This window comes from Triturus cristatus, chromosome 3_2 (assembly GCF_964204655.1).
Source record: "Triturus cristatus chromosome 3_2, aTriCri1.1, whole genome shotgun sequence".
NCBI classification, from domain to species: Eukaryota; Metazoa; Chordata; class Amphibia; order Caudata; family Salamandridae; genus Triturus; species Triturus cristatus.
In genome coordinates, this window is record NC_140584.1 from 366221979 (window position 1) to 366510336 (window position 288358).

At 45.4% G+C, this 288358-nt stretch overlaps 1 protein-coding gene across 1 annotated transcript; it reads right to left on the reverse strand.

The window, feature by feature from the left end:
- Positions 1 to 1041: 1041 nt before the first annotated feature.
- FHL3 (four and a half LIM domains 3) lies at positions 1042 to 243282 on the reverse strand. Its single transcript, XM_085647873.1, has 8 exons — positions 243167 to 243282; positions 241959 to 241998; positions 132852 to 132928; positions 49758 to 49939; positions 45072 to 45246; positions 13824 to 13993; positions 13259 to 13445; positions 1042 to 4114 (listed from the first exon to the last, which is right to left on the reverse strand). Exons 4-8 carry the CDS (start codon positions 49911 to 49913, stop codon positions 3963 to 3965), a joined length of 840 nt encoding a protein of 279 aa, XP_085503999.1. The 5' UTR covers positions 49914 to 49939; positions 132852 to 132928; positions 241959 to 241998; positions 243167 to 243282; the 3' UTR covers positions 1042 to 3962.
- Between the last annotated feature and the right edge of the window lie 45076 nt (positions 243283 to 288358).

Consider the following 288358-nt stretch of genomic DNA (forward strand, 5'->3'; position numbering starts at 1 on the left):
CAGGGGGTGCAACAGTAGGGTAAGTGTTGGATAGTGTAGTGTAATATTATGCGTTGTAATGGTAGGCGTTGTAATGGAATGCGTTGTAAAGGTAGTTTTTAAAAATGCGTTGTAGTGTCATGCGTTGTAAGTGTAGTGCGTTGTAATGGATTTTGCGTTGTAAAAAATGCATTGTAAGTGTAGTGCGTTGTAAAAGTTGCGTTGTAAATGTTGTTCCCCGCACACTTTTAAGTGAACCAAGTCAGTACAGGACATCAATTCAGTTTAATGAGTGATTAATTACTCAGGGATATGTCTGCTATATCTGGCAACAGTCTTGCTGCCATGTTCACATGAGGCCAAGAATCTGTATGGTCATTTCAATAGACCATGCTAGCTGGTGTTTTCAAGAGCGAGCTATAGAAACATTGGCCAAGTTTGGCATAAAATACAGCCACTTCAAAGTATCAAATCTATACCTAATCAATAATTGAATTCAATTACCTAGCTCAGCAAGTGGCAAGATAGTCAGGGGGATTAAGTATCCACTGCTGAGATATGTGTACAACCTTAGTCACAGGTTCGAATCCCTATGGAGAAGACGCATGCAGTTACTCTTCGAGATCAAAAAAATGAGTACCTTTCACGTGAGTTACACTAACCCCTAATAACATCACTAAGGGACTTCAAAATAAGTTACTATTATTGTGATCTCACCAATAATAATACTTTGGCATGTACCACAGCAGCATGAGAAAGCGATTATTGAAGCACCTCCATAAGGAATGCTGAACATAAAATCAGACAAGCAGTATATAAAAACTGGTGGATATAGGTTTGTATGTACACTACGGTTTGAGCTAAGAAGGAGAGGGTGGATAAGGAATTCCATGGTACGGACTGGCTGTGATCCCACAGATTTCACATAAACATGTATGCACTATACAAGGTTCTGTGAAATGGCATGTGTGGGTTCTACATCAGAAGCCAGAGCAGACTGGTCCTGGGTACAGCAAATTTCGAATTTAAGTAAAATGTATATTTGTTGCCTATTTCGCGTGGTGGGTGGAGATCTGTGCTAGCGATGCTTGGGTACTGGAGTGAAACGAGAAGACACAAGGGATCTCCGTGGCAATGAAGCATTTTCATGGGGGCTTCATTTAAAAGGCTGAGTAATTCGGGCCCCTGCCCAGCTTGAATAAAGAACATTGACGGCTGGTGCAGAACTAGACAGGTGGAGCAAGAATATACACCAAAAAAAACATGAACAACAAATTTGTTAATAACTTAACCATGCTTATGCTAAACAAAGGACTGATAATGTATGCATCTGGACGGAAAAACATATGGTCAAGCATAGGAGCACCATGATGTGTAGAAAAAACTGTGTGCCTACGCTAAGTTAATGCAGAGAGGAAATATAAAGAACTAAGCTCATCACTGAGAAGGGCCAGCTGGCATAGATTAAGAGTCTGTATCGGTGAAAGAAAATAGAACCTGAGCGCTTCTCCTACCCAGTATAAGGTACCCGCTAAGAGTAAGGTCTTCCCAGTGTGCTTTGAGGTCACAACGAGGATTCATGAGCACATACTTTGTGCATCCTTGGAAACGGAGGTGACAGACTACAGTTTCCATGAAACCAATCCAAAACATTTTAAAGGCACTTAATTCCAAACATAAAAACATGCTTCTTTTTTCTCTTAAAAAGTTGGCTTGAAGGCAGCTGCTAAACTGAGTTTTTATAGGATTGCAGCAGGTCCAGTTCAACTCTTTATTTCATTATATGTCTTCTTTTGGCAAGTGGCTTCTCTATTTGAAGGAACTAAAATTACACACAGTGTGGAAGCAGTTGCAATTTGCCAGGCGTACAAGACAAAGGGCAGTAAAACACCCAGCCAAAAAACAAAAGTCCAAAAAAGGCAGAAGAATGAAAAGAGAGGAGCAGAAGCCCATTGCCTTGTCCTGAAATCCCATCAATCTTTTCGCAGCACAGCCACTTACTGGGCAGATTCTTGGATGCAAACACATCATCCTTTCTGCATAACTTCCAAGATGGATCAGCGGCAGCAAAAGCAGAGAATGTAGAGGGGCAAACACGAGAAGTTGAGGGAGTGCAAAAATCTTCGGTAGGCAAGTCAGTTGGTGATGGAAAATGTGTACTCTGTACAAAGGGGGGAACAAAACAGTGAAGGAGAAAGAATAAGGGATGGAGGGGATTTTAAAGGGGATAGAAACACAAGTGAACAGGAAGTACTTTGAAAATTAAAGGGACCAATCCCATAGCTCTCTAAGAGCAGTACGCATGATAAAACCATCCAGTTATCATGTACCTTTCTTTGGTGCATTTAAATTGACATAACTGCATAGAAGAGATCAATTTTAGTACTAGGATCTATCAAAGTGCAGTTCGCTGAGAAAGCAGCTCTCATTCGAGCACCTGGGGATGCTTGAATGATCTGACTGGCCTGTAGGGCATCAGGTAGTGCACAACGGGCTAATCTGACAGGTCAGCGTGTGGGCCTTTTTTGATGTTTGTGGGTCTGTTTTATGGTCTTATGGACTGGTTTTTATGGTCTGGCTTGACAGCACAGCTGTCACCAAACAATTATTGGAGCAGCACTAGAGAGGGGCTTTGGCTCTAACAACGTGTTGGCAGCCAGGAGTGCATGTTTTGGTTAAGCAGAAGTTGTGTGCTTTCACAAAAAAGTGTGCGCCCTCCACACAGCTTAGATGAACTTATTCATCCAGCTGGCTTAGCTTGAACTTTCAGGAGCACACACAACACTGTAATGCTGTAAAAGTGTCTTAGATAATTAAATACTTTGTGGTGTTTGTCCTTCTCTGGCTGCAGCACAAATGGGAGGAAGGCAGTCATTAACCTACATAGATGTTTAGTTCTAGCTTGACAGTGCAAATGATTGCCACGGACCTTTTAACCTACACCAATATTACTCTACATTACTATACAACATTCCTTTAAAGCCAGATGTATTGGCATTTCCAATACTTGTTAATGTTGATTTCCCGGATATCAAAACAAACATTGCCTGCAGCAAAGCTCAAATCCATGCAGTCTTCCATACCTTGCAAAACATTTATACAGTTTGTCTTTACAGGTTCAAAACTGTCCCAGTTTGCAAACATAGGCAATTATTAGCTGTCACGTTCACTAGGGGGGGCACTTTTATTTTGATGTCTGGGCCCATTTTCCTGTACCTATCTGACCCTGCCTGGGGCAGGAATGGATGGATTAGTGTGGCTTTTTCTACAGTACAAAGAACTTTCTGCAGGTATCTATTAGAATACATGCTTTTGAAACCTCCTAGTTTCACTCATCAGACCATTACTAGTTAACAATGTGTTCCTTATGGTAGATGAGTAATAATAGAACATTGCTGATGACGAGCCAGCCAATAATGCCAGTTGTGGCACTTGCCAGTTTGCAGAGAATGTGGCTCTGGGTCAAAAGTAGGCAGATTATTGGGATGCACAGGAACATCACGCTTCGATGCTGTACATGTGGAACCGGTACCACATATACAACCCAAAGGAATTGAACGCACACACCTAAAGTGAAGCGGCAGCGGAGTGGCTGCACATAGGTTTCCCTATGCCCTTCTGTGGTATGTTCCTGTGTGTAACACTCCTTCACATAGACTATAACAAGTGCATGATGTAGTGGTTAGTACAGAGCATGGCTTTGCCATCAAAATGGCGTCTGTGCTTTGTCCCCTATACCCTCCATATGCCAGTGGTGTTTCCTATCTGGTACACTGCATCTTAGAATGAGCGTATGAGAGAAAAGGGTACAAAGGCACATGTGAAAGCTATGCCCTCAAAACAATTATTTGATTTGTAAAGAAAAAAGTCACTTTTTTGCTATACATTATAAAACATCAGCATCTCCGAAAGTTGCTTGTGCTCATTAAGGGCACTTCAGTAAGCTTATGAAACACAGCCCGCTGGCGTAGTCCTTCAGCTCCTTATAGATCACTGTTGCACTCACGACAGAGTATGTCGTCATTTTCAGGAAAGAATCCTTTTCCAACCAGGGGCGTGGTGCAACGGGAGCAGTTAAAGCAGTTGTGGTGCCAGTGGCGGTCCTCAAAGGAGACGTATTTACTTCCTCCAAACCCTGGGCAAGAGGAGACAACAAAAAAGAAACCGTCACAAAATGCAAAACACGAACTGCAAATTAACACCTGAAAAGAGGAAAACCTTGAATTTGGGTGAGACTGGCTAATTGTGTTGGGTTCTAGATTCACAGTTATTAAACTCAAACTCATTAACGCACACCTAGAGTTCTGAAGCAGTTCATGAATTGTCTTAGACTGATGCAAGTTAGATAATCGATGTATATACTTGGAGGATGAGTGAAAAGAAATTGTTGCCCTAGATAGCAGATTCATTGCAGCTAGATGTTCCACCTCTTCAGCAAACTCCATTGAACTTAGATTGATACTGGTTCCTCATACATCCTCAAACGTTTCTACGTATTAAACTGGTACATATGACAGGATCATCTGGAGTGCCCATCTGCCCGATTGCTTCCACACTTTTCTAAAGCTCAAAGCTTTGGCATTAGAATTTTACTTTGTCATGAATCACTTGCATTTGCCCTGGTACTTTCTGAGTTCTTTTGCTGTATTACTCCTCCAGGGAGGCAGATTTGTGCGTTTACTACCCTTTCTTTCTCATATTTGTATACCAAGACTATTTGTTAAAGGTGAGTGAAGCTTAACAGTCCCTTCAACAAACATAGGGAGAAAGGCATAGATACGGGGAAAAGAGGAAAGCACGGAAATTTTGCAAATAAGAATTGGATGTTGCAGAGAGTGGAGAAGCAAAAAAGTAGTTGTAAAAAATAAGTCTGATGATTGCTTTCCAAATCTGAGAAGAAACAGCAAGTTTGTCTTCGAGGAATGGCTGTAGAATTTTCTAGTGCTGGTTCCACTTCAGAGACAAAAATGCCACAAGCTCCTCCCCTGATCCCTTGCCCTTGTACCACACATTTGCTGCAGTGGCGCCTGGCTTGTACAGAGGGTGGTGAGGCAGCGGACATACACAAAAAATAACTAAATAAATACATAAATGAATTCACGTACCTCTGCAGCTCGACGTCCTCCTCCCTCGAGTGTCTTCCAGGAAGCTCCCGATGCAGGAAACTGCACTAACCAATCCTGGTGCTGCTTTCACAGCATGAAAGCAGCGCTAGGATTGGATAGAGCAGGCTCTCCCAGTGCTCCTAAGAGCACTGGAGGCCTGTGCTTTCTCTTACCCAGCTTCTCTTAGACAGGTGTGTTAGAAAACTTTAAAATGCGCATGTCTGGCTGGTAGTCCCAAGACGACAGAACAAACAGACATGCACATTTTAAAGCGCACAGCTCCCTGCTGCTGCCACTCTGCAGCGCTGGCCCCGCCACATCCTTACATTTCGTTCGGGACGGGTTGCCGAAAAACAAAACAGTAATAAATCAACTTTATTACTGTTTTTATTTTTCAGCTCTGAGCCTTGTGGGGCGACCATCCTCGGCTCAAATGGAGGAGCCGCCCCTGCTTTGCTGTAACACTTTGCTCAAATGTTATCTTCTGGCGTTCCTGGATAGATTACTTGCATTACCCTTTAGAGTCGATACGTGGCAATTAGGGACCCCTGACATAGGTATGGAAAACAACATTCACCCAATTGTGCCACTAGATCTTAGATGAAGCATCCTGCTTTTTGGCATGCGCATGCTATACAGATGCAACATACAAACACCATAGTCTAGTTGCAGCCAACATCCAGTGTACCTGTAAACACTGCTCCATTTTACAGTACTACAGTTAAAGCGTGTCTCAAAGAGGCTAAACCAGGGGAGTCCACAACGGATCCAGCAGAGCTGAACTCCTGTCCAATTTTCTGAATTACCACTATGCAGATAGGTGGCATCCAGATTAATTGTAAGTAATTTTTTGTTCATATGGACAGCCTGAAAATCTTTCATATATCCAACCCTCCTGGATATATAATGTAGTCCCTTGGGGGAAAGAAATCTCTGGGGCTGTGGGCAGGAACATTGCGGTTCCGGTGTAACCAGCAGAAAAACATAGGTAGTGTTGGTACAATACGCCACTTGAAGTATTTTGTCTGGTTTCGGGAACCAAGAAGTAATTCATGTAATAGCAAGCATCCTATGGACCGATACCCCACAACTTGAGTCCTGGAAGAGGACAAATGGGGATAGAAAGTAGTATTCTTCACATATACAGCACCTCAAGATAGTGGGATGGGCCTGGTGGATGGTTGCAAGAGCCTTAGGGTCAACAAGGAAATATTGATTTTCTAGGTTTGGTTTGGAAATAGCTTTAGTTGTCTCAGCTTCAGGTAATGCATATATATGTGGATAGAGGGGTTTTGAGTAGCCCTCTTCATCCATTTGCCCGTTAAGGCGTCATTCATATTTTGTTTCAACCACAATAGCACACAACGTGGGTCAAAAGGAGGCCCACTTAAGCCAATGGTTGCATTGGTCTTTGAGTGACGACATTGTTACCCGATTATATATATATCTGCACGTCTACCTCATAAATTATATAATGTCAGGAGCAGAGCGTAAAGCTAGTGGACTAAGTGCTGCAATGACTGTGTTTCAACATGTTTACATTTAATGTCTTCATTTCTACGTCAAATGCTTTAAAAAAATGAAAGAGTACAATATTCATCTATGGCCAAATCCCGGCCATCGTCTTTGCCAAAGTTTGATTTTATTGGAAAATGAGTGAAAGCACGGGACGGATAGTCTTCTATCTGAATTCATTTAGAGAGAACGAAGGAGAAGTTGGAGACTGTGCAGTGTCTGTGTCCATGAAGAGGAAACAGAAGGCTGGTAACCTCGCAGGGTGGGAGTGCCATTCTCGCCCGCAGTGGAATTGTCTGTTTGAAGGATTTAATCTTGTGTGAGATTGCATCGAGGCAAATAAGCAGGAGAAAGAGCAAAACTATCACTCCTGCTCTTTAGAGATATAAAAATACAGCTCGTGTCCAGGAGTGGGAGTGCTGGGATTCCGAGCACTGGCCTGGAGAGCTTGGCCACCCAGGCACCAGACAAAGAACACTTGTCTTGCTGGAAGGACTCTGCTGACAGTCACATTGCGACTCTGTTGACATTGGCTGGCAATGAAGGGGAGCCCGCGCGCTGGGTCAGGACAACTCTGAGCAGTAGGATCACGCCATTCTTTTTCAGGACACCCAGCGAGCTTTACGTCTTCAGAAACCAACCTGGCCCAAAGCCATCACCCTACCAACGTTTTCACTTTCAAATCGGTAGATGCACCTTTTTGGGTGGCGACACTTAGTGCGACTTGTGTGCTGCCTTGTAAATCTCTAACCCGGCCAGGCTGTGGACTAGAGCTGCAAGGAAGCAGTGCGCTATCTTCAGTTGGAACTGCTTTCAGGGCCAGAAAAGACAATCCGTCGATCCATGCAAGCAGCCTCCAATATCTGTAGCATACCTGAAAATCCCCAAATTTCCTGGAGTCCATCAGTGCCTGTTTGAAAATAGTCATGTTCTCATAGCATATCTCAGGACATGTTTAGTCATGCAAAGAAAGTGCTCTTCAAAATGACACGATCAGCTCACCGACATTTTCCTGTGAATACCTCCAAATTCACCAAAATCTATATTAGCAAAATGTGAGGCAAAGTAATAACTATGATGAAGAAAATGCATTGGAACCTGAGAATATAGGCTATTAAGCGAAGGGCTGACTGCAATTGGAATGTATCAGATGAACAGATAAACATATTACGATTCACAATTGAATAGGAGAGGAGAAAGACTACAAAAGGTAAGACGTATGCTTGAAAAGGAAGAAACATGGTTTGTTGGAGGGCACCCACTGTGTGCGTTATGAGAGAGTAAGAGTATATCCCAAATGAGAAAATCATCAGCCCAAAAATCACAACACGCTTAAATGTGCAGTGGGGCCTATTGGCAAAGGGACATCAGCACACACAGATGTATACCTATGTCCAGGTAGAGCTCTTTACATGGATGCTATTCACCAATTGTGTATTGAGATCTCCAACTAGGTTTAGACTTGTGAATCTCCAACCATTCAAATGAGGAGTTGAACCCACTGATTACCATATTTATGACTATAAAAGTTCCTACAAGTATCTTTAGGCCTCTTCGGGAAATCCTATGCCCCTGGGGCGGATATCTCCACGCCTGGGTGGGGGAACTCTGAACGGAAAGGAATAAGGAAACACCACACACTTTACCCCAAAATCATTTACATTGAACATAAAAATCTTATAACCCCTTTGCCTAACTCCTCTTCCCTTAGGGGTGACTAACTATAAGGACACAATACAATAGCTATAGAACCTAAAATGCATCCTATCCACCTAGGAGGAAACTGGTAGCTACCTTTATACCGTTATTCTTGATCACTATAGGCATGGTGTCCTTATAATTATGGATCTGCTGCACCTGCCACATAACTAATCATCTACTGCTTAATATAAGGATTTTAACCAAAACAAACACAATTCATACTAATCAAAGCTTACTAAAAATCTCACTACTCATATTGCTACACCGTGAGAGGCATTTTCTGGCATAGAAGCAGGACATCTTTTGTTGCTGAAGGCTATATTTAGGGGTTTGTTTGATGTTCATGAGGTGAAGTTTTTGTCAATTCAGTGTTAACATGTGTAATAATGACAAAATAGTCAAGTAATACTGCTCCAAAATGCACTGCTTTACACCAGATAATTTGGCTTTTCTTGCTACATAATTTAGTAGACCTTGCTGCATGATTTGATCCTCCCATTCTTCATAATTCCAGTGGCACTGATGATTAGAAATTAGATTGTCTGCCTCAAAACAAACTCAGAGGAGTACATATGCTGCAGTGACTTTCAGGGGTTGATGGGTGTGAAAAAGACCTGCCTGTTAAATACTTCCCCTCTTGCAGTATCAAGTGTGTTGAATGTATGTGAAGTTTGGGTGTAATAGGTGTATTTTTCTACATTATTTTTATATTCTTTTGAAACATACATTTCCAATAATATATTATTAGATTTGTTTTTATATACCCCTCCCCTTTTAATATCAGGTATCTTGAATGTGTCTGAAGCTTGACTTAAAGATGTGTGCATTTTAATTGTACATGAACAATATTATTAAGAATTAAAAAAAAAGATCGTTACCAATTACAATACATGAAATAAAAAATGTACATTGAATTATAAAAACATGGCAATTAAAATAAGAAAAACTACTAAACAAAAAATTGCTTTACCATTTACATCTAAAAATATAACATCATTGTTATATATACATTATTACCTATTTTTTGTCATGTGTTGTTATTCTTAGTAGTACTCTTTGCTTCCACTGATTTGTATGCAAGTGTATTGCACCACCTGTGAGCGGTCATGTATGGTGCTTGACGTATTTCAAAGCTTGTCTGGAATAGATTTGATCCTACTTTGTCAACTGTAGTAGATGTTGGTGTAAGTTTTGTCATTTGCTATTATGTTACTCAAGTTGTAGGTGTGCTGTTTTCTTTTTTTTGCTTGTCCTGCCCAAAAATCTAAATGTCCCTAAACTCTTCCTATTTGTAAACGGTTTTGTTTCCAATCACTCCCCATTGCTCCTCCATTTTCCCTACTAAAAACTACTGCTAAGAGGGAGACCTCCATGTGCGAAGAACTCCACACGTGGATCGATCTTTGCACAGAAATTACATCCGAGATCTCGGACTGTAATGTTGTTAAAAGCTTTTGTGAGTATGAAAAGTGGTGCTACTGGAGTACGACATCCCATGCTCAAAACAGGTTTTGTGAATAGGCCTCAGTACGTTTACTACAATTTTCAACCAGACATTAACCTTACCATGTCTAGATAATGCAGCCTTCTCATGCAATTATTTTTTCAAACATCCCACCTATATGCACCTGCACCAAGCACACAACATACCAAAATTGATAAGATTCATGCGGAGTTGAGCTTAAAATTTTTGTAGAAGTTACAAAATGTCATGCTAATAACTAGTTAAGTCAGCACTTTTTTGGAAGTATATAGACTTCTTTGATCGATATTTGAGAGTAAATTACTTTCATGACAAAACAAAAAATGAATTCCATATTAGATTAGATGTGCCTGATGAAATCAAGTTGATCAGAGTAGGACTTGGTAACTCAAAGTAGTCCTGACAAAAATGCTCGAACCAGCCCCATTCCCTTTTTCACCTCAATTTAGATCTCTCTCACTTTCCATTCGCCCATCTATTCTCTCTCTATCCTTCTCTCCTCTCTATGTTTGCCATCTCTAACGCCCTCCCTACTTCCCTCTCCCTCTTTTGAAACTTTCCTGTGCCTGCTGCAATTACTTTCGGGGAGCTGGGGAGAGTGACAAAGGCACTAGCAGCAGCCCTTAGATCTCAAAACTGTCCTCCAATGGGTCTGGCCCCCTGGGGATCATCGGGAGGAAGGAGCCAGTACCAGTAGGTGGCTGGCGAGGAATGCACTTTAGTGTTTGTGTGAATACAGAGGTTCCTCCGCCCTTCAGCCATGGGGCCCAGATGACCCTTAATTATGGTACCTAAGGGACTTCGGAACGTAGGGTGGCGACAAGGGTTAGGCCACCGACATAGTGGCGTGTACATTTAGTATTTGCTATCAGAGGTTCCAAGGTCTGTCCTGATGATTGCCATGGACTCTATTGAGCCACTAGGTAGAGACATGTTGATGGTTTAGTGGGGTTGGGGTATCAGCTCCCCTACTCCCCACATTTAGGGGTCTATTATGATGTAGGGCAGATCGCCACCGCCCACATAGCAGTGGCGATCCGCCCTACATCATACCCCTCCCGCCACCCATTTTCCCCCCACCATATTAATATGGCGGGGGCGGGACCCCGGTGGACGGAAAGACCGTCCGCCGGTCGACCATTCGACCGGGCGGAAAAGGGTCTGGATATGGTGGCGGAGTCTGATAGACACCGCCATCCATATTAGCATGAGAGCGGGAAGTAGCCTTTCCGTGGCGGCGGAAAGGCATGCAGATTTTGCTTCCGGGGGCCCGTTGCGGGCCCCCAGGGTATTGGGGTGTGCACATGGGGGGTACCTATGGTACTCCCCTACATTGTCACGGACAAGGTGACAGGCACCACGCGGTGCCTGTCACCTTGTGCATAACCATGCACAACGTGCATTCCCAGAATCGTGGCGGGCGGTGCTGTGGGCACCGCCCGCCACAATGCTGGGAATAGAGGGTGCCACCGCCACGGTGCCGGTGGCATCCTAATTGCAGGTGCGGGACCGCCACACCACTGGCGGCCGGTCCCAGCACCGCTAGGGTGGCGGGATCCTAATAGGCCCCTTTGTTTTTAATACCAAGTGGTACCCGATATAGTATAAAAGCCAGACGTAGATGACCACATTGTTTTTTAAGTATATATTTCTAACAGATCCCTATTTATTAAGAAGCGTCTTCCTGATTCCAGGGCATAGGCCCGCTGCGGCTTCATCAAACCGGGTTTTTGGAGAGTGTGAAGATGTCCTATGATGAAGCATCCAGTCACACTTGTGTGTGTGTCCAGGAGCAGGCTGAATGAACATGTAAAATTACAAAATGTGATAGAATAGAAAATGTTTTAGGGAATTCACTCGGTGGCTTTTTTGTGTATAACAGGTTCTGTTCGGAGCCCAGCTCACCCTTGAGGCCGTTCCCCACTGTGAATATTACCCATCATTTTTGTGACTTGCCCCTGGGGAAATGCCCAGTGGAATACAAGGCCAATCCGTGCTGCTGTGGATTCCCATTTTTCAATTATGATAAAAATATACATGACAGAACATCAATCTGTAGTGGTAAAACTTCCAATGCATGAATTGTGAGCGAAAGAAGCTGTTTGAGGGGTAATACAGGACCACAGCCAATTTGTAGTATGCATCAGAAGCTCCAAATCTGGATGTCATAATTTAAACACAATGCAGTTTGCACGTTTTTGACCTCACTGCTGCTAGTTCAGGAGGAAGTTTGGCCTTTTCTGAATTTATTGTCTGTTGCTGAGCCATACATCAGGATGCAATTTGCATGTATGCATATTGCACCAATCCCCATGGAGAGTAGACCACTGACCATACTCACCCATAGCGTGGCCACAGTAAAATGGTGCCATATGTTGACCTTGTACGTGCCAAGACCCACTACTATCATAACTGCGCTCCTAAGATGAATTCGATTTACTTAAACAGTTTTATGTATGTGTGCCGAGCATGGCACTCAACCTCAAAACCACAACCTACGCACTTGTAAACCCAAGATAAAGAGCAATGACCTAAATCTCAGCCGCTGCAGGTAAGAGCGGTGGAGCCCGGTGGGGGAGATTTCGAGGGACGACCATGAGGGAAAATGTATTAGTTATTTAATTTTCCCTCGTGGTCGTCTCTCGAACTCCACGACCCCCCCCCCCCCCCCCCCCCCCAACCTCAACCCGGCCGCACCGCTCTTACCTGCAGCGGCCGCAGCTGCTAAATCTGAAGTAACCTCCTAGGGCACAAGCAATCTCACCAATCAAATTTCATAACACTCTCCAGAATGTACAGTCGGCCCGAATCTCACGCAAATTAATATAAAAACTGTGCATTCTCATTGAAACAAACAATTACTGTGAGAAGTCATATTTGGATATACCACACACGTACAACCGACCTTTTAGCTACCTTGTCATGAAATACAGCTTGTTCAAAACAGTCTCCTAGGATGGTATTCGAGTATCTGTAAAAGAGTGCTTCCTCTGCTGTGCATCAAGACGTATCTCCCTTTTGTCCCACAGTACATAAACCCTTCGTTTGTTAATCATCATTTTTAATTATTATTTTTAATTATTTTAATGGGTGGATGATTTAGGATGTAGTTATGTATGCAACTATGTTGACTGTTTCTGGGCCTGTATTATAGACGGATCTTTGGAGGTTAGGCAGCAGGAAATGTTCTCTTCCTACGTTTATTAGGGCTTCTTGCATGCAACCAATTGGTTCGGCGGTCAATGCAACGTTTATTCTTTTTTCACTTGCCTGACCTCTCAATTGCTCGCTGTGACATTTGTACGATTCCGCATTCCATTTTGTTTTTATAGAGCAAATCTGACAAAAGCAACTTTCTCTACAAACCAAGCCCATATACACTCAAAGAAACTTCAAACATAAAATTATCCGACACAACACTTCTGTAAGTGTTTGGTTTGCTTGGTGTACAGAGGGGTGCTGTAAGTTCCAGTACCTGTGATTGGCTTCGAGCAGGCGGCACACTTTTTGGCGTAGAGGTTCCCGAAGCACATGATGCAGTAGGGGTTTTCATCCTGGGAGGTGAACTGCTGTCCGGCCAGCGGAGCCTTGCAGCCAGTGCAGAGGAAGCACTCTTTGTGCCAGGGTTCATCCCGGTAGGTGACGCCTCCTTTAGTCAGGGTCTGTGGGTGCAATGGAGAGAGCAGAGAGAGGCAGGAGACTATGAATGGGGAATAAGAAAAAGAGTAAAGTGAAGGCTCGAGAGAAAGGCGAGCCGAATGGAGAAAGAAGGGCACGCTAAAAGTGGAGAAAAAACAGGAATGAGACACCAGGTAGCCCATTGCGCAACGAATAATCAGTCAGAAGTTTCAAAAGTGAAAGCAAGCAAAAGTAGAGCAGTAGGAAGTAGACACTTAACGACTGTAGAAAAATTAGAAATTAAGGATTCATTTTTTTCCAAGTATGAGATTACTCAAAGTCAACCACATGCAATCAGTTTTTACTCAGGAACATACAATGGGACTGGGGACAAAGCGGTTTAACATATCGTGGACTGGTACCTTTTTGCAGTGAGTGCAACGGGGTGCAAACTTGCTCTCATAACAAGTGACACAATAGTGGTCGTTATTGTCTGGGATGAATGACCGGGATCCAATGGGCTGGCTACAGCTGCTGCAGATAAAGCAATGCTCGTGCCAGGTCTGCCCGTTATACTCCAACTTCCGGGATCCTGCCATGAAAGAGAAATGCGCCTTTGCCGATTATCAATTTAGTTTTTTATGTCATTGTCACAAATTGTGCCAAGGTTTTTCGGCCATGACACATCCAATTGAACCACTACCAAGTGCATTAATTTGCTAAAGTGCAGTTGCATAGCGTTTACACAGGAACACTCCATTCATTTCATTAGAAACTTTGCAGGAATGCCATCTACATGGTACGCAGACGGTGGCATGGTGAAAAATTGGCACATAATTAAATTTCCAAAGGTCTGATGAGGTTGCAAAAGAGAGATTCACATCACCCATACCTTTGATATGTGCCAGACACATCTGCACCCTTATCGCCAACATGTATGATGTACTAGTATCATGAGATTCAGGGAAAACAATCTGCCTTGGAGAAAAAGAAAAAACCATACATGCAACAATGACGAAAATAAGTCACTGAGGATATCTGCACCAAGAAATTACTGTTAACATTAGGCAAACAGTTGATTGGTTTGGTGGCAGATTACAGTGACACGCATACATGATAGTCAGTTGCCCTTAGTAGCACTTTCTTTGGGCACAAGCAATGGTACACTGCAAACAACCACCCCATGTGTAATCAGACCAATGGGACGGACACAAGAGAGTCGCCAAGTCTCTTCCAACACTCGTTAAGAGCTGTTTTGGGGGAGATCCTAAAACATAGAATAGATATGCCTGGAATCCAAAACATCCTCATTGCAGAATGCCAACTGAACCGGGAAGGCATGGATGCTTCCACCGCATCTGGCCTGCTTCCTTCTGACCTCCTCCCATGGCGACAAGAGGTCAGGGTATCATTTGTTCCTAAGGGACCGAGGTGACCCTCCCACCTGACTAGTGACTAGAGGTTTTTTTTATATCAGTGTTGATGGATTCAATAAAAGAGGCCTAATCATTGCTCCCAAAGCATTAAAAATAAGTGTGAATAGGTATACTTTGGTTAGTTATAATCTAGCTAGGTTTACTCTGTATTCTCTTCAAAGTGACTATAAAAAGGGATGCAGACTCCATTCTAATAACAGTAAAGAAAAGATTTTGCCACCTAGAGGGTGGGAGGATTAGGATCTCTGCCCTGACTACAAGCATAGGTTTCCTTACTACATTTATACCTAAACGTCATAAGGCTCTTGCCCTACAGGATACTTGAACACCTCCATCCTGGGTACAAAGACACACACACACAAGACCCATTGGAGCTCACTAATGCCTCGTTAAAAGAGTGATATCCACAACAACAAAAAGCACATAATATTAGAAAAGGCACAAAGACCCCTTTCAAATACCTCAGCATAAATTCCAGTCAGTCACCTAAGGACGTGTTATCTGGTCAGCAGTACATGAACAATTTGTCAGTGGTAAGCTAGGGGACACAATGCACATTTTCCAAAGCATTTCATGGTTACCATGAAGTAAAATTAACTTAATTTAATAGTAAACTTCTGCATGCAATTTAACTAGAACATTTGTATTCATATAATTGAAATAAACCAGTGTGGGTCAACCAAGTGATCACATGAAAAAAAGGAGAACGGCCTTGAGGATTTTGTTCAGAAGCTCCTCTTTTGGTTCTGGCCAAAGATGGCTTTAGCTGCTAACTTCAGCTTAATCCATGTACAACAAAAGCCTCTTGTCAAATGTGTATGCAAACAGCTACATAAAACACTTTATGTTGTGACTGGTGGTCCCTTCTTGACTTGCAAACATCATTGCTTAGGTAGTGGGAGTAAATACTGCACCGTTAGAATAAGTGCTCTCCGCGTTCCACTGGTGCTGCAACTTACACACTGGAATTGTTTTTAACAAGTCGAGTGTGGGGATCCAGTATCAGCTTACAAGGAAAATGAACCTATAACAGTGACCTGCCGGCCGCGCCCTCTTTAGAGGCACTAACCACAGTGCACTGCTTCGTATCGAAACTGACCTGCTACACTGCACTACGTTGTAACCATACTTATGTACCATACTGCACTGCATCGCATGGATGCTGACCCTGCCCTCTGCAATGAATTCTTAGTGCATAAACTCACCATATTGCACGGCCTCTCACTGCCACTGATCAAATACAGGTCCCTTTACTGCATCCATGAAAACACCACCCACTGCCCAGAACTGTAGAGACTCTAAAAAACTGCACTACATTCTAGGTACGCTAACACAAACCGCACTGCACCTTAACAACACTATAACAGACCGAAACCCATGGACGCCATTATACTACACCTAGCTCTCCAGCTACCTCAAAGTAGCTCTCCAATGTGCATTCCCGTCTAATAAATTTAAAGCTTGTGCTTGGCTGAATTACTATATGTATATCAAAATCAAAAGGTTTGCATCTGAAACGAAAATGGGAGTAGTTTTCAAACCTCATAAGCATTTAGGTCTCTGGGTTGTATTATATGCACTTCACAAAATATGAGAATAAACCAGTGAATTGGACACATGCAATACTGTAGGTTATAGATTCCTGTCACAAAGTGATAGCTTAAGGGGTTGAGCGTCTGCTGCAGGGTTTGTGTTTAACCTGTAGGTCACAGGTTCCAATGTAGTAAAATTGTTGAATTAATAGACATTTAAGTTAAGTACTGGATACTGCATGAGCCCAGTACCAGATGAGCCCTGTGTAGAGAACATGTTTAAGTTAGATGGAGCATCTAAAGATTGAGGTGATGTTCATAGACCAGTAGTGTGTGCCTGGGGTCTAGTTGATGAAAATTAAAATAACCATAATGCGAGGATGATGTCGTAGATAGTCAATGTAGTCTTTAAACTTTCATATTGTACGCTTAGCTTTTACATTTCAAATTTTTTTATAATACACATTTCCAATTAAAGGTGTAGGGATATACAACAATTTTGCCACAATTGCACATTTTTTGTGACGTTGAATGAGGAATAAAACACAGGTCTGCATGTTCCAACATCAAAATTGGAATATTTGAATATAGTAATTATAAAATCTTTCTATAAGTGGGAGGTAGGGCCAATGAGACAAATGTAGTTCTGAAAGTCAGTGAATCAGTGTAGCCAGAGAGTGTGTGTATGTATGTGTGTGTGTATCACTTTAAGCAGATTTGCTACTTCCCCACTAAAGAAAATGAAAAACACAAGGAAAGACGCTGTGTACTTTTTCAGTCTTGCCTAAAGGTAGCATTAGTTGTCTCACCAAACTGATGTAATCAATAATATCATAATATAATATATATATATATATATACATACATACATACACACATACATACACACATACATACACACACACACACAGGGTCGGCATTCTTCATCCATTGGTCCTTTATTGTGTCAGTCACATTATTCTTCCACCCACTACAGCATGGGGCAGTGTGTTAACCCATGTCAGCCATTGCATCTCTTTTATTGGGAGTGGCAGCTTTTTGCCTGCAGTCCTTATCCTGATTTACTGTTTTTAGTTGCTCCTGTGTTTAAAATATATCCTTATGTTTTCAGTAATTCAAAGCCAATAGTACCCTTTCTTTCTTCCAACAGAACAATCACATTTTCCTGTGTTGTGCAGTAAAACTACAAAAGGTTTCCACAACTGTTATAACAACATCTGCTTGCCAGAAGCTTCCATATTCTTCTATGATATGCAACGGTATTTATTTTGTAACATTTTTTTCCAATCGCATGCCCACTTGGTTAGGGCATGTTTTCTTTTCTTCTTGTGGCACATGCTTGCAATAATGTTTTCAATGTAATCTTCGAACCAGCTCGTCATGGACGGAGGTCTTGTCTTTGCCAGTGATTGTTACTCCTGCTCTTTCACCTCCCAAAAAGCGGAAGTTATGACCAACAGGGAAACACTGGTATGGTCAGAACTCTTGAGATTTCATTTCCCAGGTCCATACTGAAGCAGATAATATAGTTCATGTTTTTCTTCTATGGATTCTAGTGTCTGTGGTTCTGCTTATCTGGTTATAAATTCAGTCATACTCGTCACTAGGATGTAAAGGAAAACCTGTGTGGGGTACTCATTCACGGTCCTAAGAAACTAGAAAGCGCTGTAATGCAGGAGTGTTTGTTTGAATCTCAGAGCAGCTTATGACAAGTTAGCAAGTGAAATGGTCTTCTAAATGGCCAGAAAGGCCATTAAGTCCTATTTTAAAATATGAAAGATGTCTCTTCAGCAGCTCATTGAAGACCCATCAAGTGCCTGCAGCACTGGGGATGGCACAAGAAAAGCGATACATAAACTACCGTACCCGACTTTCTGTCCCTGGGCACAACCGCCAACACAAGAATGAATGTCTTAGTGGGTTATCACATCCCACACAACCTCCGCGAGGACACGCCCCTGGTAAGCAATGTTGCAATTAATAATACACATGTGATTGTTAGTTATTTTTGACTCTATGGGTCAGTCCTTTACATCCTTCAGCATTGGTCACTAATGCACGAGAGAGATGGTCTTTCTTTGCTGTACATCATGGTTTGCAGAAGCACCTCCGGTACCTCTTGACTCGGGTCTTGTATTTCTCAGGCAGGGATCTTTTCCAATGCCATCCCAGGTTGTGGGACCAGGGCCGGATTGGCCGGTTATTCCATCGGGCATTTCCACTGGAGATCAGTTCTGCAAGCCTAGGGCCGCTGCTGGTACCTCCGTCACTATCCCCAGCTCCCTGCGGCTAACCGCAGCTGTCACAGGTGGATTTGAAAGAGAGAGAATGAAAGAGAGATCAGAGGGGCTAGAGGAAAACGATGGAGGATAGATAGATGGAAAGGAAGCGACAGGAGGAACGAAACGAGGCCGGTTTGTGCATTCCTGCCATGGCAGCTTTTGGCTTCCATTCCAAGCCCCGTGTGGAGCTTTTTTTCCAGTTCTGTCAACTGAATGTTAAACCACTTGTGACCCTCTTGTGGTGTCATCTTTTGTGGGGCTCAGCTTGTCTAGTGCAAAGGTGTTACAACAGTGGAGGTTTGCTATAAATATCTTTTGGGTCCTGCCAGATTGGCAATTCCTGCCTCTGAAGGTTTAGACGTGTGATTGAGATTTTATTTTCCTCAGCTCTTTGCTAAAAGAAGGAGGCAGCGCAACATGTTTGAGAGATGGAGATTGATGAGCAGGTGGTCCAAACACAACTGGTAATGGGCCTGCAGTACAATATTCTGAGCAAGCGTTTAGTGTGTGGCCTGAAGAATGCATTGAGTTGTTCATGGGTTTGTGTTTTGATGAGGTCCCCGTCAGGTCTGTTGTCAGGGTTTTTAACATGCAAGTCCATCCACCACACGTTCACGGGGTTTTTGCAGTTAATAACACTAGCTGAAAATCTGATCGCTTCTACTACAGTTGCTAAAGCAAAGTCCACTAGACGAACATTACCTGGATCCCCACAATGAAACACAGTTGAAGGAACACATAATCAGCTACGGCTTTTGAACAACATAGGAAAACCTGTCACCAAGAGAGATGTCCACACAGTATTAGGCACTCATTGAAGGCAATGGGAAAGGGTGGAGTAGGTGTGGAACAACCTACTAACAGAAACAGTAAAAATAGCATGGAACAAGGTGGCAACAGTCCTGAGCAGGGATGGTCAAGTATGGAGGGCACTGTAGGGTCTCTGCATTATGAGTAAACATGTGATGGTTAAACCCGATACAGCGTGGTAAATCCATCAAGCCAAATTCAATGTCCGCTATATGTGAGATAGAAAGTCACACAATCCTTTAGCTACAGGAGTGAAGTAATTGGTATGAGCTTAAGCTAACAAGTCCATTAAGTGGGCACGCCTAAAAGAGAATGAGCGCTTCCTAGCATGCCGATGCCTCTGAAAGAACAGGGCGGTGGACCAGACATGAAACTGTCCCAGTATTACTGGTTTTGATACAAAAGGCTCCTGGGAAATCTCCCTAATTCCCTGCAGGCCAGTCTGGCACTTCTACTACTAAGCACACATATGGACTTTTTAAATACAAATTAAGAACAAAACAAATTGGTGCTCCACTCAAAGACTGCTGCTTAAGGCTGGAAACAATTCACTGTAGACATCCGACTGTAAGCATGACGCTCTTCGTGGTGGGGTTGCCTCTCTCACTGGTAATCCACGTTTCCAATTTTTAATTCAAACCAGGCCTTTGTTTCAAGAGCTGCAGCATATGGCCATTATGTTTCTCAGAAAAAGTTCAGCTTTCTAGGAAAACGAAATGTATGCAATGCATGTAAAATATTTTCTTGGCAAGCTACCTGTAATCCGTCCCTATGACTTTACTTGGCCCCTCTCCAGGAATATCAATCAAGGCACTCGACTTCTCAAGCAGGGTACTTTCCGATTAACAAAGCCATGGTAGCGGGGAAGTGATGCTGGTCTCAGAGTTATTCAGGCCAAGACGTGTGTGGACAACATTCCTAAGGCAGACAACTTGCGTCTTCCAGGATACTGGGGCCCCAAAAGTTGGAACAAAGCCCCCACACATGTGTAACACTAATCCCTAGGGCAGAGAGTGCAAACCTTACAAGTCACCAAGACATCTCCAGTGTTGGCTATGAGGCTATCGTTTGTGAAGACACCATGGGGCTGACTGGGTGGATCACATCCCTCCCCCCAGTATAGTGTGAACAATTTGGGCAAACATCCTATATGTTCTTGACCTCCAATGACTCTAAGATGGTTCAGCAGCCCAAAATCAAAGTAAACTGAATGCTTGGAACACCTCAAAAGTCCCAAAAGAGAAGGGATTATCCCAAAGTGGCTGCATGTGAATTACTAAAGGTGTACATTCTTTTCTAGGGAGGGCAAACATCCGCCAAAATAACCCTAAAATAAGCAAACTGTTATAAAATAAACAAAAGCAAACATGCACGGAGTATACTTTCCACTTACGCGAGCATGATGGAGTGAATGAATCAAGTTCATTGGGTACTCTCCCTGCTTGATCACAAACTCACTAAAAATAATATTTACATGAATAGTCTGTTCACATAAAACATAATATAGCATTACATCCCGCTGAAGCGGGCTATAGCACTATTGGCCCTTAATAACCTCACTGTCTTCAATTGAGTTCCAAACATTTCTGATTACTAATCCATACCACATTATGGAAAGCTGCAGTATTTAAGAAAAGTGTCAAGATATTGCGATCAGTGTTGTCTAAAATTGGGAGTCTATTGATAAATTATCGGCACAAAGGAGACACTAATATGGCTAAATTCTTCTGCACACTCCACCATTTCACTGTATTCAATTTTCCATCCTTCCCAAGCGCAAGGTTACAGATTGATAAATGATCAAAAAGTGCCTCAAATTCAATTTTATAAGGGACAATTTTCGAAAATGTGCACATTTTAAAATCTTCTTGATGCAATAAGATAGGTGGTTGCAAAACTTTATCTATGTATTTATTTTTAGGGTTTGTATAGCGCCAGAATCGACTCCGAGGAGTATCTCTGCGCTTTGGACGCGTATCATTTACATATACGGAAACTGCAGAACTTAAAAGCAAAACAAAGTGGTTTTAAGTAACTTTCTAAAATGAAGATGGTTCGACCATTCTCTTAAATGTAGGGGAAGTTCATTCCAGTATTGGAGGGTCAAGATCTGAAAGAGCGCTTCATTCTAGTCTTGCTCTCCTCATTCGGCGAACCATCAGCAAATGTTTGGTACTAGATCGTAGGGACCTTAAAGAATGATAAAAGGTGAATTTTTCTGACAGATAACTGGGGCCAAGATTAAACAGTGCCTTGTGGTTAGTGCAACAGACTTTAAACTGTATCCGTTGGCGTATGGGTAACCAGTGAAGTTTCAAAAGAAGAGGGCGGGGATAGCTGATCTGGGAAGAATGTTCAGGACCAGTCGTGCCGTCGTATTCTGAACCACCTGAAGTTTATTGATCGAGGTTTCATTGGCGGAGAGCAACAGACCGTTACAATAATCCAGGCGACTTAATATGAGTGCCTGAGTCAAAGTCTTTCAAACAGAGTGTGGAAGCAAAGGAAAGACTCGTCGAAGTAGGCCCAAAGTATAGAAACATGTACCCACTGTCTGACCAATATGTTCCTTAAAAGTGAGAGCGTGGTCTAAACGGACTCCTAAGTTCTTGACGGAGGCTTTAGGATCAGGAGGTATCCCAAGATTAATAGGCCACCAATTGGGTGACCATAATATGCGGGCCTCTCCGAAAAGTAAAAGCTCAGTTTTCCCAACATTACATTGGAGGTAGTTATTCTTCATCCAATGTGAGATGGCATTCATACCCAGAGAGAAAGTCTCCTGGACAGTGGCAACAGCAGTAGTAACAAAGTCATCCTTACAACTTGCAATAGCCGTGTCAGAAGAAATGCCCTAAGAGTCAGGGCAAAACAAATAAAATATTCAAAGTTTACATAATAAAAAAAATTACATTGGCAACTCTGAAACAAACCAGACTCCTGCCCTTCACATTACATAAACATCGTCTAACTGGGAGGCAAATTGGTCTACTGACAAGACAGCACCTGTATACAGTCTTTAAGATGGAGACAAGCACATGCATCAATATTTAAATACAAAGCACCTCACAAGGAGTGGGCTGATATATAAATGTACTCAACAGTCACTTCAACGATAAAGCCAAAATGCACTGATGCCTACATATCGTAGACTAGCTCAAGACATTTTCTTAAAGGGTGTATGCAAGGTGAAATCTTGGAACGCTTTTACATATAAACCTGACAGATATCCCTAATCATATCATGAAACGCATCAAAGATTGCAGACAGGTGTACAGCGGGCAGACAAAAAAGGCCTTCACCCACTGCCAAACAGACTTTTAAGTACGTCTTTCACCCTGTTGGGGAGAGACAGATCCTTCCAGAGCCTGTTAGAATAAAAAAAATACGCTTTGGTATTGTTTTATGCAAGTTAGCATTCGCAGCACCATTTTGTATATGGGCGCCATTTTGAATCATGATCGAAACTAATCCTTTGCTATTTCCAAGAAAAGGCCTCTTTCTAAGTTTTGTTTTTCTAATGAATACACTGTTCTTATTAGCGCATACCTATATAGTTGGATATAGGCCTTTTCCCACTTGTCTAGTGGCAGGCACTGGCAGAGTGACCTTGAATAGTAGATTATGTGTGCCCGGCCTTAGAATCAAAACTTACTCCTTTGGCATTTACTGTCCAGCTGCATCTGCTTGGAAATTCTATGGTGGGCGTGCTTTCACTGATTTCAAAAGTGTACATAATGTATTGTTAGTCTTTCTGATGTCAGTCCCTCTGGAGCACTTCTAAGCGGCTGGGCAGACTGGGCTCCACTCTGAGTGTTACCTGAATAAATAGATATTGGTTTGTATTCTCTACAGTCTGACCGACTCTTCATTTGATATGGAAGGCTGAGAGGTGGTCGTGAGTGAGCCGAGTGACCCTAATTGGGCCATTTCCTTCAAGCCTGTCGTGTCTGGGCCCCCCGTACCTCAAGGCATCTACGTTTCGCTCTGATTGAGTGCCATTGCCATCACTAGGAGAGAGCAATTAATGCTGTTTGTCCCGGCCCCCGGTCTTTTCAGGGCCCCATGCGGTCTCTGTTAAGTGCATTTATGCGATAAGTTAATGATGCGGTAGGCAATAGTAAACCAATAGGTGGTGCCATGAGATGGGCCTCCCTCAAAATGTGCGCCAGGACATAATAATCAGACCCCAAAAGATATTGCGGCATAGATTTGCAAATTTTGCGACTCAAAAACACCAAAATTCCAATTTTGCGACACAAAAATTCGCGTTTTGAAGCCTTTTTGTGGCTCTTTATTTTACTTTTAATCATTCCTTTTCAGCCTTAAATCCATGGAAATTAGTTTAGCCGTAAATTCCATTTTGACATAGGCCTGTTTAAAGTGTCTGAGAGTGTTTGTTTGTTGTATTCCCCTTTGTGGTAACATTCTAGATCATAGGTTAAGCCAAGCACAATAGCACAGGTTTGCGGTTAGACACATTTTCTTAAGTGCCTAAAATGTTTTAGAATATCTAGCTAGGTAGGTTCATCTTCTGCAGGTGCAGCTCACCTTCTGCAGCTGAGGGGTCTTTTAGTGGGAGTTTGTCGCTGTGTGACCTCAGAAAACCTAGATAATATTACAGGAATATGCGAGTATGTAGTATCCTGGTTTATTATGGTTCATGATGTGCCAGTGGAATGCTGCCTGAATGATGCAAGATGGAATGTTGGGAGTGGGAACTCACAGTTGGAGATGGGCTGAGCGCCTGGCTGGCTGCTCCTGGTGGGGTTTATTTACAACTAACCTACATCTTGTAACCAACTTGAATAAATCTACTTGAAACTACTTCTTGGATGTGGGCGTGATTACTACAATTTATTGGCGACGAGGATGGTCCTTTGTGTATAAGTCGCCCTGCACCTCACGCGTTTTTTGTGTGTAAGCCGCCCTGCGCCTCACGTTATATTTATGTATAAGTCGCCCTGCGCTTCCTTTGTTCTTTTGGTGTATAACATTTTTACTTCCAGTCGAGGTTCGTCTGTAGGTGGACATCACATTATTTGTCTATTGCCTTCACTGCAGTGCACATTTGACCTTTCCTAAGGTGTCTAGTGTTGGTCATGTTTTGTTTTCAACAGTGCACATATCTATACCTCTACTCGAGGTTGCCCATTCATAAGCAAATGTCTTTACCCTTAGTGGGTGTTTTGGGTTTAAGTCGCCATAGTGCATGGGTTACGTTACTCTGGGCGTTTCAATTGTTCTAGTTTTTTAGCCCAGTTGTATTTTTCTATTTGTAATTTCTTTCTTCATGCTTTTGACAGGGAAGAATGAGTATTTGCATTCCTTTCTCCTCTGTTGTCTTGTTTCCTCCTGATGTGAGCTGCCTTCTTGTATCTCTACCTGGCCAGTGGGGGTATGCAGAGGACAGTCATTAATGGTTTCTTTTTCTATTCTTCATTCGTCTCTTTTTCTGTTTCATTCTTCTCTTTGTGTATGGAAAGGAGAATGGGTAATGGTTTTAAGTTTACTTTGCCAACCTTGTTATCTTTGTGTCTCTCTCTCACTATCCATTCTGGTCTCCTTTTGGTTCTCTATTTCGTTGCATCTAGCTTCTCCATCTTGTTCCTGCTTTTCTTCTTTACTCTTCACCTGTTACAGTTTTCTTTTCTGTTTTTCTTTGGAAGAAAGGAGGATATGTAGTATCCTGGTTTATTATGGTTCATGATGTGCCAGTGGAATGCTGCCTGAATGATGCAAGATGGAATGTTGGGAGTGGGAACTCACAGTTGGAGATGGGCTGAGCGCCTGTCTGGCTGCTCTTGGTGGGGTTTATTTACAACTAACCTACATCTTGTAACCAACTTGAATAAATCTACTTGAAACTACTTCTTGGATGTGGGCGTGATTACTACAGAGTCACAGCAGAGGCTTCCTGCCTGCGTTTTTATCCAAATTGTCAATTGTGATGATTTGGAGAACAATCACAGCTTGTTTCTCTGTTGTGTGCATAGTTCATCAATTTCTTTTGCTACAGGCTTTACATTATACACTAATTTTGAAACAGAAGGGTGTAATAAACAACAGCTCCATCTAATTGCAGATTTTTTAACTTTGTAAAACTATGCAAAGTCAGTGCTCTCAGGAGACAACACAACAGACATGCACACAGAGGGCCTCATCTACAAGAAAATGATGCAGCGCGGCGCCGCAAGCCATTTAGCTGCGCCGTGCTGCTTCAGTTTCAAGGCAGAGGGATGCGTCGTATTAACAACAATATGACGCATCCCTGTGGTTTCCCCTCCGCTGCTGCACAATTTGCAGCCAATCGCCAGCGCATACACCCTTGCACCATTTTGCAAGGGTGTCTGCGCTGAGGGGATGATTGTTTTTATGCAGTAAGGGACAACTTCCTGCACAAAAACATTAATGGCATTTTCCACTTTCTATGCGTGCTGTAGAATGCAGCACACACAGAAAGAGGAAAAAATGTGGGGAAATAAAAGTATTTCTCCTCGTTGTGCTATTCCTATGCCTCCCCTTTGGTGGTGTAGGATTCTGACGCATTACCAGTTTTACAAAATGTTGTAAATCTGGGAATGCGTCAAGTTCCATGTATGTAGCATGGGAACACCCACAGCAACACCCATGGCACGCCCCTTTGATGCAGAGCATTGCGGGAAGGGGCCCATATTTACAAGGCCGCAAAAAGTCACGCCAGGTGTAAAGTCACCCTGCATAGCCCTAGGTGTAGCCGGTGTGTCAAAGGTGGCGCAATGGGTTTGTAAATAAGCCGCAGAGTAGTTAAGAGACAACAGAGCAGTCCAGTGTCTCGGGAAGGTGGTGTATCACCTCTGTATTTTAGGAGCACACTGAGGCAGGTTTAGGCAAATAACTCTTAAACAAGCCCCCACAAAGTGCCAAGCAGTCTTTAGGGTACTTCGTCTTCATCGTACTGTGATACTAGTCCCTTGAAGCTCACATTTTTCAATTTGTCACTGAGGCCGTTGGCAGCTCTCTCGCCTTCTCGGTCTCCTCAGTTGGTCTCTATCTCGCTCCTCCTCACCTGCTGAAAACCGTGACTTTAAGAACGGGTCTTACCCTCTTTTTCCTCTCCTTTTCTTCATTCATCCCCTTGTGAAATGGATACAAGACAGAAAAAAAACACTTTGGAAGGGAAAAATATCTGGAAAGGAAATTTTCAACAAAGTGCAGCCTCAGTTCAAGGGAGGGGGGGGGGTAAGGGAGACTTTTTTCCTCCAAATTCTGTCAAAATAAACAAATCAAGACATTAACGCCACTTTAAGGTGTTTGTCAGTGAAATGTTTTCTCATCCTTCATTTAACAGCATTGCTTCCCGCTTCCTTCTGTGAGGTTCGCGCAGCTCTGGATCCAATGCCAGAGAATGCAAGCTGTCCCGGGGTTTTGCTGCCGAAAAGATAAATATCCCGGTCATCGTGCTCCTCAGTTGATTTCGAGATAATTTAGCAGATCGCAAAATTCTGGAGGGTCTGAATGATCAAGGTACTAGTGTTATAAGAAAACCAGATACAAGCCCACCCATTCCATTGCGACCTGGAGTCGACAGGTTTCTGACAGGCCTGTTCAGTGCTCAGTGTCAACTGATGGGAGGAGAGCAAGAGGGTGCTCTGAAGTTAGCTGCACTTAGGAGGGTGGAGGATCCCCTTCAGCGGCTAGTAGCTAATGAAGATATGTTCACCCCTCATCCCCACCCTATCCTACCAAACCCCACAGAAATGTAGATCTGCCAATGCACTGGGGGCCATCATGTGTCACGCAATATTGGCTCCCTTAACATAGTCCCCCAGTAAGAAGCCAATATCACATGGAGGCAGGGAAGACAAGCTGGAAACCACTGCAAAGTGTGCATTTCCAGTTCATCTTGGAGGCTCTGAACAGCCAATGTTGGTTAAGCGATGTGAAAATACTACAGGGGCTCAGCACCAGCCATAGCATGGTTCCATTTTTCTTGTTTACAGGAATGAGTTTGGTGGGAGGAGGGGGCATAAGTGGCTCTTATGCAGTTCTTTCTGTGACAGATTTCACACATGGGCCCTCCCACTCCAATGCTATCTCCCCACCACTTCTCATCCTGCAAGTCTGGAGGCTCTGTGGACTGTGTCCAGGCAGGAAGCTGTGTCTCGTCATCTGATCAAAGCTTGAAATCCAAGAGGATCCCCTCTGACTTTCATCCTTCCGAATTTGAAAACATGATCGTCCACTTGGGGAACAAACTGCATGTATTATCAGCACCAAGAAATAGTCTCAATGGTGAATGAGTGCTTTACAAAATAGATCTGCTGCTGTGAACATTTAAGAGTGCACGCCGACTTGCAGAAAACAAACATGCCGACATCAGGGTGAACTTAGTTTCACTTCCTCTCAGGGGGCAAACCATCAAAGCTAAGCTGAGCATCCGGCTGAAAACGTCCCTTAGGCAGGCTCACGCTTCGTGTGATCAGGAGAAGCGATCAGTGTCATCATGTACATCTGGTTAAGGTACATTTACCTCCTTAGTATGGTGGTGGCGGGTGCGGCATTCTTTAGTAGTCAGGTGCTCACCTTGAATTGCGGACTCATTTATCAAGTGTTATTTGATCGACAAGGTTAATTGTTTTTCTACTTTTTCAGGAGTGTAGCTATCAGTGGGTCAGTGGCACTGAATCCTATTGGCTAATGGGGCACATAACCGTCCTTACTGCTAGGGCTGGAATGTCTGTAGTGGGCACCGGGCATTTTCCCGGTGGGCTGGAAGGGTGGTGGCTGGTTTTGTTAATGGGGGCCGGTTTTCCAGCAATGCTGCCATATCGGCTCCCTGTAACAAAAGCGGCAACGGTGCAGCAGGAGTGGTGCTTCTCACTCGCATACAGGATTGCTACAGTTCGAGCTGTGTTGGCCAGCACATTCCTGATCCAGTCAACAACTTACCAATAGACCACGCTCAGAGTAACAACCATCCGACAAGGTCTATTCTTCAGCCCTGATGAGACCCTAGTACCTACCAATGGAGCTGAAATACCATCGGCAAAAACAATGAGACCACAGTCATGTGCATGCAGCATATTGTGTATTCATCCTTTGTGGCCTATTATGTGTAAAAAGACTGGCTGTCTCCCCAAAGAAACAATTTTACTGTTGATCCTCACTCGATTGATCACTTTGCTCCTTTTCTGTTTTTTCCACTTGGGGTGCTTCTTAACAGTTTCTCATCACTCACCTAACTATTAATGTCATAAGAATGCTTTACAAAGTGTGACTTAAAATACATTTCAGTCATGCTGAATCAAATTTGATATCTAGATAATGAAGTACCGGTTGTTTATTCACCACTTCAAATTGAAAAAAGTACGTGTTTACGGAACATATGTCTGTTTTATTATAACATTTCTTATACATTAAGTCTACACAGAATTATGTGAAATCAAATCGTGTTACAAATGAAATCCAAGTGAACACTTGTTTTTAGTTTCTACTGTGGAAATTGGCAAAGTAATTTATTGGGCATAGGGAAGCAAAGACTATCCCTTGTTGGGCACCGGCCAACTTGCTGGGCATAAAATGAAAGACCATATCACATATTGGTCGGGTGAAAACTGGAAATACCTGTTGTGCCCCATCTAGGTGACCAATCTCACACTTGAGGATCCGCCTGCTTAGAGTGCCATTCGTTCACATGGACTGCTTCCTTCTTCTAACTCCATGCATCTGGCATCAATCCTTCTTCAACATCTCAGTAGCCTAACAGGTGCACTGCTCTCATGTCTCTGCACTCGGAAACCACCTCCACCTCCCACCATCACCAGTGGCTCTCCACATACACGCATCCAGGACAACACGAGACTGGAGATGAAGGGCACAAAAAAAAGGTAACTGACCTGCTGCAGCTATGTACTCAGACCCTGGAGCGACAACTTCACATCCTTCAGGACTGCCCAAACCCAGCTCAAATTTAGATCAAGATAAAACACAACAAGGGCTTGAAGGGATATAATTCAGTAATGACAACGACCTGTTAAGTGAGATCAATTGACTATCACACAGCTGAATCAAAGGCGCTCTGCCTTAGAATTCGCTCAAGTCTTTTAATCAATAGATAAGAATGTTCAAAGTAATGGTGGTCAAGGTGATCACACAGTAGGAGTGCAATGTAAAAACGTGTAGGGGTGTAGATTTGGCTCAGAAATAATTGAATAGGATAATAATTCATCAACAACAAATCAATTTGACAGCTAATAACCCATTCTGGGTCAACGAATTTTCAAACCCCACTGTCAGATATTTTTGGGGTTCACATCAGGGCATGTATGCATCTAAGATTTTGAGCACCATTGCTACTGAAGAAAGTGTGCCAGTCTTTCACACGGTTTCAAATGTAGGTGAATGACTTGCAGCGTATCTGAACTGACTAAACTGTAGTGAAAATGGGTTACCAACAGTCATGACTAGTACATGACCAAAATGTAGACAAGCATCCTTAAGGCATAAGCAGGATAACTGGGAGGCGCCCTGGGAAATCAGCCAAAATTTGACAACTGCAGAGTAGCGCTCATGCAAGGCACTTGTACCTGTGCATGGCACTGCTGAGATGTGCAATGAAAAGAATTCAGGTTCACCCAGGGCTGTCAAGGTACACGCTAGATGTAAGTGTACCCAAGGATGGGTATTGATTTCAGGGAACAGATGTAGGCACATCACTTTAAATAATGCTAAATAACGATAATGTTAACAAACACACAAGCTCTTACAAAAAACGAAGCCTCCAAATTCACTTTGACTGTCTTCCTGCTTTGACCTGTTTCAGTGCTCTGCTGCCATTTGGCTAGGTTAACGTATACAAATACCACATGCATACATAAATAACAAGCATTTGCAATGCAATAGGTCTCGCATTACTTAAAGTTTGAGCTATTGGTGTTGCAAGCAATAAAGCAACGCCACTAGCTCAAACTTTCAGTAATGCGAGACCTATTGCATTGCAAATGCTTGTTTCTTTCTGGGCCAGGCAAGGTGAAGCAACACAGAAAGGTTGCGGACAGCAATACGGAAAGGCGGTGAGAAGCAAAAACTATGGCACGGAAAGCAACATAGAATGCCGGGTTGAATGATGCAACACCGAAGGTAGGTAGGGCGGAAGCAACACCGAAGGTAGGTAGAGCGGAAGCAGCATGGAGGGTGGGAAACATGAATAGCAACATGGAGGATGAGGTACACAGATAGCAACACAAGAGGCAAGAGCGGAAGCAACACAGGGGGCAAGAGCGGAAGCAACACAGAGAGCGGGAAAAAGTATACAACATGGGCAGCATGAAGAGAAAAGTACCACACAGGCTAAAGAGCAGGGCGACAAAACAAAGAAGGGGCATTAACACATGAGGGTGAGTGCAATACATAGGGGGTGGGAGAGAAGTACACATACAAGAGCCGAGTGAGAGCATTATGGAGCACAGAGGGCTAGAGAAGTACATGAGGGAGACAGCTGGAAAACACTTGCACTGTCATTGAAGACTTATACAGAAAGAAAAAATTAGTGCCTGAAAATTTAACAGTGAAAGGACACGAGTACTGGGGACATGATCCAGCGTTGTGCGAAGAACAGAAGGCAAGTCAACACAAGCTAATGAATACAAAGTAAACAAATGAGAGTGAGGCCAAAAAAGCAAACCGTGGGTAAGCAATGGCGAGCTCTAAGCTCACGGTAAGAGAACAAAAGATCTTTTCGTACACAGCTTGAAGTGACTAGTAGGCACGACCTAAAAAGAAGCAATTGTAGGGCCATTAGGGGATTACATGGGATGTGAACAATCACTAAATGAGGAGGGCATCGCAATACAGACTATCGACTAAAGAAAGACGAGTGATAACTCGGAGCACAAACTCGAAATAAAGGTATACAGACCTAGATGCACACGCCTTGCTCTTAAAGTAGGGAGAACAGAGGACAACGACATTGAGCTAATAAAAAGGAAGAGAAAAACGAAGGCACAGACCACCTACACTGTGAACATACATTAAAAGGGGAAGTCCAGCATCGCTTACCCTACGCTGAAGGTAAAGAGGGTTAAACACAAGACTCACTAATGAGAAAGTAAAATTTAAAAAAAATTGTATCAAAGACGACCTCACTGCGGATATACGATTTGCCTCCCCTCGAAAGGAGGTTAGGGTAAATGGCTACAGGTAGCAGGAGCAATGATGTTGATGGTCCTAGAGACATAGGGCCATATGTAGGTAAATTATATTTACCGATTCTAAAATACCGAATTTTACCGATTCGGTATTTATGAATCGGTAAATGTAATGTCGGTAATCAATCGGTAATTATTACCGATTCGGTAAATATCGGTATTTAAGAATCGGTATTTACCGAATCGGTAATAATGCATCCCTTCCCATTCATTCCTATGGGCCTGGGGGCCCATAGGAATGAATAGGAAGCCAGTTACCATTACCGATTCGGTAAATAACGAATCGGTAATAGGGGAGGCATTATCATGAGTGGCAGGGTGTCACATTGACACCCTGTTGCACCCCTGATTCGTGCATGTGTGCACATGTGGCGCACATACATGCCCTAAGGGCATGTATGTCTGCCACATTGCATTTTTAACAAAGCACAAAAATGCTTTTTTAAAGGTATTCGTCATTTACCATCAACTTGTAGTTGGTGGTAAATAACGAATCCAGACACCAATGATGCACTCACTTGAGTGCCCCCTACATAGCATTTCTGGATTCGGTATTTACCGAATCGGTATTTTACCGATTTCTTAATTTCCGATTCGGTAAATACCGAATCCAGAAAATCAGCCCCCTACATCGCAAATGCCTAAATACCGGTCGGTAACGGGATATTTACCGAATTTCGGCCGTTACCGACCGGTATTTGGCTTCCTACATATGGCCCATAATGCTCACCCGGCATCGGAAGCAGGAAGAGGACCAATACAGCAGTGCACTGACACACCCTGCTCCATCTCCCTATCGCCTCTGCTGTCATCGTCCTAATACTCCTAGCAGCCATAGTTGAGTGTACTTCCGGCTTCGAAAACCCAGTTCCGGAAACAACCCAGCTTCTGTTGCTCTCTGGTGAGTAGGCTGAACACAAGCTCGTCTTTTGTTTCGATGAGCACTCTGCTCTTTCGTCCCTTTTCTATGTCAAGAACCGAGGAACTACATGGAAATAAAGAGACCCTGGAAACAGACAAGCTCTGAAGGCACAGTTTTTTTTTTGACTAGTCTGCGATGCGGGCGTCCATCTTCCATTGGAGTACATTTATACTAACTACCACCAAGCTTCACATAGAAATTAAACTTTCCAAAGACTTTTTTTCTATGCGCCAAATTATATATGTTATAAATAATTATAATTGTGATTATAATGTGTATTTTACGATTCTTGATCTTCTTTAAAATCGAGCCCATATAATTTACACGGTGCGTACATTTTCAGAAACAACTACTTTAGCGATTGTTTTGAATTAAAAACGTCGCAAGCAAATAGGTGTCATTGTGGCTTAGGTTACATTAGAGTAACAAGCAAAAGAGAAAGCAGCTCCATATCCGGGCCGGGGAGGAGACCTGCGAGGGAGAGGGCTGCCCGCGCATGCGCGGTACCTGTAACTTTTGCGTGTTCTGCGGCTCGTGGCCAGTGGCGGCATGTGCGAACTTCAAAACCGCCGGACTTTAATGAGTGCTGCGCGGCTCGTGCGTCCCAGGGAGGTGGCCGCCAAAGTACCCAAGACAAAAAAAAAAAAAACACAGCACAGGAAGTCCGGCGGGAGCCCACCCCGCCTTCGTGAATGGTGCATGGTGCGGCCAAAGCAGGATTTCAGGCGGGGCTCCTGTGAGCAAAACGGAGCCCCGCGTGTTGCTGCAGTGACCGGCAGGAACAGCAGAGGAGCAGCGCAGAGTCCCAACAAGAGCCGGTAAGTGCTTGGAGCGCGCGTGCGCATTTAAAAAAAAAAATGAAATTGCATGAGGCTGCTCAGGACGGAAGAGGACAGGAGATGTGCACACCGTGTGGCTGTACGTGCGCGTACACCAACTAAAATCCGCCAAAGCCTGCGTGTGCCCATCTCCTGTCCCACTTCCGAGGCAAGTCAGCAACAATAGATCTCGCTGGCGACAGCAGCGCTTCGCGCTGCGTTCGCCAGGCGAGACCTAAAAACATTTTGTGGCTTGCCAGACGGGCATTTGTGCCACTCCTTTATCTTTGCCATAGGGCATCCCTCCACTTCTGTGATTTGGCAATCTTGCACATATATCACTCTCGCAAAAAAAACACACACAGAAGTATCCCAGCCCGCACCTTCATTTATGCACCAGTTCAGCCGAATGTTAGGCTTCCCAGAGGACTCCATGACATTAGGGGTCTCATATTCCAGTCCTCAGTAATTCAAGACAAAAATGCATTCTGGTAGTCGTAGTTGTGATCCTCAACAAGCGAACTAAAGACCAAGATTGCAAAGGGTTGTAGAAGCAAACATGGACAAATATGGTGTACCAGAAAGCATTCAGTTATCAGGTAACCTTACTGCATGTCATTTCCATAGATGGACCCAGTGTTTTCAGCTGTTGGCAGAAATGATCAAGTCACATGCAACGAAATCTTTTTTTTTTTTTTTTGTCCTCATTTACAACCCAGTCAGGCTTGTCCGTGCTGAAGATTATTGAGAAAAAGCAAACGTCTCAGGACACTGGATCTGCTGCCTTATGCCCTGTTGGGCCAAGACTGCCGGCGCAATCTCAATCAACAACTTAGGAGCAATACCGACTTGGGGAACCCATCGCTCAACAGAGATCAATCGAGCGTCTCAATCGAATCCTTAAAAGGAATAAAGGATAAGCAAGAGAAAAGAGGGTTGTGTAATCCTTGGACTAGGGAGAAAAAAAAAAACCCTAGTTCCAACTCAACAAGTTCCAAAAATCCCGCTTCTTCATGTTTCCCGCCCTTGAGAGATCTAACCTCGATGTTTTTAGTAGAGAGGACAGCCAGTCTGACTGGCTATGCAACGAAATCTCTTGTATCCCTTTCAAAAATGGATACTGAAATGCCCTCCACCAAGATCCATCATAATGACAACATAGAATAGTGGTGTGGTGATTTCTTACAACATAAAATAGCGGTGTGGTGATTTCAAGTCACAAGAGATAGACTATTGTTAATTCTGAGGTCATCTAGCTGTTTATGCGCCTAGCCTGGAATCCCTTCTCCTGCTAAGGCTTTTTATCTGCTGCACAGAGGTTTCTTTTGTCCTGGTCATCATCAGCTGCCATTTGGACATATATGCCAACCCTCCCGATCCAGGCGGGAGACTACCAATTCCAAGGCTAGTCTCTTGCGTCCCGATTCCTGCATACAAAAAGACAGATTCCTCTGTGGGTTTCAGGCGGCAGGGTCTGACTGGTCTTGAGTGACTCGGATTATGGACTGCTAGTAACCTGCTCCTGCAGGCCTGTGCACCACGTTTTTGTCACGCTCTCTCTGCCTGCCATAGCCCTTTCTCTGTGCAACCTGGCAAGTAATGAAAAAACGTCTATCTGTACTTCTGATAACCAATCCTACAGCAGCACAATTGCAAGTCCCATACATGCCAATAGACCCGATGCAGGCCGCAATAGAACTCAATTGGAGAAATATATTCTCCAGGTTATTTTTTTAAGATCTCCCACTTCTAAAATGTTGGCATGTAGATTTGAGACCTGCAGAATGGTTCTTGTCTAGTCTGGTTACAGCTTTAAAATACCATCCTACTCTTTTCTGCAAAAGAACAGCAGGACTACTCAGACAAGATGTGCCTCCAACTTTGCACATTTACTTCGAGCACAGGTGTTACCTGTTAATTGCCTTGTGGAAACTGGAAATATATGTCAGCAGGCTTGTGGCACATGGAAACATCTTTTACCAACACACCTAGAAACTTTAAGTAACAAAATATATGAAGGTCAGACAATGGAGTTCTGGTTCCTAAACTTTGGGACACACTATATGTAAAACTGAGAGCAGAATACAATCACAGGAGTCTCACAAGTCCCCTGAAAACAAAAGTGCAGGATGGGTTTTGACTGAGGAATCATGGACAAAAAGGCAATGATGAGTAAGTACCTCACAGGGGTTCTGAGGTCACATCCGGTGAGACTTACTCCACCCTCAACTACATTCTTAACATGAACTGCACAACTACAAAGTTTGCGATGCAGCACAGAGCTTGGAAGTAGGCATATAAGAAACCTGACAGTACACAAATCTGGTGTCATCCATTTATTGTTTATCTTGGCTTGGGATAAGCATGACACAAGCATCAAATGGTATTATAGTTGTCAATTTGAGAGGTGATGTGGTTATAGAAGACTGAACTCTTGCTCTATGTGCAGTGCAAGCAACACAATGATTACCTTACTCCAAAGCCTCCTGAGGAGCTGGCACAGTGAGGCACTCATGCATCTGGTTACAGAAAAGTGCTCAACTCTCTGGATTTTATGGCAGGTTCTTATTGAGTGGCAAACATTTGTTCTTGGCTCTCCTGATGCTGTGGAGCAGCCAGGAATGGCACCAGGACCCGTCACTCACATTGACCTTTGAGAGAGAATCCCCGATCCCCTGAAAGTATGTGTACAACAGCTATGAAATGAATTTGAGACATCTGTTACTGACCAGTCAGCTCACAAAGAATGATAAAGGAGAGATACTAAAACTAAGAAAGAAGAGCTAGAGACAAAACTCACTTAACAACTTTAAGGCCCTTCATAACCAGCCCATGGAGGAAACCACTGTCTTATGGGAATCCTGAAACTTACTAAATACTACAAAGACACACAGAATCAAAAATTCGCAATCAATCAGGCCTCAGAAAATGGTCGTATCTTTCAAGTAGGCAAAAAGCATCACCAGCATGTGCTTAAATAAAGATAAATGTGTCCTAAACAGAGAACGATCTATTATTCATCATAGACATTCCATGGCAGGACCATACGCTCATACCCATAGTATCACATATGCCACAGTCAATAACCAATCAAATTGTTACCCAACCATGAACTCCAACAAGTGTGAACAGCCCTCCCTCATAAAATAGCAAAAAAGAGGGCAAGTGTCTCCATCCAATCGATCTGAGCTCCCAGACACCTTCAGAGTAGCTCATAGCCTTGAGTTCATTTTTAAATAAGCACAGGGTAACATTTTCTTTTTAAAGTTAAGGGCTTCAGGCTGCAGATAGCACAGCCTGATAATGAGGAGTGCTAGAGTCAGATGTATGACCCATGTGGGTCACAGAGGTTCAGAACTGAAGCACTGAGGTATTTAACTCAAATAAAAGTGGTTCTCAAATCAGAATTGAAACATGTGAACAAAATATTTCTGAATGCTTTTAAAGGAGAGAAAATTAAAATGAAGAGTTAATGATTAAGTTAACTCTTGATTTAATTTTATCCCATTTCAAAGTGTTGCATTTACTAACAGCAGGTCTCTTGCTCCCTGTGGCCAGTAGACACTGTGCCATATTTATAGCTGAATAATACTGTCATTTGTTTAAAACGGATACACATATTTCTATAAAACTCTGAGTGAATGTTTTCTCCACTTTCAATTAAGCCGATTACATCTTAATATTTTATGAAGCATGTTTCCTTTACTTTAAATTCCTCCTATTTAAACATATGGCTGTATTTTTCTGATATAAATATGGCACCCTGTCTTCAGGCCACTGGGTGCAAGATGCCTGCTGTTTGTAAATGTGACACTTTGAAACGGGAGAAAATGTAAATTATGGGTTTTATGAAATCCATATAAACAAAGTTTACTATTTAGTTTAATTTTCTCCCATCTCAAAGTGCAGCATTAACACAGCAGGTATCTTGATCCCTGTGGCTGGTAGACAAAGTGTCATTTATAAATGAAAAAAAAGCAATTTTTTTTAAATAGGAGAAATTTAAAGTGCTGAAAAATGTTCCATATTAGGAGCATTTGTTGCAGAACTTTTTTCTGCACTTCAAATTTCTCCCATTTTAAAAAATGGATGTATGTTTGTGTTATATATATTATAGTGCCCCTTAAGGTGAAAGGGATGTCCTTTAACACAAGTACATACAACACAGACTCCCATTCACCCATACAGATATATCTCATTCAAACACGTTTATACATCCCCAAAGACCACTCTCTCATTGACACACATGGCAGCCCTGTCATAGTGCTCCTAGTCAAATTATTTTGCTCAAACCCTAGTCTTTGGCTCTATGGCCATTAGGCTTAGATTCGATTAAACTGGGTGTGGGTGTGTCTGGTAACATTGCATGAGTAGCTAGACTTTCAGTAGCTCACAATTATTTTCAATGATCAGAACTAGCTCTCCCTAAAGAAAGGGTTGGAGAACCCGAACTGTTTCCACTCCACCAAATATTGAAACTTATGTCCACCCCCAAATATACATAAAATCAAGTTTTGCAATTAAAGATTTTTTTGGTAGATGATGTTTAATAAAAAATAAAGAAATAGCCCAATTGAACATTTGAAGGGGTAACTCGTTTGGGATTCCACTTTGCTGGCGTGACATTTCCTCTGTGAGGAGACATGCTCTAGTGGCTAAACCACTGGCTGAGAAAGCAAAGACCTCAGTACAAACCCAGGGTTACCTACTAGTCATAACTGTGTGACCTTGGATGTACAACTTTGACACCAAAATTGAAAGCACTCAAAAGTAGGCAAAATCTCTCATATTTAGTACTATATAATAAAAGGAACATTATCACTCGTGTCCGAGATCAGGTGATCTGTTCAAAGGGTGAGCTCAACAATGACTTTATTGGACTTACAAGGGCTTCACGTTGCTTTAGTTCACTTTCTGTCCGTTTATTTTTCTTGGATCTCTTCAATTCCTTTCCCTTTATCTTCCTGTTTTTATTGAATAGGAGCCATAAAGGACCTTCTGCTCTTTACAGCATGCATCAGAGAACAGATAAAAAGAGGGAGGAGAGTTGGCTACCGATGGCAACAGTGTCAAATCCTCACTCAAAAAGAAAACTAATTTCTCTGCTATGGTACATATCATGCCATTCAGATTTAGATCACTGCTGTTTTGAGTGGCTGCCTGCCAAAAGCTTAGTACAAAGATTCACTCTACCAGAAAGAAAGACACTGGCGAGAAAAGGAAAGTGACTGAAGCCTCTAGCACTTCAAGAAACTGCCAAACAAACAAAGAGATCAACACTGCTCCTGCTTATACGTTTTGACATGGTTTGACTTTTTATGGAATCAACTGGCCAACCTTGACACCGAGAGCAAGTGCTTGGTCACCAGCAGATGCTATTGGAACCTTCCCTTGCTCAGCAGAGGGAAGGGGTACCTTTGATTCTCCTTTCCAAAACAACCTATAACAGCTTTGGAGGCATATATCAGAGGAGGAAACCTGCAGCTATGGGACACATTCTCAGAGTACACTCCAAATAAATGGAGAAAACAGCTGTTGACTGTACAACAACTACTCTAGAGGAAACAATGCACACCAACTAAAGAGGAAAAAACCACAGTCCAGGGGCACGAACTCATGACGAAAGAAACAACAATATTATTCATATCTGCTAAAGTAGACAAAACAGCTCAGGTTTCGAACACACCTTCTCAAGAGAAAAGAAACAGTACAGTGGCATTTATTGTCCGAATTGAAAAGAACCCGCACACTCTGACTACACCAACTAAAGAGGAAAGAAACAACTCTAGACACATATGCTCCAGAGGAATGAAGCCAGTGCTGATAAATTAGTCTTGGTAAACATTTGCTCAATAGGTGGTAAACAGTCCTGGGACACACCTATACAGGAGGGGGAAAGAGAGCCCTCTGAAACAAGTACTAAAGGGGGAAACAGGAAACTGGGAGGCATCTGGTCAAGAAGTGAATTCACAGACCTGGGACAGACCAACCCAAGAAAAGAACAATAGAGCACTGAGATACAGCTACCCAGTGGCAGAAAAAAAAGAGTACTAGGAAACACCTTCTCAGGAGGGCAAAACAAAGCTATAGAATACACCTACTCATGAGGGGAATGCAGAGCACTGGGGCACAGCTACTCAAGCAGGTAAATCAAAGCCCTGGGACAAACCTACCAAATAGTGGGAAAACAGAGCCATAGGACACACCTGCTCAAGAAGAAAAACAAACAACTGGGATACAACAGCTAAAGAAGGAATCCAGAGTCATGGGGCACACCAACCCAAAAGGAAAGAAGCATTTTCATACACCTGCTTTAAAAGAAAAAAACATAACTCAGTGCCTTCTATTCAAGCTGCCCGCATTTGGAATAATCTTACTCATCCTCTTCAATGGATTTTCCATTCGGGAATGCCTTAGCAACCTGGCTTTTACCCCATTAGTTACCTTTTTAGGTATGATCAATGCTTTGTAAGATTTTAAATATAATTAAAAAAGTACAGTTGTGGCATTAGACTTGGTCACTAAAAAAGAACTCACACGCTTGAGACACCCACCAACTGAAGAGGTAAGTAACAACAGCCTTAGTCACAACTGCTCAAGAGGATACCTTCTCAAGAGTAAATAATTCACAACCCTAGGGTGCCTCTACTCAGGATGAAATAAGTTTCCCTGCTCCAAGGCATACCATCTTAAAAGGGCAGGCACTGCAACAATACCTGCTCAACGGAAAAGAACCAGAGGTTTGGCATTTAACTTCCAGAAGAAAATAAGTTACTTCTAGGAAACACATCTGCTCAAAAGAATAGAAACCACAGCCCAGGGCAAACCTCTGCTCAAAAAAATAGAAACCACAGCCCAAGACAAACCTCTGCTCAAAAGAATAGAAACCACAGCCCAGGAACAAACCAATGCTCAAAAGAATAGAAAACACAGCCCAGGAACAAACCAACAAAGAAGCATGAAATACTGGCTCTTGCACATGCCTTCGCAAAGGCCCGGGAACTACAACTGGGATACATTTTTACACAATATGACTGCAGCTCTCGGTATATTTAATCAAGAGGAAAGAAACCACTGTTATATTATATATCTTCTAATTAGAGAACTAAACAAATATCAGAGAGTGGGAAAAAAAATCAACAATTTGGAACGTTTACTGAGGCAGAATGAAACCTCTACTACATATCTCTTCAGGAGACTGAAAACCACATCCTTAGTTAACAACTTCTAAAGGGAGAGAAACCAAAGAACATGTATGCACCATCTTGGAGGAAAGAAGCTGCAGCTCAGTGTCATACCTCAGAGTAAAGAAACAACACCTCCACTACGCACCTTCAGAAGCATGAAACCACAGCGTTGCTACCCTCAGAGAAACAACAACTCTTCTACGCACACTCGAAGAGGAGAGGAAATAGAACTCTTGTACACACTTCAGTGAAGAGAAACTACATTTTCACGTGACAGCTTGACAAACGGACAGAATGCCTGCCACTACAACAAGCCTTGTTACAGGAGAGGGATCACAACTATAGCAGAGGCATTGAAGGACGAGATACGCCACAGCTCTGGGTCAGACCTCAGTTAATAAACACAACATGCAGCCTAGTTGAGAGAAGAAAAACCACAGCTTCCTTACAATTTACAGATGACAGAAACCACAGCTTCAGAGCACACACCAGAAGGGGAAAGTCAGATCTCGGAGTGAAATCTTAACAGAAACTAACCACTTCCTGAATTTTTGACTCCTATCAATTATTTTACATTTCTATCTTTTTAAAGCAGGTTTTGCCCCGTGATATAAAGGCATTGTGTTATTTCACATGCCGTGATGAGACATTATGTTCCAAGAGATTAAAAAGATCATGTTAGGTCTTGTAACATGGAGTGCCCGAGTTAGACTCCTTGTTGTGAAGAGGTTGTGTTAGTCCCCATGATATAAATAAATGATATTAAGGCACATGACTTGATAAGGTCACATACTTTCCATGAAATGACAAGAGTCGTAATGTCCTATAATACGGACAGCTCATGTTAGCTTCCGTGACGCAAAGAGGTCACCATGGGTATCCAACCAGTAGCTCGTGAGCTACTGTAGCTCTCCAGCTCCCTCCGAGTAGCTCACCTGTGTGCAGCCCAGCTTATACATGCCGTTCCAGGGACAAGGTAACTATGTGATACTTAGACCCTCACTCGCGATCACCATTGTAACTTGCAGATTGCAAAACAAAATGTTTGTATCAAAACAGATATAACTTTGCTAAAAAAAAACAAAAAAAAATACATGCGAGGTGCAATACAATGGCAGGCACTTTGCATATGTAAACTGGGCACCTCTTACCTGCTAATTTCATTCTTCAAATATTGAAGCGATGATAATATTGACCAGGTGGTGGTAATATCCTAAAAACTGATGGTTTCCAGATTTCTTCTTTTCGATGCAAGTATTGGGTGTCAGAGTGGATACAAGTTCAACCTTGCGTGATACACCCTGCTCTCAACACGGAAACTACGCCAGGAGGCCACTCAAAATTTAGAAGAACGCCAAACCGGTTTATCTCTTTTCAAGGCCTTCAGCACTGAATTTTAACATGTATCCAAGTGAGACATATGCATAATAAAGAGGACATGCACTTAATAGGAAGAGTTGCTTCCAGAGGCCTTTTTGTGCGAACGCAAAAATGAACACCAATTATAAAGCATAAACAGGACTGGTAGAACACAATGTGCTCCTTTGACTACAGAAAGTGTACAAAGTAGGCTCATTTTGTGTAACATGTTCTATTTTGGTATGTCAGGCTTAAAGGACAGTGTTATCAAAATGTGGTCCCATGCACAAGAAAATAATTCATTGCAGGTGAATAACATTTTCATTATTATCTGCTGAACGCCTAGTTTCTTCTCAAGATACCCGTGATGGGTCCTGTTTGTATCAATGTTAGACAAGATGACAGACGAGCTATATAATAATGCACCAAAATCTGATGCTTTTACTTTATATTATGTGACACAATCTGCAAATTCCTTTTCCTTTCCCACATAAGTCATAAGTGAGTCAGCAAACTCTGATCTTCAGTTGTGACTTAATTCTAGTAGCTTTAAGATGTCTCAAGCCTTGAAGGGTTTATGGTATGTCCCATTTTATAAAGTGGTCATGCCAGGGCATGACCGGGCTGCAGCTGAGGCATACATGATGCCAGGGCTCCTCGCAAGGCTTGCTTATGAGGAGTGACTTGGGTGACACAAGCACAGCCCTGCCTGACCTCTTGTGGCCCGGGGAGCAAGGAAGACTCCCTCTGCCTGGGACCAGCCTTCACTCTTGCCCCACACAATAACTTATAATATGATGGTGCAAGGGACTAATTACTGTCCAGACTCTAATTCTGGCCCTGTAATTTCAGACCACCGGCATCACACAGCTCGCCATCAGACACTAGGGTGCCGATTCCGATCCTGTAAAACCCGGGTACAAATGGTCGGACGGAGCGTTTTCTCCGTACGACTCGTACCCGGGAATTCCACCGTACAAACCAGTAAGTACGATTCGTACAGAAATACCATTTCAGTATGAATCGTAAAAAACACCGTACGGCTAAAAAATACATACAATTCCGATCCTGGACAGCGTGTACGCGACATCCGCACGAAGTCAGGCAGCGTTTTACGGACCAGCAAGTACGATTCGTACCCACAGCACTCCGCACGGCTATATTTTTACGGGAGCCAAAAAGTGCCAGAAAAACTAAGTACGGCACGATGCACGAGGAAAAGGGGGCCCGCTACGTGCCGTACCCCCAGCCCCGTATGTACGCGCCATACCCCCATATGTACGTGCCGTACCCCCAGCCCCCCGTATGTACGCGCCGTACCCCCAGCTCCCCCCGTATGTACGTGCCGTACCCCCAGCCCCCCGGTATGTACGTGCCGTACCCCCAGCCCCGTATGTACGCGCCGTAGCGCTGGGGGTACGGCGCGTACATACGGGGCTGGGGGTACAACGCGTACATACGGGGGGGCTGGGAGTACGGCGCGTACATACGGGGGGCTGGCGGGGCCGTACGACTCGTACCCCAGGCACCAGTGTACCCGGGGTAGGGGTCGTACACAGTTCGCTCCGTACGGGATGTTTTCCATACACTTGTGTATTCGGAACGCTGGTACGGATCGGACTTGTGCGCTCGGACTTCAGTTTTACGACTCGTACGTAAAACTGTCCGGGGACGTCTCGTAGACTTTTCCAGAGGCGATTCGTATGTATTTTTCCCTTACGAATCGTACTTCACCGTTTGTACGGTACTTGTACGATTCGTACGTAAAAAACTACGGATACGAGTCGTACGGGGAAAAAAAATACAGGATCGGAATCGGCCCCTAAGTGGGGTCAAATGAGAATCCTGGAAATTATGACCCTTGGCGCAACTACAGAACAGAGCCACATTGGTCGAGCAAAACCCCACACACCAACAAAACGATAGGATTTCATCTTTATGTGGCAAAAGTTTCAAAAGAGTAAAAAGGCCTGATGCCTAATTAATTGGGTCACCCCTCTACTTAGTGATGCTAGTCAGTCTCAATTTGACTGTTATACTCAGCTTTTACCCACTTACAGTACGTTTTGGATACTACAATTTCACAAGAGCCCACATGAAGATGAGTTTTCATTCACCAAATATTTGGGCCATAGTGGAATCAATAACAAGCCATTAAAGTCCCTCTAAACCTTTGTCAAACCATTGAACCGACCAATCACTGACTGGCATGACTATTTCCTAATGCTCTCTAACAACCCTAATGCTGCAGTCTGTGCTTTCTCACAAAGTCAGAACATTCATCCAGCGAAGTAACAAGGGCAGTGACTTTATGACCAAGTCCCATGCTTTTCCTTGCCGCAGGCTCCTTCATCAAAGTGTGTTTTTCAGATTTATGTTTTGAAAAGCTTGTGGTTTTTATTAATAATAAGGCAGCTTACATGGCAATACCGGCTGTATTTTTTCTTTCCCTGGAGGACATTTTTTCTCTTTTTCCTTTTTTTACTTCAGACACCTGGCAAACACAAAAGAAGCGGCCAATCATCCCAGGCCTGAAAAAACCTCTGCAAACCTTCATGCGGTCTGCATGAAACTTCAATAAGCACAATCACCACATTAGCCCCGTATTGCAGACTGTCAGTTGGGGCTTTAGGTGGGCCGGGTCCTGCCGGTGCTTAGCACTGGCAGTTCTAAAAAGCAGGTGCTGAGACGGGTGCCTATTGGGCTCTCCATTTCGGCCTTCATCCTCAGGGTGAAAAAAAATCTTCCTTCTGCAGCAGTTCCACCCTTCACTGCCTTTCAGGTAATGTCAAAGAGACTCTTAGTTCTTTCCCAGACTCATGATTTCAGAACTGAAGCATTTTCAATGTTATTTACAACAAAGCCATAGTTGTTGCCTATTCATCTTATGCAACGAACAACCATTGGCAAAGCCAATGGTACAGGCTTTTTGTAGGTGTAATGTACTTGTATTATAAATCTAGATGCAATGACAGAAACACAAAAATACCAGTTGGGCGGCACACTATGGCAAGCACAGATTTTTAGCTTAGTGTTTATAAGCCACACCCTTAATTACATCTGCCACGCCCCGTTTAGAGACCCCTCCCCCAAGTTTTTTCATCCCACTTACAGCCCTGCTGTCAGCATAGCTCACCTGGCATGACAGTCTTATCACAGCTCACACATTTGGAGGAGAACTCGCTGCAGTAGCAGTCATTGCAGAGAAGTTCTTCGTCTTGGCAAGTGAAGGGCTCGTCTGCCAGAGAGCGGTCGCAGCGGAAGCACCGGAAGCAGTGCTCGTGGTAATGGCGATCCTCGTAGTACAGTTCCTACCAGACGCGAAAACAGGGAAAGATTGTTAGTTGGGTAAAAAGAACAATCAAGGTCTTTCATACTGGAAAAAGCCTCATATTTGCGGCAATGACATCAGCAAAATTCAATGCTTGTAACACTACCCACGTTAATCAGAATTATTGCAAAGACGTGCATAGGTGGAAAGACCACAATCTGCACACCAGAGGAATGTTTTGGTCTCAACTTCCCTTAGATTTAACTACTAACATATGCTAGAGGGCGATACAGTAGCCTGCCCAAGATCAAACAATGTTTTATTGGGGTCACTAACTTGGGCCATAAAGCACACGTTTACCTTCCTTGACCACCAAACCTCTCCTATACAATGCAAAACGAAATCAAATGTTCATCTGAAGAGAAGGGTAGAGCTGTAAAGAAGTAGAGGAGGCAGGCGCAGGATGCGGAAACTCGCAAAAGGTATACAGCACTTTTGTATTGTTAAATCAAAAGAGAGGAGGAGCAACAGAAAAGTGACAAAGGTGGCAGAACAGAACGCAACAGAGGGTTTTACATTTCCTAAAACTTTACAGAAGAAAGAAAAAAAATCAATGTCAACTGGAAAGAAATAGGAAGAATAGTTTAGTGGGAATCCAAGATGGAGACGATGTACAAGATGGCTGGCTACTCAAGGAGGCAACAGGACATGAAATCATTCTAAACAGATTAAATGTCACAAGCAAACACATCTGTCTGTTCGTGTGTGGTTTGATTTTTCTAAGCAGTACGAGAAGAAAACCTCACAATATTTCCATATTTAATGAAAAGCCAATAGCGAATCACCGTCCAATTTTTGCACCAGACTGTCCCTTCAATGCCTTAGTGATGCTATGACGACTCTTTGTGGGGGTGGACCGTGCATCCACTGTTCAAATACTCCAGCCCTTAAACACTATGCTTTTTTTTAAAAAGTTACCTCACTTGTTTTTTTACAGGGCCAAACCTGTCACCATATGCAACGTCGGGGTTGTGGAGGGGTTCAAAATGTGTTTGGTCTATTTAGACTTGCTTATCACGAACTAGACAAAGACTACGTACATCAGTTTATATTGTAGGACTTGGTTAAGCAATGTCATTTTCTAATCCTTCACTCCTCTCTCAGTCCATCATTTTCAACATTCAAGGAAGGCTTTGGGTGTTCAATAATGCAAATGTTCAACAACATCCCTGACACCTGTACTTAAGGGACGTTTAATGTTATTTCCAAGCCACCTGCACTGTGAAGAAGGCACATAACTCTACTCTTACACCAAGGGTGATCTCCACTGGTGCCCAACATTGGCTAAAGAGAGATGGCCCATGCCTGATTTCCACATGCAAAAAAATGTTGAAATAATTCATTCAAATGTGAATCATTTTAGTAGATCTCAGTTATCCTGAAAATATGGCATGGTCTTGCCCTCCTTAAAAATCACAGGTTACTGCTCATGTGCTGCCAACTTCACACACACAACAGTTAAGTTTCACAGAAACATCCAGATGCAGAATTTGATTTCATTCTTCCTGTTTTTACCTTGTCAGATCCTGGGTCCCAATTTTGAACTTTTTAAAAGTATTTTTTCATAAGACCGGTGTGCATGCAAGATAGAAATTGTATTACAAGGCTAAGGCAGCATTAAACCGTTCTTAAATTGAATCATACAAACATTTTCACTTCCTTAAGCAATAACAATTGTCTCCCCGTCAGTGTTATCACCATTGCAAGAAAGACCGTGGAACGGAGGTATCTCCATCATAGGGACCTCAACAAAATACTATTAACTAAAAGAAATAATAATACTTTGCAATGTAAATGGCAAGTCGTATTATTATCTAATTTAATTGCACTCAATTATCAACCACAGAGTAATGAGCAGCTTAGTTGACCCTGCCAGATTAAAACGTGTGTGCCTAGACGTTAGCAGGAGCATTTAACTCAATGTTCAATTTCAATAATCTCGTTTGACCTTAAAAAGATCATAAAACCACAGGATAAAAAATACAACTATACATTTTAGATAAAAAACAAATGCCTAAAAAACCCTTAAAATCAAATCGATCCATCACATAAAACATGTTGAATTTAAAAAGAATATAAGCATAGCCCCTAAATGTCACACCTACCCAGCTTACTCCCCTCCATTGATTTTCTACTAAAGAAGGCCATCTTGAGATAACAGGACACGCTTTAAAAAATATCAGGGCTGTTTAACATTTGAAGAAAGATTAAAACCAATCTACAGATCTGAAAGGCTAACTTTTTCAATATAGGTTTGTGACAAAGCTGAAAAAACGTACGATAAAAACTACAAAAGGACGTAAAGGAAAGTGTGGCAACGATTGTTCTGCCCTACCATTGCAAGGAAAAGGGGGCAGCAGATTGCACCACACATTAGTCCCATCAAAAAAATATTCTATACGCCAAACCATCCCCGGCCGAAAACCTAAAAAGGAGAGACCTCGCTCAGCGGGTTAACTCTACAGTAAGATACAGAACAGTATCACGGGTCGCCAAGGTGGAGTAATAATGGCAGATAGTATGTTTACAACTAGTATCCTAAATCCTCTGTGAAGTGCCTTCAGCAAACCTCTGCTTGATCACCCTTTTTTCAGTATTAGTGATTGAACCAGGGATACTAAACAGTTCAGGGAGACCCATAACGGCCAGATTTGTGGACTTAATTCAGCTAGGAAATGGAAAGCCCCTTATCCAGACTCAGACAGTCATTTATTATTGCCATGTTAAAACTTGCCTCATTATTAATCCACACACACTCATAGCAGGAGGGGTGCCAGTTTAATACTATATAAAATTTCCTCAAAATTCTGTTGGGTGTGGAGAATGAAGTTAGCACTTGAAGGCGGAAGGTTCAACAATCTCCTGCAAATTCTATTTTCTTCTAATTGTATGGCAGCAGCATTATGGCATCCCAATACCCCTGCTCCATATGTAGCTATGAGAACATATTGATTGTTATACACTTCAATAAATGGGGAAATTGTACCTGTGTCCACCAGGAATTACTTGAGTCAAACACCAGGATCAAGTAGCAGAAATTCCAAACTGCATTAAGAGGATTTTCGCTCAGTTTTAAAACTTTCAGTTATTTCTTACCGGGTCTTCATGCCATAATATGTGGTTTCCTAACATGTGTTTTCATGTCTAGGGTACACATAAATGATACAAAAGATTCCACCAGATCACGTAGTGCACACAGAGTTCTAGCCAACAAAACTGCGTCTTCAGCATATAATAAAGCTGGGACATCATAGTCGGCAATTTTCGGCACATCCCTGATCGAATTAGTTGAGACATTTTGATCAGTAATATATAGAATGAAAAGTATGAGTGCCAATACGCACCCGTGGTGCACCCCACTTGCTCATAGAAAGACATTAGAAAATTCACCTGACTGGTCGTATTGTACCCTGTCGCCCACATTTTCATGGAGAACAAGCAGGAAGTTGACTAATGCAACATCTACCCCTAATTTAATTTACATCAACCACAGCTTATTTCTGTTTAGGCAACCAAAGGCAGTTGACAAGTCCATGAAGGCCAGGTACAGTGGGCAGCTAGTATATTTACTCACTATTTAACTCAATTGGCCATCATGCATGAAATTGCTCCATGGCGCCTGTATTCCTCGTCAATGTGACAAATCATTTACCTTTTTTCAAAATATGCCGATTAGCAGCGAGTATATTTTTTGTGATAGAGCGCACCAGTATCGAAAATAGCACAATTCAATTTATCCGGAGCAGAGCTGCATCTACCAAACTCATTTCATGTATTTACGAGGAACAATCATCAGTGGCAATCAGTTCCCCGTTTCTAAAAGGAAAAACGCTCATAACTATTTCAATTCATGATGAGCTAGGATGGTTCCATTCCGAGTCTTGAAGCAGTTCTTTTGTCAGCTGCCAGGTGGTCAGCCTTGTAGCAGCTGAGGTTAGGGTGCCACCATTCAAGGCTTGAGAAGATGCCCATATAGCCTCCACTTCCCCGGCCACAAGGTGTAAAGGACCTGGACTACCACAAGGCAAACCATAACCTGTCATGGACAATACTATCATCTTGTGATTCCTTGTGCCTCTGGTGATTTATTCGGATATCACTCGCTGAACCCTCTTTAGGAAGATGTAGCTGATGTAGGAAGCAGAAATAGCTTTAGCTAAACGTTCCAATATATAGCTCATTTTGAAATAAAACATTACTGTGATGATTGGCCTGCAAGAAATAAAATTTACTTTACCAACAATTACATGAACAATTCTTTTAGATTATACACAGCAAAAGCGTCCTGCTCCAAAGTCTTTAAATTAATTAAGTGGAATGTGACTAAGGAGTTCTCTGCACAAACTAGACTCCTTATACATTGTGAAACATGGTCAAAAGGGCGTAGCCCTCCAACCCTTGCATCACTTTCTTCTATGCAGCACGAAAGTGACGTAAATAAAAGAAATCTTGATTGCTAATTCAGAGCGGTCTGGGATTTGTCACATTTACCCTCGCATCATGGCCAATCAGCTCCTTGCATTCATCACAGGTGTTGGCAAAATGGCTGTCATAGCAGGGGATGCAGTAAGGGCCTTCTTCCATCTGAATGTACTTCCTCCCATACAAGGACTCTTTGCAGTTGTCGCAGTCAAAAGGCTCGCTCATGGCTCTGGCGTCTTTGTCCTGTACCTCTGTAAAAAGCACAATGGCATAAGAAGACTGATCCCATATATATTAGTTCTTGAATGCTTCTCATAAGAAGGTCTAGGTCACAACAACATTTTCTAAATGAGACAAATATGTCCATGGAGCCTATTTAAACGAGAGAGGGAGAGAGAGAGAGAGAACACAATGTGTATATAGAGCTTATATATACACACACAAATATACACACAAAACATTACTATAAATATTTTCATCTAAATGATTAATGGGTATGTGTACAAGTATCTAAAAAGCAACTGAATGCAATGGTTAGATCTGACAAATACATATTGGTTTTGAGATCAAGAGCAGACAATCAAGTAAAAATACCGTATTTTATATAGAAAGGATTTAGTATTTTTTTTCCAAATATCCGTAAACAATCAATTAATACATGAGGAAAGGTGTATTTGGCATTCAGTAAACAGGGACCATACCCCTCATTCATATGCATCACACCGCAGAATTTGGGAATTCAAAAGATAAGGTTGCAACCTAAACTTTAATACTCTTGACTACAATCTCAGACTGAGTAATTTATATACATATTGAAATGTATCACTTCTTCCCAACCTTCCTATAGTGAGTGTTACTGAAGGTTTGTGTAACAGATACTCTGTCAGCTTTTGAAATTGTAAAATAAGCAGATGTTAATACTAATGGGGGAGGGGGGGCAAGGCTAGCACGAAGCATTACTCATCTTCTTATGCATGTCTTTATGCATCGTAGTAATTTTCATTAAAGACAACGCCCAGCTTCTTTCACTGCTTACTGCCTCCTTCCAACACACATAAAATATTTTATTTGCATTTTCTCATTGTGCCAACTTAAAAAAAAAAAAAAATTCCAACATATGTACACCACCTAACATGCTTACCCTGGGAAGCAGTTCATTTCTGCTCCTCCATGTTCTCCCTATTGTTTCCATTGAACTCACACTCATCGAGACACCCGACCAGATTTTTCACAAATTCTACTATGCCCACATCACAGTTGATTCAAGGAACAAACACATGGGGCACTATGCTCCGGAACGCTCAGCTCTATTGTTGTGCCTTCCAGGTATACACAGATATAATGGTTTGTCATGGCTGGGACCCAAAATAAACTCTAATATGGCCCGAAGTTAGAAGACAGATTATATCTAGTTGCGTACTCATCCATATACATTTTTCCCACCGGAAGGCATTTGTTGTCATTCAACAGCCTAGGTATTTATCCCTACCATCTAAAGTTTTGTTTGGACAACGCAATCTCAAAATAAAGGGCTATGCTTTAATGAGAATGGAACACTTCTACCAAATGGCACCCTGTCATCAGAACAACTTTAAATGCGCACGTCAGAAACGTGTCGCCGATGCTGCACAGTATTAGAGAAAGCACTGGCACAAGCCTATAGGTCAAAATAGGTCAAAAAGTTTAAACCTATTGTCCTTGCCAATGCTTCGTTTAATAAGCATCCTACTGGATCACGTCAATCCTATGTGGCAACATGCAGCCTTGGTAGGGGTGAGTTGTGGGTGAAGTGCCCTCACAAAGATAAGCACTCGAAGACAACAATGTACCACATTAACTTCCAGCTTGTCTTGATCCCAGCCAACTTGAGTAAGCTAAAATGTGATAAATCAGTGGTAATCCGAGTGAGCTCAATAAGATTTATGAACATCACTGGTCATTTAACCACAGGCTTGCCGATTTAAGTACGTGCTTACATTTATATTCAGGCACATGCAACTCTGCTGGAAAATAGGTCTGAGTCATTTAAGCCCTGTCTATGAATGATCCAGCCAAGCACACTTTATGGGAAACTCTAATGCACCTCGCACTCTATTAACTAGCACAGTCACCACTGACTGCACATGATCAGGTATCACTGACGCGTTCATCTGGGGCGTGACCGTACAGGAAGTTATCATTGCATCCCTTGTGCAATAAAAGCGAATTCAGACGCCAGGTGCCAACGCGTTCAAATGAGAAATCCATATCTGGACGCTTTCCTTCCCGTCCTTATTGTGAGTAAGTAATTCAGGAAACCACCATGTAATCATTGCCGTTCAGCCAAAGGGAGATTTGTTTTTAAGCCAACAAGCACGAGCTGGGGAAGTCTTGAGTTAGACATAAGTTACATGAATGTTGCATCGGCGACTGACCGCCATAGAGAAATCACTACATCCACCTACCGATACGCTGTCTACTTTGTAAGTAATGCACATAAGAAGAGCTCTGTTGATCCTATACCTACCTCTCATCCTAAACCTAAAACATACCATACTCCTGGCACACACACTCCTTCTAATCCTACTCATACCCCCTACACTACCCTAACCTTAACTCTAAGCCCTAAATTAAGCCTAACCGTACCCCTAGCCCTACGCTTATCCTTAGAAACTACTTTAGGCATAAGACTAACACCCACACTCCTTCTAACCTGCTCCTGCCTTTTACACTACATTTACTCTAAGTCCAAAACTGAACCAACCTACCCATTTTCCAAATATAATCATAGATCTTACACTAACCTTAGGCGGAGACCTACACCACTTCTTACCCCAATCCTATCTGTGCTAATGTAATTGTGTCTTAAGGAATGGTACGTCGATGTAGTGGATTTGATGGAGTAATGGAACACTCCTATGATACTGGTATTACACCCTCACAGCGTCATTTACAAAAACAGTTATTGGATTGGTTTACCAGGAAGAGTACACTGGGGCATCAGTCAAACAATCCAACCCTGGAGAAAATTATAAAAGGAACAAGAGATCTGCAGCCCCTACGTTTCATAGCAGAGTCAGAATGATCAGACCAACAGAACCTTCCAGACAGTAGGACATAGATCCAATATTTTTCTTGCCACTTTTGAAGCACAAACTAGGGTTTTACGCACCATGGGTTTGCATATCAGAGCCTACTGCATGCGCCCAACTAATGAGGTCCCAGTTCCATTGCTTAATTTGAGAAGGTAATTGCAGGTGGTGTCCATCTGCACTCATTTTTGTGACCAGCTCTTATATTTCCTAATCAGAATATGACCCAGTGCAAGACCGAGGAAAACACAAAAGTGGAAAATAGGGAGGAAGAGAAAGACTGAAATACGGGATAAAAAAATCTGAAAGAGTGATATAAAAGGACAGGGAGTGCATGGTGTGGATGAAAGAGGCATAAGGAGGAATCAAGACTATGCAGCCTTAGTATTCTCCACCCCTGAAATTAGTTTGGGCCACCCATGAGCTTATGAGACAATTTTTGAGCCCCGGCACTTATATTTTTACAAATTGAGCACGGATTTCTTCCATTGACTAGAGACTGCAAACCAAAATTCTTCAAACTTTTTCATGCAACCCCCCCCATGTAAAAAAGAAAATGTAATCAGGCCCGCCCCTTCGAATTACAAACATTTTTTTCACAATTATTCTTTACAGTAGGCAACTCTACCCATATTTAACCATTTAACACTGAGTTATGTTCACTTGTTCCTTAGAAAATGCAATCAAATACATAACTGAAAACAGGATATAGGCAGCCTGGTCTTCCCAAAGTGTAAGAGCATTCACAGTGTGATCTTTATCAGAAATGGGGGTGGTGGGGCTTTTGGGGGATATTTGGACTCACCTACCGCCTGACAACAACTCCTATCCAGACCATGAGTGACAATCACTACTGCAAAAATCGGCATTTGTCCTTAATACGTATAAATATTTGAATCTAAAGTGATTTTAATGACAAACGTTGAGTGTAACAAAACCGGTATTTAGCTATAGGAACCAGGTAGTATAAACCACTAAGGGTGGTAAACCACAGTTCCCCTGTAAACAGTTCTGCATGTTTACAGAGTAGTACTGACAGAAGAGAAACATATCAAGCAGAAATAACTCACGTACTTTTTTTTTTTTTTTTGTCTACATTGTGATATCGCAGTCCTCGATGTAGCTTGATAAAACAAAGCTAAATGTACCATGGTGCGGAGATAAAAAGAAGACTGCATATATTATTTCTGCCCATCCAAAAGACCTTGAAATCATGAAGCTCTCATTTTAATTGGTTCCTGTCCAAGACAATCCCATACTAGACCAAAGCAACTCCAAAAACTGAATGAGTCACACAAGATTAGATGGGATGTTTATGAATCCTACACAAAACCATCAGGAGGCCAAGACTTGCGACCTCCTCAAGAGTTCCAGCCAACCAGGGACTGCCATGGATAACAACTGTGGCCCCCCTGGGATAAGGGGCGGATGAGGATATGCACGTACTCATACTCTTAGCTTCCACATGCTACAATTACCTCGAGACCTCTTTATCAAGCCAACAACTAAATAGAACCAATGAGAAAAGTGAACAGAAGACGCCATAGTGAACAAAAAAAATCAATACTCCTCAATAGTGGGGAGAAAAAAGAAATGCCTTTAAAAAGCGATAAACTACCAAAACTATATTTAATTGATATGCAATAGATTTAGATTTCTGTACACACATGGAGTTATGAACTGACCCAAAAAAATGCAAACTATACAACAAAAGCCTTAACTAAACTAACTGATCCATATTGAGTTACGCAAGTATCCAAAAAGAGCACTTACTGTTTCTAAGGAGTAAGCAAGAAAAAGGCAACTGGGACAATAGTAAGGCATTTTGTTGGGAAAATAACGCTGCAGTGCGTGCTTATCAATATATTGCAATGTTTTTTTAGCGGCTTTGAAGAGGTAGCTGAAGAGACGTTGCAGACAAGGCGGTGCCTCGTGTATTATTTAAAATCAGGAAGCACCGGCAGAGGAAGAGGCCGTCCAAAAATACACATTCCAAAGCTGTGCCTGCGGTTTCTTGGTTCAAAGAGATTATAGCAGATGGACTGTTGCAATCACAGCTTCCTGTCGACTCCTTTGCTATTTTGGTTTCTCGGGTTTCCTCTTTTTGTAATATTTAGGAGGAAGAGGTGCTTTTTGGGGCTCCGAAGCCCAATAAATCCTATGTGCAACTGGTCAGAAATATTGCTCTATTTAGTAGATAAAGTGATAGATAGTATGCTTGAATTAATTCAGCCACTAGTAATTATTTGGAGCTGCATTCCAATACATTGTTTTTTGCCCACAAGCCCACAGACCAGCCATATGCAAATCATCCTAAGCCCCGCTCCAATAGGAAAATTTCAGCTAGAACAGTCAAGCCAGTTAAGGCTGAACAACGCAAGCAACCAAGACGGATTTTCGCCTATTTGGGTATCACCGGTGACAGACAGCGTGAGTTCAATGGAAGTCAGCATGCCACCATGACTGGGCATTCCTGTCACACTTAATGTTCTTTACTTAGAGAAACAACTGGTCATTGCATTATTTACACTACTCTGTAAATAACCCTACGATTGCTTGTACATGAAGGGGATATGAAACTCATAAAAAGATGTCACAACACTTACATATTTTGTGGAAAACTACAAATAAATAAATGTGTTTCTTGTCACATTCTCTGGCTGATGGCCACTGTTAACAGGTGCTTCATGCCTTCCTCTCCCTAAACCCTTTCAAACATGGAGGTTAATACTACAACTCCCCTTTAAGTATTTATGCCTGGGCAATATAGGTTTGTTGACATGGAAATTACCGTGGCATTTTTAACCTCAAAATCATTGATTATTTGCACATTTAGTTTGTGTTGGCACAATGCCCACTTGCGTGTAAAATACCTACATGTCCCCACTATAAGAGGCTGCCAATAAATATCGCCAGGGATGCATAAAGGTTCTGTAGGTGGTGCTTATTAATGTACAATGGTGACCCAAAGACAGCAAGGAATTATCAAGATGTCTTTTTATTCACTTAACTTATTTTGAATATTGACACTGGGAGTGCTGTGCAAAACTAGAAATCGGTATCTGAAATAGATTGAGCCCCCCATGCATTGGAGACTTCAACTTCTAGAAGGAGCGGGATAGAGAAGTGACTTCCACCAATCTCTCCTTGGCAATGTCCCAGAAATAATTCCCACCAATAGAGCAGTTATGTGAGACACATGGACAGAGTAACAGAGCTTGCCACATTTATGTACCGCTTCAGAGCGTGGCAGAGTCATGATGCTCTCCAATGTGTATTGAGATTCTGGAAGCCCTTTTTGGAGCCCAAGGCTGAAAAGGAGTGCTGGCGTGGGCGTAGCTAAGTCAGTGAGAATCAGGGACTGAGGGGTTTGAAATCTCCCAAATTTCCCGACTGAAATAGCAGTGGACTGCAGAGTGGAGGGGTGAGATGACCAAGGTTTGAGAGTGACCGTTTCCATGAGGAACAGGGTCAGTACTGGTTTGCATTAGGAAGTTCAAGTATTAAAAAGTGCGCTCATGTGTGATAATAAAGTAAAAGGAGGTTCTGTGAAATAAAATATATTCCTGGGATCACATAATTTGGGCAACAAGGGAAGGCGGTATTCATTCCAGGTTATTTGAATTCGTATTTTGAAATTTGGCCACCAGAAGGTTATTTCTGTCACTTTCTCTCTCTCTACATCAAAGTTCACTCTGCTGCCGCCTTTTATTCTCCACTCATGTCCAGAAAAATCGAACTCATTGCCCCCAGATCAAACAACCACCGCAAGACTGAATTTATTTGTGGGATGTCAGATCCCAAACACACCCACTGAAGGTACGCACCTGAGTTCTGTTTGCACACTGACCATTACAGGAGGTGTTGTTTGAGGTTCCTTTAAGTTTGGAGACGTGCTCTAAACATGGAGTGCTGACACCACTGTGCTTAAGCACAAGGTAGTGTGGAACAGTGTCAGAATAGCTCTGTGCATGCTCATACCTACTTATTTGGTGTTAATTATGACAAAGTAGTTATAAATGTGTCCAAACCTTCTGATGGACTAGCTCCCAGTGCCCTTGGAGATATAATCCACCAGCCGCAATACAGGAACCTTCACAAACCCTAAAGTGGAAGCCATTTGAGGGGATTCGGCTCACCGAGAGTGCAGCATGTGCTCTGTTACGTGTGGTACTACAAGCAATTGGTGCAGTATAGCAAGGAGACAATAAATGGCAAAAGAACTAAATGAAAAATAAATATAGCTATCCTAGAGTATTGTGTATCCCAAGAGCATTGCACAGCTGGCTCTATGATTCACACAGAAACAAGTACTGAAGGATTGGCGAGCTGGTACAATAAACACATGAACTGTAGAAATGAACAAATGGAGGCTGCGAACATGCAAGTGTTGGACTTCCAAGAACCAACTGAAGTTAACCACTGAAGAACTTTGTGACGAAGATCTGAACCCAGTATGTACTATTAACGAAACATTTCTGACTTGCTTTAAGTCAGAAGTGAATTTTGACATTGGTGGCTCTCCATAAGAAAAACCAATACACTTAAATCTGTGATCTCTATCCTTATTCCCAGTAGAGCAGAACAAGAGAGTGCCATAGAAAAAGCAAAGACCTTTGGACAACAAATGGCCAGGCTTTGGTTTGGCACTTGGTAAAAACCAGCAAGGTCAATATGTCTGGCCTGGATAAACACATTTTTAAAAGGCTGCTACAGTTTATGTATACAATGCATCTATAAGATAAAGAATTTAATATGTGATAATTCGGTGTGGTTTTGAGATGTAAATTGCCCCTCGTGCACTGTAATGTAAGAGTAGCAAAGGAGGTCGAATGATAAACCAACCACAGGCAATCGCATGAGGTGAGAGGGTAATGCTCTTAAAGGGCAAAATCAAAAGCCACTCTATGTATACGGTAAAGAATTGTTAACTGAGAAAATGCAGCCAAATGTGCTGTTAAGCCAGATCGAAAAACCTAGGAAAAAAAGAAAAGATATATATATATATATATATATATATATATATTTTGGGGACCTTGAGTATGCAGCACCCATCAGGGTAGAATTACCGCACTACATATCCCACAACACCTTGGGGGACTGTTCATTGGAGCAGAGTTGGCCTATTGGAAGGCAGTTTATTGTTTAAATAAAGGTGTGGTTAGAAACGCTGTGTACTCTTTGGAACCGACCTATGAAGAAGGAATCTATCCGAAACACGTCAGGCTACATCTCGGCTTGGGTGTGGTGATTTGGGGAATGTGCTGCAGCCTGAGTGGGTCCTCGCCTGTGGGCAACTTTCGAGATATATATATATATATATATATATATATATATTCACTTAAAAAACCATAGGTTTCACACAGGTTATAGTTAGGTGGACATTTCACTCGTAAAAAACCAATGAAATTCCCCCATTATAGTTAGTTCAGATAACTATAACTCGCGCGCCCGCAATCCACTGCTCATGACATGGTCAGTGGCATCACTCATGACATCACTGATGACATCATCCTTGTGATAGAGTGGCGGTCGCGCGACTTATAGTTATCTGAACTAACTATAACGGGGGAATTTCATTGGCTTTTTACGAGTGAAATGTCCACCTAACTATAACCTGTGTGAAACCTATGGTTTTTTAAGTGAATTTGCAAGGTTTTTTAAATGCTAATTCCTAACTATAACGTGTGTGAAACCTATGGTTTTTTTCAGTGAATTTGTACGGTTTTTTAAATGCTAAGTTATATACTTATTAATATATATATATTTTTTTTAAGGTATTTCACCGTGCGCGCGTATAGATATGTATATGCTTTTAAATGCTATTTTCTCAGGAAATACTGAACAGATTGACACCAGACCTGCAAAAGGCACTTCCCTGACCTGAGGACTACCTCTCTGCCAAATTTCAAGTAATTCTGTTCAGCCGTTCGGGCTGTACCTTCGACTAAAGGTCCTATGGAAAAATGCATGGGGAAAACGCGTTTTGGGACCCCCCTTTTTTCTCGGCCCCCGCTTGACGAATCACTTAGAGACTTTCAGGGTAGGAGCTGAGCGGAGCGCCCCATTAGTTTTGATAATTTCCCGAAGATTCGTCAACCGGCGCCAAAGTTATTCAAAATAGAATTTTGAGATTTCCTATGGAAACACGGTCCTAACTATAACTATCTACTGGCGACCGCCAGTAGATAATATATATATATATATATTCATATATCCATTCACAGAGACAAAGGCCATGCATACTTTGATGGAGAACATTGGGGGGTGGAAACTGGGACAGTGACACCAATACATCAAAGTACTCCCTGGAAAACGTGAATATCAACCTTGTAATGGCAAAGCTCTGTGTATGGGTCCTCATTTCTAGCTGGTAGCACCAGGAAGGAGTGATGCTCGGTAGGTGAAGTATTGGGTGTTTGGACTCAGTTTTCTCTCTACTTCTATCCCCCTTTTGACGCTTGCTAACGAATGTGAACTCATTAACAATTGAAAAGTGTTAGAATCATTTTTTTTATGGAGAGGAATGCATCTTGTTTGCAGTTATATTTAGACCCTACTATTACAGAAACTGTGCACTGCTGCCAAAAAAGGGCAAATACATTTGCATCATTTTTGCAGATTATATACAATATGGCGCACACACTTATTTTCCAAATCCAATTTTTAATAAAGATTTTTTCAGAAGGGCAAAAATCAAGAAAGTATATTGTGAAACCATATGCAACATATGTATTGCTTGCAAATCATTTCAAATGAGGTTTTAACAAATACTTGCTGTCCAAGAACTACACTTTTTGATATTTAAAAAGCTTTTGATTTTTTTTATTAAAAAGCATTCTGATTTTTCAGTGTTAAGGCTACCAATGTAATTACAATTGTAAAATATATCTTATTCATGGTGCCAATTCACCAAAGTGCCAGAGGTAGCAGAAGTGGTCACTCCTACTAACGACATCACAGGAATGACCCTTTGTCCCACCCTTAGCTCCTCCACTGCCTCTTACTTGCTGTTGAGATGGTAGGGGAGGGCAAGGAGGGTAAACTAAAAAATGTAAAGTCCTGATATTTATGTCTGCAAAGGCAGCGCAAAGCCAGCTCTAGCAGGTGCTGCAAATGATGTCTTCTAATTAATTTTATCTCAGCCAAAAACCTGTCCAGCACATTTGAAAAGTTGGGAAAAGCATTTTCTCCACGTGGTAGTGTGAAAACAGGGCAAAAATCGTGTGAAATTGGTTGGATAAGTTTATGGTGCAAATATATTTTGCTCCATTCTAATTACGCAAGCAGCAAAAATGGTACAAGTAGAGTTTCCCTCAATTTCTGCCCCTGTACAAAGTTTCTGTAATGCGATCGGTGGTGTGATTTCTTGGCAATGCATTTAAAAGCTCTGAAACTAAAGGCTGAAAAAATACCATTCAAACATTTAACTATCTAATTCTAAAATAATAATATCCTGTGTGGAAAGAGCTGTGGCGAACTGCAGTTTACTAGGGGTGGGCGGAATTTGCGAAAGCGACTTTCGCAAATTATCGCGAAAATGTTTAAAATCTCTGCAAACACGCGGAAATATCGCGAAGATGCAGAAGTTTTTTTCCCGCCCGTTCGCGGTATTTTCTGCGTGTTCGCGGCTCGCCAACTTACCCATGCGGTTGCTTGCGGGCCATCTTGTATTAACTCTTCTCGCGGTGCATGATCGCGAGAAGAAAGACGTGATCGCGCGACGCATGACGTTACTGCGGGCGCGAACTGTCGCGAGACAGCGCAAATGGCTACCAACAATCCGACATCTCGTGGAGAACGCGACCGGATCGTGAAAACTTGTCGGCGAACGCGGGGATTCAGGTAAGGCGATCGCGCGCGCGCGAGAATGTATTATCTTACAGCGCGAGCAAGAACCAAATTATCGCCAAGCTGCGGAATGCGGAAATTTTGACATTTTCGCGCTCTCCGCGGAACGCGAAAATGTCAAATTATCGCAATTTCCGCGAGCGGAACGGAAATTTAGCCCAGGCCTACAGTTTACCCGAAAAAAGAAGCTAGGGTCACAATTTGGTATCCGTATGTTTAATGTTTTATAACCGCAACAGATGGAATGCTGCCCCTAACAATAATTCAACATTGATAACCCAGCCTGGCAAGACAAAAAATAGAAAGTAATTAGCCAGGTATGCACATCTGAAAGCTCCGTTTGTCCCGCTGCAAGCGACTGGTCATGAAACGTTAATTTCTCTGACAGAGAAGGGCTCTTTGCTTTTTAACAGGCCGGAGTATGACAGAGGAAGAAAAACAAGTTACTGTTTATCGCAGCTTGGGGAACAATGAATTTTCTATGCCACGAGCGTTGTCCACGTGCCAAACCAAACTGCCTCTGAACAACGAAGAGCACGGGGAAGAAAAAAACGACTGCACGAGCAGGATATTAAAATAAAACGGGCGGAATTTGCTACCGAACTGTGGACCGCTGGGAGATCTTCTTACCTGAAGGCAAAATGGCTGACCAGGTAATCAGAAGGAAGCTTCCAAGTAAATTTGGCCAGCAAAAGGCCTGTTTCTCTGACTAGACCAAGCCTACGCGAGACCCTGCTTCCGCCCTTTCATAGGCTGCTGGAAATGTCTCACTACAGAGGTCATTCATGAGGGAGGTATGGAATATCATTTTTTCTAACAACCAGATGGGGGTAAATGGGACTCTCGCAATGAAAAATGTATTGCAAACGTTTAGATTTTCACAAGTAAGCCTCTTTCCGTAGTACACGGAAAACATGTAGTCCTAGTGGGCGTCATACACTCTACTCGAGAAAAAAACTACGCAACACTCTCCAGCCCGGCCATTAGGTGGGTCTTGCGGGGCCTGCTAGACGTGGCAGGTTTTCTAAAACTGATCATTGAAAGTTGTGATAACGACGATCAACACCGTAAGTGGGAAAGCAGTTTCATCTTAGGATGTCCCCAGCAGCGGAGGCAGTGGCCAACAAGGACGATGGCCACAATTCAACTGCCGAGGAACTCAAAAAATACATTCTAACAAGCATTTACAATGCAATGGTCTCGGCATTGTTAAAGTTAGAGCTATTGGCATTGCTCATGACATTATTTTTGTTTATGTTTTTAAAACATTTAAAGAAACTGCATTGTTATTTACAATGTCAAATAGCTTAATCTCTCTCAAATGCGAGACCTATTGCATTTGCACCCACCCACAGAGCCACACGCACAAAGCCACCCACACACAGAGCCACCCACACAGAGCCACCTACACAGAGCTATTCACATAGAGCAACCCACACACAAATAGAGCCACTCACACAGAGCCACCTACACACACACAGTTACCCACACACAGACAGTCACCCACGCATAGAGCCACCTACAAAAAAGCCACCCACACAGAGCCACAAACACAAAAGCACACACATACACACACACATAGAGCCTCCCACACAAACACAGAGCCACCCACACTTACACAGAGCCACACACACAAAGCCACACACACAGAGCCACACATACATACACAGAGCCACATACACATACACACACAGCCACACACACACATAGGTCTAGACACATACACATTGATCTTGGGAGCCAAACCAGAAGTGGCACCGTTGTTTCTAGATCTTTGCATTTATCACTAAAAATTAAGCATTTAAAAAATAAATGACTAATAAAAATTGACAGATTATCTGAAAGGTGGAAAAGACGTTTTGAGATTTATGATTTTTGAAGCAGCGAAATACACAAGGATATTGTCAAAAACAGTAACTGGTGCTCGTGTAAAGCGCTCGGATACTTTTCTTGATTCTGGTCCTTGTAGGGCTGAATGAATTAAATGTCAAACAGGACTACAAACCCAGGGAGAAAAAAGAAAATCACTTGAACATGCAGTAAGCTGGGCTGGGTCTGAAAGTGGAGGCCGATCTTCCAGTTCAGAAAAACGGCAGGGGTCTCCTGGTCAGCAGTAACTTGTGGGGCCAGTTTCTGCAGCCTTTTCACATGTCCGAGGTCTAAAGAGTTCAGGGGGCTGCTGAGAAGTGTCTGTGTTTGTTGTGACAGTTGAGGCGGGTCTCCCTCTCTTCCTCACAGGGCCTGGAAAGTTTAGGAAGGGCTAGGACGTCTCTGGGTTGCAGTAAGCGCTGAGGCTGGTGACCGGGTCCTACCTCAGGGTCCGAAGCCTCGGGGGATACGGTATCCGCGGCCTTCCCCGGGTGCGGCCTGAGGCCAGCTGTCCGTCCGTCCGTCCCTCCAGGAAGTAGCCGAGGCCTGCGCAGAGCCGCCCGGCGGCTGGGAGTGTTGTGTCCAGGCTGCCTCCTAGGGTCCAGGGAGGAAGGGAGGGATGAAGAGAGGGTGGACCCAGGAGCAGAGGAGGGAGCCGAGGGGGCGGGGGAGCCCGGGCAAGCAGCTGGAACAAGGAGGCGGCCAGCCAGGGAGGGGGGTATGGAGGGCTGGACTGGTGGAGCGAGGGGAGGAGTGTGTGCAGGGGGCAGCTGGGGAGGGAGAGACAGAAAAAGCAGCGGTGGAGGCGCGAGGTTACGGGGGGGGGGGGGTGAAAGCGAGACTGCGCAAGCGCAGCCTTCGCTAGCCGAGACCTAAAAAGCTAACTTGATGCGTAATAGTCAATAGGTTATTCACGTGTGTTTCACTTGTTCAAAGTGCTCGTCCAAAGGTCAACGCCTGACTCCCGTTCCAAGATGGCATTAACATTTGACAGATGGCCGGAAGTGGGAATGTAAATGTAATTCCGTTCATGTTTCTAAGTGAGATTGTGGGTAGAAGGAAACCATGCTAACTTACGGTTCTCTGTTGTTCATCATGGTACAGGAAATGAGTGCAATATTTTCAGTCGATAGAGCCTATGGAATTGAAATATACAGAATCCCGCAACAAGATGGCGAGCTAGCCTTTGTAACTGGTATGGCACTGCGTTTTCGTTATGTACGTTTTCCCGTTGCATCATGGATGCCACAGAGCCACTTACGTAAAAAAGTACTCGTCTTCATGGAACGCGGAAGGCGATCTCGCAGGAACCACACGTATTCCTGTTCCAAGATGGAGATTGTGCTGTGAACCGGGCAGGGACCTTGCCAACAGATGAGCAGCAGTTTATGTACGACAGTTCTGTTTGGTTCTGTCCTGTTTTCAGGCCGAAGCTGGGGGAGCTGGAAGTAGCAGCAGTAACAGCAGTCGCAGCAATAAGCAGGAGAGATGGCGCGCCTGGTCGCAGTCTGCAGGGACGGCGAGGAGGAGTTCCCATTCGAGAAGCGACAGATCCTGCTGTTCATCGACGACACCCTGACGGTGAGTGAGGGCGAGGGCAAGAGTGGGTGACCCGTGGTGCAAAGGTAGCTCGCCGACTTTGTAACCATCTTTCTCCGAGGTCAAGCAATAATGCCTCGGAGAAACGCAGCGTCATTTTCGGATTCGGGGGCGTGTTTTTCTTTCTCTCCTCTTCCCATTGGCTGGAATGTTTACATTCCAGAGGAGAGAAAGAAACTAAAAAACACGCCCCCGAATCCGAAAAAGACGGGGCTTAAATGGACAGACGCCCCTCTCCTCCAATGGCAGGCCTCCGTTTAGGAAGCCAGCCAATGGAGAAGAGAGCGGGTTCAAGCCCCACTACTGAAAAACGTTAAATCTCGCCAAGCGAGACTGCGCAAGCGCAGCCTTCGCTAGCCAAGACCTAAAAATGAATAGAACGAATAGGTAAAGCTTGTGCAGTCAAAGAAAGCCTTACATGGCAAAGCATTACAAATCATCCTTAACAGATAACTCGCATTATAATAAAAGTTCAACAGTCTTTTTTACCCCAAATACCTGCACGAGGAATATTTCTAACCTGATCATGCCTTACAATCACTGACCGACATCTGACTGCACCACATACCTTCTGCTGACTGCTCACATCCAGTAACTCTGTTGCATGTGGTCGCAATGGATACGCGTGGACTGAGCCACCTGGAGTGTAGCACCTTCTGTTGGAAGCTGGCCTTCTAAGAGGCATGCGTTTAGAATGCCTTTCCACAATCATCATGCCCATCCTGTAAATCTACTTGATGTTTTTCACTACACTATGCTTTTAACTTCCTGTACAGTTGTTTGGTGTACACTCCAGTGGGCAGAGACAATTACATACATGAAACCATTTCTGACAAACAACAGCCTGCTCCTACTGGGATTCTACAAAAAATACGACAACATGCCCATCATTTACTATAAATGTTTTCGTTCCTTTAATCTGATCTTGCAGATCTAGTTCAAGGTTGATTAAACAGTAAAAACAAATATATATAATGAAGGAAGGAAAAACATTTAAGCTCATTCTTGTTTTTATATTTAATTACTGCACCCTGATTCTGCCTTAAGGCCCAAAACACACAGTGGGTGTACACTAACAAACCTGCAGTGCTGACATTCAGGTAGGCTTATTGGCTTCAACAGTCCTTTCTCTATTTCTGGTCTCTCACTGCAATGTGGACTATACACCACTCAGTTGTAGTTCATCAGCTGTATGCCAGTTATATCCCAATGCCATTGCACTATGGTTATTGTAGTTATTCTTGTGGTATAGCATTTCCTGAAATATTCCTCTAATGCTACACCAAAACGTATTTAATTCTCTCCCTAGCCCAAGAATAGAGTAAAATTGCTGGTATGAAAGCAGACATATTTTTACAGCCCAAAGCCTTCTCAGTGAAATCTTTTTCTGTCAGTGGCTTTTCCCCCCAGTGCCGTGCCACCAGCCACGAGGAAGCAAAAATGTAAGTCTAAAATATTATGTGAGCTCAGTTTTTGGAACAATCAGGAACAAATACAATGCGCTTCAGTTTAGAAGATGGTGGTTTGCGGAGGTAGACTCAAGTGATTTGGTTTACTAGGCAGCCGCCTCGGGTGCCATGGCAACATATGTCAATCAGCAGTGCGCAACAGCTAGGAAACCCTTATGATGCCCCTGTGTAACACAGCTTTAGCGATTTACCTGCCTACAACAGTGGTCTGTTAGCAGGCCGGTTTTACAGGAAGGTAAATCCAGAGACGTTTTAAGGCATGGGCAAAGTGGGCAATTGGCAAAGTGGGCAATTGCCAAAGGCCCCCACCTTCCAAGGGGGTCTTGAGAAAGTTAACTTTCTCTCTAGCTCACATCGGTATATTTCTCCATCTCTGGCTTGAACATATTATTCAATATTGTTTGACATCATGGGGCTTGAATTAGAAGAAAATGGTTAATAAAATACATAGGGCCTCATTACGATGTCGGTCAGAGTTGCCTTCGACCGACATCGCCGCAGATGCGGAACCGACTGACCCCCGGTCGGCGGGCCCGACACCTCAAACACCACACAGGCTCCCATTGTAAAATAGAAGTTTTTGCACAGCCCTGCACCGTGTGGCAGGCCCTGGCCCGACACCGCAAACACCACACAGGCTCCCATTGGAAAATGGAAGTTTTTGCACATCCCTGCACCGTGTGGCAGGCCCCTCATGGGGCTTGCCACACGGTGCAGAGATGTGAAGGGGAGCATCATAGGAGCCCCCGGAGCCACAACAGTAGGCCGCTGAGGGATGAGGGCCCTGCTAGGGGCCCCCAAAGTCGCTTTCCGAAAGCCTTTTCATGCTGGAAAGGCAGACATGGAAAGGCTGTTAGAAACCAACATCATGATACCGACGGCAAAAACGCTGTCCTTAAGGGATTATGGGCAGTTTGACAGGCCGATGGGTTTCTTGAGTCTGATTGACCGGACAGTTTACACACCGAGCGCCAACATTGTAATTCGGCGGTCGGAATGTAAACCTACCATGTCGGTCGGTAAGCCTCCGACCGAGCAGTCGGAGGTTTACGCACCAACATTGTAATTAGGCCTTTAGTTGTTCTGAACAGGGGCCACAAAAGTATGCCTTGCTCAGGGCCCCCAAAATACTTAAGATGACATTGGGTACATTTAGGGGGCACTCTTGTGTGCCACTACGAGGGAGGGGCTCTTGTAGGAGGCAGGGTCTTCCGGGTACTAAAAATACTGACACTTTCTGGATTATGAAAGTCACAGGTTTGAAAATTTGAAAACAGGCCAGTCAGAAAATATGCAATATTGTGTTGAGTCATAAGACCATCCATGATAACCAAGAGATGAATCATGTTCTGATGTGCAACTAAACATAAATGAGGAGAAGGGGGTGGTAGCAGCATTTTTCTAAGGTGATAAAGAAATCCAGTGAATTATACACTACCAAACAATATGCTTGTTTCATAATTAAAATAAATACTTTACCAATTATGATTAATTTATATGAAGCTATTCCTCCCTATGATTTAAAGGGACACTTTATCCTCCAGCACAGATTTAATTGTTTATTAAATGCCAAAAACTGGACTAAAAGAGGTGACAAGGCGTGTTATTAGGGTTAACAATAGATTGCACCAGAGCTCAGAGAAGAAAACACTAACGCAAAGATCATAAAACAGGCCAAGCCTATATGCAGTTATGAGGTTCCTTGAAGAAACAGAACAGATGAAGTCCTTCACAATATTATATTTCCAGTAGCAAGAGCTTTAGCCCAATTAAGTCTGTCCTGTGATGTTATATTCAAGAGGAATTTATTCTAGGATAAAACGACGATGGAATAACGAGAACCTTTGCTTCTTGAAGGTTTCAGAGGAGGCCAGTGCTCTGATTGTTTGAGGAATGGGGTTCTAGATTTTGGGTGACGTCTGTGAAAACACCAATTCAGGGTTTTTTCTATCTTGAACGCTGGGGTTTCTAGAATCAGGCCCTTTCAACTTCTCAAAGATGACAACCTCAGATGGTCAATATTTGGGCCAGGAAGTTTGGCAACCCTCGTGGAGAGCTTTGTATAGGGTGCAGGCTAGTTTGAACTGGCTTGTAGCTTCAACTGATCACCAACTGAGTGTTGGCAGAAGACTGGTTAGGTGATCGTCTTTCTTTGCACTGGTGATGCGTTTGGCTGCTGCACAATGGTTTTCTGTGACTGCAGACAAGGGGATCTTGGGGCCTTAAAAAAACAAGCATTGGCATAGCCAATAGGTCTCGCCTTTGAGACCTTATAAGTGTTTAGCCATGCAACAGTTGATATTGTTGCACTAAGGATATTGTGCTGGATAACTAAACACTTATAAGGTCCCAAAGGCGAGACCTATTGGCTATGCCAATGCTTGTTTAATACCGCCATCTCGCCAGGCACCACAGCAAAGGAAACATGCCTGCCCGCCTCGGTGCGGCAGACTGTGCTGTGCAGCTTTGGTAGGTGAGGCTAAGCACCGAGACGGAAGGTTCTACAAAGTGTGGATTTTCTCTTTGCAAATCCTTTAAGCTTATCGCACCTTTTTTGCCCGGTTTGATCCAGGGGCGAGCTGGCGACACCAATGACAATAAAGATGACGGGACAAGCAAACAATGGGCAGCAGAAGTGAAAAGAGCGGCAATGGTTTCCACAAACATGCCAAATACCATAAACTGTTTAACTTTGCAGCTTCCTCTCCAGCGAAAGAAACAAACGCGGCTGTGCCTGCTGCGTTGTCTGTCTATTATTTCTCCTTTTAGAGCTGTAAATGTCTCGGACTTACGTTTTTAGGACGATATATGCAGAGGAGTTGTCACGAGAGGGAAAAAAAAGCAAAAGTGTCCAGACTTTGAGTTTCTTAGGTCCTTTACTGTCAGGGTGATGTACTGGAAGTCTTTATTTCCTGCAGTCCGGGCCTCTCGGTGGCTCTTTCTCCTCCCAGCCTGTTCTCATGCCTTTCTCATCACCTGCTGAGGCCCTGATCTTTGACAGAGCAGACGAGCAGCAGGGGACAATTAGAGAGGAGTTCAGCCTTTGATCATTTGACCATATGTGAATGCAACAAGCTGACTACATGTTCCAAGAGACAACTAACTTAAAAGTATTTTAACCAGATCACCAGAGCCGCCCTCATATTTTCTATGTATTGCGGACCGCACGTATCCGATCAGCAACACTCCACACCAAACCGGATAGGAAACATTCCTGATCAGCAAAGTGATTGGAGTGTCACCGCCTCGCCGAACACCAACTAATTCAACTTGACCTACACTACACAGGAAGATGGTGGAAAGGGGGCATGACACCGTGGTGTGGCAAAAAAATGCGATGTGCATAAAAGGCGCATGCCGCCTTTATTAAACTGAAAGCGCAGCATAGCAAAAAAAATTAGCATTTTAAGTGCAGCATGATGCTGGGGGGAAAATGAAATGTGCTTAAGAGGCACCTGCCGCTTTTATCAAAGTGAAAGCACAGCATGGCGCGGGGGCAAAAGGTAAAATAAAATTAAATGTGTTGTGCATAAAAGGTGCGTGCCGCCTTTATTGAACTGAAAGCATAGCATAGTGCAACAAGACGGAAGAGACGTTTGAAGAGTAACACATAGCCTTCTTTATGGCCGTTTTTTGTTGTTGTTGTTGGTTTCACAAGTACTGTGCTGGGAAGTGCTTGCTGAAAATACACAGCCCGCGAGTGGTCCGCGCATGAGAGAGAGGGGGAGGAGGTGAGCTGGGAGAGCAGTTTGCTCATTTTCAAGCAATGCACTCGTGCTTGTGGCGCGCCGCTGCACGCTCCCGCAAAGTGAATGCCGCCACAACCACAAGTGTGTGCTTGAAAATGAGCAGACCGATGGCTAAAGGCCCTCCTAGAGCAGCGCATGCGTGCTGCCTAGGCGAGACCTAAAAAGTAAGGGAATTTCCATGATCCAGTTTTGAAATTATCAGTGATTGAGTCACTTGAATGAAGTCCTGAAAAAGAATGAAGTGCTGGATAATAGTCTATCTTCGTACTGTGCCCCCATTGCTGGTGCATTTATGGGGGCGGGGGGGTGGTTGGAGGCTGAGGTTTCTATCTACTTTTCTAAATCATCCTCTCTTTATGGATCACTGTGTCAAATGATAAACTCGTAAGATGGTTGGATGCCTGCCCAGAAAGTTGCATTTAACAGTTTTAAATCCCCAGCAGGGCAGACTCAGCCTTTCATTCTTGCAAGTACTAGCGAGAATGAAAACAGCACACAAACGCCATTCATCTAACCCACTGGAGAAGGAATGCAGGGTCACTAGAAGTGTAATAACGTGAAAGTACTAGGTCCTCCCCCAAATTGAAGATATCACAGCAGACACTCTCTTCCCTGCAGTGACCGCTCAAAGGAAGCTGATGTCTCTCACTGGGGGAAGGACTGGGCTTCCATAACGTCGGGTAAAGCACTAAGGGCCTACTTAGAAGTTTGGTGGGTGGGATACTGCACCACAAATGTGACTGATATCCCGTCTGCCATATTAAAAGTGCCATAGGATATAATGGAATTGTAATACGGCGGTCGGGATATCAATCACGTTTGTGACGCAGTAACCCTATCCACCAAACTAGTAATCAGGCCCTGACTCCTAACTCACAACGCAGTTATGGTACTAAATTACCAAAACACGCCCAGAATGCTCTTTATTCTGTGATCACTTGTGTGGCTCAGTGAAAATCATACCACTGCTCCTGAGTGGGGAGAAAACCATGGTATGGCTCAAAGTCCGATGCAGTAAAAATGCAATGCCAGGTTGCACTGGGGAGAGGAAACTGAAAAACAAAAATTCCCACAAACCACCACATAACTATAACAATTAATTAAAACCTCTTTAGAAAGGCAGAACATCTGCACTAAACGTATGGAAAGCGTGGATTAATTAGCAGGGAACATCTCAGGGAGCCGTGGTGAGCTCACCAGTGTTTTGCCAGAACATATGTGCCTTGCCTGTTCGTCGACCTGGGGGGGCTACCGGGAACAGAGCAGCCTTTGTCAGCCCGGTACAGATAAGGTGCGTCGTTGCTGTCGAGAGCTGTGCTAATAAAGGCTCAAAGCCCGGCGTGGCAGGTACACCGTGACACAGGGTGCTTGTTCACTCGTTAAGGGTGAGCTCACTCCAAGGATGCGATGCCTGGCTCGGTGGCATGCCGCGGCCCAGACTGGTGGCTGGAAGGTGGAGGGGAAAAGCCGGATGCGCGCGCACCCGTGCAGTGACGCAGTGCGTGGGATTCTAGTCAAGGCGCTTGACAACTCCCAGATGCCCAGTCCTTGACCTCTGTCACGCCCTGTGCACAATTAGTTAATCTGTGACACAGGGATAGTGAAGGAATGAAAGGGAGTAGGGGGAAGAGAGATAGAGAGGGAGCGGGAGAGGGAGGGAGAAGGGAAATGGGAAGGAGAGAACACGAGGACAGAGAGAAGCATGTTAAAAGTTTGTGGTTACTCATAGCAGATTAAAAGGTACACCTGAGTTGTGACAGATGCCACAGGGTCCTGCTGCTATGAACGGCCCTACTTTAGGTTCACATTCCAGCCATCAACCAGCAACTCCACAGTGAAAACTACAAGTGCCCGAAAGCCGCCAATCTGCCCACCTCCCTGTGATCATGTATGTACCTCTTTAGCTGATGTTTCTATAGTGTAAACCGTAGATACAAACGTTTTCCAAGGGGCCATAAAGTATGGTCTGTGGTGAGCCCGGGGGCCGCATTGATGCTAGCAGGATGGGAGTGGGGCCTTGTGGGTTGCTAAATATTGCAGGATACTGTATTAGATTATTTTCCTTTACTTCAGTTGGCTTATTATTAAAACTTCCACATCTATTTAACATATTTTTGAATGTTAGTGGTCTCTGAAGTAAAGGGCAGCTTGGTGCTGCTTTTAACCCGGAGACCACATCTGAAGGTCAGGAGGGCTGCAGGCACCCCCACCCGGGCCGTACTTTTAGTATCACTGGTCTAAACCCAGCAAAAGGCACCTGAGCGCTGTACAGGATCAAAGGCAAGCATACAGTCAGCGAGTGACAGGAGACGTAACTGGGCTCCAAAAGCAGAAGTGTAGGATTTACTGTAATGTGATGTAGTGTTCTTAAAGAGGCGCGTTTTCAACTCTTTCCTAAATGGGACAAGTTTTGCCGCAGTCCTGATGGATACGGGGTTGTTCCAGATCCTTGGAGAAGGCCTGCTGCCCTGCTTTCCTTTTTGTTTTAACATCTGCTAGTCTGCGGTCTGATGGTGTCCTAGCTGCAAGTGTGTTGAGAGCCACCAGTTATGGTGAGAGTCTGGTCAGGTGTTACCACGGAGAGGACTCATGCTTTGAATCTTTATTGCAGAGTGCCAGAATAAAATGGGGAAATGCAGAGAGGCCCACAACAGATGAGTCCCTCCTCTCGGCAGACTTCATCCCACTGGAGTGCCCTCGTCAGGCAACCAGATAGATCAATCCCAAGGCAGACCAACAGCTCTCCTCCAGAAAATAACTATAAACTTTGAGGTGATGTCCCCTTACATCTGGAAGACGAGCTGTCAGAGACACCATCTATGGATCTCAAGAGTGTTCCTGACTCCTGGGGGAGTGTCACCTATTTGATCAGTGAGACACTTTGGAACCATAGGAGGAAATTTCAAGCTCTCTTATAGACTTTCTCCAAACAGTGAATGTTGAATCCACTGTCACTGTGAACTGTCTTGGGATGCTTATGTATCCCTTCCCCAGAGCTGTCACGGTCTCGGTCTTCAAATGATGGTCTCAAATCAGGGAGGGATAAGGGGGGTCTTCAGGAAGAACTTCCCATTCAAAATAGCACAGCGGGGAATTAAGTCCTTGAACAGGACAACCATCCATCTTTTAGAGTAGCACCTCCCCACACCCTCTATCTATTCTACTGGGAGTGACCATGAAGGAACAACCAGGCAGGGCACAGCTGGAGGGTCACTACTTATAACTACAGGGAGCCCTGTCCCTATTCTCCTAGAAACAGAATGCCTGGTTCTTCCCAAGACCCTATCTTGTGCCATATTTACCAGGTGAATACAAAATGATTCCAGTGTGTCTCATAAGCACACACTTGTGTGCTATGCATTTTCATTATAACAGCCTCCTGATACTCCTTACAGATGTACCCTACACTCAGGATGGCAGCAAAGGGCCTGGCCAAGTCACTTGAGCTGAACTTTGGAAAGCAAGGTTGATTGGCTTCTCGCTCACTACCTGGGACAGTAAAAAATGTTTTAAGGGGACATAGCGTGTTCCAAGTTCTCCTCTCCTCCCTCAAAGTAAAATATTAAAACAAATATGGTCAAACAATGCATTGCCCATATGATCATCACAGGCAATGCATGCGTCTGTTTGTTTTAGCCATTAACAGTGTGCAAGCATCCTATTATAGGCCTATATTTATAATGAAAAAAGCAAATCTACAAACCTAGAAGTCCACAATGCTGTTATCTGAAAAAGGGACAGGAAAACTGATGCTCAGTGATATGTGACCAGCTGGAAATGCAGTATTAGTGGAAGCAGCTTAGATACTTATTAAGTAAAAGCAGACCCATACTTCCTATTCTTAAATTTCCCTTACACTGTTCAAAAGCCTCCTCACTGTGAAAGTCCAAACAAAGGAACTGTGGAGTGAAAATACAATATTATACATTTGTTCAAAAACGAGGGGCATTTTCAAAGCTTAGACCTTGTGGAGGCACTGAATATAATATAACTTACGCCAAGTCAATGGGAGAGTGAACCGACATCTAAATACGAAGGGCGCTGTATAGTATAAACATTCTAAAAACAGGTTTTAACTGCCCAACATATTTCCATCTATCTAGTATGGTGGTTTTTACTTTGAATATGGTGTACAACATGGCCTGAGCTTGTACAATCAGAGGGGACTTAGCCTCTGCACGATCAGATAATGACGCCCGCTCCAGTATTTGCCACACAGCATCATAGAGTCAGCAGTTGGCATACTGAAGTGTAATATGGGAAATTGGAAACAGCCATCAACCAAAGTTAGTTGGGATCTGTTTAATTTAAGAGTGACTAACGGTTGCTGTTAAATCACCCGGACGACACCGGAAACTGACGTTGGTTTGATTCGCCATGCTGAGACTCTACTTAATTAATTATTCTATATAGTGCTGTGTACTTACTTTGGAACCTGTAACATGCGGTACCCCTGTCAATGCTGTATGTTGATGTTTGGCTACCCTATGTTATAATATTTATTGGTATTTTTTGTGTACATCTGTGCATACGATCCCATCATCGCCACACTGCAATCAATAATATCTCTATACTACATTTTACCTTTGCTGGGTTCTGTGGCTGAGAACAGATAAGATATATTTTAAAAAAATGCCAGCCTGCTGAAGTGAGGTCAGGGTCTAGACAAGTCAGTATTCCAGAGTGAGGAAGACTTCATACCAAGAGGAGGTGGCCTTTCCCTGGAGAGACCGGAACTCACAGTGCACGGGTACTGACAACACAACAATAGCTTTAAGGAACAGGGAAACCAATAGTAAAACCGCACAGTTAAAAATAAAAGGGGGAAAAGATGTAAAAAAAAACCTTGAGTAAATAATTACAATTTCGAGAAAAATGCGCCCAGATAGTTGTTCAATGTACAGCCCCAGGGCTTTAAGTGGGCCGGGTCTCACCGGTGCTGAGCACCGGCAGTTTTTAAAGGGGGCCTCGTAACGGGTCTCTATCGGGCTCTGTTTTGTGCCGTGGCACAGGCGGTCTGTTTTTTTTCCGGACTGCAGTGACAGCAGGCACATCAATGTGTACTGCTCACACTCACTAGTGGAGAAGTTACAGCATGAGGTCATGTCAGGGGAGTGTTGTAGGGGAAGAGAAATCCTTTAAAGAGAGTCATTTTCTCTCTGGATTTCCCTTCTCTTTTTGAAACTCAGGAGCAGCAACATTGTCGTGGTGTCACCAGGGCTTTAAGTGGAAGCTTTTTCAATATTATATACAAGCCATAGTTGCTGCTTATTTATCTTATGCAACTAACAACCATTGACAAAGCCAATAGTCCGGACTTCTTGTAGGTATGCTATTGCTTGTCGTATGATATATCCGGATGCAATGACAGAAACAGCAAAATACAAGTCGGGCTGCACACTATGCCAAGGACAGATTTTGAGCTTACTGTTTTTAAGTCACGCCCTTAATTACATTGAACGCGCCCCTTTGAGAGAACACCCAGTATTTTCATCCCACTTAAAGCCCTGTACAGCCCTCTGGATAGGGCTCATTCAGGTGAAAATGCCAGTTCACAACTTGCAAAAAATTTGCAGAAGACCAAGTTAATCGAATGGGAGTTTGTCAAAGTGGGTTGAATATAACAGCAACTGAAAACAGTAACCACCATTACAGACTAATGACCATGCCATGGTGCAAGTGGGAGGAGCTTAGAGTTACTCCAGCAAAGTTGGTCATCAAGAGATGAAAAAAAAAATACCATAATCACAGGCCAAGTAGAGACCACTTGGAAATCTGCAACTGGCCAGCAGGAACGTGCACCAGAGACCTATCAATAAACCACCTCTGCATCTATTTGCAAGGAGCCCCTGGGCCCTCCACAGTCGCTGCTCCCTGTTGTGACCTTGACGTACCATTGCTTTGTGTGACACCCTAGAACAAGTCATACTTCAGATAATAAAAACATGGAGTGTTGATTTAACACCAGAGCACTCCAGATACTGTTGGCCTCTCACTTCCAGGTACACGCTGTTTGCAAAAAGCAATTATGTAATTTGTTATGAGTGAGTAACAGGCGGATTAGATGCCAGGGAATGCTGCAGCGCTTGTAAAAGCGGGACTTCACTGAACTCCATTTTGGTTACAGAATGACTTGTTTAACACTCCTCGCGCGAGCCTGATAACACCCTGAGTGAGAACGCAAACACGTCGCGCGCCTGCCAACTTCACCTCGCTGAGAGCCCTTGGGTGACAGCAGTGTCACGATAAATTCAACAAAATGCAGGTTGTTTTTACCCAAACGTTCTGAGTTTCTCTACAAAGTATTCTTTAAGAATCAGGGCGGCTTCTCCACTAGGGCGGAGGAGCGTCGCCCCACTGCTTTCTTGCAGTGCGAGAAGCAGAAACATAAAATGGTAAAGATACCATTTTATGATCTTTCTGCTTCTTGCACTGCGAGAAAGCAGAAATGTTTGGTTGCGGGCACGTGGGCGGGGCTGCTCTATAGGCAGGGCTGGGCAGGGGAGCAGTGGTGTGCCCACTCCTAAGTGAGCATGACTGGTTTGGGCAGCCGCACTGCCCAAACCTGTCATACACACTCTGCCCTGTCTCCATGCAGGATGCAATTCAGCCTACATGGAGAAAATGGCCTCCCCATAGTGCCGGGCTGGGCGGTGTCCCCACCAATCACAACGCTGGCAGCGTTGTGATTGACTTAGAGGAGGGGAGGGAGGCTGCCTGCTACCTGTTCCTGCCGGAGGCAGTAGAGGAGAGCTGAAGCCGGAGTTGTGAAAACACGGGACCCGCGACCGGTATGTTTTTTTAAAATTAATTATTAAATTCACCCTTACCTCCCCTCCCCACGCGACCCGCCGCCTGTGAATAATGCCAGCCGCGACTGGACATGGAAAAAGGAAACACCGAGATTGGAAACCTACAAATTGGGAGGCTGGGGCACATATGAGGTGGAGTCTTTAAGGCAACGTCATGATAAGCAGAGCCAATCAAAGTCAGACTATGCATTTTTTTTTAAACAAACTCGAACCCAAAGAAATTGGCAACAAGGAAATATGCGATGGCAAAGTGCTTCTGGAGAATTGAATAGGTCATAGCCAGCCTGTGTTCTGAGTTTATTTGGGGAAAAGAGCAGATAACCTTGAAGATTTTTATCTCACTCGTTTATTGTTCTAAGGTTGGAAGAATGGGTTCAGTTGGGTAGTAATAAACAACAATAATGAATCATTAAGTGCCAAATATAAAAAAAAAACACACACACACGCACAAACACCCCCCACCCCCATTCCCTGGAGTTCCCCGACACTATCCTCCCGGCTCCTCCGACCATCCCTACTTAGACCTGGGGACATTCGTTTCTCTTTAAATCCAATTGTATTTTGACCCTTTTATCCCTTATATCCAGCTCACCCCCCCCTCCAAGTCTTGTGTATATTTCTGCTTGATTGCTGTAAAGCGCTCTGATACCCTAACGGGTCACGTTCGCACTCTATAAAACTCAAATATAAATCAGTAAATATGCAAAAAGTTTTTTTTTCTGTTGTAACAAACTTAACTGACATCCTCCAAATCATACAAAGCTAAAATATATATATAGATGGTTATTATTGGTGTATGACATATAAACTTAGCTAACAGTTCTACAAAGCATACCAACAAAACAAATCTGCATATCCTACGTAGACAAAGAGCTTGCAAGGCGTCAATATAAGATCGGGGGTGGAGGGAGGCTAATGATGCAAGATCATGTACATACAATGGAGATTTAGACTTGCTGCTCAATTACATTACATTTACATATTTGCAACTGCATAACATTTGTAACAATTACAATTTTAGGCACTGAGAAATTAAGTGATTTACCCAGAATCATAATTCTTGCTCAAGTGCCAGAGCTGAGGTTAGAATGCAGGTCCCCAAGATCCAAAACTGGGATTTTAACCACTACACAGCACTTTAAACTCTCAAATTATCTTGTCAAGTAGCAATGCGACTCTTTGCTTCCTTTGATGCGTTGCTGAATCTGGCAGCAAGGTGCAAGTGTCTGCGGTGCTCCGTTTGGCGTTCTGCTGCTCTCAGCCCAACCACAATTCAATCCAAATGAATTACTGATTGCACATGAAATGAGGCACTTGCAGCCAGACCTCCCCCATCATGCGGCCACTCTAATCCAAAACACAAACTTTATGTACACTGGTGTTGCTACAGTTGTCCCAGTCTCCACACACAGCGCAAGGACACCAGATGATTGACTGGCGCCAGCCAGCAACCCAGTTAAGGCTCACGTAAAGCTGCCAAAACTAGAGCCCTCACAAAGGTTATATTCAATTTTTAAGCACTGCTGAAGATTAAAATGCAACTTGAAACTCTACAGTTCAAACAGCTGGCCCACCTAATTTCCTACTGATGTTACATGGCTCTGACTTTGGTCACTATTAGGGCACCCACTATTCCAGTGGGGACCTGATGCATCAAATAAAACATGCTTTATTCAGAACCACAATTTCAATCTTTATTTGACATATGGTAGTTTGAAAGTGGGAAGTCTTGACATCTACCAGAGAGAAACGTGGCGTTTAGCCACTCTGGTGGAAATTCCACATATTAATGGTTTCGGCTGGATCCAGCTGGTCACGCAGCGGTTTGGAAATATAATTATCTGCTATCCAGGCAATTCATCAGATTTCACCAGCCTCTGGAACTGCCTGTTGGTGTCCAACTGTATCATTTAGTTTCAGCTGGTGCTTTTAATAAGCAAAATAACTTCTCGTTTTCATAACTGTTAATCCAAGCTCCACAAACCCCTAAACAAAAGTGCATTTTTACTTTTTTCTTTCCTGCTGAAATCAAATGAGCCACAATGAAGTTCCATGGAAACTAGTCCTAGCTGATTAACCAATGTCATGGTTAGAATGAAAGTGATATGCTGTTAACCACCGAAAGGACACGAATACTTGTTTTAGTGGGGTCAAATCATGCTGAAGCTGCAGATTGTCAGCATTTCTTGGCTCCTCATAGAAAGCCAAATAACAAATGTATAATTTTGATGTGGATTCAAACTGACTAGCCAATGCCGTGATTCACATCCTTGAAAGTTCGTCATACAAAAAAAGAAGCTCTTGTTTTAAGTACATATGGATTTGAACAAGATATCTGTGTACTCAACACAGAAACTCAGTGACTGAATTGCAGACTGGAACAAGGATCCTTCGTCAAACCACACTTTACAATGCAGACCGACATCGCCTGCGAAAGGAATGCTGGGATAAAAGTGATCAAGTGTGGGAATTGCTTATAGGAATTCCGATCCCGGTCAATGAAAACATTTAATGAAGGACTTTTACACTGAGAAAATTCTCAGTGGTCATATCAAACCTTCAGTACTCGTCCTTTATACTGAAAAAGGCTTTTTGGCCAACAATGTCGTTCAATGACTGCCTTGTAGATATCGCAAACTTCCCTGGAAGCCACTACTTCGCCCCCCATCTCAGCGGAAGAGGTAAACAGAGAATCATGACATTAAATATCAGAGCATTCACCAATGGACACCACCCGTTGGTTGTTAGTGTCCATCTTAAAAAGTTACAACTGTCCAAATTACTTTAAGGTAGTGCTAAATCCAAGTATGAGTATTAGGCTGTTCCCAAATTAAGCTATTGCCACAAAAAAACAAGTCATCTCTTTTGTATACTCTTTCAATCTAAAATCTTTGAAAACTTTTTCTTTTTTTAAATATCTTTTAAAACATATACCTTAAACCCAGACACCCAAAAAAAACCTATTTAACAACCTGCTCCCCGAGAAGACTTTCGATCATTTTACTGTTTTGCTCTGTCAATGCCATGGCCAGGCACTCAACCAGGAACACAGGACAGGGATTCCCATGGTCATGTGAAGTGGCTGGGTTTGCACAATCTCTGAACTGTTGGCCGTTTTTCCACTGCCACTTGAGGTTTCTGTTGTGCTTAGCTCAGGGTGGTGCATTGCACTTTCCTGCATACAGTGAGGGAGGTTTAGGCTTCTCTGGTAACGCTTACAGGTCCTCTCAATCAGTCTCTGTTGCAGCGAGCGGTGTGCCTGCATACAAAGCATCATCCTCACAGTGTACCATCCAGTAGCGGGGATGATTTTTATCGGGCGTGGGGTAGACCAGAGGGTGGGATCAAGTGAGGGGCGTTCAGGCATAATAAAAAAGGGAGAATGAAATATTCTTCCCAGGTTAGGGTAGGATATTCTTGCTCCATTCAAGCTGGGTTGGTGAAGTGAGGGGGTGGTCTTGTTTGTGGCATGGGGTACACTTGGGCTAGAAAAGGAGACAACATCCTGTAGGTACAAGAATTGAAGCAATTATAGGCTATTGGTATGGAAAAGTCCTCTGCATGGTAAGAGATGCATACCCCAGCTTTGACTGCCCAACTGTACTGTTTCCTGGATCCCTAATGCTGATATGTTGTCATACGCAAACATGGAGCATGCATGTTTCATGATATAGTCCTGTCTCACGGATTGCGGTCTTGTTGGACCGGGAGGGTCGCTTAAGGTGCTACCCTCAGTGGTGGAAGGCTGTTGTCTTCACCAGGAGCTAAGGAGCGTAAGTGCAGTGGTGGTAGTATACAGTGTAGTGATCAGTAGTAGTGAACAGGGGATTTTTACCTTTGTCCCTGGAGTAAGGCCTACTGGCTCACTCACTTTTGTAAAAGTTCAGCTGCTGTGTGCCTAACTCACTCTTGGCCTACATCAGATAGATGTGGAGTGCTGCGCAGCATAGGAGTCGTGACTCTGCTCTGGATGTATGTGTGCCTGTGAAGGGTACAGTAAAAAGGGATAGAGCAAGTACTGTGGGGGACATTTGCAATTAGTGTATGTGCTGAGTGCATGTATGCCTGCAAGGAATACATAGCATGAAAGATGTAGTGCTGTGCAGTGTTTGCGCAATGGAAGCACGTGCTGGGTGTATGTGTGCTTCTGTGAAGTACAATATATGAAGGGTGATTGACTGGCACCAGCCAGCAACCCAGTTAAGGCTCATGTACAGCTGCCAAAACTAGAGCTCTCACAAAGGTTATATTCATTTTTTAAGCACTGCTGAAGATTAAAATGCAACTTGAAACCCTACAGTTCAAACAGCTGGCCCACCTAATTTCCTACTGATGTTACATGGCTCTGACTTTGGTCACTATTAGGGCACCCACTATTCCAGTGGGGACCTGATGCATCAAACAAAACATGCTTTATTCAGAACCACAATTTCAATCTTTATTCGACATATGGTAGTTTGAAAGTGGGAAGTCTTGACATCCCAGAGAGAAACGTGGCGTTTAGCCACTCTGGTGGAAATTCCACATATTAATGGTTTCGGCTGGATCCAACTGCTCACACAGTGGTTTGGAAATATAATTATCTGCTATCCAGGCAATTCATCAGATTTCACCACCCTCTGGAATTGCCTGTTGGCGTCCAACTCGATCATTTGCTGTGCAGCGCCCGCATGCTGAGTGTGTGTACTGGCAGTGTGCGTGTGTGTTTGCAAATAGCAAACCCTGGTACAGTACAGAAAAGCTTCAGTGCTTAACAGTGCGTGCAGACTGAATGTAGGTACTAAATGCATGTGTACTTGTAATGGTACAATGCATGGTCGAAACAGTGGTGGACAGTATGTGTGCTGGGAAAGCACAGCGAGACAAGTGTGCCTACAATGGTAGATTACATAGATGACCCTGGGTTCCATTTTGGGAAGCCCAGGCCTGCCTGGTGAAGACATTAGGAGAGGAATCCCCTCCAGATGGATTTGTGTGCTGCTGCATTCCTGTAACCTGGGTGGGACACGCTGGAGAAAAGAAGGAAGGGACTCTCCCTTTACACTTCAAAATGTTACTCTTTGATTCAGTGATAGAGCACATGGAAGGGGACACGACAAATCTCAGGAAACAAGATGGGGTTGATAAGGGAAGCCTAAGGAATACAGCTGGGAGCCTGGGATTAACCTTTTGATGCACATATCACTTTTGGTGAATTGCAGTCACACCGATGAATTGTGTGGCAGGTCAAATATCTTCAGTCATGCCTCGTGTGGCAGACATTCTTTCAAAGGGAAAGAAGAAAAAGAGACATGGACACTTGAAAAGAAGCAGAACCTGAACATAAAACTTCAAAAGACTCAGACTTTAGTGTCTTGAAAAGGACCACAAGCAGGGCCACATGAATTATGCGGCAGGAGAGTGCCAAATTATGTGGCAGGGTTGAGTAAATTGTGCAGCAAGAAAAGGCAAATTATGCGGCATAATGGGTACATTTTATAATATTATTACTTCATTGTTACACCATTTTTAAACTTGGTAACACTGTCTAGGCATTGGTTGCACCTCATTAGTGCCAGTGCAACACACAAATATAGCAATAAACAAAAGAAAGCCCATCAGTCATATTTTGAAAAGGGCCTTCCACCGTGCTGGAATACTTGTCGCTACATTTTTAGCAACTTTTGAACCGTTTGTGCTAGAAACATTTTTTATTAAAATCTGCAGGTTATGTGGCAGATGGATTAAGTGGCAAATGAGGCAAATCTATAATTATGTGAAAATCACTGCAGCCACACAATCACATATTTCCAGTGGCCCTGATTATAAGAAGAGGAGGTTGAGATCCCATATTCTGTAATCTGCCAAGCAAAGACGGGTTGTGTGAGAAGAAGAAGCTCAGTAAGTCTTCAATCTGTGACCAGGACTGAAAGCAAAAGCCTGCTAGTCTCCCTGCTGGGTGAGGGGACATCACCCAAGTACACCAAGACCACCTACCCTGGAGCACTAGTACCTGCATTCTTTCCAAGACCAGTGTGCCCTGTGAAGACGAGGAGTGTTGGAGAGAGCAAGGTCCAGTGGGGAGCACAAATGTGAGGACTACCTGTGCGAGGATTTGGCTGTGCACCAATCAGGTTGTTGCCCATGTGCACTGTTGGCTCAGCCATCCCCGTATGACAGGAGAGGGCCACCGTGGACTGAGCTGTTAAAGGCTGTGCAAGACAGGACGGGCCGGTTCTGCCATTCTGCAGTGGCCTTGTATGTGGTGAGACTCATAACTGTCTCGGTGGTGACGCTTGCCCACAGGAACCTGCGCCCATACTATCCAGGACCACTGCAACCTTGTATGCCAGGAGGTCTGCCGGTACCAACGTTGCTGAAGGATTCAGGCTGCCGCTTGAAGGACAGACTGAGGATATGTTCAGCTCGTTGGAGCCGCACTGCAAGGGACTGCCCCCAGACTGACCACTAAGGACTGCTGAGAACTCCATGGACACCGTTGCACCCTTGTTGGGCTCTGGTCGTGAGCTGAAGAAAGAATTTTCCCCTGGGAGCTGCTCCAACAGAGAACTACAGCAGTGCCCCTAAGGAGAGAGAGCTTACGCCGCCGGGTGCTGCCCCCTGGGTAGCCTGACTTCTCTGAGTAGAGTAGGACTCGCGGGTGCTAGCACGGGGGCACCCGCTGATCTCTCCCGAGCTGCAAGAGCAGGTAAGACATGAACAGGGCTAGTAGGGCCCAGGCAGACTTGCTGCTAATGGTGTTTCATCACAATAGACACCTTTGACTAAATTCTGAAGAGTAAAAGGAGAACTCTTGAGTATGGCCTACTAGTAAGCATTCCCTCGGCGCGGCCATCCGTGGAATAGGGAATAATGCCGAACGAATTGCTAAAAAAGAGGGTGGGACTACTCATTTTAAAACACGTATTTGACTGGGCATTGATTTGTTTGTACATTTTGCACTTTGAACTAGGAGTTGTGTTCACTGACCTGTGGCTACACACCCCCCCCCCACCCACTCCCCAAGGAAAACTTGACCACAGCTAACACTGAGAATTAAGTGCAGAAGGGGTACTTGACCCAGTTGAGCGAGATTCATAGGAGGTCATGCCACAGGATATCAGGAATATAAGGCCTCAACCACCACTGTTGGGCACAGTAGCCCCTGTGGCCCTCTGAAAGAGGTTCTGACATTGGCTGTAATTTTGTACCTTCTCTATCTAGCTTTACCCCTACCTAGCTACCATAATTCTACCTGGGTCTACTTTATGTTGTATACTTTAGTTATTGTTGTAAGTACTTTATTGAAGAGAATATGCCTTTTCTGCATGGTCACCCCAGAATTTTTACCTTTTGCTGGACCCTATATTTTTGCTGTCTTTAGAACGCTGTGCACTTTACCCCTGGCATCCAGTAGTAAAGTACCTGTGCTTGCCCTTTAAACATCGTGGAATTGGCATTTACCTAATTGGAAAATGTAACTTACCTATAAGTCCCTAGAATAAGGTACAAGGTTTACCCAGGGCCTGAAAGTTAAATGCCACCAGCGGACTGCAGCACCTAGTATGTCCTCAACGACAGTGGCAGTGCGAACATGGCTTCAGGCCTACCCTTTTAGCCGGACTGCTGCAGTTTTAAACCTGCAGACGCCTGTCAAAATGACCCAACTGACTGGAGGAACCTCCCCTTTAAATATTACTGGGGGGCATATGTATCAACATCACCATTTGCGATTCTCAAATAGCGATTTTTAAAGAATCGCTATTTGAGAATTGCAAAACGGGATGTATTTAAAAAATCGCAAACTTTTTGCGATTTCTTAAAATTCCTTAATTGCGATTAGCAAATTGCGAAATCGCAATTAAGGAATACCTGCCCATTCATTTCTATGGGCCAGGAGACCCATAGGAATGAATGGGAAGTAATTCTCAAATAGCGAATTCGCAATTTGCTAATCGCTATTTGAGAATAATTTCAAAGGTGCAAGGGTGTCATGATGACACCCTGATGCACCCCTGAAATGAGCATATGTGTGCATATGGCGCACATACATGCCCTAAGGGCATGTATGAGCGTCACGTGGCACTTTGCAAAATTAAAAATAGTGCATTTTGAAAGGAAATCGCAAATTACCACCAACTGGAAGTTGGTGGTAATTTGCGATTTCTTAAGGATAATTCGCACAACTTGGGTGCTTTTTACATTTCATTTAAGAAATCGCAATTTGCGATTTCTTAAATGCTTACGCAAAATTAAGAAATCGCTAAATTAGCAATTCCTTAATTTTGCGATGGGATTTTGCCTAATACATCCCGTTTTGCGAATTTTTAATCGCAAACGCTGTATTTTGCGAATCACAGCGTTTGCGATTAAAAATTTGCTTGATACATATGCCCCAAAGTCACCTCAATGTGCACCTAGTACACACAAGGTAGTGAGCATGGGTTTTAAAAGTGGAAGATGTAGAAAATTAATATTACCATATACCTTCAGTGACAAAGCCCCCAAAGCAATTTTCACTGTAACAGGCCCAGTTGTCCTATGTAGACAATGAGATACATATTAAAACACTAATACCGTATCATGGGACCAGCTTGAAAAATAAACACATTTTTGAATAGTGATTAATAATTCAATTCAAAGGTAAAATCAGATTTTTTAAAATTATAAAGAAAAAATAACTTTTAGAAAGTTATCTTTTCCCTGCCTAAAGTTCCTGGAGGCTAATTTGCATTAGGTCTTCAGCTTCTCCTAGCCAGTTATTAGCCTTGAATAGGTGTGAGAAAGGTGCGAGATGCTACCCAGGAGGAAACAATAGGCTGACCTGAATGGTCAGAAATGACCCCTCTGAGTTCAGCAAAATATGCAGGGTCAGGGCTGTGGGCCGTCTTTTGACATCACATTGTCAAATCCTGCTTAACAGGTCTATTGATCACACATTCAGAACTTGAAAGAGAGATAGAATAGGATGCCAAGACAGTTCATAGAAATTCACTGTCTGGTTGCTGAAGAACGCTGTTTTCGATATGCTAGTCTTCTGTCTCTGGGTTTGTTGTGGATAAAGTACTTGCTTGAAACTCGATTTTAGTGTCAGATGAGGGAGTATACACCCACACACACACACACACACACACACACACACACACACACACACACACCCCTAGCCCCTGGAGCCCAAGAATAATGTGGCTGAAGACTTTCATCTTCTTGAAAATACCCTGACACACAACATTTTGGGCCTGTTTTCAGTAAGGCAAACAGGAACTACTGAAACAATTGATTGGCTATGAGAACTGTAGCCCCATTGCTTAAGGAGGGGCCAGGAGTCATCACCACCACCCATTAGCTTGGGGCAGGCATAAAAGTGGCACCTCCAGTCACCCACTTCAGAACACTCCCTGGACCTGTGTAAGATCAGAAAAGTACTGGACCTTTTGTCTGTAACCTGAGAGGAGCCCCTAAGGTGTGGACCTGCTCCCTCATTTATCAACAAGTCGACTCCATGTGTTAGATTAGTTACCTCCAGTGTGACCAAAGGGAGACAACAAGCTGCAAAAGGCCTTTTCCTTTAAGTACCCAGCTGGCCAGTGGCAACTGGACCAAGACTGGTCTCCTCTGCCTGACACCCTGTGAGTCTTTAAGTGCCACCCCCTGAGGTCCAGGAGGGCTTTAGAAATGTACTGGGACTTAAAAGACGAAGAACGTGAATTAGAGTTTGGGGATGGATTAAGTACTTTCCCCATGGCAGAGTACTTTAATCCTGCCATGGGGAGGGTACTCCAACTGCCAAATGTAGAGAGTTCAGGTGGCCCGGCAGACATCTCTTGCATTTCTAGGAACCGCCGTCACGGAGGTTACTGTAAATGGATTGAAAGTATGAGGGAATGCTGTCAATGGGACAGAGTTGTACATCAAACTTTCAACTTTTTTTTCCTTTCTCAAAATGAAAATCTCAAAGCTGGTTTAAAAAAAAAAAAATAAGTTACCCTCTTGTCATTGTAGTTTTCTCCCTTGATGTGAGGGCCATTTTGCAGTTTTCATGGCCCCTTACTGACAGGTTTTACTTGATGTAACGGACAGTGAAACTGGATATTTGTCTGCCCACTCAAAATAGAGCAGGCACACAAACGGAAAAACCTCCAATGGCCATTACTTTTTTGGGCCATCAGAGATGTATTTTGGCAGTTGAGAGGGCGTTGTTTCTGCTGTCGACCTACTGAAGGTATGCCTGACTCTAAATGAGGACGGTGGACATGACCTTGGCAGGGAGGGTTCTTACCTCTGCGCCAAACTCCAAATCGGGCCTTAAGTTATAATGCAAAATATTTGACCACAAAGAACCAAGTTGCGCCTAGGCCCGCAGCTACCATGACCATTGACTAACATGGACTCTTTGCACTTTTTGGTGCTATTTCTACTTAAACAATTATATCTCTGGCCCCACTACCTGGATTTTAGTCATTTTGATGTTATTTGATTAATTATTTGTTACTCTATTGTTCAAATTTAGTTTGGGATTTTTGGTTTGCATTTTTGACTTTATTATGGTTTACGCATTTGCCCCAAGTTAAGCCTGTTTGTTCTATGTCATTGGCTGCCAGGTGGGTGAGCTCAGGTGAATTTAAAGACTATGAGAGTTCAGCTTAACAAGGGTTGTGATTATTCCTCGAGATGGGTTGTCACCCAACCCCTTTTTTTTTATTTTTTACTTTTATACTGTGTGGTTTAGTGAAGATTACCCAGCGATTAAGGTAGGTTTAACACTAGTCACCATTTAAATAATGACATTCCACTAGGCTCCCTAGGTCCATTTCTCAGAGCCACTCGGAGAGGTGGACGTGTTTATACATTGCAAGAGAAGCAGACAACTATCTACTGTTAAATTCTATGTGGGCTTTCCTGGGTACTGTCCAGTGATTTTCATATAAGACGCCACGTCTCTACAGCACAAGGCTCAACAACAAAGCAAGAAAGATTGTAATGAACACTATGGCTACTTGTAAGGCACAGCAAGAAAACCATGGCTTTGTAAGTCTGCTTGTAAGAGGGCATAGCGAGAAAAGGTTTGCTACTGGCCAAACTGTAAAATTGGTTTGACAATATTTGTAGCAGATAAAGATGCAACATATGCCATTTCTTCGTTTCCTTTGTGAGTGCTATGTCAATGCAGAAAGCATGCGACCAAGCCTTGGGTAAATATACCTTTAAAGACTTTGGCCTCTGCACGTCATCAAGATATGGCACAGATGCAGTGTTCCATTATCACAAGCTGCCAGATGTGAGGCAGTGGGGAAAGAGGCCGTGAAGTGCTATTTATTAAAAGCACAGCTAATGTATGGAAATGGAAATGGGCTATGATGGGAGATTTAGTGTGCCAAAATGTGGAGAAGAAATAAGGTACAAGCAATAGCAAAGCCAATAGGTCTGGCTTGCATCGTGAGTCTTCACTGAAACATTAAAAAATGTGCTACAGTATAAAAATGAAACTACAACAATTGCTTTCTCTATTCAATGCATCCATGGGAGGAAGAATTTAATGTATGCTGATTCAGGGTATGTTTGAGATATAAGATAGTCCCCAGTGCAGTCCAATGCAACTCCATAGGTGGCGGAATGATACATTAAATGGCCAACAGCTTGAGGTGTGAGAAACATACTTCTCTGATGTTAGAAAAGGTAGACGGACCGGGAGGGCCGGCCGGGGTCAGGGGGAGAGGTCTCCGGGGAGAGCCGTCTCCAGCGATCGTACAGACAAGTAACTTCCCCCCCACAGACAGAAATCACACACGGATAAGGTTCAGTGTTCTTTATAGGTACTTAGGTATGATACGGTAGAATGGTACAAGGAGGTCTGGACGCAGGGGTCCCCTCGATTAGAGTCTCGTAAGGTAGGGAAGGGGGTAGCGGGTCAGTCTATTTACCAATCAGGTAGTTCGGATGAGATGATGATGAGCTCACAATCCTCGAGCTTGGTGTTTAGGTGGTACGGTCCGCGGCAGCGCCAGCAGGTCCCGGTAAGGATGGTTGATACAACGGGCCGCGGCAGCGCCAGCAGGTCCCCGGAAGATGTACGGTCCGCGGCAGCGCCAGCAGGTCCCGGTGAGGATGGTCGTTACAACGGGCCGCGGCAGCGCCAGCAGGTCCCAGGAAGATGGTCGTTACAACGGGCCGCGGCAGCGCCAGCAGGTCCCAGGAAGATGATGGTCGTTACAACGGGCCGCGGCAGCGCCAGCAGGTCCCGGGAAGATGAAGGTTGCAGAAGGCCGCGGCAGCGCCAGCAGGCAGGACGATGGTTCACAAGAGCGGGCTACGGCAGCGCCAGTAGACCGTCAGGGTGGAGTTCACTCGGTGTCTCTCGACTCCAGGATACAACTGCCTTCCTGCTCCGGAGCTGTCTTAGTTATAGGGCTGGTGCCCTTTGATGTCCGGACCCTCGCACTTGGAGGTCGGAGGGTCCGGGATGAAGGTGTCCAGACACCCAGCAGGGGGTGGAGCCAGCGCCTGGGGGCTGCTGGAGGCGATCGGCACCTGGCGGGGGAAGAGCTCTTGACGCTTCGTTCTCCCATTGACCTGCCAAGTGGTCCGCTCACCTCCTGGGTGGATGGTGGTGCCGGGATGTCGGGGCCGGCCAGGCCCGGGGTTAGGGTCGAGGTGAGGCCACGCGGCCGCGTGGTGAAGGGCCCAAGATGGCGGCTTGACCCGACCGGGGAAGCCGGTGGGGCTGGACCCCGTGATGAGTAGGGGTCCGAGGGCAGAGGGTCCGTCGGGAGACGGAGTACAGGGGCTTGTCGCGGGGGTATGCCTGGTGGGCCGGAGCTCGGGCCCTGTCGTGCGGGGGGGGAGCAAGCCCTCTGTGTGGCCTGTCCAACATGCGTCCCCCCCAGCTGAAGGCGGGGAGAGTCACCCATCTCCTTGGGGACTCTCTTCGTCGAGGCGGAAAAAGCGGGACAGGCCATCCGCGTTGGCGTGGTCTTGGCCTGGCCGGTGCTCCACAGTGAAGTCCATTCCCTGCAGGGAAATGGACCAGCGCAAGAGTTTTGGGTTCTCCCCCCGCATCTGCATCAGCCATTGCAGGGGTCGATGGTCGGTTTGTACCCGGAAGTGGGTACCGAAGAGATAGGGTCGGAGCTTTTTGAGGGCCCACACTACTGCAAATGCCTCCCTCTCGATTGTGCTCCAACGCTGTTCTCGGGCCAGGAGACGTCGACTGATGAAGGCCACCGGCTGGTCATGACCTTCGGAGTTCAGCTGAGAGAGGACGGCCCCGATGCCGTGGTCGGAGGCGTCGGTCTGCACCACAAATTCCCGACTGTAATCGGGGGCCTGGAGCACCGGGGCGGTGCACAGGGCGGCCTTCAGCTCCTCGAAGGCCGCTTGACAATCAGGAGTCCAGTGGACCCGCTTCGGTTGATTCTTGGATGTGAGTCCCGTGAGGGGCCCCACGATGCTGCCGTAGTCCTTCACGAACCGCCGGTAGTAGCCGGTGAGCCCCAAGAAGGCTCGGACCTCGGTCTGGGTGACGGGGGGCTGCCAGGACTGGATGGCAGCAATCTTAAGTTGTAGTGGGGCCACCAGCCCGCTTCCCACTTGGTGCCCAAGGTAGGTCACAGACCCTTGGCCAATTTGGCACTTGCCGGCTTTAATGGTGAGGCCGGCCCGCTGGAGGGCTTGGAGGACCTCTTGGAGGTGACGGAGGTGGTCGGACCAGTGGCGGCTGTATACAGCGATATCGTCCAGGTAGGCAGCGCTGAATTCTTCGAGCCCTGCCAAAACCTGGTTCACAAGACGTTGGAATGTGGCGGGGGCATTCTTCATGCCAAAGGGCATGACCTTAAATTGATAGTGGCCATCGGGGGTGGAGAAGGCTGACCGTTCCTGAGCCCTGGGTGTGAGGCCGATCTGCCAGTAGCCCGCCGTTAGGTCGAAGATACTAAGGTAGCGGGCGGCCCCCAGCCGGTCGATCAGCTCGTCTGCTCGGGGGATGGGATGAGCGTCGGTCCGGGTGACAGCGTTCAAGCCCCGGTAGTCGACGCAGAATCTCAGTTCAGGGGCGGTGCCGGGGGCAGCGGCCTTGGGAACTAATACAACCGGACTGGCCCAGGGACTGTCCGAGGGCTCGATGACCCCGATCGTGAGCATCTTGGCCACTTCTTCCTGTATGCAGGCCCGTACCCGATCTGGTACGCGGTAGGCCCGGTGCCGGACAGGAGGACTGTCCCCGGTGTCTACGTCGTGCAAACACCAAGGGGTGACCCCGGGGGTGAGGGAGAACAGGGCAGCGAACTGCAGCAGGAGGTCCCGGCAGTCCTGGCGTTGCTCCGAAGTGAGGGCGTCGGAGAGCCGGACCCCATCCACGGAGCCGTCCTTCTCCTGAGTCTTCAAGAGATCCGGGAGGGGCTCGGAGTCTTCTTCTGTACCACTGTCGGTCGCCATCAGGAGGCTTAGTTCGGAGCGCACAAAGTGTGGTTTGAGCCGGTTGGTGTGGAGGACCCGCAGGGGGTTCCGGGTGGACCCCATGTCGATGAGGTAAGTGACGGGGCTTTTACGCTCGACCACTTTGAAGGGCCCCGTCCACTTGTCTTGCAGGGCACATGGTTCGGTGGGGGACATCACCCATACTTGCTGCCCAGGCTCGAATTCAACGGAGGAGGCATTGTGATCATACCACCTCTTCATGTCCTCCTGACTGGCCTCGAGGTTCGCCTTGGCCATCTCCCTGAAGCGCCGGGTCTGGTTTCGTAGGGCCAGGATGTATTTGAAGACGTCGGGAGGGGTCGTTAAGGGGGCCATCTCCCAACCTTCCTTGACTAGGCTGAGGGGCCCTCGCACAGGGTGCCCGTACAAGAGTTCGAAAGGGCTAAAGCCGAGGGACTTCTGGGGGACTTCTCGGTAGGCGAAGAGGAGGCACGGGAGCAGCACATCCCACTGGCGACGAAGAGGCTCTTCCAATCCCCCAATCATCCCCTTGAGAGTGCGGTTAAAACGCTCCACTAGTCCGTTCCCTTGGGGGTGATAGGGGGTCGTGAATCTGTAGGTGACCCCGCATTGTTGCCAGAGGGACTTCATGTATTTAGATATGAAATTCGTACCTCGGTCGCTGACGACTTCTCGGGGGAAGCCTACCCTGGAGAAGATCCCCATCAGGGCCCGGCCAACCACCGGAGCTGTCACTGTCCGTAGGGGCACCGCCTCGGGGTAGCGGGTGGCATGGTCCACTAGTACCAAGATGAACCTGTGTCCTTGTGCCGTGCGAGGGTCCAGAGGCCCCACAATGTCTATCCCCACCCTCTCGAACGGGGTGGTGACCACAGGGAAGGGTTGCAGAGGGGCCTTCAGCTTCCGACCACTCTTCCCGCTGGCTTGGCACGTGGGGCAAGATCGGCAGTGGTCCAGGACGTCATTCCTCATTTTTGGCCAGAAAAAGTGGGTCACCAGGCGACTGTATGTTTTGTCCTGGCCCAGGTGTCCAGCCAGGGGGACATCGTGGGCCAGGTTTAGCAGAAAGTCTCGGAAGCGGAGCGGTACCACCAGAACTCGACCGGCTCCCAGCTCGGCGATTCTTTGCTCGCTGTAGAGCAGGTCGTTGTCCCAGTAGACCCAGTGGGTTCCGGTGGTGTCCCCTGCGTTTTGGGTATCGGCTTGTTGGCGGAGTCCCTCGAGGGAGGGACAGGTCTTTTGTTCCTGGCGGAACTGTTCTTGGGTGGGCCCCCCCTCTTGACGCCACTGAGCCAGATCCGGAAGGTCCTGGTGTTGTGCGTCTGCTTCGATAGTCGGGTCCGGGAGGTCGGACTCGCCGTTGTCCTCGACGGGGGCAACCGGGGGCGGAGGTGCTGGCCATTCGGTTTCTTCTGATCGGGGGGTGGCCCGGGCGGCCATGGATCGGGTGGTTATGCAGGCCCAGTCCGGGAGGCCCAGCATCCCCAGGTGCTCTCTTTTCTCGACGGTGGCCCACGGGGAACTCTCGAGGTCATTCCCCAGGAGGCAGTCCACGGGGGCATCGTCCCGGACCGTCACCTTCAGTAGGCCGGAGACCCCTCCCCATTCAAACGGGACGCAGGCCATCTTACACATACTCTCAGAGTTATCTGCCGAGCGGACGGGGCAGAGAATGTTCGGCAGGATCTGCTCGGGTTTCACCAGATGACAGCGGACGGCCGTCACGCTGGCGCCGGTGTCACGCAAGGCCTCGGCTCTCTGTCCATTAATGGTCACCCACTGACCGTATTTTCTGGTGTTGGCGGGTAGGGGAGCCCGCGGAACCATGTCTCTTCCCCCTAGGCATGCCAGGACCATGGCGGCCGGTTCCCACCCTTGCTGGGCCGGCTCGTACTCTTCGGGTCCCTCCGATGATTGTTCTTCCCCTAGGGCAGCGGCCGCTACCTGGCGGGGCTTGGGTGTTTGATTTAGCGGGCAGTTCGGGTCATTGGCGTAGTGGCCTAGTCGCTGGCACCGGTGGCACGTGACGTTGGCTCGGTACCCAGGCCGCAACGGGGGGTTGCCCCGGCCGGCCGGAGGCGGGGTGCTGGCCACGGGTGTTGTTGGTAAGGCGTCTCTCCCTCGCCCCTGGCCCCCTCCTCCTCCCCGAGGACGGTGCTGGCCTTGGTTGCCTCTGTTCTGGTCGTGGGGCCCTCTCCGGCCCACTCGGGTGCTTTCCCACCGGTCAGCTTCGGCGGCGAGCTGCCGGGGGTCGGTCAGCTTACTGTCGAGTAGGTGCTGCCGGAGCTCGACGAAACAGTTGTTTGACAGGTGCTCCCATACCATAAGGTTGAAGAGTTGTTCGTAAGTGGTGACCTGACTTCCCTTGATCCACCCTTCGAATGCCCGGCTGAAATAGTTCACGTATTCTACCCAAGTTGTACCTGGGATCCTGGTGCAATCTCTGAACCTCTGGCGGTACATCTCGGGCGTGAGGCCGTAGCGGGTGAGGAGGGCAGCCTTCATGTGGTCGTAGGACGACATTTGGTGATCAGGGAGCTGCAGCAGGGCATCGCGACCCTCGTTGATAAATCTCCCCCAAAGTCCGGCTCCCCAATCACTCCGGTCGATTCGGTGGGAGGTCATTGCGATCTCATAGGCTTTAAACCACTGTTGTATGTCGTCTTCTCGGACATATTCGCGGACAACATCCTTGGGGATGTGAACTTTTTTCTCACTTGGCCCCGGGGTGTGTGGTCGCTCAGGCACCCCCAGTTCCTTATTCTGTTTGCGCAGTTCTATTTCCGCTAGTCGGCGCTCGTGCTCGAGCGTTATTTTTTTCTCTTCCAGCTCTCTCTGTCTCTGCTTTTCTTCTCGTTCCTCTCGAAGCCGCATATGCTCGAGGTTAAGTTTCTGTTCAGCTAACTTGAGTTCCCCATCCATCTTGAGTCGTGCCATCTCCAACTCGTGTAACCTGACTCTGTCTCTTTCTCGGATCTCCTCTTGCGGGAGGCCCGTTCCCCGCTCCTCGGGAGCCGTGGCGTTCCCCTCTGGTGTGATGCTGGTTTGGTCTGGTGTGACGCTGCTTTGGTCGGAGGGTCCTGTGACCCCCGTTTCTGTCCATGACTCCAGAGCGCGCTTTAGATCATCCTTGGTACTCAGGCCGGTGGTAGCAATGCCAAGTTCTATGCAAAATTGTCTCAGTTCGCGGTGGTTGTATTCTTCTAATTTCTCCATTTGGAATTTCTCGGTGGAGCTGCTCTCTTTGGTCGACATCGTGTTTTTGTCGTGGGGTGAGCTACTCTCTGTACGATTACGCGTTGATTCGGATCCCACCGCTGCCACCAATGTTAGAAAAGGTAGACGGACCGGGAGGGCCGGCCGGGGTCAGGGGGAGAGGTCTCCGGGGAGAGCCGTCTCCAGCGATCGTACAGACAAGTAACTTCCCCCCCACAGACAGAAATCACACACGGATAAGGTTCAGTGTTCTTTATAGGTACTTAGGTATGATACGGTAGAATGGTACAAGGAGGTCTGGACGCAGGGGTCCCCTCGATTAGAGTCTCGTAAGGTAGGGAAGGGGGTAGCGGGTCAGTCTATTTACCAATCAGGTAGTTCGGATGAGATGATGATGAGCTCACAATCCTCGAGCTTGGTGTTTAGGTGGTACGGTCCGCGGCAGCGCCAGCAGGTCCCGGTAAGGATGGTTGATACAACGGGCCGCGGCAGCGCCAGCAGGTCCCCGGAAGATGTACGGTCCGCGGCAGCGCCAGCAGGTCCCGGTGAGGATGGTCGTTACAACGGGCCGCGGCAGCGCCAGCAGGTCCCAGGAAGATGGTCGTTACAACGGGCCGCGGCAGCGCCAGCAGGTCCCAGGAAGATGATGGTCGTTACAACGGGCCGCGGCAGCGCCAGCAGGTCCCGGGAAGATGAAGGTTGCAGAAGGCCGCGGCAGCGCCAGCAGGCAGGACGATGGTTCACAAGAGCGGGCTACGGCAGCGCCAGTAGACCGTCAGGGTTGAGTTCACTCGGTGTCTCTCGACTCCAGGATACAACCGCCTTCCTGCTCCGGAGCTGTCTTAGTTATAGGGCTGGTGCCCTTTGATGTCCGGACCCTCGCACTTGGAGGTCGGAGGGTCCGGGATGAAGGTGTCCAGACACCCAGCAGGGGGTGGAGCCAGCGCCTGGGGGCTGCTGGAGGCGATCGGCACCTGGCGGGGGAAGAGCTCTTGACGCTTCGTTCTCCCATTGACCTGCCAAGTGGTCCGCTCACCTCCTGGGTGGATGGTGGTGCCGGGATGTCGGGGCCGGCCAGGCCCGGGGTTAGGGTCGAGGTGAGGCCACGCGGCCGCGTGGTGCAGGGCCCAAGATGGCGGCTTGACCCGACCGGGGAAGCCGGTGGGGCTGGACCCCGTGATGAGTAGGGGTCCGAGGGCAGAGGGTCCGTCGGGAGACGGAGTACAGGGGCTTGTCGCGGGGGTATGCCTGGTGGGCCGGAGCTCGGGCCCTGTCGTGCGGGGGGGGAGCAAGCCCTCTGTGTGGCCTGTCCAACATCTGAGTACAGCGTAAGCCCACCATATGTACAGTTTAAAAATGGCTATACATTTTGCTATTGCTAAAGAATAGTTAGACAGCTACGCTGTCATGCAGATCTAAAAAGCGTTGGCAAAGGAAATAGGATGGATGGTAACTATCAGCCTATTGGCTTTGTCAATATTTTTTGTTATGGTTTTTGCAAACATTTCTTGTTGGGGAAGCTTTGGGCCCCCATTAATCTAAAAGAAGAAATTTGCTAAAAGTTAACATTTGTGTTGGACTCAAAAATAATCCACATGGTCATAGTAGTCTGTGGCAGTTAAGGGACCTCTACTTTGCGTGTCTTTAGGCTCCTAGTGAAAGAGCAGTGTGACTTCATTCCGAGCGAAGCTGGCCAATGGCTGAAATGGACTGACTCACCGCCCCATGACATTTGCTACAGTGGGCAGAAAAAAATATGAATGACAATAGCAGACCATGGTTGAAGAGGACTGGATGAAAGCCCCCGTAAGTATATTATACATATAATTTCAGTAAATAAAAAAGGTTTTAGCTAAAACTAGATATAGAAATAGCAATTTTGGGCCAATTAGTGCTATCTGGCTTCCGCACTAGGTGACTTATATTGCCTTATGAAAGTGCTGGCCCATAGAGAATCCTAGGGGTCCAAAAACTGAAAAATTAATGAAAGCATCCTCTTCTCGGGTATTTCCTATATTGGCTGCAAAGTTAGAAAGTCTCAATTGACTGACTAGGTCTCACAAGCATTAAATCATCTTGGTCTTTGCCAGATTGTCGAAGGGTAAGTGGGCCCCCATTTGGTAGTGGTTGGAAGGAGGGGGTTCCACAATGTATGCTTTGCGCGACCTGAAGACAAAAAGAGGGGATAATAAAGATTTTGGGGCCATCACCAAGTAGGATTTCTTGAATGGCAAAAGGGGAAACTGCTCTCCAGAAAGTCAGTAAGGAAGCCAAAGAAACGGGGCACAGGATAGAATCTCCGTTATTAGGGTAATAGGTAATAAAGGAAAGGTGGTATATGGTTTCTAAAAACGACAATTACACTGTTCATGTACATTTTCTTTCACAATGAAGGCAGTTTTCCAGATCTCGCGAGAAAGGATTGGTTGTCATTCACAAAGTAATTCATATCCAGTATGCGAATTCAAGCACAGGCTGGAACTAGGGTGACCAACTGGCATTGGTGCAAATTCAGGACGGCGAGTGTAAAAATTCAGGACAAAGGGTCAAAATTCAGGACACAAATTCAGGACAGGAGGTCAAAATTCAGGACAAAACTTCAGGACAATAGGTAAATTTTACAGACACATGAGAGGAGGTCGCGCAATAGTATATAAGTAAGCCCAGCCATATCCAAACATATTCAACCATTTGCAAACCTATCCATCATGTATCCTTCTATCATTTCACTCATCCATCCCTTCATCCATCCTTTCACTCATCCATCCATTATCCATCCACACACCCTTTCACCCTATCCACCTGTACACTCATCCTTCCACTCTTCTACCCATTCATCCAGCCATTTACCCTTTCACCCATCCAGCCATCCTTTCACTTACTCATCCATCCACCCAGTCACTCATCCTTCCACCCATCCACTTTCAGTCATCCATCCATCCTCCCTTTCTCTCTCCATCGACCCTTGCACTTAGCCATCCTTCCTTCCATCCATCCACCCACCCATCCATCCATCTACTCATCCACTCATGAATCCATCCATTGACCCTATCACTCATCCATCCTTTCTCTCATCCATTTATCCTTTCACTCTTTCACTCATCTATTCATCCTTTTGTCCACCTACCCTCCCTTTCACTCACTCATCAATCCTTACATCCACCCTTTCACTCATCCGTCCATCCATTCACCCTTGCACTTATCAATTCATCAATCCATCCATCATTTCACTCATCCATTCACCCACTCATCATCTACCTTTTCACTCATCCATCCTTTCACTCATCCATCCACCCTTTTACCCATCCAGCTACCCTTCCACCCATACATCCAGCTATTTACCTTTTCTCTCATCCATCCTTCCACTCACTCATCAATCCATTCATCCTCTCTCATTATCCATCTATTCAATCTTTCAATCATCCATTCACCCTTTCACTAATTCATCCAGCCATCCACCCATCCCTTCACTTACTTACTCCCTCACCTTTTCATATTAATTTTGAGCTGAGCCTTTTTGAGAAGAGGCCCACCAAGAACGTCACCCTTGCTGCAGGAGCCATTCCAGGACTGGGACAGAAGCCACCCAGGGCAGAGACAGGATCCACGGGGGGAGGGGGGTTGGTGGACAGGAGCCATCACATGGGGAGACAGGAGCCATCACTGGGGGGGTGGGGGGACAGGAGCCATCACAGGAGGGGGAACAGGATCCACCAGGGTGGGCACAGGGGTGGGCATGCAGTATTCTAGTATCATCTTGGTCTCTTCCAGGGTGGGGTAGGGCTCCTCACCCCCTCCTGGACAAGACAACGAGACGACAGGCTCTCTTTCTAAAATGTTAGTTTTGCCATCCCCTACTGTGATGTACAGTACTTAAAGGAGATACTCCAAGAGAACTGATTTAACAGATTGTCCTCCATACTTTGTTAATCAGTGTGGGTGCGATTGTGCCATTTCTTTATTTTATTACATTATAGACTGCATGTTTGAAGAACCGAGGTTTGCTTACAATTTAGTAACAGTAATTAAGCTTAGTGAAGAGAACCACGTGCTGCCTCGGTGTAATCATGGCCGGTTCTATGATGTTTGGGGCCCTGGGCAGAAAGGGAATGTGTGAGGCCCCTCTAAATTGAAGAGACCTGACTTATTCAGGGCTGTTGGCATCTGAATAGATGCCCCTGCGCCTGAAGCTGCAGCCCCTCCCTCTCAGTCACCTTCAAACACCTCTTAACAGCTCATCAAGGGCTGAAGGTGTGAAGGTTGCCATCCCGCTGAGCCTCTCCAATGCTGCTGGGTATCTGAGCTTTGGTACTGCATCGGAGTCTGTTACACCCGACCTCAACAGCATCGGACTCAAGCAGGGAGGTGGGTGGAAGCTGTGCCGGCTTTAGGGTGGTGTGATCGGTGCCCGGTTAAAATTACAGACAAATGGCGTCCATTAAAGAATCCTTCACGGACAACGGACAAACGGCCGAAATTACGGACTGTCCGTGAAATTTACGGACGGTTGGTCACCCCTAAGATTCTCAAGACGCTGGGGGACATCGGGAAGATTAAGCGAGCTACTGCCTAGAGTCACATGGTGCTGGGCTGAGCTGCCGCCAGCGATCGAACCTGAGCCCTGTGCTCCGGAGCCAGCCGCCCTGGCCGCTGCGCCACACCTCTCCCCGCCAGGCCGGAATCAGTCGCAGAAGCATGCCAATGGCAGAAACATCCTTACCGTGCTGCTCCGAGATGGAATGCCTTTAAAAAATAAACTATCAAAGGCCACAAACCACTTCTGGAATTTTCTGCTGCGTTTAGCTTTTTCCGTGAACAGATGTTGTCCCACTCTTTCGAGGGAGCAATTGACAAACCGCCTCTGAATCAGCAGTCTTGGAGTATGCGCCACACTCTTCCCTGTGAAGAAGCGGTGGCCTTTTTAGCCGGGTGGGCTATCATTTCATGGTCCTAGAGTCAGCCCTTCAAACCTAGGAAACATCACAGCCACTCCTTATATAAACAGCAATAGCAGTTTGCCTTTTCACTGAGGTCTTTGAAAAATAAAGGCAACAGACTAGAAAGTAACCGTGTGAATTATGTGGCCCGCCCACAAGGGGGGTAACCTTTAATGACAAGCATAAAATTACTTTGGTGAAAATGTTTTGATGTTAAGAAGCAATATATCCAGATTGAAATTCCTCTGGGCTCTAATAATAACAAGCTCTCTTGGAAAAGAAGGGATCGGTTTCAAGTGCAGAACGTGCAGTTTCCTCCCCTTAAAAAATAAAATAAAAACTGGATTAAAAAATTACGATTTATACAGTTAATTTTTGTTCCGTTTTTTCGTATTTAATTACGTAAACGTTCAAAGAACGTGATCAGGCAGTGTTCAAAATTACTAGACCTGTCTGGTGAATTACTGGCTTTGATCAATTGTGTCTTCAAATAATAAATCCTCCTCCTAAGAAAATTGATTCAGCAGCTGGGCTCAGATCCAGTACATTTTTACAGGACTATTTACATTATAAATGGCTGTCATTAAATAATTTATTTTTCAGTTCCTTCCACCTACCACACATTTGGGGAAGGTCTTTCATTTTCCATGTCATTAAAATCACAGATCTTGCAACACTGTGGTGTAAAAATACGCCAGTGTATTCACATTTCTCCCATTTATTTGAAGAATACGCAAGGTGCACATAGCTAATTCATATTTTCCAGCACCTGATTCAGGATCATTGCCCACATAACTAACATATGGGCGAGGATATGTTATAGGGGAATAATGAAAGACACAATCTGTACACCGACCCTTTCATTTTGTCAAGACTCCCTGATGGGTTAAATTTGTGCAAAATAAATTACAGCTAATATTTATATGACAGCAAGGTTCAGTGAAAGGGCTAAATTATTCTGGAAAGCAACTGAATTAAATTATTCTTCCTGTATCCCACCGCTCACCATTAGTTCTTTATCACAAAACTCTTTGGTGAGAAAAATAATGTTTGAGAATGTGCTTTCCTGGTCAATTTTTATAAAAGCGTTTTCAAGTTCTCTTGTCTCCCTACCACCTCTCATGGGGTGGGATCTCCTTCCATACACTCCACAAAAGACCACAGCACAACAGGCGAGCGCAGTGCCGTGCACTAGAGGCAATACATCTTGGCTGCATCTACAAATACATCTTTCCGTATTTTTTTTTAAATTTATCTCATATTCTCTAAATGTAAATCATCAGGCATCAAACGAGAAATGAAGTAGATTTCAATTTTAGTCACTTCATTTTGATTCTAAAATCTACATAAATAAGGTGACATCAAAAGGACCACACGTTATCGGGTACAAATTAATGAGTCTGAACCACTACCCGGGAAGATAAAAGGAAGCTGTAAGAAGGTATCAGAGATATGGTCTACGAATTTGAAAAATTATTAGTTAAGAATTATATTTATTGATGCCTGACATGTTACATTTTGTCTACGGATAACGTGATAAACTTTAACTCAAACAGTATATATTCCCAGATGAAGAGATTAGATTCTCGAAATGCGTTTGAATAAGGATCATGGTGAAAGAGAATGTAATAAATTGAAACAGTAATGAGAGATTGCATTTAAAAAATCGTCTCTTTGAAAAATCTATTTTGCACTGTTGAACTTCGATGAACTAACACTATAATAAGCATCAGAGCGGAAATTGAAGGATTCAGGAAAGTATTCCCTTGGTATCAGATCTAAGCTCTCAGTTTGACTCGAAGGAAATTACTTTATGAACGTACTAAAAATTCTAATGATCAAAATATAAGAATATTTGTAAATTTTACGAGTGCAATATAGAATCGGAGACAATTTCTACTATAAGTTGACAGATGGTGTGCACAATCGTAAAGCATCTGTGCGGCAGATTTATTGCTAATAATCAGCTGGGGATTTGTAAAAGGGCATAAAGCTCCCACCCCCCACACAAAATGGCCCTATGTTGCTCTTAAGCAAAGAGAATTTATGAGACCTTTGAATGCACGGAGGCCATTTAATAATGCGAGGTAATGTAAGCCAGACCACATATAGCAAAACACATAAAATATCTCCTGTTTTATGTACCAGACCACTCAATACCGAGGATATACACATATGATTAGGATAAGCTATAGCCACCTATTCTTCAGCCTACAAAACCATAACAATTTTTTTTTACATAATAGATTATTTTAATATGGCGCTTCATACCGTATATAAAATAAAAGTGGCTAATAATAACCAAGTCATGTCATGTTTTAAGCAGTAGGTGTTGTTAGTGCCAAATTTAATAGTACTCAATTTACCAACCTAAGAACAATGGAAGGCTGAGTAAGTCTTGCCAGGCTTCAAAATGTTTCAACTTCACATCACTGTACATGTCAAAAGCCGGTGTTAAATCAGTAAACTTAGCAGACAAAAACATATGACCATAAGTGATTTAATGTGGTTGCTGCTTCAAGTGACAGCGCACAGTCCACAGTGATCGAACCAGAAGTGGAACATGTCAGGAGATTGCCCAGATTTCAAGGGTACTGAACCAACACTGAGTGGCCACCTACATTTGGAGGATAAAAAAAAATCCTAAATTATAGAGTGGAGCTTTTCTTAAAAGGGCAGGATACTGTACCATACATACAAGTTAATACAGACAGCTTGGTGATTGCAGGAAGAACAATGAGACCACAGGGAACATTCTAACTCACTCTACTGTTCTAGCAAGCCCCGAGATGCTAACACAGCTATTTCATATACTAATAACAGGAATAGTGAATTGAGCCGGTGTTTATATAGCAAGTGACGACCCCTGACAAGACACCAAACAGCGTTAGTGGACAGATAGCATGCGACACTATAGGGTATAATTGGTTGGAAGGATGTTGAATTCCAATTTTGACAATGCTGGACGTATTTTTTGTGGTGTGGGATGACCTGGGTAAGGGTTTTATCCTCTACTCTGTTAATGCGCATACGCATGCAATGGAGTTGAGGAGCAAGGGCTAAAATGCTTGAGCTTCATATCAATGTTGTGACTTTTTGGCTGGGGTGTATGTTGGCCTATGTGGGAAGTGTTTTTGGTGTTGGATGTGATGAGCTGTGGATTGCACTTCTCATGTTGTGATTTTGTAGCTGTGCTTATGCCTGGAAAGGAATCAAGTAAAGTAAAAGATAGTTGTACAGGTTGTAATGTCTACCATCCTTGCACAGGAGTACCAACGCCTGACCGGGAGCCCATACATGAGTGGCATGCAGTGTATCACAAAATATAGAAAATATGTGAAGCACTCTTTGAGCTCAACATGTTGAACATCATTATACTTACCAGTGTTCTAAATCAGGCTCTTCCATGTATACTTTCATTCAACAACAAGGTCATCTCTCTGGGCCTGATTCACAAAGAGACTCCACCGTTGGGGGGTCCCTGCACTCGTGGTGGAATCTCAGCAATAAGAATTCTCATTGTGGAGACTCCCTTATGACTGCAGGGCCTCCGGCACGAGTGTGGAGCCCCTTTGTGAATCAGAGTGTATGTACTTCCTGGAAACCAAAGGGAAAAAAAAAGCAAGTGCAGGTGCTCACGCTTAAAACAACCCCCAAAAAAACATTTCCAGTGAATCCCCTGCGAATTTGTGAAGATAAAAACCCAAAAAACATTTTGGCCACACCACTACGCCTATGGGGGGGTCAGGGTATTCCCTTGTATTTTCTTTTTTTGTTATACATTTTATCTTGGGACTAGGCCAAGTCCGAATCCCAAGAAGGCTGCCATTACTTCCTGGTTGAAGAGGAGGCAGCCAATCAGATCTCATAATGAGATCTGACAGACCCACCGAGGGTCCACGCCCCTAGATATCCATAAATGTTCTTTCTTTAATAACTCCAAAACTACTGAACGGATTTACACCAAATTACAACAAGGGCTCTTTCTGAACCAAGAGCTAGCTTTCTGCCAAACTTGGTGTAATTCCTTCCAGCAGTTCGATCCGTAGTCGTGTCTAAAAACCAAATGGGAAATTACACGGGGAAAATGTGTTTTGGGATCCCCCTTTTTCTCGACCCCGCTTAACGAATCCCTGGCGTCCTAATTTTGAAACTTTTGTCAGGATTCGTCAAACGGCGCCAAAGTTATAAGCAGAACAAAGAACGCTTCATATTTGGAAACTAGGTCCGAACTATAACTGCCTACTGGCGACCGCCAGTAGTTAAGTATATATAATATACATACACACACACATCTACAATATAATTTATCATTCATGTGATCCCATTCTATTATCTCAGCAACCACTTACTCGCAAAAAAAACCTAAAGATACAAATTAAAACAACTTTGTCCATTTTAAAAATATAAAAATGTAATTGCATACGCTTTGCTTTCACAGAGCACACCAGACATGTTAGAACATTTAGCAGCTAAGTAAATAATTAACAAACACGTTAATATTTAAATGCCTTCGTTCTTAAGTAAGACAGAACACTGATCATCCTGCAGAGCTGTGGTTTGAGAAACCGAAGGTATTCACTGGCTCTTGTCCAAAGCGTACTCCCTGCATACAGCCAGGGTACAATCCGACATATGCCAGATGCACAAGATAAAAGTAATACAGATTCAAAGTTGTGGTGCGTGAGCTTCTACAAAGGGAGGAGATGTGATCTAAATGTTAAATTTCAGACTTTGAAACCAGAAGACACGAGAATCGAATGCTGGTTAATCCATTTGATCAAACGGTGTGATCCTTTTCAAATCCCTTTTTAGGGGGGGAAAGCAAATGAAACATCCAACCTGTGGCTCCAGACCCTAAAGAAAGCCTCAGACTTCGTATGAGGCATGAGATAAAGCCTGAAACAGGTCAATTAAAGGGAATGGTAGACCAATATTATCACCGGTATCCACAATAAAATTGATTAGGGTGACCTTTACGTCATTTTAGTTTATTTTTAGTGGATCCTACTGTTAATTGTGTTTGTTCTAAACCACAAAAAGATCTCCATCAAACGCCACCATCAGGACTGTGAACACTGGAGTCCGGAATAGGAGAAATCCGATGGCGAAGCATGCCTCCTAGGTTGATGGGTGTTTGCATCTTTTTTAGGAACATGCTTAGGCTGACATAATCAGTGTTACTCTTCTGTCACCAGTTGTTTTTATTCAAGTGGGAGGATACACTTTTGGCCTGCCCACATCTCCTTTCCCCCGGTTTATTTAAAAGTATCACATTTCATGCTTGCACCTGTGTTCCCTAGACTGGCGAAAATTGGGGGTGCCTACAGGTGCTTCAGTTCAACATGAGACTACACTATGCTAAAGATTAACCCATTAATTAGGCATTTTGTTGATTAGAAAGAAAACTGTTTGCCAACGAGGACCCTGTATAAAAGGCGACCGAAACCCGTAAAAATAACTATGCCTACAAGTCGAGTCAAGTACTCAAATCAGTATTATGTTGCATTGCTGTGGTTTCACTGTTTGATAGATTTGTGTGGTGTGCTGGATATGTCATGGATCAGACAAGCGCATGATGTATGGTCCAATGCGCTCTTGGTGTTTACAATGAAGATATCTCCTTGGTGATTGGTGCTTTTTGTGTGTCCTTGTTACATGGACATATATATTTGGGACTATCTGTCGAATGTGTATTGTGTCTTTAAACCCCAAAATATTTTCCATTCAATCACTTATCCATATCTCTCCTACAGCTCAGAATGGTAAACATAATAATCAAAACTACAACAACAAAAAAGAGTACATTTACAAAAATGGGAACTTTGTACAACAGAATAAACAATCTAGGACTATAACAGACAAGCCAATAAATGAAAGCGAAGCAAGAAAGTCGAGCGCAACAAAATTTTATCCCAGAATAGCAAAACCCAACTTGTTTAACACACCAGTTACTTTCAAATTCACAAAGAAGGCAATAATGGGAATTAAATGCTAATTGGACACTGTTTATAGGTGAAGTTAAGGAGTGAACCTTGGTAATTTAAGAAGCAGTGATAGGAGTGTCACATCAAATGAGATCCTGCGCCTATGAGTAACCAAACACTGATTCCACAGATTAGTTCAACTTTTACATTGAACATTGTACCAATCAGATGACAAATCACTTATTGATTCTGATTTGTTTTTCTCAGTGTACGTAGCTGCATCATACAATATTCTTTATCTTACGGTTTTGCTTTTTTGCATATCCGCACAAAGCTTCAAGAAGCATGGCAGGATCGCACTCAGCCCCATCACAAATTTTAATATGCTTACTTTTTAAAATAGTTTGATTTAATTTCTCAGGGGTGTTGGGAGTCCAAGGATCTGCTAGTAAATCTCAAGAGAGCCCTAGCACTGAAACTGTGCAATGTGCCACAAAAGCAGATGTGCAAATGCAATTGTGCCTTTGGACAACTAACGCTATTACAGCACCAAATTAACATGCTTTTCCTAAACTAGGTCAAGTTGAACAGCAGCAATACCTATTCCAAAACAACCAATTCCCCAAGACATATCATCCCATACACATTCACAGTGCATAAACAAAGATTGCTCTTCAAAATCACAAATCCAAATGAAGGCTTCACTACAACTCCATTAAAAACAAAGATATATAAAGTTTCCTTCAAAGACATATTATTATACAGCATGGAGCAGGTATCTACATAAGTGAATATCAGAACTTCAAAAGTAAATACGAGATGGATTTACATTAGAAAACAGTGTAGGCACAACTCTAAGGTCTACAAAACAAATGAGCATTTGTAGTCAGTCAGTCATCCAATAATAGGGCATGTGAATGCTCTAATTAGGACTGGAAATCAATTCTGGTGATAATAATGAGAATATGGTTACTTGGATAAACCACAGTAAAGTGCGTGCCCTGGCAATCAATAAATAACTTAAAAGAAACACTGAAACAGAGCAATTACTCAACAAAAACAAAGCTGAATCCACAGAGTCAAAAGATAACACTCACATTCAATAGTCTTCTTGCTAACCAAATTATGAAACCAAGAAACAGGCACTGTACACAAGAGACCCACCACCAAACACCTACAAAGATTACAAAAACACTCCACAATCACAAACTCCTTACTCTAATGTATCCAATACAGCACCAAGAGCCATGCAGATGGCAATAGGTTGTTCTCCACCATCAGTAAACATGTCAAAATCAGACAATCTAGCAGCCAAGACAAGTTACTAAGGCAATTAACAGGGTAACAGAGCACAAACAGAACTAAACAGAAGGCCCCAAAGAACAAGGCACTTGAATCCACCATTCCAACAACAAATCCACAAAGCAACTATAGTTCTATTTAAAACACTAGTAAGACCATCCCTCACCACCATGCAAGCAATCCAACACCAGAGCCATAGAGTGCAATGTGATGTTCCCCAAACTATATTCCAGCATGACATGGCAGTTAGTAAACAAACAACTCTCATTTAACCCCTTCAGCGCGGCGCGGATTTCCGCGCCACGCTGAAGGTTCTGAGCGCGGGCGGAGCCATGACGGAACGGTTCCGTCATAAGCACAGCCCAACCGACGTGCATGACGGAACCGTTCCGTCATCGGCGCCGAAGGGGTTAATGGAAAAAAAAGTTAGATCTTATGGCTCATCCATTCAAAAGTAAAATAATTCACCAAACAACCAAAATACAGAATAATCTGCAAAAAGACAAATATTGTGCTTTCCAAGACCATAATACACGTATCCCACCATAGAAGGAGAAACTTAATAGTAAATGCCTATAGCTCTCAAACAAAACACCTATTACAAAGAACAAAAAAAAGACAAAACTAGCCTGTCGCAGTGGGTGGTTCTTGATCTCAACCTTGCCTCTCACCCTAGCGTTTGTGAGATCACACCAAGCTGGCATGACAGCAAATTATCAAGCCTGGTGTTTATGTTTCACAATCTTTGTAATCAGAGCTTTGGTAGAAATAGCTTACTTGAAACAAATGAAGACTGCATCTACAATGTTAATGGTAAGCAATATCAGCTACAAGCAGCAGTGGTTCACTGTGGGCTAATTTAATATAAGTCCACAGTGAACCACTGTTGCTTGAACCTTTAGTTCCTCATTGACATACTGGGTATTTCTTTTGTTTGTTTACCACCTAATGTGAAATACTACGGCACATGCTTGCCTCCCTTACACACTAAGTACGTCATGAATAGTTGAGGACAGAATCAGCCCATAGGTTAGGTGACAGGAAAAGATCCACATCAGGGGACACCAACAGTAAAACTCAGACACCTACAAAGGTTGTATAAACGGCACATGAGAGGACAAATTTACACCGATGAACCCAGTACTAAAGATAAGCACCCATACTAAAGCTGACAAGTCTGACTACCATCCAACAGAAGACCCTATGAAAAAAGGCACAGGATAGGTCATACTGTACAGATTCAAGATGGAGGGTCACAAGTTCACACCCCCCTCCCCCAAATTCCCCTGGGAGCAAAGCCATAGAGAAAACTTAGACCCATACATCTCAAATTTCTCTTTCAGAAGACAGGCACATGTCGCTCCCTCTTCACGGAGGATTTTGTTGATTAAACCCACAAATTAATAAAGGTGTGAAAATTCTCATGTTTTAAAATGTCAAAAACTGTAGTACTCACTCATTGCGCATCACAGATGTAATGCGGACAGCAGCTGGAATTTGAGACAAACCAATGGTCTTTACAGTGTGTAAATTAACATGTCCACAATTAACATGTCCGCTCCAAATGTGAAAACTTCCACACAGAATATTCAACTAGCCTTTTTGATCTGAAAGTCTGGCTCCTTAGTATGCGAACAAATGCCCATTGAGTTAAAAAGGCTCACTCTGCATGCAGCACTGGATTTACCCAAGAGACACTCTTAAACCTACAAAGAGAGTCTGAGGGGGAGGTCAAAGAAGCCACTCTTAACTGCTCCCCTGGAAATTCTTCATGGTAGTGTTTCCAATGCATTAATGTTGGGCTTGTGAGTTTTCAAACACAAATACTGATAACAATTGAAATCTTTAATTTCACAGGTGATGCCATCACCGGCATTAGTAAACAGAATGCCACACCGGCTGTGAGGCCGGATTTACTTACTGTGTTGCTGAATGGAGCCCTGGCATGGACACAGGTCAGTTAATGCAAAACATGAAATTACAGCCACAATTGTGAATCTTCACTCAACATAGCACTAGAAATGTCTCGTTTTACTCAATTCAAGACCCATTTTCAGAAGATCACAGAGGAGGTGAAAACAAAACCTCTGAAATAAACTGAATGTTGTGGATAAAGTGAAAAAATGACATTTCAGTGGTTGAGTAAAAAAGCCTGTAGGCAGTTCATTAAACAGCAATGGAAAGGCCAACCAACAATGTGGAAGCCATGCTATTTTGTTATTTGGTCATTTCCTTTGCAGACAGTGCCAGAGCTAGAACATTTCATGATAGAACTAAACACTTTCAGTTTTTTCCCAATTGTCAGTTGATATGACCACAACATCTTCATGTGTGTAAATCCATGGTCTACATCCTCATGACCTACATCTAAAAACCTTTAAACATTTTACTAAAAATTATGCCCTTTACCCAGATTCAATAAAGACTGACCAGGTGCTGACCCAATGAGCTCAGAGGAACGACAGTAGGTAAAGACGGGACCAAAAAGCCAATAAAACAAAGCCTCAAGACTCTACAGACTGAAGAGGGGAATAGGTGGCCCATTGCCAGATCCTAATGCAACACACAAGCCAGATCTGGACAGCAAATGTAGTTGCTCTCGTCAACGACAAACCTTAAACCCTAGACCAAACTATGAACAGCTGTTGAAACCTATTCCATTTAAAGAGCATGCTCCCACACTTGGCGAATTACAAGGTCAGATTCCTGTAGCAGACATTGGCCAACTCAGTGCAACAGATCCTTGAGGACAACACGCCCATTTAGGGTTTTGCTTTGCTGGAGGCAAGCACAGTTGTGGCATTAAAAGGACGAATTTGGTTCAAAGCCATTAAATGATGCTGAACCCCCCCCAGCTTCTTAAAGTTCAAGCATAGGTTGAGTGTTTCCATCTGCTAATTTTAGTTCCAGTTAGGGGGTGGCAGACAATTCGCTCTGAACAGGAAGAAAAGGGCAGTCAGCTGCTCACACCCACCCACGCAAGAAAACGCTGTGCAGCTTTTGTAAGGACTGTTCTATGCGTGAATACCAAAGAGCCTCTGGCCACACAGGAAAAACACAAACCGTTCATCATTGCCATATGGTGATTGTCCGAGTAGTGCGACTCTTGGGGCTACATCATTCATAGACTTGAGAGCAACAGCTCTAACGCGTGAAGAATACCTGTAAATATTGTGCAAGGATATTCATGACCAAAGTCCAACTTCCCTACAGATCAAGTTTTCCCAGAATGCTCTTTCTCATCTTCTATGATGGCCTTCAGGGATCTCCTTTTCACTTTCGACTTAGCATCCAATGTGCGAGAGGAGTCCTCTACAAGTACAAGACCTGTATCAATCACTTCCACCATCTCCGAGAGATATCTCACCACTCATTCCTTGCAAAAGCGCTCAGAAAGTAGTCGTGCTCCATGTAGTAAACCCAAGTGTATGCAGAGAGGATAGTACAGTTCAAGGGCCAAGAAACGACGAGGGTGGCAGACACTGCCCTTCAATAGCGAAATAATAAAACATTAGAGAGTGTGAAATTAGGGTACCCTTTACAGCGCATATGTGGATACCCAAGCATCGGGTCTTCAGAACTTGATAAAAACAATAATAAAGGATGTAGACGCAAAGAGGATGGGACACCCAGGACGCCTTTCCGCATATCACACTTACCTTACGAATAGTAAAGTGTTAACTGGAACCCTAGTGTGAACCACGGTTTTCAGGGGCAGTAACTTTGGAGGTTTAGTGAGATGGGAAGCATAGGGCAGACAGGATGTTAGAGTAGTAGACATGTAAGAGTGGCAGTGTTATGCTTTAAAACCAGACAAGGCAAGGACACCAAGCCAGTGTAGAAATGTAGCAAACCACCTTTAGTTACGTGATCAGTTATTTTGGTAGCATAGTATTGCCTTTATTGATAGTCATGCAGTGCTTGAACATTCTATCAGTAATTATGCATGTGACATACTTACCTTTAAAAAGTATATAGACCACTCTCCTCTGCATTGTGATTTGAAGTTCAGTATTCAGTTCGGTGGAGCTGACTGATCGTCCGCGATCTTATTAAACTCTGTGTTTTATTGCCAATTAAAGTCGCTTCTTCTTTTCTTTCAATTAGAGAACATTTTTGACCGAGCCAGCCGAGGAGTTCATCTTCTCTGTCCAAGACTGAGTCCAAGGGAGAGCTGCCTGCCATTGAGTGAATAGAGGCTGCGCATTATTCCAGGTAAGGAAATACTGACTATTACGCTAAGTCTATTTGTTCAAAAGACAAGTGGGTAAGATCTCAGGTTGCCGTCAAAAAGGGGAAAAGTTATTGAACTTAGTACCTTACAATTTTAAATTACATGACTCTGTGGCAATCACAGCATGGAAATACATGGATGGGGCTTTCTTTTTTCTTGTTGGGATGAAATGAAATGTGTGGTGGCTCCCGGTACACACCAGAAGACTAGCTAATGTGTAATACCCTTTGAAACAGAAGGGAAGAGACACTCCTTGGAGGTGGGGAGGTGACCTGACATACAGGCAGAGGTGCATTTCCTAGGAGATAGCTCCTGGAAGAGACACTCTTTTTGGGGAGTGATCTACCAGGCAGTAGTGCATCACCTAGGAGACAGCTCCTGTAAGAGACACCCTGTGAGGGGTGATCTAGTAGGCACTAGTGTATAACCCAGGAGGAAACTCTTGGAAGAGACATCCACTTGGAGGATGAGCTATCAGGTACTAGTGCATTACCCAGGAAATAGTTCCTGGAAGAGAAACTCCCTTGGGGGGTTGTCTAGCAAGGTATTAGTGCATTACCCAGGACAGAAGCCCCTTCGAAGAGACACTTCCTAGGGAAATGATCTAGCAAGTTACTAGCGTATTACCCAGAAGGAAACTTCTGGAAGATACACCACTTTTTGGGGGGTGATCTAGCAGGTAATAAATGCATTACCCAGAAGGAAACTTCTGGAAGGGACATGTCCTTCGGGGACTGTTTGCAGGTATTCTGTTTAGGCCCCATAGAATCATTAGCAATAGTGACGGGGCTGGGTCACAAGTGTGTGAAGCCTGACGTGGTAAAGAGACAGTCATTTTTGATCGGTGCAGGCTGGCATTACTCTGAGTAAGTCAGACTTCCAGCTCCCGAGATCCCAGATTTCAGAAATCTGGAAGGCGTCTTTAAGGTGGAACGGCCAAGGCTGAGGCATCAGTTGGGGAGTCTGACAGTTAGGCAAAGGGACAGCGAATCGCCGGTGTCAAATGACTTTACACCCTGAGCACGGTCAGACCCTTGGTTGCAAATCCAAAATGCGTGTGAGGTGTAAGTAGATATCCCGCCATAAGACAACAGAGTACAGTGCTGCATATTCACAAGGGGCAAATTATAGAGAAGTGGAAGGGTTCCTCGTCCCTTGTCTCACAGTCTAGTATAGGTGAGGAAGAAAGGCAGCAAGAGCTGTCCGACATTTTTGGTATTCCAGTATAGACTCCTAAGGTGCCCTGGAAGAGGGGAAACATTATTCCAGATAAAAACACAAGGAATCAAAATAAAGAGTCCCAAGACAAGCCTAAAGATTAATAATAATTCCCCATGAGTGAGGCTGATAATTTACCGTGGCAGGTAACAGATGAGCGTGAATGAATTTTTGCATTTCAGTGGGCTCATGGGGAACTCTTGTGTCTATGTAATACCTCTAGAATACATATAATAACAGAGTTGCCCATCATATTAGAGGTCATTCTGGATGCATTCCTCACTGACATTTAGGAGTCAGGAGTTTGATATATGAATGGAACATCACTTTCTCGAACACTGCAAATGGTGGTTTATATTCATGATAATGTGGTGACATGTACAGCGTCAGGCACGAGTCCGCTTCGACCGCATCAATGCACCTGTTTAGATATAACTATGGAAGAATTGTTACATAGACTAGCGATATATGTATTTTATGTTCAGTACTTTGGCCTCATGGTGATATATGTGAAGTACGGTAATACTGCATGAAATCAGTACGTGTTCACCACTTTTATAGGTTAGTGATAGTCATAGGGCACAATAGATTAGTAAAGGAGACAAATGTAAAAGGGGTGTAAGAAAGTGGGCAAACAAGAATTAAAAGTGGCACACATCCGTAGGGGACCATGGAGACCCCTCTGGAACCCATGATAAAAACGTTATCTTCAGACGAGAAGAAAATACATAAGTATTGCAAACAAAGGTACTAAGGGCCATTGTTTGCAATACTTATGTTTGATGTAATTGAACACACACCGACTTACATTCGCTATAAGTATAATAGGAAGAAAAGACAGAAAAGGGAAGCCACGCTTTCATTATGGCGGGTATTCCGGGATACAAAAGTAAACTTAAAACCAACAGCACAAGAAGAGGCACAGTGCCCCGAACAGCCCCGCCTTATGGTCTCTCCTTTGTTCTGCCAGCTGCAGGGTACCAAGGTCTCGTTAGAGTTTCCCCTAAAGAGGGGGACACACATCATGGGGAAACAAGGCACATTCTGGCACCACCCTACAACTCCTCGGGCCGATCAAGAATTGGACCGAAGAGTCACTTATAAATGAATTGCAGCACAATGTTAGACAGGCAGAGCACTCTTGAAGCCCTGAACAAGGTCTACATGTTGTTCTTAGGCTGGGAGACACTTCTGCAGAAACTCAGAGGAATGGATAAGAGAAGAGGAAGAAGGATGGGAGAGGAACAGATGTCACAACCTCATGAACCCCCAGATAAATTACAAGACGCAAGAGGGGCAGGGGAAGATAGAGTGGGAAGACAGGCCTCAGAGGTGCAGCTGATCGGGAGATTAACCGAGGACTATATAATTTCCGCCTGCGCCCTGTGCAATGGTAATTTATGGCAGCAAGAGACACTTTACAAATGCAGAGGAAGTCGATTCTAAAAAGGAGCAAGTCAGATCTAACACCTATAGAGCTATAGAGGTAATAGAATATAAGGAGGGTAGTTATTATTGTTAGCCCTTCTTGGATGAATTGGTAGAATGGACTAAAAAAGATGCAAGAAAGCAATGACCCCCACAGGGGTCTTTTGACCATATTAATTTAGCAACTTCCAAAGATTGTATACGGTAGGGATGGGGCAACCCGGAACATAATTACCCTTATATGCAAGAGTGCCTCATGGTATGGTATGAGAGGAGTATGTTAGAGACAAACCAATTAAAGTGATCATAAGTAATAGACCAGACCGGATCCTATGTTAGGTTCAAGACAAGTAAATCCCCAGCCAATAACTCAGTTGAACCTTATTTTCTAGGTTGGGCCAGTGCCCACATATGTGCCATGGCCGCAAACGGATAAAGAAAACTTAAAGAGAGGGCACTGCCTCTGCGGTCTGATGGAGTAGAAAATTGGATAGGATGCTTTGAGAAACATATTGCACAAGTGAACCTCGCCTTGGGCGATGTAAAAAGCTTGCTATGGTCTCTGGAGGGAGACTTAGTAAATACCATTTTTGTCAGATCAAGATTCCCTGAAATAACATTGACAGACACACAGTGTGATGGGTCATCCTTTAACAATGTCCGACAATATGTGTGGAATTTGCTCCAGCAGGCATACCCAGAAAGACCAGACATTGGAGCCCTTATGACAGAAAGTATAGAACCGACTGAAGATATTGCAGAATTCCTTACCGAAATCAAAGAACGATGGGTACAGGAAGTAGGATACAATTAGGAAAACACTGGAGGAAATGTAAAGTTATTCTATAATGTATTGAAACGAGGCCTGCCCACGCAAATACAAGCAAGCCCAGATGTAGCAGTAGGAATAGAGGCTAAACGGTGGCCAGAAATACAAGCTCATATGATACATTATTTCAAGCAAAAGAAAGAAAGAAAAAGGAAAGGACAGAGCAAGCAGAGAGTGCTGCAGCTAAGTTGGTGCAACAGAAACTTAAAACATCCAGTACAGAAGGAGCACTTGTAGCAGCACCGCAAATGGTTTTTACCGCGCCAGTGGAGGCACCAGGAGAGCAACCAGTAAGTAATATAAGAAACTAGGACGTTTTCCAGGTGACAAGGGTCAGTACGGGGAACAAAACAAGGAGGATTCAGAGCAGGAATAAGGTGTTATTACTGTAATAATATGGGTAATTTTGCAAGCGAGTGTAGAGCGAAAAGGTATGATGAGCAAGTGCAGGGATGGGTCACTCCACAGAGGCAGATGGGGCAACAACAGGTGCAATGGGTTCCCCAACAGCAAGTGACACAGGGACCCCAGCAAATCCCTCCGGTTCAAAGAACAGCAAAACAGGGGCAGATGTCACAGCATGTACCCCAGGTTCTTAGAAATACTACAGGAGGGTCCACACAAATGCAGATGGGAAGAGTAAAGGTACAAGGAGGTAATCCCTTTTCTGTCCAACTGTCCTGAGGCACAGTAACCAATAGTTCTACACAATGAGAGAGCCCACAGACCACCATTGTGTCAGATACTATTGGCGATCCACCGACCAGATGAGGAACCCACTGTGACTAACCATAGAAGATCGCCTCTATAGTTTTTTTTAATCGACTCTGGGGCCACTAAATCTTGTATGAAGGAAGGAACACTACCCCTTTCTCACAAGTCAATGGACATCCAAGGGTTTTCTGGGGCTGTAAGGGACGTTTCTTTTACTGAGTCAGTGAGCATGACAGTAAGTGGCACACAAATAGAAAGACCATTGTTATACTCCCCTGAGGCACCAGTCAATCTTCTTGGAAGAGACCTGATGAGTAAGTTGAATATGACCATCTCTTTTCTGTAAGATGGGTCAGTGGCATGTTACACTCTAGGCATTGCACCAGGTAGGATGTTGTCACACATAGCTCATGAGGACTTGGAACAAAAGGTCAGAGCAATTCCAGTGTATACAGAGAACTTTTTGCGTGGTGTATATGTTTTATTTTATTTTAACAGTACTATGGGGGAAGACAATGCAGCTAGCTAAAGAGCTATTATTCAGACCCGAGAATCCTGTGGAGTCACATTAAGCATTACTAATAGCATTAGATAGGAGACAAGTAGCGTGGGCATCAGTAGCATTCACATATTCAGAGGTCAGGTTGAGAGACATATCAGATGAAGAAGTGTAAATCAATTGAGACAGTGGTATTTCAAATGGACATTCCCATTATAGTATGGTTGCAATACAGGACAGTGCCAAAACACGCACAAGGCAGTAAAACAAGAGAAAAGAATCTGGCAAGGGTACCAGAAAGTCTTTGGACAAAGGGACCACATGATGTGGGACTGATCAAAGGAGCTGTGAAAATAACACTGCCCATGGTGCGTCAGTATCCCTTATCCAAAGAAGCAGAAGTCATCATCTTCCCTACCATATAGGTGTTACTTGAGCAGGGGGTAATATACGAGAGAACATCACCCTAGAACACACTGATCTACCCTATCACAACAGCTAAAGGGGGTGGGGGCCTTGGATGATGAATCAAGATTTTCACCCCCTGAATGATCTAGTGATACCAGAATTTCCAGTGGTACCAGATCTATCAGTCATACTGACAAACATACCTAAAGATGCCACGTACTTTTCAGTGACTGACTTGAAAAATGCATTTTTCAGCACTCCATTATACCCAGATAGCAAATATTTGACAGGGTTCATGTACAGAGCAAACACAAGGAGATGATGGATGGAGCGCGGAAACTTTTCAGACACTCACCCCCAGTCATAGATCTGGGTTGAATCCATCATCATTCTTTAGCTCACTTCGCCACCTCAGTTCAGACCCAGCTATATGCAAACATTGTACATGTACAAACAAACTCAATATTACCACAAAAGTCTCCCCCAGGGCTGTTGTGAGTCTCTGAGTATCTTTAACCAGACAGAGAAAAAGGATTTAGCAAATGTACAATGCAAAAGTAAATTTTACCGTATGTAGACGACATTTTGGTGTGTAGCCCCACAGAAGACATATGCAGGGAGGACACCATTGGTCTCCTTTGCATGGCTTGCAGACAAAGGATACAAAGTGGACAAAGGCAAATTACAATATGTGCAGAAGGAAGTTCACTATTTGGGACAGATAATATCTAAAGATGGAGGAGGGTGACAACTGATTGAGTAGAGTATCAGAAACATGCCCATACCCACCACCACTAAGCAAATACAACAGTTTCTAGGACTCTGCATTTACGCTAGAGTGATTATGCCACCCTGACTGCACCACTTTTTAGTGCTGTCCCATACCAATAGGAACACAATAAACTGGACTGATAGAGGGAGATAGCATTCCGTGGAGCTAAAGAAAGCAATTACAAATGCTCCAGTATTCGGTACACCTGACTATAGCAAACCATTCTAACTCTTCTGTCATTGTAACGGAATAACAATGACAGCTGTACTGACTCAAAAGACATCTATAGAACACAAACCAATTACCTACTAGAGTGGGCTGCTAGATCCTGTCATGAGAGGGCACTACCCATGTGAGCAATGGCTGTACTGCTTACTACTGGCTTTGTAAGCCCTTAGAAATCAGCCAGGAACTGATAATTTAACACCACATCAAATAGTGACAGGACGTCCAATGCCTGCCCCTTTAACAATAACAAGACAAAAGACAGATGCTCATAAAACAGCAGAGGTTTAAAGAGATTAAATGAGTTGCTATTTGTCTGAGTTACTGAGGTCTGCTAAGTTCTTCTCAAAACGGGTATTACGAACAGAGAAAGCTGCTCCAGCCCAGCATGCCAGTCCGATTCCTGTTGGTCAAAGGGTGCACATACACAACTTCATGCGCAGATGGAGGGATCCTCATTACGACGGACCCTTCTCAGTGACGATGAGCACTTCCACTGCTGTGAAAGTGGCCGGCCGGAAACATGGATTCACCAGAGTCATGTGAGACCGAACCTCGCCTTGCCTCAGACACCTCCACAGACAGACGGAGAACAAGAGGGGGAGAGAGAAATATAAGAATAACAATGTCTCCTTTAAAGAGCGAGTGGAGTATTTTGCCGGTTCTACTAGCGGACAGTTATGTATTACTATCTTGTTCTTCTTATGCCTTATTATGCTAGCAGTTCACTGCAATGGTATTTTACCTCGTGCATGCGGTTGTGTCAAAGTATTACACATTTGAAAAGAGCAATACCCGAGCAAGAAAGTATATTCTATAGTATTAATGCATGCTTGTTAGATAATATATGGTACCAACTTATTACACAGATAGGTACACAGACTTCTAATATTGCTTGTTTTGTGTGCTCTTTGATTCCGCATGCCACTGACTCAGCTAGGTTGCACTCAGTTAGAGAGCTACCCTCAATTGGTACTATGTGCCTGTTACATCTTTTTCTTTGTAGAATGCGAGCACAGATGCAACCGCTTTAAATTAGGCAGGGAGCATATTTAGTAAATACCACACAGTATGGGAAAGAGGTAGCCGAATTAATGGATGTCATAACAGACTGTAAGAAGCTATTAGTGAAGCTAGATGAAATGGAAAAGACAGAGACCATGAAGTACAAGGATCAGGATTGGCAAGCTAGGATATTACGACCAATGCTTTTCTGCACAAATTATTCCACTACACCCCAACCCCATGATTGTCCAGATTTTTTTTAATTTCAGGATAAAATGATCAGTATACTTTCATGGACAAAGACACCAGAGCGCTACATTTGGGTGTAGGGCACTCTCTCCATGGAAGGGGAAACCAGACTGACAATAGCACAGACCAGAAGTGTCAGGTAGTGTGGGATGAGAAAGTTTCTAGGTTAACTTAAGTAGGAAAGAAGATGGTGACTGAAGGGAGTGCCCCCAATGAGTGGTTAACAGGGTTGTTTTGTTGGGTACCATCTTGGATGTCGGGACTATTTATGGCCTTGTAGCCAGGTTCTGTGATGTTGCTGTTGATTTTCTGTGTCCTCCAGGTAGTGATAAGACGTTTCAAGAGGTTTAGTCAGAAACTGGGGGGGATGTTCACTAATAGATTGGTCAATAAAATGCAGGACGTTGAGGAAAATGTATACATCTTAATGATGCCAAGCAAAAGGGAAGGTGAGGAAGTAGTTGAAAATTCAACCTAAGGAGGGAATGTTGTAGAAATTGAAGGACGTGTATACATGTCAATGCAAACATCAGCAGGAAAACATGTTCAGATGTACGTGTTCAAAGAAAGATACAGGCCCAGCCTTACTACAATAGCAGAATAAAAAGCAGCACTAATGGGGTTAAGATTTGGGGAGGAGGAAAGCAGATGCACGCTTTGGTAGAACAGGGAATTATATTTAGACACCACCGTAGCAGTGAAGACCACAGGCCCACCTTGAGGGAAAGTGTTTTTAAGAAAATATGCTGATAAAGCTGAAGAAAAGCATAGGACAGACAGGATGTTATGCTCCACAGAGCAGTAGACATGTAAGAGTGGCAGTGTTATGCTTCAAAACCAGAAAAGTCAAGGACACAAAGCCAGTGTAGAAATGTAGCAAAGCACAGGTGTGGATAGGCTGCATTCTTTAGTCATGTGAGCAGTTATTTTGGTAGAATAGTATTGCCTTTTTGATAGTGATGCTGTGCTCGAACATTCTATCAGTAATTATGCATGTGACGTATTTACCTTTAAAAAGTATATAAACCACTGTCTGCTGCATTGTGATTTGGAGTTCATTGTATAGTTCTGCGGCACTCAATGACCTTCTGCGCGCTTATTAAAATCTGTTCTTTATTGCCAATTAAATTTGTATTCTCTTTTCTTTCAATTAGCAAACAAATGAGATTAAGTGACTGCATCCATTTGTTGGGGGTTGGTTGTATAAGGTTGGTAGTTTGTTCACTGTTTACATGCTCCTCCAAAGAGTAGCTTGTGATCTACTGGTAACTCTCCAGAGACTTGTGAATAACTCACCTGTGCCCATCTAGCCTAACAAATTAGAAGATTTAGCTTTGCTGAATAAATGTATGTAACCCTCAATTGAAAAGTTGATATTTGATTGTTCAATCACTGGGGAGATTTATTACTAATATTATTACACTGGTGCCAGACACAGTGCAACTAAGGCTGTCATGGAATATCCATAGCGAGGCACTCCAAATTCATAAAGCATATTTCACATTATTGCTAGCAACCCTGCATGAAGCAATGAGCTGGTAATCTTGCCTAGGGCGGCCACTCATGTAATCTTGTCTGACGTGGTCACTGTTTTCACACCAGTAATATTGGTAGCTCAGGATGATTTTCATTTACCACAAGAAGCTCTTATTTCAGAAAAGGTTGGTGACCCCTACTTTAGAAGGAGCGTGCACAATTTATACTGAAGGGGTTCTAAAGGGCATGGTTACACTCCAAATATTTCTAGGGGGTCTCAACATTTTGTGCTACTGTGCCACATGCAGCACAGATATTCGTTTAAAAGAGCGGATTGTGTTTACATAACGCTTACTTCCAAGGCCTTGCAGTTTGAAGTGCTTTAATAATATGGGTCATCACAAGATCAACTGGGTGAATGTTACTGACCTTAGAAGGATGAAAGACTGTTGGGGTCTCGTGGGCAGATAGCACCAAGATCTCAGCCATAGGCTTTTAGCACTCTGGGCTAGTTTATAGAGGTGGGCGAGCCACTGAAAGCACAAGCAGGCTCAAGCCTGAAGCCTGGCTCTGGCTCAGCTCGAGGTTCTGTTGGAACCTGGAGCCCATAACGAGCCGAGTTTTCAAGCGACTTCTGCCTACCTTCAACACTCCCTATATCTGGATGTGGCATTAGGGCCACAAGCAATGAACTTTGAACCCGAGGAACCAGGTTCGAGCCTCTGCTCGACAATAGCGTCAGCTCAACACCATGTGATTCTGGGCAAATCACTTCATCACCCCACCCCTGTAAACAATGAATGGTGACCTAATGTAAATGGTGCTCACGTAAAGCGCTCTAACACTTTCGGATCAAGTTTGTGCTGTATAAGTAATGCAAAAAAAGTGTGCTAAGAGGTCAAAACAATGCCTTAACATGATGAGAGACAAATAGATAACCATTTGCAGGCTGAGTTGTACAAGGTGAAACCGAAAACCTGGATAAATCGCGGCTTCCCCGCTTAAATGGTGTGATCTTAGGGAAATATTTTAGTACGTCTTAGCGCAGTGTGCTACAAGGTGAAATATTAAAGTCAAAGCTTCCACATGCTAAAGAAATAAACTTTTTTACATTTTGAAGAGACATTATCATATTTTACATGATGCTTGGTCTACAACTTACATAGCAAACATGTTCAGGAGCTCGGCTCGTGCACAGACTCTAAACACCAAGCCAGACCCTCTCCCTGTTAACTTGTTGGTTCTCTCACTGCTATTAGTTTACTAGCAGTAAAGTGGGCTCACTGAAATAATTAATTTTAAAACGCCAGGTCTCACTAAGCTGGTTGATAACAACCTCCACTCGTTTCCTAAAGCGGGTGGGAGACGGTGTGTGGTCTGGCAGTGGTGCAGACACACACAAATTGTTTATTTATAGGTCTTGGCCAGGAGCTTGGCTGTAGGCCCACATAATATTCTACTGGGCGCCACTTGCAAGGGCACTGCTTGGCCACAGCGGCCTCTTACTCCAGAATGGGGGAGGGTTTGGCCAGCAGGCCGAGACCTGCCGGAAATTCCAATTGACCACTTCCAAATGGCGTGTACTTGATCTAGCTACTGCTGAAGAGAACGTTTCAAATGATCGAGGTAGGTCTGGGTAACTGGTTATCAGCAGCTTATAGTGTCAATTGGAATCAATTTATACTTTTTTATTTAATAAGCAGGTTTCCCTTATTTTTTCCTGTTAGAAATGTATAATCCGATAAAGCCCCGTGTGATGCAATTGGTTTCAGCAGATTTTTTTGTTGCTTTTGTTTTTGCAACTGATCAGCTGTAATATTTACCACGGACTGCCCCGGTCACCTACCCTGGCCTCGGGATTCCCAGACAAGCCAGTCACTTTCCTCACAGGCAGCGTTTGCGATCAATTAAAGTGATGGACAGGCCGCTGTGTTTGGCTACCTAAAGCCTGGGGATTAACCTGTCCAGGGCCCTAAATTGTGTGCAGCTCTTCCTAAACCCTCTGTGTACTCGCTGAATAAACAGCAGCTGCGAGATGTGGGGCTGACGGACGAGCCCGGCCTGCGCTGTATATTAATCACATGACCTGTAACACGTCAGACCTACCCGGACCCCCGGAAGCTAATAAGCATCCTTCTGTCCCTGCGTTTGCACTTGCAAAGGTAAAACAGGTTACCTGCGGAGATTGCCAAAGGAAAACGTGTGCACGCCTTTGAGGGTGTAGCTGTATTTTTTTTTTTTTACATGGGTCTACATATGCGATAACACTGCTCTCCTTTTAATATTAATAGTGTACGTGCACCAAGTGCAATATGCTATGTATTACCAGTGTTCAGGGGGGAGGGGGAGGAGGGAGATACTTACAAGAGGCAAAGCCGGTCTGACAAATAACTGTCACTTCCCTCAGCAAGGGTGATAAAATATTGTTTTTGGAACATGTTGGAAAAGAGAGAAAGAACCCAGTGACTTGCCTGAACAGTGTTACGCTTAGTACTCAGTAGATATTCAGATGTGCACTGTACTGGCCACCAGTGGGTGAGTTTGGGTTGGTACAGGTATTAACTGTAAACTAAGCGAGTTTAAAACAGGACCCAGCCATTATGTTGATTTTAGTCCCTCAATGGGCAATGGCCCAGCAACTGGCTAGTGACTGCTTTAATCAAAAAAAAAAATTAAAAATTAAAGAATGCATATACAAATATACAGAAGGTTTTTGTTCAACCCTCTCCATTGGTCTGTTCAACGGCTGTACACGCTTTGCTTCTGCCTACCAAAGCATACAGCTTGGGGCTTTTGGTCAGCCCAATTATGCTATTGATAGCTTTTTAACTTATCACATGTACACATCCACCTAAAAAGTTCCGGGGCTGGCCAACCAATACTTTACTTTGCCAATAATTTTTTTCCCCATTGTTTATCATTATTTTAATGTTTTAGTCATTTTGGTGCATTTAACCTAGATTTTAAATTTATTGAAATTCAAAGCCAATAGCACCTTTTTTTGCACCAATAAGAATCGTACCTTCCAGCAGGCGTGGCCGGTACAAGTTAGGTTGGTGAGGTGGGGAGTCGACAGATGATGGAATACAGAAAATAAAAATAAAAAATAAATAAAACGATTTACCTTGTGCTCGCCGCATAGCCAAGTCAGCGATGCGGTGAGCGCAAGCTAAGTCATTTTATTTATTTATTAATTTATTTTCCCTATCCTGTCGTCAGTCAACTTCACCCCCGCCCCACCGCTCTTACCTGTACCGGCCACGCCTGCCTTCCAGTGATGTGATTTTGAACTATGAAAGGTTTATAAACTATAAACCCTTTCTTGTGAACAACTGCCTGCAAGGAAGCATGTTCATCTTTCTAATGACATGATATGTGACGGTTATCTTTTTTAACGTTTTGCAAGTAAATGGCTTCTACGTTTAGGCAGTTGCATGTTTCTTTTTTATTTTCATTGCAAGCGTGGTCAACATTGTACTAGCCTGTCAAGGCCAGACCTATTGGCTTTGGCAATGCTTGTTTTAGATGGACTTTCCAAGTTGTTTTTTGAGCGAGAGTGAGCTGGCCTGTGCTTGGATCAGCCTGATCTACAGGCAAGTCAGGGGATATATTATTTAAAGATTTGCAAGAGGCGCAAGCAGCTCAGTCACAAATGACATATGCCTTAGGGCTTGCAAATAAGTCTCTCTGCTCCAACGCTTCTTGCCTTAGAGAGACACCAGGCGGACGTGAATTCTAATGATGTACCTTGACATCACATCAACTCCATCAGTGGTCCATTTAGCAGGTCATAATGTTGAAAAATATTAAAATCCTTTGCACTGCAACTGGTAGCCCGGTCTCTCCCACTGCTAAGGCATGACACCTTCAGCCAGTTACTGAGTCATCATAACTTACTCCCCGTCTTCACACTCCACACCCAGTCACAACCTCAGATCCAGCGAAGCAAACCTGATTTTTCAAACCATGTTTACCCAGAAATCTCATGGAGGTGAGCAATAAGAAATGTATCCGAACACCTGTGGAACTCATTAAGCCCACAGCTAAGAAATCAACCAAGCAGCGGCGGTTGGAATGGCTCGCGGGGGGCACAAAGGGGACTGTCGCAGTTGGCAAGATAATATATATATCTTTTTTAAACATAAACTTGCCTTGATGCCGGTCCCGCTTCGCTGCTTCTGCTCTCCTGTCTCCAACTACAGGAACAGGAAGCAGGCAGCCAGGGTCCTTCCCCTAAGTCAATCACAAGGATGTGTTGTGATTGGTCTGGGCGCCGTGAAACGGCGCTTTGGAGAACAGGGAAGTGCGCAGGACTGGTCTGGGCTGCCCGACAGGGCCGACCAAACAGTCATTGCACACTTAGAAGTGGGCAAACCACTCCCCCTCTGCCCTGCTCCATGAGCAGAGCCGCCCAGTCCACCCGCAAAGCAGCAGGGCACTGCTCTCCCTTCCTATGAGCTAAAGCCACATAAGGGAAATGGAAGTACTGGTCTCCAAAAACGAGCCCCATTGCCCACCATTTGCAAAAATTAGGATCGATTAGGAACCATGGGGGTCTATTCACACAGGCCAATTCAAATGGAAATTAATATATAGGTTTCTGATGGAACTTACCATATCCATGCCTTCAGGAATTAAAGGGATTCCTGGCAGGTATAAGCCCTTTTCCTTTTGTTAGGAACTGGGGAACCAGCTTTAAGTCTCTGCACACACTCACACTGTGGTCATAGGAAAATTACTTAACCTCCACGTGCCTAAATTAAAAAAAAAACTGGCATTGTGTAATGTAACTGGTGCTCATGTAAAGACCTTCAATACCTTTGGGTCGAGGATGTACTATATAAAACTACATTAAAGGTTTTTTTGTTTTTTTTTTAAATCAAGCTCCTCTTTCTTTCCGCCCTGGAAATTGTCAGCCACTGGTCAGCGGAAATCTCTTTCCAGTGTGACCAGAAGAATGGCTCATCGCTAAATTTGTTGAGGGGTAGGGGGAAAAGTAGATTCCCTACAGGAAAACATTTGTTAATTTAAAGGAGGGGGGGGGGGTGAATTTGTAAAGGACATTTTAGTCGCCCTGCGCAGTGTTCCCTTCTTCCTGCAATGGGTATAGTATCCAGCTGGTAATGTCACATGGCCTTCCCAGAGGTACATCTAAATACCTGCTCCCGGTGCAGTTTCGACATAGCCTTGGCAACATTTGTGAATTTGAGAAAGCAGGAAATGTACATACAGGCGGAGATCTCAGTCCATATTTTCCAACTTTCTTTGTGGAGTGGGCCCCATGCTTTTTCAATGTTTCTCTTGAAAAATTGCAAATTTAGGATTAGTGAATAAGAATATAAATCATGTCCACCAACATGCAGGTTACTGTTCACCACTCTTAACCATTGGTCAGCAGCAAGACGTAATAGAGCATTAGTAACGTGGTTTTGTCGCTAGGATATGAAGGCTTTGGTGTCTTTATTGACGTTTCCGCTCTTTGCTCCCACTCCTAATGTGAGATGATCTTTAAATATGTCCCTCTTTTCTCTCTACTCTTATCATTGATATCCATACAGTGGCCTTCTATTGACCTCACAAACTCTTCCTTCCTCTTTCTTTATTGCTAATATAGATGAACTTCCGCAGCACTTGTGCCCTATTCTAAAACATATTTTCAACTATCCCACATGCAAAAATGTTCTGCATTAGAAATAGTCAAAAAAAGGAGACAAAAAACGAAGTTCTATCTGCTTTACAAAATATAGGTTGCGACACGCTCTGTCGCAGAACGTCATGGGTCTAATTTATGCTACATAAAAAGTCAATAAAAACTAAACATAACACAACAATGGTCAACAAGTTAAGTACCTAATGCTTATGTGCAACCTGCAAGTCGCCGGTCTGAGAGGCAGTCATTCTGCTCAAGCTGTTATTCTCCGATTATCGAAAAAATGAGTGCCTGAGTAGCTAGGCCAGTTGTATATCTTACATAAGCCAATTTATTGAAGTGTGGGGTTTTGTTCATTTTCGGGAAAGTACACTACTTCTTCCCAAAAAAAAAAGATATGAATTTAAATGCACCCGACATGCAGGACCAAAAGAGGGAAAGAACAGCCGGGGCCTCTGGCAGGCAGGAAATAGCGCACATTTTTGGCGCTGTGTGTCAACGTGCGTGTGGCAGGATAGGACAATCACGGGGCTGTAATGTAAATTGGTTGAAGCACATGTTCCAGATTAGCCTCTGTGCGGCCAGCAGGCCTGTCCGTGCTGTATGATGAATGCAGACAGGCCAGAACCAGACTTGCCTATATAAGCTTCGAAAAGTTCACAAGAGGGCAGAGCCTCTCCAAGGCTGATGTGGAAAAGGCACAATAGAGGGAGAGTTACATACCTGGCAGTGTCTGGTACATACCGCCTGCACGCTGCATTCTAGAGCCAGCCAACTCTCCTATTCATTACAAGAGTTTCAGGACATGATAATTCCAGGTCTATAAACATCACATCTGTTTTTAACAAATGCAAATCTGCGCCCAGGGAAACCATAGATGACTCTGTGCAAGTGTTCCAGCCGAGGTGCAGACTAGCAACTGCACCATTCCCCTGCACCTCAGAGGAACTCAGGGTGACGAAACGCCACTGCAAGCAACTGACACCAATGGAGATCAAGTCAAGACACCACAGATAAAGACATCTTTAAATCTGCCCTAAGAGGCTACCACCATCAGATACGGCACACCAACAGCACAGCTTTTGCAGACCACATCGACACCGGCACAAACAGCAGCAAGGACATTGTCACCATCATCAAACATTTCACCACGTCCACCGCAACATCACCCCCTTGCAAGACCTTTGCAACAAGCTCTCGGAATTCTTCTGTAACAAAGTCACCTCCAAATAAGGCAACTTAAACCCTCAACCAGTCCCCATCACCATCGCAACTGAACTTCCCATCATGACCAAAGAACAAACCCTGACCTTGTGGTCCACTGTCACCACCATAGAAACCACCGCTAGCATGAAGACCATTCACTCGGGCGGGGTATTGGAAGACATTAGCGTGTGAGGAGTGTGTGTGAAGGGTGACAAGTGTTCATCTTTCCTTATCACTTGCACTGGGCCAACGCTTTAGGGTTTACAATAAAGTAAGAAATGGAGTCTGGTTGGCTGGGTCTGACTGGCCTATAAGGAAATCAGTCAGTGCCAGAAGGGCTGGTCAGACAGGTCAGTATCTGTGCTTTTTGGTTGTTTGTAGGCCTGTTTTATGGTCTGGTGGGCCAGATTTTACTGTTGATTTCCCAGACACTAAATCAAACATTGCAGCTAACCTAAATACACGCAGCCTTCCATACCTTGTAAAACACACTGTGTATCTTTACAAGTTTAAAACAGCCAGAATTTTGGAAATATGGGTCACTTTTTTTTTTAGCTTTCTAATCTACTAATGGGCGCGATGTTTATTTTTATGCCCAAGCCTATTTTTTGTCCAAGTCCAATACACGCCAAAAGACCCAATTCCGGTGGGGACTCAATTTTATTAATCCAATAATGGCTTTATGTTAACGGTCTCTCGTCTAAAATAACCTCCTAAATATATGCCCACATTTTTTTCCTCTTCAAAATCTTCCAGTCTACAGTTTTAAAATGTTGGCAGCTGTTTGCATAACATTGTCAAGCAGCTCAATGCTGCGCCCCTCAGTATATTGGTGGCCTGGGCCCAGCTCACCCATGCTTAAGGCTGGCCCTGGACGTAACTGGGGATCTAAGAACCCAAGCAGACATCAGGCAAATTCTACAAATCATATTAGGGCCGGCTCTGGGTCTGTGTGACTGGTGCAACTGCACCGGGCACTGACTTTGGGTGGGAGCGTTGTGTTTGCAAGTATATTATGGTTGGAAAAGCACCCACTGCCACGTTTCTGGCATCCAGCAAATTTCAGGCAACAATAAAAATGGCAAGATAACTCCAGTGATTCATGTTATTCCTAAAGAGAAATTGGTGGTTTGTCTAGTGAAATGTTTGACTAATGGTAAGGTAGTGCAGTGGATTAATGTGTAAATGTAAATGTGTTTGTACTTGTATAGCGCACTGCCACCCCCAACGGGGGCATCCTGGCGCTTTTACTCATACCGCTGTGGAACCCTTCCTGGCTTTCCATGTGAGGTGTCCACTCCTGGGCACCCCCATGGTGAGGCCAGGCATCCCAGCGCTGTTGGGGCCGTTGTGGAGATTAAGCAAGCTATTGCCCAGAGTTGCAGCGTGGGACCCATGATTAGAATAGGCACTGAGGCGAGAATATCCGGTCCGCGGAATTTATAGCCCGAGACCCTGCCGCGACAGGAATCGAACCCTGGTCCCAGACCAGTGCTCTGCATCGAGGTCTGCCACTCTAACCATTGAGCCACACTTCTCCACGTGCCTGTTGCAAAGAACATGCACCATGCAGATGACAAAGTGCATATAATGTAAATAGGTCAGTGGGTGACTGTTTTTGTCTGAAAGATCATTTTGTTACTTGCAGTTAAAATCCTTACATAGAACAGTAAGCTTTTAACCATCATCAAAGAGCTGCATGCAAGGTATAGATTAGAGCGTTATGATTTTTTACCCCAGTCTTTCATTAAACCTAATGTTGGAAAAAGGGTCCATTTGGATAGAAATCAATCCTAATTATTAAAGAGAATGCCCAACCATGGTTTAACGTTTTAAATGTCTTAGTTTGTGCTTCTCCAGACCCATCACTATTAAACTATACTGCCTACTAGTATGGTTGTCATGTGAATCCTACACCTTGTAGTCCTCTGTTTTATGCAACATATACTATACACTGATTTACACACCTATGATTGATTGCCTCTGTGTGGTGTGTGTGATGTAAAGTGCTCTGACACCCTACACTGGTATGAGTGGCGCTATAAAATTAATTAAATGCATGTGTGAGAGTGCTTGTGGAGACTTAAGAAGCACTGTTAAAGGGTGGTAGTGAGGCAATCCGTGTGTGGCGAGGTGGTATTTGGCAGTGCCAACAAACACTCGCACAGGGCGCCACCAGCGCCAAAGCTGTCAATGAATCCTATTATTAACAATTGCTCGTGGTGCATGATTTTTATTTTCACGTGGTTTCCGGACTACCTGTACATTTCTAAGGAATGCAGGCAACATTCCACTTGCTCTTGTCCTCGCGCATTCGGCTTTAACTGCACAGAAGCTCTCGGTAGCGCGTGCATACAGATCGAGAGCAGTGCTTTCATTATACAAGGTGGCGCGTCGCGCGCTGGGCCTCCGTGGTCCCGCCCTTCACCAGACAACGCGAGAGAGGTCTTCCCGGCCGCAGACAGTTGTTACAGGGCTGCTTTTGTCAGCTCTTCTGAGAAGCCCGGGATAAAGGGCAGCTTTGTAATCACCGCGGCAGGGCGGTGCGAATGCTCGCCCGCAGGCTACTCTTAGGAACGTTTACGTGGGCCGCGAGCCAAAAGGGAGTCCGATGAGAATCTCTGAAACGAAGCAAAGCCGTTCCCTCCCGGGGCACGAAACTACAAAGAAATAGTGGCCACAAGTGGGCAAGCAAGCACATCTTCATGGCTATGACCACGCTGAACGTGTTGGCCTCCATGTAATACTGATAAAACAATATAATTGACCGTGGATATGGTACAGGCCACAAACTGAATCCCCCCTTGGCATTTTGGCATGTGTCGGTTACGTAACATAACGCTCCTTATTTACTTATTTCATCACCTACATTTGAACGCATGCGCAAAGAAACAAGGATACTTGGCAGCTGGAGCAGAGCCCACAGTTCTAGCTTTCTGTCTTTGGGTTGTAATATTTCTCGTTGCTGCGTGGGTGGAAGTCCTTCGAGCAGGACGCAGTGCACGTTTTAAACAAGCACACAGATGTAGATGTAGATAAACATCAAGTCGTTTTGAGAACAATACAAATATGCCTTTGTGGGCAGTTTCTGGTGGAAAAAGAGAGATAGTGTGTCTTTAACTGGAAAGGAAGTGCAGAGGAGGCTGGTAATGGTCTTTCTTCCGAATACAGGGGCGCTTACACGATGTCACTATTCACCGGAGTCTATGAATAACACAATGCAGGAGCCATGCTGGCGCAATGTCACCCCACAATTGCCCAAAACACAGCATCGTTGTTTTAGGCAAGATCTCATGCCCACTCCAAAGGTTTGCTTCTATGTGTGGGCCTGCTGCCACAGCACACCACGCCACACGTCAGCACTGTGCCGTCCTTTCCTACCCAGTCACACTTACACTTGTAGGAAAAGGATTAGACTCATGGCCAGGTCCAACTTACGTTACAGGTCATGTCCATGCAACAAGCCAACGTTAAAACTTCAGTCAGATATAAAAATGTGGAAACTTCTTTCTATTTAGCATTTAAGAAATGTCACTAACTTATTTGCCATGTTTGCTTTAACAGGGGCCTAGCTGCCTAATCGCCTGCCCTTCCATTCTCCCTTTTACGGTTTTCTTTCCCCACATTTAGCACAAAATCAGATATCAGATACCTAAGTACTTACTGTCAGTAGTGGCTGCTACCGAACGGGGGTGGTGGGCAGGAGGGAGGAGGGGGCAGGTAGAGGGGGGAAATAAAAAAACACTTACATGAATACTGCCGGCCGCCACCTCTCCTCCGTCCTTTCTGCAGCAGGAAGCCCACAGCATCCCAGAATAGCCGGGCCAATCACAACACTGCCTTACAGCAGCCTTGTGATGGGTCTGAGCGCCGTGGTTCGGCACTCAGAGAGAGACTGGGAGCTTGAGCATGTTCTCCACCCATGCTGTACAATACAGTCTGTGGAGAACATGCAAAGTGCGCACGACGGTTTGGCTGGCCCGAGACATCCAGCCAAACTGTCATTTGCACTCATAGTGCAGCCGCCACTCCTCCTCCCTGTGACCTGGGGAGCCCAGTCCAGCCCCACCCTAACAGCCTGGCTTCAACTGCAAGCTCAATACAAAAAATAAAATGACAATTAAGGAACATTGTTATAATTTTATTTTTTGTATTGAGCTTGCAGTTAAAGCAGTGGGGCAATGTTCCTCTACCTTAGCGGAGGAGCCACCGCTGCTTACGGTCTATCACCTGCATCCCCGCCCTCAAGAATGTTTGAAAATCTAAACTCCAGAATACCTCACTTGTTTCCTGATAACCCTGCGTGTTGCACGGTATCACTGTAAAGTGGAGCAGGAGCATGGAGGGGCCAGAGGAAGCTGCAGGAGCCTATCCCCCTCGTGATGCAGATACATGTCGGGGTCTGACTGGGTCAACTCATGCAATATAAGCTGCTGCAGGGAGTGAGTCCATAATCAACATCACTGTGCTCAAGTCAATGGAGTCTGCCTCAAGCCAGACTGCCCAATGAAATGAGGGGGATATTCACCGGATACATACTGTGCCAGGTGCACATTCACTCTCCGCATTCCCATGTCCAATAAACAACTAACATGAGCCTCCCCAGCCAATCACAGAACAAGAGTTTCAATAACCAATCGAAGACCAACTCTTTCCCACCACTATAAGAAAATATTTCCATTGACATTTTGGTCGTAAACTGTGGAATGCCACAATCTCTGGAACACAACACATTCATCAAAGGAATAATGATGGTGAATGTACTTCAGTCTTAACAAACTGTCAAAGGACATAGTGAAAAGACCTTCACATTACCTCTGCAACTCTCACCAATGTGGCCTCCTCACTGCTTTAAGTGAAAGCTGGATTTTGGCAACACTTGTTCTGTCTGACTTGCAACCTGTAAAACAACGTCGAGCACTCTTATGGCAAAGCAGGGATAAAAGATGGATCTGGCTATTTCCTGTCTAGAACACCATTTTTAGGTCTCACCTGAGCCAGCGCGCATGCGTTGCGAGGCATTTAGTAAGGGCTTTTAAACTCCAAACACACGCTCGTGCATGTACTTTTTGTATCACTTGCTATTGGGCTTTGCATGCGTCTTTCTAAGAAAGACAGCACGCAATTGGCGGGTGCATGTCCCACCTTCTCTGTCCCCTGGCCTAGGGTGCTCGGGAGCGAGCAGCAGCGCCATCTGTTTCCAATTATCGCGCCAGCGTCTCGCGTTAATTGGAAACAGATGGCTGTCAGCGCTGGTCATCTTGTTTTCTTAGCAGTGACCCACTTGATTGCATCAGAACCCGGCGCTTGTTTTATTAGGTCAGCAAAGGTTTTGGTTGTGGTTTCCGACAGAGGAAACGCCTCCCTGCTCACATTTAACTTTAAACAAAGGCGCCAATGCTCCTGCAAGTCCATATACACTCCTGGGGCACGCGAGGCTATAGGGTGGGTCGCCCGAATGTAAACAAAAAAAACATGTACTGAACTGGATGAGCTGCCTGTGTGTACCTTGGAAACTTGTGAGCTTTGCATTGTTCAAGAACTGTCTCACAAATAATGACACTGAATGACACGCAAAGAAATTTCAGATGTTTGCTTTTCTCACCTTTCACGCCTGACATGTCTACGCTGTCCTCCCCTCTCGTCCCTAAGGAACCAGCCTCCCCATCTTAGTTAGTTTAACGGTATACAGTGAACGTCCTACCACCCCCACCCCTGACTGGTGTTGTGTATATGCTACATTTTCTTTCAAACCCGGCAAAACTATCCTAAAACCGTTGCACAGAGTTTGCACCTGTAAAAAGCGCAGAGCATCGTCTCATCTGAGTTAGCAGCATCACGGGTAAATGTGTCAAACATACACATCTCTATAAGAGGCCCTCACAACATTAACCTTCTATACGGGACACCGTACCGGCTTACGCTCAGATGCTGATTCGGAGACTTTAGCTTTACAGACTTATCAAGGCCACACATTTGCATGCCGCGGTGTTTACCCCCTTCCGCTCCCCTCAGGGGCTAAGTTACATTAGGTGTACACGGGGGATACGAGCCTACTTTGCTCACTATTGTCTTATACGAAAGGACCATCTGGGTCCCGACACACGCACTCAGGGCTGAGTTGCATTGTATACATGCCGGGTGAAACAAGTCCGTAGTGAACAGTATTGGTTCAGATGGAGGGACTTCCTGGGCTCTGGTTAACGCACAGAGGCACACTAGGGCCATTACTGTGACTGCATTTTCAAACTACAATCTGGACTTTACTTGTGGTCCCACGCTAATTTCGAGCGCACGATGCTGCAGTGCTGTTTAGGTCTTGCCTAGGCAGCATGCATGCGCTGCTCTAGGAACAAGCACTGGCATAGCCAATAGATCTCGCCTTTGGGACCTTATAAATATTTAATTATGCAGCACAATATCCTTGGTGCAACATCAACTGTTGCATGGCTAAACACTTATAATGTCCCAAAGGCGAGACCGATTGGCTATGCCAATGCTTGTTTTTATTTCTGCTTCAACAATTTTAGTCTGTGCTGCTAAAATGCCAATGCACCAAAACAATGAGTAAATAAGACACAAATATCATTTTTTTGGACCTTCATCAAGTGTTAACATCCATCTTCCAGCACCATTTACTCCAGCAACACCCTCTGCTGGGTCCTTTGTATACTCCTAGTGTTTTCGCTAATCCAGTCACACTACATATAGGTATCATGACATGGATACTTTGAGCATTTTTGGCCATCCTGTCTCACCACATAAATATCATGTTCTTCGTGTATTCTCAATGTTAATCACCTCTTGATCAGATTTTGCTCCCACTCAATCCGTCGATTGTAGATCACGCCCCACTACATACACAATTTTGTCTACATCTTTTTGTTTTCTGGAAGGAGTAGGTTTTTAATTTTTCACTATCACAATTCGGGATGAACAACGCACAGATCAAGGTGCTGAAAGTACTCCCTTGCCCCAATGCGGACACAGGAAGTACTGTAAAAAATCTCATCAAAACAATCCATAATCTTACCAGGAGAATAACTGATGCACAGCAAGGTCCTCCTTTCGGCACAATGTGCATTTACAGCTTTTTCTTCCTTGTTCCCTCTGTAGAAAAAGACCAAAGAAGATATGAAGAATTTGAACCTTAACAATTCTAACATACGGTATCTACGCCGGCACAATTAAATTCATCATAGTCTGTATTATAAAACATTTGTGCAATTCCTTTACAATTGTGAAGAAAACAATTTTATCCAATTCTGCCATTGGGGAATGTAACATGTTAGGCGCCAGTGTAATCAATTACTGCCTACGCCTGTACTTGCCTACAGACCAGTTAATATAACAGCCTTAAATTGTATTTCTGCCATTTTATCCCCCAATACTGTTGTACAATTCACATCACACAGAAGTTTATAATACGGCACTACAATAGGAAACAAATGACCCCACAAATCCCTGAAGTTGAATTGTGAAAAATTAGTTATTCCCCAGAAATCTACTTCTTTCATATTGGCTGTGAAGAGATCTCCTTGAATTTATGGGATACTCTCTCGTTTAGGCTATAGAATTCTGGATCTAGACAAGACGCTCATGTGATGGATGTCCTGAAGCTGCATATTCCAAAAAGTAAATCAATAATCCCAATGACACCGAGACACGTAATCTAGATGGTAAATTTGATATTATGCATTATATTCAGCCATAATCTTGATAGGACTGTTCACTAGAAAATACCTCTAGAACATTGATACCATGCATGCACACTCTACTTTCAGCAAGAGCCTCATTCGTTTCTGCACAATATTGACACATTTAGTTTTTCTTTCAAAGAATTGTACATGCTTGCCTTTGCTCTTTCGCACAAGTTTCTGCTCCAGTACCAAGTCTGTTTCTCTATATAGGTGTTTTCCTTACAGTTACACTGAAATTTTAATTATAGATTTCCAGTTAGGCATCCTCTTCCACTTGGGGCAATGGTGAAATTGCTTCAAACAAACTGCAGTACATGGTTCTCAACGCCACACTAACCAAATGTAATTAACATTCTTGGCTTAACCATTAGACCTCAAATTACCTGTCTGGGCTGCCTGTGACTTCAAGCCTTTGTAAATCCGTTTTAGATAATACAGCCATGCAATGTATATGAGCTTCAATCATCTTCACGACACTACTGTTTGATGGGACCAGAGTTGCTGTCCATGTTCACCAACATTTTCCATCAATGGTGTTTGATGTAGTGGACCCAAAGTCTACTACGGGGTTTTCACAGAGATTTGGATTACAATTGCTGGAGCTCTGCCATGTCTTTACATATAGCTTTCTACAGAAGTGGCAAATGTTGGGCTAAGCCAGCTGTATCAATAGCAGGTTTTCATTTATGGTATGTAAATTTGTGATATCTAAAGTTATCCCGTCTGGATATCCTAAAATTCTGGGAAAATCTGTCTTTTGCAGACCAACCCTACAACCCACAGGGATGCCGTATGCTTCCACTACTTTTTACAGAGGAATTGCATAACAAAACTATGCATACCCCAGCCATCAATCCAATTCATCACTACAAATCACTTATACCACCGTACAGTTTTGAAAATAAATATTACTTTCTCTGATAATTACAACGATAATTCAACTTTACGGATGATTTGGTTTTTAATGCCTTTTATATGTCTACTCCCACCCCTATTGAATAGGTGTATCAAACATAATGTGACAGACTTGGCATCTTATTGGTCTGAGGCAGAGATCTATGGGTATCACTTTCTTTAAAACAGCTGTACACACCTAAAATTTATTTTTTAATTAAATGCACAAATGAATAATAATGCACACACTATTTTTTGAAGGACAATCAATTGGAATCACCAAGGGTAGTAGCATTAGTAGTAAATTTGTGGTAACACTCCGAGTTCCAGCCGATATCCAGCACTTTGTTCCAAAGGACCATGGATTGACACCAGAAAATCAGAGCTTAGCCATGACACATACCCCAGCCCGAAAATTGGGGAAACCCTTTGCAAGTTTAATGTTCTACTGCTCAAATTGCAACACCAAGAGGTAAAATATGGTTGAGGGAAATAAATTCCCACAGAGAAGATAGCAGTGGTCTCCATGCTCTCCACAGCACCTGTGCCAAAATATGTCAACTACAACTGAAGGAATTGCACTAATATGTTAAACAATATTTGTTGTTAGCATCCTTATGTACCATCAAAAACTTTATTAAAAGCTTTGCCAAAGCCAATGTCTCGTCTTTGGGGGTAGCACACAGAGAAGAGAAGGAGAGGGATGGAAAACACGTACTCCCATGGAGTGCTTAACCAAAACGGAAAAAAACAAGTTCAAGAAGTGAGCAGTGGAAGGACAGATCCCAGCCAGAGAGATGGTAAAGAGGACATGCTCTATGGGAGGGACAAACACAAGATGGAAAAGCTGGGACTAGTCAATCCAATGAATAATAAGCAAGTAAATGATAGTGACAATAAAGTCAACCAATGGTAAGCCCCTGCAGGTTCTTGGTAAGTCCACAGCTGGTCTTTTACAATGAGACCGCATGCACGGACTGGTAGGCTCGATCTAAAAAGGATGTAACCAGGAAACAAAGGTTTTCTTCATTCACAGACACTGGAGTAAGATATGGTGGTTCATCAACTGCTCGATACTACAATACCACAGACTGCTGGGCTAGATTTAATCGGTGTCGGTGAGGTAGACATTCTCTTGAAAAAGCTCATCAATTCTACATCACTGAAGAACTCTGTCCAAATCCGTAAGACTCCAAAACTGACATTTCCAGGCCTGAACTCGGCATTAAGACCAAGCCAATATTTAAAATCTAACAGAACAGTTTGATATCCCCCCATTGAATGTGTAGCTCATTCAGTGGTGGACCTCAATAAGCGCATACCAGGGGTAGCAACTGCAACCCCCGGTACTGCCCTTACTAACCGTGGACTTAGGATTCACAAAGGCAGCAGCAGGAATAGAATGTCAATATGGCTTTCGGGTCTTTACTTTTCTCGCCACGTCCTTCCAAAAGAACGTGAGCAATAAACGGGTGGCTGTTGACTGGCTAAGGGTCGGACAAGGGGTCAATCCAGAGATGGCGTGGGTGGTCAAGTGACATATGATGTAATGTCACTAACCCTAGCATTTTGGCGAACTGACATCCTTGATGCTGTCACAATGGAAATAAAGCTTGCCATTAAAATCCTGGTCTGGCGTCAACATTCCATTGGTTGTTTGAAAAACTTTGGAGTGGGTATCTGTAAACAAATGATTTTTTTATTTCATAACTGGGGGCTACTTGAGTGAGGGGGGAGAGTTATACCCTCAAAAAGAGGTTGGCAATTGGTTTAAGCTCTTCTTCAATTCAGTAGTGCTGAAAAAACAATGACAGGAGTAAATGCTAAAATGTACAAAAGTTGACAAAGTTGAATGGATTCGATACACATTTTCTTTGCTCTTCTAAATTCTCTTCATACAAAGGAAATATGACTGAACTCCGGTTGAAGAAGCACAGCTCGGGATTTCAGAATTATTGAAACAAACACTGCCCACTCCCCACACTAAAATAAAAACCAAAAACACCAATGCCGGTGGGTCTCTGGGAACTGGCCAGGCATGCGAGCCCATTCATCAGGGTGAAATAAGCGGTTCATTCCTAAAGTCACTGTCAATAACACAAAAGTCTATAAGGAGCTCCCAGCTCGGGTTCCCTCAACATTAACAAGATCAGGTTCCAGAGTTTCACATTCATGCACACAGGTGGCCCCATGTGCCGCCAGCCATCACACCCTCGCTGCAGGCAGCGGGAGAAACCCACACTTCTGGTAGAGGAGTTGGTCAAAGAGCTGAACAGAGGAAAAACAACAAAGCAGCTGGATTGTATTGCACTGCAGAATTTGTATAGCGCTTCAGTCATATGATGATCGGTGAAGCGCTTTGATGACTGGAGGGGCGTGGGTTGATGGTCTTGTCTTGATGGGAAGCACTGGACATAGTGAACGAAAATTGGAGATATGCTCCAACCAGGTGACTTTAAACTTGTTTCTGAGAAGTGCAGGTACTCTTCAACTAAAAGTATTACTACATTTCTCCTGAAAAGTGCTGGTACTCTCCATCTCAAAATAAAAAAGTGCCGGTACTCAGTAACAGCCTATTTAAAGCACTGGGCCCAAGCATGAGGTGGTTCAAAAAGAAGTGATACACAACTGTGTACAGTGCTTTAAATGGAAAAAAATTAGTGCAGGTACTCATCAAATTGAGATGTGGACTAGAGGGCGGGGCTTGGGGTGGGGCTAGGGGGCGGAGCAATGGGCAGCGCAAAGGGATCCGTGCAAGGGCACCATTTAAGCATTCATGCACGCAGACAGGGCATTCAGTACATGTATTTTAGAAGCGCTTACATTAGCTGCTGCCCACATTACTAAACCTCGATTCCCATGTGCTGTGCTACAAGCATCACTATTGCCTCCTTCCTCCTTAGTCTGGCTCCAAACAAGGGCTGCTGTACTCTTCTATGCCAGCAGGAAGCCTTCTCTTCGATTTCCCGAGAGTCACGAGATATGCCTGTTAGCAGGCCCTGCCCACACCTACAGTGCTATGGACTACACAGAGCCTGAGGGGACATTGCGTCAGGCATCACAGTGTGGGTCTGGCCCCTCGCAAACTTCCTGCCAAATCTGAATGAATGCTTGCAGGCTGCGGCTCAATTAGCACATTGAAAGGGGAGATTAGCACTCGATCAGAGTGCTTCAGGAAAACGCACCCACTCATTGTCAGCTGTGTTGCGATTTTTTGTAAATGCCAATTTCACTGAGCTTGGCTTACATCCCCATGAGTACCGGTACTCTCTTTGGACAAAGAGAAGTCCCAGTACTCAAGCACCGAAAATGTAGAAGTGCCGGTACTCAGTATCGGTGAGTACCGGCCCATTTAAAGCACTGACTGTGCAGAAGTAAGCACTAGAGGATTCTAGTTCTATAAGGAATTGCTGGCAGTACCAGAGTGCTATGTACCACCCACATACTCATCACATGACCCACTGCAGAAAAGCCAGCATCAAACTGTGCGACACCAGTGAGGTTGTGCGTATTGCAGTGACAGCTCACCGCAGCCAGATTCATGTCTTTAGGGCAGGGCTCTGTGCAAAAGAACCAGCCTCAGGCCTCTGCTGGACTTAAACCTGGTGGTGGTGGAGTGCAAAAGCATTGTGTCCTGACCCCGTGAGTGGAAGGTGGATGGCCACCCTGTGGATTGTAGTGACCTGCAGGACCACAGCCTAAGTAGGTCATAGACCTTTGAAGACAAGACAGTAGTAAAACACAGATTGAATCGCGTTAAGTCTCAAATGGCAGTCATTCGTTGGCCTCCATACAGAAACAAAAGCTCTTGAGAAATCAGGGTTCATCTTAGCTTTTATGCCGTATCTTGCTTGTGTCGATGTCGTCTGATGTAAGATAGCTCATAAAAATAAATGTATCTATCCATGGTTCCTTTATTGCAGATACCACATCACCTTCGAAACGAGGCAATTTTCAACAATGCAGAGCACCACTGGTCTACTTCAGACTACATTAATGGAGACCAGAAACCCAACAGCCTCGTGCTCCAGGGTGAAGATCACGCCATGTTGGCACAAGCCAAAAACCACACCTATGCTAGGAGAGTAAATGCCTAGCAGCGAGAAGAGCACACCTCATTCTTCCTACTTTATCTCAAGCACTCGTTGCCCTGGGTACAGGCCGGCATGCAGTGAGTCAGTGTGAGGGTACATCCCTAGACACAGACGCTCTTCTGTACCGTGACAGATGTCTACAGCTGACACAATATCGCCTCCGCGAAGCTCTTCTTTCTTAGTCACCAGCTGAATTGGAGAGCTTCCCCCTTTCCAGACACTGCATCTATCTTCATCCTCTCCAGGTGAGACTGACTCACCTGGGAGGTGAACAGTGACATCAACTGATCCCACATCTGTACTTCCACCGGTATAACCTCTGCAATGACTCCATTAAATGAAGTCCTGACAAAGAGTTGTGTCATGTTCACAGTACGCCCATATTGGAGCACACAAATAAGTGCACGCAGGCAGAACATTCCTCAAAAGCTCTTGGTGAATATGGACAACTACAGCCAATCCCAGCCATAGCTTAGGAGGCGACACTACCTCAATGAGGCAGGAAATCAACAGGAAATACAGAAATGTAACACCCCCTCCCCATCCTGCTGGGTGCCATAAAGAGGTTTCTACTCCCAGCATCCTACTGACATTCCACGCCCAGATAAAGGCCATTCACCACTTACGGGTGGGTCATAATGATTGGGATGAGTGTGAGCAGGAGTAACAGTAGTGAGGAACACCAATAAGTAATCAGGCCATTACCTCTAGATCCCTCGTCCTAGTCCCAGTCGTTACTTATAGAGGTATACCACAGCAAGAATGGATTTTGTCAACTATATGATGGGAGTCAATAGACACACATCGCAGTTCCAATGCGTATAGAAACGCTGTAATAAGCATGAAAGGAAGATCCAATGGAAGAAATGATGGTTTACTCACAGGTTCAGACAAGGAAAATGTCTTAAACGGCCTGGCGACCAACATTTCCCCTTCCTGTAAAAGACTCCAGAGTTCTCTGGAGGCACCGTTTGCAGCCCACTGAGATTTCAGGGTGAAGAGAGAATGGCTAAACTTGCACCCATCCTGAAAATTTGAAGGATTTCAGAAATCTCACACTTCAAATGAGCGAAGAAATGCAAAACACACCCAAACTTGAAAGACCTCCAATGCCTAACAAAGGATTTTATGGTGGAAAGTCTCCTGGACTTTTGAACGGCTTCAGCTAAATGTGTATGACGGCCTACTTGCTGCATCAAAACCCTCCCCTCAATCCCAAGAGCAATCATGGTTAGGAGATGAATTAGTTTGGATGACAGAAGTAAGATGATGAGGGATACTCCATGGAGGTTCTAATTCCATGATTTCAAAAAAGAAAACCATGACCACCTCCTGGGCCAAAATGGAATTACTAGAATCACATAGATCCCTTTCTTCCCTCTAAAGCCCGGACACAACTCTGGGAATTCGAGCAAACCGGGGAAAGGAATATAAGAGAACTTGGGGCCATTCCACTGACGGCAGACATTCTCCATGCTCCCTTTGATGCATTCCTGGGGCAAAAGAGAGCAACTTCAGCACTGAACCTCAAGGCAAAGAAAGCCACTATTGGGGTTCCGAAATACTTGCATATTTTCTGAAATGTTAGAGGAGACAGTGAAGGTTTGATGGAGGAGGGAAACGGTCTGCTCAATGAATCTGCCAGAACTTGGTTTATCCCCAGGATGTGAACTCCTATGAGGGACAAAAGATGATGTTACCCTCAGGATTCCATCCAATTGGCTCAGTAATCCCAGAGAAGTAGATTTCATCTCTCCCTTAGATATGTCACTATATTAATGTCCTTTAAGACTGCCATCAATCTGCTAAATTTGGAATTATGAACCTTTTCTCTGTATCATACCGACCCGGAATCATCTCACCCTGCGGTCCCCTAACCCAGAAGGCTGCCATCTGTTGTAATCATTTTTAGAGTTTCAGGATATAAAAGAAACACCTTGCAGTGCACCAACCACTCCTCCCTTTGCTGGCTGTCATGACAGCCCTGCCCCGCCAGGTAAACAAAACTACCTCAGTATGGAAAAATAAAATTATAACAACATTATGTTATCATTTTATTTTTCCCTTTTGCACTTCTCAAAGAGCAGTAAGGTGGCGCTCCTACGCATTAGTGGAGGAACCGCCACTGTCCTGATTATTTGGAGAACCCAATCATTTGAAGCGGACTCCTCCCATGTTGACTTGAGCCTCTGAATAATTCCCTAAAAGGCTGTTTACTGTTAGACAAGCTTCTTCAAAAATAACAGCAGCTTGAATGAAACCATCTTTCCAACAAAATAAACATTTGTTAATTTCTCCTTGCGTGTCCCGGCAAGGAAGGAGCCTGAAGAGCAAAATTAAGAAGACCAAAAAAAATAGAAAACACATCAAGGCCAGGCTGAAACCTTGCACAACCCTGTACTGCTAATCTCACTCAATCCAGGAAAATAACAGGAGGATTGCGGGAATGAAAGACTCTTTACACAACGCAACAGGGTGAGCGGGTTTTTATTTTCAGCAATTCCTGTTGCTTTCCTGTCTCAGTGAGATGGGCTCGTAAGTAATAACTAGGACTGGTGACGTAGTGGTAATGGGGCTGACGTATACAGAGACTCGAGTGAATGAATCATGAGTTGCGTAAAAGGGAAGCTTTTGTGGCTGGTACTAAGTGCTGTGTTTGTGGAGGCAACTTGCACTGCTGCTGCCCAGGCCGCCTTTTGTTGTGGGTGAGGCTTGCACTGTTGCTTCGTGTGTTGTACCTGTTAAAGTATGTAAGTGAAGCCTGCACCGTTACCACACAGGCGGTACCGAAGTGATGTTGCGTTCTTACTGCGTGAGTTATACGGGGGAGGGCGGGAGCCTGCTCTGCTGCTGCATTTGTTCAGGGCCTGTCCTGTCCGGTGTGTATGCGCGCGCACGTGAGGGACGCTTGAGCTTCTCGTGTGTGTGCACGACGGACGCTTGCGTATCGTCATAACAGATTTCCATTCATTAAGCAAGCACCACTCCCAATGTCACAGGTGTTTTCTTATGTCAAGTTCAGAAGGGCATCACCGGGAAGAGGGTGGCAGACGGCGGCAAGAACACACCGGTACAATATGGCGTCACGGCTCCTACTTTTTCTCTGCTTTCCAACAAAACCAAAGTGAGGTTTTTGGTAACTCTCTGAAGTGGCAGGTATGAGAAATTACAGAGTGCGCGGGAGCCGCCCTGTCTGCACCACCTAATGTCTGGTAGCGCTTCCCGAGGAGGAGCAGATGCCTTGGGGGAAGGGGGGCGGGGGGGGGGGGGTTTGGATACCCCCGGAGCCGCTCTGCTGCTCCTTGGAAAAATAGAACACCTATCTGCACCCGCTGGACTTCTGGTACCGCAATCTCATGAAGGCGCTTCAGTGTATGCCGTGGGCTGATAGTTTCTGCAAGTAAATGAGTGCAGAGGTGGACCTTGCCATGGAGACATTGGTGATTGATTGACCCCAGCCATCCCAGCTGCACCGGCCTGGTATGAAATTTCCTACCTGACAAGCAGTCAACACTGAACTTGTAGTAGACATTGATGCTCTTGTCCATATGGCCTATTAATTAGCACAACTGGTATTAATGCAGCTACAGGTTAATGTGACCAGGGAAACTGGCCCTCGTGTATGACTCAAGCCTGAAGAGCTGGAAATGCTGTTGGTTGATGCTCACTGGGTACCTCATCGTGCAGGTCCATTCTCTTCCTTTTAACAGATCACCATCACTCTAAGAGGGAGCGATATGCATGTTTGTCTCCTATAATGCACATCATGGATAACTTACTATGAACATGGACAGCAGACCATCACTTTTCCTTGGTCCGAAAAATTTAGGGAGAGGCGATTACTAACCAAACTGCAACAGCTACCCAAAGCCAAGACCCAGTGTCACAATGCCCCTCGATTGATTTCCCAGAAGATTGGTAGAATTCCGCCAGAATTAGAGCGGGAAGACTGTCACGGGGAGCAGGCAGCCTCTTTGTCTGCCGGGTCAAAGTTTCACACCGGCAGAGTAGGCAGAGACTCCACTGGTTTAAATGACAATATAGTCTCTCACACCCTAAACAGAGTAGCGGGTAGCGAGTTTGGAGGGGTAGGAGCATCGGCTATCTACAACCCCACTAGGGTCTATATGTCTCTAGGTCCTGCATGGATTCTTCAATGGACTGTTACAACCTGACGTTTGCTTCACTTAAAGAACAGGTCCTTTACTGCCTTCACTTATGTAGTCAAGAGAACGTTCCTTGATGGTAGCACTGCCTTCTACACCGCCACACACAAACACCTTGGCTAGAGAAAGCAACAGCAAAAACAACAGTTGCTGGACAGAATGTAGAACAATGTCATACATTCACCCCAGTACAGAGATCTGGGCCTAAATCCATCGTTTTTTTGCTCACCATGCCGTTCCAGTTTGAACCCAGTTATATGCAAATCAGTCTTGACCCTGTGCCTCATGGGAACAGTCCAGCCCGAGCTGCCAAGCCAGGTCCTCCCTGGACTGGAAACAAGCATCCTAGGACCGGTTTCGGGGTTTCACACCTCTTCAGCCAGGCTAGCTTGATTCCAGTGGCATGGAGAGCACGGGACCCACGTCTGGGCATACCCGTCCCACTCGGGGTGACAACCGAAACCGGTCCTAGGATGCTTGTTTCCAGTCCAGGGAGGACCTGGCTTGGCAGTTCGGGCTGGACTCTTCCCATGAGGCACAGGGTCAGACTGATTTGCATATGGCTGGGTTCAAACTGGAATGGCATGGTGAGCAAAAAAACGATGGATTTAGGCCCAGATCTCTGTACTGGGGTGAATGTACGACATTGTTCTGCAGTCTGTCCATCAACTGTTGTTTTTGCATTAGAGAAAACAACAGCCCATCGTCAGGGGTCCCCTGGGTAGAGGTGGGCAGAGGTTTGAGGCAGAGCCCTGAAGGTTGTCCTAGGCTCACCTAAAGCCATTATCAGGCCTGTATTATAATTATAATCATTTGTAGACCTCAGACGGGGCCAAATGGACATGTCCTGGCATACACAGACAATCACCTGCTGACATGATCAACCTAAAAGAAAGGCACCTGCTCCTCTGGCTTCCACAGCTTTTGATTTTCCTCGGCAACAAACAGACATCTTGGTCGACTCATAATCCACATAGATGTATAAATGAAATAAGACTGTCTCTCAAACACTACTGATGTACAAAGAGCAAAGGTACAAATAAAGGGAAGGTTTGTACAGCGTCATGGACGGTGAGGCAACAACTGTGCTGCAGCCAGGGCCGGCCTTTAGCATGGGCGAGCTGGGCCCAGACCCAGGGCGCCAATAATCTGAGGAGCGCACGGAGCTGTGTGCATTAAGATAATGATGGCAGCAGCTCCCCTGTCTTGGTCCAGGCTTTTCTGTGTTCCTGCATGCTCGTTTCTGTCTAATTTGCCAGTAAGTGGTTTTAATCCTTCATTATCATACAGTGGAAAATATTTTTTACACCCTATTGCCCCATTCCTTGCACTCCCTTTATCGTCTCACCCCTGCTGACACACACCAATAAAACCATCATCAGGGTTTTTCGTGTCTGCGGATTCTTGTCCCTCCTTTCCCTTAAAAATCAAATTTGAACTTAAGGAGGTAATTACGGCTATTAATACCAGCCCCATCAATAAAGCTCTGGGCCCAGATGGGGTCCCCATGCACATGTGTAAAGGTAATATTGACCTGTGGGCCACCGTCATTACAATTGCCCTGAATGCTGCAGCTACATGTAAGATCCACGGCTTCTGGCAACAAGCGACTATGGTACCTATTTTTAAGAAGGGCCTATGACAGGACCCTCGGTGCTATAGGCCCATCTCATTACTTCACTCTGTAGTCAAGGTTGCAGGCAAAAAAGAACACCCTATTGCCCCATTCCTTGCACTCCCTGTACCGTCTCACCCCTGCTGACACACACCAATAAAACCATCATGCGCGTGAGGCAGCTAAGCTATCAGTGGTTTAGGTGAGCTGGGGGAGGTCCAGAGTAGTCTGTGCTCAGGGGCCAGTCACTGCTCAGCCAGCCAGGGACCGACCAGTGAATGGCCCTCCCTGCGGTCTCATTTAATTTGCTAGCATTAGACAGGGTACCCGATTTCTCTCCGCCCAGGCCGCTATCTTAACAAAGGCTAGCTCTGGCCGCAGCCCATGGAGAATTGCAATAAAAAATAGTTTCAATAAATAGATATGAACTAATCAGTGAAAGCGGTCTCAAGCCACCAAAATGTGGAAATGAGGAAAGACGTCCTCACCAAACAAAGATATACAAAAGAACCAGGATCATCTCCCATTTCATTGAGATGACCAAATGACTGAAAGTAGTTTCACAAAGAGATGAAAGCGAGAATGAAGAGCATCTCACCATCTTTAGTGATGTGCTTATGCGCGAGTCTTTCTCACCACCCAAGGTTATCTGCAAATCAGAGTTCATATCAACATCCATAGCGAGGTGCAAATAAAGGGAGGTCTTCTCACAATTACCAGTGACATGTACTAGAATAGATGTCATTCACGGATCCACAGTGGTGTGAAAATGAATCCAAGGCCTCTCATATTTCACAGAAAAGTGCAAATGATCCAAGGTCGCTTCACACTGTAGATTAAGGATCAAAGCGCAGGCAATTTATAGCCATATGAAAGTGATTTTGATCAACCCAATCACCACTTTGGGAGTAGACTGCACATCCATGTTGCCAACAGCGGACATCCGAGAGCTAAGAAGACACAAATGGTTCTTCTTGCGGAGACATCGGAACACAGCCCTGATCGATATGAGATTCAATCAGGAGCTCACCATAAGATAAAATAAGATACCCAGGAAACACAGCTCAGTGGGTTGAGCGCATGCTTTCAGTATCTGTGTACGACTCAAAATCAATTTTTTGGTATTCCACAAACTAAATTATTATTACGGAAGAGGTGAATTTAATGAGTCTTAGTGAGGTGTGTTATTATCCCCCGCTGTTTAGGCACCAAGAAACAATGCAGGTTGAAGAGTGACTATACAGATGGTCATCATTAATGTTACAGCCATTCTGGAATTTGACCATCGGCCCAGAAGTAAAAGTCTTTCACCCTGTTCAAAATTTACGATTCTGCGAGTTTTCCTGCCCTTCAGTCAGAAACACTCAGCTGCCACGTGAAAAAGACCAGCCGGTATTTCAAATTTACAAAGCCATTGGCTTTGTAAATTCTGGTGGGCGGTTTTCCCGATCTGCAGTAATAACATTGTCTACAGTAAGGCTGGGATAAGGGCATATCACTGGCAAGCAGGGGAATGTGGAAAACAGCTGCAATTGTACAGTAAATTATAGATGTGAGGGCAAAGCTGGTGTCAGGGGACAGAAAAAGGCCACAAACTGGGAGATGAATCGAAGCCTTATGTTGAGCCACTCCCAACTCAAGGCCGATTGTGGTTTTAAGCCACCTCCAGACAAATGCCCCAGTGTATAGCGTGATCTACTGGGGGGTTTGTTATGTCTAAGCGGACAGTACCACCACTTCTCAGCATGGCAGATAAACTTAAAAGCAACTGTGCCAGCACTTCTCTGTGGGGCTGCTGCACTCTTAATGGGTCAGGACCAGTAATCTCTGAGGGACTACCACACCATAAGTGAGAGAGTGTGAGCACTTTTTTATTAAAGTATTGCAGTTCTTGAAAGGACAGTCACCACTTTATTGAATTCATCGAAAATGATAAAACAATATTTTTCCAAGTATCCTTCATGTCAGATCCTCACCTTTATAGACGCTAAAACAATTAATCAAGGCAATAACATAACTGAGGTTTTAAATTTCCATGTATTTATTATATTAGAAAGGAAATCAGCATTGTCCAACTGCTGGAAATCGCCAGAGTAGTGGAGTCATTATTATTACAACACAGATTCTTTGCTGATCAATTTTGTGGCTACGCGATTAACTGTACAAATATTTCCAGGAGTAACACATTTTCTCAATAAAGACATTGTTACATATAAGAATGCTTGCCTTCTAGACAAATGCTTTAACCATGTGCTTCGTGGTAGGCCCATGGGACCGGACAAGCATGGAACATGGGCCAGGGATTCTCTTTGAAATGCACAACTGCAGCAAATTTTAACTACAGAATCAAGCACGTCTAAATACTCTAAACTGAATTATCATAAACCGTAATCTAATAAATGTAATTCTACTTGAATGCATTAATGGACCCTTCAGATACAACCTTTCTCTTTACAGACTATAAGATCACACAACACGTACAAGGAAATCCTTTTCTTTGCAAAACTGGCTTAATCCACTTTGCAGGACCTCTCTCTGAACTCAGTAGCATTCATCACTCCAAAAAGTTTCCTTAAGTTTATCGTAATGAGACAGTCTCACCTTACCTGGAAGTCCCCTGTGCAGTGGTATCCCATTTACGCAGGGCCTGTATATGTAAAGCTACTAGTGGACCTGCAGCGCTGCCTGCTCCACCAACAGAAGTAGCCTTTCAAACCTGTCTTAGGCCTGTCTTAGGCCTCTGCGGGGCCTGCGTGCGTAGTTTACCGCCACAGTGGCTTGCCATTTAAAGTTACTTGCCAAGCCTAAAACTCCCTTTTTTACTACAAGCAGGTCACCCCTAAGGTAGGCCCCAGGTATCCCAATGGGCAGGGTGTTGTTTATGTTGATGGTAGGATATGTGTGGCATGTCCTGGTAGTGACAAACTGCTTATTTAGTTTCTCAATACTGGAAGGCCTGCACCTCTCATAGCAGGCCTGCTCCTCTCTCTGCCAGGAACCGCCATTGGACTCCCATGTTTGTTGTGCTGACGGGTGGCATATTGGTCTGCAAGGAGGACTGCCTGTTTGCCTACAAGGATTCTGTGTGCTGGCCTACTGCCTACATTCCTGCTTTGGTGCCCCCAGTGATCTCTAAGGGTTGGAGCTCAACTTGCCCCTGTTCTTAGGTATCTCAGGACCGTCAAAGAATCCACCTTCTCCCTCTGCCATGGAACTCGGGACCTGATGAGTCAAGCAGGAGGCATTGATCACATTCAACGTGTGAGTGCAGGCATCCACTTTGGTGTACCTCTCGAGGAGTTCACCTGGGACAGGTGTGTCCTCCCTGCGGGTCATGCCACGCAGGCAGTGTGGGCACGAACAAGCCGCCTCTAGCCCCCCAGGAGCCCAGCGCATGTGAAGATATGTGCACCGCTCCTCTCTCAACACCAGAGATCGGCCGGGGGAAGCCGTAAACCCGTCTTGCGCTCCTCTGTTCTTTAGCAGGAGGAGCATCCTTGTCTAGTCACACTGTGGGGCAGGGACTTGCCCCCCGCCCCCCTCCCCACAACAGTGTGCGATAAGCCATGCCTGGGGACTCCACACCGGCATGCAGGCTTTCAACCCACGGCTGTGGTGGCGAGTGCTGCGCTTCCTTTTGCTGGTGGATCTGTCTCCCGCTGGAACTCCCGTACTGGGGGCTGCCATGGTCTTCAGCAGCTGCACCGCGTGGTCGCGGGTAGCTGTCCTGGGTATTTCAGTACAGAGGGCCCGGACGAAGTCTCTCTGTACTGTTGCCTACATTGATGCCTCACTCCCCTTCCTGGGCAAAACATACCATGTGGGGTACTTCTTGGGTGATTTCCTGCATTTTGGAGTAAACCTCGATTGAAGTCCCCAATTAATCCGGAGAAACCGAACGCATTTTTGAAAGCCATTTTGAGTTGCTTCTCTCACCGTAATATACCTAAAATGAGCGTAGTCGCTCTGGTACCACACAGGAAACCCAAACTACTGAATTACATATAATAGAGGCGAAGGCGCCTTATAACCATGTATTGACTGCATCCTTTGTGTTTGTGTCGGTATTTAGTGATACCCGTGAATTTGGTGATCTAAGTGTTTCTCTCCCTAACCTAACTGCAGCATTTTATGCACGGCTCTATGATTTATGTAATTTTTGCCTAGCAGTGTCAGGATAACGAGTATTATTCCAAGAGTTGAATTTGTATTTGTATGCGCAGTGATGGTGTTTTTATGATGTGTGAAACATATACGCCTTGGCCTTATTGCATCAACTGTGATGTTATGACAAATGCATAATTTGCAAAGTGGGTATTAGTTCATGTTGTTTTGGTCTATGTATATATGCAATACAGAAACTTCTTTTTATATAATAATGTGTTGAATCTGTTTTGTGGTGTATTTACTGTGCCACTGGTGTGTGTGTGTTGCACAAATACTTTGCACATTGCCTCTGGGATAAGCCTGACTGCTCTGCTAAGCTACCAAGGGGGTGGAGCAGGGGTTATCTTGGGTGTGTAAGTCCCTTACCCTGACTAGACTGGTGGGTTCTGCCTGGCTTAAATGCATTTCTTAGCCAACCAGAAACCCATTTTACAGAAGAGTTGTGGCGCAGCGGCCAGGGCGACCAACTCTGAAACTCGGGGCTCACGGTTCGATCCCCGGCTCTAGCGGCAGATCAGCCCAGCACCATATGACTATGGGCAATAGCTCGCTTGATCTTCCAGACGGCCCCCAGCGCCTTGACACCCTCGGGTAATTGTTCGCGCTTTACAAATACTGGACATTTACATTTATTTCTTACACAACTGCAAATACCTTTTCTGGAGTAAAGACTCACACCTTTATCACAGTTACCAGAAAGGGGATGATTTCATGCTTTACCGAATATACCATTTAGCACATATGGTCTGCTGCAGGACCTGAACATTTTGCAACATCAATATACTTGTCAACAATGACATCTGGTTTAAGGTCAACTAAGTACACATGTAATGGGTTGCGAATGAGCAACAACATTTATTAATCCCCAACTGTGTAATGAATCATTATTCAGCATTGTAAAAGACTGCCTCAAAACATCCCCATTTTAAAAGTACAAACCTAAACCCCACTTTGTGTATGTTAGGTCATGTTAAAAAAAAGCTCCACTCCTGCAAAATGGGCATTCTTGTGCAGATCGGAAAAACACACTTGGTACCTCCAGCTTGCACTCTGCTTTTTTAACCAAATGTCAAAGGCCCAGAAGAAATAGCTGGTAGGAGGGACACAACACATACATATTACCAGTACAAATGTACAAAGTGACAGCAGAAGACAACAACACTTGTCAAATTTACCCAAACCAGTAACCAGTTTAGCATCCGGGGGACTTAACCAAATTCTAATTGCCTTCTTTAAAGTTGCGTCTTTTCTTTAAATTACATTTTGCCACGGCGCACAACACTAGGATGGACACATTTTAGGCCAGGGCCTTAAAGATTAATTTCAAGCAAAGTTTTTTTCTGCACAGCTTATTCGAGTCTCCCTGATGTTTGTGAAAGCAGGCTATCACTTTTTACAGGATTCCTCAGAGGGTTCCTACAGCAGCTGGGCAATGGCGAGGCTCAGCAGCAGCCAACCTATACTTCTTCATGGAAAACCCAAGCTACCAGTTCGTGCACCTGCCCTCCTTTCATAAAACGTACACAGAAAAACTCTTGGAAGCAGAAAGCAAAAACACTGGTAACCCTTCACGAGCTTTTGCCACGGACACACGTCTAACACTCGCTTCCAGTATATGGTCTCTTCAGGACACTTAAGTGGTTTATAGAGTCCTCAGTCCTGTTGTTGGTGACTTTGTGCTTCTTCTTGGATTCAAAGTCAGTACTGAGGATTTTGTGCCAGGGGAGCCCCTTAAATCCTAGTCTAGGGGGCGTTAAGGGTGTGAGTGCCAGTAGCCAATTAGCTACTGGTCCCTGCGGCTAATCTGCCCCTGACAACATCCTGTGGGTGTTTGTCACCTTTCTACCCAGAGTCCTCTATTTCAGGGTCTGCCAACATGGCAGAACCCTTCCTTAGCTGTACAGACCACCTAGCCCACTCTAAAGGTGTATCTAGCCTTTTGTAGTTGTAAGCCTCCTGCATAACTAATTTTCCCAGTTGTCAGGCTGGACAGGGTAGGAAGGGCTTTGTCCTTGAGTGAGGGACAAGGAATTACACATCAAGGGCGGTGAAAGCCTTTGAGGCTCACCGCCTTGATTACTGTAAACACTAGGCATCCTGGGAGGGTGGAGGAGTAACCTCCTTCCTGCCCAGGCCTCTGTCTCCATCCTGGGAAGTACTAGCACATCCAACCAGGAGGGCAGACTCTTGTCTTGGTAGCAAATGGCTCGGGGAAGCCCACCAAAGCACTGAGTCACCGTACTCAAGGGGGGCACCCACTCAGGGTGGTACCCCTGTGCATGCCAGCTCAACCTTGACACGGGAAACATGTTAGGAAGAGAAAGCATGGTGTTTGACACAAAACACAAATCAATTTGGTCGTTCGATAAAGGAGCTGGCTTCCTCACGTTTTCTAGGTAGCCAGCCCATATTATTCTATGGACCACTGGTCGCTTACACTAAAACCTCTCTTTTACAGGGTTACTGTAGGGATAAATATGTATAAACATATATAGCCACACCTTCAACATAATGCACTCTACCTCCTGGACCTGAGAGAACAACCTTAAGAGTGACTTATTCATATTAAGGCAGTGGTGTGTCTCAGCAGCACATGGTGTGTGTGTATAGAATCACTCTCGAGCAGACAGGCTGCTCATTCAGGGCTGCAATGACAGACCCGCAGACACTTTTACTTGGATCACACAGGGTAGCACAATCAGTGCTGCAGCCCTGGTGACCCCTTTACCACCCTTCCCTTGGATACCACCAGCACCATACACTAGGGACTTATCAGTGGGCACAGTACCTTGCAGATTGGGTGTACCAATTCACATCACTTTTAGGGTGAAGAGCTCATGCATTGGTTAGCAGGTTCCAGTGCACTCTCATAGTCAAAAACCAACATCTAGCAATCTAAGATGGGGCAAAAAGTGGGGGGCATCTGCAAAGAAGCCCTGTTTCTAACAGTCACATGTGCACCATGAGTACTAAATGCCGCAACCTATGATGGCTTATTATGTAAATCAAAAAAAGTTTAATAATGTAGCCTAGGCTACAGTGTCATGTGCACCATGACACTGATGTGTCGTAATTTCAGCTGGAGGTTGAATGTTGCAGCCAAGTGTGAAGCGAACCATGAGTACTGGGTGTGACAACCTCAGGTGGAGTTTGATGGGTTCGGCTGTCATACCCGGAGATGAAGACTCATACATTTTAGTCCTGAAAGGGTAGATTTTCTCTTTTGCTAAGAAACGGTTACAATCACACAGACTTGCATATATTCACATTATATTAGTATAAGTGGTCTGCATTTTATTTTGTGACAGTTATCAATAGGATCCTCAATAAACACCATTGGATAACTTCATCGGAGGCAGTAGCGTCAACATGGCTAGCTTTGTGACAAATGCTTCTAACTTCTAGCAAACATTCAATAAGACAATTTGCCGCCAAAAATCACATTGCTTTAAAAAATAAAAGTCATTTTGCCTTTCCTATATGACGTTGTGGCTCTTCAAAAATGAAGTACGTTTACTCTTTCCGGTGTTCTCCAATTCTTAAATATGTTCTTGAATAAAGCTTTAAAGTTTCCAATATTGCCCCTAAATCTAAAGACATTTGTCTCAAACTGAAAAACCCATTGCTAAAATAAAATTGAAATCTTCCTCATTTTACACACGACCAGAAAATGGGAAATAGTCCACTTGTCTTGCATCAAAAGCAAGAGAGAAACAGGGATTTTGGAAGAGCTTGTACGTGACATGTGATAACGGGCAACGAGAGAAACTTCTGTGAGACAAAGTGGGTCTTAGGCTGAATATAGAATGCATTAGCATTGAAACATGGAATCTCTTTGAACAACAGCTCAACTTAAGACAAATTGTCAAGAGGCATCCGGAGTGCAACTAAGCATATCATGGTTGGGTACAGTGACCGCAAGACCATGATACTCCTGTCAGTGTTCGGTATGCAAAATGTATTTTTTCAAGGTCAGTGCCCTTATTTTAGTTCATTTAAGATTCAGACAGAAAAATATATTAGCTTGGAACTGAGCCCAGACAAGAGCAGACAGATTTTAAAAGAAAAATAGAAAAAATCTATATCTAGATCAGGCATAAGTGTACATTTTGACCATTTTAGGGAGATTTTGGGTACAACTCAGGATCCGAGAGATCTGTCAATCCGGAAGTACGTGGGTGAAAACTATGGAATCTCTGACACATTTTCTATCACACTGGTGTGCATATCCTCGACCCCATTGGAATCTCCAAAAAACGCTCTTGGGTTACAGCAAACCTATCATATGAGAAAGGTGTAGAGGCACCTACAGCCACGAGGATGCATTAATGAGGCATTGTTCCTGTATTTGGGTGGCTGTTCTTAAAACACACTGCACACGTGTTCATGTCTCTTTGTCTGGGTCCAAGTTCTATGGGACACCTTTATCACAGCATAGCTAAATCTTTTCAAGGCTATAATCCTATGTCAGAAATCAGACCAAGAGACTATATTGCACAGGTGGAGGGGGAGAGGGAGAGACTTACAATCCCTCAACCACATCTCCCCATCCTGGAGAACCGTTGGACACGTTTTTGGGGATGTGTGTGGAATACACTGCTTTTAATTTAGTGTACGGCGAATGGTTCCAGCTGATTGATGGCATTATGATACATGGCATGTTTGCCAAGTCACTGGCCAGACTGGATGCCTGCACAGTTCAAACCTGTGATGGGTCGGAGGCCCTTGCTCTGCACCTGATGAGGCCATAACTGGGCCGCGGAAATGGAGTCTTTAGGCAGTATGGCAACTCGCATTGTACTGGATCTCTCCAGTGGAAACAATAGTGAATGGATGCTATGAGGCAAATGGCGAGTTACAGTATGAGCCAATAGGAAACACCAAAACAAACAAAGTGGGGGGGAATAGCAACGATTTCCAACAATCAGAAAGACGACGTTTGCCTTCATGGAAGACCTTCAAATTGCAAAAGGTTTACCAGGGAAGGGACAGATCAGGCATTTTTGTCAGTCAGGCTTGACAGCGCAACTGTCTGGAAGACTACTGTTAGCAATTCATTAAAACATACAAGAGCGGACTTTGACTCTACAGAGAGAAACATTACACGCTCACCTCATGCTCTTGGTGGTTTGGTGTATCATGCCACCTTGCAGAAAGGGCTTCCTTTGGAAAGAACGAAAGACTATTTTACATCTGAAAAGTGCAATCATCATACGGTTTGTCACATTCAGTTCATTGCCTCAGACCTGCCAACCTCCAGAAACAAGCATTTACAATGCAATAGGTCTTGTATTAGTTAAATAGTTTAGAGGTATTGGCGTTGCAAATGAGAATGTTTGTTAGAATGGTTCACTTCTCCAAACATATCCTAGCAGTAGCATAGCTAATAAAAGAAAATCCATGAAACAGGGAGAGGGTGCAGTGCCTTTGCCTGTTACTGGATGTCCCTGTGGACTTCTATTAGCCATACAAGGTACTGCACCCTGCAATAATGAATATTACAACTCATCCCCAGGACGGGGTCCAGGCCCGCTTTATTTATTCCCAAGCAACAGGGCTTGCTGACATACACAGGAAGCATAGCAGAGCTTAGCCTGCTGCTGTGCCGGTTATCTCGCTCAAATCCATGGATTTACTTTTGGAACAAAGGCAGCACGCCGCGCTTTATCTTCATATGTTTAAGGCTAAATCATGGTGTGCCGAAATTGCTGCAAAAGTAAATAGAAAGTTGTGCGACCGCCGGATTTTATTTTTTTACATGTATTTACTTTTGTAGCAATCGTGGCATGCATTCTTTAGCTAAAGATGTTTAAAACTAAAGCACAGTGTACCGCGATTGCTACAAAAGTAAATAAATGGTAAAGAAATGCGGCGTCTGCCTTTTTTCCCTATTTAATGACTTTTGTAGCAATGGCTTCACGCTCGCTCTTTAGCGTCAAAGCTAAAGAGCGGCGTGCCGCGATTGCTACAAAAGTAAATACATTGAAAAGAAATGCGGTTTAAAGTAAAGCAGATTTAAATATAATTACCTCCTCTGCAGTGTTACAGGTTGCAGAAGCGGGATAACATGTCGTGCCTCGTACAGCAACTACAAGCCAGGGCGGATTGCAACAGCCGGACAGCATGTCATGCCTGCTTCAGCAAGACATTAATTAACTAAATAGTGCTCACTAACGGTTAATGAAACCTAGACAGTAAGGACACATGTAAGAGGGGCTGTCCTTATAGGAGGTAACAGATGACAGAGAGGTACTAAGGAGGGACTAATAAGCCTATTCATGTATCAAAAGCCATCATTTACAAAGGGCAGCAAGCGGAGCCAATTGAAAAGATGAGCAGGAAATGGGCGGAGGTTCAAGTCCATACCTGAATACAGCATATATCAGAGACCGCGCAAGCGCTGCCTAGGCGAAGCCTGCGCGACAGGAGGTAACCAGGAGGGGATGGTACCCTGAGCCCATTGTAAAACCAAAGCCCATCAACTTCCCAGCCTAGACAGTACTTCTGGCGGGACAGGGCTTTGTTCAGGAGACTGCCTGTGAACAAGCACAACTCCCCTAAAAAAAAATAGACTTCAAAGGCAGCCTCTGATGTCCTGGGGAGGTTGTAAAATCTTAATGGACATCAGCTGTGCTCAGTCTCTACACAATATGAGTTGGAAACACTCGGAAGGGGTTTCCAACTCACATTGTGTGCCACTGTGATATAGGCTGGTTACCAGGTGACCTAGTGAAAGGAGGAACTGATATTGTGTGAAACACGGTGGAGCTGTGTGAGTTGGCAGGTCCGCTATCTACATTCTATAAAGAAAACAATCCTTTTTTGCAGATTTTTCCATTACTGTCACAGCCAATTTGGCAGACATTACTGTGACAAACAGCATTTGTGCATGCAATATATGTAAACAGCATTTGAGAATGTCTTTGTTTTCATGTGGTAGCCGGCACATTAGAGCCAGACCTACTGTCTTTGCCAATGCTCGTTTTCCATTCTTGGTGGTGGTTTGCATTTTACTCCATACACATAGGTCTCTTAGTATAAATAAAAGTATTCTTAATGAGCTACTGGTATGCCTGCTGTCATGGGTGCAACGTAGGATCCTGTTGGGGGGCAGGGGGCACCTTTCACAAGGTCGTATTAAGCCCAAGCCCTATGACTATCTGAGAGATATAAAAGTCTCAGAGGTCCTCACCACATTCTGAGGGCGAGCCCTATCATTTTTAGGTCGAGCCTGGGCAGCTCTTGCGCTGCGGCATGCTGTACTGGAGTATGGAATAGAAGCCCCGCCCACCCATATTTGTCATTGGCTTGTGTCATTGCCCTTCGTAAATGTTGACTTCTGATTTTGTAATAGGCTTGTTAGTCCCTCCTTAGTAACGCATTGTCTTAATTTGTAACCTCCCAAGAGCACGGGCCCTTTTACTTTGGTTGTTACATAGTACGTCATTAGGTCTCGCCTGCGATGCAGCGCATGCGCTGCTTTGCCTTGGTGAGATCTATTGTCGTTGCTTTTGTGTCCGGCTTCTGTGGAAGCGGGGTTGGTGTCCGCCCTGTCAGCATTAGGCCCCGCCCACCCGGACTGGAGATTTTGCTCGCTGCTTCTCCATGGTCACTTCTGGGCGGCGTCTCACGTCTCTTCCGCCTTGTTCAATGCATTCCTCTGCCTGCCTGTTTTCCCCATAGATTAACCCTTTCTGACTCTCAACGCACATTGTCTCTTTAGAGGTCGTCTCTCTTCTTCTATCAAAGCTTACATCCCGGTTTCTCCTCATTCCCAGTCTGTCTCCAGTGCCTGTCTCCTCTTCAGCCATTATTTCGCCAGTCCTTGCCTCTCTCCGATGCCTGCCTCCTCTTCTCGCATTCTGTGTCCACCGGGTGCCCGCACCTCGTGCCCACCCTGTCCTGCATGCCTCCTCTCCTCGCATTCTGTGTTCACCGGATGCCCGCACCTCGCGCCCACCCTGTCCAGGCCTCTGGCCTCAGCTCTGCGTGTTCTGTTTATGCATGCAAGCCCGCAAAGCGCCTGGAAGCGGCTCTATGTGGACACATGGACGCCCTTCTCAAATTCTTTTCTGTCAGTCACCAACCTCTCCACCCAGCGCCTCTGTACCTCTCCACCCAGCGCCTCTGTACCGCGCCTCTGTACCTCTCCACCCAGTGCCTCTGTACCTCTCCACCCAGTGCCACAGTACCTCTCCTCCCAGCGCCACAGTACCTCTCCTCCCAGCGCCACAGTACCTCTCCTCCCAGCGCCACAGTCCCTCTCCTCCCAGCGCCACAGTCCCTCTCCTCCCAGCGCCACAGTACCTCTCCTCCCAGCGCCATAGTACCTCTCCGGCACTTTGCCTCTGCCTTTCTCTAACATTTGCATCTCTTCCACCCCCACCGCTACCTCCTTTCCTCCACTGCCCCGCTACTCAGTCATCCGCGCTGACCCCCTCTCAAGCACCTGTCCCCGGACCCATAAATGACTCTCCCATCCAGGACGGGAAGGGATGTCAGCATCAGAATACTTTGTTGTGTCAGCGCCTTGAAGAGAGCCCATACAATATTACACATTTGATAACCTACCACAATGAGTTGCATGCCTCTCCGCTGCCCAAACGTCCAATCGTAACTATAAACAACCAGTGTTAAACGGCAGCGCTTCGTCTTCGCCGAAGAATTGGCAACTGGCCGGAGAGTTAGTTACAATAACACCGTAGAGGCGCCATACAAGATCATCTAGGAAGTAATGCTTCAGGAACTCAGTAATACTAAGGTCCTCTGGCGATGCTTCTAGACAGAAGTGCTGCACCATCAGCAACAAGCATTTGCAATGCAATAGGTCTCGCATTTACGCGAGTTTAAGCTATTGGCATTATAAATGACAATGCCTTTTATTTAAGTTTGAAAAACCAAAACATAAATAAAAGGGATTGTCATTTACACAACGCCAATAGCTCAAACTCGTGTGAATACGAGACCTATTGCATTGCAAATGCTTGTTTTTAGTCTGTAAGCACTATTTTCTTTATGAGTTTCTCCTACTACAGGCACGACATGCTTTCCTGCAACATTCAGCACGCCATGCGTGCCTTAACTTTCCACACAGCCCTGGCCAATATCGACCGCTTCTTTGAATAGGTGTCGCATTTGCAAGAGTTTGAGCTATTGGCGTTATTTAAGAGTTAATTAGCAAAACAGAGAAATAAAAGGCATGCATTGTCGTTTACAATGCCAATAGCTTAAACTCTCGCATATGCGAGACCTATTGCATTGCAAATGCGTGTTCTTTATGCCACTGCATTGCGTGGCACATTACCGGGGTTATGTGGGAGACCGTGCCTCCTGCTTCTGTCAGGCGCTGTGATGCCCCCTGCAGTCACGAGGCACATCTGTGAGCGGGCGAGCCTGACCACCGGGGATGTGCTGGCATACTCCGTCCGTAATCACTGCGTGAGTATCGCGGGAGGCACGGACATGCCTCAGAAATCGGCTGAGCAAGCACTTCTCTGCTGTTTCTACGATTAGCATCTCTGCGATTAGCCAGGCAAACAATGTTTACATTTTGTGTAGCATGGAGTGCTGGTGCTGTCGGGCCAAGGCGGCCGTCCGTGGGAGCTGGCACTCTGAGGCCGCAACAATGCTTCTCGCTATCGCCTTGAGCCTGCCGGGGGCCGAATGGAATCTGGGGTTGGCAGGAGGAATAAAGCACAGTTCAGCTGGTCAACTTATTTCTGCCTTATGCAAACTGCTTTTTATCCAGAGCAGCACGTTCCCACAAGCGCTTACGATGTACAACACGGACTCACTCGACCTGGGAAATATTGCGCTAATGGACGCACGCGCCCGCGAGCGCGCCCTTTACGGCGGGGTTTCATCGAGGAATCTGAAGCTTTTAAAGGCTGTAAAACTAGCAAGGCAGGCGCGTAACACAGGCCCCCGCAGCCCCCGCAGTGCGGGGGGGGGGGGGGGGGCCTCCGAGCTGCAGGGGCCCCCTCTGCAAGGTACTCAGGCCTGAGAGCTCCGGTTTAAATCCGGAGTGGGGCCCCTCCGGGTACCTTGCAGGGTGGCCCCCTCAACTTCTGTTACCCACTGTAGCAAGGGGTCATCCGTTTATAGCAACACATCTCCATTTAATCAACTCCTGATCTCGTGGGGGACGAAGCTTCGAAAAAGCTCTAATGAATGCTGCAAAAAGAAGAGATAATAATAAAGCTTCTAAAAGATGGGGGGTGGGGGTGAGCTCATGAAGGAACACTTCCTTTATTCATGGAAAGGTTTGCCATATTTCTGCAAGGCGTTGCCTTAGTGTTGCAGATGCCTTTTGTTTCTTTACGCCTTTTTGGTACAATCAATTCTCAACAGGTCACAGACCCTTGGAGTCTTGTTTCTGCCCTATAATCAGTTTAGCCCAGTTTTGATAGGCGAGGGAGCCAGTGCACGAGGCGATGGAAAAGAGTTCCCCAGCAGCCAAGGCTGGACAGGACTTATTCCACTGCACATTTCCCCAATGGGGCAGTGCCAATGGAGGCCAGTTTTGAAAGCCAAGTTCTCGATTTCCAAGCAGACAAAGTAGGCCCCGGCCTACGGGCCCCACTCCTTTTAGGGGCCTGTGACAACAGATCAAAATAACATTGATTTGATCTTGAAATAAAATTACAATCAAGCTTTCTTAAATAGTTTCCAAACTATAGAAATAAATGAATCAACTCAAACAAACGAAAAATTTACATTGAAGACTCTACTGAATACGATGTCTTGCAAAATGTAGTCTTCCAAGATATCCTGAAAGATTTCACCACAACAAATTGAGGAAAGTAAATATTTAAAGTTTTGTCGGCTTAACATTTTTAAAAAAATCCTTGAATACCAATAACTGTTAATGTTTAGTTTTGAGTAATATTATTGGTTTATTAAAATTGTTGGTTGGTGAAATTAAAATGGTATTTGGAGATAATTTCCTGGTACCTCTGTCACTCCCCACTACTCCCTTCCCCAACCCCCCAGATTAATTGCAGAAGTCATGGGATGGCTCAAGAGAGATAGGGGGAGGTAGTCTGAAAGCCCTCAAAAGGGAAGAGTGAGAGAGGAGAGAAGGATAGAGGGCGTGGCGCTGGTTTGAGCAGTTTCGCCAGGCCTGCTTTTATTTTTCCAGTTCGGTTCTGTCAGGACCACACATTTTCATCAAAAGAGGGAGCCAAGGCTACTGATGTAAGAATGCTTTCATTATCAAACGGGGACTCCGGTTAAAATAAAAACAAGCATTGGCAAATTGAATACGTCTACCTTACATTTTGAGTTCGGACTAAAACATTTCAAATGGCCTGCTCGAAAGAACACAAAGCTTTATGTATACAATGAATGTTCAATATAAAGAATTACATCTATAACTATTCACTGTGCTTCTGAGGTGCAATATAGCACCGAATGCACTGCAATTCGAGCACTCCATAGGAGATGGAAGGATGCACCAAACAGCCAACCACATGAGGTGAAAGAGTAATACTACTCTGGGTAGAGACAAAGATCTCTGACTATTTTAAAGCATTGATAACAGTAAGTCCTTCAGAAAAGCTGCACTTGGAAGCCAGACCTCAAACTAGCACTATTTACCCAAAGATATATCAGCTACAATCAAGAGCCCAGAATGTGTCTTTGTTTTATCTGATCTACTGGGACATCATTCACTGGAGGGCTGCTTTAAATCCGAGTCACTGAGCTTCTCTCAAGTAAGACATGGCCCCAGGCATGTCCAAGCGCTCCTTGCTCAGGGAAGGGCAACAAATCCACAGGGCTCCATTACTTTGTCTTGTTAAAGGCGCCCAAGTTGGGATCAAAGATGGAAAACACTCGTTATTTTGAAAAAGAAGTTGCCGGGTGATCTCACAAGAAGGTAATGTGGCTGCAGACTCAGCAGCACGGGGCGGGGGGGGGGGAGGGGGGGGGGGGGGAGAATCAAAGGCCTGTAATGCGCAGCTGAGGTTTCCAGCATCTGCTTCACATCAGCCGGGATCAGTGAGTCAGGCCAGAATCCATTCCAGCAGGTGGTGGCTGTGGAGGCCTAGGGAGCGCGTCGTCACTTTACGGGAGAAGGTTTCGCTGGATCTTAATGACATCATGATTCGCGAGGTGATCTCACCAGGGGGTGAAGTTGCAGCATCAATTTACTGGCTTTATCAAATTTTTGTAGTCTCCTGGTTAATTTCTAGCATTGACAGCGCCTTTCATCTATGCTGCTTACACTGTAATTAAGGCCTGAGACAGTGACAACACAGTGGCGGAATGCAGTGTTGGGCTTGCCTGGAAACCTGAGGTGGCAGGCTCCTGAAAGTAGTGCCTCCTGCAATGCAACTTCCAGAATTGAACTGAGCTTGGTCCATGCTATGGCAGGGTGGAGTAACCACAGGGGCCTCACCGACTGCACCCCGACCTGGTAGCCCACCCAAATTCTAATAAAGAAGATCACATTTATTTGCAGAAGTTCATTGGCTGTTTTTACTTACAAGCGAACCATATTTGTTCTCTAAATTTAAAGTAATACCTCTATATCTTCCACCTATTCGCATTCGCTTTGTTTTACAGCAACACAAGGCTGAGGGGCAACAAGGGTCTGAACATCTCCCTGCCTTCCACCCGTGTCCTCTTTCAAAGGGGGGAGGCAGCACTTGTACCATCCAGAAATTGAGGAACGAGTGCAGGTTCCGCCTTTCCAAGCAGGAAACCCTTATGCTTTCTGTTAGAGAATGGAGGAGTGATATCACTTTAAGGATCCACCGCTAAGACGCTGGCTAGCCAATCACCCTACATCAGGCGCATAGCACTGTTATGCCTCTGTTGCAATGCTCCGAAAGCAAGGGTTAACTTGGAGATCATATTGAATGTACTATTCCATCGCTATAACTCAGGTTGGTGCTCCCTTAAAACGTATCGCTATATGTAATATTGAGAATATGTCCGGGGGGAGGAGGGGTGCATGGCATGAACATGTGCGCTGGCTCAGTGCAGAGCCTGTTTTTATGCGCTTGACTGTCTAAAGTGCATTCACTTAACCAGATATTTCTCCCAGTTGGTGAATCATTTTAGACTGCAAAGATCAGAAACAGAAAGGGGCACACCTTGCTCACTGTTTCCGAGATGTGCTGTCTGAAAATCAATATCTAACTCTTAGAAATAATGGGTTAAATTAATATACTTTCATCACTGTATGTGCATATAAACAAGCTCAGGGCTCTGTAGCTAATGAGTGCAGCTGTTCATGATATGGTGTAAGTTGTGAACTGGCCTTTCACGCTGGGGCTTTAGGCCAATACTTATAATGTAAAAATCAAAACTAAACGTCCCAGGATCTCAATGTTTTTCAGACATGTACAGCAGCATAAACTGCTTTGCAACATGGCTTACAGTCAAGAAAAAAAAGTGCTATGAAGCGGTCAGCGTTGACTGCCTCATAGCACTTTTAAAAAAACTTTAAGCCATGTTTCACAGCAGCACAGACTGCAGTGCAATATGGCTGAAAGTAAAAAGCAATAAAGATGTGGACAGCGTTGACCGCGTCTTAGCGCTTTTTAAAAATAAACTTGGGAGGCAAGCCACTGGGAGGGAGGTGCTGGGGAGTAGGGAGGGTGTAGCAACAATGCACAGCGGGTGGTCAGGGAAGCAACATGAGGCAGGCATGCGGGAGGAGGGTGGTAGCATTAACAACGGGAGGGGGGAAGCTCACTTTGTTTCTCTGTGCCTAAATGGGCACGTCCTTGTGTAATGCAACTGGTGCTCATATAAAGCTCCAATCCCATTAGGTTGAGTTTGCGCTACATAAAACTGCAAAAAACAAAACTAAAAAAACCAAAGCAACATGAGAGGCAAGTGGGAGTGTGGGACAGCAAAAGCCTACAGGGAAGCATCATGAGGGAGGTGCGGCTGGGAGGGGGCAGCAACGCAAGTGAAAGCAGGAAGAGGGTGGTGTGGACAAGCACCATGAGATAGGCGTGGAGATGGACTGCAGACATACACTCTTCGAGAGTGCATGGGCAAAAGTACCTGCATGAGTGTGTGGCCAGTGGAAGGACATTGGCCGCAGACAGGAACCTGGACTAGGTGGTTGCTCCATAGCAGGGACTGACACCGGAAACGCCTGGAGAAAGCAGGAGGTGCTGACCTATCAAAAGCAAGGAAACGAGAGTGGCATGGATGCCAACCAATGGTAAGTAATGGGAGGGCTCTTACCCAATTTATAGGTTTTTGTTGTTTACAAAAATATAACTGACAGCGCATGCACTGTCTCAGGCAAAACCTAAAACAGAAATGACTGCAAGCATTGCAGATGACAGGAAGCGAGTTGGCAACCCTACAATTAATGAATAGACTGAATAATACAATTCTAAGAGTAAAAAGATGGAAAGGTTAGATGGTTTTTTTAAATATAAAACCATTTACGAAGGGCTACTGAATGATACTTGGGAAAATCCAGCATTAATTTGATTGACTGGTGCGTCTGATTAATTAACCTAAAAAAGCCATGCCTGGATCTTGCTGTTCTAGAAAACTAAATCAAAGTGAGGCTGTCTCAAAGAACCTAGAAACTTATCAATACAGCCATAACCTCTTTGGCTTTCACAGACACTTTTTTTTTATCCTAGTACATGGCTCTTATTTTGATAAAATATATTTTGAAGCAGCAAAAATTAAAAATGATGACGTGCTTGAACGTATTACAGGCTGCCCACGCAATCACTTCAGCAACTTAAACCTGCAGAAGACCGCACCATAAAAGGACTTTGAGACAAGCAACAAGGCAACCATCTGCTAGAAAGTGTAGGCCACTGCAGGAAGGCCTGAAGCGCATGTCCGCAGCCTGCAGCAGAAGTGGGATTTCCAGTTAAAGCTGAAGGATCATGGTCGCAGTCTTCAGGAGAGGTAGTCAGGCACAATGCACTGCATAGTGAGGTGCTGGTGTAGGTTAGTTAGAGACGGATAACTGCATCCATGTATTTAGTACTTTAAATGGAAAAATTAAGTGCAGGCACTCTATACAGAGTACCTGCTCGTTTCTGAGAAGTGCCAGTACTCTCCAATTAAACCTATTGCGTTTCTCTTGAGAAGGGCAGGTACTCACCATCTCCAAATAAAAAAGTGCAGGTAGTCCGTACCGGACAGTACCGGCTCATTTAAAGCACTGCCTGTATTCTTTTGTCATGGACTGTGGAATTGGATCTGCATCGTATTGTGAAGGGCCTAGTCAAGGGGAAACATTTTAAAGATGTACAGTGACGGATGCTTAAGATTTTCCATATTTATTGAAAAATCTAATTTTTGAGTGCAGGAATTTTATTGTGGAAATAGCTCGAACATTTTTCATATTTGGACTGTTTATGCTTTAAATAGATTACTATCATATTGGATAACAGTAGCACCAGGTACATAATTTGTGTTTTTTCAGAGGATACGGACTTTTTGTCATCTCCGATAATGTTCCGGTCTCCAGAGAGCAGCTGCCGCAATTCACAAAGCCATAGCAGACACCGTTCCATAATGCTCCAAATGGACAGGTGGAGGAGAGCTTACACAACAGTCCTTTACCATTTGCCTTATCTGAGGCTTGTCTAGCTTCAACAAACCCTAAGAAAATAAAAGAAGGACTATAGTTCTGTCTCCTGAATGGTAGGCATGCTCCTCTACACCCATGTTGACTGCAGAGCCTGGAGAGCATCTTTCAGAAGTGTTTCTGGTCACTAGGCCTCCACCTAATAGTGACTCTGAAGCAGAGAATGTCGTAAAAAAGCGAGGACGGTAAGGACTACCGGTGTGAATTAGTTGCAGTAAACCAAACAATTACACCGTTATAAGAAATTAGGCCGTTTGCAGGAGTCTTCTTTTGTGACTTACAAAGAAGGTTAGACTGGTCAGCGCAGTAGGGGGGCCGGTGCATAGCCCATCCTAGGCTTCAGGATCAATATGCTTAATACACCAGAAAGCCTCACGAGCTGGTCACCTGCAATTCATTCTTGGCGTTCTACTCCTCCGTGAACCAATTCAGAAATTTCTCTTTGTTGCTTTGAGCTCCCTGCATGAGGAAGGGTGCCAGGATATTCAACCCTACAGGCAAAGCAGCCTTTTACCTGCTGGTGAGCTTCCTATACACTGAAAGTATTCACTTTTTCAGGTCTAGTCATTTTCTATGGTGAGTTCATGGAGGAAAAAGTTAATACTGAAAAACAAAAATCGAGTAGTTTTACTACAACATTGTTAGTTGTTAATGGGGAAATTTGGAATTGCAGACATCTCTGGTGCATTAAGGGGTTGTACTTCAGTGTGCAGGCAAGGACACAGCATTAAAACATGTGTTAGGGGTCAGATATACATACTGTATGTATATCTGACCCCTAAAACATTGGTATGATACATGCCACTTGAGGCGGGTGACTCCCGAATTTTTGATCCAGAAATGGATTTATTGCAATTGTCACCCACCTAAAATTTCCTCTGCTTCAGTAGAAGCCAATGAGGAGAATACATTCCAGCGATTTTGTTTTCCCAAATCTCCCACTTTACTGTACTAAAAAGTTAGCATTTATGTATATATGATAAAATACATCTGGACTCCTGTGAAACAGTTTCTTGGCCGCGTGAGTGCAGCCTTGCACGTCCCAAAGAGGGAACCCACCCCCCGCCAAGAAATACCGTGAGCCCGCCCCCCAGACTCCTAACGGTTCGGGAGGGTTGAGCAATCGAGAGCAGCCATGACCGAGCTGCGGTTAGCACAGACACTACCATTCCTACCGGGGCCAGAAACCTCAGACAGTTTTCCATTTTCCCCAATAACAAAGCATGTTTGCGGGCTGAGGTAATGCGCCTGCAGCTGCCGGGGCTGCTCGGCGCTGGTTTTCTCAGAAGTGCGCTGGGATGTTTTGGAATGTCCAACGGCAGCTCGTCATGCTGAGTGTACAAAAGTCAGGCCTGGCTGATGATGCAGGAGTGACGGATCACACACGCTGTCTACAGATGAGCAATTCGGCGTTTTTTCCTTCGCACATATCAAATGCGGACTTGTTTAAAGCAGCTGTGTGACTTAACTATACATCCTTCTTTAAATCAATAGTCTAACCCCGACACTATTAAAACAATTTCTATGCTTTTTCTACTATTTTTGACTGGTTAACGTGGATTCCTGAATGTCTTCTACAAACAGCCTGACATGCAAGGATGTCTCCTCCACTCTGTGGAGATGAAAATGTCCGTCTGCTTAAAACAAAGGCAATTGTGCCAGTACTGGGGCAGAAATGCCCTCATCGCCAACATGCTGTGGCAAAAACCCATTTGCTAAAATATCCAATAGACTATACCTCACTAAGATGGCGCCCATAGCCGGACAGCAAACTCCTTCAATTACCCATACTAAGATGGTGACCGTAACCATGTGACATGCAGCTTATCTCTTGCCTTCCCAAATCTAAGATGGCGTTCATGAGTCAGACAAGGAGGACTGGGGAATGATGAAACCTGCTGGATCTACCTTCAGTCAATAAATACAATTCAACCATTGAATCACAGAAGGGGGGACCCAGGGGGTGCAGGGCGCGAGCCAGGTCTCCCCCTGGGTGGCTTCGCACAATGGAGCGGACACCCAGGTGCCAGGGTAGAGTGCTGATTAGGGGCGCGAGGCGCGCCGAAGGTGATAAGTAGGGGGAGGCAGGGGCGGGAAAATCACTGGGCCCTCGGGAGCGGGGAGGAGGGGCTGGTTTACTCTTTTTTGTCCAGAGTAGCATTCCGTAGGCCTACCTAGGCAGCATGACGTCCCAGGAGGCGGTGCGGGAAGCGGTCCGGGTGCTCTGCGAGGCAGGCAGAAGCGACCTGCTGAAGCCGGGAGTCGCTGGCCAGGCGTGGGTGGGCCTGACACGGGCGCCGCGGAAGGCCAGCAGCGGGGTCGCGAAGGCGGTGGCGGCCTGTTTATCCCCGGGGCAGGCAGCAGCTACGGAGGTCCCGCATGGTCTGGAGGTGGGTCTGGAACCGGCCCGTGTTGAAGGGGAGGAGGCGCAGGCTGGCCCTTCCGATGGGGGGTCCGCGTTGTCCCAGGTACGTGCGCCTGCCTGTTTTACTGTGGCTGGGAGGCGCGCTACAGTGCGAGGAAGGCGGGGGAGGTCCCTGGCGTCGACCGGGCTTCGTGGGAGGAGCGCTGGGGGCAGGGCCGGCGGGCTGCCTAGGCGCGCTACGCGCGGACGAAGGGCGAAGAGTTGTATGGGGCTGGAGTCCCCCGGGCCTGTGCAGGAGCAAGTTACCCCACCGCTGGCTGGGTCTGAGAGTGCGGGGTGGCAGTGCAGCACGCAATTGGTGCAGCTAAATGGGCAGAATTTTCTGTTGAGCCCGGCACCTGCCATGCCTGTATTGGTGAATACGGACCCCCACTCTGAGGGCCCCTCTGGGGGGACATCAGGGATATGGTCCCTGCAAAGTGTGGAGGGAGCCTCGGGTGTGGTGGGCACGAGGGCAGGCCAAGATGGTGGAGGCGCGCTGAGGCTGAGGAGTACACATGGCGGGGTGGATTGTCAGCAGTTGCCGGTCCGATCGCCCGCATTATTGGGCGCATGCCCCCTGGCTTCGCCGGTTCATTTCAGCGGCCAGACTACGGAGAGGGGATCTGTCGGGGTGTCTGGGCTCAAGCCAGGCGTTCTTCCTTTGTCAGGGGGTACCACACCCAGGGTACCGGATTCTCAGGTGGGCCAGTGGGTCTGGGTGGGCAGGGGGGGTGCCCCGGGAGTTGGTAGGAGTGGGTTGTTGGGAAATGGGGAGTTTGCTGAGGGCGCACAGGAACCACAGGGTTTGAGCGGCTTCCAGGAAGATATACCGGTTTTAGCCACACGGCTTGCGGCCGGCCAGCGTTCCAGACGGATGGAGCACACTGCGGCTCTGTCTGGGGGGCCTACTACAGGAGGGCGATCTGGAGCGGATCTCCTTTCTCAGTTGGGTCACCCTTTGGCTCACACGGATGCACAGTGGCATTTAGGTGCGGGGAGTGGGAGCTTTCTGGGCACGATGGGGAACAGTGGGGCGCCTTCGGGTGTGTTGGAGACATTGGGAAATATGGAAGAGGACAATGAGGAATTGGAGGATGGGGAAGTGAGAGATGGGGATGGTGCCGGGGGGAAAAAAGTGGGGAAAGCGGTGAAGGGGCAGAGGGGTTTTGTGGGGCAACCAAATGTGCTTAGTTTTTTGCAGACGTCTAGTGCGGACAATGCAACGGACCAGGCTCTGGAAGATACAAGTCGCAAGCAAGCAGCGTGGCCCGGCAACACTCTTCGAACAGCTCCTTTGCCTTCAGGTACTACGGGGTGGTGGTCGGTTTGGCAACAGGGGGGTCAACCAACAAAAGCGACCAGGTCTATTGGTACTGGGGGAGATACTTTGGGGGACAAGACAGTGCCTGCGCAGCAAGGTTCCTCCTTGGGTGTGGGGCAGGGGGGGGTTGCCCCCGTCCCTGGGTCTCAGCCTCTTCCGGAGCAAGGTAAAGGGGTCCCGGAGGTAGTGGAGGAAGATAAAAATATCCACAAGAAATTGCCGTACATGGGGATTGCCATGCCGTTGGGCTCACATCTATCTGATAAGACAAAAAACAGGATTTGGAGACATGAGTTTGTAGATGTTTTTAAACTGTTGCACCGTGACATTCAGGCAAAGGAGGGCTCCAAGGAGGAGGAGTGGGAGCTGGCGAGGCGTCCCAGGGTGCCTAAGAATATTGAGAACTGGTCGTCTGCTTTCCTGATATATGCCAGTGTATATTGTGAAAAATACCCAGATAGGGCGGTAGCGATTTTCAAATACATGGATATTATTCGGAAGGCTCAGAGTTACTTTGGGGGTTTTGCGTGGCTGTCTTATGACGAGGAGTTTAGAGCCCGGCTAAGTGTGTCTCAGGACAGACCTTGGGGTGATGTGGATTCCGAACTGTGGCTTCAATGGATGGCGTCTTCCCAGCCGCCTGCTACTACGCACACGGCTAGTGGTTTACCTATATCCTATCGGCCCTTTCCCGCTCGTCCCGCCCAGCCTGGGGCGGGGTTTGGAGGCAGAGGTCAGACCCCTATTTTTGGAGCCTGTTGGAATTTCAACAGGGGTTTCTGCAATAGGCAGTTTTGCCGCTATAAACATGAATGTTCTCAGTGCGGTGGGAGGCATCCCCTCACGCAATGCTTCGCCGGCCAGAGGTTCAGTGACCTGGGGAGGGGACAGAGGGGAAGGGGCAATGCTGTCCAGTTTGCAGGAAAGGGGTCCTACTCCGGTTAAGGTGGAGATTCTGGGGCAATGGTTGCAGGAGTATCCTGATGTTGAGGCCGCTAGTAGGCTTTTTTGGGGTTTCAAGGACGGTTTCAAGATAGGTTACCAGGGGCCTAGACTGGGTAGGTGGTCTGATAATCTGAAGTCAGCTAAGGAGTTGCCACAGGTGGTTCAGCGGAAGTTGCAGGGTGAAGTAGACGCCGGAAGAGTGGTTGGTCCTTTTTCCAACTGTCCAATGCCCAATTTGATTGTATCTCCACTGGGGGTGGTCCCTAAAAGGAAAGCGGGGGAATTCCGTATGATACACCACCTGTCATGGCCTGAGGGCTCCTCCATTAATGATTTCATCTCGCCCGACGATGCCTGTGTGTCATACGCTTCGGTGGATGATGCCTTGCGTTTGGTTAGATCGGCAGGGAGGGAGGCGCAATTGGCCAAGAGTGATATCCAGTCTGCTTTTAGGCTGTTACCCATTCATCCTTCTGATTTTGAATTGTTGGGGATGCAGATGCAGGGAGCCTTTTATGTAGATCGAATGCTTCCTATGGGCTGCTCTATCTCTTGTGCCCTCTTTGAGCTTTTCAGCTCATTTCTGCAGTGGCGATTCACTCAGGTTACTGGCCATGCCCTCATTTGTCACTATTTGGATGATTTTCTTTTCATTGGAGTTAAGGGTACAGGTCAGTGCCAGGGAGCTCTGCGGGCTTTTCAGACGCTGGCGCAGGAGCTGGGTGTGCCATTGGCCCCGGATAAGACAGAGGGTCCCAACACGACGATGGTTTTTCTGGGTATTGAAATAGACACCATTGCAATGGTAGCAAGGTTACCAGCGGAGAAAGTTCAAGAAATCTCTGCATTTTTGTCATCTGTGATTGAAGAGCGCAAGTTGGAGCTCAGGAAGGTGCAGAAGCTGTTGGGTTATCTCAACTTTGCATGCAGGGTGGTCCGGGCTGGGAGGACATTTTGCAGGAGGTTGGGCATGGCTATGTCTGGGGCTTTTCTTCCGCACCACAGAGTGCGTATTTCAGCGGCTACGAGGGCTGATCTGGCTATATGGTTGACATTTCTAGCAGAGTTTAATGGGGTGTCTTTGTTTTTTGCGGATGAAGACATGATTTGGCAAGTGCAGATCTACTCGGATGCCTCTGGGGCGCATGGATTTGGCGTATTTTGGGAGGGCCGCTGGTGCGCTGAGAGTTGGCCACGGCATTGGATGTCACAAGGGCGCAGTATTGCTTTTCTTGAGTTTTTCCCACTTTTGGTTGCTCTATATGTCTGGGGCGATGAGTTTCAGAATCGGTCAGTGCTTTTCCACGTTGACAATTTAACGGTGGTTCAGTTGATTAACCAGCAGAAAGCCAGGGATTTGAGAGTTTTACGCTTGCTGCGCGCTTTTATGCTCAAATGTTTACAGCTCAATGTTGTGTTTAAGGCGCGTCATATCCCGGGTGTGCATAACAGTATAGCAGACTCTCTGTCTCGTTTACAGTGGGCGAGATTTCGCAGGCTGGCTCCTGGGGCGGAACACAACAAGACGCCAATCCCACAGTGTGTCTGGGAGTGGGGGGATTGAGACTTGCCGCATTTGTGGAAAACTCCATAGCGGTTTCTACACGACGGAGTTATCAGCAGGCGTGGAAAGAGTTCTTGCACTATGGTAAACTGTGTGCTGAGAATAGGGGGAGTTGGACCGATGCTCAGTTGGTGCTAGGTTTTGTGTTACACTTGATTGACAAGGGCCTCTCGCATACTACCATTTCCGGCAAGTTGGCGGGGGTTTCTTTTTACGGGCAATTGTGGTGGGGGAGGGATTTGGTTCAGGGGGTTTTGGTGAAAAGGGTCCTCAAAGGCTTAAGCAGGGTGCAGGCGGGGACAAAACAGTTACGCAGGGCAATAACTTATGATTTACTGCAAGGAATGCTGCGGCAGTTACCTTTGGTATGTTACGATGAGTCTGAGTGCAGGCTGTTTAGATTATGTTTCTTATGGTTGTTTTTTGGGGCTTTCAGAGCTTCTGAACTGCTTGGGCTGCGTAATAGGACAGGTATCCGCAGTGATGAGGTATTTATTGAGGGGCACAGGTTGAGCCTGTGGTTGAGAATGTCAAAGACGGATCAGCTGGGCAGGGGTAAATGGGTTTTCTTAAACAGAAGTGAGGATGGGTTGTGCTGCCCGGTAGGGGAATGGGAAACTTTCAAGACTTCTAGTGGTTTGGCCATGGGGCTTGTGTTTTGCCACGCCTCAGGGCAGCCTATTTTGGTGGCTCAGTTGCTAGCGGTCATGAGAAAGGTACTTCTTCTTTTAGGGGAAAACCCGTTATGTTTTGGGACACACTCTTTTCGGATCGGGGCGGCTACAGAGGCGGCCAGGTTGGGGTGGTCCTGGGCAGACATACGCCGTATTGGGAGGTGGAAGTCCAAATGTTGTGAGAAATATGTGCGGAAAGTCTCTGCATAGGTTCTCGTTTTTCTTTGGTTAATCATTGTTTTCTGTCTAGGTCTGGCTCCGGGGCCCGTAAGTTTGAAAAAATCGACATGGATAGTAGGACACTCCTTCGTGAAATGGGCTGCAATCTATGCCGAACAGCAGATGTGTGGGCGTTCCCTTGGACTGTGCAGTGCCAACCACGAGGTGGTATGGAAAGGAAAAGGGGGAATGCGTTGGGGGGTTTGTTTTCCGATGCTGGCCACGATGTGCTCTGGAAGGGGACCGCCACATTTGCTCATTCTTCATTTGGGGGAAAATGACCTCGTTGATTTGTCAGGGCTGTCATTAATAAAGTTGATGAAACATGATTTGGAAGTCCTCCGGGCTACCTGGGAGAGCACTCAGTTGATCTGGACGGAGTTCATTACGAGGTTGCACTGGAGAGGTGCACGGCATCATGCAGCAATGGAAAAAGCGAGAAGAAAGGTTAATCGTACTATGAGACATTTTTGTGAGGGTCATGGGGTGCAGGTCCTAGCTCACCCCAACATTAAATGCACGGAAGGGTATATGTTTCGGGAGGATGGGGTGCATTTATCTACGATGGGGCAAGCATATTACCTGCTGGAGTTGCGGGATTTGATTGCAAAAATTTGGAAGGAACAAATATGGTGCGCTTGAAAAGGTTTTGTGCACGACCACTAAGTTGCGGGGTGGGGCAGGAAAACTCTGTGGGTTTTCCTGGATGGCGGATTTTTGCTGGGGGGGTGGGCAGCCTTGAGCGGGTTAGCCTATCCTCCAACGGGGGAGGGGGGGAGCAGTCACGTGATCAGGAAATGAGAAGTAAGGGAAAATGCACACAGGGGTCGGGATTCTGTTTAGGGGTAGGGTTTTTACATTGGGGGTTAGGTTTGGGGTGATTTGTGGACAAACTGTGGAAAATTATTGCATTGCAAAAATTATGATTTTGCACCTGTCTTAATAAAGTGGCCTTTTTTGCTAACAAGTAAGTGGTGGTTGGTGATTTATTGTGCGAGGGGGGACCCAGGGGGTGCAGGGCGCGAGCCAGGTCTCCCCCTGGGTGGCTTCGCACAATGGAGCGGACACCCAGGTGCCAGGGTAGAGTGCTGATTAGGGGCGCGAGGCGCGCCGAAGGTGATAAGTAGGGGGAGGCAGGGGCGGGAAAATCACTGGGCCCTCGGGAGCGGGGAGGAGGGGCTGGTTTACTCTTTTTTGTCCCACCCACCCACCCTCTGGTTTATTTAGCATTGTTTTCTTCACCAATTTTTCCTGGTGTTGTCATTACATCGACGTTCTTTTTCCTTTTGCCACGCTAAGACAGGTTTTCTTGTGTTTTGTTTTTACGGCTGTATGGTGTCCTGGGTAGGCGGATTTTTGCTGGGGGGGTGGGCAGCCTTGAGCGGGTTAGCCTATCCTCCAACGGGGGAGGGGGGGAGCAGTCACGTGATCAGGAAATGAGAAGTAAGGGAAAATGCACACAGGGGTCGGGATTCTGTTTAGGGGTAGGGTTTTTACATTGGGGGTTAGGTTTGGGGTGATTTGTGGACAAACTGTGGAAAATTATTGCATTGCAAAAATTATGATTTGGCACCTGTCTTAATAAAGTGGCCTTTTTTGCTAACAAGTAAGTGGTGGTTGGTGATTTATTGTGCGAGTATAAAATATCTAGAAATATGGTATTGGAATCAAGATTCGAATTGCCATTGTATCAAGTTAATTTTCCATCAACTTAAACTAGATATTGAAATTCCAAATGATCATTTAGTATTACAAGTAACATCTTTCACAATGGCAATGCAAGTCAAACCTGAGCTCCACGTCTGGAAAATACAACGCAAGACAAACATGCATATTGGTCCATGGACACCATGAAGTAGGGGATTCCACATCACTGGCATTCTCAAAATTTCCAATACTCACCTAGCACTACTAGGCACAACACGGAAAGCAGTTTTGCCTTAAACACCTGGTCCCCAAGAACGAGACATTGCACTAACACTGGGTACAACACCTCTCCCTCGCTCCCAAATCAAGCATGTGACTCTTATCAAAGTGGAAAGGGAAACCGCAATTTTCCAGATTGCCACTGTAACGCTAACGTATGTGTCCAACCCGTCTACACAGAAAGAATCTTTGCAGCATTTATGGGTGATGTACCTCTAATTTTTCACTGACGATGCACCTATTTTAACTTGGTACACTTTTATATCCTTATGCTTGAAAGAATGTACTGTTGTGTTAAAAATGTTCAGGGTCCTTTTTAATGGAGGGCACTCCCATGCCTGAGACCAGACTCAAACTTTGGAGTAATGCTCAACTTGGACAGAACTTTCTTCACATCAGATACGTGTAAATGATTAGACAATTCCAGCCCCATTTGGCTCTTATCCACTTTAGACCTAATTAATAAAGTAATCATTTCTAATCAAACTTCCATAGTGAAATAGGATTTGACGGCCCACAAAGACAATCTTCATCCCATTCAGATGCAAGAGGTTCACCAAATCCCTGCTTGCGGTGATGTTCGATGCCGTTACTTGCTTTGGTTTGTCTGCATGGCTCCCAATTGACCAGACGTTACTTTGAGCAGTCCGTGTCTAATGCAAAACATTCAGCTATTGGGCCCAGCTAAAACATATACTTGAACTTCACTAGAAACCACAAGGACCCAAATTATGCATAAGGACACGGTCTCCGTTTTCTCTGGGGCAATGTACCCAATTAGGCTTCCTCATGCAAACTCAGATGATCTGAAAGCATGACGACATCTTTCGCAGGAGTTCGACTGGCCTCTTTTGGTGGTAAGGCATTGCACTGCAGGCGAGTGTGGTGCATTACTTCACCAGCCTGCAGGAGGAAGCGACATTCCTGACCACCGTGCCCCCTTGCACTGACTGTGCTCCCCCATCAGTCAGCACACAGTTAGTGCACCTCATGACCGCTTCGTTATCCCGTAATACAGTGTGTGGGCACAATGACCAAGTTCTACAACGCAATGGGGCGATAGGACTCTGCATTGTGATCGCGAAGGTGCAAAATGTGCACTGGTGCTATACATATTATTAGAAGTGACCACACAATCTTCAGTGGTCCCTTCTGTAATACCTTTCTATAACACCAAAGTGCCCCGAGTGCACAAAAATCAGGGGCAAATGTCCATGGTGTCCCCGAGGCACTGTGTGTAATAAAGCCCCTGATGTATTCAACATTCTAGCAGGACACGTGAGGCCATGTGAAAAAGATGGCACGCCAAGACATCCAGGAGGCCTACTTTCCAGTGTCTAAACTCTTGTTCTGTGTGATTTTTCAAACAAGCTTCGGGATCACCAGAATTGTGTTGGCACACTGTTCCTTTCATTAATTTTAACTATTTTCAGTCGTCCCCCCTCATGTTGTTTCCCATTGTGCCTCATGCAGCTTGCAGTGTTAAAAAAACTGTTTTAAAAACATTTACATGTCGATCATTCCTCACCCATCGCAGCTCGTAAACCCTGTGATGGGGTCCTATCACATGACAACACTGGTCGGGCCTGAGTCTGTCCTTTGAAACAGATTGGACTAGATGCATGTCTAGGAGGGGTAGAGAAGGAAAGTGGACATGCCTTAGTTGAATCAGAGCCTTCTGAGGGTCATTCAGAGACAAGGTAATGTTAACACTTTTTAAATACCACATGCATACGAGGTCTCTGCAGGCAGTTCCTTCATAACACCACAAGCACGAGGCCACACTGCAACAAATGGGCTAAAAATGCAATTTTTGCTAGTTTAGGGCTAGTGCCTAAATGGCAAACGGATATTCTGCTTACTCTCCGAAAATGTTTGCTCCAGAGCTGTGAGAAAGACTGTTAATATTAATAATGACAATAAAAAAGTAATTATAAAAATACAAAAACAAATATTTCACTTGAGCCCAGATAGATGTCCTTTAGAATACTCTTCTTTCTGATCAGTCTCGATCTTTATAGGTCATTTTGGGGCTCACTTCCTTTGTTACCCATCACACAACTGGATCTGATCCACGCCGCGTGCTAGGAAGAGATACTGTCGACAGTCAATTACCCTCCACGTAGATGTTATCACACATCTGAATCAGCGTCTGGCAAAGGCATCCGTCAAAAGCCGGAAGTGCGCATCCCGTCACGCGGGAAAGAGGACGGCTGCGCCAAGCCGGATTTTCAAACACTGGGAGAGTGGGAGCCCCGAGGCGGCGGCCAGATAAGACTCTACTCACGACCCGTATTGCACAAAGTTAATATTGCAAGTGTTGATTTAAGACATCATGGGCTTTGCCGTGGTTTTAGGTTGATTGTTGTCAAACATATGCAGTACTGTAGCAGCGCTGTTTCACCATCTTAAGGGTCTGCAGCTTTTGGCAGGAAATGTAGGTATATTGTTCACATACATAATATAAATAGACATATCTAATGTAAACAACTGAACATAGCATGATAACATACACAAAGCAAGATAACGCAACACAACAAATCAGAGAAAACAGAATGCAACAAAACAACCATAACACATCAACATTACAATGGCAGTACGAAGCGCAGAAGCGCAAAACACAACAGCACAAAACAACAGAACAGAGCATCACAATAAAAATGGCGCCCCACAAAAACTCACAAATATTGTCACACAATACCATTTCCCAGATACCAGCTTTGGTAAAGCAGTGGTGAGAAGTGTAAGCACTGCCTTAACGTACTACCAAGGACATGAAATAGCATCAGACAAGTACTGGTAAAGCCAAGAGGTCTCATCTATGCAAGATTTATTAGCTTTGTCAATATATTTTTAGCCATGTTGCACAGCAGTGCGATTGAGGTATACCATGGCTGAGTATATTAAACAAGCATTGGCATAGCCAATAGGTCTCGCCTTTGGGACCTTATAAGTGTTCAACCATGCAGCATATTTTCCTAGGTGTCGTGCATCCAGGAATTGAGCAGATATACAACTGCTACACATTGTACAGAGAGAGAAGACTGTCTGGAGTGTGCCTGTACAAGTAGATAACAGCGTTGTACATGGAGCTCAGTACATGGAGAGTGTCTTTACAGGTATATAACAGTACATGCAGGGGGAGCTAAGACTGTCTGTACAGTTCCAGCATGCCTGCACGAGTAGATAACCATACTCTACAGGCAGTTAACCGTACTGTACAGTTCGCTGAGAGTGCCTGTACGAGTAGATAGAAATGCTGTCTGTACAGGGAGGTACGATTGCTCGGAGAGTGCCTGTACGATAAAATAGTGCTTTACATGGAGCTAAGAGTACCTGGAGAGTGCATCCACGGGTAGATAAAATTATTGTGCAGGGGGAGCTAAGCGTCCCTTTACGGTTAGATAACAGTGCATGGAGGGGGAGCTTACGGTTAGATAACAGTGCATGGACAGGGAGCAAAAAGAACACAGACGCGGAACTAATAGGACATAAGCGGGGATCTAACAGTGCCTTCAGATGGTGTTCAGACCACATATACGGCGATCTCAGAGGACATGGGGGTGGGAGGCTAAGTGTCTGAGTAGGGAACTAAGTTAACGTGCACTGGAACTCAGTGTGCCTGCACGGGAGCTCAGTGTGCCTGTAAGGAGGGACTGAGATCTACTGTGTGACTCCTGCCCTGCATCTGGGGCCGCTGCCCCACACTCCTGATACTCACTACCTTGAGCAGGGAGCAATGGTTCTGTGCTCTGACGGAATTAGTCGGGTGACCCCACACCTGGGGTTTCCGTCCGGTGAGCTGTGTGAATGAGCGGCCTCAGTTCCAAGCCGGACCGGAGCAAGAAGAGCCAGGCAGGAGCTGTTATTAATGGGAGAAGAGCTTTCCATTCCTGGCTCTGGGAGCCGGGGCGGCAGGGGCGCGGTGCTTGCAGACCCCAACAACTGGCAGGGGCACCGCACAGCCCGCAGGTACACAGGAGGGGGCCCCGGTCATGCTTGGCCAGGAAGCTGCAGCAACGCTGCAGATGTGCACTGCCGTAAAAAAGTTCAGCACTGACTTCTTGAGCAGGACAACACCACAGGACCTCTATCTCCAGTGGAGAGCGTTACTCATGCTTGGAGTCCTCTTTTGCCTGCAATTCGTGTGCTGCCGTCACCGCGAGAGGCAGTCCAGGCATGCACAATCCTCTTCCTGGGTGCAAGGTGCTCGTCCCACTGGATGACGATTTTTGCAGGGACCAGATTCCAAAAGGGGAAAAATAGCAGAAAAAAAAGAACGTGCGTGTGCACTAGCGAGACGCTTTGCATCATGGGAATTGCATTTCACACTCCAAGCTCCCGTTTAATGTGTTGTTGCTTGTGGACCACAAGTCACACAATTCTCTGGGAAGGCAGCTTACAGTCTAGGGAGGAGGAATAGAAACAAAACCTGTCGCGTGACCTTCGCTCTGATTGTTCCTTTGAATCTCCATTATTCCATTTGCCACAGAGCTCGTTGTGTGGTACCGGGATCTGAAGGAAGACTCGAGGATATCCTGAGGGCCTATTCCTATTGCATGAAGAGGGGATTCGTTTTATTCACACTTCCTTTCAAGATTTGCAGGCGAGGTAGAGTCTGCACTTTACGGTGTCTGGGACAGCTACATTTGAGTCAACCCTTTGGCGTCAATTTACAGCACTCAAACTTTTTTCTAGGTGTGAAACTGCTAAAGTGGCAGAATAAAACTCCCAAGCAAAGGTAAATGATAGCAGAATACTGACCCGTTTTGAACCCTCGCCCTGTATATGGACCCGAAAAACAAAATAAAGCGCTCCACTGATGTGTGTTTGCTTCCTGACTTCGGCTAGACTTTTGTTGTATCATGTCAATAAAGCATTATTGTACTGGCAGGAGAAAGCAAGGCTTCCCGTCACCACTCCTCCCCAGCACAGACTGCCATCATGCGGTTGCTGCCGAGCCTGCTGTTGGCGCTGCTGCTGGTCTGGAGTGTAAGGGGCTTCGTCCTGCCCGGCGAGCAGAGGATGAGCTCAGGACACAGTGGGCTGAGTACCGTACCTTGGAGGGATACAAGGTCGGTGAGTTCCACAGGTGAGAGGTACACAGCAGGTGGGGTGTCTTTAGATTGACGCAGCAGGGGACGCTACACCTGACAGGAAGACGGTGAGTGCAAACCTCGAGAGAGACACAGGGTAGTGAGTATCAGTCCTGAGAGAGACGCAGTGGTAGTGAGTACACCTCCCGAAGGAGACGCAGGGGCTGTGAGTTCCAAAACATAAGAGAGAAACGGAGGATTGATTAACCTGAGAGGGACAGGGGACAGCAACTCCGAGAAAGCCAAGCGATAAAGGAGAGATACAAGAAAGGAGGAACAACAGGGACAGGCGGAACTAATGGGGAAAAGTGCGACAATAGAACAGAAAAAAATAAGGAACCTATGGACTGCCTGCGACCTCATTCTTTTTCGGAACATTGGAGATCAAATCCAGAGTTAACAAGCACGCGAGTGGTGTGCACGCCACAGCGAGACCGGTGTTGTGAATTATCGCGCACGCGTCTGGGCATCGATAATTCAAAACATATGGCGCCCGTGCGGGTAACCGCAAGCATTAGGACGTGGGCGGAGCAAAGGCAGGACATGCACCCGCCTTTGCCCAATTGCGTGCTTTCTTAGAAAGACACACGCAAAGGTCAATAGCTTGTAACCCAAAACAAAACACGCACGAGCGCGTGGTCCCTTACAAAAGTCTCGCCAGAGCAGGGCATGAGCGCTGCGTAGGCGAGACCTAAAAAGTGCTATGATGTGATGAATGCTGGCTGAGTAAGTGCGTTTTTCTTTTTTTTTTCTTTCAGCAGTTGCGCGGCTGTACAACACAGCTAAAAAAACATTGACAAATTCAATAGCTCTTGCAAAGGCGAGACCTATTGGCTTTGCCAAGGCTTGTTTCCCCTAGCGGGAGGGCCAGGAGAAGGTGCAGGCAACCACAGGGGAGTGGGCTGGGGCAAGCAACAACAAGGAGTGGTGTTAAGGGGCAGGGAGCCGTGGACAAAAAAAGCGCAATGACAAATCATAGACATTTTTTTCTGGAGAGTGGGGTGGACGCAAGGGGGATGAGGTTGGGGGGACAGGGCATGCAAAGGCAGAGGGGAGGAGCAGGGATAGTACGCTGCAAGCAACGGCGGGGAAGGGGGTACCAACGGTAAGTAATGGATGGGCTTCTAAGCCCCTTTAAAGTAATAAAATGTCTTGCAGGAGACAGAGCATGCACCGTCTCAGGCAAGACCTATAAAGGGGGCAAGGTGACTATGTCCTTCAGTAGCTACCATCAACAAGAAATTATTCAACGAATCATCCAGCCCTGCCCCTTTTTCCTGGGGGTATCGAGAATGGCGCCATATGACTCCCTCTATTCGGAAGTTTGATTAAAAGGAATATAAACTGCAAAACGGACAAATAAAAATGTGTCCCGATTTCTGCAGGCATGGTTTACAAATGTAATTTTCAGATGACTAAAAGGGGGCTTTGTGAGGTTAAAAAAGGACTTTGCTGAACTTGCGATAACTCGGTTTAGTGCTTGATTACATGAACTAAATGCTTTCTTTTTACATCCTTTAGAAAGGCCAATTTAGTTTCATTTGATCTCGTTTTATGGAGGTTTTAACATGTGCTTGCTGAGAGGACACCACTAAGCCATTCTTGATGTTATTTCTTCCAACTTTGATACACAAAGTGATACTGAGAAGCAGCAAAACAAACGTAACTCAAGTGTTTACACAATCTTGCAGTCACCCAGCTTTAAAATCTCAGGTTTGTTACCGCCGCCTTCTTCCTACTTATGCGCGGTATCTACCAGACTAGACAATTCAACCTGGCACAATATCACGATACTTCAGACAGTCGCACGCAGAAGGGACGTTATCAAGTGTGTAACTAAGGGGAGCTGGAAAAACATGCAAAGGGTAGGTTCCCAGCTCGAGGAACCTCAGCAGTTTTGCAATCCATTGCAGTTTTTGCAACCTACCCAGGACTTCGTGGAGGTGGCCACAAACGCCTTTTTAACAGGTGCTAAATAGTGCTTGGAAGCTCTAGTGCTTTCTGCATTGTGCTCAGATACTCAGGTGGCACTTTTACTGCTTCGTAATCCCACCCGAAGGCATCAGCCAACAAGCATTGGCATAGCCAATAGGTCTCGCCTTTGGGACTTTATAAGTGTTTAGCCATGCAACAGTTGCATAACTAAATACTTATAAGGTCCCAAAAGCGAGACCTATTGGCTATGCCAAGTGGCCGTGCGGCTGCAAAAGTGAAAGTAATCGCGGTCAAGCGCGGCGCACGCGCCCGCGCACATGCACTGTAGCTCTAGGCTGGCCTGGTAGCACTTTTTGGAGCCCTCTCAATAAGTCTCACCAGACCAGCGCATGCGCTGGGTCAGGCGAGACCTAAAAAGAAGCTAAAACGAGTCTGTTTAATGCAGTGGCATCAGGGACCTGGAGTTTCAAAAGCCTTTGGCAAACAACTATGCCTTTATTTTGCGACCCAGCTGATGATGGGGGCAGGGGCCCTTTCTGTACTTGTGTCAAGAGTCCATGGCACCCTTGCTAGGCCACTGTCATCCTTCCGACCTCCAAATATCACTTCCACTGGCAGGAATATATCTTGGGAATACCTGCAAGGATGACCGGTCACTTCATGATATTCCTTCAGTTAAAGGTGTACTGCTGAGGTAGCCTTCTCTGCGTGCGCAGGGCCCCTGCATACAGTAGGTCTCCTTTATGACCTCGCTGTGGTCCAGAATGAAAAGAAGCGTGGGATCTCAGGTTTTTCAACTTCAATAAACCTTAAAGTGGCTTACCCCGGAGACGAATATCACAGAAGGATATACAAGTGCCTTTTATATTATTGACCCGAAACACTGGGACACATTATATGGGGCGTAACGGGGAGGCTCAGCTGTTGGGATGCCTACAGTGCTGCGAGAATATGGCGCTGCCAGGAATAGTCGAGGAAGGCCCATCTGAAGAGGCGGCATGCAATAACAAAACGTTGCCTGCACTCGAGACCACTGCCCAGCGTAGATTTTCTTTCACGCGTGATGGCTCGAGACGGGCAAATCCAGTTTTTGCAGCACACATTCCTAAACAAGAAAAAAAAAGCGCTATTGACCAGCAGGCAAGGTGAGTGGGCAAGAAATTATACCTCAATCACGTTGAGAGCAGCGGATGCCAATGATTAACCTGAATCAATCTGTGCTTGGTCCCTGCTCCACAGCAAGCATCGGAAGTAACGTTTCTGCTGCACTGGCCAGTTAAAATGGCTACAAAGAAGAATGAGGCTGAAGCAGACAAATGGCAAGCAACAGGCAGTCTCCAAGCCCTTTCTGTAAGCGAAAGCGTCTCACAAGCGAGACGCATGCGCTAGCGCATGCTCTCGCAGGCTCGACCCTAAAAATATTCTGTAATTCGCCCAATAGAGTGTGACTCAAACACCATGGTCCCTGATACATCAAAGGCACACGCTGTGCATGCAATGGATGAAGAATAAGGCAGTCTAGAAAAGAACCGAGCAACATGAAATCAGGGTTCTACTGATTGATTTAAATGAGACGGTCAGTGATGACCAGAGGCTTGAGGGGTTTCGGATTTGCCTTGTAAAACTTTATAACTTTACAAAGAAAAGGAATATGTTCCTTTCTAGTCACCACTTCAGCACCTCTTTTTCAGAAGACATTTTTGCTGTACACACTGACAAATTCTGGAAGCCGCAGCCAAATAAAATATAAGAAACCTGGAGTTTTAAAGAACAATAAAGACCTGGCTGTTTTCAAGCATCTGACTCGCCACCCAATAATGACCATCATTTAACAATGGCCCACAATGATCAGTCCATGGAGGTCAAAAGAGGACGGTATACATTATCGAGCACACCTCAATCCAACTCACTCCCTTCTGCATGATCCACACATGTAAGCATGACACCCACCGTTCAGCAGTGATACAAGTGGAGCAACTCTTTGAACATCACGCACAACACTCAACTCTTCTCAAAGTTCACACAATACATATTCACCCTACGAACTACGCAGACCAAGTTGGGTGACCTCTTTTTCTACTACCAAACATAGTGCTGTGGTGGCATGCCAGTGGTATGAAGCACTAGACAAATCTTAAGATACAATATAGCCATGGTCATGAGATCTGCTTTTGTGCAAGTGAAGAACAGAAACAGCAGCGATGTGCTTTCACTGTGCCCAGAACACCTAGTGTTAAGGCATGTAAAGTGCCAACCTGTCAGTTCAGTAACTTTATTCGATTTGTTCATAAAATCACAAAAGTGTACACAAAAAAAATATTACAATCATAAAATGAGTGATGCGCTGTGAGGGAAGTTGAAAAATTCAAAGTCAAATGTGGAGAGGTAAATACAGCTTTAAGAGTAATGACAAGACATTTTCTGTGCTTGCAGATGCAGATTTAGTTTATGCAGAAATAACCTGGATGGTAAAATATTGTCCCAGTGGATTAAAATGTCAAGACAGATCCTATCCGGAGACCAACTGGAGAGTGGTCCAGCTACAAGCCAGAAAACCAAAAGGTCTCAGATGCCTTGTTTTGTATTTCAAACATTGTAATGGTGATGGTTTTGTAGGAATCTTTTGTGGATGACACTGTTTTTATCAAGTAAATTAAAATACTGGTGTAAGAAAAGAACAACTTTAGATCTATAAAAGGAACCTTTTTCCTCTTTCCGGAGAAAAGTACGGGCTAGTGAGGTTTATCAAGAATGAAATGAGTTCTCTAGGGGAATGCTCGTCTATGCCATGGCCATCACCTCAGCCAAGTACCAAGGAGCAGTTGCCTTCATAAACATACTATATATTTTTAATAATGGGCCCATAAAGCAGAGTATCAAATCCTGGAAGAATCAACATCAGTTATTCTCATAAGTGCTCGCTGTAATTGCATAAGTCCCTTCATAAGCCTAGACTTCTGCTCTGATCCTCTTAAATCCTCTGCCATCGTTGAACACAGGTAAACACTTAACACAGCTCAATTGGCTCCCATTATCTTACTGAATGAGATTAATGGCTCTCCACTGGTTCACCTGCTTCGTATGTGTAGAATCAGGGCCATACTGAATGCCAGAATCACCTTGGGCAAAAATGCTCAAACCACGGAGGAGCTAAGGCGGGAGCAGTGTTCAGGCTCATCTGTGGCTCATCCTTTCAATGGACCCAAGCCAGAGCCACATACTTGTTCTACGCCGGGCTCGAGAATGCCTTCATTTGCAAAGATATATTTATGCCGCAAAAGATCCAACAGAGTTTTCTGCCAGGTTCCTCAGAGGATAGAGGATCAACATTGCTCCTCATTAGCTACATGATACTCCTTAAGACTAATCTCAGCAGCTACCACCTGGGCTTCTATGTGTATGATGGCAATATCCAAAGTCACATGACATATCAAACAGGACAGGGGGCCACTGGTAAGCCCCAAGGTGCCTGTCTGAACTCCAGCCTTGAATAACTCAGTCAGACATCTCCTTCAGAGCCTGGAAGACTCCACTTCTATCCGGTTTGTAGAGCTCCCATGTAGAACCTTCCCCAACTCCATCCCAAAGAGTTTTACACCCGTGTCACCCTTCATTCTGATCTCAACTTTATTCTCCAAGGGGAACAGCATCATAAACCCAACATTTTTCCCGCTTTGCATCCAATTTTCAAACATGCCTCTATTACACATGCTGTCAGTCAATCACCCCATTCCCTGCAGTGGTTGTTTCTTGTATCAACTGATGGAATGGCAACTATGAGCCTCCCAACAATGACACTGCTCAAACTATAGCATATGCAAAATCATGAGGCTCATCCCAACATTGACCACGCAAAGGGGATGGGAGGAAAGCTGCAAATCGTCTAACCACTGGCAATCGCTCAGGATAGAATTCCAACGCATCATTTATTTTGCCCACTATGCCACCTCAGATTAGACCCAAATAGTGCTTAATGTGAGCCTGTGGTTGCCGGTGAGGGCCATTTTTTGGGACCAGCACTTATTTTTCCGTAACAGAGAGACAAATACCCAAAGTGGAAGGACCATCACAAAGGAAGAAAGCAGGAACCTGCAGGAGTGAGATAAATGGGAAGGAAATGTCTGGTAATGGATGAAAGAGGCACAACATGGATTTAGGACTATGAAGCCTTGGTATTCGGTGCGCCCACATTTAATAGCACCAGCCGCAGGCTTCTGAGCAGAACACTGGACACCGGCACTCATTCTTCTACTAATTAAGCATTAGATCCGGCCATTTGCAAATCAGCCTTGATACTGCCCAATAGGAACAGTTGAGACATACTGACAAGACAGGTCCTTTCTGAATTGGAAAATAAGCAACTTAAGACTGTTTTCGGTTTATTTTGGCCCCTTCATTCGGGTGCAGCTTGATTTCAGTGTCACAGTGAACACGGGACCCACTCTGGTCACACCCTTGGTCACTTAGGGGATTACAACAAACAAGTGAAAAAAGTAATGCTTACAAATAGTCTAACCACTTGCAATCACTCTGGGTAGCAGTACAACCCATTTTTTCAGAAAACACAACAGTTCAAGGGGGAGGGTTCAAGGGACAAATTTAAAGACCACTAAGGATTGAATCCCCTATAGAGCATATTATAAACCAAGAAATCCTAGGGTCTAATCACAAGTCAATGGTACATGTGAGCCAAAACTTCATAATAGAAAAGAATGTGTGGAAGCAAAATAATAAATATACTAGAGGGGTGTCCTCACTCACACATTATACTCATCATAGTTGGGCTTAGGACACCCAATACACTCCATCAAAACATCCCTGAGCTCCTCCCTCACAGTGAGGGGGTTGTAGCCCTCAAAGGAACTAGGTTTTTCCTTTGGGAGGAGAGTCCCTATGATGAAGCATGTCACCATTGGTGAGTGAGGGATTACGTCCTTAAAAGGGATCTGCCCTTAGTTAACCCCTCTAGTATATTTATTATTTTGCTTCCACACATTCTTTTCTATTATGAAGTTTTGGCTCACGTGTACCATTGACTTGTGATTAGACCCTAGGATTTCTTGGTTTATAATACAACCCATTTTCCCCCGTGCCCACTAAGCCACTGGAAGTAAGTTGCACCAAACTGAAGAGGACCAAAATAGGCCGAAACCAGTCTTGGATTGCTTGTGTTTCGGTTCAGAGTGGGCCTGGCTTTGATGTTCCGTAGGACTATTCCTAACGGACCAGGACCAAGGCTGATTTGCATACGGCTGAAGTGGACTTGTGGGCAAAAAGGACAATGGCTTAGAATAGTTTCCCGGCAGACCAATGGCCCCATGCTGTAGCGCCTGGAGGCTAAATGTGAATGACACTTGAAGATCACTGGATGAAGAGGGCGGACTAGAAGGCGATATATGTGTATGCGTATACCTATGTAATTTTATTATTTTTTGGGGGAATGGTAAACAGCTAAACCTATCTACAGGCCAGAGCTAAAAAACAGGCCTGCAAACTCAACTTAATAATGCAAATAATTTGGATTGCAGCCTAGTTAACTCGCCCAACTAATTTTTGTTTACTCTGCGATGCACTCCCGGCCCTCTCTTCTGTATTCCCCCTGCTTCTAGCGCTCCTTGGCGACATTCAGGCTGCACGAGGACTATGCAAATTAACAAACAAAATAAATTATGAACTTACAACTAAAAATGTGTTTAAAGAAAGCTCACCGCACAGAGTCCTAGCGGTGTAAAGCACCCGGCTGTTGGATACACTTTTGGAAAATTCTCTCTTGCGGTTATTAAATACGCAGTAAATTATATACATGCTTTCGAATGTTGCAAAACCTGCTTTGAAAGTCGCTTGGCTTTTTTCATCTCTGGATGAGCCCAGTGGTTTCCGTTTCTGTCTCCTGCCACTCTGTTCTGGAAAATTTAATCCTGGCTTCATTCTAATGGCAGCGAGCAGTCCTCCCACGTGCAAATGTTTAATTAATGCATTAAAGCAAGCGTTTGTGGCAGGGCCTGCCAAATGGCTGGGGTTTTGCAATGAGTTCCCAGATGTCACTGGCCTTTATTTAGACAGACAAAAGTGCATTCGTAATTTCGTCCCATGAGGCATTAGAGGGAGGAAAAACACTGCAAGGCAAATAATACTGGGGGGGTGGGGTAGAGTGCGATGCATAATACCCTTTCTGGAAATAATTGGGAATAACACTTACAATAGGGCTTGGTGGGGGGGCGGCCGACAACAGGGAGGCTTGCCACCCAGGGGAATTTTGGGCCTTGGTGCAGCCCAGAGCCCAATTGGGCTCGTTGGGCTACACATTGGGGAGGTTGGGTTAAAAGGGGCCATTTTAGGATGCAGTGTCACCATTTTAGTAAGGTGACACGGCGGCCGGTCAGGGCAGCAGGGTGGGTGAGGGACAGGATCATGAGACTGGGAGGATGGAAGTCAGATTGCTTTAAAAGATACATTCAGTTACAGCAGTTGGGGGAAGGGGGGGGGGGGTGGGAAGAGGCGTGAATTGTTTCCAGTTTTTTGTTTCTCACATATGTGCCTTTGCAGGTGCCGTGGCTGGGCCAGCGTCCGCTGAGTTATCCATTTGGATTGTTGGCCATTCCTTCGTGAAGTGGGCAGAGCGACACGAGTTGGATAAAGGGAAGGGTTTGAGTCTCGGTCTTGACACAGTGTTGTTTAACCCCTTCAGTGCCCATGACGAGCTGGACTCGTCATGGGCCGCGGTGGCGCTGTGCCCATGACGAGTCCAGCTCGTCATAGACCCCGCCCGCTAATGCAACGGCCGGCACTGGGCGGGGAAAGGGGCGGGCACTGAAGGGGTTAAGTGGTCTTGGTATGGGAAAGGGGGCATGAGTTGTTTTCGTTGTTAAATACGTTAGTTAGGGGTAACATCTGTCCAAATGTTTTGATCATTCACTTGGGTGAGAACAATTTGGTTCTGTATAAGGGCTTGGCTTTATTGAAGCAGATGAAGCTGGACTTATTGGAAATAAAGCAGCAATGGTCTGGGCGTTATGTCATCTGGTCAGAGTTTATCCCAAGAAGGTATTGGAGGGGGGCAGAGAGACCTGCAGCGATAGATAAGGCCAGGTGGAAGATCAACCGGGACATGAGATTGTTTTGCAATAAGGAGGGTATTGTGAGAGTGGAACATTCGGAACTCAGATACGTTGCGATTTATTTTTTCAGACCAGATGGGGTAAACTTGTCACGGTTTGGTTTGGAGTTGTACATCATTCAGATTAAGGAGGCTCTGGACAGGGCATTAGACGGTATCCGAAAAAGCCTTAGGCCCTAGTTGGGGTGGGGTCAAAAAAGTTGTGAGCCACGCACTTTTTTGAGTGGCGTTTGTCTTGGTATTAGTGGTTTATATAGTTTACAGGTTAAGTTTAGATTTGAAAAAGTTATTCTGGGATTAGGTAGGAAGTGGAAGGTAGCATAGGAAATGTTTAGTTAAATAGTTATCTTAGGAAGTAAGAAGAGGTTACAAGGTTAATGTGACAGCATGGAATGTCCAAGTTTGGGGGTTATAAACTGTTGCAAGTAAGGGGAAACTTTGGGGGTGGATCGAAATGTATGAAGAAAAATATTTAGTGAGGTTTCGTTTTCTACGGCAAAGGCCAAGGGAGATGTTTTATTGTAAGGTGCACCTGTCTTCAATAAAGCGGCCTTTTCCACACATATAGAGCGTTTTGGTGGTCTGTGCTGTGTCCTCCCTTTGGCCCAAACTCTGCTTACTCCTATTTTGCATGCAATAACACTCTGATATTTGCCTCTAGCGGGGTCACTTAACACCAGGTGAAAACCTCATGTGCCTCTGCTAAATTCAGAAGTAACAGTTGAATCGTAATTCACATCAATATTGGAATTAACAGGTGATAGAGCGCCATGTTGTTCTGAAAATTGTGTAGGGGTGCATCATAACCACAGTTAGTCCGCACCCACATATTTAGGGGATCCATATTAACGTGTGCCTTAGAAATGTATTACTAAAATCTGCTTATAATAGTGTGATTAGAAATGTAACCATGCCATTTATTAAGAGCAATGTCGTAGTTAATTGCAAATGCATTTTAGTTAATGCAGAATGATTGGTTTTCGTGTAATGTGATGCATTAGGTTTAAACCTGCACCATATTAAAGTTTGCACGTGTAGTTTGCCTATTCATATATCAAGTGTAATTAAATCAATGCTTATAATGTGATTCTAGAAGTGTGTGTTTAAATGGCGTAAAGGCCTGATCGCATATACGTTTAAGAGAAAGGCCTGTTCGTTTCTTATGTTAGCTAAATATTGAATGCCGAAAATGATTTCCATTGGTAAGGTTTCGAGTTTCAGAGACGTTAGAAAATCTCAGAGAAGTTGAAAGTTTCTCGTTCCCATGTTTCTGTTGCAGGTGCAAGGACACCTAGCTCGTTAGAGAAACTAACCCTTTGTTTCAGGAGTTAGGATGGCATGAGAAGCCAACATGGGAGTGTACTGGAATGTAGGGATGATACTTTCGGCGGAGAAGGTGCCTGGGACCAAAGGACGAGTAGACCGTCATTGGAAGGGAGACAAGTTTCACTGCAACACTACTGGGAGAAGACCTGGCTGAAGAGGTGTGCCGGAGGGAAACTATGTTTTGGGGATTTTGAATTAGGGACAGTGCCCTGTAGGTTAAACAGTTGAGGTTTAGATGGGGAGCTAGAAGGAGCATCTTAGAACGAGCTCTGACTAAGTGAGAGTACTTCTAAGGAAGTTTTCACTTCGGACACCTTTTTAATCTCTTGGCTGGGAAAAATGCTAAGTAGGGATGTCACCTTATAGATAGAGTAGGGATAGACTAACTGATTTTCTTTTTAGGTTAATGACTTCTAATATCGAGATTGGAGTGATTATCGCTTGCCTGATGTTACTAGAGCTGACTCTTCTTCTTATTCTGAGTCGGATGAGACTCCTACGTAGGATACTTTTTGTATTACTGCCCATTTATTTTCTTAACCTCGTGCTGAGGTGCTTGTATGTGCAATTATTTTTGGCTTTGTAATAAATCCCTAAATTTTGAGATTCGGAGTCAGTGGTCCTTTAGAGTTCAAATCCTATTTCTTTTGATTATGTGTTAATATTGGATTTCCTCCCCTCTACACTATTTAGCAGATAAAAAGGTCCTGGCGACCTGAGAGGATTCTTGGTGATGGTAAGGTAGATAAGAATCTGGCTTGATTACGGGCACAGACTGCCGATTTTTGTTTGTGTTCAACACCAGCACGTGGGTCTAATGACCCAAAAATCTGACAGACACAACCTTGCCTAGCTCTTCTAACGCATCACACCTTGAATCTGAAATGGTTTTATACTTTTCCTCTGTTCGAGACTATTCCCACTTTACCATCAACTATTACTCCTTTTATCTCACCATATGTTCCATTTCTCCCATGTCTAGGTTTTAGAATGTGATTATTACAGATGTGTAAATGGTTTCTGAGCATACCGCATACTGGAATATAAGCAGAGCCATTGCAGTTAGCAGACACAAGACCAAATTATCGGCAGGGATGACAAAATTATGTGGCAAGAAAAGGCGAATCGTGCAGCACAATCTGCAGCAAAACTATTTTGTTATTTTAACAGTTATGAATACTGTCTGGGTAGAGGCGCACCTCATTAGTACCAGTTAACACCTGAAAACAGCAAATCAGCAGCTAAAAGGTGACCCATTAACCTTTGCAAATAATCGACAAATGCTCAGAACAATATGTGCCACTTTTTGTTAGTTAACTTTTGACCCACTAGAGTAGAAACAAAAATGTTTTGGTGAATTGTACACATTATGCAACAAATGCTGGGTTACACAGAAAATGCCACATAATATAATCCCTTTGGCCCTTCATCCAAGAGAATTGAGTAGGGGCAGATACAATGAGTCACCCAAGATTACACACTTTGTTCTAATGGGGAGGTACAGATTAGAGCCCAAGTCTGCAAGAACCAGTGAGCAGCTTGACTATAACTGTACATCTTGTTCATTTTGTTAATTTACAGATTGTTTCATAACCATTCATCATAACTTTCACAAGTATCCTTTCCCTCTATCCATCTTTTCCTCATTCTCTTCCCACCTTTCCGTGAACCTTGCATTGCACACTCTCCTTCCTTCTGGTCTCAGATCAACTACTATATTCATACTGTGACCAGTGTCTCCCATTCTGTTCCCTGAAACAGCTAGTCGCCCCATTCAGAATCTCAGACTTGTTCCCCTAACTCTCTTCTATTCCTACTCTGGACCTGGCTCGTTTGTGTCTACCTATTCTCAACACGGTCACATGTATATCAAAATGTTCCTTGCCTCCATTTTCCATTGCTTCATGGATAATCGTTGATTAATACCCAACATTTTACCTTATCAGCCAACCCTTTCAAGCCTGCTCTCCCTTGTGTTTTCCCAAATGGGAAACTTACTTTTTTAATGCAGCACCGTTTCCTTTAAAAAGCACAAGCTGCTTTAGAAAACAAAGTTTACCATTTTGGACACAGGGATAGTAGCCTGCAGTCCATTGTAGGCCACCATCACTATATTTATAGCAAATAGTGCACGGGCCACAAATTGCGTCCTGCCGGACTAATTTTCATCGGGCAAGTAATTCTACGATCTATAAATGGTCATTTTTTGAGTCAACCTTACAGTACATAGGTCGGTTTGCAAAATCGGATACTGGTATAAAATAAAAAAAGTTGGCGCACAATTTGCAACTATAATATTAAAACATTTGGCTCATAGATCTTACTTTAGACCTGTTGCCAATTTCATCTAGTCGTCGCGTCATTTCATTTTCCACATTATTTGGGGAAAATGTGTAAGATTTTCTGATTATGAGTGAGAGCTATACAAATGGGATATTGTTGAAAATGGCACATATATGTCACACTGTATAATGGCATGGGATGGAACAGATTACATGACGGGGACACACTCTTGCATGAACTTGCTCCAAAGTCTAGCGATAAACTAACATGAATTCAAGGAGTTGATCAATATATGCTTCTGCTCCACCAGTTAGTGAATGGGGGAGGGGTTGGAATGTTGTGGTGGAACTCCCACTTTGACCTGGTATTTGGGGAGGTGTGGCCCCTTTGTGTTTTTGTTGTATCTTATTTGTGGCTGTGTTGCACTAATACACCAACATCATCTCCAAGTATCTATCCTGCTAGCTGCTTCCAAGCCCGATTACTCGCTAAGTTTGTTTGCCGAACATCAGAATCCATTGTTCATTTCCATTTTGATGCTGTAATGGATAAAAGATGCTTAATGGAAAAATAAATCAATAAAACAATTTTAAAAATTGTGATAATGATCGGAGAATAAAAGGCTATTGTCATCACTTACAAAAGTGATGGATGGAAATGCTTGAATTAAAAAAAAAACGAAGGAATTTCTTTGGGCGCATTCCAGTCCATCATGCTTTGCTTGCCAGTGTGATGACAGCTAGAAGGCGCCCGCAAGCAAACCAGCTGCTCCCACATAGGACCATCCAGGTCAAACCGACAGGCCTTAATTACAATGCAGGAGAACAGAAGCAACCGCACAGATACTATCATTAGCTGCCATTTTAATGAATCCTATAATGGCACATGTCCAACACTACTCAACTACTGACCACACTCAACATGGCAGCCTTTTTCAAGGGTCTCCATGAAACAAGGACCCAGCAGATGCAGCGGGTACAAGAAGCAGCTACGGCATGGAATGTCTGTTAAGGAACACCCGCTTTGTTAACTTTCATGTTTCAAGGCAACAGCTTAAATAAACTTTAATGTTTAGGAAACAACACATGAAATGGGAATGAGTCAGTCAAACCTACCATGCTTCACAGCAAACAAATGGCGTCGTACAAAATGTTTTGGAATTTTATGTGAGAAAGTTCTGCGGATGTGTGGGACCGCATGCACAATTAGTGGCAAACTTCTCAATCGTTGAACACAGGAGGGCCTTCTACTGTGTATGCTCAGACAGCAATGGACAGCTAAAAAGTAAATTGCTACAGTCATTTTCTTGTTGTTTTCCTGATGTTTAAAACCAATAAATACATTTTTCACGAGCAGTAAAGTTTGAAAACAGGCCTCTGTGGGTGTACTGTACCCCTAAAAATCTAAAGCCCAGTAGTTGCGTCGATCCGAGAAGGTGTTCGCCTCGAATCACGAGGAAACGTGTCCCACTGATATGGTTCAAAACAACATTTCAATATGTAGTCAACTGCGTAAGGGCAGACTCAAAAAGTGAGATCTTAGCGGAAATTTAAAAATACCATGAAGGTTTATAACAAATTAAAAGGGAGTACAATAAAGAAATAGTAAAGTGCAGATGCAGCAAATTTCATTTGAATGCATAAAATAATTCCCACGAAGTTCTCAGTATTAAGAACAATGCAGAATAAGAGGGAAATGAATAATAAACCAAGTTTCAAATGTGCAGCAAAACCAGTTAGAAATTGGACAGCATTCCTAGTAGCACAGGAAAGGTCTCCAGCTCACCTACACATTCAGAGGTTTACATATCCATTTTCCCCATAGAAAGGTATTAGAAATGGAAACTCATCATGGTGTGAGCAAATAATGATATTTTCAACAAATCAAATCAGAATTTCTAAATTGTCTTACAACTACCTTAGCACTAACCCACTGCATAGATTTTGATATCAGCTCCTCTGACCGAATGTTATCTGGAGGTGTCAGAACAAACTAGTTACATAAACCGTGAACCATTGTGAATGAATGCAATACCACAGTACAGCTGAAGGTCCTTAAGAAACTGTTACAGTAGGCCCACTTCGACAGCATTCAGAAATAAACAAATCCACATTTACTTAACTACGTGAGGCAGAAATACAAACTCAGAATAAACACGATGATGTGACATCCATTTTGGATAAGATGGCGTCGGGGCCTAAATGTGGTCTAATTAGCAAATGCAAGGGACAGACACTTTGAAAAGTCATAACAAATTTGTTTCACTTGGTTTAACTCTATGTCAGTATTCACAAGTGAATTCAAGTGTAGATTAAATTGCTCTCCACGCTATTACTAAAATGCAATTTAAGTTAAACACACAAACGCATTATCAACTTTTTATTTGTTCCTGTAGGTCATCATAATATTGATTTGAAGGCTTGTTTTGCTGTTATCAATGGGAAAACTATAATTTCCCATTACAACTCATAAATTGTTCTTGGCATGTTGAGGGAGGATGATGTCACTGGTCTAGGGAAACAAGTACAGAGGCTGTGGACTGGCTGTTCATTCCCATGAAGGTTCTCAGAGAACTTGAACAAGGAAGAGGGAGGAGTCTGAGGAGGGACCGTGGAAAAAGGAACGAAAGCATTACTGGTTTCACAGAAGTCGCCTCCTTTCTGAAACATGCAGGTTCTATTATTCAGAGGTATTGGTGTTCTGTTGAGGCCACAGGAGTAATTTGATTGTGCAACACACAGCGCACAGTTATGCACCGGATGAATTTGCGACATAAAGAATCATCTGGCACATGCTTTGTTTATTTCAGGGCAAAACAAAATCTAGATCCAACTAATCAAAAGTGACAAAGAAAATCTGAAAGGGAAAAGCAAATGCAACCCTGCAATGTGCAGAAATTACCCGCTACAATTGCAGTCATTATGATCTTATGGGGAGTGCAACAGTGGTAAAACTTTCTACCCTGAGGGCTACACACGAGATGCACTGCGGTTTGCTCATGACTCTCTACAATTATCTGCAGAATTAGCGGTGACTGCCAAGAGTCTGCTCTTGCTGGTAATTTTCTTTAAGCTCTTGAGCAGTCTAAGCTCTTGAAAGATTACCATGAGACCAAAACTCGGCACCTCCCCAATAAGTAGCTGGACATTCACAAAACGGCAACTTGGGCTAAGGGTAGAAACCAGCATGGACTCAAACCTGATCCGCAAATGTTTTATTGCCACGGCTCTCCTCCCCTGCCTCGATCCCCCAAAAACTTCAACTAATTTTAGTTAGTGATGAGATGGCAAGCATGCTCCTTGTGCATTTATGCCACAAGTTGCTTTATTTTCTGGTTTGGCATTTTGTATCAGACCCCAGTGTTCAGAGTGCTTTATAATTAAAGTCCTTAACGAAAAAAATGTTTGCCCAATTTACATTTCGAGGACGCCGAACGGGGTTTTATTCAATAGGTAACAATTACATATGCGTTTTCTGCGAAACATTTCCTGAAAGTGAATAGACAAACTAAACATATCCATATAATACAGCATTGTTAGTAGGACGCAACAAAAATAAAAACAAGCATTTGCAATGCAACTGGTCTCGCATTTGCGAGAGTTTGAGCTATTGGCATTGTAAATGACAATGCTTTTTATTTATGGGTCTTCAAAACTTGCAAGCGATGCATAAACATGCACTTTGTACTTATAGTCGTAATTATGAGAAGCAAGGCTGGCAGTAACTGCACCTATTTTACTGCTTCTCGTAAGCAAGGACTATAAGTACTAAGTGCGTGTTTACGCATCGCTTGCAGCTTTTCAAACACATAAATAAAAGGCAGTCATTAACAATGCAGTAGCTCAAACTCTCGCAAATGCGAGACCTATTGCATTGTAAATGCTTGTCTGTATATGCACCGTCCTCGGAGATAATAAATGTTTATTTATGTATATCCCCCTCCATCGTCCCGTCTGTCACTCTACCTCGACCGACCTCATTTGGTGAAGTTCCCCCACCAGGCCCCGTCTGAACTCTCCCAAGGCAGGAGTGCACAAGTCAGGGTGCTTGTAAAATGAGAGCCACCTCTTTTATCAGATAGCTCCCAGAAGCTTGTCTATTTTAGGAGAGCCCATGGAGCTGTTAAAAAAGAGAATCTGAGTTTGCCATTCAGAAAAAACTAAGAAAAAAAATCATTTTGGCGCAAGTCTGAAAAGCTCAAAAGAGAGCAAAATCAGGAGAAGACGCAGCTCTTTTTCTAGTAAGACAGGAACTGTAAATGGAGATTTGATTCATATTAGAAACTTTGCATCAGAGAATATTATGAAGGGTAAATTGGAATCACTCCTTGTACCACAACGTGTTAAAGCGCCAAGAGATTATTTACTTTGCTCTTAACCCTCTATAAACGATCACTAATACGACTAAGTCATCACGTCCACTTTAATAATATCCTGCCAGTGTCAGGTACTGTTAAAACTGAAACAATATATATATATATATATATATATATATATATATATATATATATATATATATATATCCAGCTCAACTTTCCGTCTTTTATATATATATATAAAATACATAAAACAGAACCACTCGTCACGTGAGCTGGTAATAGTGAACGGATCCTGTATTAACACGTGCAATGACGATGGACACGCTCGTAATAGTAATAATGCGAGTAATACTTATTATTGTATAATAAAAGGCAATTGTAATTATGGGGATTCACAACTTGTTTATACCCAATGATGAAGATTATTAATCAAACTTGGAATTGGTTTAAATGAGAAACATTATTGACAAGTTGAGCTCTGAGACGGAGGTGGCAGCAGCCATAGGAAGGCAGGGACCGTGACGCCAGGCTGTGCCTTTCAAAAGCAGGAGGGAGGAAGAGGAAAAGATAGCTGCAACCAAAGCAGACCTCGGTCTTTGAATGCACAGCAAATGAGGCAAGATAATAGCGAAATTTACAGCCCCGTTTACAACAGAGCTCTGTAAACCAAGAGCACTGGGTTTGAGTGCTCCATGTTAAAGAAATAAATAGTGCTCACAAACAACACATGTAACAGAAGCAGTCCTTGAAAATGGGAGGAGCTCTTAAAGCCCATATCCTGAATACTGCATGTCTCACAGAGACAGCGCAGGGGCTGCCTAGGCGAGACCTAAAAAAAATACTACAACTAGAAAGTGACTTCTGCAAAATGCAGAAATCATATTAATTGGACACAGTCACATAATAATCACATTCTAGATGATACATTTTTAGCGTCACTAGTGGGTGGATCGCAATATAAGAAGAGACTTTGGTATGGAATTTTACAACACCCTTTTGGTTGCCCACGTGATCTACGGAGGTCTGTAAATGGCTTCACAATTTAGCTTCTTGTAACTGTAAAAAGAAACACTAAGATCTCCTGCATTCATTTTACAATTCGATTTCACAATTTCTACCCCTTCTGCTAGGAAATATATAAAGTCTTTCCTAAGTACACAATTTCTAGGATTTGTCCAGCTGGTCCACAAACCCACATTAAAATGGGTGTATTCCTGAGTTCTGATATTCGCATTGGGCCATGAAATGGGGCAATCCGAGGCATTCAGCTTTGTCACAAGCCTTAGTAACTTTCTAAGAATCTTTCAAAAAATTGGACGGCCATCAATCCAGATGTTATATGCGGACATCAGTAACCCTCCTTGTTCAATGTGGGAGTAGCAGTGTCTTGTGATCATTTGTCCGTATATGCGGGTCACATTTACGAATATTAGTCACCCAAACACCCCCCATCGCCAGGCTCAACATTCAAACAAGAACGTTGCAACACTCAGAAATAACGGATCTATTTTCACGCTTAATTATAGCTATAACTGACAAAATGTCATCCTTCAGAGAAAAAAAGAATGTTATGAATATTAACAGAGGTCTTATTAGCAGGCACTTTCAACCTCAGTCATTGCTTTCAATATTATCCAGCGGGCGTTCCGTTTATGCTCAAATACTATCTTGGTGACTGGAAAAAACCTGTTCCAAGTTCTCAAACAGCACGAAAGTCATCAAAACTGCTACTCTTCGCCAGGGAAGTCTTAACAGCATGATAGGCCCACGGTTAAAGCAGTGCACTGGGCCCTGCACACACAACCACTCACAGGAGTAAAATAGTTTAACGGAAAATTCGTGTTAAATTCTCGTCTGCATGGGGCCTCTTTGCTTGTGGGGCCGCCGGGAAACTGCCTAGCGTGCCCATGCATCAAGACGGTACTGCCCTTCTCCAACGTAAGTCTCGTTTCTCCTGAATGTCGAGCTGGAATCTACTGCGGGGCAGCTCAGTCTGCACTACACATCAGGCGCGCAACACCCATTGCACTCGAAGGGCTTCAGCCACCCCCGTCGTGTGTGGCAGCCCGGGATGAGACAGCTTCCCAGCGCACACACAGCCGCACCCGAGCACTTTACAGGTCTTTAAAAGACCATTTGCATGTTAATGAGGCCTCGCGGTTGTTTCACCCCTTCTAAGAGCCCCTGCAGTTCCACTCTGACTATGGCTTAAAAGATTCAGCCCCCCCGAAATTTTTTCTTGGCCCCCCCCGAAATTTGGCTCTAGTTGCGCCTCTGCTACACATCTATGTCGCAAAATAAAAACCGTAACATATGCGGCTCCTGAAGCACCTGCACAAAATCAAATAGATGTGTCCTTAGAGTGCAGATGGTGACAGGCACTGTTACAATACCGAACACTTATTAATCAGTAGAGAGGCCAATGATGGAATGGGCATAGATTATGCAGTGGCAGTTCTGCCACAACACGGTTAAGGGGATATTGTAGGCAGTGCGAGGGAGCCGACATGTGCACGCCATGGCGAGAAATGGGGAGTTCAACCTTGGCTTGCTCAACTGTACTTGTGGCCTCAGGTGTCATGAAGGCAGTGACACGAACAGGCAGTTTCTATTTCTTGTCATCCGCTTGACCTCACAGCAGCCAATAGGTGCAAAGGGTGGCACAAGGGGACAACCCTGTGTAGTCACTAGGGGTCAAAGGGCAAGTGTTGCCACTTCAGCACCCCCTGGCATTTTGGCGGGGTAGAGGGGCTTTTTTTTCCAGATTCTCACACAGTTTCCCTAGAGCAGTGAGTCCCAAATAAAATTAAAATAAAACTTAGGCCCTAAACCCAGCAGGTCCTGAGACATGGGCTCATTAAGAGCTGCCGTTCTTCCAAGCCTGACATGAGATAAACAGATTTAACGCCTATCATGATTACAGAAGATTGGAACTGAAATAACAAGACGAGACCATGTTGTTAAATCGCCGGTGCGGCCTCATCTGCCCGACTGCAGAACAGGGGCGCGCGGCACGTAATACAGGAGGCGCGTGGCTGATTTTAGACAAAGCGCTATTCTGATTGCATTTACACAGTGCTTACTGCTCTCAACAACACAAGGCGTTAAAGCGCTTTACGGCGAGTACCATTTTAGCTCAGACCCAGGGCCGACTTTTGGCATGGGCGAGCGGGGCCCTGGCCGCCAATTTTCAGAGGGGCGTAGAGAGCTGCCTGTATTAAGGTCCTGAAGACAGTAGAGTCCCTGTCTCCTGGCTCCAGTACTGCTGCAGGTGCAGTTTTTAAGTCCCCTCAGCCTGCTTTCTTGCACAGCCTTCTCCTCTCACCCCCTCCTGACACACGCTACTAACCCCACCCTCTCCAACAAATAACCTGGCCCCAATGAAAAATGCTAATCTGTGCATAATTCAGTAGAGTGGTGGGGGGAGTAAAGATGTGTTCAGAGGCCAGTCACTACTCTTTATGCAATCAGCAGAGGGCTGCCCTGTGTGCACAAAAGGGGCTCCCCCCATAACCTTATTTATTCACCAGCAGCGAGGGTGGCGCTACCCTGGCAAAGGCCGACTCTGCTCAGAACTCAAGGTTATTATTCCAGTGTTTATTGGTTATTTTTGGTTACTGAGATTAATCATGTGCTGTTAAGGAAACCATTCCATGTATTTACTCCTGGGATTTGGGGTATATTAAATTAAGGTTTTGTTGGGTGTATCTCTCAGACACCGCTTTCGAAAAAAGGCCCTATTACTTCCAAAAACATGAATAAAAGGCACATCTGATGACTCTTTGGTCCAGTTTGCTAAAACTACGTTAATACTGCCTGGGTTAACGTTTCACCCACTAGTAACAGAACTGAATACAGCAACCAGCCACTGAAAAGTGACCAGTTCATCTTTGCAAATGGTCTGTCATTTCACAACACTATCTTGTCGTTGTTTAATCTTTGATGTTGTTGAGCTAAATATGTTTTGCTGTAGAAATCTGCAAATTGTGCAGTAACAGTGGCTTATGTGGCAAGTACAGTAAATCCAAAATTTATGTTGAAAAGGCCTCAGAATTTCATAATGCCAGTGGTCCTACAGAAGAGGGTGCACACCTTGACACTGTGTGTCTACGGGCTGTAAGCAGAAGATGTTAGATCATAAATAAAAACCTGTAGTGTTTCTATCCTGGTCAGGAGGTCTAGCAAATGTTTCCAGGTGACCCCAACTTTGGTGAAGATATCCCACCCATTCATGGCAGTCAAGTGCCACATTCTGAAAGGTTTACTTAGACAGTGTTCCTATTGCAGCGGGGCCAATATACCTGTGAACTAGGATCATCTGTAAAGAAGGTGCTACTATCTCCTACCACAGGCATGGCATCCCACCCTCCCTGCGGGAGTATTTCCAGGAGTGCCCCACACCCAGACTGCAGCTGTGTAAGACTAGTGCACATCAATTGATGACGTGACGATGGATGCAGAAGACTGCTGACATCAGCAAGCCCCAATTGCCATGCCCATGAACTCATGGGACTCTGAAGGACTGACCAGTGGTCCAGTGCTTAATGTTTTAAAAAAAAAAGAAAATTAGCGTCAAGGCTCTCGTCACTGAACTAGCTATTGTCCCTGCCAGCGCCGCAATGAAAGTACCAATACAGCTTTTAGCCATCACACTCCTAGAAGATTGACAATTGGACTATTCCAGGCCCCTAAAGCTACAAGAATAGCTTGATTGGCAGGCATTAGCCATTTTTAAATGCATATTGAATAAAATAGCTACTGTTGTTGTTTTCATCTCAATAGTAGACGAACAGCGCCACCATGTGCCAGATTGTCAGAAGGGCCGGTGTTGACAGTTAGGTGCTGAGCCCCAGAAACTACAGGCTCAAATTAAGCACTTCAGTGGTCACTCGCAGCTTGGGCATGGCTAGGCTGGAAAAGCGAAAGCAGAATCCACGCCCAGTCTGCATCCCCGATCATGAATTGGGACTGTGGGCCTTGTGGTTACTTCTTTGCAAGGAGCAAAATGTGCTCCCTAATATATAGACCCAGCTCTGTACATCTAAACCTAGAGCCCTAATTCATTGATGACGTCCTGATTGTAGCTATTAATTATATGCATTTCTCAATGGTTTTCAGGCTGTGTTCAAAGGACAAACCCCCCCCCCCCCCCAAACCTCCCTAGTAGCGGTCGGGCTCGCTCGCTACGCGCAGGACAGGCGCTGGTCTGGCAAAATTTGCCAGGGCTGCTTTCAGTTCCCAGTCCGGCCCTGCACAATAGTGATACTCCGTATTGTGCACGTGTATTAAAAAGATACAACTTTAGGGCAGTGTTTCTTCAGAGCGGAATACGAGAGGCTAGGATGTGTGGTATACATGGTTGCTAGCAAAAAGATCATTTGCATGTGTGCCTCGAGGGTTATTGCCGATGCAGGCATAGGAGAGTGACCACGTTTAAATTGTGGAGAAGTGGGTCCATGGGAAGCGCATGGGCATCAACGAGTAGAATGATTTGCACCTCAGTTTAACTTCATTTTGCCCAGATGTATTTGAGTTTTGGAGAATGAGATTTTATATACATTACTGTAGAGTATAGCTTCTTTTGTTTCACAGGGCAGGATACAGGGACCATCACTTTTTTTTAAAAACACATATTGTGGTGGTGTGGGTCTGAAAGGTCTGTGTGTTTTAAGCTGTGTGCAAAGTGGATGGACAGACTATGAAGGAGGGTGTCAGTGTGGGTAAAAATGGTAAAGTCTGGTTGTGTCTCTGGTGTAGTGCAGAAGGATATGCATAGAAGGTTGAGGCACTTGATTGTAAGAAAGAGCTGGAGACTATAGAAAGGCGTCAGGAATTAGAGTTAGCATGCGCTATGAAGATGGCAACTTCAGTTCACAACAGTGATGTTTATAATGAGCTAGGATCTGGCCTGCTCCTCAGGGGTGATCAAGAACAGGTTTCAATAATTCACACACCCTACCCCCCCCCCCCCCCCCCCCCAAATTGGTCTGTTAGAGATCCAAAACAACACTGTCCTAAATCCACTAACTCAGGTTGTCAACATCACTAGGCTTTAAATGATTGGTTCAAAGAAATCGGCTGACCCAATCGTAAAGCATAGGCCTTTCCCAATCCCAGAGAGGTCCAGTCCCATGAGTTTGAGAAATCCTAGTTTATAGAAAATGTGAAAATCAAGAAAAGCCACATTATACTGAAGCTCCTCAGCCATTGGTCTGTTGAAGCCTCTTTCACATTTTGTTTCCGCCTATCAGCAACATGGGACAATGGACAGCCCACTTCAGCCACTGGCTTTCGTCACTGCAACAGCATTTTTAGGTCGAGCCTTGCGGCAGCGCACATGCACTGCTCGCTCTATGAGGCATGCTGTAGTAGAGTATGCTGTGGAAGCCTCGCCCACTTTCCTCCCATATTATTCATTGGCTGGACTCACTGTCCTTGGTAAATGCTGGCTTCCGATTCCTTATGAGGCTTGTTAGTCCCTCTTTTTTACCGCCTTGTCGCTATTTGTTACCGCCCACAAGGACTGGACCTTTTACTTGGCATGTTACACGGACTGTTTTATCTAGTGAGTGAGCACTATTTTTGTTATTGACACTGTTGGGGACAATGGCGGCTGCTTTATTTTGTTGTATTTGCATGTTGAGCACGGCGCCCGCTTCAGGGACAGAGCGCTCAGTTTTTCGTTTATTTCAAACTTTCATACTGAAAGCAGTGCCCGTTTCAGGGACAACGCGCTCGTTTTTTATTTTTTTTAATGTAATACTGAGTGCGGCGCCCACTTCAGGGACACCGCGTTTTTTTTTTTTGCCAATAGCTCCAAAACTCGCAGCTGCGAGACCTATTGCATTGCAAATGCTTGTTTCTTCTGCCTGGAAAGCAACCCACTTCAGTGTCATGGCTGGCTGGCCAGCCAATCTCGGCTTTGATTTCATGTACTTTTACTTGTTTTTACGAGTTACTATTTTTTATAGATAGATAGATAGATAGATAGATAGATAGATAGATAGATAGATAGATAGATAGATAGATAGATAGATAGATAGATAGATAGATAGATAGATAGATAGATATGTATGTGCACGCCACCGTTATCCAGCGGAATGTATACTTTTTTTTACGGTCACACGTTTAATGTCTATTGGAAATGTTAGGAAGACCTGCAGGCTTGCCAAGGCCAGACCTATTGACTTTGCTATAATTTTATACTATCGCCCACCCGAAACTTGTGTCTCGGGGAAACATCTTTTGCAGCCCACCCTTCTGTTTGCATTCAAATGTCAGCCCTGACAAGGAGTTAGTAATCAGTCAGCGCTCGTCCCTAGAACACGGACATGATTGCTTGCCCAAAATATAGAGGAACGCCAATAGCATGGAACAGATGACGCAAGAAAAGATATAACAATGCACAGAGCATGGCGGAACTGATTGCCACTTTGAGAAGATTACAGAAAATCGCGTTATGTCCTTGGCTCTTGGGAGTCCAGTTTAGATCATCGTCCTTTTCCAGATGATATTTTCTTCCTCTGTTGTAAAAAAAAAAGACATAATATTCACCCTTTCGGACAGTCATGTGGTACTTGAAGGCGGGGCAGGGGGGCGCTGCTCAGCCAAAGCAAGGACAGTATAGAGTTTGGTCTCAAAAGTGCACTCGAGACAGAGGAGGCTGCACGCTTGGTAGATTTCTGTGCGCCAGGCTATGCACATAAAGGCAAATTGCATTTTACTTGTTGAGTACGCTATGATCTGGTTTCGTGAACAACAGTAACACGGCTTCTTGGCACAAGAATGTCAGAGTGTTGGACAAGCGATGGTGTATCAGTGTGCAAGGCTTTCCTGGATTTCACGTGGTCTGATGAATCGTTTACAGAAGCTGATGAGATGCTTCACACTTCAGCAATGGGGAAAAGTTCTACTTCCGGAAGGTACTACCAAAATGGAGGGAATAACCGCGCACCTAGGAACCCAGATTTATCAGAGTGCCCGTACAGGCGTAAACATAAGTGTGTGCGGTAAATGTATCTGCCAGAAAACAGTGTTTATGAATTGTGGGTCAAATTCTAGACTTGTGTAAAAAAAATAATACAATTCTTACTTGAAGCAAAGGCAACGTAACATTAACAATGACCAGTCCCACGGTTTCTCTGTCGCCACATTGGAGGGGTGGGACTATGGCTCACCGTCTCCCATCCTCCAATATATTTCCAGTCTCCATTCGGTGTGGTGAGCAGCCACTAACCGGAATAAAGGCCAGCATAATAATAAAAGCTAACAATCTACAACCAAGTTTCTCACCCTTATATTTCCCAAAATTTGTAAAAAAGACGAAGGGCTCGGAATGCATGCTACCTACCAAGCATGAAGTTAACAAGCATTCTATGGAGCGGTTTAGGTTACCGGTGTGGTGCTGCAAGAGCGCGAAAACGCAAAAGTGAACCGAGAAGGAATAGAAAGGAGCTGGGGCACAAAAGACACACTGGAGGAAGAGACTTATAAGAAATACTTAAAATGTGGCAGGAGCATAAATGATAGACGACGGACAAACGTAGAATAAAAGAAAAAGTGTCGCTGGGACACTTAAAAGGCACAGTAGGGAGGAAAGAAGGATGGCAGTGCGTGGATGAGGTTAACAAGCATGAAAGCAAGAAAAAAAGTAGGCAAAGTAAAATAAGTGGGTCATGAAACAGAAAGACAGCCCTATGAAGCATAGGAACAGTGATTGTGAGAGGATAACAGACATAGAAGGGATCATGGAAAGGAGTGGGAGCTTAGTGGGCATAAACACAAAAGAAGAGTAACGTAGGGGCCTACAAGTGGGACTTGAGAGAAGGATAGGGAAATTAAGCAAAGAGATAAAACAGGAGATGAAAAAAGGACATGAAACATTGGCATTATGTGGATTCACGATGTGCAGTGCGGCCAAGTTTGGTTAACTGTGCATCCTCTTTAGAGTCTAGCGTTGGCCCACAAATGCCCCCTCCCTAGTGTCTGTGAATTCTTAATGGAGCTAGATTTCTTCACTAGTAAAACACGCTGGGCTTCTCACCTCCAGGCATGTTGATGGCCCTGTACCCTAGGTTTCTTCACTAGTAAAACACGCTGGGCTTCTCACCTCCAGGCATGTTGATGGCCCTGTACCTAGTCAATCATAGCTGTGTTTGGTCAGTTCCAATCATACGGTCTGTTGGCCTTGACCACTTTCTGTCTGCAGACTGCCTTGTCTGTTGATAGTTTCACTTTGGCCAATCTTGGACACAAATGTAACCAGCATTTTTCTAATGTGCTTCTACATTGTGCGCCAAGGCCAGTAGGATCTTATTTTTCTCAGCCTCGAGTTGAACCTTTAGATCTGGGAAGTAACTGTCTCCAGCAATACTGTTACAGTTTCTTTTTTAATGAGACTACACATTGAGTAATACCAACTTTCTATTATTTCGTGAGATAGTTTCTCACTCGATCAGTTAAAGACTATCCTGTTTTGACCGGAGTTTGACAGACGTGTTTTAGAGATTCACCTCTTCTCTTCCCTGTCCATCTATGTTGCTTCCAGGGAGAACAACAAGGTGGCTCAATGGAAAGTCTTCTCTGCATGCTTAGTGAGGATTTGAGAAGCTAGTGAACTCAGATCGACCACCACCTAGAACTTTTCAGTGACTGCAATGCCTGCTAAATGGACATTCACACTGACACCTGTAACTGCATTTGACGCGGACTCTTTGTGGTACTAAGAATGAGATTGTAGATAAAAGCAGATGTTCTACCTAGAGCCTCACTCTAGAGGTCTGCCTACCTCTTCCCCTTCCATTCTCTACTGCATATTTGTACCTCAGCCCAGTTAATAGTTCATACACAGAATTTGGATATTTGCTGAATTCCAGATAATACCATCTAAAGAACCCTCTGCCACCCCAAGATAAATGGGAACTGGAGGTCAATCTAGACGCTCTGTTACAAGACTCCAGAGGGGTCTACTTCCCACTGGCACCTTTTCAATACAAGATGTTCTGCAGCCACCTGCTTTGATCACACATACAACCCTGGAGTCTTTGTTCCTATGTTTTACCTAAGATATATATGCTGTGCTTGTACTTTTAGGGCCATACCGTCCTGTGTTCCACAGCGATATCAGGCAGCAAAAACTCCTGGACAGCACTACAGGATGCGCCAGATTTCTAACCTCTGGGGCACTGTTTTATTAAAGAAGGGCCTGCAGAGGCTTGAGTATCCCTCTCTGTAATACTGACACTTCTGACTTACATATAGCAAGTGCTGTGCTATTTTAAAATGACATTCCCTCCTTTGCATGAGGGTGTAGCCCCTTGCAAATGAGGTCAGCACTTTGCCTCTGCGCCCATGCCATGTTATGGATGCAGGTGAAAGGCAGAGGTCAGCCAGAGAAGCATTGACTGTGCACCACAAACACATGGTGCACACTCAGACCATCCCTCTAAAGGGAGAAAGGAGGCCCTATGGACCCACTCAGACATCACCCGTTGTAGGGGGGTGTAGTCAGTCATTGCACCTGTCAGCAAGGGGAACCTTTGATATGCAGGCAGATGCCGCTTGCACTGTGATAGACGGAGCACATCTACAAGCAGCAGCTTGGTCTTACACTATTTTGCTGCCCCCAGGGCAGGCAAGAGTTTGTAGCTGCCCAGGCTCGGGCAGCACATTAATGATAAAAGGGCATACTGCCCTGGTCTACACACCGGAGCACCATTTTAAAGGTGTACTGCGGTGCAGACCGGGGCAGTCCACCCGTACCCTAATAAGGGCCCTGGTGTGCCTAAATACCACAGCACTATTTCAAAAAAACAAGAGCGACCCATACGTCCATGTGAACTGGGTATTAGCTATTACCTAGCAACAATTGTTCACAGGGAACTAATTTTCAAGTGAAATTCTTTTTGCATAACCTTTTACCGTGGATTGATTTTATCATAAACAGAAAAAGATAAATTGAGTTTGACATAAGCTAAAGTCCTTATACCCATATCAATTATAGCAATGCATTATTAATTTATTCTGAGAAGGAAGTAGCCCAATAGATATGGTAATTTATACTCACTTCAGCCGAAATTAATAATACATTTATTCATGATTTCAGACATGTTATATCCAACGAATTTTATATTTACAATGCAAAAGCAGTGATTCGTACGTTTGTTAAAAAAGAAAAAAAAGAGTGACTATTATGACCCCAGTGAAGTGATCATAACCAACGCTCTATGAACATATAGTGACTTAAAGATCAAATGACAGGTTATTGGAGTATTTTAAGGAGGTCTCGTGTGGTTCCGATTCAATAATCCAGACCAAGAACCAGATTATTTCCTGTTGCTTTATTTAGACTAACCTTAGAAGTTGCCGACGTTTCAGCCCTACTTGGAATATGAGGGTCTCTTCAGGACAGGAAAATCCTGGGACTGAAAACGCATTGCTTCATATTAGTAAGATATAAAGGGCGGTGTGTGAGGGCTACTTTAAGAGAATTTCAATGGGCTTACTTAGGAGCACCTAAGCTTCAAGTGGCAAGCGCAGAGGCAGATGTTGGATTAATTCATCTTCAATTCAATTGTCTGATACCTAAGGAGGAGGAGGAGGAGTGGAAGGGATAATGGACCAACCACTGACTAATTAATTATGAATGGTGACTTAGTCGTTACACAAACTCACCATGTGACTCAATGGATCATCAATATCACAGATCGCCTGTGGATGTGTGATACTATCGGCTTAGTAAAATAACCCTTTTGTCAATCAAGGTGCCTAAAAATAGTAACATAAGGTCAGGGGTTACATGATGTTAACAGCTGATGGGTGCACGGGTGAGGTATCAAAGGACTCACCATTTTCAAGGTTTAAAAGCGGCTCGGCATAGAGTGAATTCTGAGGTGGCACAATAATGGCAGTTACCAGGATGCTGAGAAGAGGCAACCCTCAATCAGGGTACAATTACCTTACTTACTAGATCAGAAGGCGCCAGATAATTTCTGATCGGCAAAGCCCAGGGCGTACTGCTGCATCGTCTCGTGTTGCGTATTCCAGCAAAATACTTCCGGGTTAGAGACAGGGAGGACGTAATGGCGTGTCCTACACTGTGATCACGAGGTCGCATGTGAACGGGGTAGAGTCAGGATGGCTCAACCGAGTGTAGGGGCCATCTTGGAGAAGGATGAATAGACAGAGTATTATTTAGTCCTGGTCTGATATCTAAGTTTCTTGTGCCTACGTAGATTATTGGAGTATTTGGGCAACTTTCTGTGGAAATGTAGATGGTGGTCACATGATAATAGTGGTACACGGGATAGCTGATGGGATTCTCTAATTGTACAACACCTATGAGCAACATAAGAGTTGATCATGGCATAGTACAGGACCACAGCACACGGGTACATTTGTAGAGAAGAGATCCATCTTACCACATTCGATATAGAAAGCTTCTGCAATCCCGCCTTTTCTAACTTTTGTTTTATGCATTTCCTCTCATCCTTTCCTGACACAATCTAGATTTTCTCTCTCAATCTTCAAAGAATACCACAAACATGATTAAGAATGAAGACACAGCTGCCAAGGTTGGCCCATCCACCGGGCAATACAGACGACTCTCTATAGTTCCAGCACCAGTATTTACATTTTCTTTTTTTAGTTAAGAACTGCACCATATGGTTCCTCCCTGTCAACATATATTAAGGGCAACACCGCCCTCTATTCCATCACTTTGCAAAAGGGCAATAGAGCCCTACTGGGGAGGACGTTTAGACAAAGGCTACTTTGCCAAGTTTCGCTCCAAGACCAGTGTGTAGAGGATGGTGGAACTGAAGACAGTCAAAAGGTAGGAGAATGAAGGCCTTTGCAGTGATTGAAAGGGCACACGTAGGTTACCAAAGTGGTGCCTTGTGAAATTGTGAGTGCATTAATCACTATAATATCTGATGACTAACAAGGAGCAAGCATTCCTTTCACAACCCGCTTTCATCATGCGCTGACTCACACACTAAAGTTACTAATGTTTAAACAGACAGAGTAAATGGCTCTGCAGGTACCAGGAACCGCAGCATTTAAACAACGCTTAATGTTGGAGCACAGTTATTGTAAGGAGTCCACACCAAACCTACTAGAAGTGAATAAAGTGTATGCTAAGAAGCTCTACTTTAGATCAAAAAGACTAGGGCCATCATGTTGCTAGTGAAAAATTAAGTACATTCACAGCAATAATGCTATACCAAACAAGCAAAGGAAAAGCCAATAGGACTGGATTGCACGTTTGAATCAGGCAAAAGCATTAAAAAGCCTGCTGCAGTGAGAAAAAAACATAGTTTAATTTAACAAGGTATCTATAAATGAAAGAATGTGATGTCTGATACAGTATACTTCTGAGATGTAAAATAGTCCCTCGTGTATTACAATGCAAGCACTCAATAGGGAATTGAATAATACAACAGTCAAATGAAATGAAGTGAGAAAGTAAAAGTAATCTGCTAAATCTCGCACCATGTATATTTGAAAGAATTGTTAGCAACAGTTATATGCATTTTAAAAAATTGGTAGTATTGGGACTCGCATCAGCTGCTCGGTCATTAACCCAACCCACTTCAAGAGCCCTGCATCTAAGACTGTAGGTTGACATTGCACTTTTCTCCAGGTGAATCTACATTTGTTCTTCCTGTATTACTAAAGTCATCCTAGGAATTCCTGAAATTCCATATGTTTATATAGCGTCTTTGTCCATTCAATCAGCCCCTTTGCAGTTTTCTTTGAAGAGCATTATGTGTAAAGATTCTATGAAGTAATGGAGGTTGAGAAATTGACAAGAAACCCCATGTGTCAAGCGTGATACCTTCAATTAGTTTGGGGCTTTTAGCTAACAGTCTGAGACATGTAGTGCTGTGTTTGGGGTTTGCAACTTCCAGGACGCGTTTAGATACAAAGCCAGGACTGACTCAAGGTGTCCTAAAGACATGGCAGCAACGTTTAGTGCTCACTTTAAACAAGTAACACCTGGAGTAGATAAGACTTTTCCACACAAGCAGATAAAGCAGGTACCCAAACAGGTAAACACTAAATTTAGATGAACACAGGCGAGTAAAACATGTCCTTGTGGACATCCAGAACATGTAATAAGGGATTCCTAGCCTGGTGAGACCTATAGATGAGACCATGGTTGGTGGAATGTCACTCCATTACCAGTGTAAAGAAGTATCAATGGGGTGTTATTCTGTGTATTTTTCTCTAACGTGTTGCTGTAGCATGAAGAAGTCACTGGTCTCTCAAGAAACTGGCAGCAACCCTTTGATACAGTGATATAACAGCCATGCGTGTTGCAGGTTCAAATGTAGTGGGTCCCATGAGGAGGGATGTTGGGAGGAAGGGAGGGTGGAGCACAGAGACACCTGGAAACAGGGTTGGTTTTCTGTCGGTAGCTTTATAAAATGGATCTGTGCATGGCTTTTTAGGCTCTGACATTAAGTAAATGTAGAGGTCATGTGAATCTATCCTTGTATTCATACGGCTATAAACATCCTTCCTTGTAACTGTCGATAAGACTTGTTATGCGTGAGGTCAATGTCCACAAATGAAGTAAAAATACATTTTTTACAGTTAAGCGAAACAGAGTGATGGTAATAAGTGACCATATTCAGACAGTATGCTACTTTCTGTATCTATGGAACACGGTAAACTTTGGCTCCCTGATGGGTGGCCCGAGTTAGAGGTTGGCCGATGTAGTACTCAACAAAATGTGGCGGATGTCCAGCCCACCAGATCACAAGTGTATTATACAAAAGGACACTCTAAACGCAGCAGACAGAACATCCGCCACATTTTGATGGAGTGCCCTGTCCTTCAAACTCTTAATAAGATCCTTCGGCACGTTTCCTCCTCTATTTAGAAGCATTAAGAATTAGTCCATGTACAACTGTCCTACCTGTTAAAACTTTCCAGAGGTGAGAATTCTGAAGCATTGACCACAGTGAACTGACTGGTACATAGAAATGTATATGCAGACTACCATCCACCTGTTCCCTTGCCCAACAAATGGCACAGGTCTGGCTTGGCGAGACGTTGCCAAAGTTTTTCGGCAGCATGTTGGGCAATTTGAGCCCATAGTCATGGAAAACATTTCAGCCTTGATATCTAGCTTTGTTGTCAAATGCCACCCTCTGATAGTTGTGGGTGCTGCATATGCTTTAATCCAAGTCAATGCTTTCGTTGTTTTTAGTTCACAAAAGCCAATAAAGTCTCCGGAGCTCTCTGCTCCTGCGTCTAAGAAAGAAAGTAGTCTTGTATGGAGCCGTAAATGCTAAAATGACCACTCTATGCTTTCTTTGTGACCATCACCAGCTCTAATGTATTGGATATAAATCTATTTTCTGGCAATAATAAGCTGAGCATCAAGTTTCTGCTGGTACATCATGCAGCCATGAAAGAAGACAGGCAACACTTTGTCAAACAAGACTTCCACTTCTTCCAGGAGGAGTTTGACTTGACATGGTGAGAAGAATGTTCCTGCCACTGACAGCAAAGTGTCTCACCACCATGCAAACCGAGACAAGTGCAGTCAGCTCCTTCCTCTCAATTATACTAGCATTACATTCAGTCATGCAAGATTAGTCGTTAGGCGAGATGGCTCTTGAATGATTGATACAGATTCTACCAAATTTACATGACAAACACTGTGGAGTGTCATTGAAACATTTTAAACACTCATTATTGAAAACGCCATTGTACAGCATGGTGATACACACTGGACGGACACACACACACACCCTCCCTCCTCTCCCCTTTACAAAAGGTAGTGAAAGCTAATGTCATACATACTTTTATGTATCAGGAATCTAATTACAGGGGTTGGAATCCACAAGAGCAGCAATCAGCCACACTTGACTTACATATGCTGTCCACACTGAGGGGAAACGGACATCCAATGATGGTCCAAAATGGCCAGATGCCCATTACATTCTAATGAATGCCACATGGGATTACCTAAAGAGAACCTAGATGGAAATGATTGAGATAGCCAGTGACTATCTAAAAAATGTCGCACTGATTCAGCTCTTGTTGAACAACAGGGGACACCCCTGACCTAAATAATGCCTCTGGTGCTCCGCTGAATAAGAGTCTCTCAAAGTCCCCAAAAGGCCCAAGAAGTCTCACAATGTCCCACAGTTGCACAATCTGGGCAAAGAGAGATGTACAAGAGGATGGATGTGCCCAGAGTGTGGATCTTGTGTAGAGACCAAATATGTATTGGCAATGGTGGTGGAAAGGAGTTCAAATATGCAGAGGTGTCATACAGCCACAGCCCAACTGAACCACTGAGATGTCCCATTTTCCCCACAAGCGATTCTGACCTATCACCTCTGCACACACCCATCCATCCTATGAGACAACTACCTCTGAGGAAATCTTATGATTTGCCCTTTGACCTAATGCAGAGATCTACAGTCATTGTAATGTAGATCTCTTCATCACATTACACACCCTTTCATTATTAATTTTATGTAGCACCACTCTTCACCTGGACTACTAAAAAAACAATGCACACGCCAGTGTGTGAGAAGTTGGCGTGGTGTATGCTGTCCACTAGTTATAGTGGGCACCTTGCACCAGTCCAAACAACCCTTATTGATGATAGGTATAAAGACAACCTTTATTGAAAGCAATCCTAGTGGTAGCTAGGGAGAGCAACCTTCAGGCTAAGTCTCGAAAGAATGTAAAACAGCTTGGTTTACCAGATTATAACCTCTTGAATCACTAAAGGAAAGGAGAACCACACAAGGTATATATAAAATATATGTATTTATTTCTAAACACTCACTACTAATCTCTTTATGAGATTAGAGTCCAAGATACACAATAATACAGTTCTAAAATGACAGTAAATAGCACAATATATAATGGGCCCTAGGGGCGGACCAAACCATATATTAAGAAAGTGGTATAAGAACCATGACTGGACTAGACACAGTGCCTAGAGCACGTAGAAATCACTGGGACCCCAAGGAACCACCCAAGGTAGTGACACAGGAGACCCACGGGGACATGTGCAGTGTGAGAACACTGGCACGAGCCCCGTACTATTCTATGGGAAAGTCGCGGTTGGAATTTTAGAAGTTAAGGACACTTAAGAGAGGACTTTGAGCAAACCCCTTTAGACTTAGGGGGTTCCAGAGCCAGCACCCACGGGAGCACCGGAGTACTCGAGTTACCTCACCCAGGGAAGCCGGGTGCATATGTGTCAAATGGTGTCGGGAATCGTCATTGATTTCAATGGTGATCTGCTGCAAAGTGCTGCTGCCGGGAAGAAGAAAAGTGTCCGGTGTGATCCAAGCCTGGATCGAAGATCAGAAGAAATTGAAAGCAGAGGGGACAGAGTCTGGGTGACTTGCCAGTGACCAGGGGCACGATAGATGAATGCCCACCGATGTTGGGTGTTTCAGGTGCGCAGAGGTGAAGAGATGAAGCTCGACTCTGCAGCCACGAGGACCAGGAGGCGTCGACAACGACCAGGACCTGGATTCCAGCTGTCCCACGAAGGATGTCGAGTGCTGCAGTGTCTGTGCTCGGATTGAACACAACAAGCCTTGGCAACAGGAACCCGCGTTGGAAGAGAAAAGATGCTTTGGTGCGGATCAGCAAGGTCATGGGGACTCCCCAAGCAATGGAGAGTCAGGGCACGTCTGGAGCAACCAGGTAAGCCCAATTAGAGTTACCTTCACAGGGACCCACCAGTCGACGGACTAGGAATCGCGAAGGGACCTCGAGAGAAAACACAAAGGGCCAGCTCACGGAACACTCGTGGAGTGTAGGCGGGCAATCTTCGGTGAAAATGCTGCTCGGGGTCAGGGCTACACGTAACCCAAAGCTCAGCTGCAGGAGTCGCTGGAAAGCTGATGCTTCTGCAAAGTGACGCGGTGTCCAGGGGTTCGGGTTGCACGGTCGCCACGAGGGTTAAGGGCCTCAGCCTTGCTGTGGGCACTGATCGACCTATACGGAAACCCACCTCCTGTATTGCAAACTTCTTCGGAGTCCGGTGGGAGCTTCGGAGATGTAAACCGGTCAGATGCGTCTTTGGTGCCTGCCTTGCAGGGGTGTAACTCCTTTACTACAAGGGAGAATCTTCAGTCATCTAGTTCAATGTAGATCATCGAAGTTCCAGGATTCTGTATCAGAGTTTCGTCCAGGTGTAATCTAAAGTCCTGTAGCCAGGGGTTCCTATCTTATACCCAAGGAAGGGGTGGGACAAACTCTAGGGGCCCACCTATGGGGGGGAGGGGGGGGTCAGGAAAGAGGGGTGGCTACACCCATTTCCTTTGTCCATGTTCATGCCCCTGCAACCGGTTTGAGCTGGACTATGAACAGGGACACCAAATGTGCTCTCAGTGCAGACTTCAAAGCACTCTTGGAGTGCACCCATCCAGCCCCAATACACTAAAGCCTGTCTGGGAGGTGGTGACACCTCCCTGTGACAGGAAAGCAATTGTCCAGGCCTCCCCTGCCGGAGTTTCATCCAGCAGCAGGAGGGTAGACTCGTTTCTGTGGCTGGCAGCATCCATTTTGAGATGCCAGGGCTCTGTTAGCTGGTACCGGGTATACAGGTGCTGTCATGGTTCTCCCTCTAGAAGGGTGGGATCATACTCCCACACCAGGTACTGATGTGGGGGTATGATTCCAAGGTGTTTGACACAAAACACGACATGTTTCCATGCAGCCATTCCAAAGTTAGCATTTACCGTTTGGTTATAATGCACTTAAGAGTATATGGTTTGGATCCATCACAAACAACCCCGGAATAAAGGTTCCGAAGGCTGCAGAGGGGCTCTGCTCATGCATGGGCACCCTCTCACATAAAACCCAGCACCCTGCCTCCAGGATTAGTAAGGCCTGCCATAGAGATGACCAGGTAAATGTGCAGTGATATGGAGAGATATAGTGAACCTATATCTCAGTAAGGGGTGCATGCACCACCTTACCCAGGCTGCAGTAGCAGTCCTGTGGTGTCATTTTGGAAGGCTTCCCGGGGTGTCATAATAGATGCTGCAGCCCCTGGTAGGCCTCTGGGGTACCTATGCCCTGGGTACATAGTATACCATATACTGGGGACTTATAAGGGTACCCAAGAATCCAATCTGGAGTGTACCTAAAGTACTGGTAATCAATTTAGAAAGGAAGCATCTAGGCTGGGGTCCTGGTTAGCAGGGCCCCAGCCAGACTAAAGTCGTAATACAGTGAAACATCAGCAAAATGTGGGGGTAACTATAAGAAGCAGATCCTACTCTCCTACACAGTGCACTAATAATACCAAAAAAGGCATCTGTATTGAAAAATAGGACATGTATCCCAGGGTACCCCTCCTTGGCTGATCCCCCCTGAAGCCACCTTGGCCTTACACACCAAACCATGGACGCAGTTATCGTTGTCCGTGTGACGAAGTTGGTCCAGTTTATTTACAAGAACACTCTGAACCTCTACTGGCAGTAAATGACCCTCTGTTTATAGACATCTGTAACATTTTTCCTTATATAGAGGTGGCATTTACTTAAGAGGCACTGGAGAATCGGGTTTCTTTATCACAGTCCGGTCTCATTATTTGGCCCCCGTTTCCAGGGGAAGGCACACTACGTGACGCAAAAGACTTCCGACAATGGCAAGCGTGTTCCCTCATTTAGGGTAGGTGGACCGTAAATCACATAGCCAGATTACTGGGTGCCTTACTCAGTCTGATAGAGGATTAACATGCCTTGGAGGGACAGATGACAAGGGCAGGCTTCCAGCTGAGGTCCTTGACCTTCTCTGACCTTGTGGGGTGGGAATTGGCAGATGTTGTAGGAGTGGGCAGCACAAAAACTACTTGTACGGCCAGAGACAAGGACAGGTCACAGCTATTAATTTAAGAGCAATGGTCAGAATAGATGCGAGGCCAAGCAAAGACATAATACTCAGGAAGTATTGTAAAAGCCAAAAGGTTATGACAAGCATCTGATTTTGTAAAAATAATTTTATTTCACAAACATAAGAAAAGGACACAGTAAATTACAAACATTTAATATATATATATTTTTTTTTAAAAAAGGTTTTCCCCATAAGCACACAACGGCATTCCTTTTCAGACAGTTGTGCAGATATGGTCAGAAAACATGGTGTCACAGCGCAAGTAAGCAAATGAATTAATTGGGCGGACCACTGCCCCAAGCTGTATCCTATTTTGAATAACAGAAGCAAGAAGCACAGACTAATAGAAGAGGACGGATGAATGAATGCCTCTATGAGCATGTATTTTTATTATCATTTTTTTTTGGGGGGGGGGGGAGATAGGAGACTGGTAAAACATCTAAAGCGGACTCTATGGCAGACCTAAAAATGACCAGTAGTAGGTGTCTAGGTAAAGGGCCGGCCTATTAGAAGGTGCAGGGCTTATTGGATAAGAGGTTCCTCAATCCATTTAAACAAGTTTTCATGTGAGCCTGAACTGTGCAAAAAGGCTGGAGCCTTTAATTAAAATATTTTGCGTCTTATACACTCCACAACCATGAAAAAGGCATTTTATGGATTTTCCATGTATTACTGTGTGCAATTTACTTCTGATTGGTGCTCCCTTACTTTGACTCATAGAAGTGCAGGCCCTCCTGTGAGAGGGTTGAATTTGCTAGACAGGATAACTAACTAACTAAATCTCTCTCCCTCTCTATCTCGACATTTTTTGTTTTGATAACTTCACTTAGCTTGAAAGAACGACAGCAAATGCCACCCAACTATGAATTTGGCATTTACTTCACAAGTGTGTCATATGCAGAAAATTAGCTTTTTCTTTATAGTGTTACCAATCCACAAACTTCCAAAATTAACTATGCTACAAAGATTAACACAGTCTATTCTAAAAGCTTGATAGACTACCACATTGTAATGTAATAAATAAGGTAATATGGATTTGGAGATAGGCCGCTTGGGGACATACCCAAGGAATGGCAAACATCAGTTTTCAAACGCCCTCCTCCAGGGGTCAGATTGAAAGTATTTATCTGGGACATAATTCCAAGTGAAAGAGTTGGCATGCTACACAGAAGCATCCATCCGTATATTGCTACATTTTTCATTGGACTGTAATTTGTACAGTTGCTGTTGGTTCCATTTTCGGTCATGAGGACAGTCCGTACTTGGTCTGTAAGCCATGTGATTCCCTTCTGCCTGAGCTCTGAGTGGTGTGCAGACCTAGCACCTAACCAGAGCGGTCATCTACAGACTTGTCAAAGTACACCACCTTCCCCCATCCTCAGCTCTAAGTACAAACCACAGCCAGAAAGTCAGGAGAATGGGAAAATACCAAATAGAACTCCCATTTTCAAACTCATGCACACTGGATCCCCTGAACCAAGAACATTCCTTTTAAAAGAATCGGCTGAAGCCTCAGAGCTCTCCTTGTGCCCAAACACACTACCCGTCCGGAAGCTGAAGCCAAGCCAGGTGTAGAGGATTGGGCTCCAACAAGAAGAGCTGCCCTTGAACCCTGGTCCTCTGGGTCCACAATGGGTAAAAGTCGCTCAACAATTTCACAAAAGCTTTTGAAATACTTACTAATTGTTCATGCCTCACCCAGTATCTCAAGCTCTTCAAGAAATAATAAGAGTACTGGCTTTCCCCTAACTCGCAACGTGAAAGCCTAGGTGCTTCTACCTATGCCTGCATCAACTCATACCTCTGAGGAGTCAGGGAAGGATCATTGATCATTAATCCCTTCGGCTGTGGAACCTTTCCATTAATGGACCTTAGGCCCCGAAATGTTTCCCAATCCTGCCATTCCGTCCCATTACCTCCTGGATGTGCATGGACGCCACAGTGTTGTTAGAGTGGTATGTACAATTAACTTAAAATTTAAATATATGGCTCCGACTATATCTGGGCACCACAACAGCACATTCATGTCATCTCACCAGGCCACATACCACATATTTAGAAGAAGTTAAATAAGCCACACCACATACACACGCTATTGCATCAAATCAAAACAGTCAGATGCCTCCAAACTGAACAGAGAACCCCCAACCCAACAGGAAACAACCATCAACCTCAATAAAAGAAACAAATGGCAAGCAGCAATCTCTAAAGAAAATGCTCCACAAGATCCATAACTAGAGGAAGCTGGTCACACTAACGTATATAATGAATTACTAACAAATATATTAGTCTAGTGTAATCTTACGGGTGCTATCCAATATAATTCATCTCCAAGTAGTGTGAAATATAACCAAATAAAAAGTCCATTGCACCCATAGATTCTGTTAAACAGGACACCCAGAACCGTAAAGGGAGTCCAGATTCTTACAAGTATAGCAAAGCTGATAGTTTTCGCTTATTTGAGATCTATTGGCTTTGTCAATTTTTTTTCACGTTGCACAGCAGAACGAGCTGCTGTGCAACATGACTTACATTGAAAATAAGTGCTATGATGCAGCCAGCATTAACTGCATAATAGATTTTTTCTTTTTTTCTTTAAGCCATGTTGCACAACAGCTGTGCAAAATTTAAAAAAAAATTAAAAAAATACACAACAGCGCAGGGTGTTGGGAGGGAGGGGGGCAGGCAACACAAGTAGGAGGGTGGGGGTGTGGGACAACAAACAGCGGGAAATGGGCGGGGTGGGGAAACACCAGACAGCGAAGGAAGGTAAGGGAGAAGGACTACAGACACATGCACTCTAAAAGAGTGCATGTGCAAAAGTGTGGGGGGGGAGTGGGAGAAGCGTACCTGCAGGAGTCTACTGCCAGTACACTAGCCACAGACAAGATGCTGTACTTGGTCCATGCGCCACAGCAGGGACACAAAGAGAAGCCCCAGGACAAAGAAGTGAGTAGGTGGTGGTGACCAATAAGAAGCACGGAAACAAGTGACTTCGGAGCCAACCAATGGCGAGTAATGGTAAGTAAGGGGCAAGATCTAATCCTATTTTATTTTTATTTTTTTACAGTCCATTTTGCAAGCGCAGCACAAACACTGTGCAGACCAAACCTAAAAATGTTTTAGGACTATACAAATGGCAGAAATGCAAATACACAAATTTACACAGGACAATTTCATTAAAAGTTTCCTCTATCTGTTAGTTATTAGCTGCACAATACTGATAGATGGGTTAGATAGACAGATTGAAAAAAAATAAGAACTGATCCTTTTTTAGTCTAAACCATTTTAAAACTCTCCAGGTAACACCTATAGAAGTGTCAGTCTTGGTCTTCACATGAAAGACTTCACCATGACAGGATCCCTTATCCATATGCACCACCAGGGCCCTTTCCTTGAGCGCACATGGGCTGAAGACGCAAGAGGCAAAAATGACGCACAAAGTCTCTGCATACTTCCATCCTGAAATCTGTTCACACAGAGTCCTAGTTCTGTTTTTAAACGCTAGCTTGCACCATAGTCAGGGTTTACTGTGACACTACAATGTGTACAGGCAATAACAAAAGAAGGAACCACAGACTAAACAATGTGAAATACTATGCTTTTAAATAGCGACGGCGTCTAAGGGCCTAGGAGCAGACGTGGCACAGCAAGAGTGCATGGATTCCACCCACCGCTCTTTGCCAGAGCCACAGCAGTGTTCTTTTCACTTCAGCAATGTGGTTTGCCCACTATCATTAGAGATTGACAAAATGCTAAAAATGGGCAGAGCCAGTGTTTAGCATTGTACCAAACACAAATAGGGCAATGACAGAAATAATAATGCATGCAAAACTGGTTGCCCTGTTACGAACGTTTTATGCCACAGTGTGCGTAAAGAAAGATCTTGTACACCACTAATAGCCAAACACCACAGTGCTAGTACTGTGCACCACATATTTTTGTACCTATTAGAGTCAGGGGGGTCGTCGACCTTCTGTTAGAAACCACATAACACTAGTGGTAGGGTACATACGTTTAATAAACTACACCCTGCAAAACAGGTGAAACCAATGAGCACAGTTTTTTTACAGATCAGTTTCGCAGAAATCTAAACACAGAAATTAAACGTGAATTCCCATGAGGAAACCTCATACAGAAAAAGCTTTAAGAATCAAGAATAAATATCTACACCTTAAGGGCAAATGCCTATTCATTTGTGCTGAAGCAGACACTGGAACGTGGCAGGTTTCGCTCCAGAAGAGTATAAGCAGGGAAGCATGCAAAGTCAAGCTCTTCATACAAGCCAAGGATTTCAGGCAGATCAGTGGACTGTCGTGTCTTCCTAGCAGAGGAGCTTCTGATCTCACTGGGTGTTGGGGAGTTTGTCCTGCAGCTTGAGGCACTCGTGGTGGGTGCAAGGGACCCTGTTTTCCCTCTAGCTTGCATGGTGTTTAGACATGAGGTGTGATTTTTGCTCCCAGATGCATTGTCTGGTCCCCAAATGATCATGGCAGAAAGCACAGTATCTCAAATGAACCAAAGCCAACCCATCATGGCTGCTTGGCAGTCTATCTTGTCGTCAGGCGTTTCCCGCTCTGGGGCGTTTATCGTTATGAGGCAACTCATCTGGTCGGCTTGTCTGAGCCGCTGGATTCCTCACTCCCGGATTCGTCCTCATGCTCCTCCTGTCTTTGCATTTCAGTCCTGTTTTCCTACTACTGTCCTACCTCTGGTTATTCCTGATATACAAGTTTCTGCTTTGCTTCGACATTCCAGTTCGTGCAAGCCGGAGGATCAAAACGTTATTTTGACACTCCAGTCCAACAGCTGCAAGCTTAAAGCTCCCGCTCCCACCCAGCGGTTCCCGCCCTGACATTTACAAGGGTAAAAACTCAAATCAGAACCAGACAAGAAAAATAAAAACACAACATTTTATGCTTTAACTTATGTTTTTTCCTGCAACTTTTTGGCGCTACGCAACAGTGCGCATCCATCTTTAACAAAGGGTACCGTTGGGGCAGACAGAGCGACATCTGGAAGCTGATCACATTTCTTCAAGAAGCTAAATGACCCTGCCTAAAGCCCTTAACCAACATTAAGGCCTAGCATACACAAATAAAATCTAATATATAATTTGTACTGGTATAATTTACAAATATGCATGCATATTTAATTGTTTTTGTGAACATTGGGTTCCAGTTCAGGGAGATTCCATAGAAAAGATAAAATGCTTGAAGAAACCACGTCGGAGTTCAACTTCATGGTGACTGCTAGCTGTAAGGTGAGAAGATGGACTTTGTCTCTCCAATGTGGAACGCATGGTTTGTTTGACCTTTTTTTAGACAACAAGCCTCTGTGCCCTTTCTATGCTATAAATATGACTCCCATCTTGAACAGATATGAATTGTGGTATCCACCAGTTATAGAACCACCTGTTCTTCTGCCATGAAGGCGCTCATGTGATGTCCCAGATGACACAAGCAAAGCAGAAGAACAGTATGTGCTACACATTTCAGATTAAGACAAGTGTCTTGAGTTTCCCTATTAAGAACAAAGAATCACAGCCATATAAAGTCTGCACAGTCCGGAGACGTGACTTGTACTGACATAAAAGACCACCAGCTCTTACCTGCAATGAACAGGTTTGCTATTGCCCTATCACCCACTGTCGCAACCCTACGACTTAATGCCATGGTGCAAAAAGAGAAAACGTTTCATCTCTCAATGGTGCTATCACACATTTATAAACACCCGAAGAAGGATGCAAAATTCGCAATTCGAGCTAGTTCAGGACTCCTGTCATACATTAAAGAATATGAAGGTAACAGCTGCGGGGAAGAAGCAGCTATATTTTGCGCATCTTGGGATTTCAAAAAAGTTCTGCTTAGACCAGAATTTCAGGATACAAATTATTACATTATAAATGAGGCTCCCTGTTTTCCGTTTTTTACTGATTTCGACAGATAAATACTGACAGAAAACCATTTTTTTCTTGTCTGTATTTATTTTTAAATGTGGATAAAAACGGAAATTGGGTAATTTTTGAGTGATTCTAAATACACATTGCCATGACTGCCAGGCCAATAACTGTGTGGATTGATAGGTAAAGGGGTTAGAAAAATAAAAAGGGAATTTTAGTAAAGAGGATTGAACAGCAGTAGATATGCACAAGGCTGATACTAAATCTGCATGTTCATACAAGTGAATTGATGTATCTTCTGCGGGTGTTGATATCTCTGAAACCTGGCAGGCATTCAAGCATGACTGCATATTTATTGGTTAAATAAATGTGGAAAAATACCAGTTTCAGCTTTATTTTTTTCACAAATCCCATAATAAATATGGATAAATACAGACGGAAATGTCAAAAAAATAAATACCATAAAACCGGGAGCCCTTATTATAATTTATCATCACCTTGAAGGGAGGCTTAAAGCTAAACATTCCTTCTATGTCTCGAGCTCGATTCTTAAGAAGGGAAGACTTTCTTCTTTTACTGCAAAACATCCCTTCCTTCCAAGCGCTGGTCACATCTTAAATGCCCTTTTGAAAGCTTTGTTACCCAAGCACTTCTTGAAAGAGGGGGGGGGGTTATTTGCAGATTAGACACCTGGAGCGGACTCAAAAAATGATCAAACCAGCTCAGATGAGGATTCTGGTGGAATGAGCAAACTGGGTAAAAAACCCAAGGCCCTGGTCCTAAACAAACAGCTAAAAGGTGAGTCCCAAGACACAATGAAAGACCTCTCAAGGTCGGTCACATGGCATGCCTCATTTCCATGAGCAGGGCCCTCTCAAACCACACTGAGAACACGTGCCAGGCAAACATCACAAGCCTTTCGAAGGTCCCTTTGTAACTTTAGGACCCACGTATCAAACATTCACGAACACCTATATACCTTACAAACTTTTGAAACTTAAAAGGGGTGAGCCCATTGAAATTAATGGAGAAGCAAACTTTTGAAACTTAAAATTTGTGAGCCCATTGAAATTAATGGAGAAGCAAACTTTTAAAAGTTAAAAGGGGTGAGACCATTGAAATTAATGAAGATGCATTTTTGGGCGGTGGGAAGAGGTTTTCAGGACAGGCGATCACTTTGAAGTCTATGAGAAGAATTTTGCTTGCTTGGAGGGCGAAGACCAGAATTCAAATAAGAAGGCGACACCTTCATAGATATTTCTTGCTCACAATATGGCAAACACAAAGCAATCATCCTCCTTTTACTGGCATGGAGAAAGGAACAGACATCGTGACCTCGGGCGGTCTCCGCCAGTTTTTGGGAAACCCTGAGCGGTCTCTGAAGCAGGGTTTAATGTGTGTAAACAGGAAGTGTGACTCAGAGGGCAGACATGCTGCGCAAGGGTGCAGAGCCAGCACCGAGGCAGCCATGAAAACCCTGGGAGAGAAAGTTACTCGTCTCCTGGCCCACTTCCGCACGCCATGTACACAAAGCATTTGTCGAAAGACGCAAGGCGTACAATTAGAAGGGATTGCGAGGGTTGTTAGGCGCATGATAACAAGCCTCTTTTGTTTAACGTGCATTTCTGCGTTCCCAAGGTCGCGTTACAAAAAGGCATTTTGTATCAAAGCACGCTAAAGGCTTTTAATCCAATAAGTGGAGAATGTAACTGCTTTTTTCAGCCTGGAAGGAAACACTTAAGAGTAAATATTACAGACTGCGATACTGTCCAGGGACGAAGTTATCATTTGTGCAACAGGTGCAGTGGCACCTGGCTAAGGATTTTGAGGGGCGCATAGCAAACACATTGTGACTACCCTTAACTAACAAGTCTGAGCTGGTGAGGAGATGCAAGGGGCCATTGTATTACTTGGATTTCGGGCTAATGGTCAGTAATTGAACGTGAAATAAACCAACCCCACCTGCTTCCCCCATCGCTCTGGTCTCTTGCATGCAGGGACTCGGGTGGCAAACTGGGATCTGCTCTATAAGGGTCACAAGAGATCCACGCCCCAACATCACCTTAAAAATAAAAGCCACAGCCGAAAGATTCCTCCGAGCATTGAAATACACAACATGAAGAAAGCAACACTGAAGCACACAAAATGGAGAAAACAACAATCAGCCCAACCGATGGGTTTCGCCTTATAGTTGTAGGTCTATTTACTACGCAAAGGCTGTGCAGCATTTAAAAAATGAAAGGAAAAACAAAGAAAAAAATTCACAATGATGTCGCAGCTGCTGTTGCAGTTCACGTCATTTTGAACATGTGCACAGTATGAAGTTGAGTGTAAATGCTCCACCAAGTATGCAAGGGCCTACTGAATAACGCAGGCACTATTTTTTTTTTTGACCGACTTAAGATGGTAGAAAAGAAATGAAAATGTGAGTGTGCAAAGTGCTTTTATTGTATTGGAGCGCCTGGCAGCTACTAGGCATTCCAATCATTTTTAGCCAAGCTGTGCAGCATGGCTAAAAAAAAGGTGCTTTGATGTTGTAGCGGTGTCATTTTGTAGCCTCAGAACCACACGATGAAAGGTTTTGTATTTTTTTTAATTTAGATCTGTAAATAAAAAAAAACATTTTTGGAAGCGGGAGCAACACAGACGGCACAGGTGGAGAGAAGCATCACAAATTACAATGGTGGGGGTAGCATCACAAAGGGTGTGGAAGTAAAACAGAGGGTGTGGGATGGAAGCAATACAGAGGCAAGGCAGGTTAGAAAGAGCAAGGTTGTACAGGCTGGAGAGAAGTGCACAGGCAAGAAAGCAAGTAGAGGGGAGAAGTACTTGAGGACAAACAAAACATAGTGAGGCAGGGGAGAAGAAAAAGGGTGACAGACAGCAATACAGAGTGGCTGAAGGAGAGAAGAAGACGCGAGAGACTGCTAGAAAACATATGCACTCATGGAATGCTCAATTCATGTCGTGGCTACCTCTACACATGAGACGCACCGTGACACAACCCCTCATCACCAGATGACTGGACTACAGCAATGCCCTCTACATAGGCACAGCTTCTACAGAGGCTTCAGACCATACAGAACGCCTCAGCTCGACTCATCCTCAGCCTTCCCCAACTAACCTATATCACACCCCACCTCAGGGAACTCCACTGGCTCTTTGCACAGAAGAGATGCAAATTCAAGCTGCTGACCCACGCACACAAGGTTCGACACAACCAAGGACCCGCCTGAACTTCCACAGACCATCGAGAAGACTACGCTCTGCCCCCCTTTCACTTGCCCATAAACCCTGCATCTGCCAAAGCAGAAGTGGAGGACGCTTCTTCTCTCACATCAGAGTAAAGACCTAGGACAGTCACCCACGCACCTATGGACCCTCACCTCACTTCCGGAATTCTGAATGGCCCACAAGAACTGGGAGTTCAAATAAGCCTCCAGGGCCTGTAAGCACCTGGATACCGTATCGGGATATTAGCCGCACTTTATAAATCCTGATTGATTCATCCCAAAAGAAAAAGGTACTACTTAAAAAGCAGTGGAAGGACACAAGTAATTGGCTTATGCTCCAAAGGTTGGACAAACCCCAGAAGAAATGGAAAGCCATCAAATAAGAAGCAAGCAAATTAAAATGACAACAAACACAAATAAAGGCAGCAGTGGGTGGGCACTAACGTCCACTGTAAATTCTTGGTACAGTCCACAAAAGGTCTTTTGCAACCAGACAATCTAAAGCTTCAGGTTGGAATCATCAGCCTCCTAGTGCATGCCATTAATTTATAACACTTTCTTCAAGTTGATTTGTCTACAAAAATTATAATATTTTGCATCAATGTCCTGTTTTGTTTTAGGGTTTTATGTATACAGTCTGCTTACATTATGAGGCATAGGGACCTAAAATGAAAAATGTCCACAATTATCTGATCTAGTTAAGACTGCAAAGCCACATTTATAATGGGCACCTCCTGGTACCACCATTACCCATTTAGCCACTAGGACAGGGGACCTTTGCTAAGGCCATAAGCAAGACAGCAGTTAAAGCTGTGCAGGATATCACACCTACAGTACCATGTGTACTCTTAATGTCAATACAATATGGAATTAATACTGTTCTCTCTGAAAAGTAACCACCGACCTATTCAAGACTGGCTCAAGAATCTTGATGCTCTAAACTGCTCCATCGTCCTATCCGACTCGGTAAAGTCACTAGGCAATACCATGGATAAGAACCGGTCAATGAAAGACCACATCAAGAACTCTGCAAAAGGTGCGCTTTACTCTCTAAAACACCTCAAGAAAATTAAACCTTTCATTCCCCAGGATAATCTGAAGACAATTGTACAATCCCTAGTCCTTTCTAAACTGGATTACGGGTACGCCATCCTAACAGGTTCACCAAAAGCTCACCTAGCCCCACTAAGGTCAGTCCTTAACATGGCGGCTCACTCCTAACTGGTGTAAAAAGATTTTAACACATCACACCTACCCTCAACTCACTCAACTGGCTTCCCATGGAAGGTGGATGTATTTACAAACTGGCCTGCATCACACACAAGGCCCTTCACGCCCAATCCCCCAACTACCTAAACAGCAAACTGGTAAAAGCAGGAAAATCCAGAACTCTGAGAAGCACCAACTCGCTTCTTCTCATCCCCCCGAAACTGAAAAGGAGAACTACCCAATGCCGATCCTTCTCTGTTAACGTTCCCAGGATGTGGAACGCACTCCCTATTGACCTCAGATGCAACCCCTCCTTCTCTGGCTTCAAAAAGAACCTGAAACTCCTGCTCCTCAACCAATACTTTGCTGACCAAGTCAACCAACCTAGGCATCAATAACCTAATGGACCTTCAAGGATGGTGGTTATCGGACTGTTTCAACCACCTGCGTCTTCTCCCCTTCACTGTATACATAAGTATGATGTCTTTGCTTATATCTTTATGCATCCTCATGTCCTGCGATGTAGTGCAATTTTTCTTTTCCTTTGTGTATGTAAAGCACTCTGATACCCACGGGTCTAGCTAGCACTATATAAAACTTTATAAATAAATAGTCTAGGAAAACAGCTCTGGTCGAAATTCCAGTTAATCAATAAAAGTATTATTTTTTTAATTGAATGCAGTTTGGTAATATGCGATACTGAACTTCCACTGAACTGCTGTACATTTAAATTTAGTGGCTTCCTTGAAATATTTGTAGTATTTTCTGTCAGTTGGTAGTTTCATTTAAGCAGCAGCATTTTGTGCTGGATATAAACAGCCCAGTGTTGAACCCCCCACCCCCATTTTACCACAAACCGTACTCCGTAAACTTCATTAGCACGTGAAAATCTGCTCTTCAGCTCTCAATCCTCATATGCTTCCGATAGGGTTGCTCCCCGACATCGAGTCTGGTCATGAGTCCTGGGGCCTATCTTTCACTACACAAGTCAACAATGTGGCCAAGAACCTCCATCACCAACACATATTCCTATCGCTACTGCCGATTCATGACCAGACTACACTCATCCTCGACCATCAATTACTAGAACAATCGTCAACAAGGTCTACCGACAAAAGTGATAAGAAACTTCAAATAGCTCAAAACATTGCTGCCAACGTAATTCTGTCTCAAGAAATCGAATCACATCTTGTCTTCACTGGTATTGCCCCACTTGCTGCACGCCAAAAAGGATTACTCTTCTAGCTCATAGGGAGAATGCTCTGGAACGCCCCCCTTTGCGGCCAGACGTTGAAGGCCGGCTTTCCAACACCAATAGTTGCAGCTACACTGTAGACACAAATAGTTTCAGTAAGTTCCTACACAGAATCCTTTGGAACCCATTGTCAATTTGGCTTTCTGTGAGGTTCACTTCAAAAGATTCCAGAACACCAAAATACCCACCTCTTTTGAATTACCTTTTGTTTTCTGCTTTTTTTCCTCTCCCCGGCCTCCTTCACAGCCTTTTGCGACTTTGAATCACAGTTTGCTTGCACAAAAACCTTTGAAGCACTATAAATGAATCAATACACCGGTTGCGGAGGCAGAACATTTGGAATTTTCCAATTTCTACCCAATGCAGCATTTTTACGCTCAAAACGTTGGTAATTGGGTATTTTAAGAGTATTAACAAATTAATTCAAATCTTACTCTTAAAAAATTGAAAATTAACACAAATAATTAGTTAACAGCGTACAAACACTTTATGTAATTGTACTAGTTAGGTCCAGTGGTATACAGTAAAATTATGGCAGCACTCCCTTGAAATATTTGGTGTAAAGGAGTCCCTCTCAAGGACACACAGAGACCAGGAACCAGAAAGTAGGGGGCCATACTATCTTTAATGTAAGGGGTTATGGTCCGCCCTTGGAGGGGCCTTGTTTTCCATATGCGTTGAAAGCAAATAACCCTAGTCAACAGCCGGACGCGTTATGTGAAAACAGATGACATACTGTGTTTTCTTTAACGAAAATAATCCAAGGAAAATGTCATAAATACACTTGAGGGGATTAACACGGAACAGCTGTGCCCAACACAGGAAATGGTTCCGCAATCTGCCCTGTCAGCTCGGGAGCAGGAAATAGCGCTCAGAGGAAGCCCGCTGCGACGTCTTCAGCTGAGGCGCAGGCCCCTTTTCCTGCCCCCTGCCCTCTTCGGCACTAGGCTCTGCCTGGGACTCCAGAGAAAGAGGGCTGGAGCGTCTTACAGAGGTGAATTGAGAGATGAGGCAATATCAAGCGTTACAGACGTATCCAACTAAAAGCCAGGAGAGTTGAGTCCATGCCATTTTTTTATTTTTTTTAATGTCCACAACACACATTTTCATATGGTCACTTCACATGGAACGCATACACAGTCTGTGGTTTGGGGATATCCGGTATGGTATGGATCCGGGCCTCCGGCACATACAATGGACATTAATGCATCTGGGGTAAGATGAGTAGGTCTCCACTCTGGAAGCGGAGCTGCGGTGTCCGAGGCCAGCTCAGGAGTACAAAATACGCAAAACAAAATTAAGTAGCTCTTATAGAATTGCCGAGAGACGTTTTACTTGATCGAATTGGCCAGTTCCGTATGGTTTCCACTGCAATGTGCCATAGCCCTTAGGACTATTATGAGGAAAAATGGTCTATTCCAGTTCCACCTTCGACCTGGTTATGGTCATCTAATGTGTCGCTTGGTTTAATTCAACTAGTAGCATTTTGCTGGATGTATCTGCCGGGCCTACATTTCAGTGTCAAAACCCGATTATGCTGCTGAAAATACATTCTAAACCATTTGTAACTGGTGAACGGGAATTTTCACACAGAAGGGAGCTGGGTAAGAAGTTGGAAACGACATGGCACGCACAGAAATAATACACCTTGTCTGACAAGAACATGAAAATGCTTAGTTTATGAGGTGCTCTTCCAGACACAGGCTTTACAGTCTAAGATCACAAGCCACGAGGCGTTCCCAGGTCCTCGACAGGGTGTGGGAGAGGCTGAACTCCTCAGGCAACCCGTCACGTGGCTCACGTTTACTGCCATGAGAGCAAAAACAGACCTGAGGATGCGGAGGATGCACCAGATGCTCTGATGGTTTGACACGCCCTCGGGTCAGAGGTCAAAATGCAACCCAGACCTGCACGTCTTAAATACAGTTCACCTCAATTCTTTTTGCAGTTTTTATATACCGTGAACTCGACCCGAAGGTATTGGAGTTACATTACACGGCGACACATTCATTTGTGGTAGGCACGGGGAGATTAAGTGATTTGCACAGAATCACAGGCTGCTGAGCTGACGCCGGGACTCGAACCCGGTTCCCCAGCTCCAAAGTCGGCAGCTCTAGCCCTTACGCCACAAGTATGCTGCTATCAACAAGAGCTTAGTGGTGTCTGCGGTAGAGGCCTCTCATGCAACAGAAGCTAGACCGTGTTAATTGGCTCGGTCCTTATAACCACTAGCCTGGGGTGGGGTGGGGTGGAAGGCACAAAGGTGCCAGGGGGCACCGATCAATGAAAATTGGTATTAGGAATCAGTGTTGCCCCAAGGGCGCTGGTGGGAGCGATGGAGGGTTTGAGCCACTGCAGGAGAGCTAACCTGGTTATGGGGATAAGCACCTTGATTTCGAACATGCGGAAGTAAACAAGAACTGGGCCATCCGCAGACACGTGTGCCCTAACTGCGCAAGGGTCAGGGACACACGCTGGAACTTTCAGGCTTGCAAAGGCAGTCGTTTCAAAATTCTGGTCAGATTGTCGCTTTAAAGAAAAACACTTCAACGATGGAAACAGAGAAGCGTGTAAAGCACCTGAACATGGCCCTCCCTCCCTGTCAGAGTAAACATTTTACCAGTGCCTACACCTACAGCCTCTCCGGGCGCCAGCAGCAGTGGCACGGTGAACACCCGCCCACCCCCTTTATTATCCGCAGCAGGCTTCGCCAGCGTGCCTGGTGGGATGGGAAGCGCGCCCCACTAAAATGTGTGTTCATTCTATAAGGGCCTTTTCTGTCTGCAGACAAAATAAGATTATAAATAAAAGTGTTTGGCAGAGGTGAAGAGTGTGAGGTGAAGGCCGCCAGAGGTCAGTACAGTGAAAAAGATGGAGGAAGACAAATAATGACAACGGGCAAAATGGAGCAAGAGAGGCAAATGCAAAAATTAAGCGAGAGAGAACGATAATATATAAATAAATGTAAAAAGATGGGTAAACAGAAAGGGGGCAAAATGGTGGCAAGTGTGGAAGGAACCGTGAAAAATGAACAGTGGAAAAAGGAAAGGATGGTGGGGGGAAGGGTGAAAAATGAATAGATGAAGAGTGAAGAGATGATAGAAGTGGAAGGCATTAGGGGCTGAGAGGATGAATGGATGGTGGAAAGATGAAGTCACGGATAAATGAATGGGAAAGTGGAAGGGTGGGTTAATGCTGTGATTCCCACGGCAGTCTGACACTAAAAAAAGTACAAGGCTTGGCTACTTCTCGGCGCCTTTTTCAGGACAAATAGAATATTCCACGCAAGGCCAGAAAGCAGCAAGTGCTGCTGTTGTAAGCTGCAGATGGCAGAAATCCACAAAAAAACTGGCTACAGAGTGTGCGCTACCGGTGCAATACCGGCCAGGTGGCAATCCTAAAGCCAAATGGGGCATCAAATTAGAAGACAAAAATACAAATAATCAATAAAATGAAAACAATTGGAGCAGGTGGGGGCTGCGTGCAGGGTACGTCCACTCTAAAGCACTAGACGCGCACAGCTAGTTTAGGGTCACCCTTGGGCGAGGGGGTGGAGACACGGGGAGAATGGGGTGGTTTCGAGTCCAAGGAGGTGGGTTTTGAGAAGGTTTGAACTCTAAAAGAGGAATGTGGCTCAGAGGGGACCGGGCAGGCCGATGCATAGTCCGAATCCGAACAGTAACAAGGACCTACTCCAAGAAGATACACAGGGTGGTTGGAGTATGGTCTGGGGCTATGGCTGGGTGAGCCTAAAGAGGGGCTAGCCATGCTAGCAGTTGAGACATAGGGGGCGCTGTGTCTTGTTTTGCTTGGGGAGTAGTTTGTATGGTGCAGAGTTCTTTGCTGACATCCCCACAATTTGCTGCTCGCCGAGTGATTTTGGTGAGTGCCTGGAAGGTCTAATCGTGATCTTATGGCATGTTTAATTATTGTGTCCAGTGTGGGCAGAGAAAGGCTACTGCGGGAATCCACTAGCGAGGTGGCAGATGCCGTGGTCTTCCTGGACCAGGCTATTAATACCACTGTGGCCTTGGGACGGCGAGGGTTTGTGTGGCTGGATTCTAACGTTTTAACAGGAATGTTTGTAAGCCACATTATGTACACTCCTAGATGACAGGGGCAACAAGCGACATGTGAAAAAAGGTTTTTGTGTATTAGGTGAATGCTTGCCAACTGTTGGTCTTTGAAAGTTATTTCCTGTTTAGAAAGCAACCATACACGAGCTCATAAGAGAACTCCAGGGAGAGCGAAGTGATCTGCCACTGAACTAAAGGAAGTCTGCTTGGCTGGACTGGTAACCATCTGTCACCCTGATTATAACCCCAAATACTTCTTACAATATAACATCTCCTTACAAGTCACACAAACAGCAGTCAATCTCCCTGAAAGTGATGGAAAATTAGTTACGTGGGTTTATCTGTTGCGCAGATGGATTCTGGGATGACGCACTGAAAGCCACGATAAAGTGGTGTTCCAAATCGTGCCTGTGGTTTTATCTCGATGGATGTGCCAGTCACTCAGTCCATCCGTCCATCACTTGTGTATCTTTTGCTTTCTCGACCTTAGTGCGCCAGGTATGCCCAGACGTGGTTCCCGGGCTCACTGTGCCACTGGATTCAAGCTACCCTGGCTGATGAGGGGTGATACCCCGAAACCGGTCCCAGGATGCTTGTTTCTGGTCCAGTTAGGACCGGTCTTGGCAGTTCGGGCTGGACTGTTCCCATGAGGAGCAGGGTCAAAACTGATTTGCATATGGCTGGGTCTAAACTGGGGTGGCATGGTGAGCGAAAGAATGATGAAACCGGGGGGGAGATCTCTTGACCGGGGGTGAACATTTGATTTGTTCCACATTCGGTCCATCAAATGCAGTGGTTAATTTCTAAAATAAAAAGTGCCGGGGCTCTACTCAAGAGGCAGCGCTGACAGGAGAAATGTGCGTGTGCCAACTGCCTCCTGACTAGAGCCCAGGCACCTATTATTCTGGAGAGGACTTGGCCTAATGGCTAGAGCTTCCGATTTCGGAGCTAGGGAACCGGGTTCGAGTCTCGGCGTGGCTCAACATCCTGTGACTCTGGGGGAAATGCGTGCCTTCCAAATTAGTGTATCCTTAATTGGTGCTATAAGCGCCGGTGCTGAGGATTAGGTACCGGTGCTGAGCTCCTGAAAGCACCGGCTCAAATTAAGCACAAATGTGTGTCTGAGTCACTCAGACTTGGCAAAGCCACCAACCAATGTCTTGCCACAGCAGCACCGGCCCCACACCAAGAGAGGTACACCAAAGCATGCTCTGCATCCCTATTGGATCACTGCTAACAGTTTCATGTATTCTATGCCTGAGATGCCAATCAGTGTCGGACTGGCCTATAGGTCAATCAGGCAGCACTTGATGGGCTGGTCTGACTCCAGAGTGTGAGGGACGTTTTTTTGCGGTTCGTGGGCCTGATTTATGATCTGGTGGGTTGTTTTTTACTGTTGATTTCCCTGATATTGCCACAAACATTGCCTGTAAGCACAAATGCCTGCAGCCTCTGCTACCTTACCAAATACCTATACAGCTTGTCCTTACAAGTTCAAAGCTGACCCGAAATGCAAACGTGGGCCACTTTTTTAGCTGTTTGATTCACTAATGGGGGCCACTTTTATTTTGATGCCAGAGCCAATTTCTGTTCCAGTCCAGGCCTGATGCCAATATGTGCTAAAACCGAGCGTGGACAGGTCTGTGAGACAGCAAAGAAAACTGGGGTACCCTATTTACACAATACACAGGGATGGTTTCTGGACTCAAAAAACTGCGCTCCTAGGGAATCAATGCAAATCTGGTTGTATTCAGCTTGCAGGGCAGTCACCAACTACAGGCTCTAATCCTACATTGGCTGTACGGGGTATGGGAATACCAGGGATACAGGCAACTAATAGAATAAAGCGCGACCGGCTGGTTTTTGTCCAGTTTCATGAGACTGCGAGGGGTGTGACGTGGAATTAGTAGATGACGCAAATACCCAAATGGGTGTCCCACCCCTAAACTGCATTCTGCAGGGCACGAAGCAGCAAGCAAAATCTATGGGTTTAAACTGAAAAGGTTGCCCATGCTCTACTCCATACCCGCTGGGTTACTGTACCAATGGCCCACGGCGCCATTTTGTTGAAACCATTCTATACAGCACTTGCGCCTATGTCTGCACCATGCACTGAAAGGGCTGAAAGGCAGGGGTTGTAAAATGAATTTGATGATTATATATCCAATGGATGGCAGCATTTGCTGGCCCTGCTGCATGAACAGGATGGTGTAACTGAACCAGGCCTTTCACTGCTAGGCGCCGCCACATTGCTGGCAGCAGAAAGGGCGCCATGCTTTCACAGAGCTCACACTGTCCCACCTAGAATGGTGTGTGAAGGCGTACATCCTTGTCTTCGTCTTCAAATGGGAGTTTTCACTGGTTTGCTTTTCTGATTATAAAGGCAGCTCGGACTACCAGAATGCAAGATTAAAATCCGAGTAAATGATCGACCTATACCTAACAACCTGAGTTCCCCATGGAGGAAAAGGGCTAGATGGTAAAGCATTTTTGCGATCGGAAACGGGCCCATTTTGCAACTTCTAAAAAAATTTTTGGAAAGTACAAACACCGAATTGCAATTGGGTAACTTGTCACCGAATCACAATTTGGGTTTGCGAACAAAAAAACAGAATCACTAATTGGAATGGCGTTTTATTTTGCCTCATCAAACACTGACTGAGAGCAAGAGAGGAAGAGTTAGAGGGAATTGCAGAGGGAAAAAGCAGGAACCTGCTGGAGTGAAATAAAAGGAGCAGAGTGTGTTTAAAAGTGGCTGCAGGAGCAAGGAGGCAGATCAAGACTACACGTCCTCAGTATTCCATGTGCCCTCATTTAAAAGCACCAGCCTTTGGTTTCTGAGCACAACTTTGGGCACCAGCATTCATTCCATTACAAATTCAGCACAGGAGGGATGGGAGAACAGGGCAGGAGGGATGGGGGCAACCAGCTAAGGGGCCGGAGGGACAACACCAACACGCAAAAGTGCGGGCGGAAGAGACGATGGCAATAACACAGTAGGGAGGGGCAAGAGGGACAGAGCAGAAAGCATCGGGCAAGAGGAGGCGGGAGGGAAGGTTGCAACCAGCAACCGGGTGAAAAGGACAGGGGCATAAGCACCAGGGAAGGATGTTGCAACAAGCAATGTGCAGAACAGTGGCAACAAACAACAGCATGGGAGTGAGGTGCTGCGACTGAGGGAGCGGGAGCAACACGATTCAAGGCAGGAGGGACAGGGCAACAAGCTTTGACGTAGGAGTGGCTGTGGCAATGAGGTGGGAGGGACGGCAGCAACAATGCAGAAGGGGGATAAGCAAGCAATGTCACATGAGTGGGGAAGGGTGGCATAATGATGGGGGAAAGCAACAGGAAAAAAAATACCTCAATAAGAGCGGAAGGACACTAATAAAGAAATTAACCAGTACTTGGTCCATGCTTCATCAAAGGGACAAACACACAAAGGGTAAGTGACACCAGCAGGTGCTGACCAATAAGAAGCAAGGAAACGAATGACGATGAAGCCAATCAATGGTGAGTAACAGGTGGCCTTTAAGCCAGAGACGTTTTAAGGCATGGGCAAATTGGGCAGCTGCTCAGGGCTCCCTGTGAGAGGGAACTTTCTCTCACTTTTACTTCTGTCAATTCTATTCCTCTACCCAACAGTCACTACTACTCTGGCTACCTCTACCCCTGATTCTCTCTATCTATCCAGTGTCCTCATAAGGATTTTTTGGGTCCAGGCAAGACATTTCAGCTGCTTTTGTGTGACCCAGTTAAAGTTTAACTAATAGTTTAGTATTGTTTGGCATTATGTTCTCTAGAATTAGCAGTAGATAATATAGATAGATAAAATGTGTTTAGTGTTGGGATCCCTAAAACAGGTCCTGCCTGGGCCCCCCTCCCCAGATCCTGAAGATGACGCTGCTCTAAGCCCCCTTAAAGTTAAGCTAACAAAGCATGTGCTGCCTCGGAGGAGGCATAAAAAGTTAGGCAGATAGTTTAGTACTTGGGGTAGGCCGAGAGTTAAGTTTAAGGTGAATGTCGACATTAGGGTGAGGGCTAGGATTTGGGAAATGCATAGGGTTAAGGTTGCAGAATGGTTTAGGGGTTACAGAAAAAGTTAAGATGTGAGACAGAGTTGGGTTTAGGATGATTAGATTAAATGCGATGAAAAGGATTAGTTTATGGGTTACAGTCAGGGCTTTAAGTGTTTAAGTGGGCCGAGTCTCGCCGGGTCTGAGCACCTGCAGTGTTTTTAAAGGGGGCCTCAAACGGGTCTTTATCAGGCTCCGTTTTGTGCCCTAGCACAGGTGGTCCGTTTTTTTTCCCGGACTGCAGTGACAGCAGGCACATGGATGTGCCATGCTTACACTCCTCACTTCTCACTAGTGGATAAGTCAGGGTATGACGTCATGCCAGGAAAGCGTTGTAGGGGAAGGGAAATCCTTTAAAGAGAGTCATTTTGTCTCTTGATTTCCCTTCTCTTTTTGGAACTCAGGAGCAGCAACATTGCCGTGGTGTTACCAGGGCTTTAAGTCAAAGCTTTTTTTATGTTTGAAAAGCTTTATTTCAGAAAAATATTAGTACAAAGATATCAGCAACAGTGCAAAAACAGTCCAATGGTATGAAAAAGCCAACATCATAAACAATGAGCAAAAGCATTTTTAATATTATATACAAGCCACAGTTGCTGCTTATTTATCTTCTGCAACTAAAGACCATTGACAAAGCCAATAGTCATGACTTGTTGTAGATATGATGTAACTTGTGTCATATATCTGGATGCAATGGCAAAAACAGCAAAATACAAGTGGGGCAGCACACTGCTGAGCACAAACTTTTAGCCTATGTGTTTTAAGCCACGCCCTTAATTATACTGGCCACGCCCCTTTGAGAGACCCCCCCAGTTTTTTCATCCCACTTAAAGCCCTAGTTACAGTTAAGGGTAAAGGAAACGGTTGAAAACACTTCAATGCAAATAACTCACATTGATGCTGATTTCAATGGAAAAAGGCAATTTTCAAGTATTTCCAAAATAAACTTTTAATAACAGCAAAATGCTCTGCTCACCAGTTCAGTCAAACTCTACACATGCAAATTGGTGGCCACATGTCCCATCGTAAAGTGACTTGACTTTATAGTACACCGAGCTAAAAAAGAAATTAAAGACCTAGTTGATCTCAGTTCAGAGCATGCCTAGAATTCCTTCAGCACATATGGATAGTTTCCTGGTCACACTTCCACCAAGCATTAACAAAGCAAATAGTCTCTTGTCTTTAGAACCTACTGACTTAGCATTCCCAATGTTGTGCAGAAAAGTTAAAGAGGGAAAACCTCTAGACAACTGATATAAAGTGGTTGGGGGCAGTAGCGGTTGGCAGGGAATGAGGGTGGAGGGGTGGACGAGGCGAAATAAAAAACAACAATACTTAACTCCTCCGCCGGCTGCGTCTCTCCTCTGCTTCTCTAGTTAGTCTCGGAACCAGGAAGCACCCAGGCTCCTGCAGCACTGTGATTGGTTTGAGCACCTCGGATTGGCACTCAGATAGGGAATGGGGGCCTGGGCATTTAATCCCACCAGGTTGCGTAATGCAGCCTGGTGGGGAACATGCAAAGTGCGCATGACTGTTTAGCAGATTCAAGACGGCCCAATTTGGCAACTGCTAAGCAGTGAGACAATCAATTTGGGAAGAACAAATAAACTGTTGAAAACAGTGTAATTTCGGCATACTTTGGGAAACTTTAGTCTCAAACAAGGAAGCACTACTTGGTGAGTCAGGCCCATCTTGACAAACAGCTGGAAAGAAACTGAAAAAAAACTCTAGGAGTGATGGAAAAGTAATCCTTGGGACATGGGGCCAGTTGACAACTACTTAAAAAACAAACAGAAGAAACCCACCAGTTACGTATCGTCAAATTAACAGACAGAGGTCTTGCTTGGTTTTAAGAGCTGTTGCAGGAGCCGAGCCATGAAAATATTTGTTATGTAAAATCATGCAACAAATGTGAAAATATGATCAAGTATCTTTAAAATTCAAGAAAGTATGTATTTAACATGCAGAAGCATTTCAGCTTAGTACATTATATTACCGAAACCAGAGGTATTTATTAAAAGTGATCGTTTTCAAACATGACCTTGGATATATTTGTGCCCCTAGGCCCGCACTATCACAGTGGATTAGTGTGCTAAGAGACAAGCCAGTTGGCATGTATACCCTAAATGTAGCCTAGATTTATATTATAGCTGGAGTAATGTAGTCTATTAAATAAAACAAGAGGTTGTTGGTTAACGAACATCCTGAACTTATGTATTTGAAGGGACTCTCATATGAAATAATGAAGAAAAACGAGTCAGAATTTAAAATATTTACCTAGGATTACACAATTTGCAAGCAGGGCAGCCAGGATTGATCAAAGGTTTTCTTGTTTTACATTGTGCAGTTCAGCAACTAGATGGATATCCTTTTCTGTCTCCCGTTTAATATAAAAGATCAATGCTTTGTCTTCAATTCCTGGAGAATGGGGGTAGAGCGAGGTTGCAGGCAGAAGCCACATACGAGCTTGGCTCGTGTGTCCCAATAGACCTCGAGCTGAGCAGAATGAGGCTTCTGGCTCGAGCTTTCATTGGCTCGACCACCTGCACTGTCTCATCAGGCACATTCTGAGCACTCACAGCAAACCTGGCTCTGGCAGTGGCGTTTCTGAAGAACTAAAATAGCCAGGGAAACAGTGAATAAGCCCAGACAAGTCGGAAAGAGCAGTCAGAAGGAAAACGAGATGAGGCATTCTTACACGTCGTAAACCACCAGCATAAGGCAGCGCCCTCTAGAGGCAGTCTTTCAGCACTGCACCCTGTTCTCGAGTGACAGTGCTACAACCACAGCAGATATTACACACTTACAAGAACTAAATAGTCTTGTGCACGACATTGTCCGTTACTGAATGGAGTAATGATATCAACAACAGGTCGTGTTAATTTATTGTGAACTGCAGATTTAAACAAGCATTTGCAATGCAACAGGTCGCGCATTTTCCAGAGTTTGAGCTATTGGCATTGTAACTGACAATGCATTTTATTTATGTGATGTTTTTGAAACAGATAAATAAAAGGCATTGTCATTTACAATGCCAATAGCTGAAACTCTCGCAAATGCAAGACCTATTGGATTGCAAATGTCTTTGTGCTTTTAAATTTTTTAACGCGTTAGGATAGAGCGTGTACTGCCGCAGTCAGGACAAAGATATTTGAGAAAATAGTGCTCGGAGGCTGTAATTAAAGCCAACCGCGTAACAGAGCACATAACAGGGGTTTCACCATGGGAGGTTACAATAAGAGAGATGGCGGTACTAAGGAGAGGCTACTAAGCCTATTGACCAATGACCAGCCACAGTTTACAGTGGAAAATGACACAAGCCAATGAAAAATATGGGCGGAGAGTGGGCTGAGCTTCAAGTCCCTACCTGAATACAGCATGCCTTGCAGCGCATGCACTACCCAGGCTCAACCTAAACAACAAACGGAAGGCTATAAAAGTAGGAGAAATAATTCACCTGAAACAAAATGACTGTGTTCCTGTTGACATTTTTTGCTAACCAGCTTAGACCGAAACTGCCTATTTGACTTGGACAGTAGTCCAAAGTTGGTGCACCCCTCTGAATCACAAGATTGGTCCAGGACCTCACACTGTCAGACACATGCCTAGGCCTCTGCACAGACTACATTAGCATGTTGCCAAGGCTAAACTAGAAGTCAGGATACCACAAAACACATTTTGACGTTCAGGCCTAGGGCACATGGCTGAACACCATGCAAGAGACATTCCTGTTCCAAAAGAAATCAATCGCCAGAGTTTTGTGCCTATCAAAATACTTCATCTAGCATGAAGACAAATCAAAATAGTGCTTGCTTTCTACAGTGTACAAGATTACCTAAAAGCCTCACCCAACTGTATTTTAAAACCCTGCATGAAAGTTTGACCTTGACTCGAACTTTTTAATTATTCCCTCTTCTTTGTTTTGACTCTTCTTACATCCATGCTCTACATGCCTCCTCTCCGAGTGCAACTTCCTCTCCTTTATTGTATTTCTGAAAATTGCCTACAACTCATTTCACACACCACGGTCTCCCCTTCTTTGAAACCATATTCATGCAAACTATCCACTGGATTAACCTTCAACTTTGGCTTTCGAACCAATTCACTTCAATGCTTCGCCAGGTGCAATACACACAATATAAATCCAGTTACATTACAATATAATAGCAAACAACAAGCACTGGCAAAGCCAATAGTTGTTGCCGTGGCACGCCAGTGCTATGGTTGTTTTATTATTTTTACTACACCAAGGTTATACCATAAAAATAACCAAAAGGAAAATATCCCACCACCTAAAGGTGGCAGCCATATGGTTGCAATAAAAATGTTGAACTAAAAAATGAAAAAAAATACTGATGTGGCTGTTTTACTATTTTATTACCTTAAAAAAACACTTTTGGTTGCCCTGGACATTTTAGTGTTATTATTGTCTGTGAAGAAGTCAAGAATAAAATACGATCTAACTAAACACTCATATTGCAGGCAAGTACAATTTTATAATGTCATTTAACCACTTCATAACAATAACTATAAACAGGAAATGTAATATAAATTGCCATCTAACTGGGCACCCGAAGTGCAGACAAAGTAAATAGCCAGTATTTACAACTAACGTAAAAAATGAATAAATAAATGAAAAGTATACTTTGAACCAGCATTGTCACTCAACATAAAGGAACTATTTTTAGGCGGATGTGAACAACGAGCATGTATACATGCTTTGCTCAGTCACTTAAAGTGGTGGAGTCAATGTGTGAAGCAAGCAGGCTTACCCACTGCAACTTGCATGGGGGCGGAAGTAAAATGTGAATGTCAAATTGACAGTCCATGGATGAAGCTCTTCTCTGTATGCATATTATGTATGTGTTTTTTTTTTTTAACCAATAGCCTGGCAACTCAGCTAAAACTGTCTCGAAGGCCAGACCTAGAAAGTGACTTAATGAGTAAATGAACACATTATATATCTCACACAGAATGTTTTCTTTCATGCACGATGTTATACTGACAACACAACATGTCCGACATCAGGCATCTGTGCACCTTCGTGGGATGGTGAAATACAGCAAAGTCTTACTGCTCGCTACCCTCGAGACAAAACACAGTGCTCTGAATGTTTCCATTTTTTTATGGATGAGAGCTAATATGAAACTGATGACATCACGGGAAGTGATATAATACAGCACTTGGCATTGATGACGTCAAGGGAAGCCACAATTGTAAAATGTAAAAAGAAATATCTAAAATGAATAATACACCAAAATCTAACCAAACATGACTCCAAAACCTCAGTAGAGTAGGTAAGGAAAGAAACTGCACCCGGATAGATATGAAGTCACTCACTGGAGGCCATCTGTGGCTGTACCGAGACAGGCTCACACAGGCCGGGCTGATGACGGGGCCGTGGCAGGTCACTCAAGGTCTGAGCAGTGCACATGGGCCCTCATCTGTGGCGGCAGCTGCCTAAGTGACCGATTGGTCAAACGGACTCATGACGTGGATACCACACAGGAGTCCCAAGCTCCGACCACTGGACTACGACTGGCTTTCTCGTGCCTACTCCTGCACCGCTGCAGTCACACGTTGTTGACCTGCTCAGGCTGCAGCTAAATGTTTGAACATATTAAGATGACGTATGCTCACCACATGCACAGTACAATGAGTTTATGCGGCCTCCGGCTACGTCTGGCTGGCAATCTGCGCTCTTCCGCAAGCCAGCACGGCTGCGGGTTCAGGTCACAATGCTCAACTGTGTGTGTGTGTGAATCGTTCCTCTTAGTATGACAGCTGCATCTCACTGTTCTCGCGCGCCGGTGCGCAAGACTTTGTCTCTGAAAACACAGCCCAAAGTCTCCAGCAAACTCACACGCATAGTGCCATACAGGACTGTTGTAACAGAATAAAGACTGATACGTGGTGCGAAGTTCTATAAGATTTATTAATCCAGAGACCCACGAGCCGCTCACCCTCAATCCATACACTGATGAGAACCATCACGAAGCACTACATTGCACAAACCATACTGTGTGGAGAGGCCCTTCGGGATTTCTGAGGGCGGCATGGGGCCAGACAGAAGGATTTCTGAGGGCGGCATGGGGCCAGACAGAAGGCAGTAATGTGCTAAACAAACTGCCACAAACCTAAGCAGAGTCATCATGTAGGTTGAGACAGGCACAGAGCTGGAGACCACATGTGCACCCCCTTTCTGACAAGGCAGGCCTTTCATGGTTGACAGATTGCAGGTTTAATACATTTCCCTGAAATCTTCACTAGACACGGCACGTGGTCACTGTTTTTTAAGCTATGAAGAGATCTTGATAATATAGAGGACAACGCCTGCACTTTTAAGTGAGTTTCTGTCAAAGCAGCTGAAATGCTGCAAACTTTGCTCAAACGGTGCCTTCTGGAGATCTATCTTGCACTAATGCACTATAAAAAAGTTCCTTCAGTCCTTCACGGAAAATGGTCTCGGGTTGCTACTGACACTTTTTTAGGAAATCCACATTTCCCTACTGTGACTCGAAATGGAAGTTATTTACAGACAGTGGTTATCATAAAAATCAGCTGTGGGTCCTGTCCTCATGGCCACATACACCTCTGATATGGAAGCATCAGCACGAGAATGAAATGGCTACAGGAGCGGGTGCTTTATAATGAAATGTGTCCTTTAATCTGTGGAAAGGAACGTGTGGACGCGGGTTCTTGCAAATAACATGTTTTCTTAGGCTACATCTATTTCTACTGGCATGGATTAAATACCTTCATATTTACAGATATAGGAAGACATATGCGGCATACAAGGTAAACGCATTAAGATGCAGTAATGCCACCGAGGGGGTTCTGGTAACACAATAAAAACACAAAATATAGAATCATGTTTACATTAAAATACACATATTTGCACGTTTTAGGGTTTTTAGATATATTTAATCGGTCAATAAAAACTACGATGTACTTTCACATTTCTGATTCAAAAACAAACAAAATAATCACATTTTCATGCCCCACCCATCCCTCCGAACTGGCCTGCACACCAGAGGATACAGTTTTCTGGGCGGTAAGAGATGGTTTTGGTCCTTAGAGAGCTATATCTGAATGGTCTTACTCATTCATTCACTCACTCACGCTGTCTGAGGGTTTCCCGGGGCTTACCTGTGCTTGTCGCCTCTGATCCCTGGACTGGCGTGAAGGGCTGTGGAGAGAACCTGGGGTTACTGAAGCTCGGCAGCAGTGCGCGCCCCCCTCGCCCAGCAGTGGGATTCCAAAAGTCAATGTGTCCTAACCCCCAGCTGTGCCGCTTTCACCAACAGGTGTCCTTCCCAGCTGTGCCAGTCGTGCACCCAAACTCACTTCTCGGCACTGGCAGACTCAGTCTTAGAGACCAGTGTGCCATTCTTGCCCCAACTCCCAGGGTATCCCCGCTCTCAGCCCCGCCCCCTAAGCAGCCTCCCTGCAGCTGTCATGCCGGTCACCAGCCCTGGCTCTCTTTATTGCACCCAGTCCCACGGCCTCCGAGTCACTCGCCTTATTCACTACTAGGCGAGACCCCCAACGCCCCCAAACTCCGTCCTGCAACCTCCATGTAACTGTTCGTCTGCAATACCCATCTGCTGTTTCTCTCAGCACCACAGTGTTTTAATTTCTCACTTCAGAAATACCACCCCGTTTACTCCTGGGCACCAGCAACACCAGCCCGTTTACTACTTTGCCACAGCAATGCCACCCGTTTACTTCTGTGCCACAGCAATACCACCCGTTTACTCCTCTGCCACAGCAATGCCACCCCGTTTACCCCTGTGCCCCAGCAACACCAGACAGTTTACTCCTGTGTCCCTCAGAAACACCACGTTTACTCTTGTACAACAGCAATTCCACCTCGTGTACTCCTGGGCCCTAGCAACACCAGCCTGTTTACTCCTTTGCCACAGCAATGCCACCCGTTTATTCCTGTGCCACAGCAATGCCACCCGTTTACCCCTGTGCCACAGCCATACCACTCGTTTACTTCTGTGCAACAGCAATACCGCCCGTTTACTCCTGAGCCCCACTAACACCAGCCCGTTTACTCCTTTGCCACAGCAATGCCACCCGTTTACTCCTGTGCCCCAGCAACACCAGCCCGTTTACTTCTGTGCCCCCAGCAGCAGCACCCCATTTGCCCCCTCTCCGTTCCTTATAATCAGTGTTTCATGAGGGAGCGTCAGTTCTCTTCATTCCTCTCTCTTCTCCTACAGCGCAGCCGCCCCTTCAGTTTCTGCACAGTTTCAGCACCCCCCCACGCTCACCCCAGTACCACAAGCCCCTCGTACCCCCAATGCACCCCAGAGCCCGCCCCCAGTCCCTGGCACTGCCTCACTGACCCCGCAGGAGCTCTCCGGGCGCAGGCTGGTCTCAGGGGCAGCGCGGAGTAACGCTGAACACGAAAAAACAGCACAGTACAGAGGAAGTGTGACTGAGTCACAGACCCCTCCCTGCGCCCCAAGGTAGATTACATTACGGTGCCCAAGCCCCTCCCTCTGGGGGGGGGAGTCCAAGGAGCTGGGGGCGGAGCCAGCAGCAGGGGCAGGACTTAGTACCTGCAGGGCACGTGAACGTACAATATGTGCTATTGTGCCAGCAGTCCCGCCGCGCGCTGCTCCGGTGCTCGGTGTCTGCGGAATATAATGGTCCTGCAACCGATCCTCATAAGTCCCACTAGATCCAGGATAAGCGACCGCGGCCTCACAGAATTCTCACAGTCTAATTGCGTTCACATCGAGAAACCTCCCTCAGTGGCTTAACGAAACTTGAGGGGGCCCCCTACAGGGTACGTGGAGGGGCCCCCTCCAAACGTAATCTGGAGCTCTCCAGCTGAAGTGCGGTGCTGAGGGGGCCCCCAACCTCTTGGGGACCCCCGCACCGCGGGGGATGCGGAGACGCGGGGATGCGGGGGTTCCCAAGAGGGAGGATGCGCCCCTGACCTCCCTATTTATTTCAAGGAAATTCGAGCGCAGGTACGGGCTTTCACAATGCACGTGCGACCCGCTCACCAGCTATCAGCTCTGATATCTTTTTGATGTACCGGCATGGACGAGCCAGTCCTGGAGACTTTCAGATGTCCAGGGAGACTTGGGCTGCTACCAAAAGTATATAGTGTGTAGCACAGGGCTTAGCACCGCCAGGGGCACCCCTCTGTCCCCCCTCCCCCAAAATGCATACCCAAATAACACACACACAGACTGTTGAGTTGGGTAAAATTTGCTGCAGGTTTATTACATATTACAATATGTAATGGGTGAGTTATCTTACGGGCGATCCAAGGGCAGGCAGCCAACTGGGCCGCCTGCCCGCCTGATGAGCCGGGCAGCGCGGCAGCGACCCCGCCTTTGCTGCCATCCAGGTGATTCTTTTCTATGATCACATGCCGTTGGTAACTTCTACTCACGCCCCCCCTCTCAGGGCGGAGCGTCGCATAGCAAACCCCCCGGTTGTTCACGCCCACAACCGCCCGCGGGACTAGTGGGGCGCCGACACGGCTTCCGGAACCCTCCCCTGAGGTTCCTCGGTTTTGGCTCAGGCACCCCCTATGGTGCCGCGCAGAGGTGCCCTTTGTACCGGCCTGCTTCCAGATCGCCCTGTAACTCCGCCTGCAACGAAAAAAGAAACATTACAACGCTCTGAAACCCCCCCACCCGACCCCTACGCCGGGTAAGCGGTAGGGAGGGATGCGGCGTGGTGGGCGACAAAGAGGTCGCCAGGAGGGTGGGGGAAGGATAAATAGCCTCCCCTTCCCCACAGGGGCCAGGAAGTGACGCGCTTGGGCGTCACATCCGGCCACACGAGGAGAGGGGGCCACCGGTCGGCGTCCCCTCTCACCCCCTGAGCGAGGTGACCGGTGCCCCGACGGTACTAGGGCGCCGACCGCTGTAGTGGCCCCCTGCGGGGGCCGCGGTCGGCGGCATAGCACCACCAAGGGCACCCCTCTGTCCTCCCTCCCCCAAAATGCATACCCAAATAACACACTCACAGACTGTTGAGTTGCGTAAAATGTGCTGCAGGTTTATTACATATTACAATATGTAATGGGTGTGTTATCTTACGGGCGGTCCAAGGGCAGGCAGCCAACTGGGCCGCCTGATGAGCCGGGCAGCGCGGCAGCGACCCCGCCTTTGCTGCCATCCAGGTGATTCTTTTCTATGATCACGTGCCGTTGGTAACTTCTACTCACGCCCCCCCTCTCGGGGCGGAGCGTCGCATAGCAAACCCCCCGGTTGTTCAGGCCTACAACCGCCCGCAGGACTAGTGGGGCGCTGACACGGCTTCCGGGACCCTCCCCTGAGGCTCCTCGGTTTTGGCTCAGGCACCCCCTATGGTGCCGCGCAGAGGTACCCTTTGTACCGGCCTGCTTCCAGATCGCCCTGTAACTCCGCCACAGCCCTGGAGGCGGCTCACCGTCGCCGCCAGGGCCCCCCACCACACCTTGCTCTTACCTGCACCCTCTCATCTCTAACGCCTCGCTTAAGTCTAGGAGAAAGAGATCCATGCCCACCTGGGACAGGTGCACCCCATCCAAATCGAAATATCCCTTCACGTTCCCCCTGATCATCTCATGGCGTATAAAACCTAAGCCCCTTTGTTCCGTAAACTTCCGCATTGCCCCGTTGATACGTCTCCTAGAATGCTCCACTGCCTCTGCTGATTTGGCCCCCCGCCAGGACCTACGTGGGATAATCTCTGACCAGATGACTTCGCACTGGCCTAAGCGCTTGCAAATCTCCCCCAGGTCTCTCTTCATGGCTAGCAGCAACAGTCTCCTTCCTAGGGTGATGAGGTAATTCCCCCCAAGGTGAATCACCAAAGTGTGGGGGAGGGTGGAGCCCTGCGAAACCAGCCTCTGCTCCAGCTTGTTCCGGAGCTCAAACCATCTCATGCCGGGGACACCCATCCACTCAACCTGTGTCTGTGGGAAGTGCCGCATCCAGTTTCGGTGCGACGCCCATTGGGCTGCCCTGGCGATAAATGAATGCCCGATCACCCACACCAAACGCCCTAGTAAAACAAGAGACATGGTCCACACTCATGGTTATTTAATCAACAGTAGATTATCCACATAGTAACAAAATCACTACAAATCACGGTAAAACCACAAAAGGAGGGTAAGGGGGGGCCACTGTGTCAGGGGCGAACATAACGTTTGTAACAGTTCGACTCCCACTGCCCCACTTTTTTCACCTTGGCGGGCGCTAATCCAGCTAGGTGGGCCGCGGTGGCCTCTCTAATCCTGAAAGAGTGGCTGGAGTACCTCTTCTCTGGCTGGTCCAGCCCCGCCCTGGACAAGCTGGCCCTAATCATACGCTCTAACTGGTATCTGGTCACCAGAGCCTGGTCCCTGTGTACCAGTAAGTACCCCGGGGCGGGGGGGCGGCACCCCAGAAACACCTTAACCCAGTGGACTGGGCAAAACCTAGGGTCGCCAAGGGGCCAGAGAACCACGTCAATCCCCCGCCCCAACTAGTCGGTCTTTGACCTCCGGAGGCGAATGCTCAAGGAGTCAGTGACGGACACATCTGATATGGCTAGAGCATCCCCCGAGCTGTCATGCTTAGACCTGGCCACCAGCTCGCTGATGCAGAAAGCGCCGAAAAATGCTAGACAGAAAGCAGCAGAGAACAGCGTGGCCTCATATGGAGAATAGGTGACCGCCTCAAGTACGCCCAGCATACCCCTTAGTATGTCAAAGTCAATGGGAGCTCGGTTGTCGGGCACCCTGGGTTCGTCCCTTGCCCAACCCTTCATGGCGGCCCGGATGGCAAAAGAATTGGTGGGATCTGCCCCCCCGGATAACCTGGTATCGTGGCTCACCGCCGCTAAATGGTTACCCACCCAGGAGTGACTTTTCCCCTGCTCCCTTGCCCATACGACAAATGCTCTGACTTTAATCTCCATTGTTGCCCCTGAAGTACCCAGCGCCAGGGACACCGCCCTAAAGGTTGCCATGTATGTACCATAACGTTTCCTGGTACCTGGAGCCAGTGCCTTCTCTCCCATCGCCTTCAGCTGTTGTCCCACTGCAGGATCCTCGAAAGGTGTTCCGGGAATGGGGTCATCTGAGCTCTCGCCCGCGGTCAGGCCTCCCTGAAACGGAGCCACTGAAAACGAGAAAGAGCATCAGCTGCCACATGTTTTACACCTTCAATGTGCCTGGCCTTAAACTCAACATTGGTGCGCAGGCAGACCCTAACCAATTCCCTCAACTAGCATAGTACCAGCCGACACCTGGCTGTCTGACCGTTAATTGCCTGGACGACCGCCATGTTGTCAGACCAGAATAGGACCTTTCTGTCCGACAACGCCTCAGGCCATAGGTGCAAAGCAACTACAATGGGGAAGAGCTCGAGTACCGTTATGTTTTTTGTGATCATGCGCTTGCACCAAGCGTTGGGCCAAGCCTGAGCACACCAGTCCTCGCCCAAAATTGCCGCAAAGCCCTCCCTACCAGAGGCATCCGTGAATAAGCACAGCTCCTGACTGCCCACCCACGGTTGCCGCCATATCACCGCCCCATTGAACCGGGACAGGAAGTCGTCCCACACGGCTAGGTCCTGTTTTAAACCTGAACCTAGCTTGACCCAGTGATGCTACTTTTTCACCCCCACCGTGGCCCTTGCTAGTCTTCGAGCGAAAACCCTCCCCATGGGGATGACCCTGGCTGCAAAATTCAGTTTTCCTAACACACATTGGATTTCACCAAGAGTAGCCTTGTCCCTACAAAGCAAACCAGGAATATCCTGACGCAGGGCCTGTACCTTATCCGCAGGGAGTCTGGACTCACCCTTGACTGTGTCCAACTCAATGCCCAAAAATACAAAGACCTGCGCCGGACCCTCAGTCTTGCCCGGAGCTAGCGGCACACCCAAGTGTCTTTCCAAATCCTGGAAACACTGCAGTGCTCGAGCGCACTTCTGCTTGTCAGCTCCCCCGATGAACAGGAAATCGTCCAGGTAGTGGGTCACTCCCTCTACCCTGTTCGTTAGGGCCCACTGGAGAAAAGAGCTGAACGCCTCAAAGTACGCGCATGACACTGAGCAACCCATAGGCATGCACCTGTCGTAGAAAACCTTGTCCTCCCACTTGAAGCCCAAGAGATGTTGGCTATCTGGGTGTACCGGCAGCAGTCTGAATGCCGACTCTATGTCTGACTATGCCAGCCACGCTCCCTTACCTGCCCTCCTGATCATGTCAACTGCTAGGTCTAGGGAACAGTAGGAAACTGAGCACCTCCCCTCATCTAGCCAAAAGTTCACTGAGTCCCCTTCTGGTTACGACAAGTGATGTATCGGCCGACATGCCCCAGGCTCCTTCTTTGGCACCACCCCCAGGGGGGAGATTATAAAATGCGGCAGGGGAGGGTTGGCAAACAGGCCCACCACCCTGCCCATGGCAACCTCCTTCGCTATCTTGGACTGTATTATCTCAGGGTGGTCCCTTGCCGATTTGAGGTTCTCCGCATCCCTGCTTATGAGGGGGCTCTGGTATGGGATGCGGAAACCTTCTACGAAGCCTTCCGCAATGAGGGTCCCCTCTTTGCTGTTGTGGTACCCGTGGAGGATAGGAAGGAGGTTGGCTATGCTGATGGATGAGGGGCCTTTTGTTCGGTCATGCGGGGCAGGAGCCAGCCCCCTGGGGGTTGCGTCCGCAATGGGCCACCGGGCGGGGGCAGGGGGTCTGGGGGGTGGGCTGGGCCTGTGCCTGCCCCGGCTTACTTGTCCTGTCTGGAAGTGGGTTGGCCAGGGCTTTCACGCTTGGAGCATGAAGTCGCAGCATGGGGGGCCCCGCACTTGCTGCAATTGTGGGCGAACCGGTACACCTTGCCCCAGGAGCATGACCCTGCGTTGAACAGCCTGCAGGTGCCATTGAACTGTGCTCTAAAACCCGGCTTGCGGCCCCCCCCGTCCGCCTCGAAAGGGTTTCCTAGTCTGTGCCCTCCCTTCCAGCCTAGTCTCCTTGTTCTTCTCACTGTTGGGAGTGCCTGGTTTAGTTGTCGCTTCTACCACCGCGTGCCTACCCATATGCATGACCCACAGCCTGACCTCCAGCTGATCCCACTCTAGTTCTGGGCAAATAGCCCTCTTTTTTCTGAAGTCGCAATCGTATCGGTACCACCCCATGCCCCCGCCCTTGGCAGCCTCCTCTGTGATGACACTTGCATAATGAAATAACCCTGGCCCCTCCTCAGGGAATTTTTCCATTATAACCGCTGCCATGATGACGATAGCCTGGCCCCAAGTGACGATGTTCTTCTCGGGCCAAGATTGGAAACGCACCTCCCCGTCCTCCTCCTTGGTGCCCATCTTCCTAGTGTCTACTCCCTCCGCCCCATGCATGAGCAGAGTGAATATGTCAATGAACTCCCTACGCCATATGCCCTCCTTGGCCACCAGGGGAACCTGCCAAGCCAGGGAGCAGAGGCCAGATACTAGTGGGGCGGTGGTTACCAACGCTTTGGGCACCACAGCAGGGAATGGCGCCGCAGGGGCCCCCGCCGGCGGGACCCCCTTAGGTCGGTTTAGTATGCTTGCAGATAGGTCTGACGCTATATCCGTTGCGGGGTGGTCGTCGGAGGGGGAACCCCCGCCGCAGGGTTCTGCCCTCCCACAAGCGAAGGGGCGGCAGCCGCCGGTCCTCCCACAACGGTCGTCCCGGTGGCGCTTGACGGACTGCACAGCTGCCCACCTCCCCCCAAACATGCGTGAACGCCCCCAGTGCCGGGGCAACGCTAGGTGGGGCAGGGGTGGCTGGCTCATCCCCCGTGGTCGGCCTAACCAGCATTAGGCCCGTTCTGACCTCCGCCATGAAGCTTCTCAAAGTGTCCGAGAGCTTACCGAGGTCGTCTGATGTTGCAAATGCCACCTGGCTAGGGCAGCTGGGAGGTGAAGGAAACGGTCCGGCGCACAAGGCCAAGGGGGTCTGGGGGGGGGGTGCTGCCATGGGGGGAGCAGCGGCTCTGCCCCTCGCCAGTGGCTGCTCCGCCAGAAAATCCTTGACTGTGGGGCGACGTATCCTCTTGGACCTAGAGGGGCTGGCTTCCTCGCTGTGCTCCCGTTCGACGGGCGTGACAACACTGGCAATGCCAGAGTCAGGGGGGTTGCTGGTCCTCAGTTCGGTGGCCCAAGCCAATCCCTTGGTCCTGGCCAAGTCTAGAAAGGCGGCAATACGGGCGTCCTCCGAGGTGCCTGCCTGGGTCTCCTCGACTTGTGACCCCATTGTAAACAGCGTTGGGGATCCCTGACTATCCATCTTAATCGGGGCAAGCACTTCGAATCTGGAAGGAGAGAAAAGATATCATTTAACGCCATGCTCCTCCCTTAGTGCTCACGTCCCTTGCTCCCTAAACCGGAAAACTGCCCCGACCCCCCCCCCTGGCCCATACTTACACTCTGAATACAAGGAGGAACGTAATGTACGGCTGTCCGGTTGTATTTCACTGGTCCCTCTGTTGTCCACGTCCCGCTCTAATCCGTCGAGCAACGCTGCTGTAACAACAAACCATTGTGAGACAAAGGACACACGCCCAGGAGGGGGGGGTCCCTTCCCTCCCCCGCACTTTGCCTAGCAGCGGATTGCACGCGCACCTATGCAACGGCCCTGCACCTATGGACCGGACTTACATTCCCTTTTCAAGCACGGTGATTAATCAATGTGTTACCTCATCCCGTCTCCGAAAGAAAGCCATGCCCCCGATCTGCACTGTTCCTGGCCGGGGGCAAAGGGGGACATTGCGCCTAACACGGCCTGTTTTACGCGCCATTGATTGCGACACACGAGCTCAGGCAACGGGGAGTGTGGCCTACTGTCCCTGCTGCCGGCCTCCGCAAGAAGTGCCCTTTTTGTTGTTTTTTGCATCTTTTATATAGCGCGAACTCGACCCGAAGGTATTGGGGCGCTGTGCATGAGCACCATATTTACATTACATCTTCAGGCACTGGGATCCTAATTGATTTGCCCATTCACAGGATGCGGACGCGACCCGGAGCCTCGAACCCTGGTTTCCCGCATCAAAGTTGGCAGCGCAGCCGACGGCCCACATCCTCTCACAGATTTTTTTCCGAGCCCCTGCGCTAACTCGCCCGGAGGAGTTGGGGCGCTGAAAATGGAATTCAAGTTTTGTCAGAAGTGGGATCGAACCTAACTGGGCCTAAATGATTTGGCCTGGGTCGCAGCGCAGTTTTGACGCGAAGGCCCTGGAGCACTGTACATGGGCCCCGTGCTCGCGTACGCATTCAGACACAAGAGAATTAATGGTTCCCCCGGCGTCCCCCGCACGAGCTCGCATGACAGCATTCTAGCGCTGTGGATGTGCACCGTCTTCACGTCCCGGGTTCCCGGGGTCACTGTGCAGTCACGGCTCAAAGGTAATCGGGCAGCTGTGCGTGCGCCTGTTTCAATACCCCTCAGGGCGCAGGAAGATCAAATGCTCTGCCCCAGGGTCCCAGCGCGAACTCGCCAAAGTATTATGGCCCGTGCCTAGGCACCGTATTCCCCTACATGTTCCGGCTCTGGGAGATTAATTGCCTCACCCAGCGAACCATTTATACCTCGATTCCGGGCACGGGAAGGCTAAGTGCTTTACCTGGAATCGCCGCCCGAGCTCCCCGAGGATATTACAAACGATGTGCCGCTGAAACTGCGCCATGCTGCCTGTGTGTTGGGGGGTTTCTATCGGCGTACTGAGCCCTCCTGTCTGCAGTCGCGTGCCTTACACCGGGTCCGCAGTGTGCAGCCTCTGGTGAAATCAGCGAGAGCTCGTGTGGCCAGGGTGTCCCCGCCCAAAACATCCGCGTTCACCGACTCAGTTCACGGCGAAACCTAGCGGCCACGCTTCAATGCAGGATCGGGGCCAGCCTGATTCAGCTCCCCGAGGGTATTATGGCGCTTGAGCATGGGCCCTGTTTCTACATATATGGTCAGGCACCGAGAGAAATTCGGGTCTCAGAGCGCTTCACGTCGCCCCGTTGCAGACACCATATCTAGTTTGTACGGCACAGGGATATTAATATTAATGTTGCGCCGCCGCTGAGACCATTGCGCCACTGCCAAGCCTCAAACCCTGGTCCCCCAGACCAAAGTCGACCGCTATGCCAAGCAAGCCACCCTTCTCCACACGGGCTCGGATATTAAGTGATTTGCCCAGAATTACCGGATGCTCAGCGTCATTGCCGAGATTCAAACCCAGGTCCCAACATTCAGTGTCGACCGCCCAAGCCCTTATGCCAACTCCTCTCGATAATTGAATCACCCCGTCGTAACAGCGCGGGCTAGCCCCGACGGTCCTCGGAGCGCTGTGCAGGAGTACCCTCTTTTAAATACCTTACCGGGCAAAGGGAGAATAATTGGTTTGCGGAGAGTCAAAAAGGGAGGGGGGGGTGGCCCCGACATCTAGGCAATACAAACACACCAGCGTTAAACCCCCCCCGCGGCCGTCATCACAACGGGTGCAATTACAACGGCCGCCCCCTGCTCTAATTTACCGCCCTTTCTAATCGCCACACGGACATTTATCTTGCGCCCCCTCCGTCCATGGCAATCCGTGCCACAGGGCCCCGTCGACCTGGTACTGCCCAGGGACAGGGGCGGAGTGGGTGCAGCAAGACTTACCGTTAGTTATGGACGTACGACGACGAAGCGATGACCGATGATGCGGCGTGGTGGGCGACAAAGAGGTCGCCAGGAGGGTGGGGGAAGGCTAAATAGACTCCCCTTCCCCACAGGGGCCAGGAAGTGACGCGCTTGGGCGTCACATCCGGCCACACGAGGAGGGGGGGCCACCGGTCGGCGTCCCTGCCCCCTCCCGGGAGAGGTGACCGGTGCCCCGACGGTACTAGGGTTGCCGACCGCTGTAGTGGCCCCCTGCGGGGGCCGCGGTCGGCGGCATTTAAGTGCGATAAAAAACACTAGAGGTTCTCTCAAAGGGGCGTGTTCACTGTATTTAAGGGCGTGGCTTACAACACGTAAACTGAAAATCTGTGCTTAGCATAGTGTGCTTCCCGACTTGTGTTTTGCTGTAGCATCAGTCTACTCCAGGGCTTCTCGGTCCCACGTGCACCTGGGCCGAGTCTCCCAGGATGTGAGAGGCTCCATCTCGTCAGCTGCCTAATAAATGAATAAATCAACATCACTCAGCTGACTCGAGTCGCCAGAGCCACCGCAGACTGGCACTGGGCAAGCCTCAGGAGAGGGAGGCTGAGTCCACTGTACACGTATAGTTAGTTCTAAACAAATTAAATAAAAAGAGAGGTGTGTTGTCATTGCGCGTTATAATTTTGATAATAAAAGCCACACTCTGTGCAGACACGTGATGTGGCTGTTCAGGCACTGTGAATAAGTTAGTTTTGTTTTTAAAAATTATGGAAGCACACCATTTGTAACTTTAACCTTACCTTGGACACATCCTTACTTTATGCAGCGTTGGCCAAGAGAGCAGCTGCATTTCCATGTCAGCCGTCCGCGGCCTCCGCTTGTCTGGTGTTAGCTGAGCTGTGTAGTGTCTTGCAGGACACGTTCTAGTGCTCCGCAGGAAGTCATACTACCAGCCACTCCCTCGAGGGCTGGACACACTTGCACCCCCACACCCATCCATCACGGGTGTCACGAGTGACGTGGCCCCGCTAATAAAAGGGCCCGAGTGCACGTGCTCGTGACCAGTTACCACACAGTATGTCTATGTGTCAGTGTCGATAATTAATCGTCATGTGGGCCTGAGGCCCAACATTACACTGGTGACGAGGCGAGTAGCTAACCCTGTGTGCCTGCTGCTCGGCACTTCGTCGTCCCTCGTGGGGGAGGAAATGAGCCTGGTCGGCTGCACCCCCCACCGAGCTGTCTACAGCCACCCGTAACTGCAGAAGAGATCGGGCGCGACACCGATCTCCGCATCCAAGGGGCACCGACCGGAGACTTGCCGTGCCTCATCCCCACTGGTGTCAGAAGTGGAAGAAAGGACACGCAATCCTGATGAGAGCGACTACCCCGCGATGCCAGCAATGCGCCAAGTGACCCACTAGCGAAACCTCGCCTCGCTTCCTCTCGCCTGGGCAGCTGATTTCCGCCCAGACAGCCACTGCCACAAACAAGGTATGCCTGAAAACCCGCACTGCGAGCTGTAAATGCGCCAGCGCGCTGAACGGCCCAAAGAGAGGACTGTGCCGGAAAAGGGAGGAGTATGAAGCCGCAAGCACAGCTCGCCCCACAACCACCCGAACAATGACCGTAGTGCATCTGCAACCTCCGCAACGATGCACAATTGTCTGCCGCACCGCATCGGTGGTCTGTCGTTGCCAGCGCTGGCCCAAAGGCTGCTGACACGTAGGCGGAGATCCTGCAGCATTAGCGCCCGGCCTGCCGCATGCAGAAAGGTGTCACGCCTTCTGCAAATGCCTGCACCACACGAGAAAACCCAGCGGAGCTGCAGCATCCAGCAAGCGGCCGGCGGCAAGAGCGTGAAGCGCCCATAGCGTCACGGTGCTGCACTGCACCAAGAGACTTTAGCAATACGATGCTGTGGCCCGACAGGGGCTAACTTGGTGAGAAAAGCGCCGCCCTAACCTACCGCAGCAGTGCCCTCCTGTTTTCGGCACCCACCTGCACCATGCTGGCGTGATTCACGGGACCTCCAACACCGGGGGACCACCAAGGAGTCCGCAGCACAGGCGAAGTACAGAGCATCAAAGGAACTGCCTTCAGCGCCACCTAGTGGCCATCGCAATCACCGCTCAGGAAGAAAGTGCTGTGCTGCCACCTAGTGGCCAGTGGGACATGTTGCACCAGCTTCTCCAGCACCTGCAGCAATCAGGGCACGAAGCTGAAACGACCGCAGCGCCACCTGGTGGATCTCCAGCAGCAGCGTGCGGAAGAACAAACGTACCGCTTGGTCGAAGCAGATAGCCAGCTGTACCCCACGCCCGTCGTTTCGAGCAGCGAGGTAGGCCGGGAGAGAGGCCCTGGTGCACCGCTACTGTAGAAAGCCGTGAAAGGCAGGACCAGCAAGAAGAAAGCACAAAGGGATTCTGGCAGGAAGATCCCTACCCACACGTCCACAAAGAAGTCACAGTCCAGCAAGAAGAAAGCACGAAGGGATTCTGGCAGGAAGATCCCTACCCACACGTCCACAAAGAAGTCAAGCACACTGACTGCCCGCCACGACCAACGTCAACAGGTGAGAGCAGCAGACCAGTGACGAGTGTGGTTGCACTGCCACCCACAGACCAGCAGCACCAGCTACGTCCCGCCAACCAGCCAGCAACAGGCAACACAGATTCCTGAAGCACCATGAAGCCCTGCTAATGTGAAGGAAAGGCAGTCACCAGGTCGGGGAGAGCACACCACCATTAGGAGAGAGACTGCCTGCTCACGCCCAGTCACCGAGAAAGGCTGTACCAGGCACAGCAAGATGTACCCTCAGAGAGGAGTGCTCAGAGAGTGGCCCTCTGCACCCTGCAAGCGAAAGCAGCAAGAACACCCACCAAGACTCAGCGAATGCCCGGCACAGCCAAAAGAGTCATAGTGGCACAGGAGAAATAGTCAGTGGCAACGCGAACACTTAACGGGCGCATTACGTTAGAAGCGCGTAGAAGGCAGCGCCAGTGAACCTGAAGCACAAGAAAGCGCCCAGGAGACAGAGACATCTCGGTGGAGGTCACAATGAAGCACTGCTGAACGCAGGTAGGGGAGCGTCCACGTCTCCACCGCCCTATCGAATCCCCGCAGTGGGCCACAGGCAACACAGAGTTTCCTCCCTCGCACCGCCTCAGGACAGAGTCGGCAGTGACCCGTGATAGGCAAGAGAGGAGGCGCACACTCCATGTGGCAGGCCGCCACCAATTGACCAGTCCGGACAAGCACGCCTAAACGAAGTCAGAAGCCGGTGCCGCCTCGAGGTCTAAGCGCAACGCCCTCGAAGAAATAAGAGAGTGACAGCCCTGTCACCCTGAAAACCGGATGAACACAGGTGGGCCGAACAGATCAACAAAGGAGAAGACCGAGGACTCGTACAGCAAGCCAAGAGCACACCCTAAGACACCAGACAGCCACCAAGGCGGACCGACGGCCCTGGAGACAGCACCAAGGGAGAACCAGGAGTAAGCCGCAGCAAGCGCAAAATCTCATCCCAATGCTTCCCCGGGTGAGCGCCAGTCGGCATCCCTGGATACAGCCTTAAGGGAGAACCAAGAGTAAGCCGCAGCAAGCGCAAACCGAGTCTCATCCCAACGCTTCCCCAGGCGACCGTCCACCCCAGAGTGTCAGCAGTCTAAGTCAAACGGCATCCCTGCTCCTGAGTGCAGATGCCATGGGTGAAGATCAGCACCGAGTGTCTTTCCTCACACCGCCTCAAGACGGAGTCGGCAGTGGCCCCAAGCCAGGCAAGAGAGGATCCACACACTCCACGTTTCAAGCCGCCACCGAAACTCAACCTCAGCAAGGTGGAGGCACATGGCTGCCAAGTCCCTCCTGACATCCAACTCTCCCAGCAAGTCACCACCACCTGTCATCCTGAGTCACCACATGACTGGCAACCGTCATCACGCCAGCCATCAGCACATGCGTCAGACATCACTCCAAGAGTATCGATGGACCGGAGTCCCACGCTGGTGCCACACCACCCGAGAAAGAGACCAGAGGCTACCTGTGAACTGGGCATACCCCTGAACCGCGGCAGCGAGAGCAAGTATCGGCCAAGACACCTCCATCCTAGAGGGTTTGTGCTTGCGACTAAGTAACGGCTCCTCAGTGGTCCTGCAGCTGCCTCCAGTCGTCACATAAGCGGCCCCTGCGTAGCCCTCCTGCAGTCCTACAGCAACCCCGACAATGGGCCTCCCCTGGTGGGAGAGTAAAAAGAGACTTTGCCCCACCGACGGGTCATCGGTTGCAGCCAAAAGGTTCCACAGAGACAATTGATCAGGCAACACCTCCACGAACCGTCACCATGGACTCCATCCATGCTCATGACTCATCCCTTTGAAAGAACTGTTTGAACCCACCACAGACCATCACTGACGTCAACAAAAGGGAAACCATGCAAGACATATCATCACAAGTGAACTGACGGTATGCAGCAGACGTCTTTAAGCCAGCGGTCGTGTCCTGAACTCTTCAGGTTAAACTACGAGTGCCAGCTGGGAGGTTCTGCTGCAGGCAGTCCTCAGCCCCCGTCTGACGTCTTTCTGCCACCCTTCTCAGAAGACTGATGGACCCTGTGGTGTTTAGTTGATTGTTTGTTTGTCCCCACAGTTTGGACTAATGTTTTGTTTGTTCTTCAATAAAGTTGGGAAGGAATGTAGTGTCCTGCGGGACACGTTCTAGTTCTCTGCAGGAAGTCGTACTCCCAGCCACTCCCTCGAGGGCTGGACACACTTACACCCCCACAGCCATCTATTATGGGTGTCACGAGTGACGTGGCCCCGCCAATAAAAGGGCCTGGGTGCACATGCTCGTGGCCAGTTACCACACAGTATGTGTATGTGTCTGTGTCGATAATTCGTCATGTGGGCCTGAGGCCCAACATTACAAGCTGCATCCAGTGGCGTAACAACACTGGAGGGGACCCCCAGGGGTCCCGGCCAGGCTTGCTCAGGTGGCGCAGCGAACAGGTGAGTCAGCTGCCACGCAGACCACGGTGGCCCACTTGGGGTCCTTGGAAGTCAGACTCACGCTTGGTCGTCAAACCCCAGGATGCATTTTACAGTGAGCAGGCGCAGAGTGCAGAATTCAACTGCCACCTGCTGACTGCGCATTGGTAGCACTGACTATGACGTAATTGAAAGTGCGGAATGTCGCTCGGCCGTGCGGTGATTATTGAAACAATCGAGCAGTGTTGTATGATTTGTAGCAAGCGTACCCAGCCAGGCCAGCCTCTAAGTCTGCTGAGCAGGGCACACCGCGCGCAGTCGACTGCTGTGCCACTCCATTAGTAATTAAACAGGCTCACGGTTGACCGCAGCACTTGACAGCTGAGGACCACAGGCCAAAATATATGTGACTTCACATTTCAGTGCGGTGATGCGGACCACCACACATAAATGCATTAGTCTAACTCCTGATGGTGGTACTTGGCAGGGCTGCACGGAGCTCTGTAACATGTCTTTTATTCTTGGACATGCAACCATTCACTGAACACATTGCGTCATAAACTTTATTGACCAGACACACCCCAACCTTTTACGAAACATTGTAAGAAGTCTGCCGAGGACCACAAGGGTCCCACTGCACATGTAGTACAGATCAAAAAAGTGGAGGCAGGAAGAAGCATAGGTTCATTCAGCTTCTAAGAGATACTGGTTATCTATTAGAAAAGGGAGGAATGAACCACATAAGTTTCAGTACCAGAGTCTTAGAAACTTTTGTCTCGGAGACCCTTAACCACACGTTCACAGACTGCAGTGTATGTAATCTCCACTTAGTGTCGTTCGGGGAAAAGCGTCATCATGAGGTCTTGTCACTTGAGTGCCCTGTTGTACAAAATCAGACCCTCCACCAGGAGGGAGGCTGTCTGGATGTTGACAGTGGTCAGTGTATTAAAATTATCTCCTATCCTTTAGGTGAATCTTTATTGGGGGGAAAAAGTTAGATGGGGATAAGTCTAAAAACAAAGCAGTGTTTAATTGACGAGTCTCTGGTCCACAACACCTAGTGGTTAGGGCAACATGTTTTGGCCTGGAACAGCCCCTATGGTTCTATGGCCTTCGTCAGGACCAAAGGAATATATATGGAGGCCTTATACTTCAGTGCTTCCCGGATAGTGTGTTATAAGTGAGTGGATACTCTCACCCGTCTTCGTCAGTGAGCACACTTTGCTCCAGACAGACTGTGGTTATAAGGTACAGTCTTTAGGTCCATAACTTAAATATGCATTTTATTTGCATCATGGTGTGGAGAAATGTAGGGTAGGGGTTTAAGCTTGGCTTTAAACCGTCCTGCGCAGTGCTTTTGCATGCATCTCTCCCCAACCGTACATTTCTCCACACTCCTATCATATATTTCAACAATGCACGGAGAGGCGATACTACTTTGCATTCCGTTCATTCTTGGAGTGACACAAAAGAAACATGCGACCCACCACTTTTAAAAGACACCAGCCGCCCTGCAAACGGATTGTCAGTCTTTCACTTTTGCTTCTGTTTGACTAGGATTCAGTCTCCTTTTTTGAAAACGGTGTCTCGAGCGCATTTGTGCCAATCTGCATAGTTCTTCTTTTGCTTTTTTGAACAGTGTCCGTGACACAAATTTCATCGGTGTCTATCATTTGACTCATGGTCCATTGCGGTACCCAGACCTCTATACAAATACCCAGCTAGACACCCTGGATGATAGGGTTCGCCTTGGAACAACCATAAACTAGACACCCCAATGTGATCTAACTATTGAATTTAAAGATACCTTGCGGGCCATGAGAGGGTCCCTGGTGATCTTTTCCTTTCTGATTCAAATAACTGGGCTGCCTATATGAATACGCTAAGCAACTTAATCGTAAAAGGGAGGGCTATCCCATCTAGTTGAAAATTGGCTGAGATTGTTTCTGTGCATAAGAAAGACTCTAGGGATTCTCTCCTTATTTTAAAACCCATTAGTCTAATTGATGTGGCCCAAAAGATCTTTTGCAGACAGATATTGTATCATCTTTCTCACTGGATAGAGTAGAACGGTGCTTTGTCGCACCTCTAAGCAGGCTTTAGAAGCCAGGTTAGGACAGTGGACCACATTTTCCGGTTTATGGCCTTCTACTGGAAACTGTTCTCCTTGAAAAATCCCATGTATAACTGGTGTATGTGGACCTTAAATTGCGTTCAACCTAGTCCCCTGCCCTAAGCAATGGGAGATATTAAAGAACAAAAAGATCCAGTTAGACTTGTTGGATATCATAAGCAGACCAGACACCTTTGTTACCCGGCATGCTTGTTGCTTGCCTGAATCGCATGTTTAGTTTTAGCGGTGCATTTTTAAAAGATTGTTCTTAGATTTTTAACTATCTGTATTTTAACATTGTGTATTGTGCCAGAACTTGGGGGTGTTCGTTAAAAATACTTTATCATTGCTGCTGGAGTGGGTGGGGGAATCAAACCCGTTTTTTACTCACTTTCACCGACGCCGCCATTTTTTGGGACGGACACGGTCTAGTTGTTCTTCCACGCTGGCCTCAAAACGGGACGTTGCGCGAGCGCGCTCGAACCCGTAATCAGACCAGACACCTTTGTTACCCAACATACTTGTTGCTTGCCTGAATCGCATGTTTAGTTTTAGCGGTGCATTTTGAAAAGATTGTTCTTAGATTTTTAACTATCTGTATTTTAACAGTGTGTATTGTGCCAGAACTTGGGGGTGTTCGTTAAAAATACTTTATCATTGCTGCTGGAGTGGGTGGGGGAATTGAACCCGTTTTTTACTCACTTTCACCGATGCCGCCATTTTTTGGGACGGACGCGGTCTAGTTGTTCTTCCACGCTGGCCTCAAAATGGGACACTGCGCGAGCGTGCCGAAGGCGTGCCTAAGGCAAGCCCGTCTGCACCTGTCAGCATCCCGGAGGCGGCCAGTGTTGGGTTTGCTCTCTGTTCTCCGACGGAGCGGTCCTCTCTTATTAAATATGAGAGAGAATTTCTACTTAGTATCGGTAGTCGTGTGAATTGTATTCCCCACTTTCCCCTGGCTCTGAGTGTAGAGGCTGTCCCATGCAAAGATTGCAATTGGTCGGCTTCCCATGCCATTGGGTTATGTAATGGAACACCGATTACAGCGAAGAACAAAATTCAAAGGGGCGGGGGCGGCATGTACCTTCTAGCGTCATTGCTTAATATACGCTCTGTTAAAAAACATGAGCTCCAACTCCAGGAACTTGTAGGGGACTTTCGCCCAGACATGATATTTCTAACCGAAACGTGGCTGACCGAGGCTTCTAATCCCATCATCGCCGGGGCGATCCCCTCAGGCTATCAGATTTTAAGGAAAGACCGGGGCAAAGGGAGGGGTGGGGGGGTTGCCCTTATCTATAAAAAATACCCTCAGCTGTGTCCCGCTGGCTCTTACTGAGATTGAGGGGGCTGAGTCCATGGGCTTTCTTCTGACCATCTCAGCCCATCAGTCTATAGCCGGGGTGGTTATCTATCATCCTCCAGGGCCCGCCGGGAAGTTTTTGGAGGATATCAGCCACATTATTTCCCCTTTAGCCATTAAATACAATCACTGTTTGGTCTTCGGCGACTTTAACTTACATATGGACAATCAGTTAGAACCCGAGGTGCATAAACTGTATGAATCCCTTGATATTTTACACCTGACCCCTTTTGTACACCTACCTATTCACGACAAGGGCCACATATTAGACCAGATTTTTTCTTCGAGACCGATAGATGTTGAAGCTCCTCTCCCTCTTACCTGGTCGGATCATTGCCTGTTACATTTCAGAGTCCGTAGGGGTCTCAATAGGTCCCGTTCCCAGGAAAACGTCCGCGCTAGCAGTTTTAGGCCTTTTAATTTAAACACTCTTGAGGCGATGCAAAGTGCTTTGCAATCCCTCCCCATTCCATCTCAAAAGCAATGTACACGCCTTGGAACAATGGTTGTCCCTTAGAGCTTTAGAACTGGCCCCCCCCTAACCTGAGAGCGGCCAAGACGAATCGCGCTTCTGCCCCTTGGTATACTGAAGCGTTAAGGAAAAGTAAAACTGCCTGTAAACATTTGGAAAGGATATGGTGAGCAAACTACATGGCCCACGACAAATTGATTTTTAAAGCAGCTTTAAGAGATCACTACCGGAAAGTTTGCGACGGAAAGAAACTTTTCTTCTCGACAAAAATCGACCTGGCCGGCAATAAAAGTAGAGAACTGTATAACATTGTTAAAAACTTTGCCTCTCCTGCAATTATTAGACGCCCTTTTGTACCTTCTAGCGAATGGACTAATATGATGGCTTCTTTCTTCTATGAGAAAATTAAAAAAATACAGACCTCTTTTGAAATACAGCCGTTGGATCCTACAGTAGACCTAGATTTTCATGGTGCCGCTGTAGGCTCTGATTGCTCCCTTTTGCAGTTCTCTGTTATTTCTATGGTCCAATCACTAACTCTTATGAAGTCCGTGAAATCAGGCTCACCGGCCGATCCTTGTCCTGCCAGGGTGCTGTCAGTAATTGCAGAGGCAATTAATCCTATAGTGAATCGGATTCTAAACAGTGCCTTGCGGGAAGGACATATGCCTCTCTGCTGGAAACACGCCAGAATCCTTCCTCTGTTAAAAAAAACCACGGCTGATCCTGAGGAAGCTGGAAATTACCGTCCTATATCTCTACTTCCTTTCTTCGCAAAGGTCTTGGAGAAATATGTTAACTCCATTCTCACTGGATATATTGAGACTAATCATCTTTTGCACCCTAGTTTGTCCGGCTTTAGGGCTAACTTCAGTACTGAATCAGCCCTATTAGAAGTGACTGAGACTATAAAAGCCACGGTTGACAGGGGAGGCAACGTGGTGTTGGTACTGTTGGACCTCTCCGCAGCTTTTGATACCGTGCCCCACAACAGACAGGTGCAAAGATTGGTGGAGGGTGGCACCGCCCTGAGTTGGATTAGGTCTTTTCTCAGCAACCGTCTCCAAAACTTATGGTCCAACCCTTATTCAGCTGCTATTCCACCCATGAATGTCGGGGTCCCGCAGGGCTCTATTTTGAGCCCCACCCTGTTTAATCACTATATGGCCCCTATCGCTCGTCTTGCTGAACAACATGGGGCTAAGATTGTATCGTATGCAGACGATACTCAGCTGTTGTTCACTTGCGCAAAGGGTGTTGAGTTTGATGGCCATGTAATAAATACTTGTCTTTCAGAAGTTTTTCATGGTTGAAGGATAATCAAATGAAATGTAATCCTGACAAGTCCGAGATTATTTTTTTTCGGCCCTCGTCCTTGTGAGACCTGGCATAGTTGGTGGCCTCAGGATTTGTCCCCCCCCTGGGTCGGCTGTGACCATGGTGAAGAATCTGGGAGTTAGATTAGATGCTTCACTTTCTATGAAACCCCAGATTCAATCTGTAGCAGGAACCTGTTTCGGGATTTTAAGAATGGTGAAGAACCTTTTGAGTCTGCTCTCCGTTCCTCATAGAAGAACCATTGTTCAAGCCTTGGTTACTTCAAGATTGGATTATGCTAACTCTTTATACCTGGGTCTCCCCAGTTACCTAATTGCCCGTCTGCAGGTGATTCAAAATACTGCGCTAGGGCCATATTTCTGGCCGCCCCTAGGACTCATACATCCCCTCTTTTGTCCGCCCTGCATTGGCTGCCTGTTCAAAAGAGAATTCATTTTAAAGCTCTGATTCTTGTGTTTAAAGCTTTTAATCAGATTGGAGCCCCTTATTTAAGACATAGATTCCCCCGCTATATCCCCCAACATACTTTTAGGTCCTCTACCCAACTCCTGACTCCTGTTCCGAAAATTGCACTGGCTCGGGTCGGAGGCCGCTCCTTTCAGTCGGTCGCTTCCCGGCTATGGAACAACCTTCCTCTGACCCTCCATCAGGCTCAGGATCTACTCACTTTTAGGAAAATGCTCAAGACATGGCTATTCCAACTCTAACTTAATTATCGGCTTCTGCCGTCGGGTGTCTGTTTTTTCCCTTTTTCATGGTTATGTGGTTCTTTATTCGTTTTAGCGCCGGGACACTCCTGGGAGTAGCCGTGCGCTGTATAAATACCTAACTAACATAACATAACATAACATATATTTTTTCTACTTCACCAGGATACGTATGCCTGAGTCCGCTGGAGAGCGGAGGGCTAATTAACTGAGAAGATTGATGTCCACAAAGATATGTTCTTGCGCCCACATTGTTTTCTTTATATCTAAACGATGCAGTCGCTCACCTTGAAAATTGTGAAAATGACTCACCTAGGTTGATTGGTAGCAAGATACCCTTGTTATTGTTTGCAGATGATACTTTTCTTATATCAAAGACCCCAGCAGGTCTACACATTTTGGTAGATAGATTCCTGTCTTTCTGCACTGACCATGGTTTGGTGATGAGTCACAAAAAAACTAAATGTTTGGCTATCAACCCACACAGGTCCTATAGAGGTTCCACAATGTTATATGGAAAACCCTTGGATAGTGTACATTAATTTAATTACTTGGGTTTAACTATGTCCAAAGACATGTCTTGGTCTTTCCAGGTGGCCAATAGCTCTTTGAAATTAACACAACAAGCTGCAGCGGTTATAGGCTATGCAAATCCTCTAAATGTAGGTGCATCTCTCCTGCCATGAAAACTTATCAAGCGATGGCTGAGGGTAGCGCACTATATGGAGTGGCCACATGTGTCTAACTAAGCTTTGCTCAACGAAAAACTATTTCCTTAGAGCACTGGTGGATCTTCCTAAGAGTACACCTTTGCTCCCCTTGCGACACGATTTGAGAATTTAAACGATGGCTACCATGGCTCAGCTAAGGCCATTGTTGTACAGATTAAGACTTAACATGACACCAGCCCTCGATAGTTACTAAAAAGCCTTTTTAGAGATTGTGAAATTAGATAAGTCTCACAAGATCAGGTGGATAAAGTATATAAGACATATACTTAGCAAGCTAGGTTTAGGGTAGTCTTGTCTAAACAAAGCTCATTCAACACATCTCACGAGGGGTATCCTTAAAGAAATCTGTATGGGGCTAAAACAGGAACAGAAAATAAGAAATGTTAATCATGGCTCCCTCTTCAGTACTTTTATAGATATCAAGCCTCAAGTGGCATTTGAACCCTTTCTTGATTACTTGATTGTCCCAGCTGGCAGGAAGTCATTTTTAAAGTTACTTTTTTAACGGCACTTTACTTTTGCTTTCCTTATGTGTAAATGGAAGAGCAATGCTGGTAGCTATATCATCTGCCCAGTATGCCAGTTGGTAGAAGAGACCCTTTCACATTTGATCTTCTTTTGTCCTAGATATGCCGGGCCTTGGCATTGCTGGATTATCCCAATATTTAGATAGCTGTGTGGTGGACAATTTCTCCAGGTACTCAGATTCTTGAGCACGGAGACAAGGGACCTGGTAGTTTGTGCTGTTGCTAAATGTATTTAATGGAGCTGGGTCATAAGAACTAAGTCAATGGCGACTTTTGGCTCAATGTTTGGAGATAGTGAGGCATAGGTTTATCTTCGGGTTATTATTTAAGCCATAAATGAAATTATTTGGCTTATTCCGATGTGATATGTTGGATGTATTTATTGGATAAAATGGTTTTATTTGCCCTGTTTTTTATGTTTTTTACTTCAATGCTTTATTGTATATTTGTTTTATATGTTTTAACCTAGTGGATTTCTTATGTATTATGTGATTTTGTGTGTTTTTATATATTTTTATTGTATTTTATGTATGTCTTTTGTGCTTTTATGGTTGCAAAAACTGAATAAAGCTGATAATGATAATTCCACATTTCACCCTCGAACTAGGAAACCCAACAGTGTCAAAGTTTACCGAGCCCGATGGGGAAGAGGAGATGGGAAGAGATAAAACAATTGTCCCTTGTAGACTACTCTAGGGTGCGACTGTCTACACAGGCCAGGTAAGGTTCTTCCTATGGAAAGAGGAACGAGAGTGAGTGATAGGTCCCAAAACAAACTAATAATAACAACTGGATAAAAGACACCCATTCGTCCATGTTGTCTTTATTAACAAAAATACAGGACCTTCTCTCTAAATACATATAACCTGTGTTATTCTTAACACATCCTTATGAATTGTCCCAACACATCATCTTTCTTTCCTTCTATTATTTTATGCCTGTAGGTATGACTATACCAACAAGAAACATTGAAGTTTTTGTATTACAACAGTTCACAAAATCATCAGATAAATATCTCTAGATTGTACTTTGGTTATAGCACAGAGCACGTTACCCACAACTGTAGCACTGTCAATTCTTTAATGTTCTTTTTCTTGTTTTGTTTTGAAGGATGTGAACTCTTCCGGATCCACATTGCCGAAATGCTGCAGAAGCCGCCAGGATTCGAACGAAAGGCAGGACCGCCAACATCAAAAGACCCGCTGCAGCCGCTGAGAACTCAGAGACAGCATGGAGAAAACCGAAAGCAAAATTCAAGTGAATCCGATGGCAGGAAGCTGCAGGCACAAATAACTGCTAGAACGCCAAGCAGTCTCCTGCCATCCCTGCGCGCCTCGTATGCTAGTTTGCTCCTCCCCTGCCGCATCTGACAGCCGGATCGGAGCAGGCTTGACAGTCACTGAGCAACAGGACGACTGTCCTCATCACTGTGAAGTTGCACCTTCATTGTCGTGAGTTTCCCCAGTCCATGAAACAACAACGGGAATTGACTCAATATTTCAGAGCGTGCATGGAGGTTGTTATTGATGGATATCAGTCCCATAACAGCAGCTGAAGCTGAGTAGGCATGCACTCGACAAAGTACCTTGGAGAACAAGAGTTGGTGCTTGCACTGTAATTTTCTTATGCCTCATGGTCTCTACGAACGACCCCTGACTTTGCAATGCTGTGGAAGCAGCCCAAGGGTATGCCTTGGTTTTCAATGGCGCTAGACGTGGTACTGGAGACAGTTCATTGTACTATTATGCCAGCATGATGTTGATCGATGCACCACTGTCTATGATAAAAGTTGTACGGCAGCCATTCACCTTTAGCGTAACTGGGGGCAACGTCCAAATAACAAGGGTCACTTGATGTGGCGATCTTTCTTCGACTTGCGTTCTTCCTCGCTAGCAGCCAATTCTATATGTGCACATTGTTCAGCAGTCAACATCACCAGTGCACATCCATCTTCTTCACTGTCGCTCGATAATGATGTTGAAGAGCCTTTGAAAGATGAATTTGATGACGATTGACTTCATTTAGTCTCTACTTGTGTCAATTGATGTTGCTATTTAGACTTGTGAGTCTGGCTAGAGTGCTTCTGGAAATTTCTGACGTCCATTTTCTTTTCTCGGCGTAATGCACCTAGTTTCTCTTTTGATTTGCAGACCTTTATGAAATGGTTTTCCTTCCAACAGCCTTTACATACATGTCCAATGGCGGGACATTTACCTTCGTGTGGAAACGAAAATCCACATCGGAACCACAATTTATTTTCTTCTGAGACATCGTCTTATGTGTTTCTGCTTACTTTCCATGATCAAGGCTGATTCGTCTGGGCTGTTCCAGCTTCCATTTCAGCGGCCTGTCGATCTGCTCGTCCATCAGGTCTCACAGCCATGAGTACCTTTTCTAGACTGTCCGCCGCCTTCAACATACGACGTCTGAACAAATCGGAGAGGCAACCATTGATGACTAAGAGGCTCATGGCTTCTTCATCATTGAATTGCCTGAGCTTTTTACAGAGAAAAAATTATGGAAAGAAAGATTAGTCTTTGGGGGCCGTTGAATACTCTATCTCCAATGTGAACCTCAATTAATTGTCCTTACATTAGCATCAAAGAAAGTTTAGTGTAACTACAATTTTCTTTCACTAGTCCTGGGCAGATCAATAAACGTTTTATAGAATCAGTATCTGTATTACATAATCGCTCTATAGAGATTGTCCAGCTCCAGTAGCTTCTAAGTTAAGACCTGATGCATGCAGAGCTTAGAAAACCTATGTCAAAAATATTCAGTGCTTGAAAGGTGAAAATTTGTACACATTGACATTTATTTACTTGTTCCAAATCAAAAGTTAGTCGGATACAAATACTAGTCTCCTAACTATTCCTGAGTAGAATCGACATTTTACAATTCTGGCTGATTCCATCCATTTTATAGGGTATGTTCTATAAAATATTTTCAGATTTAGACTCCTAATTGCATTTCTGCATCCATCAGCTGTCTATCAGCTGACAAGCACAAGCAAAATACGAACTATGCATTAATGCCCTGAATCCTAGACACTGAGTAGAATCTGGTGGGATTACTCACGTGCTCCAATGCTCCACTTAAGAACGCAGGTCAGTGGATACCATGTTAAGTCAGTCTCTGTCTTGATTTCTGCTCTCAAACTGATCACTTGAGCAGGAAACCCAAACCTGCCATCCTGGTAACAGCTGGTGTCTAGGGTTTCAGCTTGTAGCTCTCTTTAATTCCGGTAGTTTACCTGGGCTTTATTTTGGAGCTGGGTAATAAGGGTAAACATCAAGGATGTTCCCAGATGACAAGCTGCCAGATTCAGAAAATGGCAGAGTGGATAGTCATGTTTTTATGTTGAATACATTGGTAGAGGTCAGTGGTGTAGAGTAGATTAGAGTGGCATAGAGTGCAGTGACGCAGAGTAGAATAGAGTGGCGTAAAGTGTAGTGACAGAGTACAATGGCGTAGAGTGCGGTGAAATAGAGCACAGTGGTGCAGAGTATATTGACGTAGAGTGCATTGTTTTTGAGTAATGTGGTGTAGGGTGCATTGGCAGAGTACGGTGCTGTAGAGTGGTGCAGAGTAGAGTGGAGTGGCGCTGAGTGCAGTGGCACCAAGGTACAGTGGCATAGCGTAGATTATTTCTGAGTAAATTGCAGTGGTGCAGATTAGATTAGAGTGGCGTAGAGGGGATTGGCATAGAGTTCACTTGCGTACTGTGAAGTGGTAGAGAGTAGAGTCCATTGGCGTAGAGTGCAGTGGCATACAGTGCAGTCATGCAGAGTAGGGTGGCATAGAGTGGAGTGGTGCAGAGTAGAGTGGCGTGGAGTGCAGTGGTATAGAGTGCAGTGGTGCATAGTAGAGTAGTGCTGGTTAGAGGGCATTGACATAGAGTAGAGTAGAGAGGCATAGAGTGGAGTGCTGCAGAGAAGAGTTCAGTGATGATGTGTGAAATGGAGTGGTGTTGTGTGGAGTGGTGCAGAGTAGAGTACTGTGCAAATATTTCCGAATATAACACAGTTAGGAAATCACAAAAGAAGCACTTTTTTGTAACCCTGAAGTGTGGTGGAAACAATTTATAATGTGATCAAAACAAATCAATACACTAAGTGATGTAATTTCCGCACATTGTCGTTTGTGCTCTTTATAGTTTTATCAGTAAAACTGTGCGTCTGTGCAAATGTAATGGTCAATTCAATTGAAAAAGTGTTGTCTGTAATAGCAGTGCACTACCACACCATGCATACTCCACGTCACTCTACTCTACAACACTCTATTCCCCTCCACTCCAGTCTACAACACTGGACAAAGCTCTACACCCCTCCACTCCACAAGACTCTATGCCATTCTATTCTACTCCACTCTACGCCACTCTACTCTATGCTTCTCCACTCTATGCCACTCCACACTACGACACACTACTCTACAAACTCCACTCTGCAACACTCCACTCCACTCTACGCCACTATACTCTACAGCACCCTATGACACTCTATTGCACTCTATGACAGTCGACACCAGTCCACTCTACGATACTATACAACACTTCAGTCTAGGCCACTCTGCTCCTCTCTATGCTACTCCACTGTACGCCACTCCTTTCTATGACACTCCACTGTACACCACCCACAACACTCGTAGCCGCTACACCCTATGCCACTCTACGCCGCTCCACTCTACTCTACAACACACAATGCCATTCTACGCCACTCCACTCTAGTACACTCCACAATTCTTTACTAAACTCTACGTCTCTCTATGAGACACCACTCCACACCACTTTACTCTACTCTACTTTACACTACACCACTCCACTCTCCTGCACTCTATGCCTTTCCACTCTACGTCACTCCACTCTATGAAAATCTATTCCTCCCTACTCCACTCTACTCCAGCCAATGCCACTCCACTTTATGCCACTCTACTCCACTCTAGAATACGCTACATCACTCTATGCCACTTTACTCAAGGCCACTGTACTCCACTCTATCACTGTACTCCACTCTACGCTACTCCACTTAACAACACTCCACCCTACAACACTTTACTCCACTATGCCACTTCACTCCACTCTATGCCACTTTATGCCACCCCACTCTACTACACTCTATGCTGCTCCATACTACTCCACTATATGCCCCTTCACCCTACGCCTCTCCACTATACGCCACTCTACATCACTCCTCTCTATACAACTCCACTCTACAACACTCTACTCTACTCCACAACACTCCACTCTACTCCACAACACAACACTCCACTCTACTCCACAAAATTCCACTCTATTTGACTCCTTGACACTCCACTTAACTCCACGACACTCCACTCTACTGCATGACACTCCACTCTATGACACTCCGCGACACTCAAGTCCTTGCCACTCCACAACCCTCCACCCCATTCTACACAACTCCACAACACTTTAAGCCACCCCACTGAATGACACTGTACTCCACTCTACATCACTCCACTCCACTTCACACCATGCCACTCTTCTCTACCTAACTTTTAGCCAAACGGAACAGCAGCCATGCTAGTGTACAACATGGCTAAAACACATTGGCAAGTCAATAGCTCTTGAATAGGCCCTCTCCCTTGTTATAGGCCCTGGCCTGCGGCTCTGGCCTTTAACAACTGGTATAGCCCTTGGCAGCGAGCTATAAGGCTAGCCTATCAACTGAGTCGCCTCTAGATGTTTGTGTGACTTCAGAGTCGGAATTATGTTCATGAGGTGGCACGATTGAGAGCTCTGAAGTTGAAAGAGAAAGCGGCATTAGTTTCTCATAGGGACTGTCAGTGAATCATAAAGGTGTTCAGACTACATGCTCATCCAATCGTTGGTCTCTATGCAGAGTGCACAGAGGAATGGTCACATATGTGCCAACCGCAATTACCATTTTATGTGAAAGTGTGTGAAGGAGGAATAGATGGCTGCTGAATTATTAACAACACTAAAGGAAAAATAAAATTGTGTTTACAAGTGAGGAGAGACCATGTGTGTGAGTGAGAGGGCTGAAGAAGTGGAGGTGATGCAAGGGAGAACACGCAGAAGGACAGAACAAAAAGGTAGCAGAGAAAAACAAGTAAATGTTTGAGATAAGTTAGCTGAGGATCAATCAATCAATCAGGTGCTGAGTCAGCCGAAAAGCCAGGTCTTGAGACTCTTCCTGAAGGTGTGCAGAGTAGGGGAAGGTCTGATGTTGACTGGGAGGATTTCAGAAAGATGTAAAGAGAAAAATTGTGTATTTGGCTATCCAAATGAGAGACTGCGGAGGAAAGTGGTGTGAAGGGAAGAACAGAGCGCTGACCCTTCTACAGTCCTTAGTAATGTGAAAATCATATTCACATATTTTTAATTCTAATTATTCACAACCAAATCATTGTTGATACTCATTTATCTGATACAGCTAGCAAGCATTAGCAAAGCCAGCAGGTCTAACACAGGATTTTAGTTCATGTTTTAGGCCACACTATTAAATACATAGGCCTCACCTTTTATTAAGGATTCCTGGTTAGGTTTCTTTGGCCACTCCCTTTTCAGTGTGTCCACCTTTTTCGTCCCACTTAAAGCACTGCTCAATGCACCTGTCCTTCCCACCTACTGTATTTTAATAATTTCACAACCTTTTAACCAGTTCATACAGTGTCTTATTTGACATTTTCCACAAACTCTGACATTACAATAGGAGCTCCTTATTGACAGTCTCAGTTATTGCCTACTGCCTGAATGGGTGCAGTGCTTGTATCATCCTTTCTTGAAACAGTTAAATGTACTCTGGAGGGTACTTTGAGAAAGCTCACCAGGATCTCAAGCTGTTCCATGCCACAAGTAATTCAACCAATGTTGTTATCTTCTTTAAACCCTGGTGCTTGTAGCTTTGGTTTCCATTATATGTGCATAATACTGGCACAAGCACAGGAGTGGAAAATGTATTTGCAACTCATATGAGATCATTTCAAAGGGTCTGAGCAGGTCCGAGGTGCCTCATTTGTATGTGCTTAAATCCCTTTATATGAGTGTCTAAAGGTGGGTTTGTTTTCAGCGTATGTTAATTAGTACAAATAACTCACAAAAGGAATGGATATTTTGCTCCACTCCACTCTAATTCACTCCACTCTAATCCACCCCACTCCACTCTAACCCCCTAATCCACTCCAATCCACTCCGCTCTAATCCACTCCACTATAATCCACTCTAACCCACTCCTCTTCAATCCACTCAAATCCACTCTAATCTACTCCTCTCTAATCTGCTCCATTTTAGTCTACCCCAATCCATTCTACTCCATTCCACTCCACTTCGCTCTGCTCCACCCCACTCCACTTCACTCCACTTCACTCCACTCCACTCCACTCCAACCCATCCACTCCAATCCACTCTAATCCACTCCAAGTCACTCTAATTCATTCCAATCTAATCAACTCCACTCTAATCCACTCCTCTCTAATCCACACCACTCTAATCTACTCCACTGCAATCCACTCCACTCCATCCACTCTAATCTACTCTGCTCCACTCTAATCCACCCCACTCAAATCCACTCCACTCAAATCCACTTCACTACAATCCACTCCACTTTAATCTACTCGACTCCAATGAACTCTACTCCAATTCAATCTGATCCACTCTACTCCACTCCACTCTAATTCAGTCCAATCTACTCGAAACCAATCCACTCCACTCCACTCCAATCCAGTCCACTTCAGTTCAGTTCGATCCAATCTACTCCACTCTAATCCACTCCACTCTAATACACTCCACTCTAATCCACTCCACTGTAACCCCCTTCACTCTATTCCATTTCACTCTATTCCACTCCACACCGGTCTATGTCACTCCACTCTACGCCATTCAACTCTACTCCACTCCATTCTACTCTGTAGCGTCTTCCCAAGTCCTGGAGCATGCAAATAAATTACGCTACAGAGTAGCTGCGGTTAAACATTACTTTATTCTCCAGCATTCAGACGCGCACTCAGCATTACCTCATACTTCCCATAACCACACCCTAACACCTCTCCAAATATCACATATTTCCTGTCCAGATTCTGCCCAGAATCACGAGGGTCCTAGTGCGTATACCATTAATATGCTACATCTCCCCCTTTGTTAAATACAAATTGGCAGACATCATTAAAATCACATCTCCTCAATTAGTCGGCTAGGCACTTGCACGTGTCTGCTGGCTCGGGTAATCCAAGATGATTGAGGCCCACCCTGCGGACGGGGTCGCCTCATACGTGGTTTCAGGAGTCGACAGGTGTCGACGTAGGTGTTTAAAGTGTGATGTGTCCAGAGTGATGGATTTTCTAGGACGATATGCTGTAACCATGTGTCCCTTGCATGCCACGACCTGTAAAGGATCAGTGGCAAAAGGAGTGTCCGTTTTCCTTTTTTGTCTGTGTTTGACCAGTAACCAGTATCCTTTGTCAAAGACTGTCTCCTGGGCATGGCGGCACTGATCTGCATACATTTTAATTTTTCCTATACGAGTTGCATCGGTGTCATGAACTTTGTCAGTATACACTGGTCCATTGAGGTAGTTTTGTTCTAATGGCTCTCCCAAATAGCAAGATGGCTGGACTCTCAACAGTTGGGGAGTGAGAAGTTGATTGAAAGGCCTGGAGGGCCTGGCCCATGGCTTGGTTCAGATCAACTCCCTCCATGGACACTCATTGAATTACCCTCTTGGGGGTGCCCATACATCGTTCAACTACACCATTGGCTTGAGGCCAGAGGGGTGTATTCTTTTGGTGTCTGATGTTGAATCAGACAAGAAATTCTTGAACTCTTAGCCATTAAAGTGCAGGCCATTATCAGACTTCAGGATCTCTGGAATACTCCAAGATGCAAAGATGTTATCTAGCGGTTCTATGACTTTGTCATGAGTTGTTCAAGACAGGGTTTTCACAAAAGGAAAACATGAATATTCATTGATGACTACCATGAGATGGTGTTCATTTCCTAAAGGCCCAAAGAAGTCAACTGCAACTCTCTCCCAGGCATGGCAGGATGGTCAGAGATTGTCATGGGTGCTGCATCACCGTAGAGGACAAGCAATTACAAATGTGGCACGCCTTCAACTCGTTCTCGACTCACTCATCTAGTGGAGGTAACCACACTCTCTCTCTTAAGACTCTTTTGGTGGCTACGATACAACTTCATGGGCCTGCTTAGTGACCCGCTGCCTTAGGCTTTCAGGTATGATGATTCTTGAGCCTCTCAATATTACGCTTTCTTGGACGACTGCTAACTCTTCCTGTATATTTTTGAACTTTTGGAACTCAACATTATCGACATGGGGCCCGGTACTTCTTCTCCATTATTCCATAGTAATAAGTTCTTTGATGAGGATCATGTCTTTGTCTGTATTGGTGGCAGCAATGATTTGTTCGACAGATAGAGCTGTTGTGTTGGACCTCACAATAAAATTGAGACATTCCTCAGTCATTCTGGAGGAAGAACTGTGACGATGTAGCGGGGCTCGTGAAAAGTAATCTGCTGAGTTTTGATCCTTCCGAGGTTTGTGTACAATGTCATAGTTGTACTCTTTGCATCCTTAACCCCCACCTCTCGATGCGAGGGGGCATCTTAGCCTTCAGGTTTCCAAGGATATTGAGCAACACCTGGTTGTCCGTGATAACAGAAAATCATTTTCCATAGAGGAATACATGGAAATGTTTTCAGGCCCACACCACAGCCAGAGTCTCCTTCTCTGGTAGAGAGTAGACATGTTCTGTTTCAGACAAGCTTCGTCTGGCATAGGCCACAATGTGTCTCTGAGCATTCGGATGGCCTTTGTGTTGAGCAAGAATTGCCCCAGCCCAACTGGGCTCGCATTAACCGTTATTTCGGTATGCAGTTTGAGGTCGAAGTAGACCATTTCAGTTGCATTCTCAATCACATATTTTATTTCTTTGAAACTCTGGTCGCATTCAGGAGACAACTGAAATGGGACATTTTGCTTTGTCAAATCTCTTAATAGGGCATTTACTGTAGCAAAGTTGCACATGTATATTGAGCAATAACTGGCTATTCCTTGAAAGGATCGCAGCATGGTAACATTTTGGGGAGGTGGGGGGCAAGTGGATGACAGTGCTTGCACCTTGTCTGGAGTCATTCCACCATCAGAGAATATGTGACCAAAAAAATTAAGTTTGGTTTTGTAAAACTCACACTTTACTGCATTCAGAGTGAGACCTGAATCAGCAAGTAACTGACATACTTGGGTAAGGGCTTTGTCGTGTTCTTCCTGTGTTCTCCCAAAAACCAGTGTATCGCCATGGTAATTGAAAGCGTGAAATAGGTTGGATTTCTCAGCGAATAACATCCTGAAATATCTCAACAGCAGAAGACACTCCGAAACTCAGTCTCTTATACCTGAACAAACCAACATGAGTCAGAAAAGTAGTATTATACCTGCAGTTTTCCACCTGCTCAAGTAGATGGTATCATTTATTTAGGTCAAGACGGGAAAAGTCTTTGACTCCGTTCAATAGCATGATCAGGTCCACTATATGTGGACCAGGCTGTCTCTCCCTCTCAATTGCTTTGAATGCCTGGTGCATATCAACACATGTGCAACACTCCACTACTGCCCTTTTGCAGAACAACTACTATGGGCGAAACCCATGGTGTGGGGCCTGTGGAGCATTCAATGACGTCATGTTTTAAAAGTATTTCTAACTCTTTCTCTACAGCTTCTTGTAGTTGAAAAGGAACTCAATCAATACATGTTAGTTAGGTCGACAGACCTTAAAAGTGAAAAGTGCATACACATAGATTTGCAAATATTATGTATACAAAGCTTAATTGATTTAATTAAAACAGTGCATTTAAAAGATGTTCACATTTTAGAAATCCATTAGAATAAATGTATTTAAAAACTATACCAATTTGAATTCATCATATGGATAAAAGATAAAATGCTATAAAACAATTGAACAATGGTCCCCTGACCTCCCACTGTTAGAAGCTATACATTGTCTGTTTTACAAGGGTGATTTGGGTTGATGTTCTCTGGCCAAGGATAAGGGGATCACATTAGATCAAATCAACAAATTAGGAAATTCAGATTGTACTTTCCTTCTGATTCTCCACATATGGCCTAGAAATTTAGCAATTGCACAAGCAAACAAAGGTCTTGTATCAATTCTTAAGATGTGCAATGCCATGCTATGATCTCTAGTTCCCAGCTGTTTGCATATAAGGGTAAGCCATCTACTTCTAGGGAATGAGTATGCTAGACAGCCAAAGAAGACATGGCCTACAGTTTCTAGTGAGGCAAGGCAGCAGGGACGACCTTTTTTGCTAGCAGCACTGCATAACCATGAGCTAGTAAACGCATTTAGAGGGATTGTGCCATGTTAAAATGGTTGTATAACTTCCTATCTACCGGCATCTGTATAAGATCATGAAAACCGTCCAGGGATCGCAACGGTTTAAAATCTAGGAATTCCCCTGTTAATCTTCCTAGTTTGCTATTTCTAGACTCGTTCGAAATATCCAGTCCCAATACATAGATTTTAACTATGTTTTTGTGGGGAGGTCCAAACAGCTGGTACAGTCTCCTTTTAGCCCAATGTTCTTAAGTAGGATATTGATGTTCCTTATCCAGCCTATCTTCTTTGATGTGTCAAACGTGTAAACTTCTTCCAAGGCTGAAGCATACAGGGACAATTCGGGGGTCGATATCAGTCTCTGCCAGAAAATGAAAGGACGTAATTTGGCAAAGTCTTTTATTGATTTCACCCCCATATCTAATTTGAGGGGAAGTTGTGGAGTGCTAAGTGGAAGAGACACTTAGGGCCAGATGTTTTTTGAGGCCGCAAACGGGAGAACCCAAAAAAGTGTAATACCATGTTCAAATGTTATTTTGCAAGTCCCTGACTCGCAAAATAGCATTTGCGACTCTCGCTATTAGGAAAGGGCGTCCCTTCCTAATAGCGAGTGAACATGCTATATTCTAGTGTTTTGCAACTGTAAAACACTTGCAGTTTACCACCTACTTCAAGTAGGTGGTAATCCACTTGCAAAGGGGAAGGGGTTTCCATGGGGCCCCTTCCCCTTTGTGAGTATGTTGGGAAATATTTTTTAAGAGCAGGCAGTGGTCCCAGAGACCACTGCCTGCCTTTAAAAAATGAAACTGCAAGGTTTCATTTTTCTTTTTTAAATGCATCCCGTTTTCCTTTAAGGAAAACGGGCTGCATTTTAAATAAGAGAAAGCTTCTTTATTAAAAAGCAGTCCCAGACATGGCGGTCTGCTGAGCCCAGCAGGCCACCGTCCCTGGGAGGCCTGTCATTCCCAATGGGCTCGCAAATTGCGAGATGCTCATTAATATTAATGAGCCTCATAATTTGCGACCCCATTGGGAATCACAAACAGTGTGAAATACACTGTTGTACATCGGAAATTGAGCCTCGCAAATTGTGACTCGCAAAAGAGTCGCAATTTGCGATGCACAATTTTATTGGTCGTACATCTGGTCCTAAAAACCTAAGATATCTATGTTCAGTTGCTGTGAGGTGGACAATTTTCAAGAAGCCCCACAACTCAGCCCCATAAAGGGCACTACTTGTTTTCAAAGATTTCTAGGGCAGGGGCAACTGGTTTAGTATATGAACAAGAGTGTTCCTTTCTCAAGGCTCCACCTAACAGCCTACATTTTACATTATTCTTGATCAAATGTTGCTTTCATGTTATACCTTCAGCCAATTTAACACCCAAATATTCAAAGCTGCATACCCGTTCTAAGCAACTGTTATTTAAAGTTAGGCATCCTTTAAAAGGTTTATGCAGGTTTAGCATCATAAGTTTTGTTTTAGTAGTGTTTATTTCGAGACCCCTCTAATCGCAGAAATCCTTGAATTGATTTAGTAGTGACTGTAGCACCTTGGGAGTTATAGAGACGAGGAGCGTATCGTCCACAAAGAGAAGCGTGGCGATCTTCATAATCCCTAGCGAAGGAGCATCAGCTGGGGTCCTAGTTAGGAGTCCACAAGTTGATTGATGTAAAGGGAAAACAGCGTGGGGGCCAGGACACAGCCTTGCCGGACTCCCCTGTTGACAATAATGGAGTTGGTGACTTGGCCATGCTTACCCCATCGCACCCTGGCATAGTTGTCATCATGAAGGCAAACAACCAATGACAGGAACTCCAAAGGAATCCCCATGTCTCTCAACACCACCCAAAGCTTTCCACAGGTCACAAGGTCGAATGCAGATTTCAGGGCAACAAAAGCAATGTATAGGCTCCTCTTACCCAGCACCACCACCTTCTAATACAATAGGATACATCTAGAAACATGGTCAATTGTTCCAGTTTTATGTCGGAATCCGGCTTGGAGTGGCGACAGTATATTTTACTCTGCCATCCAGTCCTGGATTCTCACTAAAAGGTTGCGGCTGAATACCTTGTTACTGTCTATTAGACTGATAGGCCCATAGTTAGTCATAACCTCAGCTCCTTTCCATTAGTCCGGAATTCAGGCAGCCCCTGCAATGGCATTAAAAAGTGACAGTGTACTTCGACCAATTGCTTTTATCATGTCGAAAGAAAGCCACAGAAATTGCATCCGGGCCCGGAGCTTTCACAGGTACAATGGATTCTATTGAGGTTTCTATTCCCTCCTTGGTAAAAATAACCCTTGCTGGGTTTAGTGGTAGATCTAAAAGAGGCATCTATTCTGTATAGTTAGTGACAGTAGAGTAAAGGGCACCAAAGTGATCCTGCCAGTCCCTGGATGTGATATTGTTGGCTAGTGCAGATTGAATTCCCAGAATACTCCTCCCTACAAGAAACCAACATTTCCTGAGGTCTTTCTGGGAACACACCTTCCCAATTTGCTTCCACTTTTCCTCATCCCAATTCTGCTTGGCCTTCTTTATAGCTAGTTTATATAATCTCCGTAGATCTAGCACCAGGGATTCATTTTTGGTTTTAATAGCTTTGACCAGTTGGTCTTTTGAGAACCATGAGTTTAACCTAGTTGAAAAGCAACTCTACGGTGCCGCTGAGCAACAGAGCAATTGTCTTCATTAATATGAAGCTGGACTTTCATTTTATTGAGTTTTTCAAGGCCATGGAACAACAACATGATTTGACGGATGTATGATGATACAACGTGTACCATCACAACGCGGTATGTTACATCGCGGTCTTGACAACGCAAGTCATTACATCGACTTGCGTTGGAGGGCGCTGGATTTAGGAATAGTGTGAATTACTATTCCAACTCCAGTCTACGTACAGTAGGGAAGGTGTTGGAATAGTAATTCACACTATTCCTTAGTCTAGAGCGCCCTCCAGTGCAAGTCGGTCTAACGACTTGCGTTGTCAAAACCACGATGTAACCATACCGCGTTGTAATGGTTGCGTGGTAAAGGATGTTTCCCTGATTTGACTTGTGATCTCAGGCTGACCACAGATGTTGTAGTTGAGGAATATCAACCCTATGTCAGCAGCAGTGGCAAAACTGAGCAAGCATGCACTAGACGAGGTTCCTTGTAGAACATGAATTGTGGCCGGCACTGATGACGTATTATGTTGAATTGTCTATACGAACGAACCTTGGTGTTGTAATGGCTAAGTGGCCCAGGTATATATACTTTTGTGTCCAACGGAGTGAGGTGGGGCTCAGGGATAGACTGTTAAATGTTTCCACTTCATGATATTACTCGTTGCTCCTCTGTCTATGATGAAGGTTATTGTGTATCTATTAATTTTCAATGTAATTATAGAACAATGTCCAAATGAAGTTTGCGCTTTGTTTGGTAAGTTTTCCTTGAACTTCAAGCTTTCTCACAGGCAGCTAGTGCCACATATGCATGCCGTCCTATGGTAGATATCATCAGCGCACACCCATCTTCTTCACTGGTACTCGATAAAGATGCTGAAGAACCTTTGTACAACACTAGATGACGATTGATTTTGCTTGGCTCCTACTTGTTGTGGCTGATGTTGCTTTTTGGTTTTGTGGTTGTGGCAAGAGTGCTTCTGGAACATTCTCACGTCCATCTTTTCTTTCCGTCGTATTGCACTTGATTGTTCCTTAGCTCGGCACACAGTTATGAAATTGTTCTCTTTCCCACAACATTTGCAGACTTGTCCTAAGGCTGACATTTACCGTCATGTGGAAATGAAAATCCACATTGGAAGCATAGCTTTGTTTTCTTTGAAGATGTTGATTGCATGCATCTGTTTTTTGCTTGTGCTTGCTTTTCACGGTCAAAGCTTATTCATTTTGCACTGTCCCTGCTTCCATGTCAGCAGCTTGTTGTTCTGTTCAATCTTCTACTCTCGCAGCCATTATCATTTTCCCTAGACTCAGTGTCTCTCCAAAACTTGCACCTTCTAAAAGAAGCTGAAAGGCAGCCATTGATGACCCTTAGGCACATGGCTTCTTTATCAGTAAAGTAACAGAACTTGCAATGTTTAATAAGTGTGTCAAATCTTTCAACAAACTCATCCATTGTTTCACCAGCCCGTTGCCATGCTTGGTTGAAGATGTACCTTTCATAGTTAACATTTGACGTTGGGTTGAACTCGGCTTCCAGCAATTCTTTTGCTTTTCGGTACTATGTTGCATCAGTCTGTGAAACTTTCTTTAACACTTCTTTTACCCCATCACCTGCAAGGTTTTTCAAGTATATGATAATCTTCTTGTCATCTTTATCCTCTAGGGCATCTATGAACTCATAAAATGTTTTGATCCACACAGCCCACTTGGCACCAATGTTCTGCTTCTTAGAAGTGTCACAAGGCGGTGGTGGCTTCAGAAACATGACAGCATCATATTTCATGCTCCCTTCTTCCGCCATTATGTTGGCCCGTGTCTTTGACTGGTGGCTCTATGCGGGGTGGCTCAGCAACTTCTGCAAGCACCAGCCTTGTGTCTGAGCATGGATTGCACTATACTTCAATCGCCTATGACGGTAAGCAGTGCTTGAAATGGAAAAATAGAAGTGCAGGTACTCTGTCACAGAGTACCTGCTTGTTTCTGAGAAGTGCCGGTACTCTCCAATTAAAAGTATCACCTCACGCTTGAGAAGTGCAGGTACTCTCCCTCTCAAAATAAAAAAGTGCCGGTACTGAGTGCCGGACAGTCCCGGCCCATTTAAAGCACTAACGGTAAGTAAGTTCTCTGTTTCCTGTACCTTGTTGATGTTACGTTATTATTTGTTTCGGCTGACTAATTGCTTTGTATTTTGGGCGCAGCGCAAAGTCTCTGTCGACCACCTCACGGGTGTTTTTTTTTGGTGGACATTTTGAATAGGCTCCGCTGCAGGGCCTTCAATTTACTCTGTAGCCCTGTATTGCTGGAGCAGGAGTTTGACTCCACATGTGCTAGTTACTGACTGCTTTGCATCGATTCTGGGCACACAAGGCATGCACAAGCAATTTGCCATACTGTTGCAAACTCTCAGGGAGAGCAATCATTTTCCTAATACACGTATCACCTACACATCGCCAATTGAAGTATCTTCCCCAGCCCTGGAGCATGCAAATAGATTATGCCACACAGGAGCTGCGGTTAAGCATTACTCTATTCTCCAGCATTCACTTGTGTACTGCGCATTACCTCAGACATCCAATAACCACAACCTTACACCTCCCTGCATATCACATAGTTCCTGTCCAGAGTCTGCTCAGACCACGAGGGTCCTAGTGCTTATAACATCAATATGCTACACACTCCACTCCATTCTATATCACTCCACTATATGACACTCCACCATATGACACTCCAATCTACAGCAATCTATTCTCTACGGCACTCCATAACACTACCTTTTAGCCATGCTGAAGAGCAGCCACACCGGTGTACAACATGGCTAAAACGCATTGCCAGAGCCAATAGCTCTTGCATAAGCGAGACCTATTGGCTTTTCCAATGCTTGTTTTATATTTCCATTCGATAATCTCTGTCATGAGCTGCGAGACATGTGCACTGTACTGTAATCTTTTACAATCAACCTCTATCCCAGCTGCGTTCCATTACTCACAGGCCCCACCACATTTCTTTTTCACTTCGCAATCTGCATTGAGTGTATTGTTTTCCAAGTAGAGAGTAACTGTTTGTATAAAGTTTGGAGGTAAAAACAACTCCTAAAACTTCAAGAGAACCTGATGATAATTCTAGTTGACAATGTCTTCCAAACAGCTTCCGGTGGACCAGGAAACAGTGTAGGGGGTTTTAGACATTAAAATATACATTCCCAACAAAACAAACAGGCGACATTCTACTACTTACATAAAAATATCACTAGCCGCCTCTGGAAGCATTAAACAGTTCCAGGATGCAACTGGAATCAACTGGAAGGTTCTACATGTCAGTTCAATAAGTGTCCCAAAATGAAGTAACAGCCCCTAAAGGGTCAGGTTGAAACCACTTGTAGCAGGTCTCGGGGAGGGGGTTCTTTGGAACTTCGAATCTTTGTCATGCCAGCAACACAGAGGTCTCATTGCATTTTTAGGTCTCGTGTAGCATGCGCTGCTCGATCGGCGAGATCTATTGTCGTCGGTTTTCTTTTGGAAGTGGGGTTGGTGTCCGCCCTGTCTCCCTTAGGCCCCGCCCACCCAGACTGGACTCGTCATCTGTTGCTCGCAGCAAGCTTCCTGGTCTCAGCCTCGGCCTGAGCTCTCTGGCAGCGGTATTGGGCGATCAGCTTGTTTTCACTGGGTTGGTCACCAGTCCCCGGGACTTCCTAAAAGGGACAACTATGGTTCTCCGGAATGATAGGCCGCGCGCGACAGGCAACCCCGTGGTGCCCCAGATTGGCATTTGTAACCCTAAAACGAACGCAGCAGTTTTTTGGTGAATGACGGTGGAGAAAACAGACTGAAATCAGATCTGCGTTGTCATATACAACAAAATAAAAGTAGATTGGTATTGGAGTAGGTGTTGTAGTGTGCTGGGACGGGGACGCGACCTATGACTTGGTGGTAGCAGAAAAGGGACAAGAACACTCTAGGTTGTACTTCGGCCGTAAGGTCACGTGCGACCTAGGCCCGTTTATTATATACCCTCGGACCGAGCCCGGTCATGTGGGGTGCCGTGCGTACGCTCACATTGGTAGAGGCCGTGTGGCACTCTACATCCCTCCAAACCTGTAGCTGAAGCGAAGGCAGCAGGGAAAAGAAAATGAGGGAGGCAGGTCCTCGGAAGGAGTGGGAGAAAGAAGTAGAGAAAGAGAGAAGGAAAGATAGAGAAAAAGAACAAAAGAGGGGGAAATGAGCGAGAATGACAGCGTTTGCTGAAAGAAGTGTTCATTGAGTCTCTGGCCAGCACCCAGGTGATGATGCCACAGGTTCAGCTGCTTGACAGGCATAGTCGCTCAGCTTCTGACTGGGTGCGGGATTCGGCCTCCGCCGGTAGTGTTGGCTTCGGGACGATGTCCCTCCTTGCGTTGGGGTGGCACAGCTCTGATGCCCCTCCGGATTGGAATCTTCCGCCATCCTCTCTTGGCTGGGGACAGTGTGATCCTCTGCGTCTTGCCGAGGTTGTGGCATTGTGTTCTCCCTTGGGCTTGGGGCAACAGTTTCCGGGAAGCTAGACATGTCCTGTGGAAATGAAAATCCACATTGGAAGCATAGCTTTGTTTTCTTTGAAGATGTTGACTTGTATGCATCTGTTTTTTGCTTGTGCTTGCTTTTCACGGTCAATGCTTATTCATTTTGCACTGTCCCTGCTTCCATGTCAGCAGCTTGTTCTGTTCAATCTTCTACTCTCGCAGCCATTATCATTTTCCCTAGACTCAGTGTCTCTCCCAACTTGCACCTTCTAAAAGAAGCTGAAAGGCAGCCATTGATGACCCTTAGGCACATGGCTTCTTTATCAGTAAAGTAACAGAACTTGCAATGTTTAATAAGTGTGTCAAATCTTTCAACAAACTCATGCATTGTTTCACCAGCCCGTTGCCATGCTTGGTTGAAGATGTACCTTTCATAGTTAACATTTGACGTTGGGTTGAACTCGGCTTCCAGCAATTCTTTTGCTTTTCGGTACTATGTTGCATCAGTCTGTGAAACTTTCTTTAACACTTCTTTTACCCCATCACCTGCAAGGTTTTTCAAGTATATGATAATCTTCTTGTCATCTTTATCCTCTAGGGCATCTATGAACTCATAAAATGTTTTGATCCACACAGCCCACTTGGCACCAATGTTCTGCTTCTTAGAAGTGTCACAAGGCGGTGGTGGCTTCAGAAACATGACAGCATCATATTTCATGCTCCCTTCTTCCGCCATTATGTTGGCCCGTGTCTTTGACTGGTGGCTCTATGCGTGGTGGCTCAGCAACTTCTGCAAGCACCAGCCTTGTGCCTGAGCATGGATTGCACTATACTTCAATCGCCTATGACGGTAAGCAGTGCTTGAAATGGAAAAATAGAAGTGCAGGTACTCTGTCACAGAGTACCTGCTTGTTTCTGAGAAGTGCCGGTACTCTCCAATTAAAAGTATCACCTCACGCTTGAGAAGTGCAGGTACTCTCCCTCTCAAAATAAAAAAGTGCCGGTACTGAGTGCCGGACAGTACCGGCCCATTTAAAGCACTAACGGTAAGTAAGTTCTCTGTTTCCTGTACCTTGTTGATGTTACGTTATTATTTGTTTTGGCTGACTAATTGCTTTGTATTTTGGGCGTAGCGCAAAGTCTCTGTCGACCACCTCACGGGTGTTTTTTTTTGGTGGACATTTTGAATAGGCTCCGCTGCAGGGCCTTCGATTTACTCTGTAGCCCTGTATTGCTGGAGCAGGAGTTTGACTCCACATGTGCCAGTTACTGACTGCTTTGCATCGATTCTGGGCACACAAGGCATGCACAAGCAATTTGCCATACTGTTGCAAACTCTCAGGGAGAGCAATCATTTTCCTAATACACGTATCACCTACACATCGCCAATTGAAGTATCTTCCCCAGCCCTGGAGCATGCAAATAGATTATGCCACACAGGAGCTGCGGTTAAGCATTACTCTATTCTCCAGCATTCACTTGTGTACTGCGCATTACCTCAGACATCCAATAACCACAACCTTACACCTCCCTGCATATCACATAGTTCCTGTCCAGAGTCTGCTCAGACCACGAGGGTCCTAGTGTTTATAACATCAATATGCTACACACTCCACTCCATTCTATATCACTCCACTATATGACACTCCACCATATGACACTCCAATCTACAGCAATCTATTCTCTACGACACTCCATAACACTACCTTTTAGCCATGCTGAAGAGCAGCCACACCGGTGTACAACATGGCTAAAACGCATTGCCAGAGCCAATAGCTCTTGCATAAGCGAGACCTATTGGCTTTTCCAATGCTTGTTTTATATTTCCATTCGATAATCTCTGTCATGAGCTGCGAGACATGTGCACTGTACTGTAATCTTTTACAATCAACCTCTATCCCAGCTGCATTCCATTACTCACAGGCCCCACCACATTTCTTTTTCACTTCGCAATCTGCATTGAGTGTATTGTTTTCCAAGTAGAGAGTAACTGTTTGTATAAAGTTTGGAGGTAAAAACAACTCCTAAAACTTCAAGAGAACCTGATGATAATTCTAGTTGACAATGTCTTCCAAACAGCTTCCGGTGGACCAGGAAACAGTGTAGGGGGTTTTAGACATTAAAATATACATTCCCAACAAAACAAACAGTCGACATTCTACTACTTACATAAAAATATCACTAGCCGCCTCTGGAAGCATTAAACAGTTCCAGGCTGCAACTGGAATCAACTGGAAGGTTCTACATGTCAGTTCATTAAGTGTCCCAAAATGAAGTAACAGCCCCTAAAGGGTCAGGTTGAAACCACTTGTAGCAGGTCTCGGGGAGGGGGTTCTTTGGAACTTCGAATCTTTGTCATGCCAGCAACACAGAGGTCTCATTGCATTTTTAGGTCTCGTGTAGCATGCGCTGCTCGATCGGCGAGATCTATTGTCGTCGGTTTTCTTTTGGAAGTGGGGTTGGTGTCCGCTCTGTCTCCCTTAGGCCCCGCCCACCCAGACTGGACTCGTCATCTGTTGCTCGCAGCAAGCTTCCTGGTCTCAGCCTCGGCCTGAGCTCTCTGGCAGCGGTATTGGGCGATCAGCTTGTTTTCACTGGGTTGGTCACCAGTCCCCGGGACTTCCTAGAAGGGACAACTATGGTTCTCCGGAATGATAGGCCGCGCGCGACAGGCAACCCCGTGGTGCCCCAGATTGGCATTTGTAACCCTAAAACGAACGCAGCAGTTTTTTGGTGAATGACGGTGGAGAAAACAGACTGAAATCAGATCTGCGTTGTCATATACAACAAAATAAAAGTAGATTGGTATTGGAGTAGGTGTTGTAGCGTGCTGGGACGGGGACGCGACCTATGACTTGGTGGTAGCAGAAAAGGGACAAGAACACTCTAGGTTGTACTTCGGCCGTAAGGTCACGTGCGACCTAGGCCCGTTTATTATATACCCTCGGACCGAGCCCGGTCATGTGGGGTGCCGTGCGTACGCTCACATTGGTAGAGGCCGTGTGGCACTCTACATCCCTCCAAACCTGTAGCTGAAGCGAAGGCAGCAGGGAAAAGAAAATGAGGGAGGCAGGTCCTCGGAAGGAGTGGGAGAAAGAAGTAGAGAAAGAGAGAAGGAAAGATAGAGAAAAAGAACAAAAGAGGGGGAAATGAGCGAGAATGACAGCGTTTGCTGAAAGAAGTGTTCATTGAGTCTCTGGCCAGCACCCAGGTGATGATGCCACAGGTTCAGCTGCTTGACAGGCATAGTCGCTCAGCTTCTGACTGGGTGCGGGATTCGGCCTCCGCCGGTAGTGTTGGCTTCGGGACGATGTCCCTCCTTGCGTTGGGGTGGCACAGCTCTGATGCCCCTCCGGATTGGAATCTTCCGCCATCCTCTCTTGGCTGGGGACAGTGTGATCCTCTGCGTCTTGCCGAGGTTGTGGCATTGTGTTCTCCCTTGGGCTTGGGGCAACAGTTTCCGGGAAGCTAGACATGTCCTGTGGAAATGAAAATCCACATTGGAAGCATAGCTTTGTTTTCTTTGAAGATGTTGACTTGCATGCATCTGTTTTTTGCTTGTGCTTGCTTTTCACGGTCAATGCTTATTCATTTTGCACTGTCCCTGCTTCCATGTCAGCAGCTTGTTCTGTTCAATCTTCTACTCTCGCAGCCATTATCATTTTCCCTAGACTCAGTGTCTCTCCCAACTTGCACCTTCTAAAAGAAGCTGAAAGGCAGCCATTGATGACCCTTAGGCACATGGCTTCTTTATCAGTAAAGTAACAGAACTTGCAATGTTTAATAAGTGTGTCAAATCTTTCAACAAACTCATCCATTGTTTCACCAGCCCGTTGCCATGCTTGGTTGAAGATGTACCTTTCATAGTTAACATTTGACGTTGGGTTGAACTCGGCTTCCAGCAATTCTTTTGCTTTTCTGTACTATGTTGCATCAGTCTGTGAAACTTTCTTTAACACTTCTTTTACCCCATCACCTGCAAGGTTTTTCAAGTATATGATAATCTTCTTGTCATCTTTATCCTCTAGGGCATCTATGAACTCATAAAATGTTTTGATCCACACAGCCCACTTGGCACCAATGTTCTGCTTCTTAGAAGTGTCACAAGGCGGTGGTGGCTTCAGAAACATGACAGCATCATATTTCATGCTCCCTTCTTCCGCCATTATGTTGGCCCGTGTCTTTGACTGGTGGCTCTATGCGGGGTGGCTCAGCAACTTCTGCAAGCACCAGCCTTGTGCCTGAGCATGGATTGCACTATACTTCAATCGCCTATGACGGTAAGCAGTGCTTGAAATGGAAAAATAGAAGTGCAGGTACTCTGTCACAGAGTACCTGCTTGTTTCTGAGAAGTGCCGGTACTCTCCAATTAAAAGTATCACCTCACGCTTGAGAAGTGCAGGTACTCTCCCTCTCAAAATAAAAAAGTGCCGGTACTGAGTGCCGGACAGTACCGGCCCATTTAAAGCACTAACGGTAAGTAAGTTCTCTGTTTCCTGTACCTTGTTGATGTTACGTTATTATTTGTTTCGGCTGACTAATTGTTTTGTATTTTGGGCGCAGCGCAAAGTCTCTGTCGACCACCTCACGGGTGTTTTTTTTTGGTGGACATTTTGAATAGGCTCCGCTGCAGGGCCTTCGATTTACTCTGTAGCCCTGTATTGCTGGAGCAGGAGTTTGACTCCACATGTGCCAGTTACTGACTGCTTTCCATCGGCATCGATTCTGGGCACACAAGGCATGCACAAGCAATTTGCCATACTGTTGCAAACTCTCAGGGAGAGCAATCATTTTCCTAATACACGTATCACCTACACATCGCCAATTGAAGTATCTTCCCCAGCCCTGGAGCATGCAAATAGATTATGCCACACAGGAGCTGCGGTTAAGCATTACTCTATTCTCCAGCATTCACTTGTGTACTGCGCATTACCTCAGACATCCAATAACCACAACCTTACACCTCCCTGCATATCACATAGTTCCTGTCCAGAGTCTGCTCAGACCACGAGGGTCCTAGTGCTTATAACATCAATATGCTACACACTCCACTCCATTCTATATCACTCCACTATATGACACTCCACCATATGACACTCCAATCTACAGCAATCTATTCTCTACGGCACTCCATAACACTACCTTTTAGCCATGCTGAAGAGCAGCCACACCGGTGTAC

Bases quoted from the DNA above. Each gene is read 5' to 3' on its own strand.
- FHL3 (XM_085647873.1), bottom strand. From the start codon at position 49,913: ATGAGCGAGCCTTTTGACTGCGACAACTGCAAAGAGTCCTTGTATGGG. The intron at 45,247-49,757 runs GTAAATGTGACA...CGCGTCTGGTAG, and splicing joins TGATTGGCCATGATGCGAGG to GAACTGTACTACGAGGATCG. The intron at 13,994-45,071 runs GTGAGCTATGCT...CTTTCATGGCAG, and splicing joins TGATAAGACTGTCATGCCAG to GATCCCGGAAGTTGGAGTAT.